At 45.2% G+C, this 245,541-nt stretch overlaps 2 protein-coding genes across 2 annotated transcripts; one reads left to right on the top strand and one right to left on the bottom strand.

Annotated features, from left to right (window-relative positions):
• Positions 1-35,844: 35,844 nt before the first annotated feature.
• On the bottom strand, positions 35,845-118,901 carry WNT3A (Wnt family member 3A; the record flags this gene model as incomplete). The annotated part of the gene is given in 5 exon segments (XM_079538501.1): positions 35,845-36,324; positions 39,471-39,736; positions 71,802-72,043; positions 118,760-118,880; positions 118,883-118,901. Coding segments are annotated over 5 exon segments (1,128 nt in total).
• Positions 118,902-149,997: 31,096 nt separating this feature from the next.
• Positions 149,998-199,856, top strand: WNT9A (Wnt family member 9A; the record flags this gene model as incomplete). Its single annotated transcript, XM_079538670.1, has 4 exons — positions 149,998-150,092; positions 182,682-182,941; positions 187,769-188,031; positions 199,383-199,856. 4 exons carry the CDS (start codon positions 149,998-150,000, stop codon positions 199,854-199,856), a joined length of 1,092 nt encoding a protein of 363 aa, XP_079394796.1.
• Positions 199,857-245,541: the final 45,685 nt, after the last annotated feature.

Raw genomic sequence — 245,541 nt, 5'->3', positions numbered from 1 at the left:
GGCTGGGTTAAGCCTTCAGAGTGACTCAGATTTAAAAAAAAAAAAAGGTTGTGTTGTTTTGTTTTAAAGCACACATTTATGTTGCAAGGGAATTCCCTCAGCTTTTGATAAATGCTTTGAACTCCCAGCTGTTCGGAGGGAGAAAAGGAACATCAAAGAAATTATGTACTGAGTGGAGCTCTGTTCTTCACCTGGGGTGCACCTCTAAGGCTGTGAGCCAAGAGCACCCAAAGCACCTTCATACACTGCAATTTTCACATTAAATAGGCAGTGTTGGTTTTGGGATTGCACAGAGCTGTGGATGGGCTTCTCACCCCCAGTATCTGCTGGGCATCTGCATAACATGCCCACTGCACAGCTTTCCTCAGTGTGCTCTGCTCATTGAGAGGTCTAGATGTGCAAATTGGTGAGCAACCTTCAGGGGCTGAAACCACCATGTTTCCATTTTCAGCCTGTTCCTGCCCTTTCCTGGTTGAATTTCCATGGGACAGCTGAAATCTCCAGCACTGGTGTGAGGCTGAAGCTGGCTTATTCCCTGCTCATGGGAGGGCTTCATAGTGAGAAGGAAGCTTCTGCTAAAGCTGGATCCAGGAGCTGGACTCCATTGAGTCCAATGACCCTTATGATTCTCTTCCAACTTGGGATACTCAGTGCTTCTGTCTACACTGCACTGGGGGTTGAACTAGACAATATCCAGAGGTCCTATCCAAATCCTACAGTTCCATGGTTCTGTGGATTTGGAATTGTCAGAGGCTGCCCTTTTTGCCACCTGAGAGCTCCTTGCTAAATTCTGAAGTCCTGGTCAAGGGTGCTAAGCGTCCCACTATAGTATATGGCTCATATTTCTCTGCAGCACCATGCCTGTGCTGTGCTGACATATTTAGCAGATAAGGAGCAGTTGTTCCCTTGGATATGGGATGCCAGTTTCATCCTGGACAGGTTTTTTCCTGAAGTGAAAATTCAGGGTGCTGGGGAAAGCCATAATCTCTCCTTTTGCCGGCCTCCTTGGTGTTTAGATGAAGCTCAGTGGCTGACAACATGCAGGACATCCCACTAGAAAACCTCATGGTTATTTCTTGACTTCAATTCTTAATTCTTGCACCTTTCTGAAACTGCTAAAGAAAATGAACACCCTTGTTAGTGAGCACCTAAATATAAGGTGGCAAATTTTGGCAATAATTGACCAGGTTAGCTCATATTCATCTTAACAAAGCTGAATTATACATTGGTAAGTAAGTACTTTTGCAGGATTTTTGCAGAACTGCGAGGAATAATCTGATCTAATACATGGTGAAAGAAGTGAATAAAGGATAGTAGTTTTAACTGACATTTAAAGAAATTAATAGAGTGTGCTCCAGATGTTTGCTGAAATTATTCAAGTTGTAATAGCAGCTGCCTCACTGATGTCCAAACTGACTACAAACAGTGAGTTAGACCAATTATAGAGTGGAAGGAATCCTGGGAGCACCCTGAACAAGTTGCTGCTGAAATCATGTCTGATCTCCCAGCTAGATCCAACTTTGACATTGGACCCAAGTTACCTATGGCCTTGTCCAGTCAAATTTTCAATATTTTCAAGTGGAGGGGCACTGCACCCTGAAACACAAAATCAGTGCAGGGTGCACTCAACACAGTGCTGTGCACAGTGCAAGATTGTCATGCAGAGATATCTGCATGTTCTCCTGAGCACCTCCGGAACAGTCCCCAGGGTGCTGGTGGGTGCTGGTTGTGGCTGTCCAACAGAAGCTTCCCACAGGCACAAGCTCAGCTCCCTCTGGGAAATCAGAAGGTTTTCTTTTTTCTTTCTTTCTTTTCTTTTATTTTTTAATTCGTAAGGCTGAAATAAAATATCTTTCTTACGAATTTCGGTTTGAGCTCCTGAGTTGTGCTGATCTTGTGGACATAAAGGTCAGCCATTAATCGTTGGAAAATAAAGGGAAGGAGAAAGAGAAGGAGAGGAATAAAGCAAGAAAGCAAAACATAAAAAAAGAAGGAAATCAGACCTAGTATAAATATTAGAATATTCTCAGAAAACCCCAAGGGATGGCAACATGGTAAAAAGCCAGCCACAAGTTGGAGCAGGGCTGGTATGGCTTATCTTGGGTTCAGGGGAATTTCATGTGATGAATTGATCTTTCTATAGGACTTTATGTAAGATGTGAAACTCTTTTCCATTTCCCATTGCTCTTGACGGCTCTGCAGCAGCTCTGTACCAGCTGCCTCCAAGACACATGCAGGGACCTTGCAGTTCCCGTGGTCCTCTGCAGTGTCCATCCATAGATGCTCAATCGTTCTTATTACCATTGAAGTCTCAAAATACCAAACCATTAAATTGCTGAAAAAGACATACAAAGAATGGATCTGTGTTCGGGGCAATAACTGTGGTTGAAAATAATAGAGATACACTCTCCTTTCTGTCACAGGTCTCATAGACTCATAGAATGTCATGAGTTGGAAGCCATCCATAAGGACCATAGAGTCCAACTCCTGGCTCATCACAGGACCTCCCAAAAACCTGAGAGCATCATCCAGATGCTGCTTTAACTCCAGCAAGCTCTGTGATCTGACCACTTACTCTCCTGGGGAAGATCTCTTGGATGATCCTGGGTGAGTCATTTAAACTCAGCCATCTTCTTGGTCTTAAAACTGGAAACTGGTTTGCTTTCTTTATCTCAGAGAGACATAGAATCATAGAATGAACCGTAGAATGGCCAGGGTTGGAAGGGACCTCAAGGATCATCAAGCTCTACCCTCCCCCTCCACATGCAGAGCCACCAACCTCCACATTTCGCAGCAGTCCAGGCTGACCAGGGCTCCATCCAACCTGGCCTTGAACACCTCCAGGGATGGACGGGGCATCCACAGCCTCTCTGGGCAGCTGTTCCAGCACTCCACCACTCTCATAGCACAGAATTTCCCCCTGGTATCCAACCTCAATCTTCCCTCCTGCAGTCAGAGTGAGGAGGACCGGGTGAGGCCATATGGGTTGGCCATGGAGAATGGATGAGTTGTGCGGAGCTTGGTTCTCACTTCATGAAGGCAGTGTTCCCCCTGCAGGGAGCTTGCTGCAGCTCCAGAGACTCTGAATCCTGTATTTTTTTGGGGGAAGGAAAAATTATTAGGGCAGCCAAGAAAGCAGAAGCGTGTGATTTATCACAGGGAAAATCCATGGCTTCTCCTGCTGTTGCTTAAATAATTGCTATGGCTGTCGTGGCATAAGATAGGGATGACTTAGAAAGCAGCACCTTTTTCTTTTGAAATCAGAGCTTTAGCAAATGCTTCCTGCATGTTGTGACTGGAGAGATGAGCTGTCCTTTTTATTTTTGGTTGCTTTCATTTTCTCCTTTTTATTTGTCTTCATTTCATGAGAAGAACGCGTTGCTCGCAGACAATCAAATGAAATAAAACTTAGGGGTTTAAATTTAAGGGATGTGGTTGTGTAGATGAATTCCTTACCAACTGCAGGGCTAAAGACTAGGAAGAGAAGAGCAGAAGCCATATGGGACTTATTGAGAGAGGGAAGGCAAAAAAAAAGTCAGATTTAATACTCTGTCCTGGGGAGGGGTTGGGGACAGGGACAAAGAGAAAGAGAAAACTGGGTGTACCTATGTGTACTAAGGACCCACAAGCATGTCTGGTGTAGAACACTAAATAATGAACCAAAGTTCAAAGTTCAGCCAAAATTCGGGGTGAAGTAGAAAAGCAAATGGATGGTAAGAGGATGTCTCTATTTCTTGAGATGACTGAGCCTTCACACTGAGCATATGGAGAGCTTAGATGGATCTGGGAGGTTGAATCCTAGATGGTGAGTGTTGGCCTCTATGGGAGAGGTATGTTTAAAACTTCATGTCTTGTAGTGATAAGTGGGGGATTTGCCCCACTGAACAAAAGTCCACCTCCTCCCCTCCAAAAAAAGCCAAAGAACAACAAAAAAGGCTGTGGCTTGGAGAAAACCAAGAGCAGCATTTGTAGTCAACTAAATGAGTGGAAAGAAAATGGCTCTGGACTGATGGATATAAAGTTGGTTTGTTCTTCAACTTTTTTCAACCTTCATTATTTTAGATATATTTGTTTAGGACAATGGAAAAAACAGTTTTATAACCCAAATAGCATTGAGTCTTGTTAAGATTAGAATCCATTACATGTTCTTTGGAAATGCTCATATCAAACATTTCTATTTTCATCTCATCACCCATGGACAGATATCTTTTGAAAAGAAAAGAAATGGAGAGGACAAAAAGGGGAATGGGAAGGGAAGGGAAGGGAAGGGAAGGGAAGGGAAGGGAAGGGAAGGGAAGGGAAGGGAAGGGAAGGGAAGGGAAGGGAAGGGAAGGGAAGGGAAGGGAAGGGAAGGGAAGGGAAGGGAAGGGAGAAAAAAAAAAAGAAAAAAAGAAAAAAAAAGAAAAAAAGAAAAAAAGAAAAATAAACCAGGAACCCCAGCTATACTGATGCACTCCTGCAATGCATTTGACAGCCAGAGACATGGGGCAGGAAAAGGATGATGGTTGGAAAAAATAGAAACTTTTCTGGGTGCTGCTTTCACTGCCGGAATTATTGCATGTCTGGGGGAAAGCAAGAGGAATTTTGCAACAGATCTTTTGGGTCTGGATTTGATTTATCTGGGGACAGACATCTGGAATGCTGCAGCCAGTTTGGACCTCCCCAGCCTGTCCGCCATCCAGCGATGCTCCCAACATCAAAGGCCGAATTATTCGACCTGGAGTGTGACTTTTGGGAGGAACGGCCCCAGCTTGGGAAAACAGCTCCAATAACCCCACCGCAGCGGTGGGGACGTATAGATATGCAGGAACGCGGTCCCCCTGGGCCGCCCGTTATGGCCGTAGGGTTTTGTGTATGGGATGGGATGGGATGAGGGAGCTGATTGCCGTGAAAGCCACTCTGGCCCTTTTATATGGTCATTAGGAGACCTGAATGGAGGAGGCTGATGGGGCTTCTCACGCCTCCAGCCCAATCCAGCCAGCAGCCCCTCTCTCAAGTACCTGCTAACAGGTCGCCTTGCCTTTGGTCTCAGTCAGGTCTCAGCGGAGACCGGGCACCATTTCCTAGGCTAAGAGGTGTGAGGGGAGCCAAGAATTTCACTCTTTTTTTTTTTTTTCTTTCTTTCTTTTTCTTTTGGAAAGCTATAAACCTCTTGTTTTTCTCCTCCTTCTCTGGGTTTGTTTTTCTGCTTCCTTGTTCTTTCCCCCCCAGGTGGTGTTAAAAGTCAACAGGCTTCTTTATCTGAGGGACAGCCTTTCTTGTTTCTGCTGATACCAGAGCAAATCCACATTGCTCTCAGACCTGCATCCATTGAGTCTTTCCAGGGACTTCCCCACCTTTTGCAGTGGCAAATGATGCCAGGCTTGGGGCAGGGTCCCCTTTAGGCATACTGTAGCTGGACAGGGCTGAAAATCCTCCTTGTCCTTCCATTGAACCACTGGAGGTAGAACTGGATGGAACACAGCTGGCCTCAAAGCTCTTGATTTACCAGCCAAGAGTCTGACTATGAATCAGAGCAGCAAAACCATTGCAATGGAAGTCTGATCAAGAGCCTGGCATTGGGATGGTTTTGGTCTCCATCTGGTTGTTCCCCAAGTGGTTGTGAGTTCTTTTCCCAGTGCATTGGGAGCAATGAGGGATCAGGCCCAGATTTGACTCAGATTCACTGTTTCTAGCTCATATTATTAGTGTGGCTCACACACCCTTTCCAAAATCAGAGTGGGAACAGGTGTGAGTGGATGCTCCTTCTGCCAGGCTCAGCCCCCAGAAGGACCACTCCTGAGACATGAATCCATAGGAAACCAAGCTTTTCTGGTATCTCAGTGTCCTTTAGTGTCCCAGAGGGGCTATGGGGAGGGGACAACAACTTGCATTCACCCTGTGGAGGTATCTCCTGCTCACCACGTAAGTACAAGAGCTGAGGATTTAGAAACAGATGAAAGACTTCTGACTGTTAACATCGAAGTGGATATCCTTTAACATTGCATTTCCCTGTAAAAATTGCTGTAGATAGCACTGAAAAAAGGTTAGCACTCTCTGAGCAATTTTGCAAAGACCTTCTCCATCAGAGGAGGTCACTCTGCTCTCTAAATACCTGACTGTGGCTGCAGGAAGGCAGCAGGTCTGCTCTACCTCCTTGCTTTGCTGCCCGTGATGGAGAAAAGTAGCTCTGCTGTCTCACCCCAGCCTTAGGAGGGAAGGATGTGCTGGTCCACACACCAAATGAATACCTTGGCATCCCCAGACACCACAGTAGAAAATATGTGTATAAACAGCTCCTGGAGTCACTGGGTGGAGAGTGCTTCCAGAAGGATGTATGGGAGCCATAGGTCTGTGTACCATGCAGTTCTTCTGCCTGCTGCCAGCAAGCCTTCCTGCCTCAGTTTCTCCACTGGCACAATAGGGGCAGTGAGTCACAGCTTTGAGCTGAACTTTGGGAGGGGCCATGCAGTTTTGTTTGAAAGGGCTTTATGTTCTCTCTCCTGCTGCTTTACACTGGCAGGGGATCTATCCATTTTTTTCTTCATTCACTCAAAACAATTTCTATTTCAACAGTTTTATTGCATGCTTGACTCCTTCCCATGGGCTGCGATGCTGAGGGAGAAAAATTCCCTCTGTGGTGCTCAGAGAACTCCCATCACAACATCCTGCAACATTCAGTGACATCATAGAATAGCTTGGGTTGCAAGTTCCAGCTCTTCTGCCACAGTGGCTGCCAACCACTAGATCAAGTGTTAGGTCAGATTGCTCAGGGCAATGTCCTACTAAATTGCCTGCAGTGACAGTGTAAGGACAGTGCGTGTCCTACAGAAAGGTGGTACCTTGTAGAGAAGAGCAACACTGCTGAAGAACTTAAGAAAATTTCTAATATCAAGGAACCATAAAGAAGAAGCCTTTCTGGATAGCGAGGGACTGTTTGGGTTCTGTCATTCCTTACCTATCTGCAGGGGCTTCCCCAAGAGAAATAGGCACTTTACACTGCAAAGTGCTTAGATGTTGCCTCCTGACAGTGCAGGGTAATATCTTTGTGGACATGAAGGCAGGGACACTGTCCCTAAAAAATCTCAGAAAAAGAGCACATGGGATATGAACAGGGTCTTTAAATATCCATGTCCAGCAGAGATGAATGGCCTTTCACAAATATCATCCCTGGAGATTTTCAAAGAAAGGGTAAATGTGGCACTGAGGGACATGGTCAGTGGGCATGATGGGGATGGGCTGGCAGTTGGACTCAATGATCTTAGTGATCTTTTCCAACCTTAATGATTCTATGATTCTAATTTCTGTCTGGAGAGCAGTGGATCTCTCTCTCACACGTTTTTTGGCCCATGAACTGGTTTTGATCACCACCGTGGAGTACTAGGGATGGATGGAGGCTGGGGGCTCTCTGGGAAGCACAGCTTGAGGGATGGCATATAGGGGGTTAAATGTATTAGAGCAAATACCTGAGGAATTAATAATGATTTGCTGCTCATCAGGCAGAGAAATGTAACGCAAGAAAAAACACGTTAGGAAATGCCAGAAAAATGCAGTGGGGAAAAAAAAAAAAGAAGTGTCTGGGGGGTAGTGATGAAGAAGCAGCATGGGACATTGGTTAAGCTTGGCCAAGAAGGCTCAGTGCCTGCTGGATGGGGCCACCCAGCACCCCAGGGCCTGGCTCTGCCCTTCTTTCTGTGCTGGGAAGGAGAGTCCGTGGTATGAAAAGCATTTGTATTGAGGATGGATCATCTGGGTTTCCATTAGGGTGAAACTGAGGGATGTGAGAGCAGTGCAAAGGGTGCATAGCCATCGTGCCACCTTCCCGTCTGGGGAAATGCTTGCTGCAGGATGCTGTTGTGGTATCATTGAAATAAAGGAAATAATAAAAATACTTCAGGAGAGTAATAAAAAAAAATATTAAAAGTCTGCTTGGACAGAACCCAAGGGCTTGAAAATGCTCACATTTCAGGTTGTAGTGAAGTAAGAGTGCGTAACATCTAACCTACAATTTGTGCATCCCACCTCTGGTGTGGAGCTCCTCTGAAGCTTTGCTGTCCCTACTGCCATAAAATGTCTTTGGAGGGTTGGCCATGTTGTGAACCCCTCTGCATGGAGAGGTGTGGGAAGGCTGCTGAGTGACTTGGCAAAATGCATGCAGATAAATAGCCAACATCTGCCCCAGCCTCAAATAAAAACACTCATTCCCTCTCTGGGCACTTGTTCAACTTGCCAGATTGATGCCATGGGATGTTAGAGGATGATAAAGCTCAGCAACATGCAAGGCTCCTGCTCAGCATCCTGCCCCCATGGGGCTGCCTGTAGTCCTCTATTGCATTTCTTTGCAGAACAAAACCCTCTGGTTGACATCTGTCCATGTTGGGTCACACCACTGGTGGTGTTAGCCAACTGACTCATGATCAACATGTTGTCTATTGGGTCAAACCCAGGTCCCTCTCCACAGAGCTCCTTTCCAGTAGGGCAGCCCCTGCAATGTACTGATGTGTGCAGTCATTCCTTCCCAGGTGCAGAGCCCTACACCTGTCCTTGTGGCAGACAGTGTTAAACATCTTGCTGAAATCAAGGTACACAACACCCACTGTTCTCCCCTCAACAAGCCAGCTGGTTATGCTGTCATAGAAGGCTACCAGGCTGGATATCAACTTTCAGCAGCAAAAGCTGAGGGGATTGTTGTGCACTTCCCATTGGGCACCTTGCTGTGGCAGAGAGGTCCAAAATTATCATGAGTTTTTATTTTTCCTCTGTTTCTGGAGGTTTTTGGGGTACCTACCCTAATGGTTAGCTAACCCAGCAATGCCAACACAATCTGCTCTCTTTTCCAATCTTCTACCCCATGTGAAAGTGTAAGATGTGTCTTTGTCAGGCTGGACACAGCTGGATCCCTCCCTGATAACATACAGCAGCCAAGGTGCTGCTCCCAGCTCCTTTCTCCCAGCCATTGGAAGGAGGAAGCCACCTCGTGCCTTGTTGAGAGCCAAGCAGTTGCTGAGCATCTCCATATCCCTGCCTTGTCCTACATATGGTTTTTGTTTTGTTGCAGGAGAGCTGATGGAGCATGAGAGTTGTATAATTTTGGAAAGAATGGTAATTAGTGATTACACTATGTCCTAAAATCACGTCTTTTCAAGGAAATGCCTGCTTCATTCCCAGGAATATATTTCAGTGATTTTGGTGAATATCAGAATTAACTGAATTAAAATCCAAGAATGCACTGGCCTTAGCCCAGAGAGACTGGACCTTGGTCCTTGAGTTTGAAGGGCTGATCTTATCCTTCCTACATGACTTTTCACTCAGCCAGTGAGAAAAGCAGGACAAAAAAATATTTGTGCCTCTTTGCAGATCTGTGGTTCAGCAGCCCAATCCTTTCTAATTGCTGTTTTCTTCTCTCTGTTGCCTCTTTTCTTTCTCTCCACAAGCAGCTTTAGGGTCATTCCCCCATTCCCCCAATGACTTCTTCAGCCCTAACTGTGTTTCAGGTATCACTCCTGGCCATGCTGCCCATGCAGCACACTGGGGTATGAAATTCCCGCCATGAAACCTCCCCGTGGGCACACATAGGATGAAGCAAAGCCAAGGCATAGATATGATGAAGCAAAGCCAAGGCATAGGATGAAGCAAAGCCATTCCCCATCTCTGCAATGCTGCTGTTGCTTTGTAATCATGCTATCTCAATTAGAGGGATTCCCAAGCTTGAAGTCTGCTGTGGCCGCGTACCAAATTTGTATCACTCACTCTGGTGATAGCACTTACAAACGATGGAGATAGATAACATTGATAACCGGTGCCAAGATTGCCTTTCGTGATATTTATTGCGTCCAAAATATGTGAAGTGGGAACTACTTGAAAGGACTTTCCGGTTAATGAATGATTCGTGAAAATCTCTCTTTTTCCAGAAATGGCCGAAATTCAGTGCTGATGTCATTTAACAGCTCCCATTCAGCAAAGCCATTGAAAAGCGCCCAAATTCCTCGGAACTGTTAAGTCTCTTTTAATTTCTCCTCTTTGTGTGTATATATAAGCTGTGGGGGTTTTGTTTGTTTGTTTATTTCCCTCTTGCGGAAAGGGAGTTTTAATTTCATTTGCATGTTGGGTTGCTGCTCTTTTTGTGTTGCATTTAATGTATTCATAGTGTTTGGGAAGCCTGAGGTTTGGAGAGTGAGATCGTTTCCACTGGTGAATGTGGCTTTCAGCAAAGAAATGAAAAAAATGGAGAAAATAAATTCCAGCACTGGCAAGGAAAGTGATTTTTTTTCTACGTTTTTCCCAGGGAAAATCTTTAAAAAGCCTACCCTTCCTCCTTTATAATTATTTCTTTAATGACATCTCCTTTAAAAGTAATCATTGCACTGATGACAAATAAAGAAATAATAATAATAATAATAATAATAAAAGGCAAGGATGGATATAGACAGAATCCCCTTCCAAACCAAGGCATTCTATGATCCTATGATTCTATGGTTCTATGGTTCTATGATTCTATGATTCTATGAAAGATAATGAACGAAGACACATAAATACTGCCCACAAATGGGCTGAAGAAGGGATACAGAGAGACAAAGGTGAAGATCTCCAGGCACGTCACTGAATCCTGCACATCTGTGTGGGTTTGCCAAGCGGGGGCTGTCCATGAGGATGAGGGCGCACGGGGTTGGGACACATCCAAGTGCCATGTTTTTGGGTATGTGGGACACATCTGTGATTTCCAGTATTTAAAACACTTCCTTCCCGACCCCTCCTGCCCTCTCCCTTCCCCAAACTTGATTCTTTTCCACGTGGCGTTTCTAATTTTGCCTTTCACAGCCTGAAACCAGCATTATTTCCCTGCAGGCTGAGGAAGGAGGTGAGCCTGTTGGGGACACCTCTCTCTTAAATACAGATGTAGTAGTATTTTTGGAGGAAAAAAAAAAAAAAAAAAAAAAAAAAAGAGCAGACATCAGCTGATGGAAGGCAGGATGGGACACTGTGACCCAAACCACATCCATCCATCCAGAGCCATGCAGCAGCACCTTTGGGGATCCTCCACGACGCCATTTAGGAGCGCACAGCAAAACCCATTTGTGGACAGCTTCGAAATGAAAGGCAGATCCCCGCCGGGCACCACGAGGGGGGTTATTCTTTTATTTCTCCTTCCCACCCCAGCAAAGGCACAGGGGAAGGGCACAACCATGGCATGCCCACAGAGCCCAGAGGACCGGCACGGGACGAGGGCCAAGCGCCCGCGTTCCTCTGGCCCCGCTCTGAGGTGAAATTCCTGGGGACAATACGAACCCCCCCCCTGGTGAGGATTGCATCCCCCTCCCCTCAACTTGTGTGTGTGGCACAATTAAGAATTGATATGCTCAATATGAATGGGGATGCTTCGAAATGCTTGAATAGAGCCCCGAGCCCCCAAAAACATTGTTTTCAAAGTCCCCCACTCGGCCTGGGAGGGAAAGTTTGTGTATCAATCTAGTTTTATAATAGTGTAATTTAGTGTCTAGGCCCGGGCTCTGGTGGTGATATTGTGCTGGGATGAATGAGGCGGAGGGCTCCAGGCTGAGCAAGAGCTCGAGGACCCGGCTGCCTCTATTCAGGCCAAACTAATCGGCTTCAGCTCAGCTCTCCGCCAAAGCTCCCCTCTCAGTAGTGGGTTTTTCTCTGGGTTTTTGTTACTGTTTCTTAAAGAGCTCAGCTGGCTGCTGAGGCTGAAAAGAATCAAATTATTAAAGATTTTGTGGAAAATCCAGTGAGAATGGGCCCATGCAAGAATAATAGCATTGTGCCACCGTGGGCCATTCCCAGCTTCCAGTCGGGAGAAATTGTCAACTCTGTCTTTGTTTTCTTAACCCTTTCAATGGAAACAAAATAATATTTAGCTCAGCACAAAATACCTTCTTTTCCATTTCTAATCCTTTCAGGTTCTTTTTTTTTTTTTTTTTTTTTTTCCTTTTTCTTTTTTTTTTTTCCCCCTAACCTCTTCTTCCTCCCTCCCTCCTTCTCTCTCTGTCTTCCCCTCTCCCTCAGTTTGTTCCCTCTCCTCTCAAACAGATTTATATACCCCATATCTTCGCCTTTTCCCTGCCAGTTGGCCAGAGGGGCAGCTGTTATCGGGAAAGCCCCTTCTCTTTCAAACAGGATGTAAAACGGGTGATTAAATGCCTTATTAACAGTTGCCACCAGAAAGGGGGGGAGAGGAATGGGAAACGCTTCCTTCCAACCTTCTATTTTTAACATTTATTAACGATCAGTAGATCATTAGTGTGCCATCCGGAGGGATGGCTTTGCAGCACGTCATGTTTTCAGATGTCTCAGCATTTTGAATCGGTGCGGCGTTGTAATGTGATTAAAGAACGAAAAGGAAACTGTCTGTCTGTCTGTCTGTCTGTCAGTTTGTCCACCCTCCAGCCCACTGGAGGGATGCAGACAAGCAATTTAATCCCTGCTCTTTTATTTAGGGACTTTGCAGCTTTCCAGGCATGAGTTATATATCTTTGCTTGACTCTTTCTCCGCTGCATGCGCCAATGTACGCCAGGTGACACAAAGCACGAGGCAGGATTTGCCCCAGTGTAAAAGGTTGCTTTGAGATGCCAATGGAGTGAGGAGGAGGTGATGTGGACGAGTCCATAACCCACTGAGCTATGTGTTGATAGCAAGCCTGGCATTAGGGCATGGGGCTGTAGGGGGAAATTAAGGGACAAAAGGGTACTCACTGTCCCATTGTGGGAGATCCCTCTAATCAGGATATTCTCCCTCAACTTTGCTCCACTCTAACCTATTGACAACAGAACTAGGTCATCTTGGTGAATAGGGTAGATTTTCAGCCGTCTCAGTGTCTTTGAGGCTGGAAGGGATTGTGTGTTCAGTGTTACAAACAGACCTTCTGTCTTTATTTCCCGACCAGCAGCGCGCTGCTGAACAAGGAGAACTGGACCAGCCATTTTCCCCATAACAAATAGAGGGTTCCATCCAAGCTGGCCTTGCCAGTTGGCTTTTGGACAGGGGAAGCTTATTCATGTTTTTAGACCTCGGCCAAGTTCAGCCAGGAAGCCTGAGATGTTTTAAACTGGGGGAAAGGTGGAGGGATGCAAGGCTTGCTTGCCAGCTAGGATAAGGGAGGAGTGGCATTATCATGGTATTTTCCTAAGTTGGGTCTTTTTTGGCATACTCTCAGGAATAGAGTTGTCTCTCTGTATCCCTGGCACAAGGCTTGCTCAGGAAGGAGATGTGGAAAGGCCTTTTTATTGGATGGGGCCCTGGCCAACCTGGTCTAGTGGGTGGCAACTCTTCCCAGGGAGTTGGGGGGAGTTGGAAGTGAATGGTCTGTAAGATCCCTTCCAACTCAAGCCATTCTGTGATGCTATGATTCTGTGATTCTATGATTCTACTCTTCTGTCACTCTTTAAGAAAACAAGTCCCCCCTGCTGGCTTGATACCCCCACAACGGTGGGAGAAGAACGGAGGGCGTGCTTTGGGGTTGGCAGTGGTGAGGGATCTCACAGATGAGTCACCAGCAGTGTGGGCAGATCTTATGCTATGGTCCAAGACACTGAGGTGTCTTGTGATGAGCCATGCACAGAGAAGCTGTGGATTTACCCTCTTTTGGGCAAGATGTTTATTCCCCATCCCATCTTTACTTCAGGGAAGGACAGGGCAAAATCACCTCTCTTTCCATCTGAGATGATGGTGCAGCAACCCAAGTGCTTTACTTGCACCACTTTTGATGGCACTGTTTCTTCTGACCCTTTTCAAAGCATACTCACGTCTTTCAGCATTGATGATATGAATATTCCTGACTAAAGAACATCGTTACCCCATCCTAGATAGTGCACGGATATAAGATCATGGCCATACATCTATTTTCCTAGTTAGCCAAACCTGTTCTCCATTCCATGTCTGGACCCCTCTCTGCCTGTTGTCAGACACCATACAGAGATACCAGCTGATAACTCCCATGCGTACGGAGGAGAGAGAGCCCTGAAGCTCCATGGCTTTCCCCACTGTGATTCCCATTACCGACCCCACGGCTGCACCTCTACACCAATTTGGGCACATCAGAGATGGAGGCTGAACACCTGGATATGGCCAAGAAGGGACAACTGACACAACAATGTTTGACTGAGCAGCACCTTCATGAGGACAGGCCTCATCCTGATCATATCCAGCCATCCTCTTCACCAGTGTGGGGCTCAGAGGAGAGCTAGCAGGAGAAGGGATCCTTCTCTTGCTTCTTGCAGTCATCTCTAAGCATCTTCTGTTTACTAATGAAGATGGGTTTGGGGGCTTGACGGACTCTTGGTCTGACCCATCAGAGCTGTTATTGAGCTGTAGGATGCTGGTGTAGCAGTGGTGCTGAGGTTATTGTAATACATACAATGTGTCCTAAACTTGGCTATATGCCTGGATTAGAAATTAAAGGCAAATAAGGCAACCTAAGCTTTGGAACTGCATCAAAGGCAAAACCAGGCTAAATGGGAAGGATCCAATTTCACAGTTAAGTTTGTTAAATAGGTGGGTGGTGGTTGCTGGTGGTGCACACGTCCTTTTATTAACAATTTAGAAATGAAAGGTCCCTGCTTGGAGATAAGCGGAGGATCAGACCTTTTCCTGGCTGCCTTACCACAGGCAATCCTCATTCACTCCAGGTTCGCATCAAAATGGATAGATCTACTGGCTTGGATTGGCCTGGATAAAAAGAAAGACAATTCAAAACAAGGACAAAAGGATGGGAAAATTACAAGGACAGCAACAGGTGCTGGGAAGCATCAGCATAACAGAAACACTCAACAAATCCAGATCTTTCTCTCTGGGTCCACAAATGAATTCTCAACCAGAAATTATTCAGCTGCTCATCTTTCATTATATTTATGAGTGGCTCCTGAATTTCACTGAAATAAATTGGACGCCAGCATGTCCCCTTGTACAGAGCCTCTGCTCTCCCCAAGACACATGCTGGAGCTTTTGCATCCTGGCTGAGGGCAACTTGCAAAAGAGAAATTTACAGATACTTCTGGGGGGAGCAAAACTCACTGGAGATGTATTCTAACAGGTGCCTTATAGGTGCCCCGCTCACAGCAGTGTTAGGATGAGCAATATATATATTTTTATACATACATATATCTATCTTCGTGTGCAGTGTCCAATGATCAGTATCTTCTGGCTGACTCTTTCCTTGCTTATGGTAACTTGTGATTATACTAGAAAACTTCCATGTTAGACTTTGCTGAGGTTCCCATTGTCAGATATGTGATAAATGATTTCAAAAGTCAAAATATATATATCTTCCCTGGAATTTTAGTACTCAGAGCCAGACTTGAGGGCACAAGGACTCAGAAAATCAGAATAAATGACACAAATCCAGCTTGAACTATTCCTAAAGCATCATGATTTCTAAATAGATCTTATCATTTTGATGGGGGAAGGATTGGAGAGGTTGGGTTGCTTGGCAAGGGCAGTGCTGTAGGACAGTACATGAACTGGTCCTGTCAACAAAAGGAGGTAATTAAAATACATTTGCCAGAAAGGAGCCCGGATTTCCCATGCAATGTGCAGCACTCCCTATGCAGCAGAGCTTTTCCTTTCTGCGCTCCCCTCAGCTCCTTGGTTTTATCATCTCTCAGTCAGAGGCAAGCAAGACAATAGGCATTCTTTGAGAAATTCACTACAGGGGATATGAAGCTAAGGTCTGTGCTGCCAGTTTTACATCTCCTTAGGACTTGTCTTCATGGCAAATGTGACCAGAATAGATATTTCAGAATTAGCTTTCCACTATTCCAAAGGAAAGCAATTTTGTTCCAGATTAATTACCCTGCTTAGGAAAGCCCTTGTTGTTTTGCAGTTGAAATGTGCATGCGTAGAACAAGATAACAATGATAATGAATGGGAATTTCTGATCTAATGAAGGTCAGGAACAAAGTGGCCATATTCATGCCATACTTAGAGCACTGTATGGGTTTCGTGCACCCAGCAAAAACAGGGTATTCTTGGTTAAAATGTAGTTGTCTAAAAGCAAGTCATCCAAGGTGAGCTACATATAACAGGGTCCAAGAGGCTCCTCCAGGAGCCTGCTGCTCTCACATGCCTTGGAGAGGTAGTGTAGGGTGGGCAAACTGTTTTCTGTAGACACTTCTACCCTGATGAGAGAAGAAGTCAAAACACACTGCCTGGTTTATATACAGACCTGCAAGAGTAATGATAAAGCAAATCCTCCCTCAGATGACTTCTGTTCTGAAAAAGAGGGTGGGAGTCTGCCTTGGATCTGGTATGTGTTTAAGCAGGTCAATTGGCTCCAGCTGGCAAACTGGTCTCTGCTGCTGGCTAGTGACCAGCCTTCAGGATCACCCAACCCAACACCTGGAGGTGTTGCTTCTGTTTCTTTTGAATGATGAAGTTCATGCATTTAGGCAGCATCAGAAAGCATCTCTGGGCCTTCGTGGCAGCAGTTCCATGAGAGAGCAGCCCATGTATTTTCTGGTACTTTGATATAAAATGAAAAATCTGAGCAGTTCATAGGGGAGAGTGAGAGATGTTCCTTTAGTCAGTGAGTGAGAAATGTTCCTTTAGTCAGGACCTTGAACTTGTAGTGAGAAATGATCTGTATATGCAGGGGAAAATCAGCACTACAACAGATTTAGGCCACTTTGAGGTTGCAGGGAGGAGAGATATCTTATGTAAGCCATCTGATACACCTGGAGCAGAAAGTACTTCTGGGTACAAAACATCTCCTTATCCAGATTACTCAAAATTAGGAGAGATTAGACCAACAAAATAGATAGATTAGATTGTGCCCTGTGGTGGTAAATGGTTTACAGCCTCCCAGCTGTAGCATCGGCAGAGCCTTATCTCATCAAGCTACGCTCAGAATGAAGCTTCAGGGCCTTTTCCAGCTACAATCATTCGTACTGCCTCACCTTATTTGAGAAAAAGGTCCTGAGGATGTCAGTGGCCATCTAGGAGGAGAAGGAGTTGCAAGGTCAGTCTGTTGCAAGACACATTCCCTACCCGGTACATGGATCAAATACTTTTCCTTTTTGCTGAAAGGCATCTTAGAAAGGTTGAAAGGTGGACTCTTTGGATGAGGGGGTTTGATTGCTGTGATGCAATTCCTTAATGTAACAGTGGGGATGTTATTCGGTATGGGGCACCTCTCACAAGACATGAATCTAGCTAGTCTTTCACCTTCTACAGTTAGAGAGATCTAGTTTTCAGAAAGCGATTTATCCCATGCATTTCAAGGGCAGAGAGAGATCATAAGCTCAAGGTGCTGCCAGTCAAATTCTCATTTCAGCAGGCTTTGTAGAGGGAGATGTGCCCATCTGTCTCTCTCGAGGGCAGCAAGAGATTTAATACCTAATGTTGAGAGGAATGAACTTAGGTGAAATGGCTCAGCTCTTGGTTTCTTGATGTCTCTGTTTCTCATTCATAAAACACAGACAACTTCACTGCATCATGGAGAAGATGTGGGGAATAATATGTTAAAGACCGTGAGGTGCTCAAATGCTGAGGTCACGAAGCTGGAAGGGCAGTGTAGGTTAATTATCCCAGCATCTGCTATCTTTTGCTTTGCTGGACAGTGAGGGAAAGCATGTTGTTCAAAGAAAGTCGTCCCTTTTCCTATTCGCTCAGTAGCCAAAATCAAATGCTACCACTGGGAGGCATCACTGGTTGCAAAGAGTCTCAGTTACACAGGGGTTGCACTTCTGTTGGTGAAACAACCAGTTGGGTCCTGAGATAAGGATGTGTACCTGCTTGCCTGAAATAAAATGGACTGGGGAATTTATGTATGTATTCGCTCACTAAAAGAAGAACTAGCTGTGGAAAGATGTAGAGAGCAGTTGTCATGGTTTTGGTGTTAATGCCTGGTGTGGCCTGTGGGTAGGTTGGCCCATCGATGTGCTTTAACTTTAGATCCCTTCCATGCTCAGTCCATTTGACTGAAGTGGGAGGTCTGTGCTAAAGAGTTTTAACAAAGCTAGAATGGTATGTTCTTTGCTAGGCCTGAAAAAATCATGTTTGAGGAGTTATTCCATCATTCCACCATTCCATCAACATCAACAGTTCACTGTCAAATTTAACTGTTGGTTTTATGTCCAGGCTTGTGTAAGGAGTGGCTGTACTCTTGTTGTATTGCTATTCACTGTTGCCCTCTGAAGTGGTCATGAGTGTTGAGGAGGATTTGTAAAGGGGAAACAGTGTAGAATAGTGTAATTCTGATAATAAGAGACAAAATGGTGGATGGTTGGACTGGGTGATCCTGTGGGTCTTTTCCAACCTTGGAGTTTAGTGAGAGCCAAAAAACCTTTTGATTGTTAGGGAGCTGGAGTGGGAGAAGGAATTTAACCTTCTCCTTTGACTGTATCTTCCTCAGTTTGTTTTCCTGAATCCAACTGAAGAGCTGTTCTAAAAGCATTCTCTGGCACAGGGGGGCAAAGAGTGTATGCCACTACTGCAGCACTTTTGATGATGGGTATTTACAGTTTAAAGCAGCTGCTGTGGACTCCTGTGCCTTAGTGAATCCCATAGCAAGATGGGGATAGCGATAGTCATCCAGCTCTGTGCAGCACTTCAGTCCTCAGGATGCCAAGAAACACGAGAAGACAATGGAGTAGTGCAGTGCTACAGAGCAGACAGAAGCTCATTTTTGTCAATATTTTCTTGCCTTTCATTTCATCCCAGAAGTAGACAACTCCAGAGTAAATTTCTATCTTGATGAGTCTTCAAGTTGAGTCTGAGGGATTAACCATCAGACAAGGTGTGGCAACTCCAGCAAGTCTAGCATCTAAAGATCTTGAGGAAGTTTCCACACCAGTCATGCAGTGGAGGATTAGCTGGAGTTACTGACAGTGCCTCTGTTGGATTACTTTCTTGTTGCTGCTTAGAATTTTGTAGCTCTTCTCTTTAATCAGCTTTTGCTCAGGAGGGCTGCAAGCATTAACCAGTCCTGTGCCTCACCTGATCCTCTACTGTTGAGTATAAAAGAGTTTCTTATGAAGCCTGGTGGGAGAAAAGAGGTCTTTTTGCTAATGTTTAGTTGAGAAAAGGAGCAAACGATGGTGATGCCTTGGTGATCACCACCTTCAGGATGTCTTCAAGGTGAAATGAGAGAACACAAAGACGGTTGGGGATGAGAGAGATAGTCTTGAGGCCAGGACTGGAATTCTTAAGATTTTGCTTCGATTTCTTGCTACTCTGCAGCTCTCTCTGAGAGAGTGCAACATATTTCTGTGATTTACCCCTGGCACAACAGAGACGTTGTAATTGTGGTGTTCAAGCTCTACCTGATCAGAATACGGTGACTATCACTGCAGAGTACAATATGGACCTGCTCACCACTGTCTTCTTCAAGGACAATGCTCATGTATCTGCTCACTTGCAGTTCTGAGCTTATTGACCATTGAGGTTAAATGGTAGGGGGTTTCTAGAGCAAAAGGATTTGTGTATGATGAGTACAAGAGGCTGTTCATACAAATATGTCAGACCCAGACTTGCTCCTGTTCCAATCTATAGTCTTTCTCAGTGGATTAAGAGGTGAGAACCATGCCCAGTTCCTTTCAGATCTGGTAGTAATTCCCAGCAAAACACATGTTGAAGAAATCAAGAAGCAATCAGACACATTTTTGACATTTTGCCCCCACTGAACAGATTTGTTGCTGAGTTGGGATATGTGAGATAGTGCTTCATGTGGACTAAATGGCACACCTGCCTAGCAAAGACATGTCCCAAGATGTGCTTACCTGCAGAAAATTATTCAGCCGCCAGATGTCTCTCCGTGCTCCCCTGGTGAGCAAAGAAGACAATTCTGGAACTCAAGTCAAAATGCTTATTTATGAGTTGTAACTCTTCTATTTAATATCGTCTTCCAGGAGTTGGCTTTACACCATCTCAAGAGATGCTCTGCTTCAGAGGTGGGCTTTTGTAGATTTCCCTGGGTTGAGGGGCACAGAATAAATATTCCCCAAAGCTTTGTGAATCTGAAGTTTTTGTCTGCCCATGGCTATACATGACAGCAATGTTGAAAGATTAGCAATAAGAAGGTCACTAAGGAGGTCAGAAGTGGGGGAGCATTATGGAGGAGATGACCTTTAATGAGAAGGTTTAAGAACAAAGGGCACAAGTCATTTGGTAACCCAGGGCATCTAAGTGAATATGAAAGGGGAGATATGGTAAAAGCATTATCATGACTTGGGGCATCTGAGATGGACTGGAGTAGTTAAAGAACATCCAAACGTGAATTTATTGAATGGAGAACAAGGCAACAGAGGTCTCATTTCTGTTTCTCCAGAATGTTGATTCTAAAGCATTTCATCTTTCAAATACCCTGCATTTACATGAGCTGGAGTCTGAAGTAACTTTTTCATCCCACTTATTTTGAGAATTTTACAATTAAAGGCCATTGTGACAGCGTGATATTTTGGAGTATTGCAAAAGAAGGAGGGAAATTGCTGATGCTAAGGGATCAAAGACCTGGAATAAGTACGTGCAACTTACTGTGTCCTCACAAATTGTGAATGACTTTGGTTTCTAGGAACAGATTGTTTTATTCTCTTTGATAGTCAGTCTGTAGCAGGTTGGGAAGGAAATGTCCTAAAGCTTTTTCTCTCTCTTTTCTTTTTTCTTTTTTCTTTTTTTCTCCACAATACATTTATATTTGTCTTCAAAAACCTGCAACATGAGTTGAGTCTGTGGCACTTGCAGACTCTCCTAACTCACACACAATTTGGATTTACAACCAGCACCTGAATTTGTCAAGATCTTCTCTTGCGGCAGTGAAAAGACAACACAGCTCTTATGACTTTGGGCCAGAAAGAGGATTCTACTCACCAGCACTGGCATGCTCTGAAAGACCTGTCACAGGGAGGCTTAGCAAGGTGAGTGCAGGTTTGAACTATCTAGACTCACTGCAACCACAGGATCAAAATCCAGCTGACTCAGCCCAAACTTTCACGCTTTGTCTGTAGTTGAGTACAGTATCTTTGGATTAGTCCTACTAAGGATACGCTGTCTTGTGGTCTGGACAGACTTGTAGGCCTTTTTTATGGACAGAAATGAAATGTACTTCAGTGTTTTCAGCTGCAGGTTTATCCCTGGTTAGAAATGGCCTTTACTTGAAATTTTTGTGATTTTTCAAGAGCTTTTTCCTTCAGGCACATCGTGCTTGATCAATCTGGTGGCCTTTTGTAATGGACTGATGGCATCAGTGGACAAAGGAAGGGCAGCTGATGTCATCTAACCAGGCTTCTGCAAGACCTTTGACATGGTCCTGCACCACATTCTTATACCTAAATTAGACAGAGATGGATTTGAAGACTGGACTATTCTCTGGGTAAATAATTGTTTGGATGGCTACAGCCAGCGCATTGTAGTCAACAGAACTACATCTAGTTGTAGGCTGGTCATGAGTGGTGTTCCCCAGGGGTCTGTTGTGTGATCTATTACACAGACAGTGGGATCAAGTGCACCCTCAACACGTTTGCTAATGACACCAAGCTGTGTGTTGCTGATGATACAAGTGAAGAAAAGGACGCCATCCAGAGGGATCTGGACAGGCTTGAAAAGTTGGACCCATGAGAACATAATGAGTTTCAGTAAGGCCAAGTTGGATGGGGTCCTGGACAACCTGATCTAGTGGGTGGTAACCCTGCCCACAGCAAGGGGGTTGGAACTAGGCTGTCTTTAAGGTCCCTTCCAAACCAAGCCAATGGTTCTGTGATCATGGGAAACGTTGAGGACTTCTAAAATTCTCAAGTAAAAACTCCTGTTGGGCTAGGAGGCGACACGCTAACCTGATGGTCTGACATAAAGTTGGTATCAAAATTTAGTTATCCAACACGACACTATTTACTCACATACATATATTTTCTTCAGTGCTTAATGCTAAATATATATATTCTTTTTTAACTTATGTTCTACCTCCTTGCCACAATTGAGATTCCTGCAAGTTTGAGGTGAGGCTTGCAGTTCTGGGGGGGGTTTCATCTGTCCTAACATAGGCTTCTAAAACTTAGATGTTAGTTAGCCCAGGCTTGCTGTGTAGTTGAGAGACAGAAAAGAGCCACCCCTAGAGGGAGATTCATCTCTAAAGGAGACACCTAGGGTTAGTCACACAAATCATCAGCTGGACATGTCCTGTTCTATTTATTGAACTCTTTTATTGTTTCAAGTTAGGTGAAATTAACCCAGTCTTCACGTTCTTTAGTCAGATTGAAAGAATAAATCACTAAAGCCATTCCCCCCACGTGCAGAAAAGAGCATTAACTTCTCCCAGGTTTTTTTCATGGCCATTTACCTCTTGGTGAATCTTTCATGTTGGATCAGAGGGCAGGTTGCATTGGCTGTATCTAACATCTCCTGTGTCTAGCAGAGGCCCAGAGTAGATGCCTTGGGAAGAGTAGAACAGAACAAACACAGGGTTCCACTGGTGGGTACTTCTAGCAACCTCCAGCATAGAGATTTCTAATTCAGTTCTATCTTTGAGTTCAAAAAATCTTCACGCATTTTTCCTCAATGAATTTTGTTTCGCTGCTTTTAAACCCAGACAAATTTAAATATTTATCCTCAGGTCCCAGCAACAATGAGTTCCAGTGTTGGAACTATGTCCCACGAGGAGAAAAAACACTTTTATTTTGCTTTTGACCTGTTAATTGCAGTGGATGTCTCCTAGTTTTAATATTATGAGAAATGGTGGATGGTTGTTCTATCTTCCCTTCTCAGACTTGTTGTCTCTCCATGCCTGGCTGCTTCTGGGATTTCTTTTTTACAGATCATGTCAGCTTTTAGCCCATGGCCTCTACTTGCAGAGCAGTTCCCACCTTCTTTATGCCAGCAAGGTATAAACATATGCTTGGTGAGCTAGCAGAATTCCAACAACTTTCTTATTGACTTGTACTACTTTCAAACTTCACATGGAATAATTTCCTTGATATAACACTTCTGATAACTGTTGCTAAAAGGTGAACCTCATTTTTCTTGAGTTAAGCCAGACCATGTTACTGTTATGACCTTAATGTTAGTTTTGCATTTAGATGACGTACAAAACATCTGCTTGACAGGTATGACTTGGTGGCCTCCTTGGCTGTGGCTGTTCTGCCAGCAGGCAAACTGGCTCAGGCAACCTACACTAATAGCCAGGGGGTGTTTATATGCCATCACTGCTGATGGATGTAAATGGGGTTAGGTAAAAAAAAGATCTCTTGGACTTGAAAGCTTTAGGATCAGGTCCATTGCCTTGTCTTGTATTTGCACATCACCTATGACATGGAGTTGACACTGAGGACCACTAGGAGTGATCCTCAGTGGTGGTGGGCACTGGAGACACCTCCACAGAGCAGGCAGTATGACTGTGATCAAGACTGTCGTCACAACAATAGCAGCCAGATCTCAAACCCTCCTAATTACAGGGGAGGAAAAACTAATTCAACGCAGTTGCGCAGCCAGCCTTTGGGTTGCGTGTCATTCCGTATGAATTTGGAGTGTCTGCTGCATTTTCATGTGTAACCTTCCTCTTTCTCACAGGAATAACATCTGCAGTTAAGACTGGGTGTGCCAAGCAGGCCCTGCCAACCTGTAGCAACCAAGGAACTTATTCAGAGCTCTTGAGGACCACTCATTTATCACTAATTAACAAGCTTAAAGGTTAGCTCCTTCACAGCCCTCCATATGCCAAACTCCTCCTTGGTGACCCAGCGAGGAAAGATGGGGGACGGTGTTCTCACTCCACATTTGAACCAGTAAATGTGTGTTTATTGATTTAGCTGTTCATATCAGCCCAAGCCCTTCATGTACCCACTTCAGGGCTATTTGCTTATCCTGCCAGCTCCACCTCATTAGGACACTCTATTGTCCCAGCTGACACTGCAGAAACCATGCCTCTGAGAGAACTCCTGCAAAGTCCAATCTTCTGTTCTGGCAGCGTGGAAGATAAAACCATCTGCTGGGTGTTTGAAGGTGCTGTGTATCATCTCAGTCTAGGTGTGATGGTAATCAATACTTTAAAAAGAAACAAACCTATCTTTATTCACACCAACTAGCTGAAGGCTACTTGCAATTTCAACTGTGAACATGAGTCTAAAAGACTGGGTGGGACCCCAGTTACCTCTTTATTTTTCAAAGCGCTTGGAATCCAAGCTTTGTGAGGTAACAGCACGAGAAACAGAGAGGGGAGCAGCAATTTCAAAGGAAGAATTTTTCCTCGGGAGAGCTACAGATTGTTGAAATCAGAGTTCCTGTAAGGTTGCTCAAGACTGGGCTGGAGTTATCAGTCACTCAGGATGGCTGGTGATTCAGCCAGGGCAATCAAGTCTCTACTATGGTTCAAGTCTCTATCCTGTCTGATAGGGAGGGGAGCCTTGCACATGCATTTCTAACTGCTGCCTGTTGCCCTTGCTGAGTGGCTGTCCTGGGATAGTTTTCTCACTGAAGATATCCAGTTTTGCACAGTGACCTTGATGTTCCCTGGTTGATATTTCCAACATCAATGACTAGGACAGAAAAAACAGGTCCAAGACCATGGATGCTTGCATGAAATAAATCCTCACTATAACAAGCTGGCACCTCATGGCTACCACCACTTCCTACACGCGTCAGTGCTGCAGAATTGGGAATGGCCACTGTCTCACGTATCCCAGGAAGGAATATCACAGAACTAGTTTATTTCTCATTTCTCGAGTGCTGGCTGAGAGGTTCTCAACATAGCCTTGTTGTACCTCCTCTTTGACAAAAGGAAACACACTTTAGGGTGTCAGGAAATGCAGAAGCTGGAATAAGGCTTCGAAGGGCCAGACTTAGAGCGCAGATCTATTTAAATGGCTGTTTGAATCTACCTAATGCTGCAGACCTTGCATGGAACCAGCCTGGAGAGAAGTGGAGCTGACCTCCTCTTAACACTACCACCAAGTTCATTACTTAACTCTTCACCTGTTGACACTCGCAGGCAAATCCCAGACCGGATTGTAGCCCTGTGGAATGTAAATCTGGCTATGTGCCTCTAAATGACTGTACGATGAGGGAAAATAATCCACACCTGCAAATAAAAGAGATCAGTAAGCAAATTCCAAAGCCAGGCTGGGTAGCAATGAAACGGCGAAGCTTTCAAATTACATTGGGTCACAGCTTCTTTCTTCATGGCCTGGTTAGCTGCTGGTCAAAGAATTGCTTGCTGCTGGGTTTTGCAGCTTCAAAGATGCTGTATTAGACTGATTGCTCAAGCAGGATTCAACTTGCAGATTAAAACATCTCAACGTGTATAGGAGAGTACAGCATGTGCTTGAAGAGTCTAAACTCCTGCTTACAGCCATTGGAGACTGAATTTTCAATGTGTTTGCCTAAACACAGGTATCTGATACCACCTGGGATAATTCCTTTGAGTATCCAGCTAATGATTCAAAGGGCATGGGTCTCCTACAGGGCCCTTGGTGTAACAAGTACCAAGCCCAGGCAATGTTGCACCTAGGGAAGCTGAAATAAAGCCTTCTCTCGACTTTACTGACAAAATATGGGAATATGAAACAGGAAGTTCACAGGAAATTTTGGTTCAATTCACCTGCCTAATCTCAACGGTCTGTTGGTTTTGGCACATCTTGGATCATCTGAGACATCTTCTTAGAGCTGCCAGGCATGACATAGACCCATGATGGTTCTGGAACTGCTCCTGGAGGACAGGCAGGTTGCTCCAGATTGAAATGCCTGCAGGACACTGATAGGCTTGTTTGTGGTTCTGTGGGCACCTACATTTCTGTGTTTGAGTCTGCAGGCTGAATCCCACTCCTTGTAATCAGTGAAGCCTGTGTGGCAAGTCTGCAAGTTTGTGGAGGCATTGGATACCTTGCTCATATACAGATTTGTTTGACTCTTGGTGTCTTGATTCCAGGCTCATGTTCAGGCACAAGGACACTGTGAGCTCTCAGAAGCCTTGGGATCATCACATAGAGACCAATTTGCACACGTGCTGTGGATATAGCATATCTCAGACCTGCCTGAGTTGCTGTTTGTATGCGAACAGGGTGCTTGTGCATGGAAGTTGGATGTTAGGAAAAGTTTATTTTCAGAAAGAGTGGTAATGCATTGGCACAGGCTGCCCAGGGATTAATGGAGTCACCGTCCCTGGAGGTGTTCAAGTACCATGGAGATGTGGCACCGAGGGACGTGGTGTAGTGGGCATGGTGAGGATGGATTGATTGCTGAATTTGATGACCTTAGAGGTCTTTTCTAACCTTAATGATCCTTATGAATTTATGAATCTCATAAATTCCATAAAATCTATGGATTTTATGAAAGAAGTCAGAAGAGGTGATGTGCTACCAGCATTATGGCATGTGTGCCTGGCCACGAGTTTGGTTAGGAGGAGTAGTCTTGTCAGTCTAGTACCAACTCTTTGCTGGAAATGAGATCTTTGCTCAAGTTCAGAGCACTGTTTGTCAAAGAAATGCTAAGATCTCAACTCTGCTCTTTACAAGGAGGATAGATACTTAATTCTCTCCATGTGTCAACATGTCTGTGTACATCAGTCCTTAAATTTCGCTTGGAGATAGGACTAAACCCTTGTCTGTGTGGATCTAAGAGCTGCCACTTGGTACTGGAATGGCTTTAGATTACTTCTATGGGCGATGTTGTCATGAGCAAAGCCCTCTGGTATGGCTAAATGTGACCATAGTTAGACCATGCTACCTACCTTACAGAGGAAAGGGACAGTTCTGCAAAAGAGAAGACTTTGGCAGTTCCCCCCATGGTGAAAATTTCAGGTCATGGGGCAGCAATGGGTTATGAATACTAGATTCTCTTCTTTAGTTCACAAAGGATCTATAGGGGTTAATAGCAAATATGCCCTCATGGAGAAGGTAAGAGTCACTGAGATGTGCACAAATTTCTTAGTTTTTTCTACATAAGCCAAAAACCAACCAAACAAAAAAAAACCAAACAACAGTACTCTTGCTTGAACCTGGGGAAGCAGGCAACTCAGCTTGACAAACTTATCTCAAGGGCTCTTTAATAAGAATGTTTATCATTTAATTCTGGAAAATATGCTGAGCCTGGTATGCCGAGAGCTCTCTGTGGTGTTTGAGCTGTGTTATTTGAAACAAGGTGTGGGTGTGTGTTTGGGGGGGATATTGTGTCTGGGACAACACAGTATGCTACTTGTCACCCAGGACTTTCCCATAGAATCATAGAATAACCAAGGTTGGAAAAGACCTCCAAGATCATCCTGTCCAACCATAGGAAATGGTCTTTTTTTTTTTTTTTTTTTTTTTTTGGCTCATTTAGAAACATTATAGGAAAAAAAAAACAACAACAGCAACAACCCAGAAATGTCCAGAAGATGATCTATGCCATCACAGCCATTTGTTTTAAAGAAGTGAGATGAACCTCTGGGTGTATTCAGCTCCCTCAATTTTCTATAAGGAGGTCAACAAGAATGGACATAGAGGAGATATCTGGCCCGTGAGGGCTAAAGCTGGGTGGTTTAAATCCTTCCTAAGTGAGTGGCTAAGGACGCAAGAAGACCTGTAGGATGTGATCTGCTTCTGTTTTTGTGAGTACGGTAGCAAAGAGGCACGGAGATCCAGTGAAAGGAACACCAGAGCTTTCCCCATCAAGCTGCCTTACCCTAATTATGTCCTAATAGGACAATCGGGAATGGTTTTAAACTAAAAAAGGGGAGATTTAGATTGCAAGTCAGGGGGAAGTTTTTCACAGAGAGTGTGGTGAGGCCTTGATGCATGTTGTGAATGCCCCATCCTTGGAAGTGCTCAAGGCCAGGATGGATGGCGCCCTGAGCAGCCTTGGTCTGGTGGGGGGCAACCCTACCCATGGCAGGGGGTGGAACTGGGTGTTCTTCAAGTCCCTTCCAACCCAAACCATTCTATGGTTCCCTTCCCCAGAGATGCTCAGCTGAGAAATGGGTTTGTGGCTGTTTAAATGTACATGTTCTATTCTGAACTGGATTATCACTGCAGAAAGTGGGCATGGGTTTGGCACCAGCTCAACTGGCATCTCTTCTTTCACAACACACAGCTTCTGTCCTACAAGGGAATATATGTATATTTCTTCCTGACCTCTTTCCAGCTATATTTCAGCCCATGATATGGCATAGCATTCCATCAAAACTGGGGGCTGTGGAATGGTTGGAGAAATACCCAAACGCAGGTTAAAATGAATGCTTTTTTTTTTTTTTTTTAATTTTCATTATAAAGTTAACACATCTATCAAACTTAACTGGTAACAAAAGAACAGTTACAAGACATCTCTAGTGTGCTGTCAGTAGAAAAGAGGGTATTGGAAAAAAACTGGAAAAGCCAATGAGGTCACAAGCACAACAGCAGAGCAACAACACTGTCCCGATGAGTTATTTCCGCAAATATATACTCTTACTAATATATACATTCATTCATAAAATAAATAATCATTAAAAAAAAAAATCATCAGACTTAACAAAATACTGAGGAAAAAAAGTGACGATCCTACTTTGTACAATAGCTTTGGAATTTCAGGTTGTATCATACATGCATTCTGTACAAAGGGGTGCTCAGTGGGGTGGGGGCAGGCTAGGGAAGGGTTACAGACAGTGACGTAGCTCTGAACAGGGTGATGTGATCAGGCAGACAGTCTGTGGGAAGGGAAAGTAACAGCAAAAAACCCACCTACAAGAAGATACTTGTCCTTGACTTCTGGACAAGTATGTTTCATATTATGGGGAAATCCCCTGTGGTGCTACAGAGCTGTGTTTTATGCCTTTGACAATGCTGGTGGGCTCATCAGATAGTCCAAAACAATGAGAGGTCTCCTGTTTGGGCAGATTTTGGCTGAGGAGTGACTGAAAGTGATGTCACAATAGAGACATCTTCACTAAGATGAAGAGGTGTAAGGCTGAGCTGCAGTCAGTGGGGGACAGGTGGGCAGCAGGGCAACCAGGTCTGGAGGAATGAGCATCAGTGGAATGGAGGTTCCACTGGGGAGGATTTCATCACATATAGGAGGATCTGGGAGGTTTTAGGAGCCTGCTGTGGGAACTTGGCCTTCCCGTGCTTAGCAAGTGGTGGCAAGTGCATGTTGGGAAGAAGCTCTGATGAAATGGTGACTTCCCTCAAAAGCATGGGTGACACTTGGCTGCTTGCTGGCCTATGTCTGTGGCAGATGTGCCTTCAGGCTTTTTGGTAGAGTGGAACGAGTGGTGAGAAATAAATAAATACTAATAAATAAGGAAAAGGAACTTGAAAAAAGAGAGGAAAATGAGGAAAGCATCTCCTCACATCTTCCCCACTCTCCACTTCCATGCAGGGCTGTCCAAGACCTCCCTTGGTCCACAGAACATGTATAAGAGCAAGGTATACAGAGAGAGACAAGGAGATAAATTCAGATGGAGACATGCTTGCGACTGTTGTGCCTCAGGAGCTTTCTCTATGTAGACAGTATTCACATAAGAGCAAGATTTTGCCTGTAGATGACTTGGTGGGACTTGTTTATTTTCATTATACGTTCACCCAGAGGAGCAGCAGAGATGCTCTCTTAGGGTCAAACACATTACATACCGTTCAGTAAATTGGTTTCAACTATTTTTACAGAATAGGTCCCATTCCTGCTCCCTATGGAATGCTTGTAAGTCGGGCATTGTGGAAATGATGCCTCCTATTTTATATCAGTCAAAGTGGGAGCAGAGCTGAGCTCAGACACAGATTTCTATCTTAGGGTCTCCAAAGTCTCAGAGATTGAGACACCCACTTGTAGATGCTCACAAGCATGTGTCTCCATGTCAGTTAGATGTCTAAAGACCCATATTTTATGGGGATCGTCAGCACAGTCAGTGGGGCGCAGAGCGTTCAACCTGCCCTATGGTGGCCACTGACATTTGGCCAGCTGAATTGTTCTCTAGCCTTCACTGTGTACTGACTAGGAGATCAACTGGGTTGCTCATGCATAGACATCTAGTGCCATCTGAGATGCCCTAGGGTTTCTGAGACATCTGCATGAGGCTGGCAAATATGCCATGGGACTTAAGGGGAGGCTGCACTCTTCAAGAGCAGCTGCCAGAAGCCATTGGGATACCCTGGGGCATCCAAAATGACTCTAGATGCCTATTTTCAATAATTCAATTCAGCCCTACATGCTACATTTAGGCAAATGGATCTCATCATCATTGCTTGTATGGGACTTCAAGGACCCAGCTCACATGTAAATACCTACATTTTCTGAATCCCATTCTCAGGTACCACTGCCTGGGAGTCAGATTCCAGCCTCCCATTAGTGCTTGAGAAAAATTCCCCCATTTCTCAAAATAGAGGCCAGCAGAGCCTCTGCCTCCCTCCAAATGGAAATGCCTGCACCCAGCAGCAGCTAACAGAGAACTGAGACTGCAGGATCCTGTCCCAGTGCTGGGCAGCGATGAAGTGCAGTTCATTAGCTTTTGTCAGAGCACATAAGATAGAGCTGGAAACGTAATGGGGAGTTAAGCCATGCAGAAAGACCATTGTGCAAAAAGGGAGCCAGATCCCACCACTGCTGCCCCATGGGATAAGGGAAATCTAGAAGAGATTCTCTCCTGTGCTAAGTCTCTGTTGTAACAGACAAAATTTAGCTTGGGGGGAGATGGAGAACAGAAGTACAGCTACGGAGAAGAGACAGGGCCTCCTCCCACCCAGCTCACATCCTCTCTCATCATCTGCACTCTCTGTACAGCTGTTCTCCCAAACAACCAGCAGTTCTGAGGAGGAGCCAGGAGTCATTTTCCTATGGGCAGCTGATGCTGTTTATTAGTTTTAGCCTGTGGCTGATGGCTGCAGGGCAGTTTGATTGTGGCCTTTTTGTGGCCCTATATTATCTTCCTGAAGCCTATCATTAAGGCATAGAGGGAAGCCTGAACTAATTTCCATAGCACAGAACCCAGGACTGGATTCATGACTCCCAGCTCCTGCATAGTACTCAAGCTGTAACCCTGAATACCCACAAATTTTCTGCACTGAAGCCTTTCCTTGAAGCTAAAATGTGACCCAGAGCCCATAAGACAAGAAAGCGTTTCTCCAGTATTTGAATTTAAGGTGGGGAAATGGCAAACACGAACACACGTGACAAATGCGTTACAATCCATGGACATTCCTGTGTCAATAGAGCTAAATGCACAGAAAATCCAAACGTATTTTAGACTGAATATCAAATGAAATTGTGCTATGAGGTCAACAGGGTTGATGTGCCTGGTGCTAACTCAGAGATTTCTGCCTCAAATGGCATTTTGTGGTGTGGCAGTCCCTGCAGTCCCCTCTCAAGATTAAACTCTGACCGCCTTCATCGTGCACATGAAGCTCCTTGTAAGGAGTGAAAATAATTTGGGAGACTTCTGAAATATTTTGGAGAAGTGCTGAGCGTGGCACTCAGCTAAAAGAGATAGGAGACAGTAATAGAAAACGTGCTTTCTCCTCCTCACGTGTTTTTTTTTTCTCTGTGACAGAGACATCTCCAAATTCTAGAACTAAACTGAGACAATAAAAAGCTCCTACATGTTCAGTTTCTTTCATAGAAAGAAAAGAGATGAGACCAAATTCTCCCTTTGCATGTAACTCTGCTGACTCGAACAAGGTTGGATGCATGGTGGCCATCAAGCCCATCTGCTCAGCAAAAGGAAAGGCTGGATAGCAGCATGTAAGAGGAATTAAATTATATACCTTTATTTTTATTTTTTACTTGTGTGTTACTTTTCTGGATGATATTCTTACTATAAACCTCACCACAAGTGAAGGCTGAAGGGAAGGGCACCAGGGACCATGGAGGTTGAGTTGGGGATGAATGATCTTTTCCTTTTGAGTGCACACAAGCACAAACTGAGGTGGAAGGAAGTTTCCAGAAAACCATCACCAGGTAAGTGAGCAATTCAAGCATCTATGCACAGACATCGTGAGACATGAGTCCTTTTGGGTACCCCATGGTCTCTGACACAACTGACTAGATTTAGCACGTGTGACACAGGACCTGTGGGAGTCCCATGCCATTGGAGCAACAGCTGCATTCCAATAGAACATTTCAGGCCCTAAAATGTGGCTAGACGTTTGTATCATTGAACAAAACCCAAAATCTCCTTTGCGAGGAAGACCCTACCATTCTGAAAGACTTGGAGAAACTGAGGCAGAAGAAGGCTTTGGGTTGCATTTAGAAAGTTCTCTAAATGAGGCCCCATGTATCTGAGATGACAGATAGGGAGGGATGGCACCTCACTGCTCATTGCAGTGGGAACCCTGATATGAGACACCAAGAGAAGATAACAGAGTGGGATCTTAGTTTTTCAAACACATTTCCTGAATTGATGTGCATAAACTATTGAGGTCCAGAGTGATTTCTCCAAAGCCATGGGGCCAGATGCAGGCTTAGCATGTATACTCATCAATCCCTTACTCCTAGACCCTTAGCAGGAGCTCCCTTTCCCCTCCACATGGGTAGAGTCAGACCTTGGACTAGAACCCTCAGATGGACATGAGATCATGAGCAGAATACGGAGAGGCACATGTCATTGACTTCAGTAGCAGCTGCTCAATCCCTTACACTATACAACCCCTTACTACTATTAGTAGATGACTAATTACATAATAAAACCTATTAAATATGCATAGGCTTTGTTAAAAATACTTTGAATGGGCTGGAAGTCCCCAAGCACTGAGCCTGACCCCAGCTTTAAAAGAAGGAGTAGTTTCCAGCCCATCTCAGCTGATGATCAGATTGTAGCTTCACCTCTTTGACTCATGGTGGACTTCACATCATCAGACTGTACTCAGTCTGAAAGTTCATCATCTTGTATGAGCTCATCAGCTCAGGTCAGTGGAAAGACAGAGGTACATCCAGAGGGCAATTTACCAAACCCAGCTTAGATACCATCCTAGCCCATGATGAATCACCTTCTGCACTTGTTTGTGTCTTTCCATTGATCCTAGTAGAAAATTAGACAAATAGTTTAGAGTAGATGCTTGACTTTGACACAGACATAGAAATAGATCCCACTACTGCAGTCGAAAAGCTGTTTCTTCACCATTAAGAGGCATTTGCTCAGCAGACGTCTATTTTTTCCCCCATGCTTCCCAAAGAGCTCCACCCACTAGTGATGTTGAGCTTGATTCCGGTGCAAATGCAGGAACTGTGAATGTTAGCATGCTGAGGATGGCATGGGGTCAGAATCCAACTCCCATGCAAAGAAGCCATATCCTTTGACCCATTCCTTCACTGGCATGGTGTACAAGAAGGAATGTGAAAGCACCTTGCTTAAAGATATTAGGGTAAATTTGGTTGTGGGTGTGATCCTGCTGAAGCCAATGGTTTGACACAGAACATCACCTGCAGCAATTTGCATTCTTACTGTTTGGATAGAAGTCTCTGGCAGGAGATGTCTAACATCTCTTGCTGAGACTGCTAGCACTGCATTATATTAAATAAATCAGACTTGTCTTCCCTTATCCCATCTTTACAATTCATCAGTGCCTTCCCAGAGTTTTCTTTCCTGACAGTTTGTGTCTGAATATTTGTTACTGTGGCAATGCCCCCCTGCAATGGCCTTCTTTTCTATTTGCTATAACGATCAGATTTTTCTTTTCCACTTGACTGTTCTATAAAAATCAGGCATCTATCCATCCATTGGTTCATCTTTTTCTCAGTTTTTAGTCATCTGTTTCTTTCTACCAGATGATGTGTGGCAATCCACTGTATGCAGTGTTCACATGTACAATCAGCTGTTTCTCTTCCCATTTCTTTCCTTCTCTCTTTTGATCTTTCCTTCCCTCTCTCCTGTATATCTCCTCTCATTTCATTGCAGCTATTTTGCAGTGCACCAATAGAAGTGCTTCCACCAATACACAGAACTTGCTTGTGTCCTTGGGCACAGCCCTGAGACATACAGTGATGCACAAACTGCACCAGCCTAGGAGTAGTCTCAGGAGACGCCTTGACTCAGAGACAACCCTTGGAGGCCTCATTTCTTCCTGTTTTCTGATTAAGCTCTGTTCATTCCCTATCTCTTCTGCATATTCTCTCAGTTCTGGGAATAAGCTGACATTCTGGGAGAGAAAAGCACTCTGGTTTCTCTACATAAACTTCCAGGGCTGAACTAGCCAACAGTCATAATTACATTGCTTTGCTGTCCATGAAAAGACTCCTGTGATTCACTGGGAGATGAATCACAACTCATTTCACTCCCTGGATTGATAGGAAAGGAAAAATGTCAATCCTTGGTCTTTTTCCAAAGATAGGAACTCAAGGTATGAGTAATACAAAGAGGACATTGGGCAAGCACATTAGAAGTTAAACAGACTACAACTCCATGTTTGATTCAGTACTCGTTTACGCCAGTAATGAACAGGAATAACTCTGGTGTTGTAAATACCAAAGCAATGGGCTGAGAGTTTGGCCTGATACCCACATGGTTTAAGGAAGCCTTGATGCTTGCATCAGAAGTGAGAGCTCTTTCTGTACCTGGCAATATGAAATTAAAAGTAGAGTAACATGTATAGAAGGGGAGTTGGAAGTGTTCAGCAGAAATGGGGCAACACTGCACAGTAGAGATTTGGCTCTGTGTCCAAACTCTGACCTGATTCGGAGTCTGGATTCCATATATCTTAATCTGTGCCACTTTTAGAGATGGGAATGGCTGTAGAAAGTAGGTGAGGAACCAAATTTGGGAAGAGGCTGAAACTGTTCCAGCTTTGGGGGTGAAGTTTGGGTCACTGTCATGTAAATGCACAGGTGACAAATTGTCATTCAGAGTCAAATTCCTGACACATTTGTGGTCTAAGGGTTTTGCTAAGTGCCCAGGGGAAGCCTGCATGAGGTGTGGAGAGTGGATGGACTAAGTGCACTTTCCACTCTTGGTGATGGCGTGGGAGAAATAAACATTTTCCCTTTCCTCCTCTTCTGGAGCAAGCCAGGATGCTGAGGAGCCAAATGTCCTCTTCCCAGCAGCAAGAGTTCATCCCAAGGAGAATAGCCCTGCCCCATGTCCACAATGAAAACTCACTGGCTGAGCCTCGTACTGGGACACAGGTGGAACAACATGCCCCACCATCTCCTGTGGGACCATCTCCTTCTCAATGCACACACGGAGTCCTCTTCCCTTCACATACCAGGTTGTGAACTTTTCTGTACCAAGCACGTCACCTTGTGCACCAACAAGGCATTTGCAGGAAACCACTGGCAGTTCTCTCTCCCTTTCCTTCGCCTTCTCCCTCCCTCCCTCTCTGTAGGTGCCACTGCATCCTATGTCAAATTTGGCAGAAGCTACTATGCTAAAAATTTCACGCGAAGAGCCTGCCCACTCTACAGCTCTATCATATATTTCTAGACTTCTCTGGTTCCAGGGCAAAAGTAAAGGAGAATTTCATTCCTTTTTTTTTTTTTTTTACATCATTAACTTATCTGCTTTTATTTCTTTTGCTGTTGTTGTTGTTGCTCTTATGCACAGAGTCTGGCCGTTTGAGTATGTAGATAGATCTCAGAAAGCTTAGTGCTGGTGTCCAACACAGCCTTTCTCTGGCTGAGGGAAAAGGAGATATCTAGGAAGATGCAAGTCTTTCAAAGGACACTTAATCACACAAATCACTTCAGGTGGGCGAGAGCAGAGCCAATCCATGCTTTTGCTGATGCTCTTCTTTCCAGCTCTGCGTTGCTGGCCAGATAAAAAGCCACTGTCTCCTGCGGGATGCATCATTGCGGCGTAACTTGTGTGACCGCCAGATGAACCTCAGGATAGCCCAGAAGTCATTAGACCTATTCTATCCAACCAGTTTTTAGCCTTTAATTTTTTTTTTTTTAAATCTTTTATTATCAAAAAAGTAGACTTCTCTCTTGTCTCCAACCTCAAAGGAAGTAGGCTCGAATCTGTTTCTCCTCTTGGAGCCCTGCAAAGGGGCTTGCCCGCTTTACTTGCACGTGTGGACATCGTAGACTCGTATGCATTCCTGGCAGCGGACGTAGCAGCACCAGTGGAAGATACAGTGGCACTTCTCTTTCCGTTTCTCAGTCCTCGTGTTGTGCCCGCGGCCGCAGCACAAAAGGTCACAGCCGTCAATCCCATGGGAAGTGACGTTACAGATCCTGTCACGAGTCCCGAAGGAACCCGTCTCAGGGTTGGGCTCACAAAAGTTGGGTGAGTTCTCATAGTAAACCAGGTCCTTCTCAGTCGGAGCCTTGAAGAAGTTGTATTTGGGCCGGAGGGTCTCGACCCAACCACGGGATTCCCGGTGTTTTTCCACCACCATTTCCGAAGCGCTGTCGTATTTGTCCTTCAGGTAATCCCCGATGACCCTGAAGTCAGGCTGAGACCACCAGCAGGTCTTCACTTCACAGCTGCCCGAGAGGCCGTGACATTTGCACTTCAGATGCATGAGTTCTATAATAGACTGGAAAAGAGAAGACGAGAAAAAGCAAAGAAGAGGGAAGACATTAGCCTGCCATCAAAACACATACTGCATTTTCCAATTCAGCCAGCATTTAGAATCATAGAATCCTACATATCTAAAGCTGTAAGTGTTTCCATAGATACATTTGCACCTTGTGAACAAGAATCATCTTTTTCCCTCAGTCAGAGCGCTGCTAAGGTACTGAGGCAAACAAAACATTCACAACTTGTTATTTTCAGTAGCTATCTCAGATTCTCACCTCGATTTTAAACACCTATCGAGTGCTTTCAGTACGGGTTGAAGTGATTTCGTATACATTAACATTTTCCTACCTGTGTTCATATATGAATATTTCAGTGTTGTCACCCAAGGACATGATTTGGACATGCAGAAAAGCAAAGAATGGAGAAACCTACTAAAATTATGCATTCAGGAGTGAAATACACTGCTATTCCATTTGGAAATCAAAGGAATGAGAAATGTCCTAAACATCCAGACCATAACTCCATTTATTACGTATGTTTTCATGTTTGCATCATCAAACAAGTTTCCAGCTTTACTGGTGGCTGTGTTCAGAAACCTGAAAACTAATGCATCATTTATTTTCAAGCAAATACGATTTTCTCAACACCATTTAGAAGAAAAAAAAAATTCAACTTCTGAATTTGAAAAGCTCATATTTCAACATAAAGCTCTGTCCTAGAATATATGGGAGGGAGATTATTGATCATTGGTTGCCCTCACCACTCATAAAATTAGTCCAGAGGTTTCTATTGATGCTGCCCTCAGGTATTCTCAGCCTTATGCAACTCACTTGATAATCTGCACTTTCAGACTGATCAGCAAATTTCTGGGTACGTGAACAGACGAGTGGCAGCCTGAGACCAAGAGATTTGCCATGATTCAGCACCTTGATGTTCACCAGGTGCTTTCCTGTGTTATTTACAGAGTATCACATGCCACAAAAGAGGTTGTAATTAGCAATGAGAGAGAACCACAAAACGTTTGGTCCGTGTAATCATGCTGAACTTAATCAAAGCTGCTGGCCTGGTGGTAGGGTTTGAACTCATATGGGAACTAATATGAAACACTGCCTGTGGGCTCAAGCTTAGCTCAAACCACTTGAGCATGGAGGGTTGGAACAGCTACCCATGGGTGCTGGCATGGTGAGAATGACAAACACCATTCCATAAAGCAGAGGATTTAAGATGTTCAGAATGGTTGAAATCTGTAGAAGATCCAGAGACAAATCAGTGCCAAAACTGACAGTCATAAGACCTCTCCAGACCTGAGATCATAGGGATTTTGCTCACAGCACATCTTTTTCTGAGATTCTCACTTTAAATCCCTCCTTTTCAGCCTATCCAGCTTCCCCACAGCCCTCTGTATCTCATCACCTATCCCAGGAATGCACAGTGCCTTGGGTTACCTGGGATAATTTGGGTCAGGGCTTGAGGAAACCACATTACTCCTTGTATTTGTCTTGCAGACAAGTTCTGTTTCAGGTGGTATTTCTTTATCTTGATAGATTGTACTCCATCTTTCAGACCAGCTGTCTTACGGTGTGAGGTGGAATAACTCCACAGAGGTTAGACAGCATCCACCTGAAGATCTCACACAAAATCCTAGCAAAACAGAGGCTTCCTAGCATTGCACAACTGTGCTGGCTTTGCTATGGCTCCGCACAGTCATACATTCTCCTAGGCATGTGTGAGGGCTTATCCGGAAGGAAAAAGACCACATTAACCTCTTTTGATTACAGTGATGTATCTTTCTTCCACTGAGGGATGAACTAATTTGAGTTTACTACATGAGAAAGAAAAGCAGCTGGAACGATCCACATCAGCAAAAGCTCTGCGATTTAATTTCACAAATTGTTTCCCATAAATTATGTTCTTTGGGCGTTCATGGACTGTTCTTGAGATAAAAAGAGAATGTCCTGTGATAGGGAATTTTCCACCTTACAAAAAAGATTCACTGTTTATGAGTCAGCCATGGTGATGAGGGCAAAACTTTATACTTTCAGTTCCCTCGTATGTTTTTTTCAGTGGCAGAAGTGAAAACGCACTAGCTGGCTGGCTTTGGGGCATGGTCCATGTTAAATCTGAAGGCACCAGAGTCACATTCTCTCTCATTTTCCTTTAAATATTCCCTGGGAAATAGAACACTGTTGAGAAGAGGGGTGGTGGGAAATGCTCTCCTGCCTTTCTCCACCCTCAAGTCTACAGGGCAGGATGGGGATATCAGGGGAAAAGGCTCCAAGCCATTGGGTTCCCTTCAAGAGCTCCTGAAGGATCACAATCCACAAACACCATTGACTCAGCTTTCTCCACCAGGATGGGCCCTTCTACACAATATGCCCGGAGTGGTACAAATGCTGGGGACTTCTGAGGCACAAGCTAAGATATAGATAGATTTTATAGGTCTGTAGTATGAAATAAGGGGCCTGCAGTTGTACATTTGGCTACCTAAATCTCACTTTAGGCAGCTGAGTTCTTTTATAGCAAGGCCTGGATGCATGTGTTCTGTGTGACTGCTGCACTCAGATTAGGATTCAGCTGCCAAAACACAAGGACATAATATAATTTCTGAGCTCCTTGAGTGTCCAAGGCATCAGATCACAGATGGAAGAGGACCTCCAGAAGGCCCACAGTCTTTCCCATTACAAGTCCAAGGACAGACTGGATGCTTCAGAATATCTTCCTTGGGTTAAACTAAATTGCCTTTGCTTAACCAGCTGAATCCTGCCCATAAACTTTGGTCCATCTCTCTTAACTTCAAATGTCTACAGTACAGACATCTCTGGCCATACAGCTCTCCTTCCTATACCCAAGTACAAATAGGGCATCACCCAACTGAGCTATTTCAAGATCCAAAACTTCATATTCCACCATGATCCATTTACTACGGGGTGATATGGACAATTAACTCCAAGTTAGACATTTACATCTGAATGGGTGAATTTACTTTAAGACCAGGCACAAGGATACATTGGTCACCTCCCAGCAAAGAACAATTTTGGGGCATGTATCACCACTTCATGACATAAAGCAGCCCAGATTTATGTTTGATTACTCCTCTTAGTTCCCTCTGGAGATAAGAAATCAGTACAGGAGATCAAGAAAGGTAAAAACAAATGTCCTTACGGTCCTTCCAGCTTCATTGTTGTGCCTGTTCATGGCTGACCGAGCATCCGGTCTGTTCTCTCGGGCATCAGCGAATTCCCGAGACACCATGCTCCCAAACTCCACGTCCTCACTGCAGCCTCCCCATTTCCAGCCTTCCCCTGGAGAGCCCTTATGACGAGTGTCACAGCCGCAGATGGTGGCCGAGCCTTCGGCACAGGACCTGGTCACTGCAAAAGCCACTCCGGCAGAAGCAATGGCATGGACGAAGGCGGATTCCCTGGTAGCTGTGAAAGAAAGAAATCGGTGAACATTGGCCTGCAAAAGGACCACGTGTGGCCATGATCAAGGCTGAACATCTTCTCTTGAGGGCATGGCAGAAAGCCACAAAACTCTCCTCTTATCTGTGGTGCAAAGACATTGCCTTACACTAGGCAACCGTAGAATCATAGATTGGCTTGGGTTGGAAAAAATCTTAAAGATCATCCAGTTCCAACTCCTTTGCCATAAGCAGGGTTGCCCCTCACCAGGTCACGCTGCCCAGAGCCCCATCCAACCTGGCCTTGAGAACCTCCAGGGATGGGGCACTCACAGTTTCTCTGAGTAACCAGGCTGGATGCAAGCTCACTGAGGTCAGAAAACACAATTTAACTAAGTTAAAAAAGAGAGCTGTTGGAGAGAGTCCAGAGGAGAGCCACAGAGATGATCAGGGGACTGGAGCACCTCCTCTATGAAGACAGGCTGAGGGAGCTGGGCTTGTTTAGCCTGGAGAAGAGAAGCTGTGGGGTGACCTCAGTGCATCCTGCAGTACCTAAAGGGAGCCTACAGACAGGAGGGGAGTCAGCTCTTGGAAAGGGGAGATGACAGCAGGACAAGAGGAAATGGTTTGAAGTTGAGGGAGGGGAGATTGAGGTTGGATGTCAGGGGGAAGTTGTGTGCTGTGAGAGCGGTGAGGTGCTGGAACAGCTGCCCAGAAAGGCTGTGGATGCCCCGTCCATCCCTGGAGGTGTTCAAGGCCAGGTTGGATGGGGCCCTGGGCAGCCTGGGCTGCTATGAAATGGGGAGGTTGGTGGCCCTGCATGTAGTCAGGGATTGGAGATTCATGATCCTTGAGGTCCCTTCCAACCCTGGCCATTCTGTGATTCTGTGTAAGTTCTTAGGATGGAGCTATGGCAAAACAAAAAGCAATCAAAAATGAAAAATCTCAGGGCATATAAATTATATTACATACTAATTTGCAGGCAGCGCATCACTTAGCCATGCACAGAGCCTCAGTGTTGACTTCTGATGAGTAGAAATTAGGCCATAAAAATGCAAATCTACAGTTAACATCAGCCTTTGTATTTCATGGTGAGACCAACACTCAAAGCTCCTTCACTGGGACAGCTGCTGATGGCTGGAAGGTGGGTGAATATCAGGATGGACAGATGCTTCCTTATCTAACTAAGCATTAACCCCACCCTCCACTCTAAGGCCACCTTGGAGACGGTGCTCAGCATATGGCATCATGCAGGTTCCTAACGCTTTGCTCACTTTGCCTAACTAAATTCCTGGCCAAGGGGACTGGAATGAGCTCTCCTTTTCTGTCCATTGCCTCATATGCTGCATAGGATGAACCAAAAGTTTCCACAACCTCTGAGGAAACCTTCCTTCACAGCCTTTCATCATAGATAGAGATGGGAAGAGAAGGGCAGCTCAGTGTTGGCTTGGCTTTCCTGGTTTCCAGTGCTTTTTCCACAATATACTGAAAAGAAAACCTTTCAAACTGCTTTGAAAATAGGAATGTACCAAAGGATCGGCTTTATTTTCAGTTTTCATTTCATTCTGTTTCTTCACTCACTGGAAATGACCATGGAGTTCAGCACTACACCTCAGAAAACACCTCTGCAATGCGTTTTGGCTTCAGGAAAATAACATTTTATCATTAAAAAAAGATTGTTCTCAATCCCTTGAGGCAGTTCGAAGAAGACAATGGTTCTGCTAACCTGCCTCCTTTAACCTTGTATATTTTACCACATGAGCTCATCTCCTGCCTATAGCCCAATTGACCAAGAACCTTTTGAATGGTTGAATGATCAGAATAGGACAGTACTGAAACATGACTGGACCCATGAAGGTAGGAGGTCAGGTTCCAGTTGATGCTGCTTCACCAACTTTCATCGAGCTTTGCTTCATCTGATGATATACCTCCACAAATCCTCCCTAATGTTCTCTGCACCACTTTTTGCTGATCTGAGCTTTCCCAGGGCATTTTGGCTTAATCTTTAATTTCTAGATGCTTCCAGGCTTTACAAACACAAGGAGAGTTTAATATGCCAAGCCAAAATACCAGTGTGTTCTCAGGGAGAAATCAAACCTGCACGCTTGCAGAGAAGTCTCGTCTGGACTGAAGGCTTAAGCAAGAACTTGTGCAGTGCTACTTTGCTTTGGGAAGGCTACCAAACACAGCAATAGGCAAATCAAATAATGTGCATGAACTTACAAGCAGAAGGTATGAGCAATGTCCTGGAACACAATGTTGCTGCGCATCATGAGGTTAGTAAGTCCCTGGGAGCCAGAACCAAAGGAACACTCAGTTCCACAATGTGATTTTTAAAAATCCCTATTCAGCATCTCTCCACCCTGAAGGATCCCAAAGCTGGTGACCATGCAGCTCTTTGGTTGTGCAAAAGCTTGGATTCAGAGCATGACCAGGTGAGTCCAGTTCTAACAGGACTGAGGACTCAGCACTTTGCTCTTGCCTAAGCTCAAATGGGATCCAGAAACTAAACCTCTGCCATGGGGAGGTTGATATGGTGTCTCCAAGGAGATTGATGGCCAGTCCCATGGTCTGTGAAAGGCAAATGCTTCTCTCAGAATCCAGTCAGATGAACTGCTAGGATGAGTTCCATTATCTTCTGGCGGAGAGTTGGAGGATACAGTGACCAGAGAATAGCTGAACCATCTCTGCTGCCTCCAGCTGCAGCCTAACTAATCCTAAAATTTTTCATATGATCAGAAAATCATAGAACTGTTCAGGTTGGAAAAGACCACTATGATCCCCAAGTCCAACCCCAACCCATTCCACTATGCCCACTGACCACATCCCTCAGTGCCACACGGTCCTTAAACACCTCCAGGGATGGTGACCCCACCACCTCCCTGAGCAGCCTGTGCCACTGCCTCACTGCTCTTTCTGAGAAGTTTTTCCAAATATCCAACCTGAACCTCCCTGGCACAACTTGAGGCCATCCCCTCTTGTCTTATCGCTGTTACATGGGAGAAGAGGTTGACAGAAGAGGATGTTTGCAAATGCCTTGGAGAATCCCCTGGGCTAGGACTGAAAAGAAAGCAGCTGCAACCACAGTGTTTGTACAGAAGGCTTTGTCCTGAGTGTGTGTGAGAGGAGTAGCCCTGTGTTAGGAGGGTTAGGAGTCCACAGGTCCTGCATTCTACCTGGGCTTTGGAGGGATTCATGAGCTCAGAAAAGAGGTGTTTCCCTGCATGCAGCTGCAGAGTTCTTCAAAACCCAGGGAGCATCAGGCAATGCTGGCAGAGGGGCTGCAAAACTGCCTTTTGCAGGGCTTGGGCACAACTAAACCGGGGAGCACAGGAGCACAGCTTTTTCTGCAGGTACCTAGCTCTGCCTAAATCCCAGTCCATTACATCAACTGTGCACTGCTGCTGGCCCTTACTGAAAGCCTTCAGCTCCGGGAAGGTATTGATAGGATTTGCCTTAAGAAGCTCCAAATTATACTTGGCTCTTCTCTTCCCAGAAAAAAAGAAAAAAAAAGAAAAGAAAAAAAAAAAGCCCACTGCCTTTTACAGCCTGTATATGCCGTAATCACTCCCCTGCTTTTGAAATGCAGCCACCCCTGGGGTGGAGTGCAGCCACCACTTAACAGCACACAACAGGAAGCAAATAGCATTGTATCTGATGGTAACTACCTGGGGAATGCAGGCAGGCAGAGCAAAGCTGAAATCTGGCCCCGGGCACTGAGGTTAGGAGTTTGTCTCTTGAGAAAGTTGCAGCCAATCTCTTTAATGACTGCATGAAATTAGGGCACTGGGTTTACTTCTCCTGCCCCTAACTTCAGGCAGCAAGTTCAATATTGACGCAGATGGAGGAGAGCCACCGCCTGAATCACGTCCTGCCACCTCCCCAGTTATGGGACTGAACTCCCATTACTGAGCAGACATGACCCTATGGAGCACCAGAGAGCTCCCCAGGTTGTAGCTGGAGGCGGTGTGGCTGCAGGAATGGAGAAGGAGTGTATAGAGATACAGATAAGCAGAAGGAAAGCATGCACTTGTAATGGAAATGAGGGGTTATTAAGGTGCCATATAAAAATGCAAGAGACTTAGCAAAGATAACAGGAAAGTGCAGTATGTTGGTCAGGTCGCCTCATTCCTCTCTGGGTGGTTCTGGTAGCAGGAGACAAGCATCTCGTTAGGACTTGAAGAGGGCTTCTGGAAAGTCATCTGGCAAGGGAAGGTTGCTAGGGACTCATATGTCATGGGGATGCTGGCTTAAGAGCATCTTAAACACTTTGTTTTCAGTGCAGCACAAGGTCACCATAGCTCTGGCTTGTTTAATTCCTGCCTGCTCCTGCTCTCAAGTTTCCCTGACTTGGGGGGGATCTAAGGTACCCTGGTACTGTGTTCAGTTCTGGGCACCTCACCACAAGAAAGACAGTAAGGCTCTGGAACGTGTCCAGAGAAGGGTAATGGAGCTGTGAAGGGCCTGGAGCAGAAGTCTTGATGGGGAGCAGCTGAGGGAACTGGGATGGTTCAGCCTGGAGAAGAGGAGGCTCGGGGAGACCCCATCATTCTCTACAACTGCCTGAAAGGAGCAAGAAAAGGGTTGGCTTCTTCTCAATAATATGGAAGGGCATGGCCTCAAGCTGCACCAGGGGAGGTTCAGGTTGGATATTAGGAATAACTTCTCTGAAAGAGTAGTGATGCAGTGGCACAGGCTGCCCAGGGAGGTGGTGGGGTCACCATCCCTGGAGGTGTTTAAGGACTGTGGAGGTGTGGCACTGAGTGATGTGGTCAGTGGGCATGGTGGGATGGGTTGGGGTTGGACTTTGGGATCATAGTGGTCTTTTCCAACCTGACTGTCCAACCAATCCACTGTCATTTCTGGAAATAGTTTTCTAAAGAGCCCATTCTGTGAGGCTGGGAGTCTGAATGGTGCATGTAGAACACCCCCGTGCTCAGCAGGAGCATCGTTTCAGTATGCAGAACGATATGGTTGGGCAGTATTAGTATAAGAATTCAAAGTTCTGAAGATGATGTGATATAAGATTCGATTTCCTGCTTTTGCACAGCTTTCTTACGGGACTTGGTCAGCCTGTGCTTCTGCTTCCTTATCCATACACCTGAAAACAACCCTGCCTATCTCCCCAGGGGCCTGCAATGCTCAGTTTAGTGATGTCTTCAGAACCGTAGGCAGAAGGCGTTGGAGCTGAACAAAGGTTCCATCAAGATGTGTGATGAGAAAGGCAAATGAATAACCACATAAATATTTTGACTGTCTGACATACGAAACCTGCTCTTATAGGTTCTGCTGCCCAGACAGTGACTTATTTTTCCTCAGTCTTTCTCTTGGTGACTAAAAGATTAACCCCAGGTCAGACAGATATTCCAGATGTGAGGGAAGAAAGACTGGTGAAGCAGAAGGACAAATGTCATGGTTCATTTCTGTTTTAAAAATCCACAGTCTACTACTTCTGTACCGTAGCACTGAGCCCTGTTTTCTCTGCTGTTGACACCCTACATCTTTCCTTGCTCTCTGCTCAGTTAAAATAGAGCTAGCAGCAGGCTCCTGGTGAGAGGGCCACATAACCCACACTCAGATATGTTAGGAACTGAAACTGCAAATTCTCTGCCCTGGACCACAGCTGGAAGAGCTAGGATGTTTCTTAGAGAGGGAGGAACTGCTATTTCCACTGGGGACTTCTTAAAAGAAAGCAGTGAGATCTGTGCAGTCTTAGAAAGAAAAGAAAGGGGGGTCTCCTGCTTGAGGTGGCTCTGGGCTGTACACCTTCCGAGGAAGGAAGGAGACCTCAGCAACCTGGAGAACAGAGAGATGAGCAGCAGGGACTCAGCATCCCACTTTTCTGGGTGCTCCTATTGAAAGTATGGAAGTTCCTCAGTATATGGGACCCTGATGTCTCTAGGACAGCTACTCACACTACTCTGTGGAGCTAAGCCAGCAACATTCTACTTGCCAGGATATAGCTGCCATCCCTTTTAAAACATGGCCCTTAGTGTGAAACACTGACTCGGTACCTTTTTGGCCTGGGTGATGTATGAACATCATGAAAACAACAGAACTGTCACAGATTGCCCCTGGAGATGCATAGCAGTGAAGGAAAGAGTCTCCAGGTGTTGGACACTCCTCCTCGTTGATCATTAGTGTCTCTGCTCTTGAATAGAGGATCATTCTCCCAAGCCTACCCTAGGAATGGCACTGCAGTGATGTGGCTGCAAACTTCAAATTTCCAGCAATTTCTTTAGAGATCTTGAAAGAATTATTTAGGAAGCAGGTTAAAATGAAGGAAATGTCCCAACTGCTCAACAGGACTTCAAGGAGGAGCACCCTGCTTTCTCTCTGCTTTGTTTTTCAAAGCTAACACAGAAGAGAAAGCTAACTGTTGTGTCAGCTATTTTAGATGCCCAGGCAACCTGTTTCAGAAAACTCATCTCTGAGGGGTTGAAAGTGTAAAGCCTTTCCAACATTTGTCTGGTAGGGCATGCACCCAGAGAGTGTGAGAAAGGGTTTAAATTCCCTCCCTGGCCTGAGGGAATACAAACCCACAGCTCTCATGCTAGGATTTGCACGAGAGTTGACACTACATTGACTCTGGATTAAAAAATAATCTAAATAAAACCCTCAACCAAAGAAACTGGAAATAAAACTGGATGCAGGCTGGCGATTCTGGAATTTGGAGTCAGCACAGTCCCACCTCTTATACTGAGAGCCTTTCTTAGTGGCTCAGGCTCCTCCTAGTTACTATGGTTGGGATAAGGCATCATGGATACTACAGAGGTGGAAGGAATTGTCCAAAGACGGTGAGGAATTTGTGATATGAGCTTTGAGGGATTAGGAAGCCTATACTCTTTGACTCAAGTCCCCTCAGCTCAGTCAGCCTCTGGTGCTAAACCTACCAACCAACAGAACCCTCAGAGCCAAGGACCAAGGATTCAGTACATGGAGATGAAGTTTTCCCCCATATGATGCTCCTTGCACAAGATCAATCCCTTCTGCAAAAACTGATGAGGAAAGAAGTGAAGGGTCACACCTCTGATCATTGGATGCATTTTTCCCCCAGGGAAAGGAGGAGGAAAGGTGAAATAAAAAGTGTCTAAAAGCAGTTTATTTTTATGTTCACAAAGAAGAAAATGGTATGCCAATCAGAAATATTAAATACTGGCATAGCACCAGGTAAAAGCGGGGAACAGGGAGCCCCATGGCACATGTTGTCTGAAAGATTCATCCATGCTGCAGAGCCAGTGTCCAAGTGCTGGAGGGGAACAAGAGTTGTTCCCATAGTAAAAGTGGGGGAGGATCACAGAGGTGTCACAGGGAAAATAGTGGGAATGCTGGAAACAAAATATTGGCTTTCATAGCCTCAGATATATTCCTCCTGCTTGTAGCAATAGAAGATTTCAGTTCAGACAAACCAATTAAAAGGAGTTTATAGAAACTAACTGGCTCAGCTTCAGGCTTCCTTTAGCTCTGCTCAAGAGTGGTCCCGGTGTTCGTGTTCCCCTCAACACAGCCTTGCCAACTTCAACACATCCTGCATCACCATCTCCAGGCCTGCTGCTGGAGTCTCCTCAATTACACCCTGAGCACAGTGAGAGGGGATCCTTTTGCCAAGGCTGTGGGTTGTTTTTAAAGATTCCCCTTCCACCCACTAGGGAAGGTGAAGAGGAGCAAGTGGTGGCCTTGGATGCGCTCATCACAAGACAGAAAGGGGCAAGGTATGCTTCTTGATGGTAGGGCAAAACATTCCAAAGAGCACATTCCCAAATTCAGCAGTGCATGCTGTATTCATGCTGCCTATAATTATGCTCACTGTAAGGCAGTTTCCAAAGTCAAAGCAGTAGGAAGAGATCTTGAACTTGCTTAAAGCTTCCTTTTCTGTACTTGGTGGTCCTCCAAGTCTAAATGCCAAGTAGTCAAGTGCCAGGCTCTGGGTTTCCATTTAATCACAACACTGTCAGTCAGGCAGGAAGCTTTCAAAATTATTTTCAGATATCTCTGGGGGCTTTAGGGAGGCTACAGAAAGGTTGGATCCCAATGATTGCATCACCCAGTGGGCTACAAATATTGACCAAAATCCCTCTCTGGATATGAGCAACCATGTAACCTGCCTCAGTTTCCCTATTTGCAGAAATGCACTAAATTCATACATCATGGAACATAAAGAAACACTCATGGATGCATTCAAATGGTGTGCTCTAATGACTCACACCCCTGACCAGATCTGGTGTACTATCTATAGAGGATAGTCAAAAAGTTCAGCTTACACCCCATAGCTGGAGCTTTAAGTATTCTATCAGCCTGCAAAGGGCAAAAGAGAGAATTTTTCTGTTTGCTCTATACTGCATCATGTCTCATTATACAAAGAGCAATGCTCATGCTTGGGTCACTCTTGCATAGAGCCTTCCAGGGCATATGGATTAGTGGGGAAACATTGGTGGTAGGTGGATGGTTGGACTGGATGATCCTGGAGGTCTCTTCCAACCTTGGTGATTCTATGATTCTATGATTCCAGGAGAGCGTTGGTACCTCAACCTGCATGTGTGCTGAGCTGTGCAGACCATGGCTACTTCTAATAAGCACCTCATCTGGACTTATAGGTACTGCAGGTCTTGGCTGTACCTCCAGGACTCTCCAGAGCAGCTCTGTATTGCACAGGGAAGACATGTCCACAACTACTCAAACCTCCATCAATCCTTTCCAGAAGAGCAGGATTGCATGGGATCCCTTGGACGAGAGTCCAAGAGAGTAGAATCTATTATGGTACAGGATCCCTGGACACAGAAGGATCAAGTCCTTTCCCCTACCAGCCCTTTGTAAGATGACAGTCTCGGCATAGGTGTACAGACTGATCTGAATGGTTTGGAGCCACATGCTATTGAAATCCGAACCTGCTGCCTTTTGGTCATGTGTAGGTTTGTCTTGGGTCCCTTCGTCTTTAGGTGCATTTCCTAAGCAGGCTTCTCTCTGTGCTTAGGGGAGACTACTTTGCAAAAATCCCAGTGTTTGGTGGCTGCAGGTAAACAACAGTATTAGGTCTAACCTCCAAAAGGGATGGAATACATGCAGCTCTCCCACCGCAGGCTTCAGAGCATCCATGAGTGCAGAACGCCCACAGATCCCACAGAGCTCCCCCACAGCTCCACGCTGGGCTCTGCATGATGCCACAGCCTCTGCCCTTCACCACAAGAAGCCATGCCAACTCCATGCCCAGCTGATTCTGCACTGTTTCTCATCAAAATCCAGCTCCAGGGTTTGTTTGACTATTTTATCCTCGTAAAAATCAGGCCCCAAAATGCAAAGACTTATGCAAATGCAAAGCATAATAACAAGAAGCTAACCACACTTTTGCATATCTTAAAGGAAAGGTTAGGTTTGGGTCCCATCTGTGTTTTGAACGAAGTTCTGATTGAGTTCTTGTTTCCTCTGAACCAGCGTGCTAGTGTCAACACATCCCTGCGAAGATGAAAGGCCCTAAAAAGACATTTGATCAGATTAGCCATGATTCAGATCATTGGAGGGAAATTATTAAATGGGCAATTCCTGCCAAGGATAAGAGAGAACGTTGGATGGAATGAGGTTTGGATGAACTCGGTTTGTAAAATCCTGAAGGCCGAGTTCCTCTAAAGCATGCGAACAGTGGCTTTTATTTGTTCTTTTATTTATTTATTTATTTTCTCTTGTTGGTTGCTTATGGTTATCATTCCACTCAGCACAGCGAGGCTGCAACCCCCAGTGCCTGTGCTCCCAAACAGGTAGAGCCAGCTCATGGAGCGGGGCCAATGCGCGCTGCCTGCTGAGCAGAGCAGGGTGGGTCGGGGGCTGGAATGCTCTCGCTAATTAGCTGCTGTCAAAATAACCCCAGGTGACTGCAGGTAAGCAGACCCCCAAGATAAGCAAATCAGCAGGATGGCCTGGTATCAGTAACCCGTGTCTGCTGCTTGCAAAGCAAACATCCCCCTATCTCCTTCTCTATCGCCCAATCTCTCTGTCGATCTAATCATTGTCATGTATGTCTCTCTACCTACTCTGCTCAATGCAAGCACGTTTTATCTGTCTTTCTGTTGGCTTGGCCATGTGTGAAACGCTCAGCGGTGGTTCCCCCCCACCTCCCATAAATGTCTTCTGAATATTTCATCTCTGTCTCAAGGCCTGAAACTCACCGTCTCTCAAACTGCCCCAAATTACCCTTGTCTCCCCATCCGCCTGATGTCCCTGGAAGGCTTGAGACAAAAGGAAGCTGTGTGCCAATTGGGGGTTATTAGCAGAGATACACCATGCTCATTGTGGCAGGACTGAGTCCTTAATGAAAAGGGAAGGCGGAGAGGGAGCAGGGAAGGACAAGGCTGAAATTCTCCGCGGCGCCTTCCAGGTTAAAGGGATCACCGGGGTCTCTCCTGGCCTCGAAAGAAGGCAAGAAGAAAAGACAAGTCCCAAAGAGTGCTATGCAAAACAGCCCCGCTGGTCAATAGGATATGGGCAAGAAAAGAAAAATAATTGTATTCTGTTATCAGAAGCAACATGGTCCAACAAAAGGATTGCCTTCGCCCACCTGAGAATGGAATGCGAGGCTCCATTTTGCTGCTCTGATCGTATTTGACAGCCCCCCTCGAGACTGCCTGGTTGGTATGGCAAATCGTCCTTATTACCTGCTGGGGTGAATGAATCCCCCTTTGTGCTGGCACTGTCACGCCGCATTAGGTTGACAATGGCCCCAGATATTTTATATGAAATTTGCCCTCACTTGTGATTAGCCAGCACCAACTAAGTCATAGCAACCTAGAACTATGCATTGGCCGGGCCCCGTTGTCGGCCGAAAGGGAAATCCCTATTCAAATGGTTTAATAAAACAATCTAAAGGGCGTGTGAATCGTGAAAAGCATTTTCACTTTTCTCTTTAGCTTAATCTCATGGTCGCTGGGATATTGTGCTCCGAGCAGACCCCAGCAGGGTGTGGGCTAAGGTCCCCCATCAACTTCTTTTACAGCCTCCTTTTCTGCGAGTTAATGATATACCGGTGTGATTGCCTCCCGCAGCAAGAAGAAACACGCATTTGATGAAAAGGATGGACCTCCTAACACATCCTAAATGGCAACAATTTCTCATCCAAAGGTCACAGGTCATAACCTGGATTTTGAATCACCACCCAGATCTTTTTCAAAGCCTGGCTAAAGCTGGGGGATTCTGCCGGGCCGTTTTGCACACAGACAGACAGACACACACACACACACAGAGGCACTGAGCTATCTCTACTGGGGTTCCCACTTGAGGCTTGAGTTTGGTGTTAGAAACAATGAGATTTTCCCATTATTGTTATTGCTATTATTATTTTTGCCTACAGTTTGCTGTCTTTTGCATCCTTTCAACCCTGCACTGAGAGGGAAAGTGCGAGCAAGTGATGGGCAATGCAAGGTGCCTCCTACACAGCCCAGAGCTGCACCCAGAGCTTGAGCAGCACCCAGTGTGCAAGTGGAGGGGAAGGAGAAGTGTAGGATTCCCCTTTCTGGTTTTCACTGCTACTTCTCGCTCTGGCTGGGGAGCAGAGGCAGGATGTGGCAGCAGGCAGAGTCTCCACAAGGCTAAGGAAGAGTTGAGTGCTTCAGTTTCAGCATTTACCTAAACAGGGGAACGTGGTGCACTGGTGCATCTGCAAAACGTAACTGGAAATCCCCAGGGAAACAATCTCTTTCATGAACCTCCCACAGCCAGGCTTCCAAGGCCAGAGCTTTGAGATGCACAGGAACTCCTTTTTTTTCCACCTTTGCTGTTCTCTATTCCCCCTACCCCACCCATTCCAACATAAAGTGTTGGCTGGAAAGGGTTCTTCCATTGCTCAATACTCTCCCTTGCAAGAAGAGAGGGGCTGCAGGCTCACACACAATGAAAGCAGCCCATGCTCTCTCCAAGTTCCCTTTTGGCTTTGGAAATCTACATTAGCCTCTCCCAGAAGATGTTCACACCAGCTGTGGTATGTTTCCACTGCAGCTTTCCATCTAATTGTAAGCCATCTGGGGCAAGGAGTGATTTTGTTATTATGTGCTTGTACAGTATTCAGCACAATGGAGCCCTGATCTCTGCTTGGGGCCTTGGAGTCTACTGTAATACAAATAATTAACCATAATAGAGCTGGGCAAATATCTTAATAAAACCATAGAATCAATTTGAGGCAATTAAGCAATTTTTTTTCGGCTTGCAGAAGCTTTTGCTTTGCAGGCTTCAGTTGAAAAAGGAAGGAGGTTTGGGTGCTAGAGAAACTTCAGGGGAACTGCTCACTCCCCAGCAACCTTTGACAACTCTTTCTTTCCTTCCCCTTTTCCCTTTTCCCTTTTCCCTTTTCCCTTTTCCCTTTTCCCTTTTCCCTTTCCCTCCTTCCTTCCTTCCTTCCTTCCTTCCTTCCTTCCTTCCTTCCTTCCTTCCTTCCTTCCTTCCTTCCTTCCTTCCTTCCTTCCTTCCTTCCTTCCTTCCTTCCTTCCTTCCTTCCTTCCTTCCTTCCTTCCTTCCTTCCGCCTCTTTCTTTCTCTCTCTTTCTTTCCTCCCTCCCTTCCTCTTCTCTTTCCTTTTTTTTGGGTTTCAGTTTCACACAGCTGGAGAGGCAGAGATGTTTTATGCAACTACCAGAGCACATAATACACTTTATCAACAGCTTGGGAAAGAAAACATGATTTGGAGTCTGGATCTGTGGTTCCTGGGGAATGAGGGGCTCACTCTCACAGCTTGACTTCAGAGCAGCTCACCTGCCCTGCCTCTGCCTCAGTTGCCCTGCTTTCTGATCCCTGGTACTTCAGCTAGCAGCTGAAGCAATGGGATTGAACATCTATTTAGACAGAGAGGAATAAGAGAAGTACAAAGCCTGGGACACTGACTGGATGATTTACAAGCAATTATGAGTCAGGAGATAAGCTCTGGATGACAGATATTCTGGTTATAGTTGAAGCTGTTGTTCTCTGCAAGCGGAAAAGTGAGCTAAATATATTGAACATCTGTCTAAAGATGTATTCAGTTCTGTACTTGTCCATCAGAGTGCATGTAAGGACAATACAGAATGGAGTGTATTTTCTAAAGGTGTGCAAATGAACTGATCTATAAGCTCATCAAAGCTGTAACCTCAAGAATGGAAATACACTACCCTTTTCTGAAGGAAATAGCTCTGTTACTCCATAAAGACATCTGCTGGCCAGGTGGGTGCAGACCTTGAACTTTATCATGCATAAATCTTATGGCCATACATCCCTGTGCAAAGGCAGTTTTGCTAAGAGAAGTCTGTGAAATGGTGATCATCCTGGTCTTGGTCCTGGTCATGGAGAAATGGGTCCTTCTACTTAACAGCTGATCAGGAGAATCTGAACCACGGTGCTTTTAAACTACAGCTCTCCCTGTGTTGCACATGTATGTCCATAATGGGTCATTTTAGCTGCCCTATTACTCTGCAGAATAGAAAATGTGTCATCAGTTTGAATCAGGAAGCTGAGCAAGAGCATGCAGGATGAATGCTTGGCTAGGAGATCATCTGGCAGTCTGTCATATTTAATGTAAAGCCAAAGACTTTAGCTCTTGGTAAATACTAAGACCACAGAAATTAGATAAATGGAAGATCTCCTTCAGATTCACTGTCAATGTTGGCCTATTTAACTAGGGTGTCAAGTGTTAGACAGAGTTTAAATAGCAGTACCGACAATACAAAGCTTGTAGCTTGCATCTACTTGTGATTTTAAATACTGGAAGATCTCACACAAACTGTCTAGGTTGGCCCCACCAAATATGTGCCAGTAACTACACTGAGGATGGATGCCATGCAGTTCTCATTGTGTGGTGTGGACAAATGTCATAGAAGCATAGAATCATGGAATGGCTTAGGTTGGAAGGGGCCTTAAGGATCGACCTGCTGTGAAACATGCTCTCAGTGCAGGGATGAGCTCCATGAGCAATATGTCTTCAACTGGAACATCCAACCTGATGCCCACCAAGAAGCTTTCACACATGATAGCTTTCTGTTCCTCACCGAGTCACACAGATTTCTGAACTGGTGACCAGCGAACAAGTTTAAAATTAGGAATAGCTGTTAGTACTGTAAAGTTTTGGTCTCCTGCTACCTGATCCCTCCCATAATCAGAATGGCAGCAGAGTTGTTGCAGCATGAGATAGCGACCTGACCTCAAAGAAACCCAACTTGCTGCGAAAGCAAACGATACCTAACACCTCCAGACAACTCTTTCTCAACCAGTCATCATTTGTATTCATAAAACAAACCAATTTCATTAATCTTATGCTTAAATTATTTTAAGGTTCCTTAACTCACACAACACCCACCCACCTAATTAGAGAGATGCATTTTTCTCACCCAGCCCCATGTCATACACTCGTCAGCCTTGTGGTGAGTGGAGCTGGAAGAGTGCAGACTATGGAGATGCTCTGCTATGGAGATGATCTCTTCCAGCCTGATCTGCACATGGGTTTGATCCTCCCAGGCAAGGAAAATGATGGACACATAAACTGCATAACTGCCAGGTGGTGTTGAAAGCTGCTTTGAAAACAAGGGGTGTGAGCAAGTGGGAAGAAGAGACAGGTGCTGTGGGTTTTATTTCGCAGAAGAAATGTAGGGTTCCAGCTTCCACCTCTGTCTATGGGTTCATCTGCATTAATCCATCATAAGCCAAATGAAAACCTTTGATGAAGCAGTCTCTTCCTCAGGCTACACATCACTACTAGTTTTGATTCTTCTCTTTTGCATTGTGAGTCTGCTACAGAGCTTTGAGAGAGGTGCCTGCCCAGAGAGGCGGTGGGTACCCCATCCCCAAAGACACTCAAGGTGAGGGCAGATGGAGCTGTGAGCACCTGATGGGGCTGTGTGTGTCCCTGTTCACTGAAGGGGATTTGGACAAGATGGCCTTTAAGGGTTCCTTCCAACTCAAATGACTCCATGACTCTATGATAGCACAAAATCTTGCAATGCTTATACCTCTTATTCTTTTAGTTTCAAATACACTAAATGCCTGTTTGGTCTTATACCAGCCCTGCCTTCATGTCTGACAACTGATCATGATGTTATTCCTGATTTTGCATCCCAAATGCTCCTGTAGTTCTTCTGCAGGGTGCAAAAGAGCATCCACATCCCATAGCTGGAGTGTGGGCAGCCCAGAGCTGGTGGGAATAACGCAGGACCGCTGGCCCAACACATCAACTGGGATGAGAAGGAAGAATGATGACCCGATCTGCATCCACTGTCTTCAGTGACTTTAATGGGAGTGGAAGGCATTTATCAGGCTGCTGGATGAACCCAGTACCTTAAGGGTTTACTAACAGCACACATCGCTTTCATCCCTGCCTATCTTACAGCAGCAAATCAAAGTCACGCATCTGTGGTCTCTTGGGATGGGAGCTGTGAAAGATTTCTCTCTTGCTATTAAATGTAATCTCCCTTGGTGGCAACGCTGACACTGCCCTACGTAATAAGTGGAGGCGGATGGTATGCGAAGCGTGAAAAAAATCAGAGAACAACCAAGAACCCTTAGGAAATGTCTTTGAAAATCAGTTACTGAATAAATCTGGTAAAGCAGAAAATGTAGTTTGGCCATCAGCAGAAAAACATGGGGCTTGATTCTCCTCTTGGCCTGGTGTAAATTAGAGAGGCTTTTGTCTGATCTTGTGGAAGGAGAAGTTAAGCCAGTGTTACTGAGGGTGCCTCTTGTTACAGAAGTATTATTCTGAGGCACCTCACTTCCTGCAGTTTTGCAGGAAGCTGTTGTTTGGAAGCACTTTGCTCTGAAGGAAAGCACTTTAGAGATGCATTGACCGGCTCAGAACAGATCCAGAAAAGCTTAAAATCATAAAAATCAGAGCTGGACCTTGCCCCTCTCTGCCTAAAGGCAGGATCCAGTCTGCCTAAGCTATCCCTGACAGATGTTTGCCTAACCTGTTCTCAAAAACCTCCCAGGTTGGAGCTCCCACCCCTTCCCCAGGCGATCTATTCTCATGCTTCACTACCCTCACCATCAGACCGCACTTCTGAAGGTCTAACCCCAAACCCCTGCCTGCGATTGAAGTGGACATGAAGAGGAGCTCATCAAACTAACCTGGTCAAAGCAGAGGAGGAGGCGGAAGTGGGGAGAAAGAGAGGAAGATGAAGGAATGTTGCAGAGCAGTATAGCATCCGTGATAGAGCTGGGAACGGAGCTCAAGTCCCTCGGCTCTGTGACTTGTGTCTGAGTCACAGTATCAGCGGGGAGCCCTTACCTTATTAATCCCAGTGGTACCCCTCCTTCCTCCTGGCTTTTTTCCTATGCTCCCTCTTCTCACTCGTTTCCATTCCTCATGGTAATTTCCTTTGCCTTTCAGCACCTCACATGTGCCCTCAGAGGGAGAGGGTGTTGTAACATACGCAGTCTTCGGCTGATTCATCCTTTTGCTTGTACATGACTAACACTCGTGCTATTTGTCTAACTATTTCTATTGATGTACATTTAATATGTAAAAATTTAATTAAAGCGTTATTCATAAAAAAATATCTGGGCCAATTTAATATTTTTTTTTTTTTTAAATACCCACAGGGAATATTCCAATTAGGAGCTAAACACCGGAGAACAGTGTCAGATTCCACCCCCATCTCTAATCAAAGCAGAAGGTTTTGATATTATAAAGAAAAAGCCACCAAAACCACAACATTATTTACAGGCATTCACTCTGCAGGTGCAGAGATCAATCCCAAGAGTAGCTGAGAACTTCCAGCTCTTGGTGGAAACCAGTGGAAGATACTCCATGTCTCTGAGGAGAAGCCAACCACGCACCCAGAGCCAGCTCCTCACATAGTGGGGATCTGTGCTAATGCTCTGATTGGAAAATTTGCTGAATCTTTCTAATCAGCTTGGTCCTGCAACCTTTAATCATGCAAATAGCTCACGTCTTCTGTGCAGCTCCAGACTTGCCAGCAAAAGGCTTGCAGGAGTGAGTATGGAAATGGGAATTGGGATTTGTGCTGGCACAACAAAGCTTTTGACGTCTACAGGCCTGAAAATGCAACCTTCCAAATGGATGCTTCTCCAAAGTTAGCAGGGAGGGGTAAAAACTCTTGGGCTTGCATATTGCATGGCCCAACAAGTCTCTGTAGTGGACAACGTGATTCAGGAGCTTTGCAGAAATATTAGCATTTTCTGCTTCCAGATAGGCAGGGACAATGCAAGTAAAGGAGGCAAATAGAAACCGTGACCCCAAAAGCAAAGGAAACGTCATCCAGATTTGTTTATGCTAACAGGATCCACTTGGTTTGGGTCTTGGGAAAAGGCTGAGATCCAATCACCCAGTCTTTAGTTTAACATCATCCAGATCTGATTCACAACCTCAGTCAGAAATTTCGGTCTTCAGCAGTTTAGTGTAACAGTGTAATAGTGGTTTAGTTTGAAAGTCTGCCCAGGACGACTCCCCACAGGAAGGCTGGATGTGTTGTGCGTAGTGCCCAGCGGTTGGGATAACAGTGAGGACACAAACGTGACTCAGGGTGGGATCCCAGTCAGTGCTGATGGATGCCTGGGGCTTCTCCAATCCTTCCCAGCCTTCTACTGTCCATGACAAGCAACAAAAACACCTCCCAGTGCTCTCTAACAAACTCAAAACTGCAAAAAAACAGCAAGAAGCAAAATATTCAGTCCCTCCCATCCCAAGTGATCACCTTCATCCCAAACCTTCATCTGCTCTGTGGATGACATTTGCCCAGAGGCCTTTTTAAGGTTTTTCTGGATTCGTGAAAGTCTGGAGAAGCTTCACTGTCGTTCTGGAGCAGAAATGTCATGGGTTTTCTAAAACAGGGACTTAAAAGTGAGGCCTGTGGCAATGGTGTGCGTCACCAACCAAAGGAGTGCTCCAAACTCTCTAGCAGGAGACTGTAAACGAGTCAGGAGATTCATTCCTCAGGGAGATCTCCAGGACCATTTAAACCAACTCTTCAGGCGTTTTTATGAAGTTGCAAAGGCTCAGCCATTTGCTTGAAGAGCCATTTATGTCTCCAGAGGGAGATAGTAAGGACTTGAAATATGTGCTGCTACGTGATTTGGAGCAGCAGCCTAGCAGTACACACGTAGGAGCTGTTAGATATGCTAAAATGGGAACACAAGCCGCCTCTTGGAGACTTAAGGAGGGATTATAGCAGATGAGTCCTCATTTAGTTTTCCAGAAAAGCAGTAAAGATAAACCTGGCTGCTCCTTTGCAGGGTGTTAAAGGGAGATTTCCTGGTGGGTGGATCTCCTCAGTGGGGCTTTATTGTATCGGCAGTGGGGCGGGAAGGAATGGATTAAGCAAGTGGCAAAGGGGATATGGAACCTTTGCATGTGTTCACAATGGAGATGAGCTGGGGAGGGTGGAAAGCTGTCAGCGGTCTAAAGGCAATCAGGCTTGGGTCCTGGCTTATGACTGACCACATGGCTGCTCTTGAGCTGAATTTCTTCAGGAATTCAACTGTGGGTCCCATGCTGGGTCTGTCAGTGGTGACCAACAATAGGGCTCGGGTGTCGTGGGGCCTGCTGGACACCCTTCTGTGGGAAGAAATCAGCCACGTGGAGATGGTGAAGTTGAGCCATCCAACATAGTCCGAACAAAACTATCCTGTGTTTGAACAGTGGCAGTGCTGGAAAGAAACATTATCTCCAGCCCATAAATTACTCATTTTTATCCTCGTCTTCTTGCTTTTCTTGACTGTGTACTGTTTTTATAGTGTATTTCTTGGTTATGAAGTAGATTTTGGTATGTTCTCCTCTTAATTTGCATGTTTGGTTGTCTGTACTGGATATGCATAGGCACTACAAGCATCACAATAAACTCAGGTGCAGATTTTGGGGACTGAGGGGAGCCCATAGAAAGCTTAGAAGCTGAGAGCAGAGCTGAGCAAAGCAGAGCTGAGAATGGTTTTGACTTCACCCAGAGGAGAGATTTTGGTGGGGAACCGCAGAGATTATTCAGATTTCAGAGCCTGTATTTGCCCTCATGAAGTACAAGTCAATCTTTGAGGCTCCAAGTCCTGCTAAGTAAATGCGTTTAACTTAAGAAACATAGAATCACAGAATCACAAGGTTGGAAAGGACAGAATCACAGAATCACAGAATGGCCAGGGTTGGAAGGGACCTCAAGGATCATGAATCTCCAGCCTCCCTGCCACATGCAGGGCTACCAACCTCCACGTTTAATGCTAAATCAGGCTGCCCAGGGCCCCATCCAACCTGGCCTTGAACACCTCCAAGGACCTACAAGATCATCTAGTCCAACTGTCCTCCCATTATCCTTGCTACCACAAGATGCCAATTGCCCACCATCTGGAGATTCCTGTGGTCAGAAAAGTGTGAAAATGAAGAGTTCTCATCCAGTAAATCGTAAGCACAGAATACACACACTTCACACTGGTTAACTTCAGTAAGCTAAGGTAGGTTAAAACAGTATTTAAAGCAAAGCATTTTGAGCATTAGCTCGGGTGAGTAAGTTAAGCTCAAGCCAGGTTTGGATATTAGTTTGGCTGAGTAGCTGAAGTTCAGGCTGGTAGAGCAGGGGTGACACCCCAGCAGCTCCTGAATCACATCTGGCTCTCCAATGTTTGCATACATCAGCTATGGCGTGTGGTTAGTGGCAGGGCTATGCTGCTCAGGGACTAGAAAGCCCAGTACTGCTGTTAGTCTGGACTGTGGCTTGCTTGCCCAGGCCAGCTCCAAAGCAGCAGGGTCACTGTCTAAGGTAGCACTGGTGCACCATGGCCTTCAATTTTCTGATCTATGTTGCATGCAGCTCACAGAGTGGAAGATTTGCTTTCGCACACTGGGATTCATCTCAAGCTATCTGATCCCAGTCAGAACCAAGCCTAGATCATCTGTCATTTTAATCCAGGTTACCTGGTTTGGTTACTCAGTGTGAATTGCCCTTCTTATTCTAGAAGGGTTGATAGGATCAAAGAACAGTCTGAAACATCAGTAGGCACAACCCTCTTGAGAGGAGGAGCAGCAACTGAATAGCAAAGGAGCAATCAGCCCCACAGCCCCTCAAATACCCAAAGACCCAGCCCTAGCAAGAGAAACCCAGTATGCTGTCAGCTTTTGGTGAAAACACAGTAGTGACCAACACCATAAAATACGTAGATGCACGTAGTTGAGACTGCTTGATGCAGTGATCTCACTGAATTGCAACACTGACGATTACAGCTTCTTTTCCAGAGAAGCTGTAATGCTGATACAAATGTTTTTTAATTGCATCTTTCCTCCTCTGAAGACTGTGTAACTACTATTTTGCCGTGAGCAGCAGGTATCAGGCTTGTGCCAAGCTCTAATGGTGAGTGTGGCTGTTAGAGCACAGTGTTATCCATTTCTAAAACATCTATTGGGAAAGTTAGGTTAAACACAGAGAGATGCTTGGATTCCTTTAAAGAAGCACAAAACAAACCCCTTTTTCACTCTTTCTTCTCTGTGGTGTTTGAAAGCACTGGCCTCAACATGAATAACGAGCTAAAATACAAGCATTTGGTGGAACAGATGTTTTCTGAAGGCTAAGGGTTGTCCTGGGTCGAAATGACAAAGCTTCAGAGACAGCTTTTAACTCCTACATTTGATTATTAGTTTCTGCTATGTTTGGGCAAGCATGGGAAACACGGTACTGACAGAGAAGTTCAAAAGCTTCAGTGTCCACTTGGCCTCTTGAGGGCCGCCACAAGAAGGCAAGATGCTGTTTGAGAGCTGCATGCAGCTCCATGGGGCTGTGCAGTATTTTGTTCTATTTGTATTCTCCTCAACTTTAACACTGTATTGCTGGATCCAGGTTATACTTAATAAAGTCGTATGGAGGACTTGGCAAAACACATCATGTGTAGGTGCCTTCCTCTCAGGAGCTCACAAAGTCATCTCCAATGCTTTCAGGCACAAGTGATGTGTGTGGTAACATCTGACTGAGCTCAGGAGAGCTATCCATAGACAATATTCTTAATTTAAGCTGTACTATATTCTGTCTCTATTACAGCACTGCCACTGTGCTGGGCAATGACTGAACATCCTACAGACTGGCTCTCAAGACGCATCTACATACTTAAATTCAGCTGTAGAGGAATCTATATCCAAAATGCAGTTAGGGAAGCAGACTGAAAATGCTAGATGAACACAGACATCTTTCTCCACCAAGAATCAACAGCACTAAAATACTTTGCCACCTTTTGTTACTTCTCTAAGAAGAATCTGTGCAATTTCCTGTTGGAGCATCTTCATGATGGGACTCAGAGTTTTATGACAGGGGAGAATGAGTCATGGGTTTGGGGCCTACCTGTTACAGCCCTCGTTTTATAGAGCTGTAAGGCTGCTTTATGAATTTAGGGGTCCTTAGGAGAGCACTGCTGATACTTCACTCTCAGTAAATTTGGATTTAGGCAGCTTGTCAAATTGAAGGAGTTATCTGAGGAGTATGCTGTGCCTCAGGCTAGTAATGAGGGCCAAAAAAATCAAATTTACATATTATGGGAAATTCTGGGTTGATTTTTTTTTTTGAGAGAGAGAGAGAGAGAGTTCAAAATTAGACAGAAAATTAGACAGAAAATACGAGTGTCTGAATGGTACTACACAATAAAAGACTGGGAAAAAAATGTTGAAGCATTTATTCTTGTTGGCATTGGAATTTTGACAAGAAAGCATCATTCTGCTTCAATAATATCCAAACACTTCAATATTCTACAAAATATTAAGTGCTCTGCAATGAGCTTCTTTGATAGTATAATGACTTGCTATTTTGACATAAGATCATGTTCGAAATGAAAAGAAGTAAAATGAGTTCTTTTCAAGAACTCAAGTCATTCTGAAAAGTACAAAGAATGAAAGTCAAAACTGTCCTTTTTTTTTTTTTTGCCTTGAAATTTAGGAAGTCTTGCAAAACATCTCCGTTTTGATGCAGTTAACTTTTCTGATGGAAAAAAAAAAAAGGCCCAGAAAATAAATAAATACATTTCAAGTAAGGTTGGATTCTGTGTGCTTAGCCTAAGGGGTCCCCAACTTTTTTATGGCTCCAGGTCAATAGAAATATCTCCTAGTGCCCTACCCACCCATTCACACTCCCACAACATCCCTGTGGCAACAGCTTCCCTGGGAAAGCAGCACGATTAGGAAAGGATAAACCATAATTATTAGCTATCATTTAATGTGATTTAGCACCTGGAAATAATGGAGAGGAAATTGTGCCAGATGCTTAGTCAACAAACTGCAGCCTACCAGGAAACGTTCCGTGATGCATTACTGCCCCATTGATCAAACTTGAGAGCAACAGCTACACGTAGGCCAATAAAGCTACCTAAATGACACTGCAAGAGCTTCAGAGCCCTGTCTACAACCTGCTTTTAGAAATATCCTGTCATTTCTGTGGTCCTCTCCATGGGAAATGGATATGGAGCAGAAGCAGGACCTGCTCCACTGTCTCTATCAAAGTCAAAAGCAGAGCCTGAAACAGAACTAGAATCTCTCTTTTCTGCCTCGTTCCCCATCCCTGGCTCAAGCTGGGTCTGGAAAAGGCAGCTAGATAACATGTATGATTTACAAACTGTTTTTGAGATGAGACAAGATGAAATAAAAAGATGCTCTCCATTCCTCCACTCATGACCCGTATCCATTTCCAAGTTCCACCTCAAGCCTTGTGTACAGCAATGTATTTCCCTCTTTCTGGTGAACATTCTGTCCTTCTGTCTGTGCTTTGCCTTTAGGTTCTAAGGTCACCTGCATCCAAAGCTCCAAAGCCTGCTTGAGTTTCACCATGCTCACTCCTACTTCCTAAAAAAGTCTCCCTGCTTCCAACCCCAATCAAAACATCACCATGACCACTTCATTCAAGTCTTTCCCTGAAGCATACCCATATTGAGACATATTCCTAGTCCACTTTTATGAGCTCTGTTACAGTGTTGTGCTGTGGGCCGGAGTCCTAGAAGCATCTCAGTGACCATGGGAGTGTGCTGGAGGTGAGTAGAAGATGGAGCACCATATGCTCCCGTGCTTAATGCCTTGGGGGTCCACCTCACATCATCCTCAGGTATTTTGTCTTCACCTATCTTATGCTGTTTGTCCAAAAAATGCCTCTCTTGTGCAGCACCCCTGACTACCGGGGTAGTCCTGGTAGTCCCTGCTTACTTTGTCCCATCCCTGGAGGCATTCAAGGCCAGGTTGGATGGAGCCCTGGGCAGCCTGATTTGGTAGGTAGCAACCAGCTCATGGCAGGGGGATTGGAACTGCATCACTGAATCATAGAACCATTAAGGTTGGAAAAGACCATTAAGATCATCTAGTCCAAACACCAACCCATCACCACCATGCACACTAAAGCATGTTTAAACCAAATGATCCTTAAGGTCTATCCCATCCCTTCCAACCTAAGCCTATGATACTGTACTTCTGCAGGTGCTGCTTCCCACAAATTCTGTAACTTTGTGTCCCCCAAGTGTTTGGGAACCCCAGAATTCTGTTTTACTTCTCCATCTAGCTTTGTCATCACTGCTCAATCAATAGTGCTGCAGCCACTGCAGCAGGGCCCTAATCACTCCAGCACATCATTCACAGGTAGAACAGAACAGAAACAGGGTCATAACAATTCCTTTTAACCTTTCTGTCTTGCTGATTCCCAACTCCTGCCTCTCTCTTAATCCTACGGATCTTCTTGGATGATGAGAGTCCCTCCTTTGATGAATGTGCTCCATGAAAGATGAGGCTGAGGGAGCAGGAAACCGTAAGAGTTAATCCATTAAGAAACGCACTTTCTCCTGCAGCAGACTCTTGCAGGGACTGTGCTGTCTTCTGCTGTGAAATGCCTGGGCTGTGCTTTGCTTTTTAGCCCCATGGGAAGTGCCAAGAAGGGAGACAGGCCATGGGGATGACCTCTGCATCACATCCATTCCCCTGCCATGCAGAAAGGAGTGTGTAGGGCAGATTTATATGCTGTTTTCCTTCTTGCTGCCCGACCATATCTGCCTGGGGAGACACTGGAGGAAGTTGCCTGCTTCTTATATACAAATCCAACCAGATGATCCCACAGCCCTTAAAATCCCTGCCTCTATTCAGCGCTGCCAGCTCACAACATAGGGTTAAAAGAGAAAGAAAAAAGAAAAAAAAGGGAGCCACATTCACAAGCTCGGATCCCTCTTTGTCAGAAGACTTTGCTTGTTTGGGACATTTGGTACATAGGAGCATACCGTCATGGACCCCAGCCCAGGACCGGTCCCATGGTCGATCACAGCCGTGCTGAGGGTTGAAGCCACCACGTCCCCTTCCCCCAGTGCCCACGGCGGTGGCCCTGCTGTCCCCTTTTGCCTCCCTGGCTTTCGTCCATGCGTGTGCGTGTTTGCGCCGCCCGTTGAGCGCCGAGGGCCCATTTGGGGCCGGGATTCTCCCGGGACAAAGGGATGCTAATCAGCTCCCTCTACTGTTGCCTTTTGTCTAGGACTAGCTCCCACGCTTGGACTTGGCACTCTGGGATGCGGCAGAGGGAGCTCCTTGTTGCAACCAGCCTGAGCCCAGTTGGGGAATGCGATGTATCCAGCAGGGAAAGGGGGACGAGGGGGAGGGGGGGGGGGGAAGGAAATAAATCTATAACTGCCAGCCCATCGCATTGTGCGCTGCCGGAGGCAGAAGTTTCCAATGCCTCCCGCCGCCGGGAGAGACGGCACTGGTTTTGTAGCCACGAGCTGCCTTGTTCCCGTTCCCCTCCCTGATCTCCAGTCTCCTGTTTTAGTCGCCATTCCCCACGTCGGGGCTGACAGCTGAAAGCTGGTGAGGTGGGAGGTAGGAGGAAGCACAGCAAACAAACAGGATCAGCTCCTGGCGCTGCTGCCGTTTCCTTTTCACCATCGCTACTCTCTCGGGTTTAAGCTCGTGCCAGGGGGTTGGCTGCAGAAAGCAGCTCTTTGCATGGGCTGTCTCTCTGCAGAACCCTCTGCAGAGGTGCAAGAGCCAGGTCTTTATTCCAGGTGGGAAGGTGAACAGGGCAAAACCTCCTGCAAAGAAAACCAGACTGCACCTGAGCCCACCCAGCCACACCAGCCTTCAGCTGACTCAGCTGTTCGCTTTGCAGAGGCAAATGCAACCAGCTATGATGCTAACACAATCCTCTGGGCGCTATCCTATCACAGAATAGAATCACAGATTAAGATTAGAAAAGACCACTGAGATCATCCTGTCCAAACCCAATCCAGCCCCACCACGCCCACTAAACCATGTCCCTCAGTGCCACATCTCCATGGTACTTGAACACCTCCAGGGATGGTGACCTCCCTGTGATATACTGACTTATGTAATGCACACAATACACTGGCTTATATAAAATATACATAATATGCTGGAATAACATACTTATGGCTGACTCGTCTCCCAAAGTAATCCCCAGCTCCATGCTCAGTTTATGCTGACACTGAACACAACCAATGCTTCTGTCCTAAGCCAGGAGCTGCCAGTCTGTTTCTCAGCAGCACTGGCAAATCTCTGGCCTGCAGTATTTATGCATCTTGATGGCTGAGAGGAGCTTGCACAGTCACATTTTCAATCCTGATCCTTCCAGTTTCCTTCCCCATAGTTACAGGGTAGAGTTTGTAGATCTCCGTTGTTGATACCAGGGCAGCTGCCCAAATTGCCATTAGCGGAGAGGTAGACGGGGTGTGGTTGGAAATCAGATCCTCTTGGGAAGAGTTTCATGAGAGAGCAGAGAGTACCTCCTACATGTAACTAACCTCCTGGATGGATCAGTATCTTGTGGCTTTCTGCTCATGCCTTACTTTATTGCAGCAGTGAAGAAGCCTGATCTAGAGCAGGGAAAGGGGGGGGGAGGGGGGGGAAAGCATTTGGCACAGAGACAACAGAGATGCCAGAATGCCATCAGGAAAATATGATGAGGTCTGCTAAACGTCTTAATTTTAAATCACGCAAGACATTATGAGATGGGATTATGGCTGAAATAGCATAGGATTGCCTCGGTGGTCCAGGAGATCCTTTCCAGTGCTGTGTTCTAATGTTACTAAAATGGCCTTTCCAATAGAGGTCAGGACCACTTTCCAACAGGAGAGAGATGGGGCTGGGAGCTCTCTGCCCCCAGAGTGGGCCTCTAAGAAGCACACATGCAAGGCTGAGGCTGTAGCCCTAGGCTCCCTCTATAGTCAATGGAGAGGAATAAACATCTTGGTATGATTCATGTTATCCTGAGATAGGTGTCTCAGATAGGTCAGATGAATTGCACTGCGGAGATAGTGATTGCTCTCCACTGACTACAAAGGGAGCCTGGGGTGACTAGCTCAGACTTTGACATCTAACTCTGGGAGATGAGATCAGCACTATCTGAGAGCCCGTGGAGCAGTACTGTTACAACACAAGAAAAAGAAAAAAAAAGGAGACTCGTGTCTCCCAGGTATTATAACTGAATTTGGGAGTCTTTGTTCTGTTCCTGCTGAACCTGGGGAAAAGCTCAGATGGGTTTTGTTAGGCACAAGGTGAGCTGTGTCATCGATGGGTAGAAGGGAAAAAGGACACCTCGACAAAGCTGCATCTTGAGAGAGACACAGGCCTTATTTCCAAAAGATCCAGAATCTAAGTTAAGTTTAGCTTCAAACAGTGCCCTGCATTCCGTGCAATACCAGCTGTCACCTGAATACCCACATCTCCAAGCCTGTTCTGCCCCTCGTGTGGTCCTGGGAGCAGAAAATTCCCACCAAAGAGCCAGCCTCCCTGCTTTCCCATCCTGGGTTGATGTAGAGATGCAGAAATGTCAGGGTGTGAATAGTCTCACCCCAGACGTCTACAAGACATCAGATGAGTCATGCCCCTGAGGACCCCAGCATCAGATGAAACTCCCATGACCTGTCTCGCTGTCTGATATGGTGCACCCAAAATTTTGCTGACCCGTGCTCTTCTGCAGCCCTCAGTTTCAACTTTTGAATTTCCTGTGGTCAAGAACAGCGTCAGAAGTTCTCCCAGGCAACGTGCTTAGAGAAAGAAGCAAAGACAGTGCTTTGCTCTAGAAGAGTTGTCCTGAATCTAGGAGAGAAAAATATAGCGGATGGTTGTCAATGCCAGAGCAGTGCTGCATTGAGACTACTAAAAGGAGTGCTGTCTATCCTTTGGTGGTACGTTGAGATAAGGCATCTTTTGGAAAGAGATGTCCTAGTGAAATTCAGATTTGGGGGTCATTCCAGAAGTCTGGAGGTGAAATGCTCCAGCATGCGCCGTGCAAGAAATCTAGATGCACTGGCAGTCCTGCTGTGCCTTAAACATCAACACTACTTCAGGAAAGAAAGCAATGGAAGGAGGGCAGAGGCATCTGTATCAATAGCATGCTATTATTGCTGACCCTTTCCTTTGTCAGATGGCCACCAAGGAAACAATTTGGAATCAATTTCTGAGGGATGCTTTGCTGTCTACAGGGCACTGTCCTCTGGGGGAATGGTTTTAAAGTGAGACAGGGGAGGTTTAGGTTGGATATGAGGAGGAAGTTTTTCCCCCATAGGGTGGTGAGGCACTGGCACAGGTTGCCCAAGGAGGCTGTGGATGCCCCATCCCTGCAGGCATTCAAGGCGAGGCTGGATGTGGCTCTGGGCAGCCTGGTCTGCTGGTTGGTGACCTGCACATAGCAGGGGGGTTGGAACTGGATGAGCACTGTGGTCCTTTGCAACCCAGGCCTTTCTCTATGATTCTATGATCATGAGTGAAGGTTTCAGTAATTCACCTTGATTTGTGCTGGACAGCAAGACCTCCACCCAGCTGAAGCAATGGCATGATCTCAAACAAGTTGTATTTCACATCATACCCATCCCGATCTCTGCATAGACTGGAACCATACCACAGTGAGCATCTCTTTGCCACGAACAACAGGGCACTCCATTGTTTCTGTGGCTTTGGTCATTCCCATTCTAGCAGGGCCAACAATTATTTCCGGAATGAATTTATGCCCCTGATCCTCCGCATCACCCACTAGGCTCTCATTTGTCCAGCAGGGAATTTGATGTATGTCCTCAGAGGGCACATCCGACGGGCGCAGATGCTTGACAAAGCCACCCGCCCCGGCTCGTCCGAGCCCCATTGCACGCCAGCAAATGCCCTGATGTACAAAAAGGAGACGGAGTGGCTTCCAAAGGTTGCACGAGTGTTAAACTCTAATAAACAAGCCCCATCGGTGAAAGCTGAAAGAACCTGAGCCCTCCCCAACAAAGCATTTAATCCAGTTTGGCGTAACCTTTGACATTATTAGGGATCGCAGTGACCCTAATCCAATCAGATTGATTAACTAAAGCAGAGACCCCATAAGCTGACCCCCCTCTGGCCTTTGCTATTTAGCCCTGACCAAACAGTGGGAGAGACGTGCCATATTTACACCACAATGGGTCCGCGCTGAGAACCTGTTTCATTACAGAGAGACTTAAACTCCCATTACTCCATCAATGTATCATTCTTCAATAGTTCATTAAAAGCTGCTCCTCCACAATAACTATTAACCATTTCTCAGCCCATCTGGCAGGTTTAGAGCCCCAGCCAGTCTTTAGCAGAAGGAGGTGGGAGTGAGTGAAAGAAATAGACAGACAAGGGCTCCCTTTTTAAATTTAAACCAACCGAGGGACTTAAATAGTTTGAGGTAATTTACTTTTATTGAAAGGGGGAGGAGACGAGGAAACTTTTATTTTGACTTAATTATGTGCTGAGGTCCTTTACAGAGACAAGGCTGCGAGAAGCTTTCATTGTGTTCCTTCTCTTGAGATTGGTTCATATTTCTGACCAGAGGAGTCTCAAAGAGAGCTTGCACTGTGCTTAGAGGGGAGAAAACGCACCACAACTTAACCATAAATAGTGTCTTCAGTCCCTAAATGTTAAAAGCAGGTCAAGTGGCATCACTCCTAATAGTCACTTGAGCCTGAGATGGAAAATGCCCGCTGGGTTGCAGGGTTCACTTTCTGTTGTTGGTGAAGTCATGTCCTTCTATGACATCCTCCAAACTTTAACCCTGCATATTTTTAAAGACAACTTAAGCATTTTTCCTTCATCCTTTGGAAACTGAAAGCTATGGAAACTGCCTTACAAACAGCCCAACCTCTCAGATAAGTTGCCGGGCACAGCTCTGACTAGCATGGTTTCTCAGCATCGCATGGCTATATCCACAGTCTGCTTCACTGCCTCACAATATACAGATGGAAAAAAACATTATGAGACCCAAGGAAACAAATGAGAACAGATTTTTTTTCCCTCTAGAATTCGCTCTGCTACAAAAGCTCAAGTGTAGGTTGTTGTTCTCTCCACAGTAGCTGAGATTTGAACTTCAGGGAGGCTAGAAACTGGAGCAGCTTAACACAACTGATGGGCAGCTGGGTAGGTTTAACAAGGAGATCAGACCTGCTTCTTTTCCTACAAGAGCATCCTGTTCTCTGTACATCAGCATAGGACACCTGAAAAACCCATTTCCTAGCAATTCAGAAGGAAGATCCAATGGTGGCACCTATCTGAAATTTTCTCCCCAAAACTGCACAGGGCAGGCAAAAAACCAAGGGACTGAATAGCTGGATGGGTTGTGGGGCTTCTGCTCCTGATATGGCTTGAGTTAAAAGGCTATGGGCCATACCTGTCAGGTGTTGTCTCCAAACAGAGGTCAGCCTGGATCCTCTGAACATCACTGTTCCCTTGTGATGTGCTCATGAATACCGTTGTGATTTAATATGTGATTCGTTCATCCTGGCTAGGGATATGCTAAATATAAATATATATATATATATACACATACTACATATACAATATTTATATATTTATATGCATATTATATTTATAGGAGCTAAAAGAAATGGGATTTCTTCCCACAAACAGGCTCATGGGGAAAAAGATTTTGGTTTCAGATCAGAATATGGCTGTTAAGGGGAGCAGTCTGGTGACAGTTTGGCACTGCTGAATCACAGCTCAAGCCTAGCCCTGAATTAGCAATGAGATAGCAAAGCAGCAAGGGCAGCTCAGACAGTGAGGCAGCCTCAGAGAGATTGGGGCCTAGGAAGCATTTCCTGAAGGCATTAAAATCAATCCTTTGCAATCAAAGAAGTCCAGATAGTTGTGTTAGGGAAAAAGGAGTTGCTTTAGTGACCATCTTGTGCTGGGGGTGGAAGACGGGGCCCCTATTGACAAAGATGGGGAGCTGAAGTCGGATCTAGAGTGACTTAAAATTCCAGCCACAAAACAGAGTTTTGCTTTCTTTCTTTCTCTCTGTTTCTCCTTCTCTCTTTCTGGGTAGGAGCTCAAATATGTTCCTACCCTGGGGGATCTGCCGCACAAGAATGTGACTGAGCTGTTTTTTCTCCCCCCTCCTGCTGTAGGTGAAGCAAAACTGAAGGGTGGTTTGATTCTCCCTCAAGGAACAACATTCTTCAGTTATGAAATCGTCCCAGCCTTCTCTCCCTCGCTGCGCCCAGTTACTGAAAGCCTGCAGACTCGAGCACGGACGGACCCTTCGTGCTGATACAGCTGTGAGATAAAGCTTGTGGGATCAGAGCCCCTTCGGTCAGCAAGAAAGTGAAGATCACTTCTCTCCTGCTAGCATTCCTATGGGATAACATCAGGCGTCTCACCCAAGATGTTCTGCATGTCCTTGAATTGGGCTTGTTCAGCTTGGAGAAGGCTCTGGGGAAACCTCATTGTGCCCTTCCAGTACTGGAGGGAGCTTATAAGCAGGAGGGGGAGCAATTTTTTACATGGTCTAATGATGGTAGGACAAGGGGAAATGGCTTTGAACTAAAAGAGGGGAGATTCAGGTCAGATGTTAGGAAGAAATTCTTTGCTCAGAAGGTGATGAAGCCCTGGCACTGCTGCCCAGAGGGGGTATGGATGCCCCATCCCTGGAGGTGCTCAAGGCCAGATTGGATGGGTGCTGGCAGCCTGAGCTGGTGTGGAGCAACCAGCCCATGGCAGGGGGTGGGAGCTTGATGATCTTTCAGATCCCTTCCAACCCAAGACATTCTATGACTCTATGACATCAAAACAAGACAAAGGTGTTAGGTTAATTGGCTCACTTACTCCCTGTGCCCAGCGCATGCTTTTGTGAAAGTCACCCTGGGCTTGTGCCTATGGGAAAATATTTTGCTCTGCTGACCTAATTCAAATGCTGTAGTCACCCGGGAGTGATGTACCTGGAATGGTTGCTTTAATTCTGTGCCAAACATTGTGATATGACACCTTGATATGGGCTTAAGCGCACCACACTGCAGCTCCTGCAGGTGTAATTGTTTGGGGCTGATCTCTGATAAACCTGAATGGTGACACTGGTGTTAGCATCGCGTCCCAGCTCTAATGGGGTAACAGCATCCACCCATCAGCTGAAACCACACGCTCCTTTGGGTGTGTGTACAATGCCTGTTAGGGCTGGTGGAAGCTCTGCAATACAGATCGTAGCTCTGTTCTCTGCAGGCTGCTGTTATGTTATTAAGTGTAGGCCCAGACTGGACTGTGAAGGTGTGCTACAAGGGCAGAGAAGGATGAAACAATTCTTATGAGCTGAAATAGGTCCCTGCTCACTTATAGGTGAAAAGAACAGATGGTATCAAGAGTCAAGCATCACTACATTCAACAACTTGGGACAAAACGTTGGTATAAATGGGAGCTATTAGAGATGTTTTGTTCCAAGTTTTTCAATGCCCCATGTCAGAATTTGTTTTAATTTGCCATATCCATAACCCAATGGTCAACACCATTGACTCAGGGTGAGTTCCTCAGGCTTTTGATCTTCATTTTATCCCACAAGGGCATCAACAATGATTGTCCAACCCCTAGGAACCATCTCCAACCATGACTGCATTCAGACACTGCCCTGCAGCCCATCACCTTACACCAGGGAGCCACAGATTTACTTGTCAGCCCTATGAGAAGGTTTACATTTCTTCTTGGTCTCTACCAAGTGCCTCTGCATCAGGTTTGAAAAGCTTGGATAGAGTCCTGTGCCCAAAATTTTTTTCTTGCCTCTGCCATTTGCCTCCTTCTTATGAAATTCAGTCCTGTCTCCACCAGCCCATTTTACATGGAATTTTATCACACAGCAAGAAGTTCACAGTGGGTTTATAAAAATCTCTGATGCTATTCCACTGTGGTCCTTGCTTTCACCGAAAACGTGGCACGGGGCTCACCTTTGTCTAGCACGGGTCCGAAGATGGCCAAGCTGTCATTGACAGTTGTGCAGTTCCACCTCCTCCCTCGAAATTGGTGTTGACACTCTTGGATCCCAATCTTCACCCCTTCTGCTACGCTGGGCATGATCTCCACATAGTTCCGACAGAATCGTAGCTGTTTGGGGACCAGTCCTGGGATGCTCCCACAGAGGATGGGCTGAGTCCCCAGAGAGGAATACTGGTGACCAATTGCCAAGGACCTGGAAAAAAAAACACAAGGAAAACAGATGCTGTCAGTCTGACATTCAGTTTTGTATTTGGTTTCCAGGAATGGGGAAAGAAAATCAACATTTTCAGTTCCTCCGTGCATCCTGCTCACCAGAGAGCATCCTTTTCACTGTCATCTCTGTCCAAAATAACATCATTATGTCTCTCCTGAAGTTTCCTAGAGGACCAACAGGCAAGCAGCTCTACCCTTAATATCTTCCTTCCCTTTCCTTCATTCTCTCATCATTGTACCTCTTCCCAAAGATGCTCACCTCATGAAGCCTTGGAAGCCAAGCGTACTTGCACTAGTGCAAGCAATTTTTATTGGAAATCTTTGCAGCTGAGGAAGCCCAGGGATCAGAGAATCAAAAGCACCTCCAGAGCTATACAAGGTAATAACACTGACAGTAGAAGACTCCAAGACTTTAGAAGAGCACAACAAATTTGTGAATACCACCCAATTAATCTGTGTGCCCTTTATGTTTGAACCTTACCAGGTAACTTCTGAGACTGATCATAAAGATTTGAGCAGGTTGGACCTTGAGAGCTTCTAAAAGCCTGACTGGGCTTAATGATGGTCCAACATCAGTGCTGTCCTCCTTTATGAAAAACTGGACTCATGTTACTAGGAACATTAGTGCAAGGATGCATGGAATTTTGGATCCATGGATCCATTGGTAACCTCTCTGAAAGTACATTCTGGAAAGGATTTTTTTTGCTCGTTGGTATTTCCACACCTGCTTAGTTCAGGCATGTGCTTTGCAAGGCTTTATCAGTTTGAACTGCTTAAAAAATTAAGTATTAAAAGTCTGCCTCTGGATATTAAGTTCAGCAGATTTGCACTTCGCTCTCACACCAGTTTTAATCTGGGAATTTTCAAAACCAGGGTTGCATTTTCATAAAACCCAGCTTTGCTGTGCTGTCACGAGGATATGCAAAACCTGCTTTGGCCATCAGTCTGTGAATTGCTCCAGTTAAAATGAACAGAGTGAAATAAAAAACCACAACAATTGGAGTGCAGATTCTGCGCTGAGCCAAATGGAAGTCTTCTGAAAGGAGTGTCCACGAACCATTATGTTGGTTGAAGCCTTAGAGACAAACAAGTCAGCTATGCAGAGAGATCAGCAGATACATAGCTAATTAGATAAATTTTTAAAGTGTTTTTACTGGTGCTTCTAATAATAACCTTGATTACTAAAACTGAAGGGATTTTTAGAGTATAATTTCCTATTCTTCTAATTAAATCTCTTGATTGACTTTTCTGCTCAGAATTAATGACAAACAGAAACTTGCCTGGGCAGTGTGTATTTCTGTTTACCTTCATATTTTTTTTTTTTTTGCTATGTGGTTTTCATTTGGGAGCAGCCTGGTGTGTTTGAATTTATCAGCAGGCACCCAGGGAATATGTCTCCCCTCTCTTTTGCTCTAACATTGTCAAGTAAATGAATTTTAGATGGACGAGGTGAAAGGTGTCTGTGAAAGCAAACATTTTTCAGCTGATTTCCAAAACTTAGGGGCCTTTTTCCAACTCAGCTGTGGTTTGAGTTGAAGATTCATCTCAGCTAACATTGAAGGACAGTTCTTCCTATTCCAGGGAGGGAATATGAGGCAACTATGGATTGCCTTCCAGAAGTGCCTGACTCTTCCCAGTAAGAGGAAGGCAGGTAGAAGGACACTGACTAGGAGTTGTGCTCATCTCATCTACCTTCTTATGTCTCCAGCCGATCTACACACCCCAAGCTGCCTTTGTAATCAGTCTGAGGAGAGAAACAGGCATTTCTAGGGCACGATTCATCTGCCCCATTTTAGACATCTGCTTAGGATGAGGTGAATCATGGCCTTGCCTCCATTGAATGTATTGGCTAGACTAGAGAGAGTAAACCCTGTGTGAGCAGTTGAGTGGGATGTGTCTGCACTGTAGAAGTCTCCAGATGAATCATGCCATTACATCTAACAACAGGTATGGCTAAGTTCCTTAAAATTTCCCACCCAGGAAAGGTGAGTGCTGTGCTGAAGTCTGTGCAAAGACCCAAGCAGTAGGAGGGAGGTGAGTTCTTGCAGGAGCCCACAGAAGAAAGCCAAGAAAAGGACCCAGCTAACTTGTTTTCCCTATCTATGTGTCTTGATGTGGGTTTTCTTGAACTTTTGATTAATTCAGGGAAAAACTAGTGGCAGAAAAGCACCTGTGAATGGATCCCATGCCAGACCAACTGGTGTTTTCACTTTGACTTCACAGTGTACTTTTAATTTAATTGTTAAGCTATAAACAAAGCGCTGGATCACACTTGATGGACTAAAGACACCTTTTGAAACACTACTTCAGGCTGCAGGGGGCTTGCTTAGGGTGTTGCCCCTATGGCCTTGCTGGGCATACAGAGACTTAGGGTGCCACATCTCCAACTCCAAGTCTATTCAGAGCCCAAATGCATGGGAGATAGCAGCTATTCCCAGAAGGCAACTTAGAATACTTCACCTCTGAAGTTAGATGGCCCTTATCTCTGTAAACAGTGAGGAGAAATAGGTGTTTTCACTGAAGCCTCCAGCCTCCAGAGAAGAGCACCAACATTTGCTCTGACTCATACTTCAGCGAATAGTTCCTCCACTGTCTATAGCAACTGACCACAGAGAGTCTAGGATGGCTCCTTGCAGTACTTAAAGCTAACTTGGGTTAAAATATTTACAGAGCTTGTTCCCACATCTACTAATGTCACCAGCATACATCCCAAAGCTTTCCTAACAAAGGATCCACTGTGGTAGGATCAACCTGCTGTATGGTATGCCATATTGTGAAGCCAGGACAAGGACTTTCTTCAGCCACTTCAACAGAACCTAGATGAAACTTTAGGACACCAATTAAACTTCAGTTTATCTGAACAACCGAACTCATGCCTCTATGTCTTTTGGAAGTTACTGCAGCAGTACGCTGTGAAAACACAAATCATAGGAAGAGGAGTTTACAGGTTGGTGCCCTCAACTATTCGTTTCCATTGTTGGGAAGATCATCTAAGATAAAAATTAAAAACATGTAGAAATACTTTTAATTGCTTTTCACACTGCTCCCTTCTCAATGCAGCAGGGAAACAGTCACACCTTACTTTGATCTGTGTTACAGTCTGGAAAGTTTAATCTGCAAAAGACAATCTCATGCAAGAGTCTTGTTCTCAAGGCGTCATCAGGCACTGAGACAGTGAATGTAGAGTTGGAGTGTGCAGTCACTTGACTTTCAGTCAGAGCTACAGGGTGGAATCTCTACATCAGTCCATGCACAGTGCCTCTGCTGCTAAACACAGCTAGGTACAGTCCTTTTCCTTTCTTACTTACAGACTGGAGTGTGATAACATCAATTAGGACACCCTCTTTTGGTCTCTAATTTGCTACCAGAATCCAGATGTAAACATTTTATCCCTCTCTCTAAGGTCAATTCATCTTTAGGAGATTGATCACAAGATATGAGCCTTATGAACCTTCTAACCCCACCCATCCCAAGCAAGCAAGCAAACAAAATCCACCAACATCAACACCTGAAAAACAACAACCAAAACCATTAGAAAAGACTTGGAAAGACTATAAAGATCATAATCTCGTTTGAGTGTTACTCAACTTTCTGGTAGCTCCCATCTTTCATTCTCCTGTTTCCAATGATCAAATCTGTTTTCTTTGCATTTCCCATTCTCCTATGCTCTGTTTCAAAGCCATCTTCTGCATGATGGCGATTTTGAAAAGATGGTGTCAAGAAATGGGCCAAGTGGTGAATACTGTGGTCTAACCAGTCATCATCTTCAACTTTTTTAAGCAAACAGCTCTTTCTGGATGCATTGACACCAACATCTTCTTTTTCACTGGAGAACTCATGAAGCTCTCAAGTTTTCAAAAATGCTGATTCTCTTACAGGTACTGCTCAAGTTTGACCCAATGGAAAGGGCCAAAGAGCCATTCTTTTCAAACCAATTAGCTTTTTCTTGCAATTAGCTCAGTAGGAGCCATGAAAACACTATTCTGTAAGTCCACAGCCAAAGTTCTTGGCTTATCTTTAAGCCTTGCACGCCCTGAAGTGTTTAATTCAACCTCGAGTGAGCATTTTTTTGCCAGCACACCTAGAGAGCTCTTCATTTCCCTTATCTCAGTCTATCTGCTCCTTCAGCAGAGTGGTTGTAGATAAGTACCTGGCCACCTTCTTAATAAATTACATGTACTCTCCCTCTTGGAATGGACACCTCAGTCAGTTTATGCAGAAGAAATATGCAGGAAATATATTCTCAGAGGTTCTTCAGAATGAAAAAAAGAGAAGGCTTCAGTTCTGGATGACCTTGCTGTACAGCACCACTCCACCAACTTTTCAAGGTCACTACCTTCTCAGTGCTGGCTGTCAAAAGTCCTTGACGCATCAGGTGCAGCATGTAGAGGCGAGTACGCCTACTTGCCTCTTCCTGAATTCTGTTATTCTTGAACTCTGTAGGGGCTCTGTTTTGCTATTCATCTTGGAGAGGCCTTTTGCTGGCTCCAAGTGCTGCTGAGAGCGGATGTCCTTCTGGGATCCCTGACATGGGTAAAGTAACTGCTTTAATTGAATTTGTACAGCAAGAGTGTAACGTCTCTGCAGCAACCCAGCATAAGGAACAGAGAGCACTTAACTCCCCACTGAACACTGAAAACTGAGCACTAGCTGTTACACTGGTTATTTTGCTTTATACAGATGGACGGTGGCAGCAGAAGTTAAGTCAAAGGATGTTCATCTGCTTATATTGGAGGGAATTTATGTTCCCTTCCAGATGCACTAGGTCTTTTTCCACTCTGCTCCCTTTGCATGGGCTTCCCTAGCAGGAGGATGACAGAACTCCTCCAAATCCTCTCTCATGACCCATCCAGATTTCTAGAGGTTCACCTCACAGTCTTTTCCTTTTTCCCTCATTTTTTGTTAACTCTCTGCCGTGCCACAGAGCAATCTATCCAAAATGATGCATACTCACAATGCACTCAGCATCATGAAACTTAAAAGACTGAAATGAGGAAGGTGGCTGGATAGATCTCCATAGGTCCTGGCAGGACCTCCATAGGTTCTATAAGGAAAACCTAGTGTCGTCTCACATGTCCTGCTAGTAGACAAGAAGAGCTCACAGAAAAGCTGCGTGCAGGTGATGAGCGGGCACAGCTCTTCATCCTACAACACCCAATTTGGCCCTCAGTGGTGCCCTAACCATCATCCACTACAGGCTGCTGAGGTCAAGAACATGAGTTTCATGCACCTGAAGATGCTAAAAATATGTTTGAGGAGGACATAGCTACTAGGAGACTCTGGAGTTTAAAAAAAATTGAGGCTGCTCTGAAAGGTCACTGGCACCTGAGTATTCAAGACACTCAAAGAACGGGACGTATACGTTAACCTTGATTCAGTTTCCACAAAGACAGAGTGCTTTACAGGGCTGGCATGCATAAAGAAGAGCGATGGTGTCCATCCAGTGCACATAGATGGAAGCTGGTAAGCATTTCAATCGGAGATAGGGACTAGGTGTAGGAGAGGTAGATAAACCTATCATTTCTTCCTTTCCACTTCTATGGCATACACCAGTTTCCAGGCTCAGTGAAACACTTCTGTAGACTTGAATCACCAGATCAGAGATCAGATGGGTAGGCAGACAGAAATATTAATAGACCTGTGTTCATTTTCATAGAAAACCACTAGTTTTACAAAGAAAAAGAATGAAGAAAGGGAAGGGAGCACACCCAAACCCATCATCTTAAATGGAAAAATAAATCATTCTGCTAGCTACTTTCCCTTTGGATGCATTTGATTTCTTTCTAGACATGAAAACTGCTCAGATCCAAGCAATTTAACATGTGAATTATAGTGAAAATTTTAATTTGCTTAAGTTGAAGATATTTCAGTCTAAAGTTTGAAAAACTGAAAACTACCTTAACTTAGATGAATGGTCTGTGAATGTCTATAACGGTGATCGCAGCAGTGTATTCACCTTCTGGTCTCTGAGCATTTTCATATTTACAGATTATTCCTGAAAGGTCCACAGAAAGAATGAAGAAAACTAAGCCTGTTGTTAGCCAACCTTCACTGTGCTGAACTTCCAGATTTTTTTTTCTGATCTGGAAAGAAAAAAGACTGAAAACTACTGGATTAACTGTTCTTTTCAGTTCTGTTGTTACAGTCCCTCTTCTTTCATCTGAAAGGAGAGGACTAGCGCTACATTTAATTATTTTTTTCTGTTCTAGCCCTGAAAGTATGTACATAATTGTGTAGCTGGGTCAGATCCTGTAAATATACAGGCACGGAGGTAACTTTTCTCCCATGAATAATTCCCTCACCTTTACTCTGCATTAATAATAACGATGGTGGTGATGATGCAGCATTGTATTTCTCTAGCACCTTTCATCAGAGGATCTCTGAGCGTGGGACTCATCTCACCCGACTTTGACCATTAAAAGTTGTTAGGCATCTCAGCCAAGTAAGTTAGCACTCTCCTCGAGTCCATGGAGCGGGATCAGCACCTCCAGAGGGCAATTGGGCCCATCCTAAGATAGGTGCCTCAGATAGGTGGGCTGAATCATGGAGATGCCCAGGAGGCAGCACTGGCTGGGGAAAAGCTTGGGCGATGAGCGTAAATTAGACGCCTTGTTTTTAGCTGAAGTGAGAGAGCTGGAATCTCACCCATTTTCGCTGAACCTCAGAAGTGCCTGAGGGCTGCTAGGAGGACACAGAGGGAAGTCTTTGCTCGCTGATGGGTGGCAGCTCCCTCTAATGTGAACATGGCAGCTTTTTCCAAATCTAGACCCAACAGCTTGGGTCTAGATTTGGAAAACAGCAGGCTTAACGACAACTTCACGTGGATGCTAAAAATGCTGTGTATAAATATTTGAGTTGAGGTTTGGCCGGGACAGTAAATTCCCACAGGAACTAAGGCACACCACAACACTCAGCACCTTCCACTCTGAGTGCAAGAGATGTTGCTTTGACTTTGTCTTCCCTTAGGATCTACACAGTAGAAGGGAACAGGAGAGAATACGAGTATTAACAACCTGGTTCCTTGCAAAAAGTCTTAGGAACTCTTTAATTACCCAAGGCAATTAACTCCTCTGGTGTACATGTCGTCTGAAAAACAACCCATCCAGCAGAATAATGGCCCCTCAAACCATATTTTCAAGCCTGGCTCCAGGACCTGATATTGGTTCAACATCATGTTCTTCATTTGGGTCTTCTCCCTGGAGGTCTCTCCACTCAGATCTGCCTCCGTGCAGCTCCATTTACCTCGTAAGGTTTGCCAGGATCACAGCACGTGGTATTAGAGATGTATAAGCCTTAACATTTTAATCTGCCACCTACACTGCAGTTTATGAGCGCTGTAAATCTCGTGGTTACAATGAACTCATCTAATGATATTGCTGATGGATAAATTTACCCGGGATGAGGAACAACAGTTACTTGCAAATGAAAGAGGAGTAATTTAAAGTTTCATGTAAACACCTTTGCTGCCTCACTTCTGACTTCTCCGAGCCTAACCCCTACCGGGGTTTCATGACAAATGGAAAGTATGTATGCATGTGCGTGTTTGCTTCTTTCTGCCCTGTTTAGCACGGGTACATTTTGGGCACTGGGATCAAGTTTTACATTTAAAAAAAAAAAAAAAAAGAAACAACACAGATTTTCTGGGTCAGGAGTGATAAATTAGTGGAACGGAGGGAAGAGAGAAGGCAATATATTAGGCAAATAGTAGAAAAATGTCTACAGTATAAATAGGTATTTAGACTCCTACTATGAATTTCAATAATAATTAGGAGCGTGGCTAGTCTTATCCTTCCTAGTTCTCCCTCCAGCCCCCACAGCATCCCAACCTGAACCTTTTAAAATGATCAGCAATATAAATTATATGTTGTGGTTTCAAACCTCTCATTAATGCTCATCCCCCTGAACTGAGGTCTGTTCTGGGCTATGTCAGTGCTAAATACCTTGGAGGACTGGGCTCAGAGATCTCAGATGCTTGTGAAGATTGGAATTGGACTTCTAAATTGCTTAAGTGCTGAAGCGCTTGGGGGAATTTTATCCTGAAACTCCTTAGTGATGGAGCCCATTTTGAAATGGGAACCATGGACAGAAAGCTGTGTTGTCCTGGTTTAAGTAGCCCTATAAGAACAACATGATTTTCTCTGTCCCATCCACTCATCTCACACACCGAGTTACCAACTTCTCTCACCCATTCCTCCCAGGATGCCTTTTGAAGTTGCATTTGATCCTACAACATGTGCACGTACCCTCGCCCTGTTATGCACACACACACGTCTGTGCGTTCCCTCTTTGGCTCTAACTGAGTCATCAGGCTCACCAAATGTGTGAACTCACGCTATAATGTTCTCCCAGAAAAATAACAAATTGATTTCATTTTTACAGGCTACAGCATGCTATATAATTGGAGACACTGCCTTGTCAACTCAGACCGGTCTGACCCGACCAGAGACATTGCTTACAGCTGTTTACGAAGCCATAAACTTTCTTCCTCTTTGTTTTTCCTTCCTTTTACACTCTCTCTCTTTTTTTCTTTTCCCTTCTCACTCAAATGAATCCCATGGACACTTTGTCTTCTGCTCCTTAAGGAAAATGTGGGAAGCACTGATTTAGACAAGACCTACTGTTTGTGTTTCAAGTTACCACTGTAATCAATGGGATTTAAATCTATGTAGTTTGGCACATCAAGGAGCACTCAGGGAGTTATATTCATCTGACCTTCCTTAGCACAGTTTTATGGGGGGCTGTTTTGCATACAATTTTACAATGCTTAAAAACATTTTATCTTCAAAATACTCGAATACTCAAAGCTTAATGAAATGATTTTATTTCTGTGGGAAAAGATCAAACACTTGAGTTTCCAAAAAGGTGTTTCCATTTTCAACCACTGAACTGAAAAGAAAAAAAAGATAACAAGCCCCAAAGAGCTTTTAATCTAGTAGTACTATCCATCAAAATTCCATCTAGCTACTTCACAATACATTATGGTTGTGCCACTTTTCATATCACCCATCCATCAGTAACTCAGCATAGAATCTAAACCTTCTTTGGTCTAAAATGTTACCAGATTCATTTCATTTGATTCCTCCAACAAGCTCCAAACCAGATCAGTGCTAAAATCAGCTGTTCCAAAGCCACAATGTAGTTATGAATGCAGCTTACATCATCTTTGAAGACCACCTCCATACACAAGATGGACGTAGGGCTATGGAGAACACTCATCTGATTCTTGGCCCAAGCATAGATGGAAAAGGACATAAGAATTGGACAGGGAAGAAAAACATCTTTCCTCCAAAAATGTAACAAAAATTTCCAGGTCTGTATTTGTCTTTTAAGGAAAAATTAAGGAAAAATTAAGGAAAAATTGGAAAGCAGTGTAAGGTAGAGACTTCCTGAACTTCTCCTTCCCTCTATTTTGGAAAGGCTGTAGCAAAAGACATGTTGTTCAGACAACAGAGAATACGCATGGGGAAGTCCATAAGGAGCATCTCAACCTAAGGGAAGGTCAACCTTTGTTCAGAGATCAGAACAAGTTTTGCGAGGCTCCACAGTATCTAGCCACAAAGCCATGAGACCCAACAGTTTTTTGCTCTGTTTTTGTTGATCTCTTTGTTTTGCTTTGTTTTAATTCAATGGCAATTTATGGAGTAAAAGAACATCTGGATTTTTTTTTCTTTTTAATTTTTTTGCAAAGAAGCTATTTTGCATTGGAAAAAATCCTCATGTCTCTTTGACATGTTTCAGCTAGATCCCAGTAAAATTAAGGAGGCACGAACTGATGAGTCGCTCAAAGGTACAGGAAAAATGCCAGTGTATGTCCTGGCATTTGCATGTACTTTGAGAATGAAAAAAAAAATTCTCAAAGATCTTCTCTGACAACAGAGCAATAACGAGAATAACAAGAGCAATAAAACTTGATGCGGGGAAAAAAGAGAAAGATTAACTTCATTTTGCAGTGCTGGCTTCTCTACCGCTGCTTGTGGATCAATCTTGTCTGCTGAAATGGATGCACTGAATCTCCCTTATCTTCCCAAATTTGTTCTGAAATGAGGGGGACAGGTCATAAGGCAGCCTAAATTTCTTGGTTTGCTGAGGAAAACTCCCAAACTTTCTATGTCTGTGTCAACAGCATAACATTAAATCAATATTTTGTAATTTTTTTCTGAGATGAGAAGCCATATAGATAGATAGATAGATAGCTAGATAGATAGATGAATGTCTGTTCATAAGCATAATTCATAAGCAGCTTACTTTTCTTTGCCATCTTCTTTGGACTAAAAGAGGCCACTCACTCTAAAGGTCTCCAAGACTATTTGTCCACAAAGGGTGATTTGAATGAAATACTCTTCCAGCCTGTTGACTCACTAAGCAACTGACCCAGATGTATTCTCTACAACAAGACTGGAGAACTACTGCACCAGACCACAGAATCACAGAGTCACTAAGGTTGGAAAAGACCTCTAAGATCATCTCATTCCAACTGTCAACCCATCACCACCATGACCAACCCATCACCACCACAGAGAAGGACCGAGCTTTCCTCTCCTGTTTCCTCTCCCTAAAAGTGCTGGAGTTTGGTGCTCGCACACCAGGAGCCAAGTTTCGAAGAGTTCCTTCTCCAGGTGACTCAGCAGATGTGGTGCCTTGATGTTCCTCACAACAGCATAACCACTCTCCAGCCTAAGAAGCTCCTAGTGAGATTAGTGACCCAGTGGCTGGCTGAAAGAAGGCTGGTGGTGGTCAGGGGAGAAACTGGGCTGAGAGAGGAAGCGTGTAGATTTAGAGGAAAGAAAGTGGGTAGGTAGATGTCCTGAGAGCAAGAAAAGCCAAATCTCCAACTGGGAGGATGAAATAGGAGGCAGGATGAAGAGCAACGACCATAGCAATGGGCTTGTTTTCCCTTGCTATCCTTGTGTGCTCTGGGGGTGAGGAGCCTGAAACAGCTGGGAGCTACACCTGCAGACCTCTGCGCAGCACCACAGCCCTAATGATTTCTTTCTGAAAGTGGCTGGGGAAATGCAGACAGGCTGCCAGATAGTGATCAGCTCTCAGAGGGGTGATCACTATTAGGCAAAGATACCAGCTTTGACATGCAGCAAGGGAAGCGGCCAAGAATTTGGGAAAGCAATCCCAGCTCTCTGCTGCAAGCTCCTGTGCCAAGATACCTCCTGTGTTTACTTTAGAAACCAGAGACGAGCCCTCCTCTTCATAATAATAATAAAGCTGCAGGGTCACTCAGCTTAGCAGATGGCTTCCTTCCAGCTTGGATTTCTTCTTGTTACCTGCAGAACTGATGCACTGATGTTGCTGGGGGATTATGCAATGTTAATAACTACGTTTCATAGGAGATCTGAGCAGTGACAACGTGAGGCTGTGGGAAGGAAGCTCCACGGGTGAAAATAAATCAACTCATAAATAAATCTCATGGAATCACAGAATTGTTGAGGTTGGAAAAGACCACTAAGAACACCACGTTCAACCTCAACCCACCCCACCATGCATGTTGACCGTGTCCCTCAGTGCCACATCTCCACGGTTCTGGAACACCTCCAGGGATGGTGACTCCACCACCTCCCTAAAAAACCTCATATGGAACTTCTGGACATTGACCAAGAGCCCAAGTAGCCACAGGAAACAACACAGCACTCCTCAGCTGGAGCTCACTGCTCTATTCGTGCAACAGAGCAGATCCGTCGCACCAAAGAGCTGCATAGCAATGACCCTGGATGCTCATCCTGCAGATTATGGCTTTCCCATGTGCAAGGATTAGATCCTAAATAACAAGCGGTGCCTTCTGTAGGAGGGACAGAAACAGAAATTGTGCAGGAATGTTCCCTTGCTTTTCTTTTCCATTAAATTGATTAATTTGAGCTCAATCAAAACCTGAAGCTCTGGATGAGATTGTACTGAAATCCTCAAAACATAAATTCCCCAAAGCATTTTGTGTGTGTTTGCCATTTTCTCCTGTGATGCATGGAAACCTGCACCATCACAGTGTTTTTTCCTTCCTGCTATTACAATCGTCTACTTGAGATTTTTCACTAGATGAGATTAAGTTAAAATATTCACTTTCTGAGAGTTCTTTTAATTTATTTTCAAAAGCAATGAAATATTTTGTTGCAGTACAAGTAGCTTATTCCTTGCGTTTTCCACAATGAAACAATTTTTAACTTCAAAATTATTAATGTAATTATTAATCTCATGTGCTTTAGGACATTGAAAGGTACAAATCTTCAGATATTTTGTCTGGCCTGAAGTACTCAGTTGAATGAATCGGAATTACAGCAACTCATTTTGGGTAAGAAATAAAGAAATTTTCAACATTCCATGTTGTCTGGAGAACAGACATGTTGTTTCCAAGGTTTTTAGAGAAGCAATACATTAAGTGGTATACAGACTTCATACTTCAGAAGGCCTTGCACAACTCTTGATTTTACTATTTGCAACAAAGCACTGTGTACTATTTGGAACACAGCATTTACACCAGAGCACTGATAGGCTCAGATCATTAATTAACGGTACTCATTTTCACAAATTATTATTAAGGTCCAAAGCTTAGCTGGGATAAGTGAGGATAAACTATTTTACATGAGTCAGCAACGTCTGGAGATTTGACAGCAGAGAGATGTCAGGGTTTTAAAGGTTTCTAAGCGCTTCAGCTGAACTGAGCATTACCTCATTTGTAACTAAATTGAGTGGACAAAGGGACAGCTTTCTTCAGAGAACAGCCTATTCCTTAACTGCTGGGCTGCAAGGCTGAGCGCGGCAATGAGAGCAAAGCCATGCACATAAGCCCATGTTTATCCTTGATGCCACCATCAGATGTTTTCTGCATTCTGTTCCCTTCCCTTTCTCCATGTACCCACGCACAGACACACCTATTGACACATCCCTGTCGGTGGAGGCACGATTTAAAAGTTCTCTGTCCTAGCACACCCAAGCTCTGCCAGAAACATTGGGTGCCCCAAAGGAGCTCTCTCTTACATCTTTTTTTTCCTACTAACATTCATGATATCTGGAAATCAGAAGCTCAGAGCTAGGTGGATCAACTATCCAAAACCCGGGGAGACATTTCAAGATGCAATTTGACTGCGCATGGGTGTCTTGTGTCCCTACAGCTGCCCGTGGGGATCCTATCTGATACCCAGGTGCCACAACAACTGTGTGTAGGACAGGTCTTCCTGTAGGAGCTGTGTGGAAGCTACCAGCCCCATGTGGGTGTCATGGGCACTGTCTGGAGTCTATGGTAAAACTGGGTGCCTTGATGTGGCCCACTGGGCTGAGTGTCCAGCCTGGTGTTATGCAGGAATCTGAAGCAAAGATTGGAGCAAGCCATCCCACGTTTCCCAAACAGCCAATGGAGAGAAGAGGGTATAATTAAAACACGAGTCATCTGGCCTAGTTTTAGATTCTGTTTCAATTTGAAATGATCTTATCAAGCTGTAGATGTCCCTGTTCTTTTGCAGGGGCGTTGGATTAGATGGCCTTTAAAGGTCTCTTCCAACTCAAACAGTTCTAAAATTCTATGATTCTAAGTGACATGCTGGATTCCACTCAACAGGTATTACAACTCAGATATGAATTACTGACACTGGAGGTGTTTAAATGAGATGAATCCTACCTTGAACCCAGAGTAGTACAGTCAAGTGATAAACAGGAGTTTGCTATTCACCTATACCAAACTCTTTGGCCAAGCAAGGACTTGGTTTTGGAGGAGCTCCAGTGAGACTTACTGAGATCAGAAGGGAGATTGAAGTAAAGTAAAGGCCCTCCATGGGAAGTGTAACACATAGAGGAACAGGCACCTAAAACCAGAAATTCCCACTGTAGTTCAGGACAGGAATCTCACTGAGACATACAGTGCTGAACTGAAGGTTCAGGGCTGCTCCCTTTGCTTGTCTCTTTGTAAGATAGCTTTTCTGAACCAGAGCAGGGAAACCGGTGAGAGAGCATTGCAAAGGTCTGGAAACTCCTCAGAAATTCTTAAAGAAATCACCACCAACAAGAAATCTCACATGCTCTTTCTTTCAAGTTTCACTTCAGCAGCCCTGTAATCTTACTGACTCATCAATATATACACTAACCAAACTCAACTGCTCCTTTGCTCATCTCCTCGATGCCACTGGCCATCACATTTCAGACACAGGATTCACCTGCAGCAAAGCCAGGAACTTTGATTTGGCTGAGTCACCTCTTCCAAAAGGGTACCCAGTCTTGACCCCAAAACACCCAGAGATGGGGAATCTACAAGATCCCCTGGGGATATGCTCCAGTGGCTAACCACCTTCACTGGTAAGAGTTGCTGGTGCTGCTGGAGCCAATTGCTTGTGGCAGAGGTGGAAATTATGGGTTGCATTGTAGGTGCTCGTGGAAGAGGAATATGACTTTCTTGACACAGGCGCTAAAGGTATTAATGGGAGTCTTCCAAAATGGGTGAAACTTGCATGTTACCTGGAACAGGAGACTATGAAGTGAAATAAGTCAGTCTCCTTCTATAATTTTTAATATGAGTTTGGTTTGCTTCCTTAAAAACAACAATTAGAAGCTTCACCCACTCCCTGCAAGAGATTTTATTCCTTCTGCTGCAAATGATCATGCAAGAAAACATGCTGGAGCGCTCATGGAAATGCTTCCGCTCTGTATTCACTGCAGTGAGGGTGATCTCACCAACCAAGGAGGGAGTTGCTGGTGGGGAGGGAGGGGAAGATTTGCAGGATTTTAAGAGTCTCACCAGGCAGGATGGGGTCTTACCTCCCCCACCCCAAAGCTGCTTTCCCCTTGGCTCCCCACGCCAACCTCCTTTTGCTGCTGCTGGTGTTATTGACACATATTTCAAACAAGCCCGTGCAAGGGACTCAAGACACATTACATTGCACATGGTGCCCCGGGCCACAGATTCGCCTCCTTACACCGACAGCACGTTTTGCTTCATAAAGAATGGGCAGGCCTTCACCTGGAGCTATTTATCTGGTGTGCTCAGAAGAAATAAGGGAGAGGGAGAAAGCCCTACATGCCCACGTTGGCTGTTAACCCCGTCCTACATACCCTGTAAGTGGCCAAATGCTGACCTTTCTCTGCATGAGGCCTCGGCCACCCTCTGCTGATGAACCTGGGTGGATGCCTGTGATCCACTCCCTGGTTTTCATACACCTGTGTGTAGATAAAGCACTTTCCAGCACTTCTTTATAACTGCATCTAGTTGCTTGTTCAGCCCCTCCAACATGCTCCATCACAAAGAGCGTGTCTGGAGCTCAGTGATGTGCCACATTACAAGGGGAATCACAGAATCATAGGGGTTGGAAGGGACCTCTGGGGATCATCTAGTCCAACCCCATTGCTAAAGCAGGTTCCCTGCAGTAGGTAGGCAGAGTAGGAAGCCTATCTGGTGAATAAAAGTTGCTTATGCACACCTCTTTCCAGGATCAGGCTAATCTTTCCTTGCTGTTAGCAACAGGTTTTTTTTTTTCCTGCTTTCTCTAAATCTTTCCATCATTGTTATTATAATGATAATTATGACTATTATGCCTTGAACTCAAGTCTAAGATTAGGGCTCCCATTGTGCTAAGAGCTTTATGGAGAAATGTCAAAGAGCTGGTTCCAGTTGTAGAAAACATTGTCTGCAGTCAGGCAGGTGCGAATGAGAGAGAGTAAAGAGGCCAGGAATGAGGTAGGATGAGAGGCAGCAGCAAGCAGAAAACTAAGCTCACAGTTAGCAAAATAGCAGGAGTCAGCACTGGTGCCTTGCCTAAGCAAACCCCGATCCTCCTCTGTGTCCACACACGTCAAAATCTCAGCAGGGAGAAGGAAAAAGCTCCCTTCGATTTCCCAGCTGCAGAAATGTGGAGCAAATGCCCCCTAAAAAAGTTCCTCATTGGTATCAAAATCAAAGCAGAGAGCATTCCACCCCCCACCCCCCCACCCCACACTGCTGAGGTGGTGACCTGCAGTCAGGTCCCTTTTTGGGGCTGGAAAGCTGCCAGGGATCCAAGGCAAGGAGTTGCTAACATGTGGCATACTCATAATTCTTCAATTCACCCACCTTTTTTCCTGTCTCTTCAGATTAGATTTGAAGTGCTCCAGGGCAGGGACTGTCTCTCACTTAGATGCTCATTCAGTGATTAGGACAACGAACCTTTCGGCTTCCTTGGATCTGGCAGCAGCTAACGTATCGCAATTAATAAATGATGGGGAATACCTTGAAAAGTTAGATGCTAAGTGACAGAAGGCTGGGAGTGGGTCTGAAGTTGTTTTTGATGTATTCGTGGAGGGTTCGTGGTACAGAGCGTAGACATTTCCTAGCCCTGTGCGAGGAAAAGGAATTAATCCCTCTGCTTTGGCTGTGAGAGAGGAGCATGGAAGCACAGCTTATGGCAGGAAGGGTAAAAGGAAAATTGGGTGGCCTAGCACACAAATTTTAGGCTCAGTGAACTACTGAGCTTTTCCCAAAGAATGGACACAGAGGTGAAATCTCATGGGAGGGATAAAAAATCACTCAGCAGCTCACTGCCAGTGGATCTCAGACTCTCCCTGTTCTCACATGCGCTCAGAAACAGTGTGAGAAGAGCAGGAAACTGTGAGTATAGTGAATATAAATGAGGACTAAGTAAGGCAGTTAAGTGATAAGGGAAGCTCAAGTCACCAGTGAACAATCCATGACTAGTAAGTAGTGTTGAAGAAGAGAAAGACCAATAAATTATTGTTTAATGTCTGATTAGGGAATATACAAAGATGCTCACAGACATACACAAACGTACATTTATAGTACCTAATAATAAATTAGCCATGTATAGATAAACAAGGAGATAAAGAATGGAGTTTAGGATATTTCTGGACAACCACTGCTAATACTTGTAATAAATCCCAAAGTGATGATGGAATAAAAGAAAATGCCAAATAGGTCAAATGCCAAATCTCCTGTATTGTTAAACAGCAAATGAATAACTGTAAATCTGTTACCTGAACCAAAAAGGAAACGGATGATACAAAGACTGAATCCATAGGGAATGAAAGAGCTGTAATATAATTAATAGTAGTAACCACAGTTAAACAAAATGTGAATTTTAAGATGAAGTTCCTAAATATAGATGGTAAAAGTAACCCTGCTGAGACAGCACTCTTGCCAGAATATAAAGAATAAGAGGGAATGAAGAAATCTAAATGATAATATATAGGATGAATGCAGTGCGTAATAAATACATGCACAGCTGACAGCTCTCTATGATTCTGCTTGGCAATTAGCATCAGGAGCAGTTGTTTCTAACAGAAATTCCTTGAGATCTTCCAAAAAAAAAAAAGGACCAATGGTCCAAAAAACCCTCTGTAACATCATTTCTGAAAAAGTCTGTAGGTCACTAAAGCCCAGGGGGGGAGAGAAGGAGTTGAAGAGAGCAGTGAGGGATTGGTTTGTACCCAGATAGAGCCACCGTGGTGCCCCAAATGCAGGTGGCAGAGTGGCATAAAATATGCTGAGGCTCCAAGGGAATGTGGGGCTTCAGGCATTTGACCCCCACAACATTAATTTTGAGCACAACAGGCTGGGTAGAGAATGAAGACATAAGAGGCTCTGAGTATTAACAGAGCTTCTTTCTAGTGACTCAGAGGTAACTAGAGTGCTGGTCTGATTTTTGGATGGTCCTGTGTAGAGTCAGGAGTTGGACTCAATGATCCTAAAGAGTCTCTTTCAGCTTGGGCTGTTCTATGATTCTGTGATTCTGTGACTCTTTCAGCTTGGGCTGTTCTATGATTCTGTGATTCTGTGACTCAGGTTATTTGTTACTTTATGGATCTCAAATGCCATAGTATGCACAAAATCACAGAATGGCCAGGGTTGGAAGGGACCTCAAGCATCATGAATCTCCAAACCCCTGCCACATGCAGGGCTGCCAACATCCACATTTCATAGCAGCCCAGGCTGCCCAGGGCCCCATCCAACCTGGCCTTGAACACCTCCAGGGATGGACGGGGCATCACAGCCTCTCTGGGCAGCTGTTCCAGCACCTCACTGCTCTCACAGCACAGAACTTCCCCCTGACATCCAACCTCAATTTGCCCTCCCTCAACTCCAAACCATTTCCCCTTGTCCTGCTGTCATCTCCCCTTTCCAAGAGTTGATTCCCCTGCTGTCTGTAGGCTCCCTTTAGGTACTGCAGGCTGCAATGAGGTCACCCCACAGCTTCTCTTCTCCAGGCTGAACAAGCCCAGCTCCCTCAGCCTGTCTTCATAGAGGAGGTGCTGCAGTCCCCTGATCGTCTTTGTGGTTCTCCTCTGGACCCCTACGGTCTAAGAACAGTGGTCTGAATGTGGACTACAGGAGTTTTAGAAAAGGCCACCCTGAAGTCTTTCTAAATTCTGTATCTAAAACACAAATACTAGACTTGATGAAAGAGTGACCAGGTGTAACTCAGACATCACAGTCATAATGGCCCTGAAGTGACAGAATTGTACTTGGCTTTCCTTGAAGGCTTCCCACCCAAGTAGTGACTCAACTCCTTATTGTTTTAGGTAAGGAATTTGACACAATCAGGTCCAAGATGGCCCATAGCTTCAGGCCATAAAGACCCCTATCACCAAGTGCTATAAAATTGTCTGATCAGAGGAGCTTTCACCACAAGCCCTCAAAAGGGCTGAGCACCAAGATCTGCCTTAGACAATGGTATTATATCTACAGCCATATAAATAGTTGGATGGATGAGAGGTGGATAAGATCATGGGTTTACAGTGCTGTCCCTCCTGCTTTTAACCCATCCCAGAGTTGGTTGAAACCAGGATGTGGCAAGCCTTAAAGGGATTTTTATGCCTTGGAATTACCAGCTTTCTTCAACCTTACAGGAATAAGGATGTTGATTCTCACCAGTAAATTGCTCCCACTCAGCACTGACTTTCCTTGTTGATCCTTTTAGCAACACCTTTTTGTTTCGAGCACCTAATCACTTATCAGCGAAAGCCCTAAACTAAAAACACTCTTTGGAAACAGCTGCAGCCCCTTGGTTCCACTGTCCTGTGGCATACTGCTCGGGAATGGCTTTTGCATCCCAGATTTTCCCTGCAGGTGATACCCTATACATTTTGGGTCACCTTCGTGAAAGACACCCCGTGTTAGCAGAGGAAAAGGCACTGCTCCAATTTGTATGCTGCCTGCTGTGACAAGACAGAACTGTCTCTTCGGTACCCAGAATTTGGTTGGCGCCAGAGCTCTGGGAACAGACTGAAAGGCGTGGGTTGCTTTTGAATGAATCATGTTTTTAATCATCAAACACTGCCAATCAGAATTGCAGCAGATTTTTCCCAGTTTTTCTTTGACCTTAAGAATGATAATTTCAGGCTCCCACCTCTGGATGAGGCACATATAGGAACTTAAACAAGCACCGGCTAATGAAGCCTCACAACCCTCCTGTTGTAGATGGAGAACCTTCAACACCAAAAGATCAGTGATTTATGAACCTGTACACAATGGAGCTGACATTAGATCTGAGATAGTAATCATCCTAGCGTGCACATGGATCAATTATATCAGTAACTGCCTTTAATTAGGAGGGAAGATGGCACTGTTATTAAGGTATGGGTTGAGGACTCGAGGACTGTGGGTTCAGTACTCCGTTGAACAAAAGATTCTTTGTGGGATGGAGTCAAATCGGGCATTTTGGTTTGCCTCAATTTCCCATCTGTAAAGTGGGAATAATATTACCATAGCCCTTCATGAAAGTAGCCAGGTACTTAAAGGCATTAAGAAGACTTTGAATGCTTAGATGATCACTAATGAGTAAGCCCTATTGCAGTGATAAACTGAGGCTCACAAAGGCTCACGTCAGGCACAAGAACATAGCAACATCACTGAATTTATTATCTTCTGAGAGGGCCAGGAGGATACATATCATGTCCATAACCAGCTTGTTAAAAGTAAGTTCAACACATTATGCAAACCTGACTTCTAACTCAGGTGTACTCACCGGAGCATCAGTGAACATTAATTTGGGTGGGGGAGGCTTCATTTCTGTTTCTGTGTAGGAATCCCCCTAACTCCACCAAAAATTTTTCTCCTACCAGTCTTCAGAGCAATGCCAAATACAATTTTTTGCTTCATCCCCTGATTACTGGTGTACTTTTTTTTTACTTTAAAGCATTCAATCCATTCAAGAAGAGAGACCAAATGATGGAAAGGTGGATTTTCTTTCTCTGACTCTTACGTAAATTAAATTTATTCCTGATTTGCTTGACACCCCAGCAAGGCCAGGGCTCAAAAGACAAATATGTATAGACAGATGTCTCAGATGCTTCAACTTGTGGTTTACTTAACCAACATTTTCATGGGGATTAGATTTAATGCAATAGAAATGAGCAATCTCATGCACGATCGAGGCTTTCCTATGTAAGATGCAGTAACATTGGATCCTGCGCTGAAGAAATCACCATTGTTTTAAATCCAGACTTCCATACTTCAAATACACGAAAATCTCCAAAAGTTAAAAAAGTAAGAAATCACTGTTTAGAGTAGCATTTCCAATAAACCTATGTTCAGTTCTATTTTCAAGGCTGCATGTGTCTCTGGGCAGCCTGGTCTAGTGGTTGGTGACCCTGAACATAGCAGGGGGGCTGAAACTAGGTGAGCATTGTGGTCCTTTTCAAGCCAGGCCATTCAATGATTCTATGATTCTATGACCAACAGTAATCACCCACTTAATCATAGAATCATAGAATCATAGAATCATAGAATCACCAAGGTTGGAAAAGACCTCAAAGCTCATCCAGTCCAACCGTTCACCCATTCCCAATAGCTCCCACTAAACCATGTCCCTCAGCACAACATCCAGTCTTTCCTTGAACACCCCCAGGCTCGGTGACTCCACCACCTCCCTGGGCATCCATTCCAGTGCCTGACCACCCTTTCTGAAAAGTAATACTTCCTCATGTCCAACCTGAATCTCCCCTGCCGTAGCTTGAAGCCATTCCCTCTGCTCCTATCACTGATGACACGAGAGCAGAGGCCGACCCCCAGCTCACTACAGCCTCCCTTCAGGAAGTTATAGAGAGCAATGAGGTCTCCCCTGAGCCTCCTCTTCTCCAGGCTGAACATTCCCAGCTCCTTCAGCCTCTCCTCATATGGCCTTAATAGATTTCATTGAGAATTTGATTACTGATGGTATTGTTTCTTCTTATCAATTACTAAGCTGTAAATTCTTTGAGGACCTCTATGATACTTTATCAGTCATAGACCAAAGTGGGCACATAATGCACTTCCATTAGATGGAAAGCTTGATCCATAGCCTGATCCATGTGACCCAAAGACTAGTGATGAGTAGAGCCCAAACAGAAGCATGATACAGTACTCTGAGTCCAGAAATGAAATTTAGCTGGCAGGCCAAATTCAGCTTGCCAAGCTCAAGTAGCTCAACACAGAACAAAAGAGGCCCGTGGTTGTCTAATATCTGGTACTCACATAGTCCTGTGCAAGATACTGACGGGCCCAAACTGTCCCATGCACTGTCCCTGCAAATACAAATTCAGAACAGGCTCCACTGATCTCAGGGAGCCAGGAGCTCAGCTCCTGAAGAACAGAAATGGAAAGGTATTTTGCATGTTTCCTTCATTGTATGAGCACTGCCTCCATCTGCTCTCAGTGAAAGCAGCGTTTCCTGGTGTGAGATGGTTACAGAGCTTTACAAGGGCTTAGGACAAAATAGAACAGGATCTGGGTCATCTTTTTTTGCACATCTCGTGCCGTGCACTAGTTCTGCCTTCTGACTGAGCTTGGGTACCTACACAGTGTGACAAGATCAACTTAGCGCACTATAGAGATTGAGGGATTTGATTAAAGCAAGAAGATAAGAACCACAAAGGCCAACTTTATGACTCTGCTACTGATAAGGTGACAGAGCAGGGACTAATCCAGGTGCTAGAATAACTGATAATAACCTTGGAGCTGCTCAGAGTTGTTTAATGACTTGAGAATCTGGGGAACACTGGTACATGGCAGGGATTCCATGTGCCTGACATGGTCTCTACTCCAGGTTGTGAGAGGAGGCACTAGGTCACTAGATTGGATTGATAGGTCTATACTGAGCAAAGGGAGTTCTTCAGACCCAAATGTTGGTATCTGAAATCTTGTCTCCTGGTGCATCTCAGATTCTGGAACACAATGTCACAAAGGTGAGGGGAAAACAAAAAAGAAAAAAGAAAAAAAAAAAAGTTGGATAATTCAGCGTCTGGGAAACATTCCAATTTCACTAGGCAAATTTGCTTACATGAGCTAGGAACCTGCATGTCACGCCTCAGCTTGGAATCAATCATATTTCAGTAGCTAAGGTAAAATATGCAGTCACTTCCAGCTGAGACAAGTTCAGCACAGCTCGGCCAACGGGGTGGAGGCTCCATTTTTGACTCACCTAATAGAGTTACTGCCTAAGGACCATGAGGATCTCCGTGCAATGTGCACATGAACCATGAAGTCCAGCCAATGCTGGGAGTAGGGATGAGGAGGATCTGTTCTTGTACTTGCCTGCTAATGGGATGGGAAGTGCAAAATTCTGCTTCTGAGTTTGTCTCAGCTGGAAGGAACTCACTGCAGACATAATTCATCCAGGCTCTGTCCTCTGCAGCTTTCTGTGTAAATCTCATCCCAAGGTATTTTGGAGCAATACATAACGTAACATGACAACACTGCTGGAATCCAGTGATCTCTATCAGCACTGAGGGAAGGCAGATCCTCAGGTGGTGTCAAACAGCACTCCTGGACTCTCAGAAAATGAGGGCTCAAGTCTTTAAAGACATTTAGCAGCTACTCTGTCTCTCAAAATACCTACCCCATTTTGACTGCTTCTACCAGCTCCACACCTCTGTATCTATACAGTGGTGTAAGCATTTGAGGCAACCCAGCAGCTAACACAATACTGAAACTTCAGCCTCAGGGACTCTATAGATGATCTTACAAGCTCCATATTCCCTTCTATCTCATCAAGTCAGCCACTGAGCTGTGGCTTTTTGGCCCATGTACATGCATTCTTTTGGCTATTTTACATGTCCTGTGAGAAGCTCCTTCTTTAGAGCCAACTCTTTGATGGCAAGAGCACACTGGTTGCCCAACTTTTCATAAATATTATCTAGTTATGTCCACTGCTCCCTGTGTATCCCCCCTACCTATGTTCCCTGTGTTACGAACCCGTGGAATTGTTTGTCTTTGCTTTAACTTACTATATGCACCTGACAAATGGTTGAGAGCCATGATCATATTATTATCATATCACTATTTGGTCTGGATCAGTGCTTGCTGATCTTTGCTCATCAACATCAGTTCCTTCCAACCCTCTGGCTCTTTGAAAACCCTCCAGTCTGTCAAGATCCTCCTGGCATGAACAGGGGATGAAATACAGTAGTCCAGGTGAACCCACTCTGGAGCCATATCATCATATCAACTCAATTCAGGGGCTCAGTGCACTGAATCATGTGGGTTCTTCTTTCCCGTCATCTTGCATTGCACATTTAAGTTGAAGGATGCATGTCTGTACGTAGCTGATCCCTTCACTTGTGTCTATGTGAAGTTGTGCACGTTGACATGGTAACATTTTCATAAATGTAGAGGTAGGGGCTCTGCCTCCCTCTGTTTACTCACCAAGGTGATGAGAAGCAAGTTATTGGCAAGCAGTGAATGAGACCAAGTAATTGACAAGTTCCTGCCTGCCAGCAGAACTGCTGCCACTGTCCAAGCAAGTGCTCTTAGCCTACACCACCTGAGAGGGGGAATTTATAAGCTTAAGTCTCTCCCTTTCACCTTGAAATTAGATGAAGTTGGGGTCCTGTGTACCAGGAAATGCTGCAGTGCTGATGGCTGGTAAATTCTTGAGCCACAGCAGCTGTACTGCAGTCACCTGAAGATGGTGGGTTTTTTAATTAATGCTATATTAATAATTATTAATAATTATATATATTATAATGCTATAAATGCTTTGATAACCTTCCTGTCTTCAACTTTAGTGCAGCTGTTCTGGTAGCAAATTTGAGGTTATCCTGTGCAACAACTCAACCTATTCTTCTAGATAAGACCAACAGACCGTATTTTTCTTCTTCAGAGGTGATCAGACACAGCTCTAAAGCAGTAATGCTGAATGACTCAATTAAAAATTGGTGCCTGGTGCTACTGGCATCATCAATTTCCACTTCTCCAAACACAGGTTAAACCTGATCTGAATGAACTGAGCCAAAACTTGGGAAGATGGTTAATTCTTCTCTTTCTTATTTCTCCCCACTGATTCCACAGTCAGTGATTCCCAGGATGTCTGGTTATGGACAAGCACTCCATGTCCATAGTAGTGGTAGGTACATAGTAGAGGCTAGTAGACCTCACTCCCATTACCAGGATAAATGTTCATTGCTGTGCATAATTTACATAAAATTATTTTACACATAATATTGTTTTTAGTTGGGAAACAGACATTCTGTAGCAAGACTACTAATATTTACTTTTAGAGGGAAACTGTATGCACTTGTTTGAATTCCCTGAGTGGAATTCAATTCCTTAAGCATAGGTGTGTTGAGTACCTTTGAGAGACTTTATGTATCTACCTGGCTCCAGCCTGCCTTGCTGAAGCACGTTGATAGCTCAGATGACACTGAGCATCCTGAACAGCATTAAACACTTAAGTGTACCTAACTATATAGTGCCTTAAAGCTCAGCTGAGTGGAGTGGGGCTCAGACATAGATATTGGCATCTATATTGTAGAAACCCAAGTTAAAGTATCTGAATCTGAGGCTCAGGAATGAATTCAGCTGCCTGTGTACTTCTACATGATTGATCCCATGTGAGATTCCTGCACAAGGCTTGCAGATGTGACCTGGGAAGCCTGTACCTTCCTGGAGCAGCGTGTGGACTCCAAGGAAATCTCAGATGGCTGTAGCTAATTGTGCTCAGCCACACTCTCAGTGCTGAATTTGAAAATTCACTACAAGCTGCATTAGACCAAAGTCCCTTTTTTCTTTCCTGTGACGAGGATTGCAGCTGAAATAAGGAATTACAAAAGTGAGACGACAGTAAAAGCAATCTATGTTAGGAAAGGAAATTTGCAGCACTGTACAAGCAATTGATAGAGAACTATTTAAAAATAAGCTTGTTTGGTTCGCTATTTCTACAACTCTCAACCTCGCTGTTGATCTCTTGTGGATGCAGGTACACAGCCACCTTGGAATTTGGCAAGTTTCCTGTTATTTTGGCTCAAGTGAAGACAGGAATTGTCTTCTGCAGGAAATCTCCAGTTCTCTGAGTCATCACATACGTCTCTATAGAACGTGTATTGAAATCACTAATGATTTATCTACGGGAGATGTCATTGCATAGCAACATGGATTATAAATATATTATTAAGTACTACCTATTAAATATTACACTGCCCGTGGCAGATAGGTTGGAATTAGATGATCTTTAAGGTCCCCTCCAATATAAGCCATTCGATGATTCTATTTCTCGCTAACCCTGAAATACAGATAGACAGCTGTATCTGCATTTGAATAATCTATGCCAAGATTGTCTGAAAATTAGTTTATTCTCCTTTGAAAAGGGTCAAGTCACATTTAGGATCCAACTCACATGAGATGGCAGAGCTTCTGAGGTATGCATGACAGTTATGAGATAGTTTTGTGGGACCTGAGTTCCATTTTGAACTGGCAAGCAGAGGGCCTTTGCATAGCACTCAACACCCAAATGCCTGTGAGAAGACTGCACTGGGAAGTGGTCTTCATCTGATCAGCTGATGACATCTACAATCTAGAAGTCTACATCTGAGCAAGTCATCCAGATTTTCTTATCAGCAATGAAAAGAAATATGCCCTTTCGGAGTACGGTTCAATTGGTCCTTGATTATTTTTTTTCGTTTGTTTTAAACTCTGTTTAGGATGGGAAAAGTGGCTTACCAGGTACCATCCATTTCTCCTCTCTTTTGACATTAAAGGAGTCAGAATGAGATATCTGTTGCAGATGTCTGAATAACTACATCCTAGAGTGCCTCCTGAAGGAGTCGGTACACAGACATCAATGCATGATAAATTTAGATCTCCACTTAGGGCTCAATCTCATGGTCAAGCTAGTGAAGATCAAATTGCATTGTGCTAGTTGACCCACAGTCCTACATATGTGGATTGCTAGCCTACAGCAAATGCTAGTGAATGTGATTTAAATTAACCCTTTTTTTATTGTGGGTAAGCACAGTCTAATTACCCGACTTGCTGCAGGCTAGCAGCGAGCATGCAGACAGCTACCAAGGGTCAGCTGATGTGTGGTAACTTGTTACACCGCAGAAACTTGATCGTGAGTTTAATTTGCTATAACTTCCACACACAGGCAAACCTTTAGACCTAGATTCTAATTTCTGCTGGAGCCTCGGGCAGTACAAAATTGACTAAAAGTTGTATTAAGGAGAGGGAGCAGTCACACCAATACCCCTCTACAACACGGTGGGCATCAGCCAATGTTCCTCCAAACACGTCCATTTTGCTTAAATGAAAGTATCTAACAACAGTAGCAATCAAATAACCTAACTCCTGAATTCTTCTCCAGATTAAAGCATTAAAAGATGCTTGCACCATGGAGCTGCAAATCTCTTTATCTGGAGGCAGCCAGTATCCCTCGTAACACATTTGCACCTAACAGCAATCACATGCACTACTTAGAAATAAATTGTTGTAAATGACTTTATAGTACTCCTGTTTCTGACCAGGAGAGAAAGAAATGAAGGTCACTAATGTGCTTATCCATAGCTGCAGTGACAGTTCAGCTTCCTCTAAGACAGAAACACAATCTCTTTACTACTTGCTGTTAAACAAAAAAAAGATCTTTCAAGAGAGCTACTATCCACGTTTCCCACCATCCCATCTATGTTTTCTGCTGACATGTTCAACAGCAGTTTCAACATCAGGAGAGATTGGTTCATCTCACCAAGTGCAGGACAGACTACGGGGCCTGGAATAAATTATTGCAACTGTTTTTGTCCCAGACCTTCAGAGGTCCATAGGGCAACAGCAGGGGGACAAACTCCAGATCAGATGCTTACATTATACAGGCTTTTTTCTCAATCAAGCAGTGGAAGAGATACCAGTGGCAGTTCACTGAAACCAACCAAATTCACCTCAAAAACAGACCTGAAACACAGTGAGATTGGCAAACCTCATGAAGGGAAAGGATGGAATCTCCCTCCTTCCTGACAGCTTCTGATCACAACTGAAAGCTCTTCCCATTAAGGAATTTGAGCCCATAGCAAGTTGTTTGGATGAGCAAGGAAAAATATTGGAGAAGTACTCATCATCTTAAGAGAGGAGCTTGAAGAGCCTTGCATCTCAAACCCACTGTCAAAAAGGTGGAAACATCAGTCACCTAAGGCTGGAGATTATCAGGATGGCACTCTGTTTACAGTCTGAGACATCAGCACACAGATGTCTGCATATGAAAATGTGTCTGATAGGGCAGTTATGGCTTTACTGAATTCACTACATGCAAAATTTTTAGCAATTATGCCTTATCTACCCAGGACTGCAGGGGTCCCTAATTACCTCTGGGATAATGAGGCTTTTTGTAAGAAAACCTTGGAAATGCCAGACCTGTGTTATGCTAAAGTGCAGCTCTGGTTGCTCCCACCTTCCTCTCTGACTTCCTAAGCAATGCATATATTTGGATTACACTGTGCAAATAACTGAAAGTTTCTTGAAAGGTAGGTGAAATGCAATGCAAGGAGCAGGAATTAAGTGAAGGGAAAGATGTTCTGACATCACAGAGTTACAGGAAAGTAGATACATGTTTCAAGAACAGAAAAAATGAGGTCAGTATTGTAACTTTTGCAAAGCTGAGGTTTGCATGTACTTAGAAATTAAGTGTTAACGCTTTTGCCATATCAGTAGGAATGGGAGAGTCCATCATTCAAAAAAACATTGCCATGGGACTGTGAAGGTCAGCGGAGGCTGAGCCCATTCTCTGCAAAGCCACATTATTTGTAGTGACACCTTTCATTTGCTCAGGATGTTCTGAGGAAATCTCACAGTTTCCAGGTTGCCTCAACTGTATGCATATCCACAAAAGCTTAATGAAAAGCCAAGGAATGTTCTTATGAAATCTTTCTGCAGAAAGAGACTTTCTCCTTGTAGAGGTCTGAAGCAAAGCAAGATGGAAGCTTCTAGAGATTCATAGCTTGGTTAAAAACTTCCCTGGAGTCAGGGTTAGCAAAATTAGATTTTGAAAAGACATGTAGGTACTAGTAAACTTCTCAAGCCATAAAACTGTGCAAGCAGCTTCCGTAGTTTCCTTAGCCACAATGACCTCATATTTCATCTGCATTGTAATTCCACTGGTGCAATGTTTGTCAGCTGCAGTCCCCATCCTCTAGGCTATAGAGCTGTGCCAGCTCACACCATTTCAGCTTTAGACAGGTTCTCAAAGCTGCAGGACTTCAACAGATTTGCCACAACCTCTCAATTCGCTAGGGCTGAAACCTCATACATTCTCATGGAAGAATCCAACGCTCATGCCAATGCTGGCTGCCTGGAATGGACATCATCTTGCCTCTCTTTAACCATATGAAATTTAGGTATCCAGTCAGTGATATCATTCAGGACTCCTCTGTCCTCATTACAGAGAGATCCGGGCCTCCTAAGGCCAAGTTGCTCTGTCTTAAGATAAGCATCTAGGGAGAGTGGGCTAGGTTGACTTTTTGGAGGTTATCACTACAGAGAAAACTAATATCAAAGCCATAGCCTAGCTGTTTAAGTTTTAAATGACATACATCTTCCAAGACACACAGAAAAAAATAATAATTAAAACAAAGAAATCAGGAGTTCAGAAGGAGAGGTTGACAAATTACCTTTTAGCGTGGTTAGATGGTTAGTATGGACAGCTGGCAAATCAGTCTAGTGTATCTCCAAACTATCATCAAAGTTACACTGAGCCATTGGCCAGTCACAAACCATAAACCACCCTTTGAAGTGTGCAATGGTGAAAATATTCTTTTATTTCAGCTACAGTGATAATGAAGTTCACATTAATGAATTAGCCATAAATGAATTAGCACTTTGCACACCAGGCTGGTAACAGTGCTTCAGCCCTATAGAAATATGCATATTATCAGTCTCTGTAAATATTCTCAAAAAAGATCTCTGGAAAAATCCTCTTGAACCTGGTTAAGTTTTTTGGCCCAAATATTCTGTTTTTCATCCCAAAGCTAAAACCTGGCAGATTTTGCTTCTACTTTGGACAGATTATAAAACTCTCTTTCCATGGAAAAGGATGTCATTTTCAAATCTTTCCAAGGCCTCTTCGTTATTTGGGTAGACTTGCCTTCCCATTTAGTTTTCAGTTTTAATGGAAGACTTTTCCTTTCCTGAAAATAGCTCTGCAAAATTGTATATACTTCAGTTTCTTTATGCACCTAAATTGGAAGTACTGTATTGTATTTGTCCCAGAGAGGATCTGGGCCTTTCACCTCTTTTTTTTTCCACACAGTATCACCAAGGAAGGTCAAGGATCTGAGAAACACTTAAGACTTCTCATCAGCTGCTCTTAAAATAGGGATAAAAACCTTCCAGACACCAACTGGCATCACATCAATGACATCGCTGGGTGCTCAGGCACTCAGTCATACCTCCCAACATTAGCTGTCTAAAAGCTAGGTGTTTTGGTTATTTCTAGAGGGGATGGAGAAAGACAGGCAACTCCAGACAGTGATTCATCACATCCACCAAAGATATCTATCTAAGGAAGGATGAATCGCCTTCAGAAGATGCCCATCGTTCTAGAGGGAGGTAAGATGATTTGCTTAGATATTTAAGCATTACATAGCTAAAATTAAGTGAGCGAATTCCATCCACAGAAGTCTGTTAGGGGAGTGTGCTGCTCATCCAATAGAGAGTACAGATACTGCTCTTTGTGTGCTTGGAAATAGTAGGTGTCCTCATAGATTCTGAGCAAGCCCTATTTTCAAACAAGAGTGTTCCACGTTAGTCAAGTGCTGCCTCAAAGATGAACTGATCTTTCCAGTATAACTTTCAGGGAGATGTCTCAAGAGATCCTGAGTCAGTCATACTTAGGGTCATCATGAGACAAAGTCCCACCACATTAGCATGTGCTTTTTGATTGGAATGTTGAGTCCAGTTCCTGGAACACTGTAAGGATGTTTTCTGTTGTTCACTCAGTTGGGCCTATGCACTGTTATACCCAGCCTGTTCCCAGGCACAGTTGTCTATCTTTGCAACCTTGTAAAGCTCCCAGACCAGTATACCAGGAACTGAAATTGGGGTCTTCCCTTTGGAGCTGCTGCCATCCTTAGTGGCCATTTCCCAGTGCATGAAAAAGTGCTGAGCACCCACTGACCTCCAGGCAACCTGCAGGTAGTGTTCATCTCTCAACCACAACAGTTTTTCTTCACATGGCTAAGCTCTTTTATAAACCTAACTTTGCATCTCCACATGTTTAAACCTCTTCAGAGCTCAGGGGCTGGCTGTGAGAAATGGGAATATTAATATTATGCCAGTGCCCAGAAGGTCTCTGACTATGAGGCAGGCAAAGCTTGTAAGGCATCAGTAGAGGATCTGCCCGTGTTGGTTTAAGCTGGCTGCAAGGCTCTCAGGAGTTGTTCTCTGCCAAAATGAAGCAGCGGAGTCAAATTTGGCAAATACTTCTTGGCAAACCAAAAACACGTTAAAATGTTTGCAACTGGAACTGTAGAATTGGAAGATTTGGGGATATGGTAAAAGAGAAAAGTTTGGTCTAATTTTTTATTTTTTTTTTTCCCCCGGGATGAAGTATTAAGGGTACTGAAGTTAGAGGCACAGCCCCAAGTTACTGGGAGTCAAACTGGGGCGTGAGCCATGTGAACACCCATGTGAATGTTCTTACCCCCTGGTATATATGAACCGTCTTGCATTTATTGCAGGGTAAGAGCATTCACACGGGCAGTTACCACAAAAAAACTGGCATCTTATTAGTTCACACCCTAACTTACCTCGTGGTAATTTGTTCATGTGCCCATCCCCTAAGGTGCCATTCCCAAAGAGAAGTTGCAGGACGCAATGTCCCCTTTGTACACAGTCAGCAGCTTAGTGGTTAGGGCACTCACCCATGGTATGGGAAAATGAGTTTCATAAGTTTCCTCTCCTTGATTTGAAACAGGAATTTGAACCCAAATTTCTTAAATCTCAGCACCACAGACTAACCAACACATTATTCTTTTTTTTTACAGAACTACCAAATCAATTATTCACATTGATTGAGTCTTGGCCAACACTGGGGACTCAGCCAGAAACGTGCGAAGCTCGGAGCAGAAGCTCTCAACCAAACACCCATAGTACCTAAGTCCTGGGTGCAGATCAGATAGATACTGTATAGATGGATTTTGCAAATGCTGAAGCCCATTAGGATATACACAAACGTTCTTGCAATGCTGCCTTTGCATGCCCCAAAACCCCATCCAGCTCCTAGCCAAGTTTTGCTACATGTTGTCAGATATATACAAGCCTTAACTGGGTTCCTTCTCTCTCCTGCAATGGGATAAGAGATGGGACTGAGAGATATGCCTATAATTTACATACATTATTAATGTATGTCCCTGATAGCATGTATAATAATGTGCTATGTATAAGCCCAACACAGGAAAGATTCTCCCTGTTCTCGGGCTTGATCTCAATCTGTGTGACCCAGCTTGGTGCTTGCACATAGAAAATGAACAGAAATGCTCAAATATTTAGGATAAATACAAGGTTAAGCAGCATCTCCCTGGCATGGAATCAAAGTATGAAGCAATTTGCAGGATCAAGACCTAAAGCTTCTGAATCCAAAGACAGGTCAAACTCAAGGGAAATCTAGTCCTGACTTCAACAGAGTTTGGAGCAACCTTTTTGTCTCTTCGACTTAGCTGCCTGTTTCTGTGAGACTTGTGCCTATTCAGCATCTCCCAGAACTTGTGCCAAACAAAGCTCACTTGGCTGATGGATCCAAATGTCATGAGGGGTCCAGCAGACAGGGAGCAGGATGGCTTGAGCCTTGGCTTCTGCAGGAACCAGCTGTGAGAAATGGAACAAGGTAGCTGAGAGCCTTTCAGGAGTCCATCCCTGCTCCCAGCCTTCCAGTTCCTCCAGTGCCACAAAGCACACGTCCTGAAGGACATCCTTCTCCTTGCATAAGCTCTCCCATTCCACCTCTGCATTTTAAAGAAACTTTCAAAGGGTCTGAATTTCACAGAGAAAGAGGCAACACTGACTGGAAATTACACATATGACACCCGAGGTGTCTATATCTATTCCTTCCTGGTAGATCTAGATCTATTCCCTCCTGATCCTGAATTATGCCTAACTTAGCAACCAAACAGTTTTAACAGCAAAACCTGTGTGCACCCTTGAAATGTAGGCAGTTAAAATGATTGTTCACATGACTTCTATCACTCTTCCATTATATTGATCCCAGCACATTCTCCTGGGATCAAAGAAGATCCCAAGCATCTTCCCCGACTTCCTAAAGGTCTAGGAAATTTGAGATGAGCCAAACCTTTCTGCATTCACAGTAACAGATGCAGTATGGGAATTTGAAGACTAAACTGCCCAAATGTGTGAAGAAGTTTGTGCAGATCTTCTCAGTAAGTTCAGCAGAACCATAGAAATCTCCAACTCACTTAAAAGCTGAGTGAGATCTTTTCTTACATAAAACCTTTGTCACCTTCCACGTTCACAAAATTGAAGGTTCTTGAGTTTAAGCTCTTACAAACACGGTATTCAATAATGTCTTTAAATGGAAAACACACAAAAAATCAAAGCTAACTCCTCATCACCATGTACCACAAGCATAGGAGAAGGCATTATGAGTTTGTGATTCTTGCTGCAGTTATTTCAGAATTGTGGTTGTTCTTGAGGGTAGTATCTATCACGGTACATGGAATCACAGAATCATGAAGGTTGGAAGAGACCACTAAGACCATTTTGCCCAACCCCACCATGCCCACTAAGCCACATCCCACATCCACCTAGCAGTTCTTTACTGGTCCCAAATATTAGTCCAAATGACTATTTATTTGACCAGTGATGCTTCTGCATGTGTTTCTTGAACAAGCTTTTCCACTGTAAGCTAGCACCACAGCAAACAAAAAGAACAGACTTTTACAGAAACATAAATTCCTTGTCTATGGGGTCCCATAGCTGAGGGATCCATATGAGCTTAAGAAATTGAGAATGATGGAGCTTCAGCATTTGACCTAACCTAGAAGCCAGCCACCCAGGCAGTCATCTTATTCTATCACCAGCACAGAGACCAGCTGCTACAGAGAGAGTCATTATGTTGGCAGTGCAATTGGCATCATGGGTAGGTCTGGTGAATCACAGTGAGGAAGTGTCAGTTTTCATTCATTGACTAGAAAAGGAACTTAGATGACTACTTCAGATGAGATGTCCAGTTCTGACATGGGGTAGGATGTGCTCAGCATGACTGAAGTACATAAGTGTTGTGTACATCCCTACAGTACAGCGAACAAACTGAAACTCTTCACTCATGATCTCTGTCATACCGACCCGTGAGTGTCCTGCTGCCCTGGCTGTTGTCCTCACTCCAATGGTTTTGCAAACAGTGAGTCAAAGTCAGTCCAGCACAGCTCTTCTGTATTCCAGTCTCTGCTCCATCACCCCATGCTGCACATTGACATGGGATGTGTGCAGCCTGCCTCTGCTAGAAACTGTCAAAAAAAGTCATTCCTCTTTTTTTTTTAATTCTCATCTATCCAGGTCACCAAGATATTTGTTTAGGCTTGTGTAGGGCAGAGAACAAAGATGGCCAGAGGTCTCATGTCCTAAGGAAGTGTTTTACCCTAGGTTATCTTTTCCCCTGGTTTAACACAGCGTTTACAATTCATTACACAGTCAAGGTCTTGCATCTTGTCCTACCCTTCTTGTACTAAAAATGGACATAACTGGGCTCTTCCATGCAGGTACCCAAACAAGAGCCTGTATTGGCCTGCAAAAAATCTGTTGTTGGAGAACAGAAAACAGGTCCAAAGTTCTCAATTTGTTCCAGATGTGTGCCAATGTCAGAGGCAGTAGGAGCTACCACTAACAGCACTGTTGGTGGCAGACACTACAGGTAGATTAGCTGAGATGTATTTGTGGCTGCAAATGCGTGCCAGACTATATAACCCTTGAATTAGTTTCCATCCCACAGTTTGGAAAGTCTGCTGGTAGACGTTGCAGTTTACTTGCAATAGTAGTGGAACTGTTAGAATGCTGTGCTGCCAACACACTGCTTTATATTACAATTGAAATGGAACCTTTCACTCACCAGGAGACTTGAGATCTCACAATGCATCAGTGGGACAGATGGACTCACTGCTCCTTTCTATCACAGACTTCCCTTATGCCTGTGGGCAAGTTACACCAAGGATTGCAGTGGGCACTGAATTAGCATTTCCCTGTCTGATTCCTAATCTTCTGCTAATGTGTCTTATCTATTCTCTTTCAGCTCAGATGTTTGCCCCCATCTGTCTGGTCCATATTACTCTTTCAGGCCAAAGCTCACTCCCACAGCACCCTTGGTCTCCTGATGTTAGTGACTTTCAAGTTTTGCAATCAATCTGCTAATATCCATGACCTGACCTGTTAGAAAAACACTGTGATCCAGTAAACTCCTTCCTCGTCCAGCTGATATTATTGTTAGTGCTAACTACCTCTCCTACCCATCGCTTCTTTGTGGCTGTGATTTAACCCAGCCTGTGGCACTTGAGGGTGAATGAGATGATTTCTGGGCTGAATGATTTAATGACGGTAGAAGTTGTTGCACCTATTATTGCAGACCCACAGTGGGATGTATCTCAACTAGCCTAAGGTGCCTAACAGTTAGACAGTTATATCTGTGCTGCTCACCTTCTTTCCTCTGTGAAGAGAGGTGAGCAATTCAGCAAAGCAGCAAAGCTAATCCACTTTCTCCTACATTCAGAATGAGCTCAAGGTATTCATGGACGCTGCAAACCCTGGACAAGGGGCAGCTCAATAAAATCAGTTGATTGCTCAGGTTGCAGCAGTGCACTCAACACGTGTCAGGCATAAAACAGGAATTATACATCTAAGTAGCCCTGCACTTCACTTCTGCCTTTTTTCCATGTAGTCCGATTGCTTTGTTTGAGCACTTCCCCCAGCAATTCTTTCCATATGGTAGCCAAGCCATGCCTTTGCTAATGTTGCCCTGGAGATCAGGCTGCCATTTTCTCCCTAGCTTGACACTATTTGTAAATAGGAGTGTAACAAGGCCTTGAAAAAGGCAGCACACTCTTCAAGCCAGCTGGTGGACTGGATAGGCCAGACTGGAAGGAAGGTCAGATTCCTCACTAGCAGAAAAAATGTAGTGTATCAACATAAACATCAATGCACACATCAAAATACCTATAGCCCATACTCCTAGCACCTGACATCAGGAGGGCACTGCTCCCAGAGCCTACAGAATGGCTCACCATTGGCATTACAAAGCCAACGCACGAGGAGAGACAGCACTCCTGTGTTATGCAGGGTCAAAGTCAGGTGCCCTGCTCTCCTGGTATGGATTGGTAAGGTAAAGTCTTTCAAAACAAATGCACCGGGTCTGCTCTTCTTATGGAAGAATGTGCCAGAGAATGATACTTCATAAGAAATCTCTTTAAATGCCTTTCTATTATATGGGAATTTTTATAAACTCTTCCATACCAGTGTGCAGTGCAACACCAGGTCTTTAAGTGACAGATTTCTACGGGTATTTCAATCTCTAAAAACGTAAAGAACTGCCTACTGGGATTTAGAAAACAGTCTTCCAGTGGGAATATCCTCTTAACTTTCTACATATCTATCTGGATCACTGAGTACACGCTTTTAGGAGTGGAATCAGAGAGAAAAAAAAGGAGCTGAATTCATCTATATAAAATGAGATATGTTTGTCTGACCTCATCATCCAGGATTCTGTTGCAGGCAATGGTGAGAAAACTGGCACAGCTGGGGAGTGATTCATCCCATCCAAAGGAGAATGCCTAACATATGTCAGATGAGTCGCATCCTATTTCTCACTGATAACTCTAAAGGAAACTTGGCTAGAGACTGCTAAATATGAGAGATTCTCCTCCAAAAGGGACAGAGATCAAACCTGGATCTCCCAGAATCACAGAATGGCTCAAGTTGGAAGGAATCATCTGGTTCTAACACCCATTAAACAGATTTTCATGCCTCTAAAGGAACAGTGGATCTCCCAGTAAATTCTCCAGACCTTATTTGATAGTGACATTCAATCACTTTTCACTGGGCTTTGGACAGGACCTCAGCTGTCCAGCAAGATCTTAGACTGCCTCACACCTTCCCAGTTAATACAGTCCTGTGAAAAATAGAAATGCTCCCTTACGTGTGTCCTCAGATTGCCAGGATTTGGAGTTGCTCTCTGTCATGCCACACAACGGTGTCTAGCAACAGGCTCTATTGTTGCTCTTCTGGGGACAGAGGGAAAAACTGAATGGTGGGCTTGGCAGCTGTTCAAGGAGTTTCGTTCCTGCCTTCCCACCCCTTAGCAAATATCTCTATTAGACAAGGTGCACTCTTCTGGTAGCTGAAGAAACTCCTGCTCTGCTCACTGCTGCTTGGCTTTGTTCCTGGCTGTAGCAGAAGTGGTTTCTGCCTTTTCTCACTGCTGTGTCCCAGAGTGGCAATTCTGTTGAATAACAGCAGATTCCTTGGCAGCCTGAGTATGCCTAACCTCTGCCATTAAAACTGTATCTTCTAAAAGAGATGGGAAGGAAATCTGAAACTGGAAACGTGAAATTCAGACTGGGAAAAGAGAAAGGATTTGGTTTCAGAGAACTGAAAGTAAAGCAAAGCCAGACAAACTCTTTGAAATGCAGATTCAGCTCTTAAGGAATGACTGTGTCCTCTGCTGACACGACTTGATGGAGATGCAAGAATGCCATTTTGAATCTTATTTTTCAAGTTTTCAATTGACATCCCATTCAATTGACATCAATGACCTGTGGATGTGGTTGGAAAATGGAAGGCTCTGGCTGCATTTGACAGCAGAAGATAAAGAGCTGGGGAAGATGTATTTGTGCTCCAGAGTGTGCTGGATTAGAAGCAGGATCAAACATGTTACAGAGCCACAAAACATTCAAGCTACTTAGGCTTTCAGCAGTGGTGCTGAGACATGGCAGCATATAAGACGGGGTGAAACTGCTGAGGATAGGGTTGGTTTTAGTCTGGAAGGCATGCACATTGCTGTGTATGATCAGATCACCAAAGGACCCACTCTAGTATACCAGTAAGCACTGTGCACCAAGCAGCTTGTTAAAATAGATGGAGAAAATAAAGTCCAAGACTTGATTTTAGGCATGTTTTAGCCAGGCAATGATAATTAGAAATGGAAAGTGCAAATGAAGCCAAAAGCACCTGGCTTGGATGGAGACATCCGAACTGCAGACATGTAATGAATAAAGTTAATTCCACCTTGTGACTTCACTCAGCTGCCTGCAGATAGGCATCAAGAGCAACTGAGATGCTGTAGGGTTTACTTGATTGGCTTCCATCTGCTGCTCAAAAAGGAGCATGGCATCTCTGGATCTTATACGATCCCCTCCAGGCCAGTGAGGACTAACAGGATGTCATCAGGCATCTGAACTGAAAGTAGACAGCTACGCTTGGGCACCTGATGGAAAACCAGGCATCTTCACTTTGGGATTAGACGCCTTTCCTGCAAGACAAGCTTCAACTGAACACTAGGATTGATGCGTGGGGAAGGGCTGAGCTTCATATCCTGTGACAGACACGGGGTCAGGCTAGAAATGTGGAGGTCTCCCATGATCTGAGCTCAAAGAACCCCTGAGGCGCACTCTGAGCCTCTGAGGAAAATCTGACTTCCCTCCATAGAAGAGGGGAAACGGCCATCCCAGATACCTGGGACACCTTGTGAGGTCTGTGAGAGGGGAACTAGCCCACACACGGATGTGACCTTGTGGTGAAGCTTCAGAAAGATGCAATGAGAGAAAAAGCATTTTGCACCAATACAGTCTGGGAAGAAGAGTCAGCACACTGGAAAAGATTAACAGCATCCCTGCAAAAAGCAAGCAAACAAACAAAAAACACTATATCATAAAAAGCACAACTCACTGTCATCGATACCACTACAGAAACTGTGATGATGAGACCAAAGGCACCTTGAACTCTTTGATGGCCTGGGCTCTACAAATGCAAAGTGCTCTCCTGGGTATCAGCAACATCCAAGTGGGAAAGAGCCTTCGAATATGCAGGTGGCAAACAAGGGGAAGAGACAAACAGTGTCTTTGTGATGCGTAACGCTCTCTCCAGGCTTAAAGGCCATTTTTAACGGCAGTGCCCTATGTTAGGAGTTCAAAACAAGGGAGTTAACATATTGGTTCCTTTTCCCTCCCTTTGTTTTTTTTTTTTTTTTGCAAGCACTGGCAGAATTTGGAGTGAACTGGTGAGCTGCTGATTTTTTACGTCTTGTGCTTAGGTTATAACAGAATTTAAAGCAAACCAGCAAACCTTGCCGCTTTTAAAGGGGCAGAAAGGAAGAAAATTGGTATGAGTGATCCAGGATGGAAACATTTGACAGAAGCGGAGTAACCTTGGGACTGACCCAGCAAAACCCTGGCTGCTGGGGGAGGCCCTCCCTGGATACAGTCTGCTGTCCTGCTGAATTGATGTGGATCTTCTGGACCTTGGGTCTTCATTTGGCTCTCAGAGGTGCCAGAAGAGCAGAGGTGCTGTTAGTGAATCAGTATTAGCATAGCCTTGGGCTGTGCTCCATCCAGCCTAATCTAAGCACAACACATGGACAAGCTACATGTGGGCAAGATACCTTTCCCTCTCCCATTTCCCCTCAACTTCCACTGTGTTTCAGGGCTTTTTTACTGGCACCATCACTGTGACACCAGCCCCACCTGACTGGGCAGAAAGCACCAAACTTCACCATTCCCAAAAACATTCTGGGTCTATCTGTGCCTAGAAAGCTGTTCCTGTCTCTGCAGTGAACATCTCCAGATCTACACATTTCTCTTCTCCAATTCCAGGTCTGTCTAGGGGGTTCCTCAGTGCACTCACTGCAGAAACCCAGCTGTCCAAATGGAACTCCTGTGACTCAGAGCCAGGAGGATTCCCTCTGTAACACACTTGTGCAATGCTCCTTAAGTGCAGTCATTATGCTGTATAAAAAGTCCTACAGAATGTGGCTAGGATATTTGAATCATGCACTCAAGTGACACAAGCAAGGGAACATTTCCCTGAGGAATGCCAGTGCTGAGCAAGGTGGAAGTGGGTCTGTGGACACACGGCTGTTCTATTGGGCTTTTCTCAGCCTCTTGTAAACACAAAAGTAACACATCGGCTCCTGGTGAGGCCTCCTACAGAACGTCATCCTTTCTCTGCTGCTCTGAGCCGAATTAGCTCATTGCAGTTGTAGGAAAAGGGGTTTGAGCTGGTAGAAGATCCCATGATTTGGGATGGTGATACCAGCCTCGTTTCTCCTGGCACATCCAGGGCAAGAGCAGCAATCTTTGTCTTTCCTTTCCTAAAAGAGACCACAGACTCAAAGTAAAATCTAAGGTTTCTCTGGCCTGACTCTTGAGAGATCAGTCAAAATGTCTGATTATTATTATTTTTTTTCCAGACAGAAAGCAGGGATGGTGACCATTTCCAAGCTCTAAGCCAGGTTGGATGGGGCTCTATGCAACCTGATCTAGTGCTTGATTCACTGGCTGGCAACCCTGCCCACAGCAGGGGTTTGGAACAAGATGATTTTGAGGTCTCTTGCAACCCAGGTCATTCTATGATTTTGTGATACATTTCCAAGGCCTAGCTTTACAGCTTAGTATGGCAAATGCCATGTGCATGGGTGAAATGTTACATCAAGGTGGCACGAGAGCTGGGAGAGGAGGATGGGACTACCTATGACATCTACTGTTCCGAAGCAACCAGCTCTCTACTCTGCCTCATGCTGTGCACTGCAATAGCACCCATGAACATGGAAACTGTGCAAAAAGGTCTTTAGAAAGAAGAAGAAAAGATCTGCCTTCCCTTGGTGAACCAGACAAGTGAATGTCTTGGTGGTACACCCAGCGCTGCCAGGCAGTGCTAACAGGGATCCAGGAAAGGACCTTTCAAGTCTTCTGCTTTCGCTTACCTATCTGTAAAATGGTTATAAGAAGCAGAAAATCAGAGAATCAGAGAATCATTTGAGTTGGAAGGGACCTTAAAGGCCTTCTAGTCCTGCAGCGAATAGGGGCATCTACAGCTCCTTGTCCTATCACAACAGACCCTGCTAAAGAGTCTGCCCCCTTCCTTCTCACAGCCCCCCTTTAGGTGCTGAAAGGCCACTCTCAGGTCTCCATGGGGACTTCTCCAACCTGAACAGCCCCAGCTCTCTGAGCCTGTCCTCATAGGGGAGCTGCTCCATCCCTTGGACTAATTTTGTGGCCCTCTTCTGAATGTGTTCTAACAGGTCCATGTCTCTCCCTCACTGAGGACACCACATCTGGACACATCTTTTACCTTTCTGGACACTTACCAGTGCCTAAGTCGTATTACTAAGCGCTCCATGGTTTTCAGATGAGATGTCTTAGAGGTGTTCAAAGGTGTGTAAAGGATGTGTTTTGACTGTAGAACTACCTGAAAAGGGCTGGGGAGCAAAATAATTCACATTTCTTTATTCTTTGTTAGAAAAAGCTTTCTTTTCTTGAGCCAATGCTTTGGTCCAATGCCTTTGCACGCTACACCTCAAGCACAAACCAGGCAGGAGCAGTTTCCTACTACTGATATTGATGCAGAAAGGTCTCCTCAGCCCATATGCCCTCTATGCCCATTGCTGCTTGGGTGCAAATCACCCCTGCTGTGCTTAGGAATACCCAAGATGATAGGAGAGTTGGTATCTGAGAAAAGGCTAAAGCATCATTCTGTGATGACGCACTGTCTGGCAGAAAGGGGCCATGTAAGATACTGTTGTAACATAGGTGTTACATATATATAAAGGCAATTCCCAACCCTTGGGGCAAGGGTGGGAGAGGAGCGCATGTAGAGGGATTGCACCACATGCAACCACCTCTGCAGAGGAGCATGACAGCTGTTTAACATCACACTGCAACCTGCTGCAGTAGCAGAGGAATTGAAGATGAATACCACTGCCTTGGAAATGTCAAAATCCTCAGCTCGAGTTAATGGATCAGAGGAAGAAGGGGTAGATGCAATTCATGTTTCTGAGCTCTACAGCTTGCTTTAGGAGCTCTGATGTCAACGTGCTTGGCTCATGCTGTCCCTTGGGTGACCTTCCATGGCTCTGCCTCCCTCCCGGTTAACGAGGAATGATCATTTCTCACTTAACGTGCTCACTCTCTGCCAAACCTAAGCTTTGGTTTCTCAAATGTGGAGCCTGCCAAGACTCAGCTCCATTCTCTAGGATTTGTCGTGAAAAAAAAAAAAAGGAATTGTGTTTTTCATGGGATCCAGAACTCGGCTTGGCTTTCACTGCATCCCAGTGCAAATGAGGGGCTGTTTCCCTCACCCTAAGGTGGAGAAATGCCAGGGGAGACCTGAAACATGGCACAAACTAGGACTTCATCCATGCACTGCTCTTCCTGCAGTGTTGCCATTCAGCTCTCAGGGACACATTCAGCTGTTGCACCTGCATACTGCTGGAATAATTCTTCCAGCATATCTTCCCAACGGTGAGGCTGCCCTCCCACCCTGCTCCCATAAGTCCATATTTCTTGAAGCACAAGGAATAGGAATGGAAAAACATAATGAAACACTTTTTCAAAGCCGCCTGGGCTGCAAAATGGCTACTATAGAAAATCACCAGCTTTGGCCAGTCTCATCCTACATGGATGATTCAACCAACAGTGCTGCTTTAACCACTCTTGGACAACGAGAAATAAGAAGCTAAAATCAGTGGGAAAAGAGGTGGAAGTTAGGAAAACATCCTGAACACACATCCTTCTTGTCCATCTTCAGTGATGCTGCTTTCACTCAGCTTCTAGCTGTTACTGCTCATCTCTTAACCCAGTTTATTAGGAGGCCAGTGCCATCCCACCTCACTTAGGTGGTACAGAGAGCAGCAGATGAGATGGGAGCTCCACCAGACCTCACCTATCAACCTCTGATACTTTTACCTTTCCACTTCATGGCTGGATGAGGTGCCCTTAATGATCCTTTCCAACCTTAGTGATCCTAGGATATCTCACGTGGGGCTTCCAGTTCATCCCAACCAATTCACATTGCATCAACCTGCATCCCACCATTCTTCCTGAATCGAACCCTTCTTCCTCCTGAGCCATTTCTGCACTCTCTGGCTGTCCCCGAACCAAGTCTGACCTCATGCCATCTGCTAAGAAACAAAATATATACGCATTTCTTCCACTGCATGTGCAGCCAGCCAGCTAAGGCAATGCAAGTTAGCTGGGAAAAGCTGTAACACTGTGGTGCCTCCACTTGTGTCTGGACCCCAGCAGGACGGGGGACATCTAATCCTCTCTGCTCATGAATTCTGCTTCTGCATTTCCTAATTCTCCTTCCTGTTCTCTCTTCTCTTATTTTTAGGCAAACAAGAGCACTGAGATTTGAAATAAACATGGGCTTATTGTTATTATTTTGCTATTGATCTGAATGCAGGAGAGCCTTCAGGGGCTGCTTTAAGTGGCACAGCGCAGTGCAGTGCAGTGCTGGGGAAAGTCCCATGGAGTGCCGGTACCGCAATAAATCACGCCGGCACGTCCCTGCAAACTTAACTTACAACCTCAGTCCCAATAGCAGCCGCCTCCCTGTCACCCGATCTCTCCTACGTTATTCCCAAATCCCATTTCTTCCCTTTCTGAAAGCACGTTATTTAGGAACTGTCTGTTTTTAGGAAGCTCTAGCAGCTTTGCCCCCACATCATCACTAAAGGATGCAGGCAGAGCACAGCAGCTCGGGGGGATTTTTTCCCTTTTTCTCCACGTTTTCTCTTCTCTTATTCTACATTCCCTCCCTACAGACTGGGGGCTGTGCAGATCCCACCCAGCACTGCACAGCCCCATTTTGAGCAGGTGCTTCTATGCCACAGTGGGAATGGCAACTCGAACGGTGCAGCCGAGCAGGGGGCTCTGCTTGGAGGCAATTACAGTAACAGCCACATGCCTGCTTGCTCCCCCTGACAGATACATGCCTGGTGTTTCCCCCAGTTTCTTTCCTCTGGGAGAATAATTAACCAAACCCTACAGGGGAGCATCGTTTCTCAGTCCCTGGTTTTGCTCAAGCTGGGAGCAGAGCGAGCATCCATCACTCTGCGCACGTTGGGGTGAGGTTATGTTTTAATTAGGAACTCTCATTCATAGGGGGGACAATTTGGGGATGGAGAATGAGGGATATTCTGCCCCGAGCAGTCATGTGGCTGTGAGCAGATGCTGGGGAGGCTTTAAAAAGTGATGTTTGAGGAGAGGTGTTTGTTGCTTGCACTCCCCGAGTGAAACATTTCTGGCTCTGTACTCCCTACCAAAAGTGAATAAAAAATAGTGAAAATGTGTAATAATAATAATAAAAAAAGGGAAAACGGAAGAAAAAAGGACAGCTTTCAATTCGAATAAAAGAAAGATAGGCTGTCGATTTTCTAAACTGAGTAGACTGGAAGCGAGCTGTCCTTGCAGAGCACAACGATTTGGAGGAAGAGGGCTGCACTCCCACCGCTATGATGTGAACGGGGCTGTCCCGAGTGCCCCCACGCAGCCCTCGGCCCCTTCACACCCCCCACCCCCGAGTACCCCCAGGTCCGGCCAAGGGGCGGCTGCGGGTTTTATGTCTCGTTTTGATGATAAATAAACTGGGGCAGGAATGTACACGGAGGGAAAAGGCAGCAGCAAGCGGAACAGCGCCCGGCCCGACTCCCCCATCCCTACCCCGAACCTTCGCATTTCCATCGCCTGAAGGGATTTTGCTCTCTTTGCAAGATAAACGTCTAAAACCGCCGGACGGCACCGAGTGAAAGGATGAGAAGGAGGGGTGGGGAGGGGGGGAACAGAAAAATATAGAGAGGGAAGGGGAAAAAGCATCACCGCTTCGGTCCCCCCGCACACAGCCGATGTGCGCTCGGACCAACTCCTGTCCCTTGTGCCCCCCCGCCCCACCCCGAACCCCACGAGCTGCGGGCTCTGCCCCTCGCCGGGTGACAGGGGAATATTTATGTTGGTATTGGAGGAATGCGCTTCCTTCTCCAATCAGGAATGCAACCGGAGTTTCTAATTATAAGTTAGACGGTGGCTGGGAATAAAAGATCGTTTTTTAATGACTCCCGTCCAGGTGCTGCTCTTTCTGCCTGTCTTCCCAAGAGCGCATTTGCATTTTATGGCCTCTCTCCCATCCCAACGATTTCCCTCTGCTCTCAGACATACCTGACATAGTTGCAGGGACTCTGCCTTCAACGCACCGCGCTCAGCGCACCCGAAACCCTCTCCCTCCTTTAGAGGCGCGTCAAAAGAACAGCCGAGATAGATATAAATGAATCTATACATACACACACACACATTCCGCCGGTGCTCAGCAGCACCTCCCCAGCTCCATCCCCGAGCTCTGTCCCTCCGCGGGCTCACCCCGATCTCCCCCCCCCCCCCATCCCAACAGCCTCCAAACACCGTCGGACCGCTCCGCACCCGCGCAGCCGCCGGAGGAGCGCAGAACTCTCTTTGCGCCTTCCCCTCTCCGCTCTCCCTCCCTTCTCTAAGGGCTTCCCTCAGCCCAATTACCTCCGCGGGGTAATTAGAGCAGATCGTGCAGTTACATGCCTTGCCCAGCACCATTTGCTTTTTTTTTTTTTTTTTTTTTTTTTTGGTAGGGGAGAGAATAATAATAAAAAAGGTTTCTTAAAGGCGTACGGTGAGGAAAAAGAGCCCGAAAATGCCTTTTTTTTTTTTTTTTTTTTTTTTTACCCCAGTTGGGACCGCGCAACTTTCCGCTGCCTTCCGCGCAGGTCGCTGTGCCCCTCTCACCTCTTTCTTCCCATTCATTCCCTGCATATCCTTTAAAGCGAAGGGGGGAAAAGACATCTTTCCATCCTCTGCCCCCCCCTTCCTTCCACCTGACTGGCTCGAAATCACCTTGAAATGCTCATGTCAACTTGTATCATTATCTCTTTAATTCAGGCAGCGCCTTTTGTTCTGCACAGGAGAGGATCAAAGCGCTTTAAAAAAAAAAAAAAAAAAAAAAAAAAAAAACCGAAAAAAACCCCAACACACGCAGAAGAACTTTCCGATCGCTCCCGCTCTGCTACAGAGGGAGAAGGAGAGCTCAGGTATAACCCAGTCAAAATAAACAAAGCGAATGCATAAATAAAAGAGGTGAAATGCAGGTTCTAAGAACTTGCTGGCGCTGGAACAATCCCACCTCCTTTAGCTGAGTGGCAACGAAAGGAGAATTTCAAGTCACGGTGAGCGCAAGGGGTTGCAGAGTAAAGCAGAGGAGGGGAAAATAAATGAAAATGAGAGGAAAAAAAAAAACACGCACACACACACACACACAACAACAACGAAGAAGAAGAATAAAACTTACCACCAGATTGGGTAACTTGACAGAGCCTGACTCAACCCACAGAGAAACAGGAAATATCCAAAAGAGGCCATTGATGAAAAGTTGTCTTTTTTTTTTTCTCCTTTTTTTTTTTTTTTTTTTTTTTTTCCCTCCTGTCTTTAAACCGGAGTTGCCAAAACTTTCCTTTCTTCCGAGGCGGGATGATTATTTTAATAATAGAATAATAACAATCATTTATTCTTTCTTTCCTTTCCCCCCCCCCCCCACCACCAAAAAAAAAAAAAAAAAAAAAAAAAAAAAAAAAAAAAAAAAAAAAAAAAAAAGGAAGAAGTCAAATGAAGTGAACTCGACCCGACCAGGTAAAATCCTCTCTCTCTTCTTTCTCCCTTCCTCTGCTAACTCTCAAGGAAAAAAAAAAAAAAAAAAAAAAAAAAAAAAAAAAAAAAAATCTCGGAGAGGTAAAAAAAAAAAAAAACGAAAAAAAAAAAACCCTTCTCTCAGCCAAAGCACTGAAGGCAAATATTAAAAAAAGAAAAAAAAAAAAAAAAAAAAAAGTTTGAAGTAGCTCTCTTAAAAAGGACCCAATCAGCACTTATTGCCAAAGGGAGAATTCTGATGCTTTGGCTTGTTCTGTCAATCAGGAGCGCGAAGTCAGGAATGAGCTAATTGCGAGGAGATAGTGTTTTAATACTCATTAGGGGGCACGTTGGCCCACAAGCCAAGGGATAAAATGTAGTTTTAAAAAGGGGAAGGAAGATTTAGGGGGTTTAAATAGACAGGGGGGACCCCTGTGGATTTGGGTAGCTATAACAACCTGCCCGGATTTCGCTCCCTGGGTTGAAGTGACTAAAATGCAAAAAAAAAAAAAAAAAAAAAAAAAAAAAAAAAAAAAGTGTGAAGTTGTTGGTTTTCTTTTTTTTTTTCTTTTTTTTTTTTTCCCCTTTTTAAATCATTATTTTCTCGCGTTGCTCCTTCTCGCCGCTCTGCCTTTTCCTCTTCCTCCCCTCCCAACATTTTCAACCAACTTTCTAGAAACTTTGGGTTGGTTTTGTTTGGATTTTTTTTTTCCCTTTTTCCTCCTTTCTTCTTGATTTCTCTCCCCCCCCCCCAAAAAAAAAAAAAAAAAAAAAGAAATAGGGCATTTCCCCCCTCCCAAACACACACACACACCCCAACCACGCACCCCCCTTCCCCACCACTCCAACCAACCCGAGATCCCACAGCTCCAGCGAAGATCTCTGCTCCAAAATCCTCTTCTTCCACACAAATCCCAACGGGGTCCATCCACACCATCCCCGTTGCTGCAGTCCCAGCCTGGACTTTGCCACCGCTCCGCCGCAAACGACTTCATCCACCAGATCCACCCCACGGGGCTGCAGTCATTGATCTCTTCTTTCTTTCTGTTTGTTTGTTTGTTTGCTTTTTTTATTTTTCATTTCTCTCTCTCTCTCTACACATCGCCAACCGCTTCTCTCCTTGCGGTGGCGGTGCTGGGGGGGAGGGGAAGGGGGTGAGTTGGGTTCTGATACCCCTCATGTTTTCATTGGGGGTGGAAAGAAGGAGAAAGCCATCGTTGGGAATATGATTATAAAGACGTAGCTGCTCCGGCCGGGGTGTGCGCTTCGATTTGCTGCTCCTCTGGGACACATTGTTGGAAGCTGGCGGTGTCCGTCAGTGAGTGTCACCCAGCTGACAGCCGTTCCCCTTCCCCGGGGTCGTTTGAAAGGGGTTGGAGAGGAGCAAGCAGGAGGATGGAGGCACGCTGGATGGGCTTCGGGATGTTTTGTCCCCGGCATAACGACAAGGATCCCATTTTCCGCGACGTCTTTGGGGTCCGCGGTTGGGTTTTCACCTTATTATTATTTTTTTTCCTTTAATATCTATATTTTTATTGCTATTATTTTTTAATTCCTTTGCTTGACGAGGTTACACTTTATCTGTGGATCAGAACATCTCTGTGGCTCACACGGAACAAAGAGAGGTACGGTTTTAATGACTCGGTTGGAGGAAGGCTCACAACCGTGCCTTTGCTCAAATCAAAATGCGCTTTCTTTCTCATTAAGGATTGCATACCTATTTTCCCTTCGCAAGGAATATTTATATTTACACACAGAAAGCTTTATATGCATATATATAAAGACGTGTTTGTGTTTAGCTAGATGGAGAGATAGACTCATTCTAGTGAAATTACACCAGAAACGCAGTTCATACGGGGATATTTAAATCATTGGGAATTTGGCAGGGGTCGGGCCCTGATTATTTTCTTTAGGCTTGGATGACAAGTGATTGCAAATGGGAGCGCTGGCAAGTGTGCTGAGATCTAATCGCCCCGTGTAGCCGAGCTGCAGCCGATCTGAGCTTGCTGCTTCCAGAGGAGGGACCGATGCTCTCCCATTAAATCCCTGCAGCGTCGGTGCTGCTGGGTGCACTGGGGGTGATGGGATCTGGGGAGGGAGAAGGGAGTTTGGTCGCATAAGGTAGGGCGAGGAAGAAAGGAGGACGGTGGTGGTGGTGGCGGCGTGTGTGAAAAAATCATCTTAAGGACTTTCCCTCTGTATTAGAGAAAATCCCATCCAATTATAGCATTACTGGAAAGAACCAAACGCTGAAGCTTTCAAAGGAGGGGATTTCTCTGTCTTTTCAAGTGAAATTGCTCATACTGCAGACGGGAACACACACACACACACACATACACACACACACAGACCCCCAGACACCAGCCCTGGCGTGGGGGTCCCTGGTGAGGTGCAAACGAGGAGGAAGGGTCCGACACGCATCCCTCGCAGGGGTCGAGTTAATCTCCCCTCCTTTTGTTCCTGGGGAGAGACTTAAACATCCCCCAGAGCCTCTGCCCCTCCCACCTGGAAGCACCAAGCAACTTCACCTGAAGGGACATATTCAGCCACTCTCCCTTTTCCCTCTCAGCCCCGCAGCTGCTGGCGGGGCAGGATGGAGATAATCCACTTTGTCATAGGCACACACACACATACACAAAGCAGGATCACACTGATTCCTTTGGCAGGCAGCGCTGCCACTTGCTCTGACACCAACTGCTTTCAATCGTGCTGATAAAAAGGCAGTTGGGTGTATGATAGCTATTCTCCGAGCTGGGAACTACCCTAGGTTCATTACCTTTTATCAGCAGTACTGTTGAATTAGTGCCCTTTAAGGGACAAATTGTGTTTGAGCCAGGAAAAAGGCTGCCAAGGGCTGCCGGGGTTCAGGACTTCTTGCATTTGATTGCTGAAATCAGCAGCATTTTCTTCCAAGAGTGGTTTTTAGGGCCTGATGTCAAACCTTGGCTGAACTCTGCCATGCTTGTCCATTGGGTTCCATCCCATCCACATCTCTTCCAAATATTCAGACCAGCGTTTGGAGACATGTTTCAGGGTTGGCAGGATCTGGCTTCCAGTGGGTTTGATGGTTGGACTAGGTGACCTCAGAGATCTTTTCCAACCTTAATGATTCCATGATTCTATGATTCTGTGCCTGCAGCAATGCCTTGGCTTCTTTGCTATTGACACTGCTTATGGAGAAGTTCTGAGTTGTGGATCTTCAGTGGTGGGCACAAAATCACAGTCCTGGTGGGGTGACAACCTGCCATGGTGCCCAGCAGGGTGATCACCAGATTTGTTTACTGACTTTCCCAGGCTGCAGCTGTCCAAACCCTGCTGCCAAACCCTTGGCTGCTTCTATGGCCAGTGGAGCAAAGGAAACCTGAGCAACACAGCTGACTGAAGGCTGTAGCCTATGGGAGGTAGGTTGGACTGCGTTTGGTGTTGTACATCTCTCTATTTTGGATTTCATTTCCAGTTGGTGTTCAGTCTCCAGATGGTTGAAGTTCAGTGAGGTAACTATAGGCTATTGCTTCTTCTCCAGGCTCTGAGATTCTCAGCTCTGTAGGATGCAAGTTGTCCCCAACTGCACGTGGACAGCATACATCTGACAGTGCCTAAAAGCTCTGACCCCTCCGTCCAGGTTCTTCTATGCCAACGGCAGACTGGGATTTTGGTTGCTCCTGGTTTCCCATCACAGCATTTCTGTACTAAGTAGATGACACTGCTGCCCTCCGACCACAGAACTCATAGGAGAATGAAGGAAAGTTGAAAGCATGAGGTCCAGAACCAAAGGTGGGAAGGGTTAAGACATAAGGCCTGCTTTTCTATTTAATAGAAGCAGAGCACCCAGAGAGCTGCAGAGCTGCTAGACCTGCTGCAGAGCAGAGCAGATGGATGTTCCTTCCCTATGGCCTTTTATACACTGGAGCTTCTGCCACCTCACCTTTGGTGAAGGAAACAGCTATCTGAGGGGAGGGTTTCTTTCTCCTGCTGTGTGTGCTTGCAGCTCTACCTGCTGGCACTGTTAGCTGCTTTAGATGGGCAGTAGGTGGTAGGACCAAGCCTTGAACTGGCAATGGGGCTGTGCTGTTGCTCTTGCCACCAGTCCATGCCCAGTTGCTGTGCCTGAGATGGTCACTTTGTCAGGACAGGAGACCTCTCCATCTAGGGCCTGTCTAACAGCAAGGCTTGGGGTGAAACCAGAAGCTCCTTGACATCTTTCCCTGTTCCCTTCCCGCACCCCTGCCCTTCCTGTCCCTTTCCCCCATCACCTGCATGCCCGTGACCTGCAGGAGGTAGGAGAAAGCCTCTCACCGTGTGTCTCTGGCCCACCTAGTGGTACAGCAGGAGAACAGACCTGAGAACAGCCCAAATATGTAAACAGTGCTGCAGCACCAGGGCTTTGTTTCCTTTGCTCACTGCTCAAGAGCCCTGAGAGCCCCAGATGCTGAGGGGCTTGTCTCTGTGGTGGGCTGTCTGAAGGAAGGTAAGATTATGGCCTTGGAGGATGAATGCTGGGTGCTATTTCTTCTCCAGACTCACACATTCAGTTCTCTGAAGGCTCAATGCTCCAGAACAGTGTCACTTATCAGCCAGGTCCTTGCCACCTGCACACAGAACAGCACAGGGTCGGTGGGATGCCAACCTGCTGGCTCTGCCCCATTGAAGAGTAGGTACAGAGCAGGCAGGGAAAATATCCTCTGGGAGTGATGGTAACAACTGGTCACTTTCTATTAAACCCACTGACTTTGTCACTTTCCATCATCTTCTGCAGATCCCCCGTGGATGGAGGCAAGAGGAATGCTTGGTAGGTCCTGACAGCAAGGAAGGCTTTTTGTGAGGCTCTTCCTCATGAGGAATGCGGTTTGGGGAAAAAACAATTTGATTTGAAGGCAAGCTGACCCTTTGAAGGCAACCTTAACTCAAGGAGGATGTAAAGAGCAATCCTGTGAGAACTCCAGAAACATTTCCAGTTAGGGACTAAAGGATCTGGTCGGTGGAAATCTTCCCTTCCTGAGGACTAGAATTCAATAAACATATACCTAACCTGAGCTGTGTGTGTGCAATGTGTGTTTACTCATGTCAAATTTCTCTAGGTCAGATTCAGATTTAAAAAAACCCTGTTAATTATTAGTGGAAGCAGATTATCTCCAAGAGCTCGAACCTACTATTATATATACAAATAATCTTCTATAGGGCAATGCAGGCTTAGATGGTAGTAACTGAACACAATGAAATTCTCCTGAGGGAGTAGTAATTAATTTCTATTAACCACTTCAAACGTCAGAATATTTTAGGGTCTCGGGGGTGGATGGTCCTGCATCCCTTTCTGGAGACATCCAGATGGTGACATCCATCACCCCAAATCTCAATATCCAAAAGGGGCACTGCAACATGTGAATACTACAAATGCAAAGGGAGCTCTTGGTTGTGGAAGTGAAATTCCCCCAGTGAGTATAATCAGATGGCCTTAGGGAGTCCTTGTGTCCTGCAGCCACCACTCATTACACACAGAGATAGCCCAAGTAGCCTACCTGCCCAGTTCTAGAAAGTTAAAGCCAAGCAATTTGATTCTCACCATTAATTGTCAGTACTGCAACAAGCATAGAACAATAAAACCTTCAAGGTTGGAATAGACCACTAAATCCCCAAGTCCTACCCCATCTCACCATGCCCACTGACCACGAGCCTCAGCACCACATCTCCAAGGTTCCTGAACTCCTCCAGGGATGGTGACCCCACCACCTCCCTTGTCAGCTGTCCCACTGCATCTTTCAGAGCCAAAATTGTTCCTGATGCCCAACCAGAACCTCCCCTGGTGCAACCTGAGGCCGTTCCTCTTGTCCTGTTGCTGTTACCCAGAAGCAGATGCAGACCCCCACCTCCTTTCAGGGAGATGTAGGGAGAAATAAGGTCTCCCCTGAGCATCCTCTTCTCCAGACTAAACCACCCCAGAATTTCAATAATACAGCTCATAGGAGGAGCTGTGGGGACTTCGGGGACTTTGGGGAAAAAATTCCCACTAAAATCACCCTCAGGATAAGGACTGGCTTTAAAATTATAGTGTCTTTACTTTGCTCCGTGCAATTCCTCTTCACAGAAAAGAGTTTTGGGGATATACACTTGAATAAGAAAAAAAATAAGGGTCTCAAGAATTGGTGAAACAGAAAGATCAGCAACAGAATCAGTTATTTACTGAAGCATTCAATCAGTGATGCTGCAGTTTTCTAATCGCTTTCTTACAAACCATTCAAGCAACCTCTTTTAAAAGGGCCTGGCACGCTTCTCACTCCTCCTGCAGGTGAAAATAAAAGAAATTCAAATTGGAAACAGAGTTTTAGCCCTCTGTGAATGCGCTCCTGATGCCACTCTTTCAAACGCAACGATGCTATCTATCGCCCTGGATGAGCATTGGGATTTAGCCTTCTGCTTGCAAATCAATGCTCATCTTAAACAGGGATTACTCCGTGCTGCTGACAAGTACAAGACTGGAAAACTACCCAGACTGGAGTGACTCCTCCTTGGGCATGGAGTATGGCTAATTAAGGTACATTAAAAGCAGTAAGTAGAGTGCAATGTGAAAGCCTGGGAGCATCTCCTCTAACGCTCAGTATTGCAGCAGTGCCCCGGTGGGAAGTTTCCAAACTCCTTTGTAATGTGCTTTAAAAGTGAAGAGCATCAAGGCTGTTAGATTGCCTACTGGTTTGATGTCAGATTTATTTTCAGGCAGCTCAGTGTGAAATACCACGATGGCAAAGCGGTTAAGGAAACGATCAGCTGTGTTGCAGTGGGTACTGCCAGCTCTGTGCAGTGTGAGAGGGGGGGGGAGAGTGGAGAGAGGCTGAGGTTTGGAGTCGTGGATGCAGAGCTTGATGATCCTTGAGGTCCCTTCCAACCTGCTCTCATAGGAAAAGAGTGGGCAGGGGATTGCCTGGTGTTTCTGCATCAGGAGACACTGGTGCCGCAAGAGAAAGCCTTGTTGCCAATCAGTGGGAAGGAAGGACAATCCCGAGCTCAGGGAAGGAAGAAGAATAGGCAGATTTGGATGAGCAGGTTAAAAGAAAAAAAAAGAAAAAAAGCACAAAAAAACCCCACCAAGGTGCTAAAACCTCAGCCAAGGGAGGTGTTGACAAGGGCTCTGAATTGGGAAATAAACAGAAAGGAGCTCTCCCTTGCAGATCTTGAATGACAAAGAGAGAAAAACAGTGCCTGGAGAGTGTCTCTTACCATTTTCATCACAAAAGCTGATGGTGGGGGGGGAGGTTTTAATACGGCAACGAGTCTGACTTTCTCTCTCTTTCTCTCCCTCCTTTCTTTTTTTCCTCCCTCTTATAAACAGAGAGGACAAGAGGTCATATCCCCAGGCTTTAAAGAGACATTTCTTCCCCTTCGAGGGAGGGTGGATGTTCTTTCAGCCTGTTTACAAATTAGTCCAAGATATGATGTCTTAATGGAGTTGCTGGGTGGCCACCTGTCCCGGACTTTCTTCTGGTGACTTTACTTATCGTGCAGGAGTGACACCTGCAGATGGTTTCTTGCCCAATTCCAAGGTCACTTGGCAAAATGGGGAAAACACTAGGACTTGAGGTTATGGTGAGATGCTTGTGCCTGTTTTGCTCTATCACAAGTGTTATTGAGGACTGAAGACAGGTGCAATACATGTGGGATGGTTTTGGTGAGGAATGGCTGTGATCTTATCTGGGGTTGTGCATTGAGTGCCGTAAGGATAGAAGGACAACTCTACATGAGGCTGCATTGCTCTACTTTGCTCTCAGCCTCTCATTTGCAGATCAAGCCTGGGCTCTTCCATTCTTCACGCCACTTTAAATGTCATTTCCAAGCTCTGGACATGAAGTGACATGGCCTACACAGCAAGTAGCTCAGTGGGAAATGGTCCTATAGCCATGCTTCTTGTCCCCTCTGTCTTCCTCCTTCCTACATGGAGGGAGGCATGTAAACGTTGAGTTCGTATTGCAGCCCGTTTCTCCCAGGGGGAAAGGAGGGGAAACGCAGTAATAAGGTCTTTCTTCCTTACCTGTACACTTATTTTCATACAACTTAATCTCTCTGAAACTTTTATCTTTCTGCCAAATTTGGCTGGGATTGGCTGAGGGGTTCAGAAGTTGGAGGGGAGGAAATGAGCGGATAGAGACGTACAACATAATCAGCTAAACCAAGTTTCCCAAGGAAACCAGACTTCAAATGCAATGCAGCCCTTTACAAGTCTTGCAAGAGCACTTGCAAACCCCAGTCATGAGCCAGAACCCCCCAGTGCCAGGCACTGTATGAACATATTCCTTAACACAATCCTTTCCTCGGGCCACTGCTCAGGAGTTTAAAACAAGAACTTGAAGGCACGTAAGGTTGGCAAGCACCAACTTTTCAATATGAATGTAGAGCAACTCCCTTAATGTGGGTTGCATTTGGCTGGATTCAGCAAGACTGCAGAGCTGGACTCTGCTGGAGTTGATTTTTTCATGGGAATGGCAAGGAAATCTCAGGGCTTGGAGAACTCTGCCTCCTAACAGCCCTACTTGGCTTCGATCCTACCTAGAAATCCCATTGGCTCTGCAGAGTAAGAAGGGTATGGAAACTGCAGGGCTTGGCCCCATTGGCAGCTGTGCAATTTTTTTTTTTTCCAAGAAAAAGGGTTTATATTCTTTCCCTGCAACCAAGTCAGGTAGAGAAAGTGCTTAGGTCTTCATGGGGGACTGGATCACCTGTATGCCATTGCGCTGCTGGTGTTGCACCACGAATGAGCTTATCCAGCATCTGGAAATACATCTTTATCTGCTAGCACATGCTCCAATCTGGAGGCTGCAGTGCACTACATATTCTTTCTCTTTTTAGGGAGCTGTGGAGCTCCTATCGGCTCCTCATGGCCCTGACTTTAGGCAGCTCTTCCCAGGGACCAGTGGACAGGAGGACAGAGGTACCCTAGGGCTGTGTTCCCATGGTAGGTAATACCTCTTCTATTTTAGGGAGATTTGTGTTGATTCAGAAACTCTTCTGGAAGTATTTGGCTCATCACTTCCCAACCCTGCAGTTCCCAGCAAAGGGATGGCTCTGCTCCCAGCCCCGGGACGTGGTGGCAATGCTGCCTTTCATCAGCACCTGCTTGAGCACTGGGACCTTCAACTGCCACTTAGGAAAGCCCTGCAGATGATTCTAGTCCTCTCTGGTGATGCTTCCTCCTTCTCTCCCTCCATGTACTCCTCAGAGCTAAAGCTGCACAAGTCTGAGCCTGTACATGCAGCACACATTGAGTGATGACTTTCCACACACCAGTAGTCAGCTCTTTCTGCCTCTGTTTCCTCCTCCCAGAACTTGCAAGGTTTTAAGGAATCAAACACATTTGGGATCATGAGTTTCCTCCTAGTTTTAACTTTAAAAATAGATGTTCTGCACTGTCTCAAAGCATGGCAAAGTCTGGAGCTCCCTAGGATAGAAGGGACAATGAGTTTTAGGGTGGTTGACACAACAGTGTTCTCATCTCAGCTAAGCGACTGGAAAATGCCCTGAAGCAAAGGACCCAATGACCTTGTTTAAAACTAGCAAGGGTACTTTCCAGTGTAAGGTTACAGCTGAAGAATGGATGTAAGCAGCTTTTTAAGTGAGATGTGGATGACAAGAGAAGGGTAATACCTTCCTCTCATAATGGTAGGGAAGAAGAGGAAAGGTCTCTTGGATCTGTGTATCAGAAACATAGCATTGCCTTGGATGGTTGGAGGAAATATTCTCCCATGAGCTTTGCACCATCAAACACCACATCTCTTCATTTGAACCTACGTTGACTGATAGCCATTTTGATGCTGTTGTCCATCACGAGGAATGTGGTGGAGCAGTGCCAGCTCTGCTCAGTCCTTGCTGTTAATCACTGTTGGCATCCTTGAAGAGATGCAACTCCATGTCTCTTTCCTGGGACTGAGGACAACAACCAGCAAAGCGTAAAAAAGACCTCTCCAGCATTTTCAAGCTTTCTTCATCATCTTGTATGTGAAATAGCAGCCTGTCACCTCCTTTAGACTGCAGGGTTACTGCAACACCACGGACCATAACATATGGGCTAGATTTCTCAGGATCCAGGTACCATGGAGGAGCCATTGAGAGGCTCAGCCCAGAAGAAAAAAAACAAAATTGGGAAGAAAGAGCTGAACTCTGCTGAAGGAGATGGAAAATGAAAAGATGGGAAGGACAGGGAAGAGGAAAGGCAGAGGCATCTGGGCTGGAAGAAAAAGACCATTTCCTGTTAAAGGAGGTGAAGAAAAGAAGAGCTGTCTAAGTTTTTGGTTAGAGCATTTTTTATGGATGTGGCATCAAAGTGGTACAAATGTAGTGATGGTTTAAGCTGAGCAGGGCTTGATGGGCATCAGACAAATGGGACAAGTAGCCTGCAGGCTTGTTGCTTGTATCCATGTGATGCCATTGAAGAACCTACACTGATGGTCACCATCCATGGACTGCCACCACTCTGAGTGCCCTTGATGGACAAAAACCAGATAACCACAACAATATAAAACAAAACAAAAGGCAACACAATAAAATAACAGAGAAGGGGAGTCAGTATATCTAGAAAGAAAGTGAAAATAGGGCTTGGAGTTCTCATGTCCTAACCGCCCTCTATCAAAATTAAAGAAAGAGTGTGAGAGAGAGAGAAGAAGAGGAACAGATCAAAAATATCAGGATTCCATTGCTGAGAGGTGGTGAGTAAGAGATGCTCAACATGATGAACAGGATAGGAATCAGTCAGGGAGCTCTAATTTGTCCTAAGTCATGATATCATGATACCAAAACAACAGAATAAAAGCCACATAATTGAAGCCAGTAAAAGAAGACTTAAATGGAGATGAACTTGCTAATAAATTTCTTTTTTTGCCCCACTTACTCACCGTGCCAACATACGACCATCCATGGACCACAAGGGATAGTTGTGGAATATTAGTGAATGAAAAATCCCCATCACAAATGATCTCTCACTGACCTACGCCTATCTGGCATGTCAGCCTTGCATGCAGTTAGAAGATCCACAAAAAAATCAGCCAATCTCTTTTACGTTTTGTTTTTAACGATATTATTTTATTCCCTGTTTGGATTTGGATACAAAGATGTGTCACCTTGGTTTTGAGACCCACTTTGTGAAGCACATTTTCTCCTTCTTGGTAGAATCATAGAATCACCAAGGTTAGATGACCTTCAAGGTCATCCAGTCCAACCATTCACCTACCACCAATATTTCCCCAGTAAACCACATCCCTTAGTACAACATATAAATGTTTCTTCAACACCTTCAGGGACGGTGACTTCACCACCTCCTCAGATATTCCATTCCAGTGCCTGACCACTCCTTCCTAGAAGAAATTGTTCCTAATATCTAACCTGAGGGCAGACTCCTGAAGCCACCACGACAGCCTTACTCTGTGTGAAAGTGAAAGGCTGTTATTCAAAACAACCATTCAGAATCTGATGACTTTTTAAAACCTGGACTCTGAGTTTTTCTTAATGGTTCTCAGTGACAGTGACAACTGAGATCAACAAGGAATGTCATAGAGATGTAGAGATCTTGTAGAGATGGAAAGAGATGAGGCAGCCATCAGGTGGAAGACTGAGGCCTGAGGGACATGAACAGCCTCCACCCATGCTCTGTGTGTGTTCAAACAGAAAGACAAAATGTTGTGTTCAGGTATGGCTTTGACTCTTCAAAGATATCAGAGTGGTGGTTAACCAGAGAGAGAAAGGTTCCTCTATGTCCCAAGGCCTGGATTCTCCAAGATATCCCTGTCTAACCCAAAGACTTTCTACCTCAGGAGGTAAATAAAGTGGTGAGAATGCAACTGTTGGGCCAACCATGATTGATCAGATTAGTTATCTGCTTCATTTAATAGCCAGCTACAAACTGTGCCCAATTAAATGCTCTCCTTGGGGATGACTGTGTGGGAGATCATCCACTTACGTGCAGACATAACAGGATGCTTTCTGCCCTGGAATGACAATGCTTTACACTGCTCGTATATAGAAATGTGTAATTCATTTCAGTATTGAAATAAAGTATTGGCTGCTTCCTTCCTTCAGTGCTTTGCAGAGATCTGCTGGTAAATGGTGTACTGCTAGAAATCCCCTTATAGGCATCAGAAATGCAACTGCATCTCACACAGCGACTAGAACAGCACTGCAAACTTTTAGCTGATAATTCCCAACAACTGGTCCAGAATGTGACTATAAATCTGGCATTTACAGAGTAAAAGGAGAGCATTTACTGTAAAGTAAAATGCTCTGCAACCTCCCTTGCTCTTAGTGTAAGACAATGTTTGGGGGATCCCCACTGCGGGTGTTGGTCAGCACCAGCCATGGTGCTCTCCACAGCTTTGCATGCAATTTCTGCACTGCAGAAAGAGAGCTAAGAGGCCAGACCTCTGCACAGAGGGTTTGGATCCATGTGTCCCAGGAATGGTTGAGCCCCACATCTCCTGTGCCATAGAGAATCCAAAGGAGCTCAGTCTCACGAGGCAGCGATTCCAGTAGGTTTCCAGTCACCATCCATCCCTGCAGCTCACCCTTGCTTCAAGGCACTGCGATTTATTTCTTCTCATCCTCAGATGCCCCTCACATCGCTAGGTCTGCTGAATGCAAACAGCCACTGCCACCTAGTGCCCACGGGAGAGCTCACAGCTCCAGGAAAACGTCTTTGGGGACAATAGCGAAGGGTGTAGGAACGGAGGGGACCCGTCAGCCGCAAAGCCCCTACACCCGTGTAGGTACTTGCGATGTTAGGTTAAGTTTGCATCGGGAGAAAGTATCATTGCCCATTGATTTTCTGCTTTTCGGGCAGGTAGAAAGGGAATATGAGCTCCGGTAAAGTGCTCAGAAATAACTATAGATGTTTGTACGATAAGCACATGGAACCAGCTGGAGATGTCTTATCTACAGACAGACATTCTGTTGGATTTGGACACCTCTTGCCTTTTCAGCTCCTACTGTTGTCCTTTTGGATCAAACTTTCCCTGGACAGTGCTGGTGGCAGGTGGAAAGTTGGAGTAGAAGATCTTGGAAGTCTTTTCCAACCTTAATGATCCGATGATTCTGTGCTTCCACGAACCACAGGCAATTCACCTAGCTGCATCCAACATCTTCACTCAGCAGACTGTTAAAGTCATTAAGTGAATTGATTATTATGTCTTTAGTGTAAGGGGAGCCCACTGCCTGGAAGGGCTGTGATTTAAAGGGTCTGCTTCCCAGCAATTCATCCTAGCATCTCGTGATGAGTTGCTTTAGGATGGTCCCATACCCCAAGTTTCAGCCTCGCTCTTAAAACAGTGGATAAACAAAATGGGACTGAAGTTACTACTGCAGTCCAGATCAGCCATGGTGACATTTGAAGAGGGTCTGTGTTATCTATGTTGTACTGTCTCTGAGAAGCCAAAAATAGAGCTCATACAGCGCACCACAATCACCTCATACTGCAGTGAGGAGGAAAAGGGGGAGATTTTCAGGTCTCCCAGGTAGGGTCTACTTTTATATAGAACCTAGCCAAAAAAAAAAAAAACGACTTTAATACAAAGCATAAGTGGGGTGGCAATACAAACCATGTTGGAACGCCTTCTAGAGGCTCTCTCCGTGTCTGAATTGATCTTGAAAATTGGTGCTAAACACGGGCGGGTCCCCAGCAGAGCACTGCTCGTCTGCTGGAACTGGCTGGGAAAGGTTTCATCTGCCAGAAGATGGCACTGCTTCTCCATGGAGCATCGCATGGGAACAGGTGCATCCCCATACGACGCAGCGCACGCTCTTCTGCCTGGCATAAAACCCATCCCCAACGTGCTCCTAGGGGCCTCGTGGGCTGCTGGCTTGTTGTGTAGCTTTATCAAGCTTCTAAACGTCCACATCTTCTGCATAACAAAGGCCTCACATCCCAGATTCCCACATCCCAAGGTGGACTAAAGGACAAGCGGTGCTGGGTTGAGGTGCTGTGCCAAGCAGACTCTGGAGGAGAGGGGCAACTTTCCTTGCCTGGCTGATGACTGACAGCTATGTTGCCAGCATTCCAAATTGCCATGCTCTGTTCCTCCCATTCTCAGCTCTTGCCAAATCCACCCAGGACTCTCTGCCTCCATGGCTAGGCAGTGGATTGCTATGGGGTGCAGGTGACTCTACTGGGATGGCTGGGATGGCTTTAACCCCATCTTTCTCACTCCAGCTCCTCAAGGCCATGGAATTCCTCACCTCATGGATGTGCTGAAAAGCTGTCTCCTAGTCTTAGTCTTACTCTTGTTGCTATTCTATTTCCTGCACCATTTCACTGCCTCATCTCAATGCTCTGCCTTACAGAAAAGTACTGAAATAATTGTATTACATCTAGCAAGGCAATTTTTTTTTAATGATGATTTCTCTTTCTCTCTACACTTGTAACCATTGGAGTTGTACACTACAGATGTGTTTATTCCAGCAAATGGTGGGACCGTGTTTGGAGAAGCCCACACAACAACGGAAAAAGCAGGAGACTGAGGACTGTTATAGAACGGAATCATAGAATGGCCTGGGTTGAAAAGGACCACAACGCTGATCTAGTTTCAACCCCCCTGCTGTGTGCATCCATCAGTAGATGGGTATTTCCATATTATATCATCGTGTTTCATGATCTCTGTGTTGAGATCTCCCTTACAGCCAATAGATGGGGCCATTGCCACACTTACCACCTTCAGCCTAGCAGAGCAAGTTCAACGAGTGCTCACCGGAAGGTGGTTCCTGAGCTCCTGGGATGAAGGCTTCCCATGGCTGTGGTGATGGAATGCTGTCTTGGGGAAAGCTCTATGTCTGGGGCCACCTTCAGCCCTTAGCAAAAGACCAGAAGACGTGCAGGAGAAAGTCTCCTATTATTCCACTTCTTTTCCATAGTAAAAGCCTGTTGGATATCCCAATAAAGCCTGGAGAACTGGTTCCTCAGAGGAGGCCGGGGCTTTCCCTATCTTTCAAAGCAGGGTACCCCAGGGATGAACAGCACTGAGCTTTTCCCAGCGCCTTCCACACCAACCAGTGCTGAAGGCAAATCTGTCCATCCACTGTTTCCCTGAACTCTCCACATTCAGTGATACAGGCCTGAGAAAATGGAGCTATTAATAATGCAGTGACTCAAAACACTTTGAAGAGGTCATCAGCTGCTCTTCCCTTGTCTACCAGTGAATCACGGGACTCCCAGAGCAGCATTTAGCAGCAGCAGTAGATCCATCAGAATGGTGGAAAATCCCCACATCTGGGGGGGGAAAATGGAGAAACGCCACTCTGAGAGGAAGACAGGAATTCCTCTTTGGTTCCAGTTTCAGCAGTCGTTTTCACTCCCGTGTGCACTGAAACCTCAGCATGTAAAAGACAGAAACAAAGACACCCACAGCAGAGTTCTCCTGCTGATTAATTGTCCTTGGACGTGATGCAATAATCAATATGAAGAGAGTGATGCTCTGACTTACTTTGGCCTGCTGGCTACCATTTGGTGAGTGGGTTTCATTCTCTGAACCTTAGAATTATTACTTATGCCCTGTGAAAAAAGGCACTGAAGAATAGCCCAGTCAGCTCAATTTCAATGCAGTACCACTAGTTCCGTATTTTCACAAGGCTATTGCTAGTCACACTTGTCAATTTCTGTTTCCAGCCTTGTGCTCACTAATGGTATCACTCTTTTTGTTCAGAAATCCCCACATCAGAAAGGAAAATTCAGCTGGTTGAGATGGTCCAGGATGTCTCCATTGCCTTCAATGTGGTGAGATGGTGTTGCTCACGAGCTAAGACCAGCCTTTCACAGGAAGCCATTCATCAACAGCAGGACTTGAAAACAGTTCTGAATTGCTCACTGGTTTACCTCTCACTAATGGCATTTTCAAAATGATGTTACAGAATCACAGAATCACAGAAACACCAAGGTTGGAAAAGACCTACAAGATCATCCAATCCAACCATCCACCCATTGCTCAGACCTGCACACATACATCATTTACATATAACGTGCACCTATTATGCATTACATAATGCCATGTAAACATCTGCAGTGCACAGATTTATTTAAATGTTCAGATGAAGGATCATCCTTTCTTGGAGAATAAACAGCATTTGTTCCCCCAGAACAGGGAAAAGTGAGATTTCAACATAGCCATTCCAAGATCTGAGGGTAGAACTCTTCCTGGATGCCCAAAATAAGAAGAAACCTTTCCTTTCTCTGAATATTCAAGTCTTGGGTTTTCCAGGGAGAAAATACCCATTATTTTCACTGTAACTGAGAGACCCCGTCCAGCCTTTTCCTGCCTTCCTTGTGGTGTATGGAAACCCTGCCTAACACTATTTGAGCTGGGCCAAGCTGCACACTAATCACAGAGCCACAAAGTACATCTCAGATTGGAAAGGACCTCAGGAGGTGTCTGGCTGAGTGAGGGGTGATGAAAGATGTTGCTGGGGGGACAGATGTTATGGGGAGATGGATGGGATGGATGGATGGGAAACATTTGTTCAGCATGGAGCTGGGACACAGAAAGAATGTAGAGCTGGAGGAAAGAGAGTCCCTGGGCTGATAAAAAGCTTAACAAGGGGATTAAGAAAGGATTATGCAAGCTGCTCACGGTGATCTTTGTATTTTCCGTTGATGATGCTGTTTACCCGGCTCCAACTCACATTAACGATCAACACTGTGCTTAAGAAGCACAAAATCTCCCAGCAGATAACTGCTGATGGTCTGTGATGCTCCAAGTTTTGTTGTGTCTTTCCCATACAAACCACAAGCATGAGGGCACGGTCATGCAGTGGCCAAGTGGTTCTGAGAACCATTTGGTCTCACTCTCGATCGGTGCTGTAGGTGTGCTCTGTCATTCCTTTGACCATGGATGAAATCAGTATCTGCCATGTGCAAAACATCTGAATGTGACAAAACTGTATTTCTTTTCCCCTCCTGGAGCTCCCAAAAACTCCTCATTTCTCCATAGCTCCCTGAACTTGCATGAGGATCTGCCTTGGGAGTGCTGTGCTGCGGCTGCTCGTAAATCAGGGGTGCAATGGCATATTTGAGAGTGGATGCTTCATTGGTTAGTCCTTGAACTATGGCCTAATACGTGTGAATGCTGACAATGATTTACAGGCCAGGAGTGGTTTGCATGCTCACACACACGCGGTTACAGGTGCCAAAATGCCCTTGTGTGCTGACAGCTATGTACTCCCCTCCATCCCCAGGGGGTCCTGGCATGGGACAGGCAGGTCCTGTCTCTTTGATCTGGTGCCACCAGCTGTGCAAGGTGAGGGGGAAGAGCAGAGCCCTTCAACCGTCTTCTAAACCCACTTTCAGGTTTAGCAGCAGGACAGAGGAAGTGATGGCAGGTAGGTGATGGTGAATCTGCTGTAGGAGGAACCTGGGGTGAACCCTGCACCCCAGAGAGAGGCCACCACATCACATGTGAACCCCCACAGTCATTTAGAGATGCCGTGTTTTGTCCTGAATTCATGTTTTCCCAACAACCTGAGGCCTGAGCAATACCTCTGACACTACATAGAGCAGACAAGAGCAGGTTCTTTTAGTTTAAAGACAAGCAGAATGGTGCAAAGCATATCCAGACATCTGCATGGCATCCCCACTCCAGACACGTTGGCTGCCCCAAACTGACCAGATCTACATCATTAAATGTGGTTTAAAACCACATTTCCCCCAGAAATGGGTTAGAAAGTATAAAGTAATTCCAGCAATTACATACTGATTGATTTAAACATACATATTTCATCCTTAGATACACACATAAATTAATTTCATGCAAAAATGAAAAACTTGGACAAATGTTTCAAAGCAAACCACCCAGTGTGTGACCTGTGTACATGGTCCAGTGTTGTGTGATTCCTTCTGAACAACATAAAGAAATAGGACAGCATGTCCAGAGTCTACAGTGCACACAGCAGAATGTTTTCCTACCAGCTTCTCTTAGGAAACTGACATTAATCCACAAAAAAAACCAGAAGGTGGACAGTAAAAATAAACTGGAGAAATAGTGATCAGAATTCCCTTAGCATCCTTGGCATACCTGGAAGGATGCAAATGCAGAACCACAAACAATCTGTTTAGTGGCTCTTTCCAAGGTCAAAATTTGCTTTGCGTGGGGGTATCAGACAGTGGTGTGCAAGCTAATCCATCCCTTGAAAGCTAATGGGCCCCATAAAGATCCCCCCAAAACGCTATGCTGAATCCAGTAAATTCAAGTAAGATGAAGTAAAGCAGTCACTTATTGTCTGCCAAGCATATCCGACTGATTGCTTGTGTCCTTGGTGGAAATGTCATGGTAGCTGAGCCCCTTTCTCTGACACTGGTCCATGCTGCTCTCCCTGGCATGAGCAAGAGACTCAGAGATATGAGCATGTGCATGGCCAAACCACCCTGCAGTCCTCACTGATCAGATCTCATGGATCTAGAGTTCAGTAATGGGAGTTCAGACATTGTTCAGATAGAGACCACAGAGCTTGGTTCAGTTGCCTTAATGTGAATGTCTAGTGCTATTCGAGGCACCCTGAGTCATTCAGGACATCCCTATGAACCTGGCCTTTGGAAACCTGCTTTCGGATGGAGTGGCAACTGGAGGTTGTTAGGAGATCCCACAGGGCATTTTAGATGGCATTACAGACTTGTGTTAAGCAACTGAATTGTGCCTCCAGATGTAGACAGCAAAAAAAAAAAACAAAATCAAAACAATAGAACGTTCTTCAGTGTATAGCCAAACCCAACCTTTACTGCTTCTACAAGACAGAAGTTCATCCAAAAGCACCCCGTGGTCAGCAGAGCTTTAACTGGCAGTGGCAAATGTCAAAAGAACAGCCAAGCTGGTGAATATCTGGTGACTGGGAGATGAAGGTGGGTCTCCATCTCAGCATGATTTTCCTGGATGAGAGCTCTGTGACCAGCAGTCTCCTGGCCAGCTATGAATGAGCAGCCCTGGGCTCTTGCCAGGCTTGCCTCTGGCCATATAGAGTTCATGTGAAGCACTTAGGAAGTTTTAATATAAAACTGCTTGCTATGGGAGAGTGATTGACATTCAGAAGGGGAATCACCGAAAATCAGTGTCTGGATAGCTTGACCCAAGTTATTTCTACAGCAATCACATTGGGAAGAGAAATGACATTGTATAGAAACACGTTTGAACTCTGCTGCTTTTTTTTAGCTGAAAAACACTTTGGGTCTGGAAGAAAAAGAAGTGTGGTTGGGGAGAGACCTGTTCATTTGCATCGCACTGCAATGTTCTGTGTTGGGCATTCTGGGGGGAGTTTTTCCTTTTCTCCTTTTCTCCTTTCAGTAAAATATTCTTTGTTCAACTGATTTATTCACCTTGGTGAGCAGGGGAATTTTGGCTCCCTGGGCACCAGAATGCTTTGCTGGATGTCCTGAAGTCCCTGGCTGGGGAGGCCCAGACTGGTGTTCTGTAAGTGAGCCATTCCCACTGCAGCCTGGTCAGTGCTGCTCCTGGGTCTGCAGACAGGTCACACTAATGTTTAACTTCAGCCTGTGTTACTGCATTCAGAGCTCTTTGTTTCCTCACATCTAGATGAGCTTATTCTTTCCCTTTCTCAGCAGTGGATACACTGACCCCATCTCCTTCCTTGTCTTACAAGTCCATTCCTTCCATTGCCCTTCGCAGGGCTTTATTTGAGACCCCTCTTCAACTCAGTTGCTGTCTCCTCTCTAGAGGAGTCATGCTGTTGGATAGGTGACCTTTAAATGTCCCTTTCAACTCAAACGATTCCATGATTTTATACTCCCGTGAGTATAGAAAGCCTGAGACAGGTCAAGGCTTATTTTTGCTAGGAAGAAAGCACAGATTCCTGCCTTACAATGAGTAGAGCATCCTGAGTTTTCATATATTTTAATAGCACAAATCCTGGAATATAGGATGTAAGGCTCTGCTTCATGGCAGCTGAGCAAAACCAGAGTGCAGGTCTGTGTCTTTGTTACCTTTAATTTTATGGAATTGGCTATTTTAGCAAAGCCAAAAGGCTCATCTGCATCAGCAAGGCTGTGGGCTGTGTCCCACAGACTACTCTCAGAATGGAGATACTGGTCGCACAAGGACGAGTGGAAGAAGTTCTGTGTGAAACCAGGGCAAAAAGATCCACGCCAGCTTAGGCCAGAAGTCTGAATCTATTTCCTTGCTGAGAAAATACAGGCTGCCCCCTGTTTTAAGGCCATTTTGTCTCTGGAGACAGGGACTAACTTCTACTGCTGATCCTCTAACCTCATGGCCATGACCTCTCCCTGTCATCCATCACAGTGTTCGTTGACAACAGAAGAAGCTGGCGAGGCTGAGGAGTCGGTGCCTCTTCAGTTGGGAAGCAGACCTCGACTTCAAAGCCACCCATCCATGACCTGGAAGGCTGGAAGCACTTCCCAAGTGACAAGTATCCGCTGGGAGGAACAAACACTCAAAGTGTTTGTAGACCATTCTCCTATTACCTCTTACCACCCTATATGATGACACAAAGTCAAGGCGGTTGTTCCTAAGTGGACTTGAAGTGCATTGAGTGTATTGAGTCATAACCATTTCAAGGCTGCTGTGGGGAGCCCTTTGTCTGGCCTGTGAGCTGCTTTTGTTTGAGATGTGACTATTTTCATCTAGAAGTAAAATGCTTACCCAGTCTTAGGTTGCCTGGTTGTGTGATTTACGATATACAAAAGTCACTGCATCCTACCGAGGGAGATGAGAATGTATTAATGGCATTTACAGAGAGCATAACCCCAGCATAACAAAGGTTGGTGATTACTTCCATCCCCTTTTAGAGACACCTGTCTTGGGATGACACTGGTCATGCTCTGGTATTGACCACCTGGAGAAAGTGGGGCTGGATGTTCAGTTTAGACCAGACATAGAATTAACCCTCGTCACACTGGAGTAGCTTAGACTGAAATCCCCATTACTCTCAACAAGCTAAAGTGCCCATTTATCAATGCTACATAAAAAGAGATTTGTAGGTCAAGACATAATTATGTAGTTTGATTGACTGAATGTAGTAAATCAGAAAACTGGACCCAGAAGCTCCTGCTTCAACCTTGGCAACATCTACCTTCTCATCTGGATGACTCCAGTGCTCCTAAGACTCAAAGAATTCACTGTTTTAAAGATGTCAAAGCAAAAGACACCTTCCAAATGACACCAGCAAATCAAAGATATTTGTGAGTAGAATTTGGCTACCTGACTCTGAGGTCCCAACAGTCTTTGCTGGGTCTGTGCAGACAGTGCATAGATACAATGCAGGGGTGAGATGTGTGAATTTGGAATCCAGAAGTATGGAGCCGGATGGCGCCTGTGCAAAAGGAATGAGAGGTACCAGTGAGACTCTGAAATCTTACATGTTGTTGGCTTTCAGCCTGACTCGGTGCATAAAAGATGCTGGAGTGAATTGGAGTGAATTGTGCACAGCAACATACAGTCATTTCTGTGATATCTGGCAGTCATTTAATAGCTGCCAAATGTTCTGGGATTGGACCCACTTTATGTGGATCTGTGTCTGTATGCCTGTTCATGCACACATTTTTACATGTGCACACACGAATGGTTGTATGTGGACATAGATACATATTTATGCATGTCACTGTTCCAGATGTTTCCAACAGTTTGGAGCTTAGCATTCCTTCTCTCTGCTGTTCTCCCAGCACCAAACACTTTCCCTGCTCACAGCTGGGAAGCCTGTCACATGAACTGTAGGTACAGAGCATTATCTGCATGGGTTTACTCGCTGAACAATGCAAGTAGATGATTAACCATTAAAGCAACAGAATTTGCTGACCCATTAACCACAGAGGAAGGCTCTCTGATTTGCTGAACAATGGGTCCTATACAGAAAGCACCCTGACTTGTCCATCTTGCCAGTGCCGTGCGGATATTGCAATGGAATAGCTCGGTTTGGACTCTCATGTGGCCAATCGTGCTCCCAAGGCCGGTGCTCCCAACATTTTCATTGTGTTGACCTTGGAAAGGAATCCTGCCCAAATCCATGCTCTGTATCAAACCCCAGGAGGCTTAAAAGCCTTCACCCTTGCTTTTCTGTGCCATCTGTCTGCATGTTGCTTTGCTGGGGATGCAGAACTGCGATGCCTGAGCTCCATAGCCACAGTGGCTATGCCACAGATTTGCTCAGTGGGAGGCATTGGTGAAGCACCCTTCATTTCTTGCATGGGGCAGAATTAATCGTTCCTTTCTAGCCCATCAGTGCTAATTAAACCCTGCATTGTGTACCTTGCCTTTATATGCATTCCTAGCCCAACCTCTCCTTTTGTTTTTGCTATATGGATTATCCAGTACTAATTGCCTATCATTTTCCTTGGGGATGCTGCTAGAAATTCAGGGTACTAAATTCTCCTCTTCTCTACATTCTAAAGAGAAGGAAAAATTCTGATGTGGTGGTACGATGAGGGAATCTGATCCATCAGGATGTCAAAGTCACTGAGACACAGGTACCAAACACTGTGACATTTTCTTCAGGATGCTACAAGGCATTGGAATGGGTGGATGTTCTGCAAGCTGTACATTTGTCAAATGAGAGACCTCTGTGTGTCTCAGGGTTGTAGGGAATAGTGAAACAGAAAGTTCCTCACTGCATGTATTATGTATATCTCCAATAGCTGTATTGGAAGGCTAGTCTATTTCTGATGGGGATGTCTACACTGCAGACATCTACACAAAACTCAGTGAATCTCATTTGAGGATAGAACGGAAATCATATTGTCCAAATATATATCAACTGGCAGATCTGGGGCCAGTTCTGGAGGCCTGTTTATCATGATAGTGTCCCACAGTCAGTGATAGCTGAATGCCTAAATATGAGGGCATCACACAGTTCAGCCCTGAGCCATGGCAACGGCTGTATTTGGAGACCACCCCAGCTGCACCAGCGAGCTCAGTACTGATATTCACATTTTCCCCAGGAGTGAGTTACCTATTGAGAGCTGGCATTTTTATTCTGTCTGCTACTTTAGATGGAAAGAAGTGGTAAAGGATTTCAGAGATGTGGTGGGCTGGAATAAGGTTAGCAAGAGCCTGAGCAGCAGCTGGCAAATTGCAAAATGATTATTTCATCATGTGCAGGGAGGTATTAAATACTGAACAAGCAGGCAGAGAGCCGGAGTAGCAACTGACAGATAGCATAGCATACATGATCCTTTACCTAGACAGTCCTAACCCTAGGAACATTTAAGTCTTTACAAGCAACCTGGGTGTCCAAGCTCCCTCTACAATGAAAACACTCAGTGCAGTCAACGAGGTGGGATTCAAGTGTCCAGACATGGTCATCTAGTGCTGTTTGAGATGCCCTGCAGCTGCAGAAGACACAGGTCCCCCTTCACTCCTACATCATTCCTTCCAGACCCACCTGGATGCCTGAGGCTCAGAACCAATAGGTTCTGTGTTTTGCCCAACACCCATCCAGGAACATCATGGCTGACCAGACCCCTGACAACCATTCTGACTTCTGAGCTTGACTTCTCTTTCCAAAAGCTCCCATTGCTCATGGGAGTGGAGACTCTCTGATGGGAAACTTTTTCCAACTGGGGGCTCAGGAGCCAAAATCTGTCACTCTTCTCATGCCCAACTCCAATTGAAGACCAGACAGACAACAGCCTTCAAGACCACGACATTTCAGTTCCCTCAATAAATCGTAAACCTGCTTCACTAATCTTTAAAATAAGACTAAACATCATCAAGGAAATCCCTTTTATTAGCATGAAATGTCCAAAAAGTGAAATACCATGACCAAAATCACCCTTCGTCTAAAAATAAAAGCAAAGAGAGAATTTCTGCAGTGTTGGAAAATACCCGACACAGGTTCAATGGGTGGGCTTGATACTGTGACTACAAAAATATTTTGCTCAGTTTGTTTCTGGCCGTTTTGCAGCTGACAGGTTGCCAGATCTTTCATGGCTGGATTCCTTCTGCTTCGGCACTCAATAAGATGGGTTTGCTGGCTAACCTGCATGGCATGAATAGGTGGCCATGCTGCAGGACTCAGGAAATGACTCCCAGTAAATATCCTAGTGATATTCCACTTTTCTGAGACATCTCAACTCAAGCACAGATAGTGAGTGGTTTCAGATCATGCTCCTGGCACCCCTCCACAAAACTCAAGCAGCCTCGGCGTGATGTGAAGAGAGGAGAAGAAAGGGATCCTGAACCCCAAAAAAGAGAATTGGAAAGTGGGGACAGAAGTAAGTGAATAGACTATTGCAGGGAAAAGGAAAAGGAAAAGGAAAAGGAAAAGGAAAAGGAAAAGGAAAAGGAAAAGGAAAAGGAAAAGGAAAAGGAAAAGGAAAAGGAAAAGAAGAAAGAGAAAGAAAAGGAAATATATACTATCACACTATCCAGATCTACTCTTCCTCCACTGTTGTTGGGTCTTGTTCTTTGCCATGTTAAAAAATGGACTAGCATCTTGTATTCCTTCACAGGGAAGGCAGTGGAGAGAGCTGGATCCAAATGAGCTTCTCCAGCCCCATCCACCCACACATGCTCTGTTCTTTCCTTCCTTCCCATGACCACTCACTGACACTCAACACATCCCATCCCATCCCAGCCACATCTGGCCCCATGCATAAGGGCAGTCCAGGAAAAGCAGATGCTATGGCTTGTCAGAGGAAAAAAAAAAAAAAAACAAGGAAAAAAAACCAAATGAGATGGTGACAAGAAACTAGGAACAAATAAAAGAATGATGATGATGATGATGACAACGACGATGATAAAACAAGGGCAGTAGCTATTTAGAGGAACTTGAAATATCTCATTGTGGATGGCAACGTGACAGGTATGGTTAGAAAGCCGTGGACACCACATATTACAAAACTTCAGCTGAAAATGCTCCAGGATTCCATGGGATTTCCTCTCAGGAGGGGGCACACATTTCTCTACACCTCCCTCTGAGGATAAAACAGTGATTACTGCCAGGACACACAAACAAGGTCCTGTTGGGCTCCAAAAATGCAGTTCTTCTCCCTTCTCTCTCTCTCACCTGTTTTTCTTTCTCCTTTCCCTTTTTTCCCCCCACATTATCGTATCTCTCCCTTTCCCTCTCAGGACTCTTGCACAGTTAATATATGTTCAAGGTCAAAGACCCTTGACTTGTGCATATCCCTGGTCATTGCCATCCATCCCTACAATACAGTGGTTAGGTGTGTGACCTTAAAGATAGAGGAACAGGTTATCCCAGGGTAACTGTCACCCTAAGGATGAGGTAAACAGAAAGCTTTACAGGAGCAGAGCTAATGAGGTTTCCTATGGATCTATAGGCAGTTTCCTGAACTCTGCCCTCACAGTAACCCACTGAACCATGGGTTCCCCTGAGGCCTCTTCTTGTGCAATCACAACCTCAAGTTTTCCAATCTCCTGTTGGTCCCCTACCACCTCTAGCATCTCCCAAACCAGTTCACCCCACAGCCAGGGGTTTATCAGGGATGACACTGCATGCACCACTTTTTACTCAGTCTGATAGTGGTAGGACAAGGGGGAATGGTTTTAAAGTAAAAGAGGGGAGATTTGGAATGCATAGGAACATCCAGAAGGTGATCAAGGCCAGGTTGAATGGAGCCCTGGGCAACCTAGTCTAGTGGGTGACAACCCTGCTCGTGGCAGAGATTGAGGCTGGATGGGCTGTAAGCTCCCTTCCAAATCATTTTCTGCTTCTATGATTCTATGCACAGCGTTATCAGCAAGCTAAAAAGAGATGCTGAGCTCAGCCAGGGGACTTTTCTTCCACTCTGCATGGATTCAGGTCTCTCTCTTCTATCTGGCAGTTGATTTTCCTAAGGAAGAAAACTATCAGTAAACACCCTCAAGTGTTGGCTGGTAACTCACTGTGTTTTACAGCATATCACAGAATCACAGAATGGACAGGGTTGGAAGGGACCTCAAGGATCAGGAATTCCAACCCCCCTGCGACATGCAGAGCCACCAACCTCCCCAATTAATGTGAAAAGAATCCCTGCTTGCCTGACACTATTCCTTCAGGCCTAAAGAATACCTCCTGCAGCTTTGTCTAACAAAAACATTCATTCCTAGTATGTCTGATTGACATCAAGACAACAGGGCTTTACTTCACACTGGGACTAATTGCATTCAAAGCCACCCTGGCCCAGACTATGAAGTCCCTGACTCTCCATGAAATCACAACAGGAAGGTGCCCATGTTAAGGATAAGTTGTTTGGGTTTACTCAGAGGGATTTACATTGATGTTACTAACACATTATCAGATTGGTACAGGCTGCCCAGGGAGCAGTCACTGTTCCTGGAGGAGCTCAGGAGCCGTAGAGATGTGGCACTGAGGGATGTGGTCAGTGGGCATGGTGGGGTGGGTTGGGGTTGGACTTGGGGATCTCAGAGGCCTTTTCTAACCTTAATGATTCTATGACTCACTTCATGCAATGCTCATAGACCACTAGGAGAAAGTATTCCGTCCCTCCATAGAGAAAAGCCATGAGCTTGGTGCTGCCTTTAGCTGAACTCACCAACAGTAGCTTCAAATTAGGGAAAAAGAGGTGAATGTTCCCAAAGATCACCCTTCTTGCATAAGATGCAGCTCTGTTGTGTTTTTATTGAAGTTTCCTATTTTTTTTTTCTCTTTTTTTTTCTCCTGGTGGCACAACAGGGCAAGATAATCATAGAATCATAGCATGTCCCCAATCAGAAGGGATCCATGAGGACCATGCGTCCTGGCTCCACACAGGACTACCCAAAAATCAGACCGTGTGTATGAGAGCTAAAAAATAAATAAAAATACAAATTAAAAAAAGGAGCTGGTCCTACTGTGGAGTGACCCTGGACCAGATGACCTCCTGAGGCCCCATATTTTATGAGATTGCCTATCGAGAGCTGGCAATGCTCAGAAAAGAACTGCATGAGCCTGTCACCTTGGGCCAGGAATAAATGCTCAGACTTAGAATCATAAAATCATAGAATGGATTGTGTTGGAAGGGACATTCAAGACCATCTAGCTCCAAACCCTCTGCTATAGGTAGGGATACCTCCCTCTAGATCAGGTTGCTCAAAAGCCCCATCCAGTGGACTATAGCTGCCATCTAACAGGTGCTTGGGGACCTGGTGGCTAAACCTCATTTTAAAATGGATTCTGTGATCAGCTAAGAGAAGGGATCTCTGAGGGGAATGAGGGTTAGAGAATCCTATTGCCTGTTGAGATTTGGTAAGGGGCTCTGCTTCGGGTCTGTCCCACGGCAGCTTTCTGCCCTGGCCTGATTCTGTATGCTTCCATCAGATCAGCTCATTTTGGGGCAGAATCAGAGAGGAATGAGCAAAAACTCAGCAGGCCCATAGCTCAATGGGCTATGGCTTGGTCTACCCTGGACCCCATGGCAGATGGATCTCAGGGGACAAAGCTGGTGGCCCCACCTCGTATAACATGGGGATACACAGGCTTACAGCATTGCTGTGTCCCTACATCTCTGCCCTCCTTAGGAAGCTATGGCATGATAGGCTCTTCTTTGCTTTTGCCTTCAGTAGCTCCAAAGCAACATACTGGAGTTGGTTTAGAGCCTTTTCTTCTCTTGAAGAGCTGGGGACACACCAGACAGGAGCTATCAGGTCCAGCTTCTCCTTGTTTGCAGTGATTTGCACTACCCAGAGCATGGAGGGATGCTCTCAAACTGGTTCCCAATGGAAACAATGGGCATATTTGAACCACATCTCTGCCCTCTAAAAAAAAGCTGGCCCTGGGGGGCTGGGTGATGGCAGGTACAACAAAACAAAGTGCAATAAACAAACACAAAGCAACGCAACACAACACAACAAACACAACAGAGCAACACAACAGACACAATACAACAAAACAACACAAACAACAAGCATAAAGCAACACAACACAACTCAATGAACACAAGACAACAAACACAAAGCAGCACAACAACACAATAAATACAATAAAACACAATAGAACAAAACACAAAGCAACACATCACAACAAACGCAAAGCAACACAACAATACAACTCAGCAAACACAACACAGTACAACACAACAAACACAACACAACACAAAAGGCACAACACAACAAACACAATACAAAAAACACAATGCAATGCAATAAATACAACAAACACAAGTCAGTGCATTGCTCAAGTTCAGGGCTGTCCCCAGGGTGATGCCAGCTGCCCAGTGGAAAAGAAGTGAGATCCTGGCTCTGAGCCCACGTGTGATCACTCAGAGTGAGGAAACACCCTGGAAATCCACGTGATGGTGAAAATAGAGCAACTGGAAATTGCATGGTGTGGTCCCAGGGATGGTGGAATAACCAAAAAACCCGTGGGCAGGCGGTGAGCCCGGCTCTTGTCTGTTATTTCAGACCGTATCCGGATGGCAGATAAATGCCAGGCCCACTTCTAATTAAGGAAACTGAGGAAGGAAACACAGCTGAAGGCTTCTCACAGAGCCCGGTGAGGTCCCCACCTCTTGCTGCCTTGCTTGAGTTACTCTGGTCTGGAAGGAGGTGCCAACTATCCGGTGGGGAACCCATGCAGAACTGGCAGCAAGGGATGAATGAGATGACCTCATGGGTATTTTCCTTCCCTCTATGACTCAACCACCCCGCTGAGCTGGAGGCACCACGCTGGAGAGCTTCGATTCATGCAGCAAAACCTGGGAGTGCTGTTCAAACGTCCTTGCTTCTTGCAGTGTGGAGGATGGACAGGGAAAAGCACGCAGAGCCATAGGGAGGGGAACGCCAAACCATAGAGGAAGCCAAGTTTCCTTCTAAAATCCTAGCAAGGATGGTGGTAAGGTCTCTTCTGGGGTAGGGAAGCCTCCGGAGCAACAGGAACAATCTGAGCCACTCAAGAGCTGAGTCATGGAGCAGGAAAACCTGAAGTCACCCTGCAGATGCCCTGTGCTCTGATGTGCCCAGGAAGACTGGTGGGGAGGCCACGGTTGCCTTGGCTGCCTGAGGAAGTCCTGGTGGCTGTCACAGGGCAGTGTCACCCATGGGATGGGAGGCAGGGTTGGCCCCAGTGGTGAGACATCAGGCCCCAGTGTTGGAATCTGGATCCTGCCAGCCAGATGGAGGGGTTAGAATCATAGAATGGCTTGGATTGGAAGGGACTTCAAAGATCATCCACTTCTAACCCAAGCCATGGGCTGTTTGCCCCCCACCAGATCACGGTGCCCAGCACCCATCCAAACCTGGCCCTGAGCACAGGGATGGGGCATTTAGCTTGGAGAAGAGAAGGCTCTGGAGAGACCTCATTGTGGCCTTCCAGTACTTGAAGGGAGCGTATAAACAGGAGGGGGAATGGCTGTTTGTGAGGGTGGATGGTGATAGGACAAGGGGTAACAGCTTTAAAGTGAGACAGGGGAGGTTTAGGTTAGATATTAGGAGGAAGTTTTTCCCCCAGAGGGTGGTGAGGTACTGGCACAGGTTGCCCAAGGAGGCTGTGGATGCCCCATCCCTGCAGGCATTCCAGGCCAGGCTGGATGTGGCTCTGGGCAGCCTGGGCTGCTGGTTGGTGACCTGCACACAGCAGGGGGTTGGAGCTGGATGAGCACTGTGCTCCTTTGCAACCCAGGCCATTCTATGATTCTATGATCCACAGGTCTCCGGCAGCAGTGCCAGTGTCTCACTGCCCCCTGAGTAATGAATTCCCCTAACATCTAACAGAAATCTCCCCTCTTTGAATTTAAAACTATTTCCCCTTGTCCCATCACTACCAGATCCTGTAAAACTCAGTCTCCTTCAGTTCCATAAACTCTTTTAAAAATGTATATCTGCTGCTGATCCCAGCACAAAAACAGCAACAGCGACCACCACCTTGCCCAGCATTCTCATTGTGCCCAGTATCTTGTTTCGACCCTAAAGAAGACCTTACCACGTTGACAACAGCACTGTTTTCTGCTGTCCTGTGAAACTGTCACTAAAACCATCAGACTTGGCTGCTTCCCTCCATCCTGGAAACACAACACTGAAACATCAAATGCATCCCGGCTGTGCTGATGTGGCACTGCCCTCTGCTGTCGGTGGTTCTGTGGACACCCACCATACTGAGCTGAAGCACCGGCTCTTTTTCCCCCCCCTGGGAAACACTGCAGGTCCTGGAAAACCATCACACAGTCCTGGAAGGATGCTGCACCCAGTACTGGTGCGTGGTCTCCCAGCAATGCATCCACGACGACTTCAGCATCCTTAGCCTTCCCCTTTCTGCTGAAAGCAGAAGCGAGGACTATTTTCAGTGCTGTCTCACATCGGAAAGTGTCACGCATGTCCTGGTGCATCGCCCCGACCTGCTGTGGGCAGAGGAAATGAGTAAGGCCAAGAGCTGCTCTGCCATTCCAGGAACCATCCCTACACCTCTGCCTGACGAACCGGAGTTTCCTTCCCCTCTCCCCATGCGGGCACCCCAGCTTCTGAGGGATGTGCACGAAGGGTGACTCTTACACTTTTCCAGCAGGGAAACACTCAGGCAAGGCCTCCTGATGCTAAATATATAACCATGCTCATCCTCCCCTCCTATGTTGCTGTTACCATGTCCTATGTACTTATGCTGGAGAAGCTAAGGTGGGATCACAGAGACACCCAACTGTGACCCCATATCTGGTCACTTTCTCCCAAACTCTTCTTGAGGAAAGGCCTCTAGATGGGGCTTTAATGCAGTATTGCTGTCTGCTGAGCCTGAAAGCCATTTCCCATCCAGAACCTGCACAAAGGTGCAGGGGCCACTTTACCTTGAGCATCGCAATGAGGGGACTGAGATACCCCCTTGCCCTATGGCACTGTGCAGATCCAACAAAGCAATGCTCCTGCCAGCACGGCTTGCACCCACTGGGGTGCTGAGCTGCACTGGAACACCTCAAACCCAGCACACGGATGTGCAGTGCTTGGTGTGATGCATTACAGGCTACTCCTGGAGGTTATCCGAAGGTCTGTCCAGCACCTGAGTATCACCTGCTGGGCACAGCTCTGCTCAGGGTTTCGTGGCCCCATGCCCATCGCTGTGGGGACATGGGGTGGCTCAGCAGTGTGACACACACACACGCACACGCTGGGGAGGAAACCCTTTTTGTTCTCAGCTGCTGCCAGGTGCTCTAAGTGTGAGCTGAGCGTGACGGTGAGAGTGACGTTGAGAGCAGCAGCAGTTCCAAGGGCTGACATTTCGGGTATTAACTGCTTCCCAACCACGTTGCTCACCCTTTGCATGCCCCACTTGGCTTTTGTGCACAGATAACCTTGCAAGTTTGCTTAGACCTTGTATTTATTGCCCTCGCACAAGTGTCTAGAGCTTGCATGAGCATCTTTGCACAGATGGCCAGCCTTGTGTACTGATCCCTTACACCTGGCCTGACCTTTGCAGGACTACTGCTCAGCCCTTGCACACCTGGCTCTTGCACGGCTGTCTGGCTCTCTCGCACTGAAGCCTTGCACAACTGCCCAGATGCGACACACACAGCCCTTGCACAAGGCTCTGCCATAGCAGCCCAGTGTTGGCACATCTGTTCCTTGCACACCTACCAACTGGCCACCCCTCGCACAACTGGAACTTGCTCACCTGCTCTGCCCTTTGCACACCCAACCCTTGCACAACCTCCCACCTCTTGCACGCTTGCCTCTTGCACACCCATCGCTCACCCACCCCACTCACAGCACACCCATCCCTTGCACGACTGCTCACCCTTTGCACACCAGCCCAGATGTGGCACTCTCAGCCCTTGCACACCCACCCCTTTGCAACAACGCCCCACTCGTGGCACTCTCAGCCCTTGCACACCCACAACCTTGCACAACACCCCACTCGAAGCCCCCCAACCCCACACACCCCAGGGTCACCCAACCCTTCCCCTCCCCGCCTTCCTCCCGCCCCTAGAAGCAAAGTGGGCGTGTCCTCACAGCTCCCTCCGCCCCAAGCCACGCCCCTACACACCCAAGCCACGCCCCCTGCCTTCATGCCACGCCCTCACCCCCCCCTTGGCCCGGTCCCTCCGTCCCCATGGCCACGCCCCTCTCTCTTGGCCCCGCCCCTCCCCGCCCCGCCGCCGGCCGGCCGCGCTCCTCCGGCCGCGCTATAAGAGGCGGCGCGGGCGGCGGGGCTGCAGCGGGCGCGGCGGGGGAACGAGATGAGCAGCGCCGGAGCCGCTGCAAGATGCTGGATGGACACGTCCTGCTGGGATGGCTCTCCTCCTGCGCGCTTCTAGGGCTGCTAGCCTGCACCCCGCGGCCCTCCGCCGCCTACTTCGGGTAGGTGCCCAGCGGCCGAAGTCTGCACCCCTCGCTTTTTTTTTTTTTTTTTTTTTTTTTTTTTTTTTTTTTTAATGATTATTATTTTTGCAAAAGGCTGTTTTGCACCTTGCTCGTCCCGAGGATGCTGCTCGCTGCCGGGGAGTGCCGCGCATCCCTTCCACCCGCGCTGACAGCGTTCCCCATAGGGGCTCTGAGCCCTACTGCCTCATCCCCCCATCCCCTCTCTCTGCCCCCCGGGTCGCACCTCGTTCCAACCGACCCCTGCGTGTTCGGCACGGAGGCAGCACTCGCTCTGCAGCGGGGCAGGCGGCTCTTCCTGAACTCTGCTTAGAACAGAGAAAACCTCCAAAAAACTTACTATTTTTTTTTTTTTTTTTTCCCCTGCTTTAAACTTCTCCTTCCTTTTCGCTTTGAGCACAGGTGCTGGCAGACCCGTTGGTCCCACCGTCGCTCCTTTGGAGCTCGTAACTTTTTATTTTTTTTAATTTACCGGGGGACGCACGCTGTTGTTTTCAGCCTGCTGTCCCCATCCTGCCCCCGATGTTTGCTCCCCTAAAAGCCGGAGGATCTCCCCGCGTTGGGCGCGGAGCCGCCGCTGCCCGCAGCGCTCACCTGTGCGCGGCCCGGCGGCCGGCAGGGGGCGCCATAACTCCGCGCCCGCTGCGCGCTGCGCAGGTGGATCCGCGCCCCGGGCTGCTTTGGGAGAGTCCGTAAACCCTTATAAAACCCTATAAAAACTCCTTAATCCCTTCGTTTTACTGCTTTGCAAAGGTTGACCTCTTCCCCATCTCCCTCTTAGCAGAGGGTCTGCTGGCTTTTAGCGTGCTGTCTGCGCCTCTTTGCTTTTTTGGGGTGTCTGTAGGGTGTGCCTTAAAGTTCCTACCCCAAATGGGTGGTGGTACTCCGTAATGGTTGGAGTGTGGGATGTGAGCGGTTTGTTAACCCTGTTTTGCCTGGAAAAACGGTGCTGCTTGCTTTTCTTTAGGATGTTGCGTTGTGACCGCTGGTAGGAGCCACTGGACCGGCCCCAGGGAATGTCTTGAGGTTTTCCCCCCACTTCTTTCCAGTAAAACAAATCCCGGTGTCGAAGCTTGTCCATTGCTTGTGGTCTGGCAGACTTTTCCAAACAGTGCTACTTCACATCTTCTCTTTCCAACTCGAGAACTGCTTAACTTCCTGCCACTGGGGCTGCATTTGCAAGGAAACCGCCTGTTCTGTGCGTGCAGGTTTTTGGGAAAAGCCCTTTCCCCCACCACAGCTCATGTATCTGCCGGAGACCACCAGCACAGCACAGTTGTACTGTGCCTCAGGGACTGATGGGGCTCGTAAGGAGCTTGGCTGTAACTTACCCATTAATCCAAGCAGTGCTGGTATCTGCTGTAGTGCAGCAGGTAACTCCTTGCAGTCGCTTTGCTCCTAGGATTTTGCTTCTTGGCCTCGTGGGGCTGGTGTAGGTTTGAACTTGAGAGTGCAGTGTGTTGCAGGGTCTGATGCCCTGACTGCGCTGGGTAATTCCCCGGGCCTCAGGACAGCTGCTGTTTCTGGTTTGAGACTCCCTCGCTGGCAATAAGGAGGGGAGAGGAGATGCTGCCAGATGTGTGCTTGGCCAGATGGGCTCTGAGGCTGCTGCGGTGCAGGAAAGTTTGCTTATGCAAAGCGTGCTGCTCTCTGCTCCTCTGCTGTGCCTCTAAGCAGCATCTGCTGCTGATCTTTGTCCACCCCAGAGATCCTCTTTGCTGAGGATGCAAGGGAATACCCCTGGTGGAGTTTGGTGCTTCTGCAGGTGCCGTGTGGTCATTGGCATTCAAACTTTTGGCTGTGCTGCTGCTGCTTAGAGAAGTGGCCGTGTGCATGGAAGATCTGCTCCAGGTGTTTATTCCAATGTGAATCTTCCCATATTTCTTTCTTCCTTAAAAAAGTGATATGAGGCTTGCATGCCCCTTTGTTTGTGCAGGGACTGGAATACTGAAGTGGGCTTAATGATCCCAGCCCCCTTTCCAGGCATGGGAAGAGATGCACCATCCAGAGCGTCACCAGAGCCACCATGATGTTCACAACTCCCTGCTCCAGGTGTCAGCATCCCTGGCAGTGGGCAGATGTCACACTGTGGCTGCTTGGTTCTGCAGTCTGACAGGGCACAGGGATGAGCTGTAGGTGATCTCTTCCCTTCCCCATCCTCAGTGTCTTCTTTCAGGGAAAGAATTTAGTATCTCCAAATGTGTGGCCTGCTGGAGAATTAGTGCGCAGGGACAGAAATTGGGCATGGCTACATGATAAGGAGATTGTGTCAGTGTGAAGTTATGCCTGTCTGCGATGCTGGGGGGCAGATGTGCTGTAGCTGGAGGCTGCCTGGTTGGGGTGTGCTGGAGGATGAGTCAAGCCTCGAGTACAGCAAAGCTATAGTGCTGCTGATGCTGAAAGAGCAGAGTGAGTCCCTGTAGGTGCCTGTTCAGTAGGGACCTGTTAGCCCAAACTCTGGGAAAGCAGCAGGAAGGGACTGGCTTTGGGCATGTGATGTAGCGTCTCTGAAGTCTTATCTGATCCTGTAGAGGAGAAAGCATGTCTGGAAAACTACACAGGAGCTGCCTTGTGCAGGTTTGAAGTTGCTCATTGAGATGCCTGATGGTAGGGGTGCATTTCAGGATAGGAGCATGTGTGGGATGTGCTGTCTATGCTGACCCTGTAGGGAAAGAAGTGCCTGGAGAGGAGCCCACCTGAGATCTGCTTGTTTCAGTGCACTGCCTGCTTCAGTGTTCAGCCTTCTCCTCTGCAGCTGGGCTGCCTTAAAGCTAATTTCCACCACAGTACAGCAGGCTGATGGGGATTGCTTGGAGCAGCCCCAGACTGCTGGGATCCCTGGGAAAGCATTGCATTTCACTTTCCTCCCCTTCCTGCTTCTCTTGTGCTGAGTTTGGGTCCCTCCCTTTATGGGCTGGGGGCGGTGGGCTTTGGAGGTGGCAGATGACAAGATCAGCTGTGCTGGGGTGACAGGAGGGTTGATTGACTTCATCCCGGTGCGTGTGCAGGATGGAGAGCTGGAAAGGAGCTTGCTGCCTTCCTGAGCTGTCTGCTCAGTGGCTCTGAGCTTGCAACCTGTTGGGGCCATAAATCAAATCCCTTCTATTTCTTTCTGGGTGTTCTGATTTACAGCCTGGCTCCATTTTGTTATACTTTTTTTTTCTTTTTTCTCTCCTTTTTTAAGCTGGAAGTGTTGCTTTCTGCAGCTTGGAGTTTGCTCTGCTTTCCTCTGGCCCCAGAAGGAGCTGGGCAGCTCTGCCCCCTCTGCAAACACTTGTCAAGACGGTAGTAATGTTACCAGTGGCTCATGCTTACATAGTGTTTATATTGACAGATTGCAATGTTCTTCATAAATGTAACTGATCCGTATGCTGCACGCAGGCAACAGGAACCCTGAAATGCTTGCGTGGGGGAGAGGGAGGGAGGGGAGCATAGCTTGCCCTAATTTACCAATGCATTGCTACTGAGTGGGTTCTGTGCTGCACGGTGGGGTTTTTAGTGCAGGAAGTGTGCAGTGCTGTTGCTGCCTATAGTGGGTGCAGAGCTGATGCCTGGGTGCTGCTAGGGACAGGGAGTGTCTTCTGGAGAGTGGTTAAGGGAGCTGGGATTGTTTGGTCTGGAAAAGAGGAGGCTAAGGGGAGGGGGGGGAAAGGGTCCTCATTGCTCTCTGCAGCTCCCTGAAAGGTGGCTGTAGTGAGGTGGGGGTTGGCCTCTGCTCCCAGGTAACAGCAACAGGGTGAGAGGTGATGGCCTTAAGTTGCACTGGGGAGGTTGAGGTTGAATGTTATGTTAAACTTCTTAGAATGGTGATGCATTGGCACAGGCTGCCCAGGAGGGTAGTGTGGTCACTGTCCTTGGAGGTGTTGGAGAACATGGAGATGTGGCACTGGGGGGGATGTGGTTAGTAGACTACATGGGTGGGCAGTTGAACTTAGTGACCTTTTCCAACCTGAATGATTTGAAGTGGGACGTGCCTTCAGTTCACAACCAAAGCCCATGAATAATGAACTGGATGGATTTCCACGTACTGGTGACTATCCTGATGGAATAGCTTTTGGGGGTGTGAGCTAGCATGAGCTTCTCGATAGGGTCACTACTGAGAAGCTATTAGAGCCGTGACCCACATGCAAGTGCACGGCATCAGCTGGAATGCCACCTCCAATTAAATGAAGCCTGTGGGTGCTGCCTCAGCCTGCTGACACAGAATACAGGCATTGGAAAGGACCTCTGGAGATCACCGGTCCGATCCCCTGTTAAAGCAGCTCGCTACTGTAGGTTGCACAGGAAAGCATCCAGATGGGCCTTGAATATCTGCAGAGAAGGAGGTACTCACATGGCTGTCGCATGTCAGGAATTTCCCTACCTGTCACTTGATGGTGGTGTGGGGCCATGCACCCACCCTGCAGCTCTGAGTGCTATGAATTCCTGGGAAGCCACCCGGAGCCAGACTGCTGTGCTGTGCTTTCCAGACATGCTGGCTGTCCCTGACGTGGCTGAGACGGAGCAGCTGGTTCACAGCACAGCTCAACAACAAAACCTGGGCTGGGGCAGGGAGAGAGGAATGCAGCTGTCAGACACAGCTGGAGCGTGGGGAGGCTGGAGGGCCATCCCACCCCATTGGAAGGAGTTAGTTTGGTTTTTCTGAGATGGTGGCGTTGGATTTGAAGTGCTGAATTTCTGGTTTTGTTGGTTTTCTGGTTTTGAATTTCTGGCTTGTAGAGAGGGTAGGCTTGGCTGTTTTCCCTGCTCCTTTAGAGCCGTGTGAATTGTCATAGAATCATGAAGGTTGGGAGAGAATTCTAAGATCTCCAAGTCCAGCTTCAACCCACTCCTACCATACCCACTGGCCGTGTCCCTCGGTGGTGATTCCACCACTCCCTGGGCAGCCTGTGCTGATGCATTGCTGCTCTTTCAGAAAAGAAGTTGTTCCAACTACCCAACCTGAAACTTGTTTCTTTGAGGATGGAATCCCCATGCCCAGAAGAAGGGTTTGCATTGTAGATACTTGAAAGTGGTGCTGGGACCACTGGAAAGGGATATAAGGGTGATAACAAGCCCAGCAGTGTGCAGCATGATTCTACATTATAGGAGGGAACCTGGAAGCTCCCTGCAGTGCAAGCAGAGAATGGAGCAGAACACGGGTTTAGTAGTATTGGACTCATGCATTGGATTCATCCTGTTTGAGATGAAAGGATAACCTTAGCTTCCCTTCTCTTGAAGGATGTACCAGGCCATTTTCTGAACTGAGCATAGGGTAAGTGCTGTACATAGCCCCACTGCCCACGTACTGCCTATTTTGGCTGGGACACCAATGCTACAGGTGACTCCTGGGGGAGAAGATGGCTCGTTAAGGATTAAATGTGCAATTGGCAGAGCAGGAGGCAGCCATTGCCTTCTCCTAGCGTGCCTGCTGATGCAGAACTGGAAACCAGGGATCTATAGGACTCTGGTCGCTTGGTGAAAGGCCTGGTCAATGATTAACTTGCGTTCTTGAAGCCGCTAACGACAATAAAAGGGAGTCCAGCCCCACAACCCCAACACGAAAATCCCATGAGTGTTTAATAATTAAAGGCCTCGTGCTTTATCGCAGGGTAATGAGAATTGCCTTACGGCTTATTCAGTGGCAGGTAATTGAATTAAGTTTTGGCATTGGCAAGGGGGAAGGTTAAGTGAAGGTGTGGGAGATGGCATGGGGAATCCAATGGGATGCTCCTTGGCTTGACTCTTGATTTGAATCTGTCTGGGCTGGGCTTTGTCAGGTTTTGCTTTTTTTTTTTGTCTGTTTAATCCTCTCTGCTTACTGATATAATTCTCTTTTAGAGAAGATGACTATCTGAGGGATGCTCCTCCCATTCAAGTAGATGATGGTAATGTTTTCATGGTGTTTTTCTGATTGAAATGCTGATAATTAATGGCTCCTTGATTATTATTTTTATTTATGTTGGAGAAGCAAAAGCAGAAGACATGCTGAAGTAAGGTATCTGTGTGTGGAGAGGTCTGAGCACCAGAGGTGGTACTGAACTGCAGTGCTCCCACTGCACAAGGTGGTTTCTGGTGCAGAGCTGCAGGGGGCTGGTGGGACCCAGAAAGCTCAGCTCACAAAGTGAGAGCATCTTCTGACTGTGCTGTCTCCCACTTGCATCCCTGTGAATTCCTCTTCTTAAGAGGATTTTTAGGTTGGAGGGAAGCTTTGTAGCTTGAGGAGCATTTGAGGAGTTCTCACTGGAGTATCCTTATGGAAGAAGCATCTTGAGTGTTGATCAGTAGGTCAGACTACCAGAGGTGTGAGGAATTCTCCTGTGAGAAGGTCCATGTGGATCCTTTGCTCGGATTACATGGGGCACCATGGTACCTTCAGCATGTGGATTAGATCTCAGATCACTTGAGAGTACTAATGGGACTGCTCCACCCCAATGTTTGGTGTATTTGATGGGAGAGGACTTGAAACACAGCAATATCTTTCATCTGCTGAATGTGAAGGCTCTTCATGCCCAGCCATACAGCTGCAGCTATCTCCTGAAGCCAGCACTGTGGGTAGGATGGCACTTGGGGAGTTCATGTTAACCCTTATTATTAACCCTTATTCCCAGCCCCTGAAAAGCAGCAACTTGTCAGACTCCCAGGGTCTTCCCAAGGATGTGTGGTGTAGAAGCAGTCCAAGAGCTCTGATGTTCCTGGCTTCTGGGTGCACTGTGCCAGGCCTCTGGCTCCCCAGTATAAGAAACAGCCTTCACTGTGCAGCCAGAAAAGCTCTCAAGGGGCTTGTGGCATATTAATGCCATTGGTTTCTCCATCTGAGCAGCTCTTAAGCAGAAGAGAGCAGCAGCTTGAGCTGGGAAATGCTGATGGAGGACTGCTGTAGGACCTGGACCAATGCTGGCTGAGCTGGGGAGGGGCTAGAAATGATTGTGCTGGGTGGAAAGGGTTAAAACCCTTTGGGACCTTTCTTTTTTTTGATACTTGGTTTCAAGTTTTCCCCTTCTTTCTCCCAGTTTAACCATGGATTTTAAGGTTCCCTCACATCGTGGCTGTAAAGTGCTAATGAGCCTTATCTCTTAAGATACTGTCATAAAATACACTCATGAAGTTTATCAGCTCGGTAAGCTTTACATTTTATTGTAATGTGTGTTTGCAGTGTGCTAAGTGGAACAGGGAGTATTTTGTGACTACATGGTCAAACACAGCAGGTAGGGGATTTGCTTTAGCTGATAGAGTTCTTTGCAACTGAACAAAATATCAGAGCAGGTTTTCTTTTTTCCTCTTTTTCTGTTTCTAATGGATCAAACAGCTCCTGAATGTGCTGCGTGGTCTTCAGTCTGTCTGTGACCTTAAATCCTTCTTCTGTAGGATGGGGGGAGTATTTGCTGGTTGAGCTGCTGAAGGTGGGTGATGGGTTTAAAAATCAAAAACAAAAACACCTTAGACTCTTCCTTTGGGAAGAAAATAGAGCAAAGCAGCACTTTGATGCACCCTCTGTAGAACATGCAAACTCAACAGTATCCCACATTAATGTGAGTCTGTGCTGGCATGGAGTGTGCAGCTCATGTTGATGAGATGCCATGAAGCATGGGAGCTGGTATGAATTTTATGAGCAGATTCATGTGGCCTAGCTCATTATAATAGCATTAATTGGATAGCCAGACAATTTTCACAATGGCAGTAAAAGTTTCCTTTCTTGGAAAACCTGCTCAGAGTGCTCCAGAGACTGAAGTAGCATAGTGGGCCATATGATGTGCACAGCAGGAGGTAGTTTCTTGTGTTGCTGTATGGCAACGTGATTTCCTTTAGAAGTGCATGATGTACTGAGATGCACACAGGAATCTCTGAGCTTAGCTTAAAACCATGTCAAATGGCCCTCTTGGTGCTGGGAGGAATGGGCAGGTGCTGAGCCAGGGCCTTGATCTGCTGTTGGGGAAACCTCTGAGACCGAACTGTAGAGCACCCAGAGCAGGTAGGGTGAAGAGCTTCTGTTTCCAAGGCTGTGTCCTTCTGGGGAAGGTCAGCTCATGAATTAAAGAACTGTCTCCTCTTTGTCTGCTTAATTCTGCTGGACTATTAGGATGGAGGAAAAACACATTCTGAGATAAGTGATGGTGTTTCTTGAGTGGCCTCTACATGTGATGTGTGATCAGGTGAGATGGGTTTCCCAGATGAATTAAATTGCCTTTACACTTGGTGTCTATGGTTGATACTGGATTTCTAGTTTCTGTTTCTTGAGCACCTCAAGCTCTTGTCAATGAACTGGTTCCAACTCTTCTCTGAAAGCATCAGCTTTGGCTTTTGCAGATTCTCCCATGTCTTCAAAAACATACCTGCCCCAGTCTCCTCTCAAAGTAAGTGGTTACCCTTTAAATTGCACCTCCAAGTGTTCTAGGCTCCCTGCTGCCATCAGTCAGCTGTAGGTGACAGCTTCTCCATCCCTGCACACTGGGGGCACGCTGCTATGGGTGTGTGGGAGTGCACTGGTGCTCGCTGGCTAACCCCTCTTGTAGCCATGGCTTTGGTTAGTGTTACAGGAGTGCTTGCCCCAAAGTGATGTGTATGGCCTGGCATGTTGCTCATGACTTGTTTGCTGCCATCTTTGGTAGGCTCCCCAATTCATGACTGAGAAATGGTGCTGATGGGCTGCTCCCAGCTAATTCCCAGTGTAGATCTTGCTCTGTACTCAGCCCTGCTGAGCTGGGTGCATTGTGTGGCTTTGTTATGTTCTGCTCAGACCTTTAAATATCCTCCTTGTAATTTCTCTCTCTGCAGGTTGATTATATACATTTTTAATTGGTACACTTAGGCTTGGTATTGCAATAGAAGTCAGGCAGTGCTGGGGGACACTTCTGTTCCAAATTGGAGAAGCTGGTTCTGCTTCTGTAAATATCAAGTTGGATATCAGGAAAAACTTCTCAGAAAGAGGCAGCATTGGCACAGGCTGCCCAGGGAGGTGGTGGAGTTACTGTTCCTAGAGGTGTTTAAAAGCCTTGGAGGTGTGGCGCTGAGGAATAGAGTGGGCATGGTAGGTTGGGGATGGACTTGAGGATCTCAGAGGTCTTTTCAAACCTGTGAAATCTTGCTTGAGTTTCATAGTCTTCTGATTGCATGGGCACAAGTCATGTTTTGTATGGACTCTGTTTCAAGGCCAGGCTGGATGTGGCTCTGGGCAGCCTGGTTTGCTGGTTCTGACCCTGCATATAGCAGGTGGGTTGAAACTAGATGAACATTGTGGTCCTTTTCAACCCAGGCCATTCTATGATGATTCTATGACCCTAAGCAATGGGAAGCTTGGGTGAGGGCATAGCAAAGTACTTGGCAAGCAAAAAAGGAAAAAAAAAAAAAAGGTGCTTCCACTTAACTTATGAGCTTGGCTAAGCTTCGAGGCCTCAGTGTTGACAATTCTTAGCTCAGTTCTCAGATATAAGCACCTCAAGCAACCAGATAAGAGGAAGCTGGGGTACCTCTTTGTTTCCTCAGCAGTGACTTCTAGCATCCCTCCTAAGATATATGGGTGTCTGCATCACTGCAGCTCTGTATGCCCCTGCATCTTGGAGCAGCCTGATGTGCTGAGCTGCTCCCTCATATGTGACCAACTGGGAAACAGCTGAGTGTTGCTGCGTTTAGAATGCCCCCAATGTGGACAGATCCTTTTTGCACTAGCTTAGTGGTGTTGGATATGCAGACCTCTCCCAGAGCTATTGATGGCATTGGGGTGGCACAGCTCAAAGTTCAGCTTTCAGGCTGCTGTAAGCCCTGCAGCCCCACAGCCTTTGGGGGCTGCCCATCTCCTCCAAGAAATCCAATCCTGAAGCCCAAACCCCTCTGGGGACAGTTGACCAAAACTGATACTTTATTTAACAGAACTGACTTGTTTTGCTTAATCTTGACAAAATTCTTTCCTTGTCCTAATCCTCTCCCAGTGTAAGGTGAGATCTTGAAATACCTGGCAAACTAATAGCGCAGCTCTTTCTGCATCTTTGGGCCTTTCTGTAAGCAAAAGTGGGAGGGGGGCAGGGGTGTTCTCAGCCCCTGCCAAGGATAGAACTTCTGCTGGGAGCTAGGAGGGAGCTATTTCCCTGTCTTTGGTTAGCAAGCTCATCTGACAGGCCAGAGATGAAGCAGCTGCTTGAGCTGAATAACCAAAGGATCTAACCAAAGAGCCAACGCTTCCTATGGCTTATTAGCATGGCTGTGTTGCATCCCTGGTGGCTGTATCTATCTTCTGGCTTGTCTATGTTGACTCAGGAAAATCCAGAGACTTAGCATGAGTTTGGGGGGCAGGTGCTGACCTCACCTGCCCCAATGATGGGTGCTGTGAGGCTTGCTGGGCTGCTATGCATGATGTTGTGCTTCATCTGCTGCTGGACAGACCCCAGCATGGGACAGATGGTAGCCTTATCCAAACTGGTGCTTCTGTGGGTCTGCTTACACTGTTATCTTCCAGGTAACCCAAACTAAGCATTTCCAACTGGTCTCTGATCCATCTGGACTTATTCAGAGACACTGGGTGACTTACTGCTCTATGGATGATGTCTGTGCTCCCATCACCTGCATGGTTTTGGGAATGTGTCTAAAGCTCAGGGTATTTCAGCTTGTATATCAGGACTTACTGAAGGAAGAGTCTCTGAACAGAGTCAGCGACTTGGTGCGTGTCTCTTGGGTAGCTGGGCTGTTCTCAGGGCAACTGAAGGCTCTTGGGCTATGGACGATGCCTTTGTTAGGACATGAGGTAATGGCCTTAAGTTGCTCTGGGCTGGGGGGTGTGGGTCAGGTTGGATATTAGGAAAAAATTCTTTTCAGAAAGAGTGGTCAGGCATTGGATCAGCTGCCCTGGGAGATGGTGGGGTCACCATCCCTGGAGGTGTTCAAGAACCATGGAGATGTAGCACTGAGGGAGATGGTCTAGAGTAGTCACAGACATGATTTGATGGTTGGATAAGATGACCTTAAGGGGCTTTCCAACCTTAATGATTCTGTGATAAAGAACACCGGTGTTTGAGTGCCTAATGAAGCAGAATGTTCTGATGAGGCTGAGGGTACTCCTCAGCAGCTTTGCAGCAGTTACTGCATGCTCCTATTGCAGCTTTGAAGGAGGTGCCATGAAAAACGTATGGAGAATCCACTGTTTGCTTAGTGACCTGAATTTCTAAGAAGCAGGAAAACCCCTAGCTTCAGCCTGAAAGATCTGTCTCTGAAACAAGCCTTGTAGCTGAGGCTTCATTTTAGGAGTGAAGTTGCACCCACTGTCTTCTCTGGGGGATGCATGGCTGGATTTTGTGCAACTGCAGCCCTTGCATAGAGCACCAGCAACGCGTTGCTCTTACTACTGTCAGCTGCTTGAACGCCTCTGTTTGTGTATCTAAAACTTGAAGGCTGGCAAAGAAAGAAATCTGACCAGTGCAATGGAAACCTTCAATTCCCCGCAGTCCCAGGAGGAGCGGAGCAGCTCCAGGCTGGGGTGAGGAATGAACTCTGTTCGTACACTGCCTCGCCTCTCCAGGAGGAGCAGCAGCCAGGAAAAATATCAACAGTTCCATTAAAAAGTCTGCTGGTTTGCTGAAGTAGTGAAATAAACATACCTGGAGGCATAACAGCTTGAACCACACAGGAAACATTAACTAGAACGAACACACGCAGGCTTGCTCCCTCTCCCCCTGTGTATCTACCCGATAAAAACACTGTGCGTCCATGGCAATGTGTAAATCAAACAGCAGCTGGGGGGATTATTCTTAGCTGGGGGAAGAATGGGTTGGGATCAAGCAGGGGCTCATTGCTTTCCTAGAAAGGCAGAATTTGTATGGATACTGGGCTGGTTCTTCTGCCTGCAGCAGCAAAGAGGTGCTGTGGGACAGTTGTCCCTTCTCACCTTTTCTGGTTCTGTTGGGGGGCTGAAGTCATTTTGCTCCAAGCCGTTGAAAATCTGGGGGTGTGAAGTGTCTCCTGAGGGGAGTGAGCTGGATGTGATGGGAAGGCAGCAACCTGTAGCTGTTAGTAATGGGGAGGAGATGGGTTTTGATCCTCCCCTGAGCCCATCATGTCCCTTCTGATGGGACGGGGTGGGATGGCCACTGTTAGTGAGCTCTGAGCGTGGCCTGGATGAGAGGTGCCAAAACATCTTGGAGCACTAGCCCAGTTCCCTCAGCTGCCTGTAAAAACAGCATCCCTTTGGCCATACCCTGCATATGTGGCACGCAGAGAAAATACATGTGGAAAATGCCTCTGCTTGCAACCAGATGGCACCTGTCAAGCACAAGTAGACATTTCTATTACAGTAGCCTTGTTTGAGTGTCTTGGAGCACTCCCAGCCTTTGCAAAGCAAAATAGCGTGGCTCTAGCTGTCCTCCCAGAGGCAGATTGATGTGGTTATTGCATGCTCCAGACAGTCCATGCTCCCCGGCCTCATCTGCACAGCCACTTAGCACAACTAATCCGAACTGACTTTTAAAGTGGATTAGTTCAATTACTCTTAACTAGCCCCGGTGGAAACGCTCTCCTTGGGGATTAAAGAGCCTTAATTCACTTTAACACACTTGATTTCAGTGCAAATCAGGCTAAACTGAATTAAGAGCACTTCAGAGCCCAGTGCGGAGGCCGTCCTTCAGAGCTGATGTGGTTTAACCACCCCACTTTGCATTCCTGTGCTGAATTCATTCCTATTAGCCTTTCTGGAGTGTCCCCTTACAGATGGTGAATACAGTCAGCCTCTCAGAGTCAGAGCTGCATGCACATTGCCAGGCTGATGTGTGAACCAGCTCCTGTGCTGTGTCAGTGCCTCAGAGTGCCTGGATGGAGTGCTGCTGTAGAGGTGTTTGTCCTTTCCTTTGTGTTTTTCCCGTTCCAGGCTTTGCTTTTTGAAATTTGAATAGCTGACCTCTTTGCCTTTTCACATAAATGCAGGGCAGTGGGTCGCATGGGTTTTCCTCTGCTGGATAGAATGGCAGTGCTTCACCAGCAGCACGTTTCCTCTTGAAGATGAGCTGTGGTGGCAGAAGTGCTCAATCTCTGTTTCCTTAAACCTTGAAAGAAAAATTGCCTTTATAACTATGGGAGGTAATTACTGCTTTGGAGAGAGTTGAGTAGGATGGGGGTTTTCTCGTGGGTTTTACCCATTGTGCTGGGAAGCAGAGGGGAATCCTGCCAGTGCTGATTAGGGCTAAGATCCATGAACAGCAGAGGGAAGCATCATCATTTTTTTTTTCCATCATCCTGACCCTAAATGTCTTAACTCTGATTCCCGAAGGGAAGGATGGAGGCATGCTGCTGCCCCAATGAAGCACATAACATTCTGGATGTTGCTGCTTTGCTGTCAGTGCTAATGTGTCCCTGTGCTGCTCTTCAGACTCCAGCTGTCTTCAAGCTTGGCTGTGAGGTGCATGCAATGAGAACGTGGGTATTTGCTGATGTAGTCCTGCATTACGTTCAGTTTCTTTGACTCGATTTCCTGCAGCAGCGATGTGAAGCTGTGGTCCTCTGTCTGTTTTGGTGGTTATATCTAGTGGATTCAGCACTATGGGATGCTGAGTCATGGAGTTGTTTGAGTTGGAAGGGGACTTAAGGGCCGTCTAGTCCAACTCCAGTGCAGTGTACAAGGACATCTCTGAGCACCTCGATCGAGCTGTAGTTGTGCTTTAAGGTGCAAGGCCATTAACCTCACCTTTAGCATCTCTTAAGATTTTTCTGGTGTCTGTTGCTCTGGGAGGTACTGAAAAAGATGTAACTACTGACTATAAGTCCCTTTTGGCATAAGCAGCAAACTTGCTGACTCCATTTCTGAGAGAATACCGAGGCCTTGTTGAAAGGAGATGTGTCAACAAGGTGCCAGTCTTCACTTGGAGGTGATGCTGCCTTTGTAGAATCATTCAAGTTGGAGGAGATCTCTAAGATCACCAAGTCCAACCCCAACCCATCCCATGTATGTCAGAGCTGTATCTGCTCTTTTCTTCAGTGTCTCTGGGGCAGTGACTTGACTGCTTCCTGGAGCAGCATTAAGTGATTTAATAAATTAAGCAATTGTGCTTGAGACTGCAACTTCTTCCATTGGGCAGAATGGCAAAGGATCTGCAGGAGCTGGCTCTTCAAGTGGTTTTTCAGTAGGGGGGAGAAATATCTGTAGTCTCTTTGCTGTGATTCTGTGGTTTAAGAGATGCTGTGCTGTGGTACTCGTGGGGTCTGTAGGGTTCCCTTGGTTTTGCTGCAGGCTGAGGGGGTTGACAGTGTCTTTCTGCGCCTGTGACTTGAATGGAGGACTGGAGTATATTTGCTTCTGATATGTTCAACCTTAGAAATGAGCTTAACAATATCAAAATTGGGAGCAACAGTCAAGCGGTGAATTATTGCTGAGGGGATTTTGTGGCTTTTTGTGATTTCATGTTGTTGATTCAACCTCAGAAGTTGAATTCTTGCTATAACCAGCTGAGGAGGTGGAGGAGCAAATGAAGGATCTGAACAGGACTAAATCTCTGCCTACGATGCCTGGGTTATCCAACAGACTTACTCACAGGCTGAGTTCTTCTGCTAAATGATAGCAGGGGCAGCACCTAATCTTTGAGTTGGAAGGGATCCTTTAGGGTCATCTGGTCTGACTCCCTGCAGTAAACAGGGGCACCCTCAGCTCATTAAGGCGCTCATCCAGGTTCTCCTGGATCCATTGCTCAGCTTGTCTGGGTTTCTCTGAGTGGCATCTCGTCCCTAGGTCTTGTTGTCTGCACCACACAGCTTGGTGGCATCTGCAGTCTTCTCAGGTACTCAGAAACACCTGCTTAACAGAAAGATGGTGTTCTCTTTATACGTCCTGCTTAATGGATCCAGGCTGGCACATTCCTGAGCCCTTCCTGCCCTGTTTTAAGCTGCTTCTGGGCACCCTGTGGGCCCCCGCGCTTAGATGCCTGTGTAATTTGGTAAGGATTTGTCCATTCTAATGGCTTCTTTCCCACCTCACCCTTTAAAGCTGTTCAAAGTCCTAATCGTGATACGCAAAATTTCAAAAGAATTGTGGCCGATATATTTTAATATTCTTATGGGTGAGCGGCCCCCGGCTTAACGTGATAAACTTGGACAGCTTTTCTTACTAAGGAAAATAGAAAGCCTTCCAAATCAAGAAAATTATGTAAGCAAATCCGATGAGTGCGCTCTAAAATTAAACCTGCCTTGCAAGCTCTGGGGCCTTCAGTGTGAAACCAATGAGGACTATTTCGGGGAGGCTGCAAAACCCTGCTGGGGCATGTCCAATGGTGTCCTGAAATTCTCTCCCTCCATCCATCCATTTGATGTGACCAGACATCTGTAGGAACTTACAGGGACCATCCTTGTTCTGGGACTAGCTCTCCAACATTGTAATTGAGCCGTGCAAAACTGTACCAGCACCAAAAGCACTGACTAGCTTGTTCCCTGCTATCCTGCCATGCAGCATCATGCTCAGAACTGTGAGATTGGATGTAGTTTTAGGTTGGTGTGGCTATGCTGGGGTGGAGCAAAGCAACCTCTCATCTGTGATATCTGGTGCGTGGAGTTACCAAGCTGCAAATGATAAGGGAAAATGGGGAGACTGAGATTGGATAGAAGGAAAAAGTATTTTATGGTGAGAGTGGTGAGGCAGTGGCACAGATTTCCCAGACAGGTAGTGGATGTCCATCCCTGGAGATGTTCAAGGTCAGGAGATGGGGCTCTGAGCAGCTGATGGAGCTGTGGCTGTCCCTGTTCGTTGCAGAGGAGTTGGACTGGATGACTTTTCTGGTCCCTTCCAACTCAAGTAATTCTGTGATTCTAGTGCCAGATTCCCTTCCAGTCTGGGGTTGAGAGGAGACCTCTTCTCTGTGTGGTCGCTAACACAGTATCTCCCACCACAGCAGGGGCTGTTTGACCTCCTTCCTACCGTTTGTGCTGAGGTGGCTTTGAGCTTTTGCTAGGCTGGAGTGATCTCATGGGGTTCACGGCACTTTTGGCTGCAGCCAGATGTAAACACCTGGAAAGCTTTAGCGGGGAGCAACCCTCACGTTATGCTTGGTTCTTGTTACGCCCCATAGATCTGTCAACTCAGCTGCTAAAGGTATTTCCATCTGGGGAAAAATCTCCCCTAATTCTGTTTTACTCTGTTATTTGCAGACCGATGACAGGTTTCTAGCAAACACAAAGCACTTGTTAGCGTTGCTATCCTTTCCCTTTGCCTGAGTCGTTCGTTCTTTCTTGGCCCCTGGTCCTCCTGGGCTCTTGCAGCCAGGAGACACTGACATCCTAAATGTGCAAAATACAAGACGGATAAACATCTTAATCTCACGGATGCTTCAATCTAAATGCTTTCTGAGGCCCTCCTTCCAGGAGGATTAGCCGGTAACAACGTCTGAAAGGTCGCAGTCTTCCTTCTGCTTGCTGTGCTGCTCGAGGAGCTGAACGTGTGTGAAAGATTCAGCAAAGGCCTGGGATGCCATTGCCATTATCTGAGGCTCCAGGGAGCATCTGTGCGTCCTTAGGCTTTGGGCATTCCTCTTGGAGCTCTGCCTGCCTCTATTAGCCATTGTGATAGCGTTGCCTGGAGCGCCCAAATGTGACATGTATCAACTGGCATTTTGGCTGCACTACGTGTAAGATTTTTCCAGCGTTGGTTTATATCTTACCCTCTCCCCCTCCTCCCCCCCCCAAGTGTGTGCATATTACTGTTATGATTTATTTTCAGGCTGTAACCTGGGTTTTATTGCTTGAAATACTTTGGAAACTTGGAGGGGTTTTTTAATTAGTTACAAACCCTCTGTAACTTGGAGGAAAATTCCAGTGTGAAGAATGCTTTTGATTCACAAAGAAATTATGTTGCAGAGCTCAGGTAGAAAGGCTTCCTCTCATCTTTGTGTTATTTGGGATTAACTTTCCTTCCTAAGGTGCCATTTCCATTGATAAAGATGACTTTGCTTCTTGCCAGCTCTGAAGTAGTTCAGAGTTTGTTACTGATGTAGAATCACAGAATGGCCTGGGTTGCAAAGGAGCACAGTGCTCATCCAGCTCCAACCCCCTGCTGTGTGCAGGGTTGCCAACCAGCAGCCCAGGCTGCCCAGAGCCACATCCAGCCTGGCCTTGAATGCCTGCAGGGATGGGGCATCCACAGCCTCCTTGGGCAACCTGTGCCAGTACCTCACCACCCTCTGGGGGAAAAACTTTCTCCTAATATCCAACCTAATCCTCCCCTGTCTTAATTTAAAACCATTCCCCCTTGTCCTTTCACTATCCATCCTCATAAGCAGCCGTTCCCTCTCCTGTTTATATGCTCCAAATATCTTTTCCTAAAAGCTGTGTTGGAAATCATGAGTGTTGGAAACTGTCAACTGCTTGAACTCTCAGAGATTACACAAATAGGCATAAGCTTCACAAAATTAAAAGTCTTCTTGAGGATGTGGTAGTGAGTCTTTTGCTGTGACAGGTTATTTCTGCTGAGTCCTTACCCAAGTTACATGCTGTCAGGGCATTGCAACCACTGCTATTTCAGGGCTGGAGAGGAGTAAGCTAGAGGGATTTCTTTCTCTACCGCTGAGAACATCAGTGTCACTCTGGGCATTGTGGTGTGGAGAGAGCTGGCGAAGCCAACGAGATCCTGCTCCTCTGGCTCCTGTGATCCAGCCTGCAGGACTGCAAGTGGCCACATTTGCTGGTTTTCAAGAAGCGAGGTGTGAGACATTTGGGTTTGCATCCCTTGGGAAGCCGGATGGGAATGCTGGATGTCCCCATAACCTGGCGGAGGGCTTGGCAGGAGACGTGCTCTTGCAGGGATGATAGCTGGGAGAAGGATGGTTTTCTTGACCCCAGGCCAATTGGAAAGTCTCAAGTGCAGATGAAGAAAGGGGGAAGGGAACCTGATACTGTCTCCCAGAGAAGGACAATCTGAGAGAAGAACACAGCCAAGTTTCATCGCAGTGCTATTGGGTTTCAGCTTGCAATTTAAATAGCAACGCTGTTTTTCAGTGATTTGCTTTAATTTGCTGGGAAGTCTTACATTTGTAGAAAAGAAACAAGAGTATATTATCTCAGTGCATGCATCTTTTTTAACTTTCAATATAAAATCTCCTAATTATTTCCCTTCAAACATAACTTTTAGTAAATTGGAGTGCATGAAAAGTGGAGTTGGTGGTTCAGCTTGCTTTGGAATTTTGTGTTGTACATGCTTTGTAGTGCTGAGCAGACAGCTCATGTCCCACTTCCTTGTGCTTTATGAAAGTCTGGTGGGGAGACTTCTTCATAGGCAAATTGCTTCTTTGCTTGGAATACGAGTCTTTGCTCTTACTTCAACATCACTACTAAATTTATGGGATTTGGAGGTGTATCTAAATGTCTTCACAACACTCCAAAACCAGATTCTACCAATCTTTCTTTTTTGAACCCATTGACTCCAATTCTGGTAGGTTTTGTTTACTTAAGTCCTATATCATCCGGGGGAGGATGAGTCAATCTCTAAAGCTGCTGTAAGAGATGGGCTGTGGGAGTTGTGAAGTGAACCCACATGCATTTCAAAGACAGATGGGAGCTCCATTTCGGGCTGGAGCTGCTGCTCTGGTTGAGAGTAGCTCTAATGAGCATCTGTTGGTAGAACAGACTACAGAGGGGAATCTCACTGTTTGGTGCTACAGTGATGTTGGGACATGAAGGGCTAATCTGAAAAGGAAGATACGGGCTGTTCATGCAGCCTTGGGGCAAAACTATGTTACTTAAGGCTTCTTAATTTGTCTTTGCCTGTTTGTAGTGTTTCCATATTAGACAAATTCCACTGGCACTAAAATGTTATCACAAATGCCTCAAAATTGGTTTTGTGTACATGTCACACGTCTCCCAAAGGTACTGGCAGGAATCTCTGGCTTTGCTTGTCCCTTGCAGTGCTGACAAGTGCATGTGGAAGCTGAGTAATCTTGGTCATAGCCTTTGTGCATGCAGACTGCAACAGAGCTTTTTTTGTGATTGCGTGCTAGTATTATTCTGTAATGATCTGGCAATTACTAAGTATTTCATTACTGTTCCCATTAACCATGTAGCCACAAGGCTTATTGAAAACATGTTGTCCAGATTCTGTACTCAGCTGAAAACATATTTGGTTCCTTGTGAGTGCTTAAAGGTGCTGAGACAAAGCTTGCAAGCAATTGAGAGAACACTTACCTTGAGCATCCTGTCTGATGCTGCAGTCAGCTTTGTTTCCATTATTTATGAGTACTTAGAAGTATTATGGCTCATTCCACGTTTAACTGTCATTACAGAAACCACAGACTCAAACTGGAAAGTGAGGTGTGCTAATGATTTGTGAAAGGCTGTAAAAGCTGACTGAATTTGCCTTGTATAGTGCCTTGCTTGAATGAGTTTTAATTTTCCTAGATAATACTCATCACAGTTGGTTCTTCTCGTGGTCTCCTGCCTTCTTTCTGGAGGGAATCATTCTTTTTGGAAGGAATGAAGTAAGGTGGTAGTTTGGAAGAGGATATCTAACACTGGGCTGCTTTGCAGTATGTGGTCACATGGCGTTTTGAGATAAAAACTGATTTATAATGCATGCATGCAATTATGCTGATATTTCCTGGTCCTTGAGTGGCTGAATTGGAAGTCACTTGCATATGAAGACTTTTATCACTTTTACTTCCAGCTCTCAAGATAGTTTCCAAGGAATAATTTAAATCCAGGACTTTCAAATCTCCATCTCTGTTCCACTGGTGCACTCGAAAGCATTCTGCACTCAAGAGGCATTTAAAGTTATGGATTGTAATTACTTTAAATGAGAAGTTATCTAAACGTATCTGTGAATCTGGGCAAAACTGGTCATCTAGTTCTGGGCTGAGAGGTCTATCTTGTATTTTCAGGCTACACAAACAATTCACTGATGGACTATCAACCTGGATCATTTTGTAGAGATGACTGGAAGAGGTACACTGCTTTTGGTTTTGTTTTTTTTCCCCTGGTAGTTAACTTTCGTATGTGTAGATCTATGGGACATCTCTCAGGGCTGCTGAACTAGGTCATGTCAGTCATAGTGTTTCTCCCTTCAGATGTCTGCAGGCAATAGGAGGGAGTTGAGTAGGAATAACATTGTGTAGCTCTGCGTTTGGTAGGACGTTGATGTCAAGCATGGTCAACTTGCAAATTAAAGGACTTACTCTTTCGGCTTGCTATTTCTGAGGTCCTGCTTCACAAGCAGTGCTTGTACCTCAAAGCCTGCTGGACTCCTCCAAGTTTCATGAAGCATACATCTCATGGGGAACAGTTCCCTGCAAAATAAATATGGATGCAACTTTGGCATCCCACAGTGCTGTGTCTTTACATCCAGGCTTGGTGAGTTCTGTTCCTCCAAAAAGGAGCTTGAAATCTATCAAAAGGCTGTGAAGAACAGCTTTCACATTTAGTGAGGATTGGGCTCGCGAGGTGACATAATATCCAGGAACACAAGAGCTGATTCAATTCTTAATCTTGGTGTAACAAAACCACCTCGTGGTTTCTGTATTTGGGTTGATCTAAATTGGGATGGCAGCAGTTCCTGAATCCAACAGCTTTGGTCTATTTTAGGTGGTGAAAATCTGCCATTGGCACTATGTAAGGCATTTATAAGTAACAAGCTAATTATGTAAAATGTACACTGTCCACTTGTTAAGATCTTCTTAAAGTTTCATAATCTAATCAGAATTTGCTATGTATAACACTTGGCTTGTTGTCCTCTCCCCTGCCTTTTTAATACAACTTAGTTGGGTGGATGGATGATCAATACAGGAAGGAAATGCTTTCCATAATACTGGTTCATTGAGTGTGACCCACATACCTTTTCTAATACAGTGCATAAAGGATTTTTTTTTCCCATTCATGAGCACAAATGCATTGCTATGAAGATGGATGGTGTGCTATCTCATCTACAAAACAGCAGAGAGAAAACTGTGGGCCACCCTGGGTTTTAGTACTTTGGTTAATTTGACTCTTTATTCGTATAAACTGTAGTATAATAAAAGGATGTATATGCTGTAGTCATAAAGTTTGGAGGTTGGAACTAGATGATCTCAAAGACCCGTTATAACCTAATTCTACAGTAAGTATTGTGATGGCTTTTCTTGAAGTGTAGGCTGAGGTAGGTCTGGGTGAGGTTCATGCTGATGTTCTGTAGTTCTATTAACTCCTGAAAATTAGGAGAAATTTATTCTCAGGTGGGGTCTCTGTCCCTGGAGGTGTTCAAGAACTGTGGAGATGTGGCACTGAGGGACATGGCCAGTGGACATGGTGGGATGGGTTGGGATTGGATATGGGAATCTTAGAGGCCTTCTCCAACCTTCATGATTCTATAACAAAGCAAGCGAAGATTCTCCAATAGCATGGGTCTGTTAAAGATATCTTGTCTGTCTGTATCATCATATGTATTCATCATATGTGATTAGCAGTGCCCTTGCAGGTGGCATATAAGACAAACAAAGGTTGTGACATCGGTTGGCTTCATTGAAACTCATCCCACATGTGGGTTATCTCAGCAAGGACACTGTCTTCTGTGCTAGTGATTTATTCCTGTTGGAGTAGTTTGACACTGGCCAGAGCCAGTTTGTTTAGCTGGAGACCTGACCCTCAAAGTCTCATCTGGAGCTTGTAAAACCTCAAGGCTGCAAAGCTTCTTCAGGAAGACAATCATGAGACAACTTTTGTCTTGGAATGACCTTCATGTGAGAGCCTTCGAGTATCTTCCTATCTAGTTCTGTAAGGAACCATGCTCTGTGCTCCCAGTTCATCCCCACAATCCCTGCTGAGGCTCAGAGCGTACTGTCTCATCAGCACAACGGGGCTCTCATGCATCCTGCCCTCTCCAGTGCCCAGAAAGTTTGTTTTTTCACCTGTTTAGTTTTTAAACCTTCCACGAGGATAATGTGACATTAGAGTGGAAAAGCTATCACTGCTGTGCAGGGGAGGAATTGCAGAGCCATAAACTGCTCCCAAAATAGAGCAGATGATGTGTCAAACCGCCCAACCATCTAAATGCTCCACGAGCTGACCTCCATGCGACATAAAATAGGGGCTGGGTGAAATGTTTTGAGGGGAGGGAGAGATGCAAACCCCTTCAGCCTTAACCTGCACTTGTTGCTAGAAGTTGCCATTATATTCAGAAGTTGTTTAGGAAAATGTCAAGGCAGCAGCTGAGACTTCCAGGTCTTAAGCATGAAAACAGAGTTTGAGGAAGGAGGAGGATGAAAGACAACAGGAGTGTGAGCTGTGCTGAGGAACTCTGTGTTCACTGTGCTTTCATCAAAATCTTCTTTAGCCTTTCAGCCCGCCAGCTTTTGGGATTTTGGTGTTTGGTGAATAATCTGTATTTTATTGCTGTGCTGCTGGGTGTGTGTGCACGTAGGGCTATCCTCAGGCAGCAAGGGAAGCTGCTGTGTTAGCTATGAGGAGCTTCTTCCTCTGCTGCCAATCTCTGTGGTCTGGGCAAGGACAGCTCCATAACTGAGGCATCTGTTGAGAACAGAGAGGGCAGTGTTTGGGATGGACAGCACGATTTATATGACAGACGGACCAGGGAGGAGGAGGAGATGGGGAGGGGGAATGAAGAAGCCAAGTCCTGTTGCGTGATTTGCACCAGGGAGCTGTTAAATTTGGGAGATAAGGCTTAACAAAAGGCTGGCTGAGGTGTTAGAGAGACAAATGGGCAATTCATTACAAAGTCAGATGCGTTCCCTGGCAGGAGTGGGTGGAAGAGACTGACACTAACACATGCTGGCCGTGCTGGCGCTGGGGCCGTGCGAGGCATGCCCATGTCCTGGAGTGCTGGGGGTGCCCGTGGGTGGAGGGCTGCGTGGGGCTGAGGAGGTGAGGTGGGCAAAGTGAGCATGGCAGCACGAGCAGAAGTGAGGGAGGTGGTTGTCTCCCTCTGCTGTGCCCTCTTGGGGCTCTCAGCATGAGAAAGATGCTGAGTTGTTGGAGAGAGTCCAGAGGAGGACCGTGAGGTTGCTCAGAGGGCTGGGGCACCTGTTTTTATGAAGGCAGGCTGAGGGAGTTGGGCTTGTTGAGCCTGGAGAGAAGTGGACTCGGAGAAGACCTGATTGTGGCCTTCCAATACTCAAGGGAAGCTTATAAGCAAGGGGAGAGCAACTTCTTACTCAGACCAGTAGCGATAGGACAAGGGGGGAATGGTTTTAATCTAAATCTCTCTTTTTAGTTTGGATATGAGTAGGACATTCTTTACTCAGAGGATGGTGAGGCACTGGCACTGCTGCCCAGAGAGCTATGGGTACCAAATCGTTGGAGGATCTGAAGGCAGGGCTGGATGGGACCCTTGGCAGCCTAAGCTCGTGGGGGTGTTGGAACTGGATGGGCTTTATATTCCCTTCCAACCGAAACTGCTCTCTGATGCTGTGGGCTGAAATGAAGATTTCTTCATCCAAATGTGGATGTCTGGAGGAGCTAAGGAGAGATGGGACAAATGGTATAGCCTGTGTGGTTTGGGCAGTCAGTGATGTAAAGGCTTCCTGAAGCAGGAGGCTGCATTTGAGTCCTCATGTTTAATCACCCACCTGGGTGATTAATCCCTTCTGGAATCTATACATTTAAATTTTGGGGTTTCACAGTCGCTGGTGATAGAGAGTCTTGAAGTTTAATAATATAGTGTTAGGGGGAAGGGAAGGAAGGGGGATATTAGGGTCTGAACATCCTGTACTTATTTTAATGCTGTTCTGGCCTGAGTCAGCATGTTGGATTCCTATAAGTGAGTGTTCCCCAGCCCTGGACAGGTCTGCAGGGTGTCAGTAGGCTTCATGCAGAAGATTGAGTGTTGGACAGCCAGAAGTACAGACAGGAGTTGTTCCAGGCACTGGAACTGCCTGCGTGAAGAAGTGCCCTTACCCTGCGTGTGGTGCTTTTTGAAGTTGTCTTTGTAAAGCTGTTGGAATGAACATAAAGGAGCACCAGTGCAAAAAGCATGATTGGAAAACATCCGTAAGGTTTTCTTTCTAGTCTTCACTCTTCACATTTTGAATTCTATATATCGTTTGCTAAGGGCAGCTCTCTCCAGACAAGGGAAGATACCAAGAAACCATGAACTTTGGATTTCTTTGCTTAGAATGAGAGCAGAACTGCTGCTTCGGTTTTATATCACAGATGAATTTCTGCCTCTTGGAATTTGATCTCTATGGTAGGAGCAGATGAAACAGGGTTTGCTTGTAGTTTAACTCTTTGTTGCAAGAATATTGTACAAATGCTGTATTGCATTGTGTGATCTATTATGTGGCTTTCTGGTCCTCAACCCTACCAGAACTGATCAAAAGCAAGGCAAGGGCAGGGATGCTTGTTTATGTTCTTGTGAATGTGATCTATGTTTTAAGTTATGGAGAGGTGTTAGGCCCAATTTTGGATTCAAATGAACCGCTCTAATTCAGGGATGGAGTGGAGTTGCTTTTATACTGCAGCAAGGACCTGAGATCCTAATAGGGTAAATAAAACAAGGCTTTTATTTTCTTCTCCAGCCTCATTACTTCATTTTCTTCCATCGCATTGCTCCGCATTCACTGTTTCTCTGCGCTGAAACTCCCAGCTACAGGCTGTGCAAGATCTGATAGGAAGCATGTCAATAAATACAAAAATGTTAAGCAAGAAACAAAGCGTAAAGACAAAATAAAAAGCCATCAATAGCCAGAATAGTGAGCAGCCGGGGACAGCGGGTGAGTAATTCCTGGCACCAGCTGGGAAGGGTGAAGCTTAATGCCGTCTTAAATCGGCAGCGAAAGCCCCTGCTGCTGCCTGGCCCATGCATTCCACTGGCACCGCAGTTCACGGGCTGGTTTTAAGTTGGGTTAAAAATCCTCCATAAATCTGGCTGATTGCTGTTTCATTCTTCAGAGGATGAAGGGGAGAGGAAACAACCTTCCCTTCCTCTTCTCTCCCTGCCTCTGCCCGCTTGCAGGCAAAATAGGTTGTTTGCAATGGAATTTGGTTACAGGCAGCTCTTGGTATTAAACTACCTGGGAGCTCCCAGCTAGTATTGAATTATGAAAAAACAAGTTATTCCCCCTCAAAAAACAAACAAACAAAAACCAACAGCAGGGTTTTCTGGAGGTCATTGGGGAACTATTGGGTCCTTCACGGCATGAGCTGTATATATTACAAAGGAATCATAGAATTATAAAGATTGGAAAAGACCTCTAAGATTCCAAAGTCCAGCCATGCCCACTGACTGTGTTCCTCAGTGCCACATCTTCATGACTCCGGAACACCTCCAGGGATGGTGGCTCTACCACTCTGCCTTACTGCTCTTTCTGAGAAGGAATTATTCTCGATGCCTAATCTGAACCTCCCTCGTGCAATTTCAGGCCATCACCTCTTGCCTTTTCCCAGCTAACAGTGATACAGCACCCCCCATCTTGTTATACCTTCCTTTCATGTGATTGCAGGGAGCAATAAGGTCTCCCTTGAGCTTCCTCTTTTCAGCTCAGAGAGAGCTGAGAAGCTGCTCCCCATCAAACTTGCGCTCCAGACCCTCGCAGCTCCGTTGCCCTTCTATGGACACACTGCAGGGCTTCAGTGTCTTGCAGTGAATGGCCCAACACTGAACACAGCACTTGAGATGCAGCCTCACCAGTGCCAGAACAGGGGGTGATCACCTGCTCCTGCTGGCTGTGCTATTGCTGACACAAGCCAGGATGCTGCTGGCCTTCTTGGCCACCTGGGCACGCTGCTGGCTCATGTTCAGCCAGCTGTCAGCCAACACCCCAGATCCTTTTTCTCTGTGCAGCTTTCCAGCCGCTCTGCCCTAAGCCTGCAGCATTGCATGAGGCTATTGGGACCAAAGTGCAGGACCTGACACTTGGTCATGTTAAAGCTCATACAGCCTTAGTCTGTCCAAATCCCTCTGAAGGGCCATCCTTGCTCAGGCAGATCAACGCTTCCTCCCAGCTTGGTGTCATCTGCAAACTAACTGAGGGTGCACTCAATTCTCCTTGTCCAGAGCATCAGTAATATTGCAGAGGCTCCTAGGGCTGGTCCTGGTCTGAGCCTTGTCCCTGTCATCTCTGTCCTGGTGAATCTCAGCTCTGATATTTGCTAAAAATAAAAGTGCAAGGACTGGAAACTTCCTGAATGAGGTTTGTTGTAGGGAGGGGGAAGAAGGGTTGGGGTATTGCGGCTTTGTGGTTCAGGCACACCACTATGGGTTGGAAGAGCAAAGCTCGGTTCCTTCCTCTGCTCTTGGGCTTCTCTGTGATTGCTTATGCCCTCCTTGCTGGGAGGGAGAAGGGAAGGCATCTCTTCCTTCCTCCAGGGGAATGCTGTCATTCAGAACTTGTACGGCCTTTCTGCTTCGCATGAGTGGGAAATGCTGCAGCTGCAGTATTTGCTTGTGGTGTTTCTGGTTGCCACAGTGCAAAAATAGCTATTCCTCACGGCACCTTGGTCCTGTGGGCCTGGTGGAGGAATGTGCCATAGCATCCCCAGCCCTCCACAGCTCCGTATCTGAATGGAGTCACGTATTCCCTGCACGTTCATTGAACTTTTTTTTGCTTTCATTAGCTAGACCTTCATAGGCCATGCACCAATTTTTTTTTTTGTTTTTGGGGGGGAGTGTGAAAGGAGGGGGGGTAATTTGTGCAGGAGAAACTGCAGGCATGATTTGGCATGAAGTTATATGAAAGATTATTTATATGCCTAGCAAGCATTCTGTGCTTGGGAGCAACCACCCCATATCTTGCCCCATTCACAGAAGAATCCCAAAGAGAACTTAAAGTTAGGGTCCAGCCCTTTCCTCAGCTGGGACATCTACCCTGTTGAGGTTTCCTCTTGCTTGGTCTGCTGCGTTCAGCAGCCTGGGTGAAGTCCTCTGACTTCTGTGTGAACTTCAGCTGAAGCAGGAATGAGAAACTCAGATGTAAATAATATCTGTGGTAACACCTGGGTCTGAAAAGTGCTTAATGATTTTTGGGATCAAAGAGTGGTTGCTGCAAATGTTAGAAGCATTCAGGAGGGCTATGCTGGACAAGAAAAGCTAGAGATCTGCAGCAGCAGATGCTTTCTTGGAGAAGCAGTTGTTTAGTCTTTTCCCTGGATGACTCGATAGGCCCTAAGAGCCTGGCAGGTGTGTGTAGCAGGATGCTTACAGGTCTGCTCCTCTGTCCCCTTATCCAGGATGGCAAGAGGGCTCAGAGAGAACGTTCTCACTGTGTGGATCTGTTGAGGCAATCTGAGCACACTTCATGAGTGATGAAGACTCACACCTCCTTTCCTGGAAAGTAGGATCTACTGGTTGGGAAATTCTCTTTGTTCTGTAGTTTGTCTCCTCTTTATTGTTTCAACTCCTATGTTCAGAAGGAGAACCAGGCACCTGGAGGTGTTTTCTTCTGCCAGGATCTCAATCATAGGAGATGGCTGCTTCCATCTCCATACAGTGAGGTTGCAGAGGTCTGCTGCTGATGGCATGTGTTGCTGGAAGTGTGTGATGTTGGTAATTGTCTGTGTGGTGGGATATGTGCTATTTCTAAAGGAGGAAAGCAGTGTTTGAGAGGTTGCCATGTGTGCTGTGGTATTGAGAAGAAGATAAGGATCAGAATAGCAATTGAGGCACGCTTGCCATGAGAATAGCTGTGTTCACAACCTGGGTTTCCGAATGTTTGTTTGTTGTTTCTTCAATGGTATCCAACAGCGAGGCACCATTGTTTGTGGAGAATGGCATGGAGAGGATAAAAGGAGAGGTGCACACACACAGAGTGGTGAGGAGGTTGGAAATGGCTTGGAAGGAAAAGGATTAGCATGTGCATAAAGGGATTCGATCTGTGGATGATGAGAAGAAATCTTGAAAAGTGTCAGGATTAGGGAAGCTGATGATCAGGCTGAGCTAAAAGAAGCAAATACTTCTATGATCAGTCGATCTTTGTGATGGAATATAATTCATTCTGAGGTGTAACAGCTGAAAAATCACAGAAACACCAAGGTTGGAAAAGATCTACAAGATCATCCAATCCAACCATCCATCCATCACCAATAGTTTTATCTAAAACACAACATCCAAATGTTCGTTTATTACACCTCCAGGGTCAGTGACTCCACCACCTGCTTGGGCAGCCCATTCCAGTGCCTGACCACTCTTTCAGAAAAGTAGTATAAAATCCTTGGATCCGAGGAGAATACCTTGAGTGGTTTTTTGTTTTTTGTTTTTTTTGAAGGGGTTCCATGAGGTATGGGATTTCTGTGTGTGTGTACTTCAACCAGTGTAGGAAACCTGCACTGTAGCTTGGAGAATTGCAGTGGATTTTGAAACTAGTATGTATGGGTTTTGATTCTGTAATCTAAAGATGAGGTGGCAGTGGATGTGAATGTATGAACACAGGTAAGCACTGTATGTTGCAGCAAAAATGCTTAGCTCTGACTTTGGTGCATAGGAAAATGTTGAGTTATGGTGCAGGCATTGTGGAACTGTAAAAACAAACAAACAAAAAAATCAAACAGACCCACACAGGCTAGAATGAGATATTTGACTAAAGAGTTGATTCTTCGATGATCAACCACTCTTAGTTTGCCTGGACTTCTGACCTCTTGCTCTTCAAGCAGCCATTGGCCTTTGTGGGATGGGGAGGGAGCATGGTAGGCCAACTCAGGAAAGCTTTGTTGTAGTGTGGAATAATGGCAGTGGAAGAGAGAGAATGGGGGTTTGTAGATTGGTGGGTAGAAGAAGCAGCAATACGTGCCTGGAGTCCTGCATAACTCAGTCTGGCTCCTTGAGTTGTAGAGTCATCAATTTTGGAATTGCAGTGAAGAGGGTTAATGCATGCTGCTTCTCAGCTTCTCAAAACCTACTCCCGTATTGTTAGAAGAAAAGAAAGAGATGATAGAGTAGAACAAGGATCGGAAGAGGTGCAATACCGCAGGAAAAACGTTCAAGGAAGAACTGAAAATAAAATCAACTGGGGCCTTTGTACAGATGTACTGAAGATAAATCTCCTGGCAGAGAAGGAAGCTGCAGGGTAGGAATGCAATATTTCAGCAGGGCTGTCATTCCGGGCGGGTATAGCAGAGGCGTTTCCTTCGCAGCTCACCTTGGCTCATGTTGCTGGCGGCAATTGCAGAGGAAACTCTTGAGCGTGTCAAAAATAAGAGTGCTCTCACAGATCTGTGCAGGCTCTGTGTCTCTGACTTGCCTCCCTCAAATTCCCACCAGGGAAGACCCCGTAACGTAAGAGAAAATACAGGGATACGTATAAAAGAATGAGCTGGTGCAATGAAGAGCCTTCCAAAATGAACTGAAAATAGGATCTTTGGAGAAGGGCAGTGAGTCCTAATAGAGTGCATGACCAAAGCAGATGAATGCCACCAGCAGTATTAGTGCAAACCCAGTAGTTCTTGCCATTTACAGCTGGGATAATAAACTTCTGGTTTCTGGACTTCAAAGCAGTGAGGGATTGAACTGGAAGGAGTTTGGAAGGAGAATGATGTTGGCAAGGTTCCCCTGAGCTGAGTGATGTGGGACTGGGCAACGAGGTCCTTCCTGAGGTGTGGATGGATGGTGCAGGCATGTTCAGAGCAGAAGGCAGGTGAGGTGCACAGAAAAAGAGGACAAAATCTCAATCTTACCCTGCAGCCCTCACGGAGACCAAAGTTAACTTACACAGAGTTAAAGCTTCCTGGATTCTGAGCAATTGGCTGTTTGGTCTCTCTCCAGGTTCCTGGTGGACAAACATACCTTCATCTGATGCTCAGCCTTCTCAATCCAATGCAATAGAGCAGAGTGCTGGCTATCTTTCTAACAACAGAAGTTGTAGACTGGGTGAGCAATAAAAAATATATTGAATAAACAAATAGCCCCTTTTTCCCCCCATCCTGAACGATTTTCTTGGAAGGAACAGCTCAGCCTTTGTGAGGAGCTGAGAAAGCATCCAACGCTGACACCGTTGCCTTACGGGACCTCACTCAGCCTAGGTTGCATAAAAGGGCTTTATGGGATTACAAAGGTTCCATGCAGTGGCAGCTCCGAGGCAGTGTTTCAGGTGGGGCCACCAGCTCTGCCTGTGCTTGTTTACTACTGATGTGTGGCTTCTTTCTCACCCATTTGGTTTTTGATGTCTGTTTTCTGTGGTGGATGAGGACTGAAGGTAGCATGCTCCTCAGTGCAGAGTTGGGTCAGGAAGCAGGCTGAGCAGGTGGGAGAAGTGCTCTCCTATCCATCGTGTTGGTGTGGTGTCTCTGTGTTGTCCCAGGCAAGGGTGAAGAGGGAGTTTGGAAGTGGAGATGCTGGCCCAATGTTTGCAGCTTATATGGTGTTGCCTGCGTTATCCTGGTTATCAAAACTGATGAACTTTCGCACAAGCCTCTGCACTGTGTTTCTGCACAGTGAAAATGGCATATTGTCAGCAACGTCCCATTTAATGTTTCCATTTCCTATTGTTTTCCATGGCTTTCCACCTGCAAATCAAAAGCAGGAGCCAGAGCCTTGTCCTCTGGCTTTGTGCAGCACAGTGTATCCTGTTTTCTACCTTCTCCTTGTTCCAGACTCTTCATTTTGTTATTTGGCTGACTCTTACTGGGACCCCTGACAGTGCTGCTCAGAGAGCTGTGGCTGCCTCATCCCTGGAGGTGCCCAAAGCCAGGTTGGCAGCATGATCTGATGGGAGACAACCCTGCCCATGGCAGGGGAGTTGGAACTGGATGATCTCTCAGGTCTCTTCCAATTCACAGACATCATGTGATTGTCTTTAAGAAATCCATGACTTGAAGTATCTCAAAGGCAAACATCAAATGGGAGGAATGTAAAGGGGCTCCACACTGCTGGTTGCTGTGCAAAACCTTGCCTGTAGGATCAGCTCCTGTATCACTCCCCCTGACTTCTACATGATACATGGAGCTTGTGCTTTCCAGGATATTTTGCTCACCAGTACCAGCTCAGTTGGAAAGGTGAAAGAGAGGTAGAAAATGGGTTATGTCTTCTCTGCCAGCAGAGGATATATATCCCTTACACCAACTAGGAAAGCTTGTAGGATTGAACCTTTGGAGGAAAAGAATTGATGAGGGCCAGGAATTAATATCTTGGAGATTTTGTTACAGGCATTTACTACTGCAAAGCTTGGATCGAGCCACCTCTCTTATAAGCATAAGTGGTTAATGAGGCCACCAGGGCCAGGTGATGTCCCGAGTCCTTGGGCAGCACTCAAGCCTGAGTCCGCACAGTGCAGAGCAAAAATGTGAGGGTTAATATTTGTCAGTGTCTTTATCTTTCTAGGAACAGATTTCTGGGGGGGAAAAAAACCTTTTTGGGGGAAAATTTGCATAGGTCACACTCCTTTGTCGTCTTTCCCACAAATCACTTTGACTCTTCATTTTTTTGGTTTCTATTTTGATTTTATGTTAAATCACCTCATTAAATGATCAGGAATAATTGTCAGCTGTACCACACGTTGCTTGGCTGTAGCTCAGGTCAGTGCCAGCTGTTTATGGGAGGTTTGGGAATCAAGGCACCATAGGTGCATGGCTCGTGGGATTGCCTTCCTGGCAGGATGCATCCTGTTAATTACAGACGATTCCTCATTGGAAAAGGAACATCAAGCTGCTGTTCTTGAGAGTTTTTAAGCATTTCCGTGGTCACTCAGTGTTTGGTGAAGGTGATGAGTGTGTGCTCTGCTCCCATGCCTGCCACCTTGTTTCTCCTGATGGGTCTTGGTCTATGCTCGCTGTACATGCCCATCTGCACAGGGCTGCATTGCATACAGCATGTTTTAATTCTGGCTTTAAGCACTTCTTCCTTCCATTTTGGCTGGGGAAATGTGTCTTCAGGTTCTTCAGAAACCTTTTTTAGTTATCCCCATTGACTGCATGCACTGGCACCTGGCCGGAATAGGGCAGAGCCAGGAGAGTGGGGTGCAGACAGCCCAGACAGCAACCCACTGCTGAGCCCAGCAGATGTTCCTGCAGCCTTCCTGCTCCCCGGGGCCGATGCCAGCCTGGTCCTTTTCCAGCAGCTCGTCACTTGACACCGGGAACAGTACGCTGGCTTCTTTTGTTGCACATTTGGAAACCTTGTGCAGGGGGGAAGAGAAGGACACGTCTTTCTGAATTTCTTCAGGTCATTTTGTAGGCGTTGAGCTCATTCTTCCTTGTTAAAACCTTTTGGCATTGTCGTCTCTCAAAGTGTATCCTGCTTGCAAGCCTCGATCCGTGACTGAATTTTGTGTAGGGATCTCTCCTGTTCTTCTGCTTAGGGTGGAGTGGCTGTACGTGCTCTCTTGGTGTGTCTCCTGGGGTCTGGTGGCACAAGTCACCTTCCCAAGCTGGTTCTGGCTCTGCTTGATGCCCTGAAATGACTATTTTCTTTTTTAGTGCACAAGAGAGTAGCTGCAGTGTTCTTGCCTTCTTGCTAGTTTCCTGAATTCATGCACTTATGTACCTTCTGTAATTTTTTCCCTATTTCAGTTTTAAATGAACTGTCCTTTGGCAATTTTGAGTTTGACAGACGTGGCGATTGCCAAGGTCTTTCATCCAAACGAGCTCCGTGGAGAAAATAAATCCATGTATTGCTTCTTACCTCCCTGTCGTGCATAGACTGCAGAGAGCCTTGCTGTAAAATCTCTTCTCTCCCACTGCATCCCAGTGGGTGCTCAGCTCATTCTCACCCTTTACCCCTCTGTTCCTCTGCAGGCTGACGGGCAACGAACCCCTGACCATCCTCCCTCTGACCTCAGAAATGGAGGAAGCCGCCGTCAAAGCCCACTACAAAGTCTGTGACCGCCTGAAGCTGGAGAAGAAGCAGCGCAGGATGTGCCGGCGGGACCCCGGCGTGGCAGAGACCCTGATGGAGGCCATCAGCATGAGTGCACTGGAGTGCCAGTACCAGTTTCGCTTTGAGCGTTGGAATTGCACCCTGGAGGGCCGCTACCGGGCCAGCTTGCTAAAGAGAGGTGAGTGGGATGGGGGTTTGCTTGGGGCTGCTGGTACCTCCTGCGCTGGTGGGCTTCCCTGCCATTTTGCACAGCAGTCATCCTCATGTCATTGGAGAGTGCTCTCCTCAGGGCTCTAAAAAGAGCTTCATAGAGTCATATGATGGTTTGAGTTGGAAGGGACCTGAAAGATCATCCTGTTCCAACCCCTCTGCCATGGAATAGGTTCCCTCCCACCTGATCAGGCTGCCCAGGGCCCCATCCAACCTGGCCTTGAGCACCTCCAGGGATGAGGCATCCACACCCTCTCTCAGCAGCAGTGCCAGGGCCTCACCGCCCTCTAAATAAAGAATTTCTTCCTAGCATCTAACCTAAATTTCCCCTCTTTTAGTTTAAATTAATTCCCCCTTGTTCTATCACTATTAAACCATGTAAAATTTCAGTTCCCCTCCTGCTAATAAGCTCCCTTTGGGTTCGGGAAGGCTGCAAAGAGATCTCCCTGGAGCCTTCTCTTCTCCAAACTAAATAAGCCTAACCTTTGTGGAAGGTAAAGACAAAGCCAGGCATAGCTCATCTGTTCAGTCTGTGGCTGTGATTGATGTGCTCGTATCAAAGGAACCTCTGCCTGCCTCCCATCACTGACCACAGCTCCTCTGTGTGGAGGCTGGAGATGTTTGTTCATACGTCTGCAGCCAGAAGCTCTGTGTGCTCCTCGCTTCTGCTGGAAGTTGAGCCATTGCTGTAGGAGAAGAGATTTAAGTTCCCAAAGCTGTGTTGTCTTTTTTTTTTTTTTTAAATTATTATTATGTTTTAAAAACTATTTTATTTCTCCTATTCAAGAAAGAAAGTGGGAAAATGCTTTGGTAAAGGAATAAAGACAAAATGGTGGTGGTGGGGGGGGGGGGGTCACAATGCAAGGCACAAACTCAATGCTTCCATGCCCTGCTCTGCTCTACCTGTGCAAAAGCTCCCTGGCTGTGAGCAGTGAGTGATGCCCACACTGCTTCCAGGTGGAGATGACCAGAAGCTGATGAAGGGTATTAGAGGAGCAGGTGGTGTATTCTGTCTGTTTCCTTTGCACTGCCTTGTGTAGCCCAGCTCTCTTGCAGCCTCTCAATGAAATCATAGAATGGAATCAGAATAGCTTGGATTGGAAGGAACCTCAAAAATCATCGAGTTCCAATTCTTCTGCCAAAGTCCAGTTCTTATTACTGGACTGAAGCTAACCATGCAGTAGGCCCACTTCACAGGTGGCTTCCCTGGAACTTGAGGGCTTCAGTGACTCCCAGAAAGTCTCGCCTTCAGTGACTGGACCTAGAGACCCAGAGTCTGACATGCTCAAAGATGAATTTGGAGCTCTGCAGTGCTCCCTCGTTCCCTAAGAAATGGGAAGGAGCCATCCAGAAGCTCTGGGGCTCAACTAATGCACTGTCACCGACTGCGATGGAAACAAGGAGCGTCCTTATGAAACCCAAGAGGTGCAGCCAGAGCTGCAAGACGTTTAAAAATATCTCTGCATGCCAGAGGAGTCCCTGGATTAGTGGCGCCTTGGGAAAGCCAAGCACTTTCTCATGCTGACACCTGGAGGCCACAGCTTGCTCCTTCAATGTGCCCTCAGCGAGGGGAAGGGGTATTCCAGAGCAGCCTGGAATTTTGCTGCTGGAAAACACTGCTGCAAACCATCCCAGCTCCTTGTCAGGACACCATTTAATAAATGGTAGCACTGAGGGTTGCAGAGCTCGGCCTGCTGTCTCATTCTTCCATGCTTTATGCCCCTGCAGCATCTCAGCCTGCCACTGATGCTGTAAATCCTTCAGGTGTTGTTCCCAGAGCACAGCTCACAGCCCTGTAAATCTTTCTCCTCCTCTCCAGGAGCTGCTGGTTCCTGGTTCAGCATTGCAACGAGCGATACCCCCAGGGCAAAGGGGTATGGCTATAACCCACTATGACACAGCTATTCCAATATATCAGTGGGGGAATGTTTTCTTTTTTCCTCCAGAACTTCATAGAGAGGAAAATAAAGATAAAAACAACAACAACAACAACATAACCACAAATGTTTTACTTAAGAAAACTTTCTCCCTCCATTGTTCCTCTCGGTCCTCAGCACAGCCCAGCTGCTGGTTTGCAGTTTGGGCTGATGCGGCCCGTTTCTTAAAATAACAGGAGATTGTTCAAGGGACTCGTTATCCTGTTCGGATTCTCGCGAACGGTTTTGGAAAGGGCTGAAAGGGGATAGCTGTGGATGGCAGGCTGTCGATGCACCAGAATGCCTGCATTGATTTAAAGCTCATTATCTTGTTACAGCATATCTCGGTGCAATCAAATAGTGCACGGCGGAGATGGCTTTAAATCTGGCCAGAGCCAAATGTCACATGGACTTGCTTGGGAGCTGCCTGAGCTGCCTGTGGGCGAGATGATACCCGCGCTGATGGGCACTGGGCATCTGTGGGCTTTCGGTGATGGAGAAGGGGAGGAGGAGAGCTGAGGCTGATGAGGGGATTGGCAGAGGGAAGCCTGGCTCCGTGTCAAACCCAGTATGCAGTGTGGTGGCAGGTTGCACGGTCAGCGTTCCCAACTGGGAGGCCTTGGTGCAGATTGTGGATCTGTGTTAGCTGCTAACTCAGGCTGACGCCTGGCTCTTTGCTGCTAATTACAGCAGCTCAGGCTCACAACGCCTGGCTCTTTGCACTGCTCCATCAGGGACTTTCTGTTAGCATGCTGCTACCTCTCCATTTTGCAGCATGAGCAGTAGTAGTAGTGGAAGGAGAGCAGTTCTACAACTTGCAAGCACAGAAGCTTGGTAGCATCACTCTTAGGCATTCCTAGCACCTAGCTGAGAAAAAGTTGAATCTAGCCAGTAAAAGATGGGAGCTGCATAGATGGTGTTTTCTGCCCAGAGTTTGGTGGTCCTCAAATCCACAGGTTTTTGTGGTTTGAATTAAATAAAGAATTCCTTAACTGCCCTCACTGAGACAGTTTGTGATGCTGAAGATGTTTCTGGTGTGCTGGAGGACATGGTGTAACTTCAGGGGGGAAAACGAATGGGAGAAAAAAAAAATTGCTTTCTCAAAGCTAATCACTCTTTTATGTGTCCCCAGCAAGTGTGGAGTCAATCCTGTTTTATTTCAGTCTTCCTCCCTGAGAGGGAAAGGGTTTCTGCTCTTTTCCAGGTGAACAGTAGGAGTGCTGGACAATTTCTAACGCAATGTGTTTTGAGCCAAAACAGGACCTCTTTGTCCAGGACTGGACTTTCATTTTTCTGCTGCTGAAGTTCTACCCTGTGCATCCAATTGTTCTATGGGAAGGCAGGCTCTGGGGGTGGGCCAGGTTAGTGCCCCATGAGCCCACTTGGACTATCATGATCCTCCCAAGGACCAGTTCCAAAAATGACCTGGCAGTGTCTCTGCATGTCCTTGGTTGACACACTAGTTTACAGATATATCCACTACTGTCACCATCCACTTGTGTTATTTTTGAGTGGGGGATTTCTTGAGTTAGATCCAAAGCTGTTCTGGAATTGCATCTCAAATATGCAGTCGTTTACTGCTTCCATAGACGGAGAATGAGGAGCTATAAATACTGACATGTTTGCTTTTTTATTTCTGTCTTTTATCATTTGTATTGAAATCATGGGTCTCTTTTGGCCTCAGTTTACCCACTGGGGGGAGGCAGATGCTGTTGCAAGTGAGCATGGAGGTATAAGAAAATGGTTGTACATGAAAAGTTTGAGGTCCAAATGCTTCTTCAGGTCTGTGAGGTACTGCCTTGGGTGACAGGCTGATTACTCATTGCTTTCCAGCCCTTGTGTGCCTTTTGTGAACAATTTTGTTGGACCTGATTAAATCTTGGTGATTTTGTTTTTCTGGGAGGAGAGGAAAGCCTTCATGATTTCCACCCCAGTCATCAAACTGGAAATCTGTGCTAGGTTCCTTCCGTTTGGTGGCCCCTTAGTAGCAGTACTGACATACCATGATGATGACACCGTCATGGACTGTCCAGATCTTGCTTACCTACTCCTATTTTCAAGCAGAGACTGCAGAGCGACAACCACATAACGACAGATGTGTGGTTTTGTTTATAATCCTGGTTTGTGCCACCTCATTTGTCCTCCTCTTCTCTGCCCTTATGAGGTACAGCTGGAGTACTGTGTCTGGGCACAGGGCTTCCAGTCCAGGAAGGAAAAACATAGCTGTTGGAGCAGGTCCAGAGGAGGGCCAGGAAGATGCTCAGAGGGCTGAAGCATCTTTGCTAAGAGGAAAGATTGAGGGAGTTGGGCTTATTTAGTTGGAAGACAAGAAGACTCTGGGGAGACCTCAGTGCAGCCTTCTTGAACTCGAGGAGAGCTTATTAGCAGGAGGGGAACTGAAATTTTACATGGTTTAATAGTGATAGAACAAGGGGGAATGAACTTAAAGAGGGGAAATTTAGGTTAGATGCTAGGAAGAAATTCTTCAGAGGATGGTGAGGCCCTGGCACTGCTGCTGAGAGAGGGTGTGGATGCACCATTCCTTGAGACGTTCAGGTCCAGGTGGGATGGGGCCTTGGGCAGCCTGACCTGGTGGGGGGCAACCAGCCCATGGCAGTGGGGTGCTGGAGGGGGATTTGTGCCTGGGTGAACTTTCAGGTCCCTTCCAACCTTAGCCATTCTATGATCCATCATTCCCTGTTCTCTACCCTGTAGAGAATCACATTGTCTTCTCTACTATCAGTGATACGTGCAGAACATGACATTGCTCAAACCTTGTCATGATTTTCACTTCAGTTGCCGTAGTTCCTTGGTTCCTTTCTTTGAAATAAAATCCTTGCTCCAGCCACAATTATAGCGGCCTCTTTTTTTCCTTCCAGGTTTCAAGGAGACGGCCTTCCTCTACGCCATTTCCTCTGCAGGGCTGACACATGCTATGGCCAAAGCGTGCAGCGCGGGCCGGATGGAGCGCTGCACCTGCGACGAGGCTCCTGACCTGGAGAACCGCGAGGCTTGGCAGTGGGGTGGCTGCGGTGACAACCTGAAATACAGCAACAAGTTTGTCAAGGAGTTCTTGGGGAGGAAGCCCAACAAGGACCTGAGAGCCAGGGTGGATTTCCACAATAACCTCGTGGGCATGAAGGTGAGTTGTTGGATGCAAAATGCGTGGTGCCTTCCTTCTGCAGGAGGTGTGAAGTCTGATTAGGTCTATGCCCTGTTTTGATCACTGTGCTTCAAATGACTGGCGAGGGACCAGAAGGAAAGAAAAGGAACTTTCCAGATCTGGAAAATGAGACGAGGAGAAAGATTGCTGGTTTTGCATAGGAAGAAGTGGGTCTTATAAGAGGATGGCAAGACAGGTCATCTAAATTTGTACCAAGTTATGATGGGCAGGAAAGGATTTACTCTGCAGCACTGCAGGTGGAGATTGAGAGATGCTTTCCTTGAAGCAGTGCTGCAGATCATGGATAGCATAGCATCTCCGTAGGCAAGTTTCTTTAAAACTTGGTGGACAAATATTTGGTGGGAAACCAGGGCAGAGCTATTCCTCTCTGACTGATTCCAGTCCTAAAAATCCCTTTGACCTTCCACCCAGAGATGCTGTGTTTGCAGCTGAGAGAACTCAGGTGTGCAGTCTGTTTTGTTTTGTTTCTTTCCTCCTATCCTTACGCTGGAGGGTTTCCTGCTCTTTTAACCCATGCTCATCCCCATGAGGCTTTGCCCTGAGTGTTGTAAAGGAGGAATTGTGTGCTGGCTCATCCCAACAAGAGATGGGAAAGAAAGGGGCTTTCCACCTTCTCCCATCAATTACTTGGAGGTACCTAACCTAGAGCTGCTTGCACATGAAAATTGCTTAGATTGGCCAGCACAGGTGCCTAGGATCAGTGTTTCATTGCACCGACCTCATAGAGGAACATACTGTAAGGCTATAAATAGCCTTCAAGCCTTGTTATTGTCCGTGTGATTGGATGGAGGGTTGAGGCTGAGATGGGGACCTGGGTCTCCAGTTTCCCAGGCAAACGCTGCCCAGCCAGTTGTGCATTCTAGGAATCACCACCCCAGCTCAGTTGTTCCTGTGCATATGCATTAAATGCCATTCATTGCAATGGAGTTGGGGCACTGAATGCCCTAAGAATGCCACTAGTGCGTGCTGGCCAGCAAAAAGTCTCCCCCTGTCCCCACCACCAGATGCTCCCAGACAGCGCTGAGATCAGGGTTAGAAATATCCTGGATTTACTTGGTGTCTGGCTTTGGCTGACAGCTTTTCTGCCTCTGGATTAAGAGGCTCAGTGCCTCTGAACTCCTGTTGCAGCTCTTTGGCGTGTGAAATAGGCTCTGCGGAGTGATGAAATCTGTTTTAATCCTTGTGTTTGATTGTTTCTGAGGGCATATCCTGTAGGAAAGACTCTTTGGGCTTGGCTGTGCAGCAACTGGAACAGAATATGGGGAAGGTGGTCCGTGAGGACTGTGATTTCACGCTGTTGAGAGCTATGAGATGTCTCTGCTCTACTCCTTTTCCAGATTCACATAATAGAGTCTCATCAGAAACCACACGAATGAAAGTTTAGGTGCCATGGGAATGCTTTTGTAAATCCATATACATCTCCCCTCCAGCACTGCTGGGACTGATGAACTTTCCCAAGGGATTTGATCTAACTCCCAGTGTTCTCCATCCCAGTACTGCAGGGAGGATGCCCACATGGAGCCGAGACCCAGTCTTGGATTTTGGTTAGGCATACCTGGTTGTCAGCTCCGCTCTCCACTCTCCATGTGGTTTTAAGCTAAAGGAACTCCAAGCATGAACTGAAGAGAGGGAATCTCTTCATGATGCCTGAGTTTCTTCCTGATCCCACTGGGATTTAGATCCCAGGGCAATGGGAGATGTCAGGGAGTCTCTTGCATCCTCTGCCTCCACTTTACTTGGCACAGTCAGGCCCTGGTCTTTGGCAGTGGTTTCTAAGCACTAATGTAATATCTGCAGCTAAACAGCTGAGTAACAGTTGTGACGGTTGTCCAGACACTGAGAGCCCTCATGGCGATCCAAGTCAAAGACCTTTGCTGCAGGTCAGTGATCCAGCATTCCTATTTTTGTCCACCCACGCCGTGCTGTCAAGCTGGTATTGCTGCCTGACGGCTTTGCCTTGCCTATTTGCAGTGGCAGTTGAAATGATTTCTGCTTACGTTTCTAGGGTAGTTGTACCTTAGTGTGGTTGAGAGGCAAGCCAAGCAGCTCACCAGGCTCACAGCTGCACTGAGAAGCCAGGCAGAGAACAAGGGAATTTCGCTTTCAGGAAGAAGAAGCTTTTATCAGGGTGTTGGTTAATGATCAGGAGAACATATGTCTGTGTAGTCAAGATATGTGGATCTAAAGCATTGGCACAACGTGGTGTCATTGAGATGACAATCAGAGATGTTTGGAGTTGGGATGGGGGTTGAGAGTTGCCCAGCATGCAGTACTAGGCTGAATTATTGGCATTTTCCTTGAAAAAGACACTGAGTTAAATATGAAACTCAACATCTGTCCTCAACTCTTTTTTCTCCAATGAAGTTGCCCATCAGCTGACTGCATTCTTACAGACTTTCCAACTCTTGCATATCTGGAGATACTAACCTAGCGACTACGAGGGTCTAAACTACTTTGAAGCAATCTAATTTGATTATTTGGGTAATAGATCATATTCTTTTGATTTGATGTGAATCCAAAGCCACACAGAAGAAGGGTAAATATCTTTGCTTTGTGCTGTTTTGGAACAGAGTGCCAATTAAATAAGAAAGATAGCCTTCCAGCCTCTAATGTCTTCACTGTCCCCACGAGAAATGAAAGGATGATTTCAGACAGGAGCCTGAGGCACAGAGTGCCTTTTCCCAGGTTATTTAGGAAGCTGATGATGGAGAAGGAGGTAGAGACAAGCACTCGTGAGTTTCTGCTCAGCACCCACTGTTTTTCCTCAAACCAAACCTCAGATTTTATGTCTCGTGAAACCATACAGGCGTGAACTGAAACCTTGGCTGTGCTACAGACTGTTTGGGCTTATGCTGGGCATTGGACAAGGAGACTTTCTTTTCCAGTACTTTTCTACAGGGCTTGCAGCTGTGCCTGCCCACGCTGGTGTAGGTACAGTGTATGCATGGAGGTATGTGTGTTTGATGGTGGTAGAGGAATATCTATCAAAGATATAGCACAAGCTTGGTGGTCTCTCAGTGATTCGTAGCAACATATAACCCTTCCCATCTAATTACTCCCAACCATGACAAATTGTATAAATAGTCCCTTGAGACCCAGCAAAAAAAAAAAGAGACTTGTGCTTAATAGACTTATTTGGCAACAAACACTATTCCCTCCTGGTCGAGACGGCAGTTTCTCCATGGTGTCACACTAGCAAACAATTTGCATCTTTCTGGAAGGGTGACATTATCCTATCCCGCCTAGTTTTAGTGTCTCTTGGTAGAAGTTCTCATTTAATTATTATTTTACTTCTGTTTTTAACAACCTTGATGGGCCAGCCATAATTTTGCCACCACCAATGAAATAATCACTGAACATGTTGTGCCCATGATGGCTTACAAAGTTATATGATATGACCTCAAGTGCTAATGAAAGGGCGAGCTTGTCTAGCGCAAGGATGAGGTAATTAGACCAAGACTTCTCCAGCCTTCTCTTTATTGAAAAGTAGGAGCTCTGAATAGACCACTTATTAAAAAAGCAATTTCCCTTCCTTTGCAAAATCTACTCTCGCTCATTCAGCTATTCTTTCCGAGAGGTCTTGGGTGGAGAGGATGTGTGCTGGGGGGGAGTGGAGTGTGTGTGTCAAGGGGATGGGGGTGATGGAGGGGAGAGAAGTCAACTGCATTAAAGCTCCGCTGCCAGCAGTGAAGTTTCTTGGTTATATTAAACGAAGCACAGGAAGCCTTGCTGAGGCTCTCTTCTTCTCTATATCCTCCCCCCCCTCCCCCCTTGTACACACAAGTGCAGCCCTCTTTTGTAACCCATTAATGAAAAGTTGGAATATTAGAGCACTCAATTAGTTCCACTGGGTTCGAGTAAGTGATGTTTTAATTAAATTTGCCCAGTTTCTCAGCAAAGTATCATTAAACATGACTTTCCAACTCCCTCTCTGGAGCGTTGCTAAGTTTCTTAATCCCAGGAGTGCTGACCTCTTCCAGAGGTATGTCTGGTCAAGCATGTCTTGCAGATCCAAGGGGCACTATTAAAGACGGCTGCTATTATCCAAGGGAAAAAAAAAAAAATTGTCATGTTCTCATTCCCTTTTTCCTTTATACTTTCAGAAGGAGGGACACAAGCAAGCCTTTGCCCTCAGGACCCTAAAGTCAGGGGTTTAACCAAAGGCTTCTTGGGATCTGCGGGTGTTCAGTGCAAAACTATGTGTGGATGGAAAAGGGGAACGAGAAAATTCTTCCCTTAAAAGTCTCTTTGGGCAATATGTGCCTTTAAAATTGTTTCCCTTCATGAAGCTTCCTTAATTGTTTTCACACAATACTGACCTGCACGTTTCAGTCTTGGAAACAGTTTTGGAAGCATCTTTGTCGCCCTTGTTGCTGCAGGGCTCCAGACCTGTCCTGAGGCTTGTTACACCTGCATCTCTGAAACCATGTGGGATGTTTTGCAGAGGTTGGTGGGAGGTGCATGGACTTTGCTTTGCTTTTGGCTTGCTTGTTTGGAAGTCCGTGCAAGGAATGGCTTTTCTGCTAAGACAGTGTTGGCAGAGACCTCAAGGGTTGAGCGTGCCTCCTGCTCTGGAGATAGACTCTCTATATCAGGTGGATGTTTGCCCTGCTATCATCTGTCTGAGGAACTTCATGAAGTATCACATAACGTGTTATCAGAGAGCACCACCCTCTTCATTGCTGTATCTCCATTTTACAGAGGGGAAACTGAGACCCAGAAAGATTAAGTGACTCACTAAAGGTCACACACAAGTGTAGCTTGGCACCCTGGTCTCCCGTTGCAGAGACAGTGTTTGCAAGCACCTCCAACCCTATCTTGTATGGTTCCCACTGGAAAGCATGATTCCAGTCAATCTCTGGAGTTTGTTGAACAGGTACTTTCAATTGTAATCTCACAGTTTTCCAGTACCCTCAGAAATAGTGTTATAATTGTTCCTTTTGATGAGGCAAATCCATCTGAACTTACTAACACAGCAGGGGGGTTGAAACTGGATGAGCATTGTGGTCCTTTTCAACCCAGGCCTTTCTATGATTCTGTGATTCTTTCAGGTAGAGATTGGCTCAGCCAAAGTCATTCTAAGGCTTTGGGATCAACACTCTGGAGGAAAGCATTTGCTGTGTTCCATAAGCAATGGCAGTTGGTTGTTTATGCAGAATTTTCTCAGCAGGTGAAATAAGAATGCAGCTGGGGAAAGAATTAACGTGCTCAAGTTGAAGAAGAGTTATGTTATTGTATGTTTCTTATATGTTTGTGTTTTAACTGGTATTTCACTAACATTGGAGTGAGAAGAATGGTGGCAAGGGACACAAATTCTGAAAAAGCAGTTTGAGGACAGGCTCAGCAAAAGGGCTTTTTTTGAAACAAGATAAAAGGTGAAAGAAGAGGAAGGAAGGAAAAAAAGGAAAAGAAAAAAAAAAAAAAGTATGCTAGCAATCTGTGAAACTGTTGTACTTCACCCAATGGTAAGATCATTGGAAAGCGACAAGGGCACTGAGAAGAAATGGGGATGGTGGCTGTGGTCCAAAACAAACGCCAGTATTTGAGCCGAGACAATAACTAATCCTATTTAAATTGAAGGAGGATACGTATGTCGAGGATGGAGGCACCTCAAAGCGCTGTCGGAGGGCAGGCTTTTTCCCTGGGCACACTGTAACCCCGCGGAGGTTCATCAGCTCCCTCCTCTCCCCCAAACCATGGCGAATGGGTTGGAGCCCCGCAGCCGCAGCCCAGCCATGACGCGGCTCTAACCCAGGAATTCCCACGGCCGCGTCCCGGCTTCGCACTGCTGCTGCCCAGACGAGAGTTGTCTGAAAACCACTGCCTGAGCCCCGTGACCCAGCTGGGAATGAATGGCAATCTGTCCTCGGCGTTTCAGCTAAAACACTGAGAAATTGTGTGTTGCAGCATGTCTGAGACTGATCATTACAGGGGCACTTAGTCTGACCTTCGTAGCAAACCATTGTTGTGAGGAAGGATTACATGTTGCATAGCAATGCTCTGCTGTGATCCCTTTTCCCTATGGCTCTTATAAAGGCATTTGGGCAGGCGGTCCTGCGGTGCTATCTAATTTCCTCAGAGCAACAAGCACCAATAAAGACAGTCCAGTCTTGCTGTATCATAATTGTTTTCCTCATTGTGCTTTTGTCGGTATTTGCTATTCTCACGACGAGATCAATGGGGGTTTTTGTTCCCAAGTCAAACAAACTGATTTGCTTACAGAGCTTTATTTTCCTCCCAAACTGCCATCCTATTTGTGAGACTACCAGAGCAGGTGCTTGCTCAGAGTAGGAGGACATAATTTCAATGTGTGATGCTGTCCTGTCCCACTGGTTGTATTTATTCAAGTTCATTTTCATAGTGGAGTATTTCTAGAGCATATAAAATGATAAGGATTTAAATGTCCCAGGGTGTTGTTCCTCCTTTCTGAGCTGCTGTGACTCTGCTGATGTGCGGTTGCCATGGTGTTTAAGACATGGCATGACATGTTTGGCACTTTGGATTTAAGTTGATACATACATGTGACAAGCATGCACATGGCTGCTCAGCATTGTATAGATGAAACATGGTTGTTTAATAAGTGGTGATGTTGTGTGTGTTGTAGGAGAGGCTCATGTCTCTGTAGGATGGAGGCAGATGGGCTCTGAACTGTGTGGCTGCCTCAAACAGAGAAGAGGAGCTACCTTGATTCATAGAATCATTATGGTTGGAAAAGACAACTATGATCATCTCATCCAACCATCAACCCATCACCACCATGCCCACTCAGCCATGTCACTAGGCTTGTGTTAGTCTTTTTCTGCCTTCTGCATCCTAGACTTTTTTGGTGGCAACGGTGAATTAACTGAGACAGGGGAGGTTTAGGTTGGATATTAGGAGGAAGTTTTTCCACACAGAGAGTGGTGAGGCACTGGAACAGGTTTCCCAAGGAGGCTGTGGATGCTCCATCCATGGGGGCATTCAAGGCCAGGCTGGATGTGGCTCTGGGCAGCCTGGTCTGCTGGTCGGTGACCCTGCACGTAGGAGGGGGGTTGAACCTAGATGAGCATTGTGGTCCTTTGCAACCCAGGCCATTCTATGATTCTGTGAAATTATTCTAGCCTGGAAATCCCTCCAGGTTTGAAAGCATGGTGTAGACATTCACCCACCTGTCCTGGTGCTCCAATGTTGCTGTGAGCAAAGTGATGGCATTTCACAAGGTCGAAGTGTCCTGTAAGTAGGAGCTGGATTTAAGTGTTTCTGATAGGACCGTTCAACAAGAGGTGGAGAGTCTTTGGAAGCTGGGGAATGGGATAGGAAATAGAAAGGCTTTGCCAAGATTCATTTTGGCTGGTGGGTGGCAAGGTGCTTGTAGGCAGCAGTTCTCCATCACACGTCGCCTTGAGGAGCTGGATTGTGACTGACAGCACCAGAGGAGGCAGTCTGGGGAAGATATTTTTCTAGGATTTTCACTATAACTGCCTCGTAACATTCTTGAGCCCTTCCCTGCCCTTCACGGAGAAGCTTTATGGGATGGTTGGGATGCACCGCGCTTGCACAGTGGCCATGTGAAAATCCACATGCTGGATTTTGTGAGCTGGTGCATTCATGAGAATAGAGACAATGAAAACTTTTTATACTTGGGTCCATCAGTGCATGACACCCACGTTCTTCCAGCCACAAGTCAATGAAGAGCTAGGAGTGGGCCAGGAAAAATAAAAGAATGGACTTATTCATTAGGGGATTTGTTCATTGCTATTTAAGTCCAAAGACTTTCCTAAATATATGCACCTAATAAAATTTGAGATGCCCTGGCAGATATGTCTGGAGAGGCAGCTGGTGGCAAAGTACAATGTTTTACAGTGCCTAAAGTAACATTAGATACAAATTTTTAGACACCTGAATTGTACTCTGAGGATGAGATTCTGCTCACACGTTCTCATATCTAAGTTTATGTGCTTCCCTGAGAGCAGAGTTCCAGAGCTCCTGTTAGTGAGCAGAAATGTGGTCAGCACAGCCGTGGGAACCTGAAGAGATGTTCAGCTGAGCCCGTGAAGGTGCCTGCTGCCCTTTAGGCTGCCCTGCCTGCCTTGGCTCCAGTGGATCGGCTGGGAGTTGAGAGATGTTTCTCAAATGTAGGCCGGATATCTGCCTTGGTGTGGTCAACCCTGGTTGGATGTTGTGATTTAGATGTCTAAACCAACGTGCCTAAACCGACATGCCTATTGCTACTTGAAGGTCTCAGGCCACCTGCTAGCTGCTGCTCTATTGGAATGTGGATTTCCAGCACGTATCGTGCCACACTTGCCAGCCCCATGTGCTGCCTTGGGTACCTGTTGGTATTCGTGCCTTGAGTGCCAGCTCTCTCACTAAGCTTTGGAGAGGCGTCTCTTGACAAGAATAACCCTGTGTTTGAGTTCCCACCCTTCATTTCATGTCTGCGCCTTGTTCACCCAGCTTTAAATCCAGCCAAGGGCTGCGGGTACCCGCTGAGCCAAGTCTTCTTGGTTGCTTGCTTTCCCATCTCTACACAATGGCATTCATCTCTTTTTCCAGGTGGAGCAGATGCAACATGGGTGCTGGGGGTGGCGAGAGGGTTGAGAACAGCCTGAACAGAAGAATGAGTGCAGTGTGTAGCCCTTCTGCAAGTATCTCAGCAATGTTGCCCATTTTGCTGATGGCTTGGGCGTGAAATCAGGTATAGGAGCTTTGTTTCACATGAGCTCAGCTCTCACTTCTGGACAACCAGTGCAATGTGACTTTATGTGAGGGAAAACATGGGTGAGGAGTGCTGTTTTGTTGTGGTGTTTTTTTTCTTTCTTTCTTTTCTTGGTGTTGAAATGTGTTCTGTACGCTCTTGTCTAACATTGTGGGATTTCTTGCAGAGTTGGCTAGACGCTTTGGCACGCAAAGCGTGACAAGCCCCTAACCAAGCTGGCCCAGCTGAGTACTATAAGCACTAACACATCTCTCTCTGTAACCCATCACTTGTTTGAATGCTACTGTGTATTATTGGATTGCATTTGAAAAGGTCTTGGCTGTCACAGGAATGAAGTGTGACCATTGGCCAGGCTTTGCTGAAGGACGTATTATGCATAGTGTCTTTCTAAAAATGTCTCTGTAATATCAGGATTGGGCCAGACCCCAGCTCTGAGTCCATGACCTATTGCACATTTGTACATGGTGCTCAGCAGGACTCATGTAGCCAAATAATTAAGAACCGCATGGTCAGGAAATGGATTGGAGCCAGTCCTCTTCTGTCATGAGGCCTTAATGTAGGCAGATGCCATAATGGGCTGAGGGGGAGATTTTTTTCTTCTTTAGAAACCATAGATGCCCCAGTGTAGGGCATTTCTCAGCAGTACCTCGACAGGAGGCATCTCTATAAAACAGACTCTGTTCTAGGTGGCTATTTTAAGGGGTGGTTAGCCTTCAGCCATTTAAAGTCAAAATGTGAACGATTTTGGTGGGAAGGAGATCTATAAATATCTGTTTATAATCTGTGGGCAAAATACAGGTTATCTGTGACAGTCCTAACATACCTGCTCTCATGTTGCCCATGGGCTAGTCCTAGGAGTAAACCCTTCTCTGGGGAAGGTCAGGGAAAGCATTCATGGAATAACCCAAATTGGAAGGGACCCATAAGAATTGTTGAGTCCAACACCATCCAGATGCCATTTAGAAGAAGATGGATATGCTGTTTATTGCCAACAAGTATCTTTATTGCAGCCTAATTTGAAAAGGGTACTTCTTTAGCATCATTTGGCATATGGACATATGGTCTTCTGTGGCATCTAGGAAGCTGGTACCATCTCTTTTTGAGCTGAGTAACGAATGAATAACTCCCTGCATTCATCTCTTCCCTTCCTGATACTGTGCTTACTTCCCACGCTGCTGCTTCTGTTGAAAATGACCTATTTCCCTCCTCTCCCCTTCACATACCATAGTTCCACAGGTTCTTCCTTTCGTATTTATGCTTTGTGCTAGCTCTGTGCAAGATGTCCCCATGCAAGGTCTGGGCATCTTCCTATATGTAGAATGACTTATGTTTTGGAAGCAAGGAAGCTTAGTTCGTGATATCTTGAACAAATTATTTTCCTCCTATAGAGATCTGTGAGATAATTCTTATTTGGATATATATATATATATATAAGCTTTTTTTTTTTAAAGTACAAATATATTAAGAAAGAATTTGAAACTAAACCATGCCCTTAATAGTTGCAGACAAGAGGTATGAGCAGACAGAATTCAACGTAGCAGTACTGATGTGGAGGGTCCACTTCATTTTCCAGAGATTTAATGCTTTCCTTTTCTTTTCTCCACTGTGAGTTTGAAGACCTCTGCACTAAGTGCTTTAATTCTTTTATTTTATTATTACTTTTTTTTTTTTTTTTTTTTTTTTAATGCTTGATGTGGGGCAGCTTTTGTGTATACAGGATTGGGTAGGTAGTACAACCTTTAGTGCATGAGGTCTGTTCTCATAGCCAGGACTGAAAGTTTAACATCCCCTTACCTCTCTACTGGGTGTCTGCCCCATATTCTTTGCAGAAATTGTGCAGAAATGGAGGCTCTGCTCCCCCAGCCCTCCCTGAGGCCACCAGCCCTGTCATAGTCCCTGCTGGGACTATATGATGGGGACGCCTCACTGCAACCTAGGTCTTATGTGTTGCCCTTGAAACTGGCTGTGTGAGAAGCCAAATTCCTCTTCCTAGCAGCTATGTGAAGATTTTCCTTGCTGATGAAGTGAACTGGGTGCGATGCTATGCCTTGCTGTTGCTCATAACAGCTTAAGTGCATTTCCACTGAGCCTGTGATGCTAATTCAGAGCTACATGGGTTTAAGGTGGTGATGTGTGTTGTGCACACAACACACATTCTGGAGTGCCTTTGCCTCTCTGTGGGGATTCCAGCAGCACTCTCGTCATTTTCTTGGTGAAAGTAACTCACCTTTGCTACAGTTTAACTCCTGGTCTTAACTCCTTGTTCCTATTAAAATGTCTAAATAGGCATTAAAATACATATTAATCCCTGACTGTGTAAGATGAATGTCAGTACTGAACAGTCTTTGAATGCTTTAGTATTGACTATCATTAACTAGCCATGTAAAGCAGTATTCTGGCAGGTGTCATTACTGGAAACTGAGACCCTTTTCAAGAGTGCAGAGTGTTTTCTGTCTTCTTCCAGCAGATGGTTTTTGTGTTGTCATCCTTCCTATGTTCCAGAAGTCTTCTTCTAACAGACGTGTTTTTTTTCTCTGTTTGTTTTTTTCACTCTATGCTTTGATTTCTCTCCCCATAACTGATTTTCTTTTGGGGATGTGTGTGTCTGCAGGTCATCAAAGCTGGTGTGGAGACAACCTGTAAGTGCCACGGTGTGTCTGGGTCCTGCACTGTCCGAACGTGCTGGAGGCAGCTCTCTCCATTCCACGAAATAGGGAAGCAGCTGAAGCAGAAGTACGAGACGTCGCTCAAAGTGGGCAGCACTACCAACGAGGCCACGGGGGAAGGAGACATTTCCCCACCCAAGAAATCCATCCCCGGTCACAGTGATCAAATCCCAAGGACTACGGATCTTGTCTACATTGACGATTCCCCAAGCTTTTGTCTGATGAGCAGATACTCGCCCGGGACTTCGGGAAGGAAATGTTACAAAGACAAGAACTGTGACAGCATCTGCTGTGGGCGAGGGCACAATACGCAGAGCCGGGTGGTCACTCGGCCGTGCCAGTGCCAGGTCCGTTGGTGCTGCTACGTGGAATGCAAGCAATGCACCCAGAGAGAGGAGGTTTACACCTGTAAAGACTGACACATCTTCTGCCCGATGGCGACCCTCGGAGGCGGGCGATCACGATCTATGAGAACTACATATGGAGACAAACAGGGTTTGACTGACCTTCTGGGATCTGAAAGCTATGTTGAGACATAAGCACTTTGTAGGGTACAGGTGACCCAGCTGTGTTGCTGTTTTGTTTTTCTTTTGTTTTGTTTTGTTTTTTTTCCTGTAGACTGAATTCTAATGAGGTCCAACCATGTGGAAATAAGTGCCTGTCACACTGGGGCTAGACACCAGTTGACCTTTACCTTCGTCGTCCATGCAGTTGGATGGATCATTTCTCCTTGGAACATCATGATTGTTTCATCAGTCCTCCATAAACTTCTGAGCTGATTAATTCTTTCTGGAATAATTAACCTATATTGCTTTATTCCTGAAGCTTACCCAGCGGCTTAGAGAGCTGGACAGATTAAAAAAAAAAAAAAGAAAAGAAAAAAAAAAAGAAAAAAAAAAAGATCTTTCTGCTTTGAATGCAAAGATATGAAGACATGAGAAGTGGTCATTTTTTCCCTCTTCTAAAGCTGAGGAGAAGGAAGGGTGCAGTAAGCAAAAACAGCCCTTGTAGAGGTTGTTCCTCTAATGACACTTCTGCACATCCAGCAAACAAGGCTCTGACAAAGAGGCCCACTTGGATGGTAAGCTTTTTAATGACAGCTCCATATCCACGTGCTTTAATCACTAAATACAGTCGGGTCCACCATGTTGCAGATGGCAATATATCCAAGAAAGAGGTTGGGAAGACATTATGATACCAGATGTGCCTGTCCCCTTCAGTCCTTCAGTCGTCTTATTTTTTTTTTCCATACAGTTTCTTCAAATGCAGTTCCTTCAGCACTATCACTGTCTTAATTTTTATTTAAAAAAACAAACAAACAAACCACTAGATAATTTTATTTTCCCTTTGTGCATGGCATTTTTCTCTCCTCTTCCCACCTCTTAATGATTGAATTCACCCTGTGGAAATTGCTTCAGACATCTAAACTGGAACTTTTTAGTCTTATGTCAGCTGAATCTGGACATATATTTTTGAGGAGGACAAGAGAAATTCCAGTGCATCTTGGAACGCAGCAATGTCTTGCATTGTATAGCAGCTGTTTTGGACTGGATCGGACCTTTGGAGGATTTGACTTTTCTTTTACTAGGTCATCATTCCATTTACTCTTAACTACAGCAGTGGTACATGACACAAGCTGTATAACCCTATGACCTTAAGATTTGTTTTAACCACTAGATTGAGAACTGTATTTTAAAAATACAGTTGCTAAATGGTAACCAACTGTTGGATTTGGAACATCTTATCAACGCAAAGACAACCCAGCAAGTGGCCAGAGAAGCCAGAAGTCAACTGCAGAGGTAGATTGCTCTGATGCTGTGAAATAGATGACAATCTTCAGCAGTTCTTTTTCCCTTTGAAGAGGATATTTTCAATCCAGGACTTGATGCAATAATATCTGTTAGTCATATAAAAGTGCTTCTGGGATTGGAAGTGGCTGATGAATGCCTCATCAAAGCTTTCTGAGGAAACACTGGAGAGCGGAGGGCATTGTATTGTATTTTTATATCAGCTTTTGATTGTCCAGTAGTAGCAATTTCCACCCATTTTATACTGACCATTGATCTGGTTCTCAAAAGAGGAAAGCTGGTGGAGTTTTTCAAGTAGTAGTAGAGGTTGGCCAAGCAAAAAGAGAGCAGTTTTTCAAGATGGACCATTATTTTTCAAGGCATTGTGTTGTTTTCTTTTTTAACTTTCTTTTTTCTTTTTTTTTTTTTTTCTTTCCCCAAACAATAGCCACTAATATTTAAGCTGTTTATGTGCATCTACTGGGAGGAAAAAAGGTTATTTTTTTTTTTCTTGGTAACAGATAACTGCAGCCCAACCTGACTTATTGGCATCAAATCTAGAGGTAGGAAACTCGGGAGGGACAGGAGGTTACTTTTAGTAGTGCTGTGGTCCTGCAAAGTAAAGCATACTGGCTCTTTTTTTGATATTTGTTTATTTGCTGTACAAATCTGGAGATTGTGGTAGTGCTGTAGAAGGAGTAATCCACACGAGGAGTGGTGCACACACAGTATTTGTCCCTTCCACCACGACAGATGCCTGGTGGAGCATCCGAGGAAGGTCTCACGGCTTCTGGGAGATGCACCTCTTTGAAAGTCACTCGCAAGCAGTTTATCTAATGGTTTAAAAAACAAACTGACTAGAAACCTATTACTCAGTGTCTGCATGCGAGTATGTATCTACGCTCATGCAGACACATAAATAAATATATAAAGATTGAACGAACATTTATTTATTTTAAAGCCCTTCAGAAGGACCTTCTTATGGTTTCAATGTGGTATTATGTTAAATTCTTTCTCCCTCTCTCTCGCACGCACACACACACATGTGCATATGTGCAAACTCTTCGTTTCGTTTCGTTTTTGTGTGTGTGTATGTGTGTGCTAGGATAGCTCTTCCCCTCCAAAGTAAGGCTGGATCCAAACCTGCCCAAAACATGAGGGTTTGTGGATCTGAATTACTATTTCTGGCCCAGTTCTTTTTTTTAGATATTTGTTAAATATTGGGCCACAACTTATGTGCATTATTATTATTATTATTAATTATTATTATTATTATTGTTGTATTTAAACCGTGGGCCTCATTTTCCTTCTTTTCACTGGTGTCTCTGTCTCCGTTGACCTCGCTGGAGTAACTCCACATTGCACTGGTGTGAGAGGAGAATGAGTCCCTAGATGCAGAAGAGAGGGCAGAGCTGGCATGGATATCATTGTAGAGAAAATACCTGTGTCTGTGGGGTAGGGTAGCATAGTGTGTTAGGGGGGAGAGAGATGGGTGGGCAATGAGCAGGCTGCCAAAGCTAGACTAGAAGAACGAGGCAAAGAGTGAATGAACTACTGAGTGAAAGAGCTCTTCTGTGTATTATAATTCACGCACTGAAGCCTGGATGCTTTCTGTAAGTATTTAAAAACAAAACAAAACAAAAAAACAACAACAAAAAAAATACCCTAAAAACAAACAAACGAAAAAAAAAAAGCATTAAAAAAAAAAAAAACCAAACACACAAAAACAAACAAATTGTATTTATGTTAATGTGGATATATTACTTGCCTGTTGTATATTGTAAATAGCGAGGTTTATTCTCCTGTGGTTAAAAAGAAATAATTATAAATGACTAAATAGTAGCGAGGCACATGTGTTAAATGTATAGGCAGTGTATAAAATGTACTAACACTCTGAAATCAGGAGAACTTGTCTTCTTGGCCTTTTGACCTAGGGTGGTAAAACATACGTGGGTTATTCCTCTTCTCCCCTCACCTTGTTGTGTGTGTTCCTTGGGTGGCACGGGGGGATGTTTAACTCCAGCATTTTCTGATGTTTGCCTTATCTTTGAAGAAAGAATTTGGGGAAAAAACCTTGTTTTGGAAGAATCCCATGGAGCTCGAGTGGCATTGAGGCATGAGCAGGTAGAAGGAATATTGGTAAACCTGCTCAAAACTCTTTTGAGATCTTAGTCTGGGTTTTCTGCAGGAAACCCTGAAGGCCTCTGTCAGACACTGACTGCTTCCTTTGGGCTACAGCTGTTTCATATGGGATTTTTCCAGAGAGGCTAATTCTACCCCCCACACCATTGGATCTCCAGTGCAATTCAATGAAATTGCTCGTATTTGCAAAACTACTATAGGAGTCGATTTGGGAATCTTTCATGATATCACTTCACAAAAACGAAACAAAACCACAAACGAGTGCAAAGCAACTTTTTCTCTTCTTCCCCCCTCTCTGCCCCCGAGAAACAGATTTTTGCAGTAAATGTAACTGGAGAAGGATAGATGGGTGTAGGGGAGGTCTGTGGCTTCTGATCTCCTTTCACCTCCTATCCCCCAAAAGTGTCAAAGTGTTGGTTCTCCTGAGCTGATCCAGCAAGACTTGCAAGATCAGTTTTGGGGTGGGGGAGGGGAGGGGGGTGCAACCATTATTTATATAACTTTTTTATTATTATTTTTTTTTTTTAAAGAGAAGTTAGCTGATGGAAGAATATTTTTATTGAATAGTGCATTTAGTTATGTCAGAAATATAAATATATATATATATAATATTTTTGTAAACAAGGCAAACTGAAAATGTTTGCTGTTTTATATTAGAATTTTCTATTAAAAGAAATAAAAAAAAAAAAACCCACACAAATAATTGTTGCACCCGTCATCTGTTTTTTAACAAGCTTCTATTCTTTTGACTGACTCATACATATTGGATGTGGAGATGTGCAAAACGAATCCTCAACGTTACATTCTCATTGTCTTCCAGCTCCCAAAAGACTCCACTTGGTGAAATGAGACATGTTTAAAGGGGATTTTTTTTTATGGACACTGAAAATGAATAATGGAGATGAACAGAATCGATGCTTGCAATTAAAATGAAAAAAAAAAAAAAACAAAAAACCCTACCCTGAAACCTCAAGCTTTTGATTTTTAGTTGTGCTTATTGGTCTTGGCATAGCTTTGGAGGGAGGAAATCCTATTTGCAGTAACTAAATATTTGCCATTGATCTCAGTTGGTCTGGGAAGAATGCATTCTGCAAGGGTAGCTGGAGAGAAAGCACCTGAGTGAGTGGGAAGTTCAAAAGGAGAGGACCAAATTCAAGGCTTGATCTAACAGAAGTGATTTGCATCAATTTGAATGTAAAACTGGGGAGCTGGAGCAGTTCAGGAAGCCTGTTGTTCAACTTTAGAAGCAAGGGATGAGCTATGGAGCATCTGTTTTCCAGAGATGGTTTGGAGATCCAGGGAGTGGAGAAACAATTTCTGAGGATTATTCATGGTTGTCCAGCTCATCCACTTCTGCCTTCCTTCATCCCAGGTCTTGAATTTCTTTGTTAATCATTTTTCAGCTGCCCTACTTTAGCCAATGTATGAGAAGAAATTAGGTTGGTTTGGCCATAGTAGGGTTGGGTGAGAATCCAGATGAAGGGACAGATTTCTCAAGGGTACTTTCATGGTGTAGATGCTCCTTAAGGTAATTTTCTGGCAGATTACAGTGCCTGTGAAAAATTCCTTGGTTGCTGTTGCAGTAAAATTAGATCTATACTGTACTTGCTAAAACAGGTGCAGTGAAGCTCTGCGTTCCCATCTTTTTGCTGCTGCATGCACATCTGGTAGGCAGAGTCTGGCTTCCAGGGTCGGCTTGTTCCAGCCATTGTTTTTAAGCATGCTAACTAGGTGATGACTTTTGGAGAGCAGTATTTTCCTGCAAAATGAATAATGCATTTTATGACCATTGCTGTCTGTGTAACTCAGAGGAGGCTCAATATGGCACAGGATCAGGGCTGTAAAAGTCTGGTCATTGCTAAAGCAATCTAGCTTAGTTCCGTAAATATTATTAATGATAACCTTTTCAATTCCATTGCTACTAAGGAAGGCTGGATTTGACCAAGCTTTTTACAGATTCCAGGAAAGAGAATGTGTCTAAACAAAAAGCAGTGAGTCTCTAAAGTAGTAGGATGTTTGCAACTGGACTGAAATCATCCCCCTTTACTGAAGGAAGTTGTTGAAAGCTTGCCCTGGCTCTGTCTGCAGTCAGTGTAGGCAACTCAAGAAGGTGTTTTGGCCAATGTGAAGATGCCAGTTTCTCCCAGCTGACAACAGGATAAACAGGGATAAAATGTAGAGATGTGGAGGTGAACTCAGGACTAAGCAAGGTCATGCTTGGAAAACCCTGCTAAGCTCCCCTTAGGCATGAACCCATTGAAGGAGCAATTGCCAAATCAGATGGGAATTTTGCCTTGTCCCACCCCTCCCCAGTCTCCAGGCCATTGAGACTTGAATGTAAAGTCTAGGATTTGTTTTGCACGCTTGGGATGGAATTTCCTTTTAAAGGGAGGTGGGAATACTAACATGAAGGATTAGTATTTTTCTTTTTTTTTTTTTTTTTTTTTTTTCCATTGTCTTATGGGAGCCTAAGTTATTTTTCTCTACCTCATATGTACAGCTTGTAGGTATAAATCTGATTCTGAGTGACTGTTAAGAATGTATTTAAGTTATTTAACATCTTTGTATAACAAAAAAGCCAGAACAAATGAAACAATAAATGTATTTTAAATTATACTTCAAGCGTGCTCCTCTTTCTTCACACTTGTTGAAAACAGTCTAATTTCTGTGGTTGTTGGAGCACTTGTGCCTCTTTCAGCATTATACCTAACCTCTTGTCTTGGAACCAACCCATACATGTGGCTAATGCAAGCCCTGAAATTCTGGAAAGCCTAGCAGAGAGTCAAGAGTGATGCCCTAGAGAGTAGGATGGTGTACTTCCAGCGTGAGGTCCAAGTATGCTCTGGAAAAAAATTAAATGGTCACTGTTAATTGGTTGAATAGTGAACATCCTCATCGATGTGAGCTCATTGTGTTCTGTCCCTCCTCAAAAGCCTTAGGGCTTTCAGGGGAAGGAGTGCTGATAGTCTTTATAGGAGGAAGTGTTCTCCTTTTCTGTAAGGAAAACAGGTCATTTCCAAGCCCAGCCTTGGGGACGATCAACCTTGTCAAGCGAGCTCTGAGGTCTGTCCATCTGTCTTTGATCTTGACCTCCAATCAAAGCCTCCAATCAAACTCATGTATTAAAATGGCCTATAAAAGGGCTATGGTGCTACTGAAGGTGCACTGGAAGACCCTGAAAACTCTAGATTGTGTCTCAAAAGTTCTTGACAAAGTCTGAGTTACCCGGTTCTGTTGTTCGTCCTGTGTGCATACAAATTCTTGCATTTATTTTACCTACCTTATACCAATCTCGTTTTCCACGGTGGTGCAGCACTCACATACAGGCCTTTAACCCTACAAAATGGCTCCTCAATACTTTTACACTCAGTGTTGTCTGTCCTCAGAGATGATGATTTCTTCAATCTAGTACTTCACTTGTGTTGGCATACAATGCACTTTATTGTGCTCTTTCTCACAGCTTACTAGCTACAGCATCCACTGAAGGAGAGGTTAATTAAATCAGTGAGATAACCCTCTGTAACCAATGGGCCTTCCATTTTTTTTTTGTTCTGCATTGCTTTGCCTGTTTAAAGCTTCAGCTGAAAGCTTTCAATGCAGCAGCATTTGTAATAACCAAATCCTGCAGGTTGCCCAGAGAGCTGTGGATGTCCCATCCCTGGAGATGCTCAAGGACAGGTTGGATGAGGCCTTGGGCATCCTGATTTGGTGGAGGTAACCAGCCCATGGCAGGGTGTTGGAACTGGGTGGGCTTTTAGGTTGCTTCCAAGCCAATCATTCTATGATTCTATGAAATGTGATGTTCCCCTTATTGAAAAAGGCACTGTGAAATCTGAGTGTTTTTGCATGCACCACCATCCTAGAGCAGCTGACATCCCATAGGATAGACTGCAGAGACCTGAACAATGCTTTCTGCTTTAAACTTGATGCCTAATAAGAAGATTGATCTGCCTAAATGCAGATATTTACAGTATATCTGGAGGAATATGGGCTGGTCACCTTTGTGCCTCTTTTACTCAGTGAACAGTGTACCTTTGCAGCCAGTGGAGCTGGGAGCACAATTCGTCTTTTCTCAGACACCACTGGCCACCTTACATTGATCCAACTCTATCTCATCGATAGAGAGCTCAAACATCAACTCTCACACACTCTCAGGAGGAATGCCTCTACAGCATTTCCATCCATCACAAGGAATTCCATTCTCAGGAGCTCACAGATACCTGAGATCAGCTGAGCTAATCTGGTACAGGTGAGTTCCACTGTATGGTGGCAGAACTGAACGGGGTGATATCCACGAAGAATCAGCTGATGTAGGCAAAGGATAGGCTACGTGACATAAGGGAAGGAGGGGTGAATTTACTCTGGATACGCTTGCATGAATGAAATCATTTGGTCACAGACAGAAACAAAAGGAAGAGTAGGTGCTAGGGCTCACTTTTTGCTGGTGTTACAAAATGTGGCATTGTGGGTGCTGGCCCCAGACCAAATCAGGATGAGAATGACCACCACCAAGGCCTGAGCAACCTGGCAGATATTTGGCCTGATGTTTGGCCATTGTAAGCAAGAAGAGTGGGTGATTGGAAGTAATAGGACTGGAGATGGGAGATCCATGAAACTACCTTCGGTCTACTGCCCATCAAACCCCACAGCAGACCTCCCTGGCTCCTTGGTCTTCCTGTTTGATCTTGCATTACACTTCCTGCCAGTTGGGTAGTGAGAAATCTCAGGCTTAAAACCTCACAGCCAGCCTCCGCCAGACCCTTAAAGAGCTGCTAATGTGAGTCGTAAAGCCGCAGTAGCCTAGGATGTAGCAGCGTTTTGACAGCTGTTCCCACAGAGGAAGTGGGTGAAGCTAGAATGCATATTGTAAGAATATGGGATTAAAAATAATAATAAAAAAAAAAGTATCAAATGAGAAACTACACCTCCAGAAAAATAAAATGGGTTTCCTTTCCTCTTCTCTCCCATTACTTTCCTTAAGGCCATTGCTAGGTCTTCACAAGGAGGTGGTTTCAGCATTTGTGGACGCACTGAGAAGCAGGGAAGCATGAGAACTAAGGAAAATCCAGCATAGAGCAAAAATGTCTTCAGCTTAGACTGAAATTCTTCTCGATGAGGGTGATGAGGCAAGGGTGCAGACTGCCCAGGGAAGCTGGAAGTGCTGGTAGTGCTCAAGGCCAAGTTGGTTGGGGATTGGGCAAGCTGCTCTGGTGGAAGGTGTCCCTTCCAACTCAAAGTATTATGTGATTCTATGATGATTCTGCAATTCTAGGTGCACAGGGATGTGCACAGAGGGATGTGCTTTCTATGGAATTCTATGTGCTGCCAAGTTAGGAAACTGATGTGCTGAACAGAGATGAATGGAGGAGAGCATTTGTATTTGTGAGCAAAAAAAAAAAACCCCAAAAAACAAAAAAACAGCATGGGGAGAAAGAGAAAAAAATAAAAATGAGGAGTCAAATTTTATACAGAGCTTCCCATAAAACAAGCATGTATGATAAAAATCTATCTTACATGGACAATAAGGAAGTGAATCTAATCACCAAGAGAAGAGATGGCATAGTCAGGTCTTATGTGTTGACTCACCACTATCAGTGATGTAATTCAAGGTCCACAGGGACTTTTGAATCCTAAGGTCCTAATAGAGTTATTTAGAATAATGGAATGACAGAATCATTAAGGCTGGAAAAGACAACTAAAATCATCAAGTCCAGCATCAGCCCACCGCCACCATGCCCAACAACTGCATCCCTCAATGCCACATCTCCATAGTTCTGGAACATCTCCACGGATGGTGTGACTCCACCACCTCCCTGGGTAGTCTTTAAGTGATGGGAAGCAGGCAGGGGACAACAGCATGTTTCATCAAGCTGTAGATGTCCCTGTTCATTGCAGGATAGTTGGACTAGATGACTTTAATGGTCCCTTCCAACTCAAATGATTCCATCTTTTTGTGTTTCTTCATTGATTCACTTCAAGCCTGGCTTGTACTGAAGCCGTATCCTCCACTCCTTCTAATTGCCAGTCTTGCAGGAGAAATCAAGGCTTGCTGGAAATGATGTTAAACATATGACTCCCTTGTGTGCTGCTGGCTATAGTACTGATGTGCTGCAGCCAGGGTAATAGAGGGGATAGCTGTCAGATGCAAAATAAAGCATTTCCCTTATGACCTGGTTTATAAAGGTGATCAGAAAAGCAGAGGAACCGTTTCACTTTGTATGTGCTCTCCCAGGTCATCTATGCTGCTGCTTCCAGTAATCATACTGTCAGTGCAGTGAGCAGGATAGACTTTCTGGCTACACCTTCATGAGTTAATTCAACTTAGCCCTGAAGCTGATGCCACCTGGCATAAAACAGTCTCCATCTAACCTATTAAATGATCTGGCTTTCCAGAACAAGGTGGCTCTGTTCAAAATGCCTCTTGGGAACAGTCCTTGGACTACACTAACATTTGATCCATGCCCATAAATTGCTTGGGTGTGTGCTTTTAACTTAACTAAAAGCAGGCTGGGGAATGTTTCATATTTTAACAATATACCCAACCAAGTTCCAGCACCCAGGAATGTTTTTTACCATTCCCTTTCTCCACTGACTGTTCACATCTTGTGTTATCTGTATATGTGTGCATATTCATATACCCTCTACATTTCATGGCTGTCAGCAGTGACTATAAAAATGCCAAACCCAGGGACTGATATAAAACTTTCCTGAGTTAATAGGAAAACTGCGATGAGCTCTGATCAGAGTTTGAAATCCCTCATCCACGTAACTGACATCTTGGTGGGGTAGGCAATATCAGAACTGCCGTCTGGAATCTGTAGTTTGCATGATTTTCAGTCTTTTCTTTGATAATGAACCACTGATAGAGAATCTCAGATGGAAGCCTCTATGCGGAGCGGCTCCTGAATGAAGAGCCTGCCCCAGCAATGCTCTTATTTATGGCCTTCTCATCTTCCCCAGGCACACTGGATACAAGGTGCTAATTGCAAGGGCACTCATCATAAATTATCGCCCATTTCTCCCCCTCACTTGTATGGAAGTATCCCTCAAGGGATTATGCTCATTAAAGCGGGACCAAATTCTATGCGAGCAATGCCCCAGCATGACTGGGCAGCCTGCTGGGAGGGGGAATAAAAAGAAAACAGAGGTGCTTGGGCACTAAGGTGTAAATATGAGGGAGCTCTAACCCTGGGGAATCCTCCAGCATCTGTTAGGAAAATCTGGCCACTAACCCTACTTGATTGACTTGGAAGGCCAGAAGACTTTACTCGTCTGAGATTTCTTTCTCTTTTTTAAGGATTAAAGATGAAAAAAAATGAACTTAGTTACTTCTAACAGGGAAACATATGGGAAAAAAATGCATAAAGAAGACATCTGAAACACTGGTGGGAGGTCTTTACATGGTGGGGTATCTTGGCTGACTGGCAAAGTAACCCAGCCTTAGGCTGGTCTTCTATGAGGCTTTCCGTGTTCAACAGAGTTCTCTTCTTGAAAACCTTCAGGGACAGTGATCCCACCTCCTCCCTGTGCCAATGCATCTTCACTCATTTCCAAACATACTGACTGATTCCTGAGTTAAGGGAAAGAGCGTGGCTCTTGCTCTGACGCTTTTGGTTGGAAATGCCATCTATGCTGTCCTCTGCCCTCTGAGAGGGTGAGATGCGTATTTTGTGTTGCATCTTTGGGACCTTGTTGCTGCTCACATTGCTCCTCTCCCTTCCCAAAGTGATCAAGTGGGTGGAGGACACCAAGCCACAGCAAAATGCCTGGGGATCCTGTTGGGTGGAGGTTAGATTAGGACATCTGCTTTGCTGGCCTTCATCCACCTTTAGCTTAATATATACTTGCGCAGTTTATAGAATAAGTGGGATATCAGTTGGACACAGCCTTTTTCAGAAGGATCAGCAGCATGACTTTGCCTCCTCCATTTTTCCTCCCTTCTTTGCACTGTGTTTTCTCTCAATGCTTTCATGAAAGTGTTTCTGAAGTCAGCGTTAGCACTCTATAGCTTCTATAATTTCCTATGAAGACTTAGCTTCTCACACCCTCATGTTTCTCATACCAGTGATCTCAGCTCCTGGCATGTCTAAGCCAGGCCTGGTACTTATAAGCTAGAGAAAGATCCCTGAAGGACACAAGGAGCCTTCCACAGAGTGTTTTCAGAAAGTATATCCAACAATATTTGTAATCAGCTTTATGTTAAAAATCATATTACCTGCTTGGGACTTCTGCCTCTTAATTATCTGTCAGCCAATCTCTGAGCTTCTTGCCAGTTGACAATTTTTTGATGTTTAGAAATCAGATATTTAACATTATGAAAAAAAATCAAATGCTTTTTTTTTTTTTTTTTTTGGACATCTTAAAAGATGAAGATTCCAGCATTTGAAGAAGAGCTGTAATTAATTCCTGCACCAAGATGACTAATGCTGTGCACTTGATCTTGTGCTACTGAGATTTTCTCTTCTTTCTTCTCCCACTCCTTCTCTTTCTCATTTCTTTTTCTATCCTTCTCTCAAAAGATAACATAGCTAAATATCAACCCAGTGATATGGCAATTGCTGTTATGACTGTTGTAGCTGAAAAAGAGAAGGCTCAAAAGAGATCTCATTGTAGACTTAAAGGGAGCTTATAAGCAGGAGGGAAACTGACTTTTACAGTCAAAAAAGGAGAGATTTAGATTAGATGCACTGAGAGCATGCTGAGGTATTGGCACAGACTGCCCAGAAAAACTCCCCATCCCTGGAAGTGTTCAAGGCTGGGTTGGATGGGGCTCTGGGCAGAATGATCTGGTACCCATTCTAGTGGTTGGCAACCCTGCCCATGGCACGGGTGTTGATCCTTGTGGTCTTTTCCAACCCAAGCCATCCTATGATTCTATGAAATCTGTGGACATGAGCTGTATTTGGGACCATAAGGTGACCAAATCCTGGAGCAATCTTGATTGAGATTGGCATTTGACTCATTTAATGGCTTTGAAGGTTCTTAGACTATTCATGCTACCTGAGGATGCCTCTATCAGTATCTTGTCTTTCTATAAGAAGGTATCTACAAGATGCTTCTGACTTGGCAAGAGGAGGCAAGCCAGTGCCATGCAAAACGGGGAGCACTCATGCAAACTGTCAGCCCCACAAACTGAGTCCACTGTCCCATAAATCCAGCCAGGTGCCCACAGCACCAAGCCCAAGTGTTTTTTTGCCACCAGGTGGAGCTGGGAGAGAGCTCCTTGGAATAGCCAGCTGACAACACCCTACGATGATTGCTCAATCCTTGTGGCTAACCAAAAAAGTGGATTTTTTTGTTTGGTTGTTTGCATGTTATTCTACTCCCAGCCCCGGAAATTCATGTCTCTTGAAATTTCCTCCTGAAAATCAAAAAAAAAAGGAGGGATGGGCTGGCATTTCATTTTCAAAAAATGAGCTCCCGCTGCGATGGGAAATCTGGCCAGACCTCGTGATGGCTGACCATCGGCTGGAAGGAATGGTTGATGCAATGCAGTTCTTGCTGTTTATATTGAGCACAACCGCTAATTCAGCTCTGTGCTTCTCCTTGTGGTCACCTTGCTGGTTAAGATGGCTCGGTCAGATTTGCTGGGAGCAAGGCTGGGTCCAGGTTGGCCTTATGAAGTGTCTACCTGCTTCACTTGTAGCTACTCGGGTGACGGCTGCAGCGATGCTGGCTGGTTCTGTTATTTCTGCCCTGAGCTGCAGTGCATGGAAGCGCTCTGCTGACGCATTTCTCCCATCTACAAGAGGCTCTTAAGTGCAGTAGACACTGAGACGGTTTCTCCCACTTACCAGCTTACAGGAGCCACTCAAAGCTCCCTGCTGTGCCTCTCTCTTCTTTAGTCTCTCCTCTCCCTGCCACAGTGCTTGGATCTGAGTTCATAGTGGTGGTCAAACACAGACCCAATTTACAGCTGTGGATATCCTCAGTACCTCATTCCCTCATTCACTGTATTAAACTGCTGCTTTGTGCCTTGTGCCCTGGTGTTGAGGAACCTTAATGAGTCTTGTGTTAATTATCAGCAGTGGAGATCTGCTTCACCAGGTTTGCCAGGTCTCTGGATGAATCCAGCTCACATCTGTCTGCCCCAGCAACAAACAGGGGAGATCAAATGGTAACAGGCTGTGAGCCCAAAGCTCCGTGGCTGGGTGAACACAGAACTGAATCTAAGTGAGTATCTACTGCCCTGAACAAGGCTCATCAGATGAGTCATTTCTGCTGTAGCATGGCAGTTTGCAGCTGAGAAAGGATCTGATTTGCCTGAAGCAGGTCAGAGTGTGTCCACTGCTTTGTGTGTCCCTTTCAGGGTTCACTGGGTGGGTGAAGACAAGGCTGGAGTACCGTTTGCATTCAGGAACATGATAGAAGAACCATCAACCTTAGGTCAAGGTTCTTCATGGCCAGGAGCTGGAAAAGCTTAGGCTGAAACCTAACAAGAGTTCAGGGCAGGAAGATGTCTGTCTTTTTAAAGTAAAATTCAATAAACGAGGGAAAAGAGATAGCAAATGGAAAAACAAAGAAAAAGTGTGGTCCTGGAACGGAGTAGAGGCCAGGAAATATATTAGTTGGGGTTGAAAAAGGAGAACAAAGCAAGCATTGCTGACTCAAGGTCAGATATTGGAGAATGTACGTGGATCCACTCTTCTGGTATCCACATTCTGCTCAGCCAGACCTCCACTCCCGTCTGGGTAAAGCTGTGTGTTCATCAGCTGATGGAGAAATGACGCACAATCAATTGCTTGGGTGCGAGCTATGCAGGTCCTGGGTCATGCAGTGGCCTGTTTTCAGGCAGGGGTTACCTCACTCTGGCCAAACACCATCTGTGTCTTCCAGCAGGGTCCAGCAGCCCACCTGCTACACATTTGCTTCTCTGTTGTTTACTTTGGGCACAGTATGGGATAACAGTGTAGGTGATTTCTTGGCTGAGCTGGTTCCTGTGTGATGTCTGCTCCTCCAGCAGGCAGACTCTGCTTTTGTAACACATGGGACAAGACAAAGTGACTTGGTGGCTCATTTTTATTTTTATTTTTATTTTTTAAACTGGACTGATGATAAGTACTCTTGCCTTCACCCTAGAGAGAATGTTTCCCTCCCTCTGTCTTCAATTGTGATTTTTATTCCACCAGGATTTACCTTCCTTTTTCTGATGTTTTTGAGTCCTGTTGAACTTTCGTGCTCAGTTCACAGGCTCATTTGCTTTCTTCCAGCTCGCAGTGCTAAGAGCTGAAAAAAGGAACCTCTGGGACAGAGATGGGCTCTAAGGAATGGCTTTGGGGGCTCTGAGGGCTTTGTCTCTGGGCTGCAAACAGTTTTCCTGTTTCATGCATCATGGTCTTATCTCATGACCACAATCAAGGATACCAATTTTGCCATAATAAAAAAGCTTACCTTTGATTCCAACTAAAATTTTTGGGGGGACTGTCTCCTCTGGTTGCACAGAAGGTGGTGCTGCCTTCACCAAAAATAACCAGCATGATTTTATGTGAGCTGGCAGCAAGACCTCTGCCTCACGTGTTCAGAATGGTGCAATGGACTCACCCCAATTTTTTGTTTCACCCAGCTGCGCCATTCCTTCCTCAGCCTGGTTTATTTCTTTTCCATACAGTCGGCATCCTTCACGTTGCTGCTGGAAAGGCTTTGCAAGCTTTGCAAGCTAGCATGGAGGTAGCATAGGTTATAAAACACACGTTACCGAATGCTATGCAAACAAGTGAGGTCACCGTGTTTAGTAAATCTGTTTTTCCCCCAGCTGAGGATAATACCTTGTTCTCTCAGAACACTGGAAAGTCTAACTCCTACCTCCCCCTCCCTCTTCTTTCACTCATTTTTATTTCCCTCTCTTGGTTGCCCTCATGAGTATCCCACCTATTTATCCACTGCTTATTATTGTTGTTAGGTAACAGGCAGCGATTGACTGGTGATCCTGGTGAGCAGTCTCTCACTGCCTTTTTCTTGGCCCCAGCAAAGACACTGAAGACTGCTCATGTTGCCTTACTTTCTCTGGCATTTTCCAGAGCTGGAGACACCTCACCTTACCTGTTAGAGTCCTTCTGAATCAATAACAAACAGCTGATGGTACAGACAGCTTCCCTCTGCAAACAGTTATTAATCAATGCTGATGGCTTTGGTGGAGAGGGGTGTGCAGTAAGCCTTTAATTTGGGAGTGGTGTGGATTGGGGTCTAGTTGAGAAGTGTATATATATATCTGTAGGGTATACGGTATATGCCTATGTGACCTCAAGAGTAGAGGGATGGGATCCAGGATCTGATTCCATTTCTGTCAGTGCTCCATGGGAAATCATAGAATCACAGAATCACCAAGGTTGGAAAAGACCTCCAAGATCATCCAGTCTAACCATCCACCTACCACCGCCATTTCCCCACTAAACCACGTCCCTCAGTACAACATCTAAATGTTTCTTCAACACCTCCAGGGTCGGTAACTCCACCTGGGCAGCCCATTCCAGCACCTGACCACTCTTTCACAGAAGAAATTGTTCCTAATATCCAACCTGAAATATTTCTTTTGATTTTTTTTTTTCCTATGTTTGTGAATTCACCGCAAGCATTTAAGTTCAAGAGTAACTTGAGCTATGCATTGAAACTTCCTTAAATTTAAGGAACATTTAGATTCTTAAGTGTATAAAAACGTTTGGAGAACCCAAAGAAACAAGAATTAAAGTTCTGAGAAAAGAAAAAGAATCCACTTTTTAAATTTTGCCTTAGGTCCTGAACTGCCTCCTGTTACACTGATGGAAATAACTGAAATTCCTTCAGTTTAAAAAGAATCCTTCAGATACATTAGGATCACCTTCTATGAAATTCATGTCCTGAGAAAGGAATAGTTGAGCGGTTCAAATTCTTGGAGAGCACAAACCAAAAGCACCGTTCCTGATCTTGGTGTTGCACAGACCTGTCGGAGAGCTGATGGGAAATGTTCTGCAGGAATGATGTCCTGTTGGAAAAAGCCAATTTGATAAAAATGAAATGGTTTGCAAATGTTATTTCTGATAGTCTTCCATTTAAAAAAGTTGGAATTTCAGACCCTATTTTCTTCATTTTATTTTTTTTATTTTAGGTGCTGTAGTGACTCAGCTGCATACAAGCAAGGAAAACTGCAGTTGGTATGAAAATTTTCTTCCTTGAGATGAACATTTTCATCAGCTGCACGTGTCCTTCTTTTCTCAAAATCTGAGAAAATTCTTTTCTCAAAATTGTGTTTAGCAGGAAATAATGAAAATATTTTGCTTTCCTTTGCATTCAGATGGGAAAGGTATTTGAGAACAAGGGTTTGCCACAGAATGGAAAATCCAAGTCTTCTCCAGCTACGGTGCTAGCAGGTAACAGACACTCTGTGGTGCCTTTTAAAAAGGATAGGGGAGCAGAGTATGGAATAGACTTTCCAGGAACACGGTAGAACCCCCCGTTGCTTGAGGAATGCTGAAGCTGATTTGACAAAGCCCTGGAGAATATGTTCTTGAGGGCAATTTGGTATTGGCAGGCAAGTGGACGAGTTGACTTAAGACATTCTTTATGCTTCCATGAAGGGAGGACAAAATGTTTATTTTGGTTTCAGGGTTTAATAGGTTTGGAGATATTTCAAGCTACTGGAGGCTTCAAAATCAAACTGTTCAGCCTGGAGACTTCTGCATTTATTTCTATTTATTTATTTATTTATTTTCCTGGGGACCAAGACCAATCCAAGCAGTAACAAACCTGCACTTATCTACACAAAACCTTTCTCACGTTACATGTTGACTTTTGGGCAGAAAGCACTTTTCCACCAGGTGACTGAGCATTTGTAAGATGGTGGTTTTTTCCCTTCTGCAAGCTCGCTATCGAATCACCTCCAATCTTCAGCAGAACCTACATTAATAAAACAAGTTTAATCGGGGAGGAACTGAATTTCTCAAATGGTCGTTAATTTGTTTGTTGTTTTCTGCAGTAGGGATAGTGTCTCATGGCTTCCTCTTCTTCATTTCCATTGGCAGTTGACATTTCCCCGGGGCTTTGCAGGCAGCAGTCAAGTATTTTCAGTATGCGAAGACTTTCTTGCCTTTTAATTTTCCAACTGCATGTCAAGAAGCCAAAGTTCTTGGAAACGTCGACTCAAAGGGGAAACAGGTGATGTGAACTCGCCATGAGTAAGGCTGAAGGGTGGCTGCAGAAATATGGCATTCCAAGTGCTTTGTGTATAAATGTGGATCTGTTGGAACATGAAATGACCCTGTTGCACTATATTTTTCTTCCTCCCTCTTTTTTTTTTTTCTTCTTCTTTTTTTAACTTCCTTTCCTGACTCTTTTAATTGTATGCGTCCTTTTCATTGCCCAGTGGGTTGTATGTTTTGGATGTGGAGGCACCTCCTGCTCTCATGTGACAGGATTCAAGGACGGGTCCACCAAGAGCATTAAGAGAGCAGATAAAACCTCGGGAAATCTCTGAATCCAAGTGTGAGTCATCAGAAGAGTTGATTTGAAGGGACAGCTGTACTAACATTGACTAAGATGCCTATTAAAAATATTGGCAGTCAAAGAAGGATCAGTCTGTATTTGATCATCCATTTTGGAAATTAGCAAAACAATCCACAGAGATTCTGAATAATATTTTCATGTCAAGATAAGGACTTCTCATTTGTAAAGTTCTTTCTCTCTTTCTCTCTTTCTTTCTCTCTCTCTTTCTCTCTTTCTTTCTCTCTTTCTTTCTCTCTTTCTTTCTCTCTCTCTTTCTTTCTCTCTTTCTCTCTTTCTCTCTTTCTTTCTTTCTTTCTTTCTTTCTTTCTTTCTTTCTTTCTTTCTTTCTTTCTTTCTTTCTTTCTTTCTTTCTTTCTTTCTTTCTTTCTTCCTTTCTTCCTTTCTTCCTTTCTTCCTTTCTTCCTTTCTTCCTTTCTTCCTTTCTTCCTTTCTTCCTTCCTTTCTTCCTTTCTTCCTTCCTTTCTCTCTTTCTCTCTTTCTCTCTTTCTTTCTTTCTCTCTTTCACATTTTCTTTTTCTTTCACATTTTATCATTTCCTCTCAATTTCACTCAGGAAATCATAGAAACACAAAATACTCCTTCTTTGGTGGGACTGATATTTGAAACAAAACAAGAAGGCTAAGGTACATTTTGTAAGCCTAATTATGGTTTTCCCCCATGATCAGTTAGTCTTTTTATTAACCTGTGACAAACTGCCTGAGGGTTCTGGGAAACGAGCAGTTAATTCCATATCCTCTGGGGCTCAGTTTGTGGGTGGTTTAGTGCCAGGGTAACACATAGGGCCTTTCGAGCAGTTGTAGCCTTTCTGGGAAAATCCTCAGGGAAGGAGACCTCTTTCCCAGGTTAGTCAATGGACACTGCAAGTTATGCTTCATCTCCAAAGAGCCTCATGTCCACGTGTAGCTTTAGTACCAGCTCACAAGGTTTGTGCCTGTTGTACATGGCAGTCCTCAGCCTACAAGTATTCTACCCATCAGTACAGAGTCCCAGAAGGTGTCCAATCATTTGAAACATTATTGGAGCTCAAGGATCTGAAATTTCTCTTGAAAACAGAGGAGTTGGATGCTTTCCTGTGCTCATTTCAAGGTGGGATGAGCTTGGTCTCTCCCATTCCCAAAGATGGATGGAAATGAAGGGCAGAGAATCAGGATGACTTTAGTGAGGAAGAAGCCTCAGCCAGGTGCCTGGGACCAGAGTGTGCTTCAGGGGAGGGTTTTTTGTGAGTTTCATGTAAATCCATTTATTGATTTATACTTTCCACTTTCCCCTTTAATTCATCACCCCTGCCACAGTCGAGGTGCAGCAGTGTGGGGGCTTTGCTGGATGTCATTGCAAAGCTCCCACACTGCTGCCTGGAGGTGTCAGGACTGGATTCAGTATGGAAACCAGGCCTTGGGACATAGAGATGTAGTGTTGCTGTATGGCCCCTACTTCTGCACCTATTCACTGTGTTCAAGACTTGTTGTGTTTAAATGCTGCTATTTGTTTGAATACAAATGAACTTTTTGACCCAAACAAAATATTTCTGATGCGGAAATCATCTTTTACTGAAAATTCAACCATAGGTAAATAGTTGTTGCCAGAGTGCAAAATCTTCTCTTTTAGTTTTGTGGAAACATAGTCCCATCTTCTCTTGAATTGAAAGACTTGAAAAGAGAATGTGTGTATTTGTCTTTTGACCCATTCTTGACATTAAAACAAACAAACAAATTAAGAAATAAACTACTGTGATACAGACTGAGCTCTGATCTGTGCCCAGAATGCTCAGCAGAACTGGGGCCACAATCACAACCTTTCTTCCAGCTCTGTGCCACCAAGACTTGGCCTGCATGGCTGTGTGAGCCTCTGTCTTAAGTGGAAACAGGGTGCAAATATAAATAGCACGATCAGGAAAATGGTTTTCTTTCAAGTGCCATAAGTATGCTGCTGTTTTTTGTGCTTTCACGTCTATTCTTACTCTGCATGAAGACAAATCTGAGCCTCCTCCGAGAATTTGCCGTGAAATAACAGTGAAATGAAGGTCCATGACATAACTGCACAAGAACAGATGACTTCAAGACAGGCTGAGGACATACAGAAACCTGAGCACATCCCTCCCATACCCAAAATGAAGTAGAGCTCCACAGGCATCATCTGCTGGAGGGAGGATGGAAGGACGCATTGAGCTCTCTTTGGAGCCTTCTGTCTTCCAGACTGAACAAGTCCAGCAACCTCAACATGCTTTCAAGGCAGAGGTTCTCCAACTCTCTAATCATCTTTGTGGCCTTTCTCTGAACCTACTCCAACAGCTCAACATCCCTCCTGTGCTGGGGGACCAGGCCTGGATGCAGTACTCCGGATGGGGCCTCATAAGGGGTGAGCAGAGGAGGACAATCTCTCCCTCTCTCCACTGCCACCCCTCTGTTGATGCAGCCCCGGGTACAGTTGGCCTTAAGGGCTGCAAGTGCACACTGCTCATGTTCAGATTTGTCCACCAGGACCCCCAACTCCTTGTCTGCAGGGCTGCTCTCAAGGAGTTCTTCTCCCAGTCTGTATGCATACTTAGGATTGCCAACACCTTGCACTTGGCCTTGTTGAACCTCATTAGGTTCTCATGGGCCAACCTTCTGTCTTTGTCAGGGTCCTTCTGGATGACATCCCTTCCTTCCGTTGTATCAACTGCACCACTCAGCTTAGCCTGCAAACTTGCTGAGGACTGAGTGCATTGAGTGCACGTGGTACTGGATGTCATTCAGGTCTGTTGTGCTCTCTCATCAAAATCTGTTTTCCCATAGCATTTATGCTGACAGTCTACTAGCAAAACTTTTTAGATACCATCTCTAATTATGGACATGGTTAATTGGCATGATGGTGGTGGGCTGATATTTGGACTTGATGACCTTAAAGGTCTTTTCTAACCTTCATGATTTTATAAAGGCTGTGGCACATTGGCCTAATCTAATGGAATCAAGTGAAAACCTACTGCCTCCCAAGCCAGAGCCCACCCAGTGAGAAGCAGGCCGGTGGGTTGACTAAATTCAGATTATTCTGTCCAGCAGACTATGTTCTTAATGCATTAAACATCTCTGCGTTTTGTGGTTGCCTTCTTAAGAAAGAGTATCATTAAAATAAGAAATTTTTGAACGGGTGCATATTTTCATCTTTTGATTCAGCGTAATTCTTCTTCCCTCTTTCTGCAAAGAGAAAAGTAAATTTTGTCTGCCTGATATTTCTTTGGCTGAACATGATTCAGCACTGCTGGTGCTCTAAATCAACGCAATCAAAACAATCATGTACTTCTAAGACATTCACTGGTCCAAACCGTGTGTACTACATACATATATATTTTTCCTAAGGTTTGGCTCTGACATCACTGAAACACTTCATCAAAATATCAGAGCTAATGTCAGGAATAAACCAGCATTGTTAGTTCCTCCTTTCATCCGAAGCCAAACACCTGCAGCTCTCCACAGGCCTCAAAGAAGACCTCGCTGCCTAGAAGTGCCCACTGGCTCCTCCTCCCATGTTGTGCCAGTGAAGGAAGCGGATTCATTAGCAGGAAAAGCTCAAGTCACCAATTCCAGGATAGCTGCAAAGAAAATGTAAAAAAAAAAAAAAAAAAAAAAAAAAAAAAAAAAGTAAAAAAAAAAGAAGAAGGCCAAATCCACAGATGATGTCAATTAGCAGAGCTCTGTCAGTGTCAGAATCTATCCTGATTTACAGTAGCTGAAGATTTGGCTAAGAGCTTCCAGCTGAGGCTCCAGTTGCTACGCAAGGATTGATGCTAGTGCTGGTCTTTCACATGAAACCCTACACGTGGTTTCCTGGGTTCATTTTCTCCGTGCCTAGCAGGTTATTGTGGTGAGTTCTGCTGTTCTGCACTGGGGATTGCTCAGCAGGATGCAATGTGCTCATTTCTGCCAGGACACCCAAGCTGCTATGTGCTGCTTCCCCGGGTGGGGTGGTGGTGCAATGGATTTTCCTCTTGGGATACTGATAAGGAGCATGGGAACTCCACCAGGAAGGCAGGGAACTTCAGATATCTGTGCCCTTAGTGAGGCCAAGTGCAGTGTGTTTGTGCTCTGTATCTGCTGTCTGTGTAGCCTTCTTTTATGCTTCTGCAGCTCTGAACCAGTTAAAAGTTCTGGAAGGCAGAGTTTTCCAGCTTAGGTACAGCATTTAATACCACGTCCATTTGTTTTAAGGATTAACCTAGTATCTAGACCTAGTGCCAGAATGCAGTACATCAGATCTGATAGAAGTTAATATTAGTGCCGAGCCTGTTCTTTCTGCACCTATGTAGCTAGAGATGATGAATTCAGTGCAGTTAAATTTCAGATCCAGTCTCTGCATGTGGATATCGGGGAGAATGTATCAAGTCCTTGTCTGAAGAGTTGGCTTTGGTAGATCACTGAAAGTTCCTGGGAATTAACCAGCTTGAAGTTTCAAGAGATCTCACGGAGTGGCTGTGACTGACTGAAAAAAACAAAGACTAAAACTGGCCTTCCAGCTAACCGTTTATTTTCCCAGAGAAATCCCTTATTAATTTTTATGGTGCATAAATACCAGAAAACCAGACACCATTAATTAGTGACTGATTTTAGTCTTCATATTCAACTCAGTTCAGTCCAAGCCAGATTTTTTTCATGGTTTAGAGAAAAGTACATGTGTGGGTAGATTGTTGTTTCTTTAGTTTTCCTGTGCCTTTGACACATTCCTGTAGGCTTTTTCTTTCTTTTTTTTTTTTTTTTTTTTTTTTTAATTTTTTTTTTTTTTAATGATAACATTTTCTAAGAGGATTCTAGTCGAATCACCTGTATTTCCCCACTGAACCACGTTCCTCAATACAACATCTAATTGTTTCTTCAACACCTCCAGGGATGGTAACTCCACTACCTCACTGGGCAGCCCATTCCAGCATCTGACCACTCTTTCCTAGAAGAAATTGTTCCTAATAACCAACCTGAATCTCCCCTGGCACAAATTGAGGCCATTCTCTCTAGTCCTATTGCTAGTTACATGGAGAAGAGGCTGACCCCCATCTCACCACAGTCTCCTTTCAGGTAGAAACAGGTTCTCATTCTGACAGGTTATATGAACTCCATGCTTCTCCTTGGAGTCAGCCTTCATCTCTCACGCTCCACAGGGGCTGTTAGCCAGAGACAAATATTGCATTGGTTTTTCTGTAACGAGCTCATTTCATCATGGGAGACAGGGATTCTCTTGATCACCTGGTGGCTGGAGAAGGCATGTCTGGAAGATATGGTGACTGCCAATGACTAATCTACAGTTTATCTCTCTGCTGTCAGTTGCTGATGGATTTTTTTTTTTTTTTTTTTTTTTCTCATGTGGAGCTTCACTTAAGGCTTATACCATCAAAACAAAACCTAACCAAAAAAGCCTATAGATAAATGCACCAAGAGCATGAAACCCGAATTTCTTGGACCTGAGGGGATGTGAATTCAGTGAGTTATTGGCCATTGGAATGAGAAGGGGTGATATTTCGGAGCGCTGTATCTGACAGTAAATCATGCAGAAGTCCAGCTTTTAATTGCTTTGAAAGTTGAAAGCATGCCTTGGGTATTGTGTTAACCCTTCTGTTGCCATGGTGTGTTCTGGTACTTCATGTAGATCTGGAGTCCAATCAGCTGAAGAGCACAGCAGCAATAAAAAAGTAGTGTTTCCTGAGGCCCAGAAGAAATGTAGAAAGGCCATTCAGTAAAAGCTGAGTGCCCAGCTCAGTAAAGAGGGAGAAAAGTCAGGCTTAAAGATCTGATCCCAGTTTGTTTTGAAAGCCCCAGAGAGTAGATCTAATGAGCAGGATCACACAATAGGGACATGGCTGTGCAGTGCTGCTGTAACAAGACATATCAACGTATGTTGAGACCAAATCTTGGGTTTATTTCTAGGTCTTACTGCAAGTCCAGCATTTCTGTTCCAATTTCCAAAATTCCATAAAAGTAACTTGCCTTTCAAGGTATTTTCTGCATTCTCTTCTCTCAGGTTTGGTGACAGTTTAGATTGGTTACACCTAATGCTGTTTTTAGGTGTGAAATTCATGACAATCTCTCTGTTCATCTGGAACAGATTTGCTTCATTTATTGAGAGGGTATCAGTGTTATGTGACTGATTCCAGCTGAGATAGGAATCTGTTATGCTGTTCACTGGTAGATGGTGGCTAATGACTGACAGTACTTAAATTATATATTTTTTCCTCCTAAATAATCAATTCCTCCTTCTTTCCTTGGAGTGAATGCTTCCCTTGAAAACCTGCCTAGTTCTATTTTCTATATGAGTGTGGATGGTTAACTTGGAGAAATAGCTAAAGCTAGTGCTGAAGGTTGCAAAAACGTCTTCACCCACAAAAGGAGGAGGCAGAAAGGAAGTGGAGTGACACATCTATTGCTCTGCTGTCATTCACCTGGCTATGTTTCTTTTTCCCAGTTTGTTTCCCTCTCTTTGCTTACAGAATTAGTTATCAATAGGAGAGCCAATTCCTGAAGCCACTATAAATCAGAGCAAAAAAACCAAAGTGAACTCAAAGTGCCTTATGCAGGGTACTGCAATCTCATTTGAACAAGAAAGCAGAGTGAAAACTGGAGATTGGTGTGTTTAGACCACAGAGCTGGGAAAATGGAGTTGACTGAATGTAGGTTGGTGAGAAATAGTGTGAAAATTACATGTCTTCCAGACTTGAGCACAGCTATAGAGTACCCAAGGGTATGTGCTGCTCTGGGTTTCTGCTATTCTTGGCTCTCTTAGTACCTTTTAAGTGGCAGATGACATCTTGAGAGTCTCCATACATGACATGATCCGTGTGCTCCGTAAAAGCTACATGCAGGATTAACGTGCCGTTTGCTTCGGAGAAAATCTTTGGGTCTTGGAGAGACTGAAACTCACTGTCATTCAGGGCAATTCACTCACAGAACTTGCACACAGAAATTTCAGAGCCCCGGCAATGGCTTGAGCGTGTTCAGCTTGACCTTCCATACGTAGTACTTGTGGTATTAGAGCAGGCGAGCAGATTGCACAAGGAGTGCTCTAAGTGGGTTGGTTATTCCGGGGGGATAACAGAGGTGAGTGGCCTCTCTGGGAACAGCCTGCTTTTCAGCTATATATGCCAGTGATGAATAGTATGTGTGTGGGCACGGGGATCTTCAAAGAGGCTGGTTTATAACCCGGCGTCTTTGCTGCTAATACTGCACTCATTTTTCGATGTTTGTCTGAAATCTCTGTTGACATTGCAGTTTAACTTAAGGCAGACTGGCTTGTGGCTGAGGAGATCTAGGTGCAAGTCTCGAGTGGGTTTCTGGACAAGCCACATTAACCTACCCATGCCTCAGCTTTCCTCTCAGAAGTGAAATGTTTTGGTTCTAAACAAAACACTTTTTCCCCTACATGTTTTTTTCCTCTAGATTTTGTTTTCAAAGGGAAAAATTCTAAAAGGTTTTTTTTTTTTCCTGGTTCTAGTTCCTGTTGGAAAACATTTATTTTTTTTTTTCGTGGAAAACATAACTTCTCCCATAAAGTGTTCTGAACTCTACCAAAGGAAAGTGCGATGTAAGATCTATTATCCTTGTGGTGTGTTTGGGGTCAGGACGCATTTGTTGGTCACGTAACCCAGTGTGCTCTCCTGGAAATGGAGTGCTGATATGAGAGAAACCCTCAAGTTTTTTGGGGGGCATATTTCAACTTTTTAACATTTCTAACCTCTTAAATGATATTTTCAGCTCCTTTTTTTTTTTTTTTTTTTTTTTTTTTTCTTCTAAATGTTTCCAAAGGAAGGAATCCCAAACCCATTCCTCAAGATGTTTTTCTCTATGTGGAAGTACCACACACAGCTCTTATTACCCTCCTTTACCTCTTCCCCTCCCCACGCTTCATCCTCTCTCCTATATCCCTCCCAAACACTTGGGTTTGGCTTTCTCCTGAAGCCAGTTTGGTTTTCCTTCAAGAAGCCTTTCCACAGCTCTTGTTGCAAACCACAGATTAGCAAGGCAGTGAGCTTCTCCAACCCCTCTTTTCTCCTTGCTGGCTGCCGTGAATCCAGGAGGGGAAAAAAAAAAGAAAAAACAAACAAAAAAAAAGAACAAGCTTTTCTTTGGAATAACAAACATACTTTTCCTGCCTAAGCTAAGAAGTAGAATGTTCAGATCCTGAACCAGAATTCCATCAGGTCAGGTCAGGATCCCTGGAAGTTCATCCAATGATGATGATTTGCACCATTTAAAGAGCTGCGCAACTGAGTCCCATAATGCTAAACTCTTCTATCTGTCCCTTGATGGATTCACTGTCTGGTTCAGGGCATAACCTGCAATCTGGAGAGGATCATTTAGTTTTAAAGGGAACTGGGAATTTAATTGTCTTTTGGTTTTGACGATGCCATCAGCAAAGCCTTGGTGTGTGTCTTGCAAAAGGGAGTGAACTCAAAGCTAGTCAGGGCTAATTTGCTTTGGTTTATTTTGTTTAATTCACATGAATGTAAACCAAGAGAATAACAGTTTATAAGTGAGGTTTCTGTGTAGAGGAGCAAGAATGTGATCAAGGAATGTGAACTCAGAGCAATTTTACAGCAGTCAGTGGTGACTGCTGTGTAGGTGATTGCACCCAGCTCCCAAGTCCCAAGACAGAACCTCAATTTTCTCACTTGTCCTCAGACTTCAGGGGGAGTTTGGACTCTGAGATGCTTGGAGCTTTCATGGGACTTCATTAAACAAATCTAATTATTAGTTGTCTGGGTTTATAGGTGAGTATGTATCAGTGAATCTGCAGAGAGGCAGCCTGGGAGGAACACAAAATATGTGGGATCTGACTTTGTCTTTGAGAGAATTCTGTAATTAAAAAGCACTCTAAACTTCACCAAGGAGCTAATTCCACTCCTTACTCTCCCTGCCCCAGATTGATTTGAATGTCATGAATCATTCCACCCTGTACATGCCAGAGAAGGAAATTTTCATCCTAAAACATTCCTTTTCTTTTTGAACAGAGTGTTATGAAAATCAATTCCCATGAGTTATTTACATCTCTCTTCCTAAGAAAGTATTTTTTCAAGGTAAAACCTCTTAGAGGTTCAATAGATATCTAAGTCTTGTCAAACTTTGAGCACTGTTCATTGGTTTGTCACTCCTGCTCATAAAAAAGACACCAATGAAAACAAAGCAATTCACATTGTTGCAGGACCCCACTCTGCACTACTGGAGAATGAGGAAAGACTGTGCTGAAGGTACCATTTTCTCAAGTTTGTGTTCTTTGTTTTGGTGCACACCAAAACCTTGAGATGTACTCCAAATCACAACTAATGAGATTAACATCCATATGAAGGTATTTTCAAATGCTGCCCTTTCTTTTTCCTTTTTTTTTTTTTTTTTTTTTTTTTTTTTTTTTTTTAATCCATTCTAATTTATGGATTTGTTAGGGTTCTTTTTATCCTTATCATGTTGAGATTCCTTTTGTTTCCACCTTACTGTGTGAATGCACAGCAGTACTATGAAAAAAAAAAAAAAGACCTATACTGATGACATTATGGCTCAGATACGTGTCATTACAACATAGAGAAGTAAAATATCTGAGCAGTGAGATCACTGGGCCTGGCTTGTCCTAGGGCTACAACAAGCACTGTCACCTGTTGAGATAGACTGGGTGTTGAATCCTGCTGGCTGCTGTAATGTGGACAGAGGGAGAACCTCACCTGTCTCATGGCGTTATCCATCATCCCATTGGTGACAGGATGAAGCAGTTTTGGTCATTCTACTTTAGTCTAGAGTGGAGCACTGTTAAGAGCTTTTATGAAGTCCTGTTGCTTCCCCTGTGCCTACCTCTCACAAATATCCTTACCCACCACACTGCTGTGTGCTCCCTGGCTCTGGTGGGGACCGCAATTGCCCTGACCCCACTGCTTGTGTGATAAATGCTTTATGGCAGCCATGAGTAGATAACTGTTGGGAGAGCATGGCGAGTGATATGAAGGAGGGAGACTGAAATCATCCGTTCGATAAATAATTCTAGAGACCCTCTGCACTTTAGAGTTTTCTGTATATCCTCAAAAAAAAAAAAAAAAAAAAAAAAAAAAAGCACTTGAATCTATTTTGTCTCCTTTTTGCCCTCTGTCTCATCACCTTCCTTGCAGTGACCTCTGTTTCATTTGGAGTGAAAGCATTTTGCACAGTGGGTGATATCTTCTTTTCTACTCCTCCTTTCCTCATTTTTCAGGCCACATTGGAATGTAGGATTAGACCTTGTAATACAGCATTAGGTGCCTCAAAGGTCAATATCCTGCCTCCCAAACTCACTTTTAGGCTCTCAGGCTTTGCTAATAAAAGACCCCATGTCCCTCCCTTGTTCCCAAAAGAAAGGATTTAGGAAGCAGATCAGGGTTTTGTCAAGGGTGAGAAAGGAGGAGGGAAATAATAATGATAAATAAAGTAAATACAGGCCAAGCCCTGTCCTGCTCAGGAGCCCTTTTGCATTTGAGACACCCAGCAATTATTAGCTAATCCATTTGGCAAATGCAAGATGGTGCATAGAGCAATTCTTCCCAGCTCATGGTTTTTTGTATGTGTGTATGGGAGGGAATGTTTGCTGATGGAATTAAGGGACTAGCAAAGAAAATACCCTCCTTGTTTCCTTCAAGACAGCAGAATAGCTGGACAAAGCCAGTGACTGTAGCCTTGGGAGATGGATGCCTGGGAAGGCTGGAGGAGGAGCAGTGCTGCTGGGGAGAATGCCTGTGTGCACCTTGGTCCTGTGTTGGCCAACTCCACGTCAGACGATGGCAATCCTCTGCCATTTCAACCACTGCTGGAGACAGCTCAAGGCATAAAGCAGAAGGCTAAGTAAGAAAAGGAGTTGTGGTGTAGAGCAGGAAGGTGGAAAAGCCTAAGAGGGTATGCTGCTGAATCCAGGGGTATCTCACAGACTTGATTCTGGAGGGCTCTGGACTGGCAAGAATAAATCTTACGTAGGAAGGTAATCCTACACTGCTGAGATCCATTTTCCTATTCCCTGGGAGTACTGAGAAGGCTCAGGCTCTCCAGGGCACTCAGGAGCAATGTGCAGGATCAGACTCATACTGCTGCAGCTCATGCCCCCCAGGAGTTGCCCTCATTGCTCCTTCACACTGCTCTGGTGCTTCATCCAGGAAAGGATTCCTATCTTAGGACTGAGGACTACAGTTACGCGTGCTCTTTGGAAGGCACGTTTCATACACAGGTCTGAGCCATATGTTAAAATGAAGCAGACTGAATTTGGACCTAGCGTGCTGGTCTGAATTGCTGGAAATACAGCCCTGAGTTCTTTTCTTTTGTTCTTTCTTTTTGCTTTATTTTTCTTCCCTTGAAGTCCATGTAGATGCTTTCAAAGTGCTTTTGTGTCCTCCCTGTACCATCAGTAGATTACATTGTCTAGGGAGACAGTCAGCTGAGCCTTTCAGGAAGCCAAATTGATGCACAGCACAGAAGATAAGAAGGAGAAGAGGCTACTGAATATAGTTCTACTCCATGGACAGTATCATAGACTGGCCTCCGGCTCTTGTTTTCTCTTTCAACCTGTTTCCCCAAGCACCAATCCATAGCAAACTTCTTGGGAAACATTTTCAAACTTTGATGGAATATTTTACTCTTAACCTGGCAGACGCTTAGAGAGTGACTGCCTGTAAACCCAAGAGTTTTTCTGGAATAAAATGACATCTTCTCATTAAACGGAAGCAATCATGCAGCACTCTGAAACCAATGTGTGTTTTACCAGCAAATTCCCAAACAAACAGGAGGAAGGTTGGTCTGCCTGTCTTGTTAACTGCCACTGAGTCTGAGTAGGATTGACACGGTCTAATGGGAAGTTATGATTCTGCCAGGTCACGGAGGGAAAACTCCAATAAATGGTATAGATAGCACATAATCATAACTATATCTGTTCTGGTTATTTCATGAGCAGCTTTGTAAAATGGGTCTTTCTTCCTATTCTGATAGCCTTCATGCCTGTTTGAATATTTGAACTCCTATAGTATTCTAAGAAAAATGGATGTATGTGATCAGCATCTCTCTGAATAGGTCCTGCAGTCTCTAAGACTGAGTAATTCTAGTGTTCGGAAAAACCTTAAACTGCTATTTCAATCTCTTTTCTTATTTCTTTTCCTGTTTACATTATTTTAACATAGATAATATTCCCTGAGATTATCACTATGTTCAACACTGATTTAGAATCATTAAAGCTGGAAAAGACCTCCAAGATCACTCAGTCTAACCATACACCTACCACAATATGGCCCGCTAAACCATGTCCAAAATTTCCAGAGCTTTGCAAGTGACAGGTAAATAAATTAGTAGGTAAATAAGTCAGTGCATTTAGAAGTGCCTGAGATGTTAGCACTGTTTCCTGCAGACTCCCACCTATCAGTGCTGTGAGTTTATGTGGAGAGTGCATTTCTCCATGTGAATGATCCATAGCCACATATAGTTTACTCATGTTTTGTCCCAGCTAACTAACTAAGACAGTTTTACATTAAACTTAGATTGGGTTGGAATATTTAAGTGTTTTTGTTTGTTTGGTTGCTTTTTTGTTTGTTTGTTTTACTTATCTTAATTCTCAGATTTCCACAGTCCTCATCAGGAATCTGCTGGGGGTGCCCCGCTGGTTATTAGAAACAACTTAGCACCCAGCTCAGCAACTTCAGTAAACTGCAGTGATCTGGAGAGAGGGGGTGGGGGGACAGCATTCCTCTTACCCAGCCATGGGAAGTGCCATAAAAAGTAGGGAGGGTTTGAAATGAAAGTCCCTGATTGATGGTGCTCACGAGGGCCATATACCTAGAATTACTCCAGTGTTCATAAACTTAGGACATTCCACTCAACAGCTTGGAGGAAAGGTGTCCCTTTGACACCTTGGCTGTCCTCCAGCTTAAACTCCAGAAAGACCTCACACAGGGCCACAAAGAAGGCAAATGAACACGAAATAACTCGAGTTTGAAGCCACGGCATGTCAAGACCCAAAGGAATGAGAGAATAGTTATTAGTCTGAGAGAACTACTTGTTTCCATGAATGTCATGTACAGTGTACACTTTTGAGTTTGATGCTATTCTTAATGTGAGATTGTAGTCCTGGATTGAAGGCCTGAAGAATTTAAACCCTCTGATTAGCCACAAGACTAATTGACCATTAGCAACAGCAAAGAGGCACTCTTCTATTTTCTCATGTCATGGGGGATTCTGTGGGTGATATATTGTAATTCTTAGTTTCTTCTACCATTGCCTGTCAGCTTGGATTCCCTGGCAAAATCCTGTCAGAGTTGCTACTAATTGAGCTAGTAATAAATAAAAAATTACTACTTATCTATTGGGAGCAGAAGTTTGCTCTGCATATGTTGTTCCACTAGGTTTTGGATTTAACTTAAGACAGCTATGTGTTACTGACTGGTTTTCTCCTTGGGAATTTACTAGCTCATATGATAGCATGCTCTGAATATACATACAAATAACTCAGCTGTGATGGACAAAGGTGGCTTTCCAGATGAAGGAGACTTGGCAGGTTAATGATAGTTGTGTGCACCAGTTCATACTAATTTGCTCATATTTTGCTCAGGATGAGCCAAACAAGCCAAGCAGTCTTTTCTTCTGATGCTGTACCTTGGGGTAGGATACAGCATCAGGATTCTGCAAATGGAACAGAACAGTGGGAGAAGAGATGAAAGAGAAGGCATCATGTTGGGGCCCGATGACATACATCCCTGGGTCCTGAAGGAAATGGCTGATGTGGTTGCCAAGCTGCTCTCCATCTTATTCAAAAAGTTGTGGTTATCAGGTGAAATCCCCAGCAATTGGAAAAAGGGAAACATTGCTCCCATTTTTAAGAAAAGTAGAAATGAAAACACAGAGATATACTGGCTGGTGAGGCTCACCTCCGTGTCAGGGAAGATCATAGAGCAGATCCTCCTGGAAGTCATGTTAAGGCACATGCAAGAATAGGAGGTCATCTGTGACAGCCAGCACGGCTTCACCAAGGGCAAATTGTGCCTGACCAATCTGATGGAGTGACGGTATCTCTAGACAAAAGAAAAGCAATAGAAATCATCTACCTGGATTCTGCAAGACCTTTGATATGGTGCCACATCACATCCTTATCTCTAAACTGGAAGGTCAGGGATTTGAAAGGTGGAATGTTCGAATTCATAAGGAATTGACTGAATGGTTGCAAACAGTGTTGTGGTCAAAGTCTCCATGTCCAGGTGGAGGCCAGATGCTGAGTTGTGTCCCCTAGGGGTCTGTCCTGGGGCCAGTCTATTTTGGCTGTGATGGTCAAAGGCTTTAGTGTGCTAGTGGTGAGTGATGTGAAACGGATTTGTGGTCTCATTCTATTTCTCAGTACATGCAAGGGCTGTGTCATCCTTAACAGCTGGCACTGATTGTCAGGATATTCAGCAGAGAAGGCCAACTGTGGTCTGGGTAAGGGGTTAATTAATGGTCTTTGCAAAGACTGATGCAGTGGTTGGGAATCGGGAAGAAGTAAGATGCTCTGACCCTGATTAAGTGTGGGTTTGTGGATAAAGCCGTCTCCATTTCTGAACCTCTATGAAAACCAAGGCAAACCAAATAAAACAACGCAAAGCAAAGCCATGGGGAAAGTCACTGCTTCAAAAAATAAAAAATAATGATAAAAAAAAAAGAATATATGATTTACCATCAGTTTGAAAATGCATTCCAAGATAAGGCAGTTGTTAACCCAGAATCATTAGAAACAGAACTTTTGTGTGCTCATTATGCCTTAGCTCAGGCTGTGTTACGTTCACTGATACCCAAGGACACTCAGAATTTTTAGTCTTAGGTGAAGCTCATTGAAGTCAATGAACAGTTCTTCTGTGACTCCAAAGCCACAGACAAAGGCAGCTTTATCTACTTAGGATCCCTGTGCAAGAAACCACCTCCTGTCTAAAGCTCTAAGACTTGAGTGTCAGCACAGAGAAAATGGAAAAAGATGTGTACTGTCTTGTGCTATCTTTTTTACACTCATGTCAGTGAATAGCTATCTTTCCTTTCACTTTCCCTCATACCTCCTTCCTAACATCTGACATTTTTTTCACAACTTTGGAGCAAGAGAAACCAACATCTGCCCTTGAAAAAATGCTTCCAAATGCCCATCTCATCTAGGGGCTGGAGGCAGATCTGATGTAAGTGCCATGGGCTGAAATAAATTCTCATGCAACGAGCATCCTGTTCCATTCTATCCACCTGGAATAGGGAATGAACTCAGGCTGCTCAGGTTGTGGTTGGTTATTAGGACAAATTCAAGACTTAGATGACCTGTCTACATTGCATTGCATTGTAAGAACCTTAAGTGGAACAAGGGAGGCTCAGGTTGGATATTAGGAAAAAATTCTTCTCAGAAAGAGTGGCAATACATTGGCAGAGGCTGCTTAGGGAGGCGGTGAGTCACTGTCCCTGAGGCTTTCAAGAAGAGGGTTGATGTGGCACTGAGGGACATGGTTTGGTGGGGATGGTGGGGATGGGTTGGCTGGACAAGGTGATCATAGTGGTCTTTTCCAACCTTAATGCTTCTCTGATCTTGGAGGGCTCTCTGATTAACCTACTGCCTTGTAAGGGCATAGACTGACAGTATCTTTTCTTTAGCTCAGATTTTCCCAGGGATTGTTCCAATGATGAAATAAAAAGAGGTAAGTGTTAGTAATATGCCCCCTTGATCATTTGATCTATAATAATGATGGAGAATGTGCTGGAGAGATTTTCAGTTTCTGAACTGGCATCATGCCTATCTGATAAATCAGTTGTCTTTCCTCAGCTCCCACCTCTCCCCAAAAAATGTTGTCTATGATTATAAAGGTCTTCATTAAAGCAATCAGCTTGCATGTTGTGGCAGAGAGTGCTCTAAGAGCTCTGCAGCACACCAGTTCTCCACACTTTGTGGGCGACAAACGCATCTAGCAACTTGGGCAAGAGCACTAAAATGCCAGAGTTTTCACTGACTTCTTTCCCAGCATTTCAGATTTCAGGAATTATTAGTCTGCTGCTTGCACTTTTATTATGAGCCTGCCGCACTGGGTGCCAAAAGCTTCCAGTTAGTGATTTCCAGTGGAAGGCAAGGAGACGGCTTGACTCGAAAGATCAAAACCAAATCTAGGACTTGGTCCAATATAGAATCATATCTATTTTGAGAATTTGATTTCTAGTTTTAATTAAGGAAGTCTTTGGAGCATTGAATGGCCCTGTGGCTTTGTGGCAAGCACAGGAGGCTCCTGATTAATGGGTCGGAGACCTGACCCCCAGCTCTCTGGTGTGGTAGTGATGGGGATTCTTTTGGAGAGTAGTCATCTGCGTGTCCTGGGGGAGCTGGTCTTACAGCCTGGCTTTGAACACCAGTGGTTACTGGGGGAAAATGGTTTCTGCAATGATGATGGAGGAGGGAGGTTGTCAAGGCTGTTGTGACTTGCATGGGAACAGGACAGCGATTTATCAGAGTTTTAGGGGAAGGAATGGTTGATAGGGATCCTTTGTGTGGTTAAATACCAGCTGGGCTTTGCCTCAAAGGGGGTGGTATTCCACTTGGGAGGGAACCCAGCAGCATTAGTAATGTCGCATGACATTATGCACAAATTATCTGCTGCTGGTATGAACGGTCCTGCAATCACTGATAGCAACATGCTGCTGTATTTGGAAATGAACTTACTCATGCCTCCTGGCTCCCCCTCACCTCCTGTCCTTATACCGCATCGGGCCAGAGGCCAGGGTCGTGCCACTGCCATGTAGGGACGGTCTAAGTGACAAGCAGCTTGCAGAGCAGCTGAGGATGTGATGTGAGAGCAATAGCCCTTGGAAGCAGTGCCGAAGGAGGGAGGGAGGCAGAAGTGCTGCTGCAGTGCTGCTGTCTGTGTGCCAGCTGTGCCTGGGGTGGACGCTCAGGGCAGCCAGCTGTTGCTTTGCTCGAGAATGCACCCTCCTTCCCCTCCAGATGTTCCTGCTCACCAGCACGAACAAACCCACTCCCTGCTTTCCAAATGGATTGGTATGCCCCCATGGCAGCATCCAGCCCCCAGGGCCCCTTTTCCAGGGTAGCAGTAGGGAAATGAACTGGGTGCATGTTTTATTGAATAATTTACATCTATATAATAATATGATCAGGTCTCAAATAATGAGCTCAGATTTTTTCCCCCTTATTCCTGCTTTCCAGGGAATGCTGGCAGGTTTGGCTCTGTGGGTCATACCACAAAAATCTCACTCCTCCAGAAGATGGCTAATGCATGAAGGAGCTTTCCACTAGGCTGATGTATCACACATGCTTTATATATCAGTGTGGCTTTCTTTAGCTGAGACAAAAGGATCAAAGACATAGGGACGGGTTGTGGGTTCCAGACATGGAGAGGAGGGAGCCGTATCATGACTAGAAAGGCCCAGACACAGCCAAATGTATGAAATGATATTTATGATCTGTGCTTAAAAACTGCCTCTTTAGCTTGTGGAGCAGTTGGTGTCACTTTCAGCTGACATTCATACAACAGAAATGCCTACAGCGTGGACAGGAGCAGGAAATACGAATTGCAGATAAATGGCTGGTGGATGCAGGACCAGGAAATCTGTGTTGTGTGGTCCAGGTCCCCTGCTTATAGATTTATGCCATTTTATCTACTGGATGTTGAGGTGGGTATTAATCCCAGAGCTGAAATGCTGTTGGGGATGGGAGTAGAAGAAATGTTTTTAGCTAAACTGTTCCATACAAGGGCCTGTGATGTAGGTTTCCATCTTTCAGCCAGTGAATATCTGAGGTCTGACATTGTTTTACTCTCTGAGGATGTCATGCCAGTGGTGTATCCTCCAAAGCAATAGAAAGAAGCATGTCTGTAGGAGGACCTAGCCAATAGCAGTCATTTCACAATTAATTGCAAGTGTCAAATATATGTATTTTTCCAAACATAACTTACAAGGCTTTCCATGCTTGTTAACTACTTGTTAGGAAGATGCAAGGTGCCTTATCTTTGACTGTCTTTTACTGGGAAATATTAACACTCACTCAGTTAAGGTTTCTCATACTAAGACCTGAATTTTGAGTCAGTCCAATACATTGAATCTGAGAAAAAACAGACCTATAACCTGCTTTCAGCTAAACTGGTGGCAAATGGTGACTGTTCCACTTCACATGCCCACCTCTGCCACTGTCCTCCATTGAAGAAAGGCCTCTGAGTGGCCTCTCAGAAAACTGAAACAGCTTTTTGTTTTTAAATGATGGAATATGAGGTGGGGATGAAAGACCCAGCAGTGCACATGGCGACTCTCTAGTCAGCAATGATGTCAACAGGATTTGAAACAAGATGCTTCATTTCCTTTCAGTGTGGTTGCTTAGTATCATCCAATCTCACTGCAAAGTGACTTTTAGATGAGAGTTGATCCCTTTGCATATCTTTGCATAGCAAAGGGAAGGATTGGATGGATGCACCAACCCTCTGATGTCTAATGCCCTTCTGGACTGCTCTCCCCTAGATGGCAAAGGCATTGCCACCTCCAAAACTGCCACCAAAATCAACCATGACTGAGTGCCCTAAGGGAACAAAGCCCAGGCTAAGCCACAGACAGCCCTCAGGGCATCTCTCTCTTGCTTAGATTGGGCACTACCAATGGGCCCCAGGGCTGCTCTGGGGTTTCTGCTTTCAGGGCCTGTTCATTCCATGTCCCTTAGAGCAATAGCCTCCTTCCATGCTGCATGCCCATAGTCCTATTTTATGGTTGAGATGGAATACAAGAGGACAACACACAGTCGAAATAATCCTGCAAGTCTCTTGACCTATGGAAACTGCTGCTGCCTTCTGCTACAGAACTACCTCTTCCTCTTCCCAAAACAAATTTTACTGTTCCTTGATGATCCATTTTCATTGCAAGTATTGCTGGAGAGTGCAACACACATTTTTATTTGCTCTACCACTGCCCGGATTGGCAGGAGATGTTGCTAGGCAGTCATTGTGAGTGTTTGTGTACACTCGGCACTGTATTACCAGGAAGATTTGGGGAAAAACCCATCCCGGCAATGATGCTGTCACCACCACACAGTGACTCCTTGGGTATTTTTCCATGGGTGGAAATTGCCTCTCTTTGCAATCACTGATCTGATATTTTTAAAAAGTGCTCAGATTTTTGTTGTTATAGCCTATCAAACAGTGGAAAGCTGATGTGATGTCAGCAAGGTACAGAGGCAGCCTTGCTTGGAGTGAAGGAGCCCTGCCATCAAGTTCTGCATCAACCTAATGAATGCATTCACTACATCACCTAGGGACAGGGAGTGGGCATGGGTTAAACTTATTCCTGTTATCTGTGTCAAAATCAGCAAAGGATGCACAAGTAGCACCTCTCTTGGATGCTTTCAAGGTGAGAGAGACTGAGCCCTCCCCAGACCTGACTCAACCATGGCTTTGCAAGGGTATCTCACTGGGTGATGAAAATCATCAAACTGCTGCCTTTAGAGGTCTACTGAGGTTGGGTCTGCGGGATCTCAGAGTGGGAAGGGATTCTTAAAACTGAGGCTTCAGGATCCCAGGCAGAACGACTGAGTGTGGGAGAGGTTCAAGGGAAGTCTTAACCAGCGGGAGGGCAGAACAACAGGCCTGGTGCTGTATCCTGATCTTGCTTCAATGGATTTACAGCTGGTTCCTTTCCTGGAATGAAAAGATTAGAATCACTGGAGCTGCGTGTGCGTCGTCCAGCGAGGAGAACTAGGTATGCAGCAGCTGTAAAAATAAAAACCCCTCTCAGGCCGTCGTAGTAAAAAGGTTTGGAAAATGTTGAAAGTGGGGTGGGGTGGGAAAATCCTCAAATTTCCTCCTCCTTTTTTTTTTTTTTTTTCCCTCCTAAATCTCAGCATGTCATTTTGGAACCTGATTTGAAAGAAATGAAAGAGATTTATGTGATTTTTTTTTTTTTTTTTTTTTTTTTTGGAGGGAGGTGGGAAGGGAGAAACTTAGGAGAAAAAATGTTTCAAAACCTCCTTGAAATCTCTAAAAAGTTGTGATTGATTCCTTCTAGTTTGTTCAGTTGCTGCCTTTCCCAAGAGCGCTACTGAGTTTAGAGCTCCTGGCTGCAAGAAATCATGGATACGAAAGCTGATGAGAGGAATTTCAGAGCAATTTTACAGGTGCTCTGACAGCTCAGCATATTTTCTTGCTTTAGGACTTGAACTGAAAACTTATATACCTGCAGGTGACCAGAGATAAACCTGTGACACTAAACTTGTAATTTTCACTTCAGCATCACAGAATCACAGACTGGTTGAGCTCGGAAGAGACCTGTGGAGATCATCTGGTCTAACGTACTCCAGCAGGTTCCATAGAGCTCAATATCCAGGATTGTGTCCAGGAGGCTTCTGAATATCTCCAGGGAAGGAGACTCCACATTCTCTTTGGGCAGCCTGTTCCAGTGCTCCATCACCCTCACAGTATTTTTTCTTCACGTTCGGTCAGATCTTCCTGTGTTTCAGTTTGTGCTGCTTGCTTCTCATCCTATCACTGGGTATCCCTGAGAAGAAACTGACCTCATCCTCATTACACCCTCCAGTATACATCGACCAGATACTTCCCAGCCTTCTCTTCTCCATACTGATTGTGCCCAGCTCCCTCAGTCTCTCCTTGTAGGAGAGATGCTCCAGGTCCTCAGTCAGTTCTGTAACCCTTCGCTGGACTCTCTCCAATGATTCCATATCTCTGCGGAACTGGGGAGCCCAGAACTAGACCCAGTCCTCCAGATGAGGCCTCCACAGAGGGTGAAGATTACCTCCCTTAATCTGCTGGCAATGCTCTTCCTAATGCACCCCTGGGTACCATTGGCCTTTTTGGCTACAAGGACATTTTGCTGGCTCATGGTCACCTTGTTGTCCAGCAGGACAACTAGGTTCTTTCCCACAAAACTGCTTTCCAGCAGGTCAGCCCCCAGTCTGTACTGGTGTACAGGGTTATTCCTCCCCAAAGAGCCTATTTTGGGGCTCAATGGCTTTCACTTTGTTTTTCTCTTTGTTTACCTGTAGGTATGTCTTTGGGTGGCCATGAAAAGTGCTCTTTGCTTCTGAGATTTGTGAGGCTCCATGCGGGCAGGAGGGAATCACAGCATGTTTCTCATTTTGTTTCCCTCCTCCTCTCTATTCTGTTTGAATTCTGGTCACAAGACTACTATTCTGGCTCCGACTAGTGATCATGGAATGGCCTGGGTTGAAAAGGACCTCAAAGATCATCTAATTTCAACCAGATCCAGAATTGTTCTGAATCTCAATCAGTGGCAAGTGCCTTCTGCTCCATAAAAAAAAAGCACAAGAAACTTCTAATGGACAATTAAGAAAAGCTGTCATTGAAAAGTTTCCTCTTGGCTTGCATTAGAAGAGTTCAGTTTATTCTCTAAAGCATGAGAAGTTTCCATGCTCTCCCAATAGTGCATTTTAAAATTCCTTATTAAGTCCATTACAAGATCATTATTGATCAACATATATTTTAATTACGTAAGGATGACATTAGACTTTGCAGAATTATTTCTTGTGGAAAGATGTTTTTTCCCTTAATATCTTTCCACAGCCCCTCAAAGAATTTGTTGAGCAACCCTTGAGATTAGAGGCTGTTCTGGACTTGGTCCTAGAAAACACGCCAAGTATGATAAATAAAATAAAACATCTGGAGCTCTAGGCATCAGAATATCATCAGATATCCACTGGTTCTGAGGGAATGTTATGTATGAAAGGTAATAATCTGAAGTATTGGGCTTTTCATAAAACATAACTCTCTGAAAGAATGTAGAACGAGACAGAAAGTAATGTTGATCAGAGTTGATTGTCTAGAAAATTTACTATGGAAAATCATGAGGACTGTAATGAATAGTTGGATCGCTTTAACAAGTGTCTGTGCCAATAAAATCTAAACATATATTTAAAAAACAAAGATAACAGAAGTCAATCTTGCTAAGCAGAGATGCAAGGAACAATGTGAAGGATAAACACTGCTTAAAAGGGAAAAAAAGGAAATAAGGTTCTAATTAGTGGGAGGGACTGAAAAGATTACACAAAGAAGATAAAAGCAAGGAAACCTAATTGGAAACACAGCAGTGTAGTGTCAAACAATCCAAAGTATGTTATCTAGCACAAATGAGTTCTCAGCTCTTTTCGTAGGCAAGTTGTGAGTAAAAAGGTTGATACTCTTGAGGTTATGAGACAGGAAGAAAGAAAAGAAAAAAACATTAGTCACAACTCAAATGCCTGTTTCCCAAATTGAGTAAAAGTCATGTGCACTCTATCCACCATGGATATCTGTAGATATCCACTGTGGACTTCTTAGTTTGGAGTCAAAAAGCATTGGTGGGTCCTCTCACTCCCCAGAAAGAAAATGGAGAGGTAGGTGTTTCTTACAGCTTTCTAATGGGTAAAGAGAGACCACATGTTCACTTAATCATGGTCTCTCTTAATAGACATCTAATCAAAACTTTTGACATTCTTTCAGGTAATCAACTCTGTATCCAAACTCTAAGGAATGATGGAGGACAAAAAGAGCAGGAAATCACTCCCCCAGGTTTATGATGTCTACATGTACCTTATATTCTGCAGCCAGGGACTGATGTATGAACTTTTGGTTTTGATGTTCAAACTGAGGAAAAGAGCAATCTTCAGCTCCATGTGGAATTGCCCTCCTTGGTATCCTTGCTGTTAACCTCAGAACTAAATGCACAATAAGAGTGACACTTTTTTCCCCCAAACCTACCTCTTTATACTTAAAGATGGCCTTGCAGGCTGCAAGTGCACATTGCTGGCTCATGTGCAATTTTTCATCCACCAGAACCTCTAGGTCTTTCTCCACGGGGCTGCTCTCAAGTTCTTCTCCCAGTCTGTACTCATATCTGAGATTGCCAGGTGCAACACCCTGAACTTGGCCTTGTTGCACCTCATTAGCTTCACATGGGTCACTTTTCAAGCCTGGTTCCAGGTCCTTCTGGATGGCATCTCTTTCCTCTGTTTTATCAACTGCACAACTCAGCTTGGTGTCATCAGCAAACTTGCTGAGGGTGCACTCGATCCCACTTGACCTGTCTGTCCCACAATCTGTCTTTCATCACTTTCTCTCTTCCTGGGTTATGATTTTCTTGAATTGATACTCTGTGTGATGCTCAGCACAGTTCTGTGAACACATTAATGAGTGGTCGGTTACGTGGGGTTCAGCAATCTTGGCAGGAGAGCTGCTTTGGTTGGGTGCCTGGGTCAGACAGCAGCAGTCCATAGTCTTTGAAGTGACATACACACCATTTGAAAGCAACTTTCTAACAGGCAGATCACATTTACAGATGATTTCCTGCAGTTTTGCCATGGATGCTGGGCAGTGATTACCGAATTCACCCCTTTACTGAGAGCACAGTGGTGCCTCATTGTAATTGTATAAATTTGGCAGCTCTCTTCCAACCAGCAGAAAAACAGGCAGTGCCAACCCATCTAGAATTTAAAACACAGACATATTTGTGGTCATTCTTACTTCGTATTTTGTAGGGGTTTGCTCAGCATTGTTGGCCTACTGAATTTCTGGCAGAGAGTGACAGTGCTCTGATCCTTCCTGCTAATAAAATGTATATCTGTCTGTTCCTCCAGTATTTTAAACCCTTAAGCAAGATCACTGCTTAGCCATAACAGTGAATCCAGAGAATTCTTTATTGGTGACAAAGGGAAACTGTCTGCAAGTCCATATCACATTTGTAGAAATGACAATTAATGGAATTTTCTGCCAAGAAACAAGCTGGGGACAAAGGAAAGAAGTTCCCTGGAAGTGACTGAATAAAACCTTTACCAAGGAGTGAAGAAACAATATTTAATGAGAACTACTGCTTTGAGAAGGTGTGTTTGGTTTCTGCATTGTCTGTGAAGAGCTGAGATACTGCTGAGGCCACTGTAAATGGCAGAAATGAGCCTTTCATGGGAGTTTTCGTGGGACCCTCAAACGGCCAGAGATTTGATTTCTAAGGTTTTGATTTCCAGAGCTTGTTGGGCTTTAAACTGGAACTATGAGATTGTTTCAGATCTTTCAGATCTGCCGATAAAGACTTTTCTACATAAACAAATGGGGAAACACAGAGAGATCTCCTGTCCACCGTGTCCTTTCAGGAAACCTTTTTCTCCTTAAAGTTATTCTCAGTCCAAGAACTTGTAAAGGATCTTCGGGTAGCATTAACCTCCATACGTACTTCGAGTCTTTGGGAAAAGTCTCTTCCTGTTTACTTTGGGTTTTTAAGTGTCAGTGCATAATGAAAACCTGACAGCAATGTTCACTACGCCTTTGGTTCTGTAAAGAGACCAAGAACCTCAATATGCAAGTATATTTTGCAGTCAGGAGAAATGCATGGGCTCTTGACTGCCTGCAGTGTGTGCCTGACAATGTAAGTGACCTGATCACTCAAGCATTGACCAAGAAAGCAAAAAGCCAGTGGCAAAACACAGCTCCCTCTAAATAAGGACAGGAAAGATGGCTTCAGAAAATGAATGCTGCCTCATGTTAGCATGTGGTAAAGTTTTGAGGTTATTGCCAGTGGCCAAATATTTTTTAAAAATGGTCTACCATATGTTCTCCTTATAAATTTTAAGGAGAGGATCATGCTGTGGTTGAGGTTTGCATTTCAGATATGTTGTGATAGAGTAGGAGAAAAATTTGGAGCAGCAAAGGTCAGAAATTGTGATGCAGACATAGTTGGAAAGTTTTGAGGCTGAACTAAGGTTATGAAGGTAGAAATGGGGTTAGACAATTGCAGCAGCACAAGTCTAGCACAGTGAGTGGAGTGACTCATCCATGCACTTCCTTGCAGGAATTGAGATGGGGTTTGTCCCAGTGGGGTTCAACCTAGCCAAGTATGATCACTGGAGTGATCATAGCAGCCTGCTTGATTTGGTAGGCTTCTTGACCAAATTGTTGCATGTGTGGGACTCTGACTCCCATGGTGATGTAAATGTGCTGTTCCCCTCTCTTCTCTATTTTCAAGGCAGCATTTTTCCTGAATGCTACAGCAGACCATAGGAAAATTCAGGTCAGGATTGCAGATCATCTTGTCTATCTTTAAGGTGAAAGCAGGGTCAGAGATGAGGACAACTCACTGCTAGCAAGAAAGCTGAGAAGAGCACTCACCTCAATCTCCATAGTTGAGAAGGGACAATGAACCTTCTGTAGCATCATACGTGAAGGACAGCTTGTCATAAATCAACAAGGATGACATTTTGGCTTCCTTCCCCAACCTTGTGACAACTGATGACATCAATCTGACAACATTTCTCTTCTGTATTCTCAAGGTCTCCATTGGCACTGCATTATTTTTACGGCTTCTATCCTTTCAGTACACCACGTGTCTAGGGTCCTCATTTTGCAAATACTGGAATTGGATGGGATAGAAAGGAAAGATTGGATATTGGAATCATTTTCTTCTCTGGAAGAGTGGCAATGTATTGGAATGGGAGGTGGTGGGCTCACTGTCCCTGCAGGTGTTCCAGAACCTTGGAGATGTGGCACTGAGAGATGTGAGCAGTGAATATGGTGGGGTGGGCTGACTTGGGGATCTCAGAGGTGTTTTCCAACCTTCATGATTCTATGATTCCATGATTCTATGAAAGTGTAGGGCTCATTTCAGCCGATACTGGCAATCTAAAATCTGATATATTGTCAAAGCTGGATAAATGATTCTATTAATCTTTGGACATTCTGGATTTTAAGATGTTTCACATCTGATCTAGCTTTTTTTTTTGTTATTATTATTATGTTTTCCACTCTGATTTTGTTTAGATGTGGAAGATTGATAAATATCCCAGCAAATAGCATTTCTGCAAGGTTAGGGTGCATGGAGCCACATATCCATTAAAAGTGTCTGCAAGGCACTGTTCCCAGACAGTAGACAGGGGGTGGGATTTCTCTCATCTTAACAGCAGATGTCTGAAAATTATTTAAGTCCGTGCTAGTTTTCCCTTTGTAGTGAAGGGAGCCTCCAGACGCTCGTTTACTCCTTGGCCTTCAGGATCAATTTCATTAAATTCTTCTTTTTCTTCTTCTTCTTAAAAAAAAAAAAAGGGTAAAACAAATAAAAACCAGACAAATGGGTCCTCCTGTGCACTGTGCATCAGGACAGGTAGAATTTGAAGACTCCCAGCTGTTACTGTCTCTGAGGATGTCAGGTATTTTCTAAGCCCATTTTACCTCACTCTTCTCACCAGAAACTCTCTTAACCCCAGCCCTTTGCAGCTGATTTACAGATCCTGCAAGTCAAAATGCAAAGCCAGGTGCTTTAAATGCACTCTGCAAGAGAGAGTTAAGTTACAATAACTTACTAGCACTGGCATTATCTCACATAGGAGAAAAAGAAAAATTATGCTGATCCAATTCTATACATCTTGGCAAGAGATGGGAAGAGCAGTGCAGGGTTTCTAGGAAAGCACAAGGAAAGTCACTGTATAGAAAGCTGATCTGACAAATTTTACTTTTTTTTTTTTTTCCCTCTCTCTCTTGCATTATTTTTTTCCTGGATTCACACAAAACCACAGAGGACAGGAGGGAATTACTTCAGTGTCTGCCACAGTGCACAGAAGTGAATCCTGGTCCAAGAAGAAGCTCTTTGCAGATGGTCTTATATATGCTGAGCATCTCTGTGGCCTTCAGTTAAATGAGTCCTGAAGTACAATGAGCACAAGACATGCTTTTCTGAAGGATCAGCCTTGTAGAAAGCTAGACTTCAGATCCATGCATCACTCTGCTATGACCTGAAAAATAGCACCAAGCCTCTGGGTAACCATTGTAAATGTAATCAGATTGGAACAGCTCTGATTGACCGGGATGTGGGAGCCCCACTCCCACCTGCTTCTGCCTCAGGTTCTTCTCTTCCTATAATTTATCTGGACCTCATCCAGGTGTGCATGGCCTTAGTCATAGAACCATAGAGTCATTAAGGTTGGAAAAGACCTCTGAGATCCCCAAGTTCAACCTCAACCCACCCCCACCATGCCCACTGACCGTGTCTCCAAATGCCACATCTCCACAGCTCTGAAACACCTCCAGGGATGGTGACCCCATCACATCCCTGGGCAGCTGTGCCACTGCATTACCACTCCTGAGGAGAAAGAGACCTGGCTACTTCTGGCTAACCAAGAGCACTTGCTCCATTCTCTTCTCCTGTTTCCCAAAGGGTTTGGCTGCACACTAGTAAAGAAGGCTAGAATTCTGGTTGGGTGTAAACAAGCAAAGCTTTAACTCTTTTTTCTCCATGCTGGATGCTGTTGCTGTGACATTTCCTCTGGGATGGGCAGCTGCAAACTGTGATTTTCTGGAGCAGGTGAAAGCAAAGGGAACCAGGATTTCTCAGAGCTTTGTTTCCTTCCACCATCAAAATGGAAACTAGTGGATGAGTCTCTTATGGATATTTGATAATGAATAATTAAGTAAATGCTGATGTTCAGAATTGAAGATTGCTTTAAGAAAATGTTAGGGGTGAGCAATGTCTTAGGGCTGTGAAGTCTTTTATAACTTTAGTTCAGTAGCAAGGTGCAAATAAAGCTCTGGGGAGCCTGTAGAGGAAAGTCCAGCATGAGCACAGGTTTAGGAACACTGAAGTGGGATGGAGACTCACTCTCTCATTACCTGCACAGAATGCTTGGATAAGATTACTGCTAACTTATCTAATTTGTACTGGATAAGCAGGCATATCTACTGCTGAAATAACATTCTCTTGTTTAATATAAAACAAGACATGCACCTCTTTGC

Source organism: Tetrao urogallus (assembly GCF_951394365.1).
Source record: "Tetrao urogallus genome assembly, chromosome: 7".
NCBI lineage: Eukaryota > Metazoa > Chordata > Aves > Galliformes > Phasianidae > Tetrao > Tetrao urogallus.
The sequence above is the reverse complement of the archived record's forward strand: the minus strand, read 5'-3'. Positions and strand labels throughout refer to the sequence as shown.